The sequence below is a fragment of the Takifugu flavidus genome, chromosome 20 (genome assembly GCF_003711565.1).
Source record: "Takifugu flavidus isolate HTHZ2018 chromosome 20, ASM371156v2, whole genome shotgun sequence".
Taxonomy (NCBI): domain Eukaryota; kingdom Metazoa; phylum Chordata; class Actinopteri; order Tetraodontiformes; family Tetraodontidae; genus Takifugu; species Takifugu flavidus.
The window spans coordinates 8,006,970-8,291,029 of record NC_079539.1 but is presented as its reverse complement, the minus strand read 5'-3'; the positions used below and the strand labels follow the sequence as shown (position 1 = coordinate 8,291,029).

Below are 284,060 nucleotides of genomic sequence, written 5' to 3'. Positions count from 1 at the left end.
GTTTCCCCTTCCTGCCTGTGTCATCCCCCAGGGTGGTGGCCATGGTGGTGGGGGCAAGGCTGGAGGAGCGGAGATCAGTTTAGGATCTGAGGTCGACGCATAAACAGCTGTCCGCTCTTGGCTCTTGTCCATATCCTGTGATTGCGCACCACTAATTCTTTAATGGTGCATTTACACACTGGGGAAAAAAAGGACCGTCTGCTTGGTGTAAAAATAACCCAAGAAATGGAGGGATTGTGTGCAAAATGAGAATGGAATGGGAAGTAAATCAGAACAATCTGACCTGCTCCATGTAAACCTTGTATAGTGTAAATTCCGTCATTTTCCACTAAAGTAAAAATATCAATTCCTCAAATCTGGTTTTCATTTCCTCTTCGTGTCCTCCTTGAAACAAACACTTCTAACCAATCTGGAGGTAATCATGAAACACGGCACAACAAACACACCAGCGCACATTGACGTCCCATGTGGCACGTTGCTATTTGGCGATGCACGCTGCGGCGTCACCATTCAGCCATTAGCTAAATGGAATGAGCAAACAGACACTTTGCTGCTATTTCAGATCTCACCAAAACCAGAAAAGAAGCATTTGTTGATCTCGTCGCCACACCGGCTTTACTGTACTTGTGAGAGCTGGAAACGTTCCATGCTGATGGCTTACAAACCATATCCTGGGGATATGTATTTTTCCAAATGCTGAAATCATGCCATCAAAACCCATAAAAGCAGCAATCATCTAAAGAGTCGTTTTTGTTTTGGCTCCAAAAATATTTCTGGCTTTGCTGCAGGAAAAGAAGCAGGGAATTTTACACTGTAAATCAAAATAAAGTGGTAAACATGGGGCAAAGCTGCAGTCTCATTGGGTTTTTCTGTGATTTGAGGAATTAGTCAGCAGCCTTCCTGGAGTCGGGAATGGCAGCTGACATAAGGTTCGTCTTCCCAGAGTTGGACCTTTGTGACTCCTTCAGTCCTCTGTTCTCAACTTAGTTACGTCACCAGAAACAGGCACATGTGGAAGTATGAGCTTTTTTTTTACACAAAGGAGCTGTTTTGGTCCACAGGCAGCACTTTGAGGTCACTCAGACAACACTTCCCTGTTAAAACGGGACTTTTCAGACTTTATTTGGCTGGTGGTTGGACGGTGACAGAATGACCGCCGTTTAATCGACAATAGCAGCCATGAAAAATGAGTTTTTTCCACCATGCCGCTGCTTTCACTTCCTCCGGTTCTATTCCTGTCTCAGATGATGTGTCCCTGCGGTCTGGAAGATTGCAGGGATGTAAAGCCTGCTGGTTGTTTCAGGTCTCGCACAAACTTCTGTCTGTCTGAAAAAGCAGCAGCGGCGCTGGTAACCCTGCGAAGGGGGAAGTCTGGAGTGTGTAAATCACATCAGTCTAAAGCGCCTCTGTTGTGATGTACGGTGGAGTTTCATCAAAATCCAACGCCAAAATACCTCCTCCTTCAGCGCCATGACTCTGATTTTCCACTCTTGTCTGCGGCCTCTCTTATATATGGTCTGCAAAGTTCCTGCTAGGATGCTAAAATCCCCCCTCACGAGTCCCTGCATATATACATGCATTCATCAAAGTGCCAGGTTGGATATTGTTAACTAAACAGAGGCTTCAACTCCTTCTCCTATAAGTTTTATCTTGTTTGTGCACTATTGTAGGCTATTTTGGGGGAAAGAATGTTCCTGTCTGCCCATGGGGGTCACTGTGGCATATCTGCGATAAAGATTTTCAAAAAGCATGCTGACAAAAGAGACGGGCTCTGTTGATCTCTCCAACTGTCAAGGAAGGACCTGAATGTAGATTCGCTTCATCACGCGAAACTTAACAGGATCACATGTTTCCGCCCTCGCCCACGCACATGTTACCTAATACCGCAGCGGTTAATGTCAGTGTGTGCTGCCAAGTTTGCACCAACATTTACCTGCCCTGGATGCAAATAGAGGAAAGGTTCATCCAGGTGAAAAAAGCCTCCAAGTTCCGGTGACACATTTTTTTTTAGCCTTACAACACAGAGATGAGCAATAAAACCCAGAGAAAATGTCAATTTCGCATGCCTTTGCGTAAATCCACCATGTGTGGGATTTGGTGACACCTAGTGGTGAGAACATCTTGAGTTTTGCATTAGGGATCATGCTGAAATGCTGAAATCTGTAGGTTAAGCTGCTTAATTCCCCCCTCGCGCTGGCGTCACAGGTCAAAAATAGACAACAGGAGGACCAAGCGATGCGGAAAGAACGCTCTAGTCATTCTTCAATCGTTTCTGTGACACAGATTCAGACGACTACACCAGCGTGGTGTTTGCAGAAACAGGCGGAATAAACTCACGGATGCTGATGAGGCGTCGCTGTCATTAAAACCTCACTCGGAGTGACTGTAACGACCGCTGCTGAGTGTGGCGTTCCGCTCTGGGAGGCTGAGGATTGATCAACACCGTGTCTGGATGATGATTACGAAGAATGAGTCAACAGCCACTAAAGGGCGACGCGGGGTCCAGAATTAATGGATTAGTATTGCGAGTGTGCAGAGATTAATCGTTTTGTTGTCGTCCCAAAGTAATGTAAAGGCAGATCATGATGTAATCATTTCATATTTCATTTTTTTCCCTCTCTCGCTCCTCAGGCAGTGACTCTCTCCTGTCATTCCTTCAGCCCCTGACTTTCCATTAGTGTCTTAGCAACCAGGCCCTGATCTCTCAGGAAACACTCCGGAAACTCTTCATCTCCTTTTCCCCTCATGTGGAATTAGAAAACAGGAACCAGAGATGGACCGGCCTCTTCTCCCGAGCCGCCCTACATGCAAAAAGCCTCTTGATATGCTGCTGCTGCAAAAATAAATAAATAGGAGTTGTGTTTGAGTCTAATTGAATCCACTTGGATTACAGCCCAGGTTTATGAAAAACATTTTTTTCTTAAACTAGGAAAGATGAGGCCTTCACTGGCACGTAAAAAATCATCCGTCTGAAAGGGGTGTTAAAAAAGGATCTTCCTGTAATGTTCACTTTCCTTTCCAAACATTAAAAAAGACATATCACTTGAAACATGGAACGTTGGAAGGATGCTGACAGAGACGGGATGATTTGAATGTTTTTAATGTAATTGGCAGTTACGCAACCTCGCCTTGACTGCGGCTTCCCAGCTGAAACTCACAGGTATTATTACTTCTTCCCTTCAAAATGCCATCTGCCTGGAATAATATTGTGACAGGCGCGGCTTCCTCCTCCATCTCCTCGTCAGAGCGGCCGGGAGGTAACACGCAATCTGCTGAATGGAATAGTCTGGCCTAAAAATAACCACTGAAATAATTGAGGTTAGCAGGAAGTCCATCTCTCGCTCACATGGGCCCCAAAGTTCTGAATAACCTTTATTGTGTAACGGCCCCTTGCCTCAGAAATCAATCAAATCATTTAATACAGCTAATTTCCAAGAGCACATCATGTGATGATCTCTGACGGAGTTTTTTCTAAAGAAAAACCAATGAACTGGTTTATTCAAGGTGATGATTTCATTGGAAATAAGGGCACATCAACCCCTAAAAACAGGACAAAGACCTGGTGTGTGTTGAGTCAAGACACAGAACGTGATTAATCAGTGCAACTAGCAGGATGGCATACTTATCTGTGGTTTCTTGACAGCAGTGCATCTTTAGCATCAGCAGACAGACTCTATTCAGCTCGAGCCGATGTTGCGATGGGCAGACGGGAGCGTTTGTGTCCTCTCCCAAACACGGGATGAGTAAACAGCTGGCAAACAGATCAGCCTTGATCCGTTTTAGTTTGAAAAAAGGCCCAGCAGGCCTAATCGGTTGAAAGAATTCTCAAGCTGTGACTAACTGGCTTATGATTCTCTGTAAAAGTGGCTTTGATTATTGGAGATGAAGGTACGGCTGTGAGGAAGGTGAAAGCCTCCGCAGCGAGATTTCCCCCGCCGCTACTGGAAATGCTGCGAGCGTGCATAATCAATAGGCGGACACAATGACGTCAATGCAGACTCTTGTTTCTGAGGAGGAGTGTGAAATAGGGACGGATCATAGAGCCAGTTGTTTCTTGATGTGGTGCTGAGCTCGTCCAAGAAACAATCTTAAAGGACGCCGTCTTGAGCAGCGTGTCACATGAGATATCCACACGAGAGAAAGAAAAATTGCACAAATGCTCATTTAGAGCACAGTCGGTAGAAAAAGAGAGATGACAAACACTTTAATCTCCATCAATCATGAGTAGAACACTGACTGGAAGCCTGAAATAGACCATCTAGGTCACTGAGTGCTCACGTTTAATTTAGCATAATCCACCATGCTAGCATCATCTGCGAGGTGCGATGACAGGAGATGATGTAAAACTGCTAATTCTCATGAGTGCTCGAGCGTGTGTTCGTGACTGTGAGCACATCTGGATTTGGAGCGCTCCATCGTGGCAGAGGGACTCATCCATTACGGTTATTTGATGTCTATTTTTAGCTTTGGATAGGGAAATGAAAAGGATACACGATGCAATGCTAAACTCACAAATATGTGGGAGGAAAAGGGTGCGGCTTGCTCTTTTAGTAGAAATAGAACTCTTTTGATCGAGTTTAGTAAAGGTGACTCATTTGAACCAGAAATAACAGTTTGGGCAGAAGTGGGCAGTCCTCCGCTCTGCGAGTCCACTCACCTGCGTGACGCAATTCCAGATAATACGAGTGTTTGCTTGAGATATTGAGGTCTCAAAGAACAAAGAAGGAAAGAGAGAGCAGAGTAAGACCAAACTGGGCACTAAAAACCTTTTTTGGGTGGTTTGGAGTGTGTAACGTCCCTGAATTTAGCTCATAAAAATATAAATTGAGTCCGCCACCACCGACCAAGATGGTGTGTCGTTTTTTTTGTCCCATTCAAAAATGAAAAAAGAGAACGAGGAAGGGCTGAAGTCTTTACCCCCACTGCAACAGCAGCAAACATCAAGGCTGGCTCAGTTCCTCTCTGGAATCAGTGCAACCTCCCCGCCACGCAATCAGGACTGTCCTGCAGGAGGTCATAATCACGGCTGGGAAAGGACGCACGGAGCCGCTAATGTGGACGACGGACCTCTGCTTTCATTCAGCAAACCAGCTGGAGCAATTTGCAGCTAGGGAGTAGGGATTCTTTGGCTGATTGACTTTTTCTGAGACGATCCATTCGGCTGGTGGTATCCGGACAGGTGCTGATGGAAGCAGGGCTGTGAACACCGCGTGCTGCGGTGGTCATTACCGTCCTCCTTCAGAGAGGAGGACGGAAGCTGGATGAGATGAGATTTACCTAATGTGGGAGATAAGCGCCAGAAGGTGACCACGTAAAATAATAATCATCAGGCACTGTGCAGCCTGTCCGCCGCTCCGTATTGACCTGGTGACTTCCGGCTAGTTCACGACGGGTTGGGCTCCAGCCCTTCGCGAGGAAGTGAATAGATGGAGTGTTTTTCAGGCTGCAATCAGGACAGAGCGAACGTGACTAACACAAGCCGCACAAGAAGAGCCTGAGTGCAGATTGCAGAGAGGCTGATTAATATGGAAAACAACAAAATAGCCTCTTCAAGCAAATACACTGGCTCCTGAAAGCCAGGAGCAGGAGGGGGGGGCAGGAGGGGGGAGGTGTGGACAGAGATATTACATAACCGAGATAAAGTAGGCAGCGGAGAAGATGGTGCTGATTTAGAAAAAAAAAAAAAAAAGGTGGCGTGAATAGAAACGAGGATGGGCGCAGACGAGACGCGGTTCTGCAAACGTTGACTCAGACTGGAGGGTTTTATCCAGAACAAAAGAGCGGCGGCGCCGGTTTCAGCTTCGCAGTGCAAAATCTGTCTTCAGCCCTGAAAATCCCAAACTCTCGCACCCAAATCCAACCAATGATATTTCTTCAAATGTTCATAAAGGAAATGTATCATGTATATATACAGTATGTGTGATGGATTGATTTGCAAATGGGATGGAAAATTGCATCACTTCCACTATAATTTAGCCTAAATATCCGCTCCTTTCAGCCACCCAGGTCATGTGACAGTATGAGTTTATCGTACTGGTGCTAACGGCTGAATTTCCATAACAATTACTCTTTATAACCTTGTGATGCGCCTCAGCGACACTTGGTGTCACCAGGCAGGGACTCGTGATCTGAACTCTCCTGTGGCGCTAATAGAATTTGGACTCGCAACACAGACAGAATTTAAAGCCCCGTGGGTCCTTCAGATGTCCTGTCTCTATTATAACAGCCCACTAATGAGCTTCCATTTATAGAGCCCTCATTTATATGATGTCAGCGCTCAGGTCAAGCCAGCACGTGCGTTATCCACGAACACCTCCCTCGAGGGAGCACATTCCTGCTGGATCGTTTACAAACCCCTATTTATGTGATTGTCTTTTCATCTGCTAACTTCAGACGGGGCCTCCCCATCGTCCCTCCAGCTAATGCATCAATATACGTCCAAATTTCCAACTTTTCCCGCAAACGTTTGTCTTCCCGGTGTGATTAATGGCTCAGAGATCATGTGTGTTTCCTCAGCTGTCCCCTCGCTCTCTGTCAGGCTGCCCTTCTGGTGTCGTCGGCCACGGCCTCTGCACGGGGCGGGTCAAAGGTCGGCTCCGAGGCGACGGGGGCGGGGCTGCGGGTAACACATGACGCGTTCCTCACAGGCCTCCAGACGACCGGAGACAATCTCCAACTGAGTGGGTGGCGACAGGAAACAGGGGAGGGAACGCAGGTCTGATTTCATACGCTCACATGAGTCAGGTGAAACGGAGACGGTGGTTTTTGAGCCGCGATTGCCTCAGAATGACTCTGAAATAGGTGGATTTTCTTGCCGCACATGCAGTTCACCTCCTGCAGTCGGAGGAAAACTACTGGGGCCGCCCTGTAATCAGATGTGGCCTTATCTCGGCCGGCTTCCTGCCCTTGTCCCAGCGAGTTATGACGGATGGTTCATTTCGGTCAGTGTCAGAGTTTTTCAGTACGGTAAACTCAATTTAACCATTCTTAATTTAGTCTCTAATGAACTCGGTGACCCTCGAGGATACGGTCGGCCAAATGGCTGAAAGGTCTGAACTGGAGTGAGTTCATATTTGCGTGCTGGGACCAATTTCTGCAATTTAATATGGCGAAAAAGTCCCGTCTGCAGACCAAAAATAACCCTTCATCTGGATAAACATGAACAATGAGGAAGCGTGGGTCTCGTGCTTAAGGTTTTAATGTCCCTGTAGTTGCAGTAAGAAAGAATAGGTCAACTGTTCTCGTCCCAGACGCAGAAAACAAGAGCACAAATAATAATTTCCTGAAGCAAATCTATGAAAACAAGTCTAATGAACGCTTACGGTTGCTGCGTGGATGAGCAGCCATGCTGAGTTCACTGACCTCTGAAGAAGAACAGGTTTTAGGGGATTATCTAAAGGTTTACTGCGAGCTGGAGACATGAATGGAATGAACCGTTAACCCTAGCCTCAGTTTGAACCTCAGTGCCTTTCGTTCTTTTTTTTCCCTAAAAAAAATCTCATCGAGAAAATGATTTCCTTTTTGTCCTTTCGCTGGGACGCCGACGCACGGTCGAAAATACAAAGGAGTGGGAGTGTGACTAAGGTGAAAGCATAACGTGCATAAAACGTATAATGCTTATGTAAATTTGAGTCAGGCTTCTGCTTCATCCATCCGAACACGAATGAAAGACGCCAACATGCGACATCATCCAATTGGATGAACTTGGCGTAAACAGTTTGTTCTGAAATCGGCCTGACACGTTGCCCTCAGGACGACCTGGGTGTAGCCATCATCTGGCATCATCTAGGAATTTTAATTTGTTGAGAACAATGCATGTTATTGTATAAAACTAACAGTGTGGTTATAAAAGAGGAATTCTCTTAATGTTAATTCAAATTCGAACAGAAGTACCTGAGAGGTTTACAAGGGCTTTGCTTGGCTCTCAGCTGTCCTAAATGGCTTTAATGCCACTGAGTTTCGAGCCAAATGTAGATTATTGATGCAGGCTGATGCGACTGATGCTGGCTTTCGTCTGTGAAACTTTTCGATTATAAAAGCAGAATCGGCAAATGAGAGAAGTCAGAGGAGGGTGAAAGTGGGCGTACGGCTGCATTCGGCTTTAAAAACAGCTCTCTTTCTAACTTTTCTTCAAACTTTGTTGCCTTTTGCTGAAGCGCTGGAAGTTAAATAACAGAAAAGCAATTTTGAACAGGACTTGCTTTGTGTACATGTACTTCTATTGTAGATATTTAAAAAAAACTGCTTTATGATGAGTTCAGGTTCCATCTTTGAGTCCCCATCAGCCAAAGCTCCACGAGGACTCCAGTTTAGAACATGAATGGCTATTTTTAGCACTATAAAGGCCACCGCTGCACTCAGGGTTTGTCATCGTGGGCAGAAGTTTATTCTTTGATACCTCATGCATATTGCAGAGCGTTTTCTCCCCATCAGTCCTATATTCCCCTTCCTGTAATTACACGACTACGTTCCCAATAACAGGTAGGTACTTGAATCTCAATTACAGGCTTCTTTTATAAATGAGGTGCTTTTGCGCACATCAGGAACAAAACAGGCGAAAGCCTCTGATTACCTGACGGCTGAGGCTGAAAAGTGGAAATGACCACAGGGCTGAAAATAGGCTTTGCTAGCTCGAGACAGTTCAATGCCATGAGCCTCCGCGGACAGCAGCGCGATGTTTCAACAACGCGCTTGTTCGCAGAAATAAGCAGTTTGTTGACTTTAACCTATGAAAAACAGGAGTGTTTTCCAGATCTGACTGTTCTTTAAACATGCTAAGACAAAGTCCACCGTGGCTTGTTGTCAAATCAGGATGTTCTTGAAAAAAAAATCTATTTTTGGACCGGTGAGGGGGTCATCACTGAACAGGTTCTCTAATGACACACTGCACGCTGAGAGCTCTTTGATTGCCCTTTGACGAAAACCTGCAATTACCCAGCAGCAACGCAGCAAACAAAAGCCTGATTACCGTCATACTTGGGCCACCGACTACGACCGCTTTCTTCAGCCCAACAGTCTTAGGTGGAGGACGAGCTTGGACAAGAGATCATGCAGGCTAGAATTTTCTAAACCGTCACGGCTGTCATCATCATCGTCATCTTCGTCGCTGCTGGCTGTTTGCTTGTGAATGTCCACACAGGCCAGCCAATGAGGGAGAGTCGTGAGCCCACACGGGTGAATATTCTGTTCTCTCCGTGTGTGGTTTGTGTTCAGAAGGTCTACAATAAGCAGTACACATCTCTTTTTAACAGAGGACCTATTTTAGGTCCAGTTGTTTGTTGCCCACATAAACGAACTCATAAATAAAACAGCTTTATGCCAGATTCTTGGACAGCGATGATCCACTGAACTCTTAATCCTAAACAGGCAATAAAGCATCCTTCCTTTCACACCCGGGTTTTTTCCTGAGTCTTGAAGCAGCGTTTTCATAAGAAGTGTGTCGAGGGTAGGTCATTCCAACCTTGAGCTGTAAGCAATCAGGAGGAAAAAAAACCTTTCCAACCAATATAAGACCTACTGGTTCGCCATTAGATGCTCTCACCAACCAGTGTGCACTTTTACCTTGGAGGAATCAAAGGATTGGGTTTGTTTTTCTGTGAAGCAAGCATTCTCTACCCTCTGTTCTGATCCCCTTTCATACGGATTGTGAACGGCGCTGCCATCATGCAACCTCTTTTCACATTGTATTTTCATTTGAAAAGGACACCGAGGCCTCGTAACCCCCTCCCGCTGTGCGAGTCCTGACAGACACATTGATAAATGCTGCCTTTTAACTTTATTTCAAAAGTAGCTGCGATTTTAGCGAGTGTGTGATGTTGAACTAATCTGAACACTAAAGTCTCTCAGTGTTCAACTTTTGTTGCCCTGAGGTGACATCACAGTTGGTGCGTCCTATCCAGAGAAATACTGTACGTCAATGAGCTCATCTTATCATTTACTGTAAAGATGTTTAACACTGTTGGCTGCTTCTGTCTGTGGCTGGGTCCGAGATGCTCATTCTTTCAGCAGCAGGCCTCTCATGGGGCCAGGTGGTGCTATATTAGTGCAAATGAGCATAACTAATCAATGTGGGAATGCATTTAGGAGTCGCACTTCCAAATTTAGCCAGTAGAGGAAGACAAAGAAGGAAAGGAAGTTTGAATAAGGGAGGAAGTGAGTATTTGTTGGTGTGCTAGCGCCCTCTTTTGGACATAGACAATAAACACTAAGTGACGGCTTGCTGAGATTATTAAGACAAAAAATGTCAGTGAGTGCACAGTATTGCTGCAATATACGTGCAATCAATCACAAACTAAGCTCACCGATTAGTAATTTCCAAGAAGAATGATCACATAGCAAAAATACTATTATAAATATTGTCCAGATAGAGAGAAAAATGTGTCTGGAAAGCTATGCAGCTGTTTAGAATGTTCCTAATGGATCAGTTCACCATTTGAGTTGTTCCTCGTGTTTTAACTAAGACGAGATGGATGACCTAATTAGTATGTGCCTATTTTGCAAATAATAAAATGATTCATGAGGGGTGACCTCATCGCTCTCCACATGCAATACAATGGTAATTCCATTAATGAGAGGTGGTTGTCAAAAGGGGGGGAGCATCATGACAGAGAGATTCTTGAAAAGCAGCTCCTTGATTTATCGTTGCTTTCGTTGGCTCAAATGTCAAAAATGTCCCAATAAATTTGATATTAGGTAAATCTCACTTGGCTCATGAAAACATTAAACGGCGGTAAATTTTACTATACAGCAATTTGGCAAAGGCACCCTTTCTTCAAAGCTTTCAGTAAATCACGATGGTCTTAATCAGCTTTAATTCAGTGGAACTGTGATATATCTTTGTTCAACTGTAATTACACAAGCTTTGGCCTTGACTTGGTCTTGCATTCCCAGAACAACCACGAATTTATGGATGCTGTATTTCTATCACTTGATAAAACACCTCCATTTTTGATTACTCACTGTTTTTTTTCCTCCTCATATAGCCATTACAAATGTCTGGACTTCTGATACTGACCAACTAAATGTCCTTGTGCTGCCTTATTTATATTCCAGCTTCTGTTGATTAACAGTTTTGTCTGTGCTCATATCATTAATTACCAAGTTATGCTGATGAGAAAACTGATACTCGGTATTAGGAGGATTTTAAACTCTGAGATGGTCCAAATTTTGGGTCACACGTCCTGTCAGGGTTGGGTCAGGTTAAGTTTAGGGTGAAGGTTGTCACATAAATGGAAGCCTGCATTACGAAATGGAAAACCCTGCAGAGAAAACTGCACATATGTGCACGCGTGAGTGTACAAGTGACGATGCCCATTCTGCAGTCACACCTGCACGTCACATTTTCCACCCACTTGTCTCGACATCCCTCTCCGTCTCCCTGTCGTTCCCCCGGCAAATGAAAAAAACATTTCAATGAACTACGGATTTTTCCCACAACTGTTGAAAATTTGGTTTAGGAACGACCTAAATCTAATGTTTTACATATTTGAAGATTTATTACTCTCTTTTGCAGCCCACGTATCTTTGTGTCACTTATGGATTTTACATATTCTATAAATAGCTTTTGAACTTTAAGCACCATCCAAATAAGTACAAATGTAATAAATGATCTACAAACTAAATTATTATGTTTATTAATACGGTGACTTAACAACGTTTTTTTTCCCCCTCGGGGTGTCAAGAATGAGAATGGGATCATTTTAATCGTTCCATCACAAAATAATCAAAAAAACCAACTTAACTCGAAAGCTCAAATGAGAGTTTATCGCATTCTTTTTTCTGGAAATTGAAATTCAACTTAAATAGTATACTTGTTTTCTTGACGTTTGTATTTTATTTTTATTGTATGATTGAAAAGAAATACATATACATACATAAATAAATACATAAAAGATCAGCAAAACTAGCAAATCTTTGGAAGAGAATGTCACAGAAAGACATTGTAATAAACAAAACTGAACTATTTCGAGAGAAAAAGAAACATTTTTAATTCTCAGAATCGGGTTTTTAAAAGCAGAAAATGTTGGCCAATCAAAACCTTTCTCTTAAACTGTCACAATCGCGGAACAGAAGCCCCCGCGTTAAAGACAACCGTCGTCCCGTCATTTCATCACCCTGATTTATGAGTGATTTAATTTGGGTTTAATTATGCAGAATGCGCATATAGAAAAGTTGCATACCGACCATCATCGCGGTTTACTTTCACTTTAAACTAGTGAGATTACACTCAGAAAGAACAAGCAAGAAAACCGACAGGACTACAATATCGAGGATCATTCGAGTCGTTTTCAATATAAAACAACCCAGCAGATTACACTTGTCCGTTTTTGCATGACGCGAAATCACCACATTCTCCCCATCAACTATTCTGCGCAGTTCGCGGACTCTTTCGTCCCACGTAGCGTCATTTTCGGCCCACACATTTCTCCCCCTCCGCCTGTCTTCATCCCAGACTTTTTTCCATTTTCTTTCTTTTTTCCCCCCTCCATGTAGGCGAATATGCAGGCCGGCGCCGCAATTTGGGAATCTGTCCTTGTATATGGCGGACGAAATTTTCACAAGACCCACCGCGACACGAACCCCCCGTGCAGGGCAGAAAAGGGAGCGCTTGCACGGAGTGCGTGAACCTCGGTAAATCCACCGTTCATTACGCCATTACTCTCAAAATGTAACGCAGCCTTTTGGCGGATGGAGAAGAAAATAGGCTGGGGTGTCCCCCCCCTCCCTCAACATTTGGAATTTCTCATAACTAATTTACATTAATTTTTTTTTTAATTTTTTTTCGGAGGAGGAGGAAGCAGTTGTGCAGCCACCTCTGGTCCGGGAGGGAAGGTTTCTGGAGCGGGAGTCTGGTTCGCATGAGCCGCATCGTGTTTGGAGGTATGTCACCACGCTGTTTCGCTGGGCTTTTTTTTCTGATTTAGAAAAAAGAAAATCTTAATTTTTTTTTTTTCCCAAAGAAATTCCAAGTTTGACTCCGCGTAGCAAACAAACGAGCCCCCGGCCGCGGTCTCTTTCCTGCCCTGCGTCCCTGTCACCGAACCAGGTGCGGGCTCGGAAAGCCATCCGAAATGGACCTAATCTGTTGATGTGGGGCCAGAATTTCCCTAACCAACTTTCCGGGTTAACTGTTGACTAGTCGTGTGTGCAGCCGAGTTAGTCCGGGTTCAGCCCGCTTGGGTTTAGACAGTGTGCGCAGCTGGAGTGAGCGGACCGGGCGTTAGTGGCACCATGAAGGACGGCGAGGGGAGGAACAATCTGAAACACAAAAACCTCCTGCAGCCATGTTTTGTGAATTTTTCAGCAATTTTTGAGCAGACCTCCCTTAGTTGCTTCCCTCCGCGGTTCCGCCGCTGTTTACCCGAGTTTGTGGCGGCGTCCTTCGGCTCGTTGATGTCGGGCTGCACCGACGGAGCCCGTTAGTGTCGTCATGTGAAAATAGAGTCCGAATTTTTTATTTTTAGGAAGGTAGAGGATTTGAAATCTCGGCGTCGTTTGGCGCCACCTGTCGGTCGTGGTTTTTTTTGTTGGTGGGGAAATTAGGAGAAGAACGTCATGAGATTTGTTTTTTGGGATGGAATTGTTAATTTTTTTGTTAAATGGATCTGGATTTGCTTGTGGAAAGCCTTAATCCTAAATAAATGCTACCTGGAAACCATTGCTGAACGGAAACTACGAGATGTTTTTCATCAAATTAATGTTTTTTTTTAAAACAAATTTGCATTTTTGCACTTTAGGCTTTATTTAGTGAATGAAATTCACTCACACATCCCTAAAAGTGAAACTAAGGATTGCACAATTCTAGCCTTTAATGGCCATTCCTGTCTATTCATTAAATTATATTTAGAAATGAGGAAACACTGGATCATTTGGATTTTATTTTTATATTGTTGGAATTGTGGGAGCAGAGGAATAACCGTCCGCGCTGAAATGAAGAGCACGGGGAGAAGAAGGTCCATGTCAGCATAAATTGGGGAGCAGGAAAAACAATCACAGCCGCTGCCTGGTCTGTTTATATTAATCCTGCAGACGCCAAACACTTTCCCATGTTGTGCGGCTTTGCCTTTGCTTTAACGTAAGGGAAACTGCAGAGGCCATTTTCCTGCGAGGGAGTTTTATTGCCGACCTTCACATATCCTGAATTTAGAGGGTGGAAATTCTGCAGGTTTGAGCGCAGAATCTGGGTGTAAAATTTTGCAGTTCCAGTTTGGAAAAAGGGGCTTTAATGCGGCGGGATCAGTCTCAAAGCCACTGGAATGTTTATGTGCAGAATACCTGGAGGACCGAGGAGTGAGTTTGAAAGTTCTGGAGGGTAATGTTGCAGTGCTGAAAAGAAAAACAACCCCCCCCCCCGACTCAAAAAAAAAAGCTTTGATTCTTGGGATTTTTGCAGCGGAGGTTAGGGACAGGGAGGTGAAACTCCTTCCTGGGAGCATAATTAAGCACAGAATGGATCCCATCCCGGCCTGGAACGTCGATGTCGTTGGAGGAGCGCAGGTTGTGCAGGTTCTGAAAGCCTGGTTGCGTTTTTGCCAGTCCGGGTAAACGTACATCCCATAAAAATCCAAGGCTCCTCACAGTCTGCTGTTATTTGTGCCGTTGTTTATTGTGGCATATTGAAAATGGAGGGGGGGGGCTTCACTTAAATTAGTCCCCTGGGATTTTTCTTTCCTGAGGTCAGAGCTGCTGCATTTAAACCAAATCTGTGTGTTCTACACATTTTCCCTGCCTCCTCTTTTTTAAAAGTGAACCTTATTGGCTCCATGAATAATGCACGAGGCCGTTCAATTGCTGCAGCCCTGGAAATTAGGCCTGTTTATGTTCCGTAGTTATGCACAGCTTCTTTTTGTTGACCGTGTTGTAGAGGTAGAGCCGAGCCCGAGCAGCTTTTCTGGAAACACAAATTTTCTGCAAAGCAAATCTCATTTCTCGGAGTGAAAAGTGGAAGGCGGGGGGGCTGAAACTCCCGGGGGTTTAATGAATCCATAAATCACAATAGTTCCAGGTTTGCCCAGCCTGCGTCAGTGTGCAGTGCAATTTTGATTTTCATCAAAAATTTAATCTGCCAGCCTACAAGGGTTTAGCAGCGGACTGGATGCTGCCCTGAATTTCTAATTTTAGGGCCTGATCTTTCAGGATTTATTTTTGTATAATTCAGCTCTGCTTTTCAATATCGCTTGTTATTAAATTTTAATTCGTGGCATTAACATATAGATTGAAAAGGTTTTTATGGGGGTTTTGAGTGCATGCTGATGGAATTTTACTAGACGACACAGTTTGGGGTTTTTTTTTTCCTTTTTTTTTTTCCACCAGAGCATCGCATGTGTGTATGTTGGGGGTGGGGCTGGTGTGTGTGTGTGTGAGTGAGTGGGGGGGGAATTATCCATTTCTCTGCATTATTGCTTTTTGAAATCATTGGTCATACACCACGTTGAAAGACATTTATTACAGGGGACAGGCAAATGTGCGCTTGATTAAAGGAACGGGGAGGGCAAATTGTGGTGAAACAGGTTTTACTCCTATTCGGCGACTCTGCATGAATAACACAAACATGCAGTGAAAGCAGTGATTGAAGCCCCCCCACCACTGCCGCCGCCGCCGCCCTCCCACTTTTAGCTGCATCCTATTTTTAATCCCTCTAAAATACCATTTTTCACAGGCCTAAACATGTTTCTATTTGTTTAAGGGAATTTTCTTCGAACCTCCCCATGCTGGCTACAGACGATGGTTGTTTTTCCATCAACAAAGTTGTTGATTTTCTTCATTATTGTGCAGCAGCAGGATGTCCTACCCATATATAGGCCGATTATTTTAAGTATCTCGTCTCCGAATTCCGAACAGATGTCCCCAAAATGTTCAAATATATGGCTAACCTATTTATTCTGCAAGATTTGCAGCCATTTATTGTTACTATGTGCACGTGTTAATGCGAACATGGAAGAGATTGTGAGGAGTAACTCTTACAAAAGTTTAGTTTTCTTTAATGGTTTGGCACAAGCTAATGGCTCTAAAATAATACACATTCCATAAATGCAAACATTAACAGAGTTTCCCCGTGTCGCGGCTTGTGTAGCTCCTCCCTCCACCTTCATTTGCTTTTTATGTGTTCCTTATTTGTGAGAAACATCAATCCCACATCTGGTTTGGATTTCCAATTGTCTGGTGCAAAGGATGAGGAAAAAAATCAGATTGTTCATTTTGTGGGAGATCTAAAGGCCAGATGCGTAGATTTTAATTTGACGGAGGCAGACACAGGGACTTAATCTAAAGTAAACTCTGGGATTGTGTTTAATTAGAGGCCTTGTTGATGAAATCACAAGTGATAGACACTTCATTTAGAGCTGGGAGGAAAGGCTGTGTTCCATTAAATGCAAACCACAATCAAAGCAAAAGCACTAATGCACCAGGCCCTGCTTATAAACGAGCCTTTTATTTCCCCTGATAACGGAGAGAGCCCTGATGGAAGCTGCAGGTGTGCACACATGCCGCAAAAATTACAGCGTGATGACACGATCAGATGCTAAGTAGAGGCGAAAAAGCTGAACTTGGGTTTGGCAGAATAGCCCTACCAGTCCTGTTTAATGGTTAAACTGGGGGAAGTTTATAAATGCACTGAAATTAGCACGTCGATGTGGAGTTTTTTTAATGAAGGTTGACCCGACTCAGCTCGCCATTTGGGCATTTTCACATCTCCATCATTAATGGGGGTCAGAGATCGGCGTCAACAACGTCATCGTTACACCTTTAAGTCTGTCAGAAGCTCAGGGCAGGTTTTGTGAGGGCGGATGGAATTTTGGCTAATCTGGAAAGATTGTAAGGGTTGACATTTGACTCCAGAAGAATTTGAAAAGACTTGTCTTTGAAAATAAATCTATTTTCGGAAATAATGTGTTTGTGTGAGTCTTTAATTCCTGACAACAGGACCGGGGAGGCAGCTAGCTGGAGATGCTAAGCAGGTTTAGCCAGTGGCCGTTTATTAATTTGCAAAGTTCATATGAAATAAACAATCCCCCAACGGTGGGATTTCCAGAGCTTGACGTGCTTCATGTATGCGCTCCCATTAAAGATCATGTAGCTCCACATTTGTGTCTGAAAGGGGCTTCAGACACAAACGGAGATGGGGGCCTCGCCGAGCTGCTCCTGCTCATTAAATTCAGTTCAACTTTATTTATATAGAGTCTGTTACAATCAAGACCGTCTCCAGGCGCTAGTTGCAGTCTTGCACAAGGTTTGTCATCACTAATGTGAGGAGAAGTAAGTTAACTATGACAGGGTTTGATTGGGTTGTTTTGCATCTAGATGGGGGGGGGGGGGGGTCCACACACTGTGGCCAGATGTGCACCTGCCTTTTACTGATGTTATTCCTGGTTGAGTTTGAGAGAAAGAGACTGTGACACTTCAGGAAAACATTAAAATGCTGCCAAATCTTTAGGAATAGACTTGATGGAGATCAAAAGTTCACAAAGTTGCCTGTTTTGTCTGTGTGTTGCTGTTGAGGGACATTCCCAGGCCATACGTCCATGTAGCCACGGAATACTGCCCCTCCCAACACCAGCCTGTCCTATTGCCCGATAACAAACCAAACGGAAAATGGTTGCTTCCTCTCAATTGTATTCTTGGACCCCTTTGTTTTGCCCCCATAAATAAATAATAAGGCCCAGTTTTTTTTCCAAGAGTGTCAGTTTCAGACTTGTGTTTATTTTTTTTTTCATTTTAAAATGTGACACAGTGAGATAACAAAGAGTGAAAGGAAAAACCTGATGAAATATCAAGAAGAGGGAGAAATTGCTGGTATTCCCTCTGCTGTGTCGCGATCAACCAGGATCAATAGAGAGTTAGACAGTCATAAAGTAAGAGAAGCATGAAATTGTCTCCAGTATTGATGTCCATGCTCACACACCTTCACATCTGGCTGACTGCAGCTCAGTCCAACATCAGTCTGAGATGGTTCTGAGGGGCCTGGACCCCAAAATCTCTGGTCCATTTGACCTTTGCTCAGTCAGAACAGTGCTGTATCAGCCTGTTAACAATAGAACATAAAGAATTTGACTTTTCCTGATCTGGATTAATGTACTCCCACACAGTAGGTGTCTGGAATTTTACAAACTCCGCTTTTACACTGTGAAACGTTGCATTTTAAACAGAACTGATGACACTGGGATGTCAAATTTGACGCTGCTGTGTTGGCGATACGGAATTTTAATGATGCGTATTTCAAAATGAGCCTACATGAGGATTAATATGAAATTCCTGAGCTTATATTTCAGTATAACAGCTGTTCATCAGCAAACACACCTCATTATTCTAGTTTCTCTCCAGTTTTATTGACTCCAGGAGAAGTTTTATATTTTAAATGAGATTTTCAGAGCTACAGATGCAGTAATTGCCTTCAGGGCGTCAACAGCTGTTGTCATGGTTAGATGACCTTTTTTTCCCCAACAACAATGCATATTAAACTCAGATACACATGCTATTTATGCAAAAAGAGTCCATAAATAAATAGAAAATAAAGGTCAGGGACTAATATATTTGTACATTTCTATTGCAGGATTATTTGACATTACAAGTGTACTCTGTTGTCTCATGTGAGAAGGAAATCCTCTGAATTTTAGAACTATGCACGAGTTTATCATACGGACAACAGGTGCCCAGCCATTGTGGAAAGATGGTTGACGTCACAAGGCTCAGGTGCTGGGAAAGATGCAGTGGTCAGCAGGAGTTTGGAGCCTGCATCTGAAAATGGACTCTACATGCTTGCCAACTGGACAGGAATAGTTTCTCAATCAGCTGGGAACGTCACCGGTGCGGGAAGGCTCAATGTGGGATATATTCTGTCTAGATTTTCCCTTGGAGAGCCACTTTTCTGATGTACACCTGTGTGCTGGAGTCTTACTGTCTCCATATTGCGCAATATAAAATGTCTTCCCAATCCGTGATTTGTGGGGAGAGTGTTTTTGAACAAAATCTTCCACGACACATGCCAGTGATGAATATGAGGGTGCCTTCGTGATATTTGGGGCCACTCGCTGACCACGACGGCATTAGCTAAAGCTCACTCCCCAACTTTTTTTTTTTTTTTGTGAGATTTGTCTCTTGAAATGCCAAAACGCTCGTCTGCGAGTGAAACCCAGCAACTCCTAATTGAAACCTCATCGTGGGATTCATCAGACGGCAAAGTTTGACATTAAACGGGTCATCTGCTTTGATATTTAGCCCCGGAGGATGGAGTCTTGCTGGGCTAAGTCTGCTCTGCCTTTGGGGGGCCTTTACATTTGGGATTGTGCGCGAGCGCGTTGACATTAAGCCTATGGAAAGCGCTGCCTCCGAATGGAGAAACTAGCTAAATTCTTTGCCTCTTTTCCTTTTCCTAAGAAAGGTGTATCTGGGCTCTGCAAAGATTTGATGTTTCTGTATTTGTGCACTATTTTTAGAAGGCCAATTTCTCCTCTTTCCATAATATCAGTCATCCTGGCATAACTCTGTTTTGCTTGGTTGCATTTTGAGCACATTCTCTTGACACAGCCTTTTATAGTCCTGCGCAGAAGTGGCAAGTTGTGTAATTTGGATATTTCTGAAAGCAGAGCATTTGGGTGTCACAAAGCTGTGGAATTTTATGCCGTCAAAGGTCACTTATGAACAGCTAAGCCACTCTGCTCCTCATGGGTAACAAGCAAAGTCTCTTTTCACCCACTCTTTATTTACAGAGTTCTATTCTCAGTGCCGGAGACGTGTACTTTACCATGTTAATTCACAAACCGAAGGGAGAAAAAAAACCCCACATTCCCCCTTTCCTCTTAATCCTATTGAGCCATCTAGATTGCTTGGGTGTGGGATTCTAACTTCAGAGGAGATATCGGCCATGGAAATGTCTGCCTTCTCTCTACTATAATGACAACACGAGACAGCACTTAAATGTAAGTTCCTAAGCGGCGTCTCTCCCCAGAACTCATGACCCAGTTTGGATAAGCCACAGATCTTGTTGTGAGCAGTTCAACACAACTGGACTATTCAAAAGGAAACGCTGATCTGCATCAGGGAGACGTAAACGTTCTTGTCATCTTTTGCTGAAGAGGGCAGCTTGTTAGCTTAGCTAGCCTCCTATTCAAGGGGAAAGGGGAGGCAATTCCTGCATGAAAATCCTCACGTCATTTGTTGTTTATCTACAGAATCAGAGGCTCAGAGGAGGTGGAGTCATGAGTGCACAGGAAGCACCCCCAGCCAATCCCGGGAAGGAGCAGACGGACGGTGGGAGTGCGGCCACAGATGGACCCTCACCGACCTTAGCGCCCAAAACGAAGAATTCCGGTCCGCCGTCTGTCACGATAAAGAAGGAGCCCGGGATCTCAGAGACGAGTAATGGGAAAGTGGGTGACGGCAACCCCGCTGAAATCTGCGTGGTCATTGGCGGACACGATGGAGGAGGAAGCGCGGGCGTGAACCGCAGACCTCAGACCGAGGGGATGTTTGTCCTCGGTACTCCGCCTCCGACAAAGAGCACAGATTCATGCATAGGTGTGCACTCAGAGCTCTGAGAGGAAACAGAGCCCCTCATTTGTCATTAATTGATTATCATTTTTACGCAGGCTCCTACATATGTGCAGTTTGTGGGAAGAAGTACAAATACTACAACTGCTACCAGACACACGTCAGGGCTCACAGAGGTAACACACAGGAAGTGCAATTTTGAACTAAGTCACTTCCTTCATGTGAGTAATCAGAACTGGATGATTTATTTCCTGCAGAATCAGAAAGCATGGTGGGAGACGCTCTACCCCCCACTCCCAACAGTAAGTAAATACTCCGAAGGTTATGATGTCACAGCCCGTTGAAATCGTTTCCACTTTTGGCGCACTCGACCCGTTTCATAATCCGGAACGTGATCACCGTGACCTTAAAGCCGACCTGCGAGGTGTGGATACAGTTTGACGGCTTATGATCAGAGGAAGCGAAACAGAAACAGTTGTTGACAGCGCCAATGAAAAGATGCAAATATTTGCACGTTACTTCCTAAATTACATACAAACACAAGTCTTAGAATTATCGGGACTAAAAATAACCCTGACTGTAGTAGTTGAGTTATTTATACACGCGCTCTGTCGGCAGCACATGGATGTACGGCCGTGTAAAGACAACATAAACACGTCAACAAAAGGGAATCGTCTGAAGGCAGAGGAACTGCAGGTGTAGAGGGAAGCATCGAGGGGAAGGCTTTTAATGTGACACAATAGGACCAGTGTGCATTTGAAATGCATGTCTAATTAATTGGGTAATAGCACAGTTTGTCTTTAAATCAGCAAACAAATTCACAAACAACTCAATAAAGATGTGTTTGAGGTACGGACATTTAGCCTTAATTTACTGGTAATTCCTTAAAATGGAGCTGCAGCCGTTTGAGAGACATTATTACGATAACAAAAACCTTTTACAGGCAGCGACAGATGTCCAGAGCCCACGCATGTCAGCAAATTTAGAGCACTTAACAATTTTCTCTCAACGTCTTCGACTTCTGCTGTAACCTCATTTTAAAGAGATGTTACATTCTCGATGGACGAGGTCATCATGCCACTGATAAAAATTAGCTGTATTCTGAGGTGCTCAGCAGAGAATGCAGTTTTAATCCGAAGCTGGGGTCATGAGTCCCCGAGCAAGCTACTAACTTAGCTAAGGAAGTGTTTGGGAGCATTTAAGATGACCAATTATCTCTACAGAAAGACCTGCTGGGAAAAAGTCCCCCCCGTAGTGGTGTTAAGGTGTCCGAAAAACCGCCATGAATCGGAAGAATCGGTCTCAACGAACCGACCCCAGAGCTTAAGGGATGTCATGTCATCTGAAGAACTCCAATTTGTCATAGTAACAAAGGAACATCAACTCAGAGGTCCAAGTATTTCCTCAAGATTTGAAGGGAAGCGTCGTGTTAATGTACGACGACTCATTCGGTTGCATTTTAGGACGCGTCCTGTCCGAATTGAATTTTACTCCATTTATTGAAATACGTTTGGCATCGTCTTCCTCTCTCATCTCATCAGGAGTTTATAGATTTTTAATGCCATGAGATTGATAAAAAAAAATCCATTTCACTTTAAATAACCCCACATGAGAGACTTTTTAAACTCCCTTAAACTTCAGACAGACGAGAGGATCACACGCTTTTGGGGCCTGAACCAATTTTCAGTCTTTACTATATAGTCTGTGCACGTGAATAGAATTCTCCTCTCTGGTTGCTCGCCCGCAGGCAGCTTCCGTTACTCCTGCGACGTCTGCGGCAAGAAGTACAAATACTACAGCTGCTTTCAGGAGCACCGCGACCTGCACGCAGTCGACGGTAAACGGGGACATTTAACAGTTTGCACGACCAAATCCAAGACTTGGGACTAAAGGTTCTGGTTTATATGCAGGTCTAATGAGAGTCTCCCGTTGTTCCAGATCCATATGAACAGGTGGTGTTACCTGGGGACGGCCTTAAAGAGGAGGAGCCGATAGAACCCTACCAGAAGATTGGACCGAGTAAGAGCGATGCCCTACAGATGCATTCCAGCTGTAGCTTGAATGATTTGTGTCAGCTTATACAGTGGGAACAGACAGGAAATGTAGAGCGGAAGCTGTAGATTATAGACAAACGCTTGACAAGTTGAGTGTTTGGGGACAGTTTGCAGTCACATGACCTTAAGTTGTGGCGGTCCACTTTGTAAAACTTGAAAGCACATGAGCTAACCCCACAATGGAAAGGTTGCAGAACATGAGTCCAAAAGTCCTCCTTCGCAGGGGACAAAGCACTCGCCTTCCTCCGCAGAGGCTGCGGGTTCAACCGGCGGCAGCGGGCGTCCCTTCAAACACAATTGGCGGCGTTCGCAGGTGGGGAGCCTGCACTCTGTCGCTGCACTAATGACTGATTAGATTGGTTTTGGGGGACGGAGCGAGCGTCCCGGCCCTCGAGGCAGACAAATCTCACATTTCTGTGTGCCCCTTTCACACCTGCACTTTCAGAGAATCAGTTCGCACGCGCCGGAGAGGGTTCGCCCCACCCAGGTTTGAGGATGTTTGAGAGCCATAACGTGTTCTCTCCATCAGGGGAAATCTCAGGGTTGCATCCTAAGTCCACTCGTATGTAGACGCCGCTCTTTTCTGTAGATTCTCCCAGATAAAATACGCTCTCCACACTAAATGCAGACAAAGTGCACCAAATCCGCATGCAAACCAAATTACAGGGCAGGTGTGAAAGGAGCTCCATATTAAGATCTTGTTAAAAGTGTAATTCTACCTGGAACTGTTCAGTTGGGGAAACATTTGCTCAGATCAAAATCCCCCACTTCTTCCTTTGCATCACTCTTGCTTTCTTCTTTAGGAATAAGCCAAACTTGCATTATTTTGTCTCCTTTCTATACAAGAACGCAGCTTTTAGCAGTGTTTCTCCTTTTTAATCACTCATTTATGCTGATAAGGTTTTGATTGTGCCTTTTCTTGTCTGCAGAAACTGGGAGCTACGTCTGCGAGTTCTGCGGGAAGCAGTACAAGTATTTCAACCCGTACCAGGAACATGTTGCTCTTCACACTCCAATAAGTGAGCCAGTTACTACATATCTGTCTGTCTATACAGGCCTGTCCTTCAATTAACTCTGGAAAATCTGCCCTTTGTGTAGGCACCTTTGATATCAAGGCTTCACGGATACAAGAATGCGGCAGCGTAGACATGAGTAAATATGGACATAGCCAGACTGCTAAAATCAAAAGTAAGCATTGTTTTGGACTATTCTTTCTCTTGTTACTTTTTTGGATCGTGAACAGACTTCAAGGTATTGACAAAACTGCGGGGACGATTCAAATGTGTGCAAATATTTATCCGTCTTCACTGTTATTTCACTATTTTCTTGATTTTTCTCTCCGTCGGTGCTTCTCTAATGCTGCCCCCACCCCTTTCTGCTCAGAAGCTCTCTGCCATATAAAAAAACTATTTAAAGCATGACACTCGCATCATAGAAGTGGGTCAAAAAGATGGAATGAAGTCGAGAATTAAACCCGTATTTTAATGTAATTCCAACATTCGGATGTGTGTGTGCGCGTGTTTTATTTTTTTTTCCCAAGGCTTTCAGTGTGATGGACCTGCGGACTAAAATTAGGATTTATAAATGGCTTCATCTTGTCTGTTGTGTGTTTCTAGCTGGAATTAGAAAGCCTATCTGCTATTTAATGCGGGCATTTCTCTCATTAACACTCCTGTGTTTTCACTTGCAGACAGTCCATTTAGGCGGAAATTGGAAAGCGCAATTCAGTCTAGTCTGGTTGATACAAACAGTTCACAGAACTCAAGCGGTGAGCACTGAGTGACTTGTATTTATATGGATGAGTGCGTGTTGAGTGTGGTTTTTTCAATCGCCCGGGCTGAAAATTAGGTTTGAGTGTGGAGGACGCCACAAGGTCGAAATGAAAAAGTTGAAGCTGCGGACAAATCAGAACTCTTGTAAATACCAGGTTACATCACCTTTGGCTCTGATAGCAACAGTGACCCAAAAATAGCCTTCCAATTAGAGGCCTTGGACACATGTAATCCACCGCTGACTGAGCACTGATGGCCTCCGTGGCACAGAATTGTTTGGAGAAGCTGCAGATTTTCGAGCATCGCAGTTTACTTTTCCTCTGGGCTTTTTCGTATCAAACACTTCCGGGCAGCCGTGATGGACGCGTTTGTACTGTAGAGCGAGATCAGCTGGGGAGAGTTGGCGGCACCTAGTGGTAGCAGGTACTGCCCCGGTTCAGCATCTACCTCAACCTCCCCCCTCTCCATTTTCCAAATATGCTGCAGTGAATAGATTTAATTTTAGTCTTAAGGACAATTATGGTATGTATGTTTAGAAATTAGCAGTGAATGTCCACTTTTATGCTGTATCCATGATAAATGTAATAATAATAAGTTTTTAGCTGAGTCAGGTCTGACAGCTATTTTTAGTTTTATTTTAATTTTTGGGTGCGGAATCCAAAACTGATCTGTTTTTCTCTATCACATCAAGTTTTTGAGTATCCCTTGTAGGATATTGGTACACACCTCACCACACTGTCTCAGTTGTGACCTCACAAACGAGTTGCCGTGTAGCTGTGGATGAGTCCACTCGTAATCAGCGGGTAAGTCTCACTGCAGCTAATCAGTGGGATTTTGCTTATCCTGAGGTTGAGCTGTGGAGAAAAAAACTTCGACGTGCTCGGAAAACAACTGACTCCAATTTGGGAATCAGCATGCCAATTTTAGTTTTAATCAGCATAAAATCTAACTCAACAGAGTTTTGTTTTTTTAAAATTGTTTCCCACTGTTATTGGACTTTTAACTGATTGAGTGTGAGCTGACGAAGGTGCCGCGCGTCTGCTGTTTTGCATTTACATCCATCTCCTCTGCAGACTTTCCTGCACAGTCGAACGCGATCACAAGCTCTCGTCGCGGTTTATTGATTGTTGTCTTCTTTCCCTGTCTTCAAAACGGACAAATGTCAGATTTAGAGGACGAATGCACCGTTCCTGATACTCCGATCAGCGTGTGGGCGGAACACATAGGATAGGTTTAAAAGCAAAAGGTCTGATTCTGGTGGTGTTTTCTTCTTGGTGGTAGAATCAGGGTTATTTTAGGTTCTGCTGTCAGCATTCTTTAAAGGGTTTGTAATGTTCTACATTAGATGATAAAGTTACACAAAAAAAGATTTGTGATTCCCCATCGCCCTCACCTTTTATAAGAAATCATGAGTGCCGACGCACTGAGTGAATAAGTCATGGATGACGGCCCAGCGGGTCTGCGAATTTAACACACCCTCTCTCTGCTGCACACAGGAACTGCGAGCCCTCTGGTGGCCACATCGTTCTCTACGACCCAGAGTAAGTTCATCCCCTTCCCACATGTCAGCCTCTTCACTTCATTTTTGATTCATTTTTTTTTAAAACTCAACCATTGATTCATCCCCCTGGAGTTTAATTGGCATGATTTCGATCAGCATCCAATTAGACAAAGGCCCCAGACGAGGTTCAAGTCAGGAGATTTTCATATACTGATTTATCTACTAATGCTGCAGCTTGTTGAGTCTTTTTGTGCTGCATTTACTGAAGCGCCATCTCGCCGGAGATGAACTGTCAGAGCCGTTTGGCGAGCGTAGCTCAGGGAAAACGGAGGCTAGCTGACGGACAGTGTGTTAATTTTCTCCTCTGACGAAGAGTCATACGCTCTTGTGGGCCTTGTGATTTTTTAGAACACTACACTTGTGGTGCCTGTGGCATCCAGTTCCAGTTCTACAACAACCTGCTGGAGCACATGCAGTCCCACGCTGGTGAGTCCACAACCGCAAACGCATGTTTAGCTTGGCAGGGAAGCAGAGCAGGTGAACACACCCTCAGTGGCTGCAATGCATGTGAACGTGTGTTTGATCACCGCACACCGAGGCGATCTGGGAAATTGTCTCTTATTTCTGATTAGAGATGTTCAAGTCTCCTCAAAGCGCTTTACAACACTTGTCATACGTTGTTGGGTTGTTGCAGATCTGGTTCTGAGGCTACAAAAGGCAGATTTTCATGGTTGATCGCACTGATTAGGAGGCACTATTGACACAACCACGTGTGTGTATATACAGGGTAAATTTAGTCAAAGTGTGGTTTGATAAATGTCCAGGTTTAGTCTTTTTTTTTTTTAAATGCACTTTGCATCTTCTTTTTTTTTGTCCCCTCCCCGTGCTGTTGATGCCTTTGCCTCATCTCTGACCTCTGTCTCTTAGCTGACAGCGAGAATCACACCAAAGGGGACTCTCCCAAAACCCCCTCAGGCTCTGGCGCACAAGAGCAGATGTGGAGAGGTTCTCAGGCTCAGGGCCAGGCCCAGGTTCAGGTTCAATCCCAGGCTCAGGCCCCTCCCTCAGTTAAACTCCAAATCCAGCCTCAAACCATCGCCCAGAGGAATCATACCCTCAACCGTGAGTGTTACGCTGTGTTTGCAGTATGTCGGTGGGAAAAGAACCCAACCCTGATCCGTGTGCTCGTCCTCTGGTTCTGCTGGCAGAGACTAACGGACTACCTGAGAAGGAGCGGCTGCAGGTGGCCGAGCGCCTCTTACGGGTAATGTGCTCGGATCTGAGCATGCTGAACGTGCTCAACAGCAAAGACTTCCTGAAGCTGGCCCAGACGCTGGTGGACACGGGGGCCCGTCACGGTGCCTACTCCACCCGCGACGCTTTTGGCAATATGAGTGCCTTGGCCCTGCGCCAGTTGCCCCGCATGTACAACCAAGTCAAGGTCAAGGTCACATGCGCCCTGGGCTCCAACGCCTCGCTGGGGATCGCCGTCACCTGCCACTCGCAGTCGTCGGGCCCGGACGCTTGCTACGTGCTAACGGCCTACCAGGTGGAGGGCTCGAGGCTGAAGCGCTACGTGCTGGGGGTGAGGGAGGCCGAGCTGAGGGAGGGTCCCGAGCAGGTCCACCACTGGGTGCAGAACGTGCTGTCCGAGTTTGTGATGTCAGACATCCGCACCGTCTACGTTACGGAGCCCAAGATGTGGGCGGCGGGTTTTTCGGGATCGCCCCTCGGCGGCGGCGGCGGCCGCGGGAGGATCTGCCTGAGATGCGCCGGGTGCTCGCTGGGCGCTGTCGTTCAGGCCGTCCTCGGGAAGCGCAGCCTCCAGGCCCGGGGTCTTCACGAGCTGGCCGAACTCCTCTCAACGTGCCGAGACATCGCCTCCTCTTCCACGCTGGCCCTCCGCGAGGACCAGTGCGTTACCACGTCAACAAGCACAACGGAGGAAAGTCTACAGGGAAGCGCCGCCCAGTGTCCCACCCCTCCGTGCTGGGACCGAATGGCCGAAGCTCTCCTGCAGGTCCACGCCCACTTTGAGCAGATCTGCGAGGCGTACGGCCGCAGCAAGGCCACGGCTCCCGTCCTGCAGGGTCTGAACAAGCACCTGTTAGGGACGCTCGCCTGCCTGCTGGCGCCTCTGCGCATGGCGGCCCTGGAGCTGAGCAGCCAGAGGAGACCCACGTTACAGCAGGTGCTGCCCGTCTACCTCCGCTTGGAGAAGTTTTTCACATCCAAAGCCGGTGAGGCTGGAACTGGCACGGCTAGTAAGCTCTGCCACTACTTCCTGGAAGCTCTTAAGGAGAACTTTAAGGTACCCACACTTGAATGAACCCTTTTTTTTTGTAGTTTTCAGCATTTCATGTAAACGGACTTCTTGTTTCCAGGTTGAGCGAGCCCACCAGGTGGCCATGGTCCTGGACCCCCAGCTGAAGCTGCGGTCGGTGCCGGCCTACCAGCACGAAGACATAATCTCCCGCGCGTGTGAAATGGCAGCTGAGACCAGGGATGGCGGCGTATCCGCCAGCGGAGGCTCAGGTAGCGACGAGCGGGACAGCGACGGCCCGCCGACCCCCAAAATAAGCCGCACAGAGGCGGGAGGGAACAATGGCGGCACCTCAAGGGGGGCCGCCTCTTCTTGCGCCGGGGCGGGTAGCGACGAGAACCACAACCAGGTCAGGCAAGAGATATTTCAGTACCTGGCCGAGCCGCTCCTCCAGGGCACACCGGACCTCTTCCAGTACTGGGGCTCAGCGTTGGGTGACAAGTTCCCTCGGCTCGCTCGCCTGGCGCTGTGGCTGCTGGCCGTGCCGGCGGTGGGCATCCGCGGCGAGTGCGTGACTGTGTGTGAGCAAAGCCTGGCCATGAAGAGACGGCAGCAGGTGACCGCCGAAGAGATGAACAAACTGGTTTTCCTCCGGGCCAACATGGGCTAAGAACCCAGTCGGCCCCAACCGACCAAACCTTCACCTCCAACCAATGACTTCAGACTATTATTTATATACCGTAGGCTTAGATCAAGTGTAAACTTTAACGTGTATGACATGGAATATGTCAGTAGTTACAGGAAACTCACTTCACAGAGGTTTCAAACACCCATGAGACGAAACAGCCGATCACACATTTTATACAGAGAGAAGACTGTTTTGGTGGGGGGGTGAGGAGTGGGGGTGGAACGTCCAGTTTGAAAAGTCGTCCCGTTTGGTCCGCTGCCGTCGGTGCGGGATGCACACACAAGTTCTCAGTCGCGCCCAGCGTTCGGAATCGCTCCGGAATAACGACTCAACTGCTGTTAGTCTGATTGGCGTTTTCAGGTAAAGTCGGCTCTCGCTGCTCCCAAACTACTGTCGCGGCTAAACACAGGTGATCGGACCGTCGGAGGGTGACGGGTTTTATCGAAAATGGTTTGAAACGCATCGCATTTCGAGTTGCTGTGAAGTCACCGGGGCCGGCAGGTACCTGTAGCGTAGCACGGACGGTGTCCTCGGACGTTAATTTGATGCGCTTTATCGCAGCGCGGGTGAACGTGAAGCTGCGGATCGTTCGCCCGCGCGGCTCTGTATGCATTTCTTATTTAAGACGGGTTAAAAGCAGGCGATGAAACATTAATGGCGCGGTGCTTTCCTTCTTGTTTCCGTTACAGATTATGTAAAGTCACCCAGAGGACTGGTGTCCTTCCAAACTGAACAAAATGTTTTCAAACTGGAGGTCAAACGGCTCGGTTTGCACAAAAAAACAACCCAAAAAAAGGCCAGTATTTTAAAGTGAACTTGGCGTTTGACCTTTCAGAACAGATTCCTTTGATAGGCACAAAAAGTAAAGCACCGTTGTTGGTCGCAAATGGTTTCTAACGCCCGCTTCAGTGTGTCTTCACTGTGTTACTGTGTTATTTCACTCTAAACCATCAAAGAAAATCCATTTCAAAGGCTCATGCCAGGTCCAGAAACCACCGTTTTTATGTAGTTGCTAATGTTATTGGAGGTTTCTGGGTACCGTTGTGGAAATGTTTGACAAATTTTAACGGTATTCTCACGTTTTCATCCAGATCTCACTCAGATCTGCAGCTCAAAGCTGATGCTAAAACACACACAACCCTCAAAACAAATGACTTTTGAGCACTTTACTGTGCAGAGAGCAGGATGCTGTTTGTACACGGAAGACTCGAGGAGCCTGATATCTGCAGCTGGTGTCCAAAACTCAGACATGTGGTGTATTGGTAACCACAGCGCCACCTAAAGGCCACCACTGCCTGGCTTTGCGATAGATTGTAGCAATAATAATCTTTAACAAACGAATAAAAAGTGCTTGACTAAGGAGAAGACGTTACAGTTCAGGCCGTTTAAAAGGTGACACATGGTTAGCTGCAAGTATGATAAATAGTTAAATGCTAGCCTTAGCTGCTGTTTTTATGCACTTGTGTTTCCTTTTAAACGAGTTGGGAGGAAAAACCGTTTCCTCCTCTTCCTCACTGCTCATTCAAACATTAACATTGTCTTCCGTCTTCGAGGCAATAAGCGTTTCCCACGATGCATCGTCTCCCCGCGCCATCCGCTGAAAACGACTGTTTCTCTGATACTCTGACAACACTTTCGCGACTATTTCCACACGAACCAACGGGATTTTCTCAGGAACGAGTGCGCCCACGCCGGCACCGCCACTTTTTATTTATTTCTACTCGCTGCACCCACACACGCACCGAACTGTGACCTCAATGCCGAGGCGAGCGCCGAACCGCGACTCCGTGAAAACGTTCCACCCCGACTCCGTCCGGTTAGCGCCACCTGCAGCAAAACAACAAAGCAGATCTCGGGATGGCGGGGGGGGGTACTGTATTCACTAAAGTCGGTGCATGCATAGTCATGGAAGGATTATTTATTTTTTTAATCGATTCTACACATTTCCCGAACTGATACCTCCTGAAATGAGTTGGCTGAATGGAAGTTGTACTGTAACTTTGCTGCATTTGGCACTAATTAGTCGAGTATTAGTTTGTTATCTCTGTTTTTGGGCCTTAAAGTCATGTGACCATTCAAAAACAACCCACAGTCAGCTCCAACACTCATGCCTTTTTTTTTTTTTAAATTGCTGTTCAATGGCCTTCTTTCCAACTGTTTCCTGTTTTGACGTTCCCTGGTTTTATTGACGTCTTTAGATGGGCGTTATGTCATAAGTGCTTTATTTTAATGTTTTTTTTTAAGTTTCAGCCTTTTTCTTTTTCTAGGTTTTTGAAACAAGTCAGGAAGGATTTCAAAATAATGCATCTGATAACTTACCCTGCAGAACCTCAGCGACGCAGATGCAGCGCAGCAATGATGAGTGCAAAAAAACAAAAAACTGATCGTGTGTTGTGATACTTTTATCGCGATTGAACAGTCGATGCTGCTCCATGTTGTAGCCGTCATGTCTCACTACTCTTGTCGAAGCTCTCATCCCGGTTCCCAATCCACAGACGAGCACAAGCGACTCTTACGAACATGGCTGGGTTGGTTTGTTTTCTGTATTTCTGTAGCTACGCGTGGGAAGTTCACAATCTCAGATGTTCTGAGTGAAAATAGACTTTTTCAAGTCTACCTGATTGCACAAATGTTGACTAATGTCCAAATTTCACTTTAACACATGTACTTTAACCGACTTCTTACCTCCAGAAACAAATTTAATAACGTTTTTAGGTTGTTTTCTTGCCAATCACCAGGCTGAAAAGCGCTGCATTGCTGCTTTCAGGCCTGCTTCATCAAACCCAGCATCAGTGATGGGGCGCTCATCCAAGCATGTCCGCTAGAGGGCAGCAAACACTTTCTAGAAGACGTCATTTAAAATCATATTTGGGTTAAATGATTAAAGAGCTGCGAATCAAAAGAATGCCAGTTATTTTCACAGTTAGTGATTAATAATTAATGAGGGAAAAAAGTTTATTTATCTTGTGATTTATGATTGTAAGTGAAGAATTGCGGGTGCAGATGAAGATGTCAGTTTTAAAGTGCAGCATTTTCTTAGTTAATAAATGGTAAAATGAATTGGAGATAATCAACAGAGACAGCTCTCATTTAGTTATCCGTCATTAGCATCTGTACGGCTTGAGTTAAATGACTTTTAACTGGGTTTTCTCCTCAAAGTCGGCGTGCATTCTGCTGTGTTGGTGTCGCACATTTATACAGTTTTATTTAAATCACATAAGTTATATTTTAATTTGAGAAATCTCTTTGGACACCAATCTGCTGTTTTACCTCAGTACTCAGAAGGTAATGTTGTAATTTAAAAATCTAGGATCTAGGAACTCAGCTGATCACAACATTTAGCTCTGATCCAGAATTACTGTAAATTGCTTTGCGGATTTTATTTTTGAGTTTTTTGTTCTTTGCAGTGATCTCCTTTTAGCCTGATAAAGGGATTTTTCTTACCGTTTTTAAATGTGTTTTAAATAGAACATACTCTGGGACAAAACGCCATGGTCGGCGCACCGGCGTCAGCCTGATTTTTATTTGGAAACTAGCTCTTTTTTTGTGGATCGAACGAGAATTATATCTAAGATATGCATGCTTTTAACAAGATTACTGATATATACAGTTAGAACCGACACAATTCACTCGCATCAGAGGACAAACACTGGCTGGGGGAGGGGGGGGGGGTCACTTTCAGACGCTCTCCAGGCGTCAGAGGAGAAAAGCTGGGCTGAATTTGGACCGTTGGCGTGGCGACGTGGAGAGGATGGGTTGTGTAAATACAAGAACTGCTGTTTTTTTGGGGGGGGGGTCCATTTCAGAGTAACATAGGGAACACCAATAACATTATACCTCTATTTTCTACAGTAGCATTTCAAAAGGTTTTGATATAATAACTCAACTTAGATAACGTTATTAGGAAGTCAAAATCAGCTGTAAGTTTTATTTTGTTCAGGATTTTAACTTATTGAGATGATGTAAAATATGCTATAAGAATGCTAACGTTGAGATCCGTTCTGTTATAACTATGGATTATAATCTGTATTAGCTATTCAGGTTAAGATATTAGTGTTGCTTTCCTCCTATTTTACAGGCATTAATTCCATTTTTATACTGCTAAAATGCAAAAAGAAAAAAAGATTCTGTTCTTTTTTATGGCACTTTGGCAGCAGATTCCTGTGTAGCTTTAGATCTGAGTTGACTCATCAGTAGGTCTAATTTATACTTTTGTAGCAACACTATTTTTATATAATGGCAAAGAACGGTTCCGTGTTCCTTTTCTTCATTTTATTTGATTTTTCCTGTGTCCTCTGTGGCAGCGCTGTTTCAATGTTGAATACATTACCCACTGTAGTATGTGAAGTGTGAATAAACTCCAAATCTGGTGTACGTGCATCTGAGGGGAGTCGACCTGCTAACTTTGTTAACTCTGTGTGTCGTTTATGTCACATTTCTGCTTTCATCCAGACTAAAACTGCAGAAAATGATGCGTTTAGTGTCTGCCCGGTGAGTAAAACATTCTGCATTCACACTTTTAATCCTCCAGACTGATTTTAAGGTCAATGTTTATTTAGAATGCTGTGCTGGCAGTCCTCGTTACCATGGTGATGATAGAGAATGGAAGTATTATAGTAGTTATCAAGTGCTTGAATTTAAAAAGGGGGGGATTAGAGGGGGAGATACTTGATTAAAGCACATTTAATTAATGTGTTATTGCACGTTCTTTGGACAAAGTGCAGTTAGATCTGTTCAGAGGTGGAAATGATCACCCGAAGATTCAAGTTTATGGCCCTCATCTTCGTCCTGGAAACTCAATCTCACGTCGTCCTGGGGGGGGGGGGGGGGGGGGGCTGGGAAAATATTCAGCCATCTTCCCGTAAAGAATGAGGCGACTCGCTTATTTTCAGGGGGAATGAGGACTCCCACCCAGAGGGTTTCCACTTTTGGGCCTCACGGACGCATGAGGGGCCCGCTGAACAGGGCCGGCTCGGAGGTGCGTGCGAGGGTTCCCTGGGGTGGGGGTGGGGGGGCTGCGGACCGGGCGAAGGAGCGAGGCGGTGTTCCTCACAGCCCGCTGCCATCCTCCCTCCCCGTGCCCCCGGGTCAGTCAGCCCCCGGGGGTGTAGTGGTCTGCAGCCATGCAGAAATGCTCTCCCCCCGTTGCTCCCTGCACGGTTGCCGGCCGACGCCTTATTTGCAGCACATGCGTCAGAGTTTGCCTTGCGGACCCCCCCACCTCCACCTCCACCGCTGAAAGGTGTCGTTTTTCCAGCTATTACTAAAGTTTGTTTTTGCTTTGAGCCCCCTGTGTTTGCGTGCTAGTCCTAATTCTTTCCTCTCCCCCCACCATAACAGTCATTTAGGCTGAAAAGCAAAATGTTGGATGGAAACAGGCCTCCAATTGCTTCCGTTTCGTTGTGGGTTAAGGGAAAGTTTGCACGTCAGCTCATCATGGGGGGACCACATATTCTATTAGTTGTTATTTGCTGGCTATCGGTGCTCCAGCTATTAAATTATGAATTTGTCCTCAGTAAACTGATCAAGATTGAAAGTGTCGCAGCGCAATAACAGTGATGCGCGGCAGCCCCCGACCACAAGGGGGCAGTATCAGGCTTGTTATCAGCGTGTTGGCAGACTTGTTTGACCCCAACTCCTGATATTTAAGAGGAAAGTGTTGCTCTTTCTCCAGCCACGTTGCACGTAAATACAGTATTGCTATTTTTGCTTGAAGTCGGTTGCCAAGGGAAGAAAATGAACTTTGGACTCCAGACTGAAAGAAAGGTGAGTTTTGGGTCATTTGAAGGGTTTGGCCAGAGTCCGCAGGTGATGCGCCGCACGTGCAGCTACATTTCCTTCCTCTCACCCTCGACGCGTCCCCCTGCCCAGATCGGACCGGCGCCCACCTCTGTCGCTGTCAAGGTTGGCACCTTCGCCGCGGCCCAACAAATGGCCGTCACGGCTGTCCCCAGATGTCTGCTCAGTGAGCCTGGGAGGGACGTGGAAGGACAGGCGGAAGGAAGCGCTCTCACCTTCCTCCCCTCGTAGATGCGCGCAGGACCCGGCCGCTCCGGCGCTGCGGTTTTTCCTGCTCAGCAGGTGCGGACTTTGATCGGGAGTGACACGGATGTACAGAACTGCCAGGGCGCATCCGCCTCACCGCCATCAGGTGTCGTTCCTGCTAACACTCCACATAGCCCCCTGACCTCACAGGCGCCCGGTGTGCCTGTCTGCTCCCTACCCCACTTCCTGTGCACACCTGAGCACACACACTGAGTGAAATCCTGGCCCAAGGGTTGAGACGGTGTCTCTCGCACACTCGAGGGTTTTGCCTAAAGCTAGCTATGATCTACATTTCACAGCTAAACAGCCTTGCAATTAAATCCAATATGGCTGTAAATTTCCCCCGCCCTGCAGCTGAAGCTTAACCTCCTTTGTCAGACCCCAGCTTCAGCTTTTTAACCGCTTTAAGCTGAGATGTTTGTGTGCGTCCACTGCGCGAGAGGAGGCCAAGGTTACTAAAATAATAGCCCTCCAGCTGCTCTGTTATTACTTATTAATTACTGATAAGATCTTTTCCTGTCAGCTGACGAGGACAGATATCTAAGATACCACACACACACAAGGCTGAATATTTTGGGGTTTAATCAAACATGCCTATAGTTGTAATTGCCCTTTTGTTAAACCTCCTTGCAGTGGAGTGCTGACGTGGTTCTTTAGGCTCTGCATATCTGTGGTTCTCCTGCCACAACTCTGCCTTTTGTTAACTGTATTTTGACATTATTTCTGTATTTTACAAATATTTTGCAGCCAGACATGACAGCTAACATTGCACACACCTAAAAAAAGGGATGGTTTTGTCTATGGAATCATTGGAAACTCTCAGACTCTGAAGGTAATTGGCCGCCGTGTCCTGGCAATCAGTTCCTTCTGTTGCTGCTGGTTTGCTTTTTGAAACCTTCCACTTCACTTCTGCTGCTGTTTCAGCCGCTTTCCCTGCAAATAAATCAGCTTTACGACCTGTTTGTCTTTCCACATCCGCTCCCTCCGTCCTATCTGACCCCTGCTGAGCACAATTGCTGAACTCTGATGCAAAAGAAGGAGAACTTTAAATAATGAAGCCGCATTTTTCTTCTTGAATTTCTGTTTTTGTTGAATGAATTATAGGGCAGAAGTTCAGGACAAACCCTCCTAATTGCCCAGAGTTAAACGAGAACATCAATATTGCTCTTATACGTCGGCGCGTCATGGTATTTTAGCTTAGCTTAGCATATTAGCAGCTGGCCTGTCTCCAGAGTTAAAAGAGGTCACAGCTAGCAGCACCTCATTAACTCACATATTATATATTTCTTATTTATCAGAGGGATTAAGATGACAAATTGCAGACTTCCCAAGGTGTTACGCCCTGGACTTTTCCCTGGATTACAGCGGGAAATTTGAAGAGTTTCTGGCCAAGAAATACATCAGTGGCACATAACCTCTGCTGGAGCTAGCATTAAAAACTAGCTAATCACTGCAGGCATGGAATGTGCCCATCAATCCCCAATCAATTACCTAACAGAAGGTTTGATAAAACGGGGCTTGAACTTCCATCCCTGTTTCCTGCACGGGATCCTTTCATTTTCTTAAGTTTCGAGGCATCAGATGAATTTATCGCTTCTCTGACAGATTCCGAACTCCATGTGTCACTTCCTCCCCCGGCAGGCGAAACACCGGGGCATAAGTATATTACCCTTCCTGATTTCAGGGAATTTAAATTGTATTACAGACTTTTTAAATCTGCTTTATTGCCGCGTGTCACGGGCGCGTTGTTAGGATATTGCACATAGATTTAAAGAATTACATTGGGGGGGGGGGGATGGGCCTGGCCAGCTCACTCTTTACGCTTGGCCCCCTGCCAGCGGGTGTCATGCGAGGCGTCGCCGCGGGGCCGAGGTAAAGAAAGTCCGTTTTTAATGATTTAGCATCGGGTGTCGCTCTCTTCCCTATTCTATCATCTCATTTCCATGATTTGTAACCGCTTGGTGGCCGGAATGATTCCTCGGGGAAAATAACTCTCGGGCACCAGAGTGGACACTCATTTGAAAACACACGCTCGCGCTGGCAGTTTTCATTTGAGCGGATGCTGAAAAATGAGCCCTTTATGAAGCCTGTTTGATAATCAAAGCTAATGGATCGCTGCACTTCCCTTAACTCCGAAAGCGGCCGATGAGGAGCCGCCTGACGAACTTGTGAGGATTTGTGAATTTGCCCGCGGCAGCTGTTCCCCCGCTCACGTTCACCCTCGTTTTAGAGCCTGAATCGGACAAAGAGGGGCGACGTGCGTCATTAACATACAGAGATGATCAGTTGTGATCTAAATCCACCCCCCAACACGGTGCCTCAGACAAACAGACCCAAGGGCATTCCAGGTGCACCACGATGACGCACAACACTCATCAATGTCCAAGTCCTTGGCAATGTCAAGAAGAAGAAGAAGAAGAAGGCCTCTGGGATCTGCTCCGCGAGGTGGACTTGTTTACATTCGTCCTTTTCCTGCTGCTAATTCTTTCTGGCGTTTCCTTCACTCTCCTTTTGTTTTGATGGAAAGCTGCGGCGCGTTGGCGCTGAAGCGAAAAGACAAGTTGATTGATCGGGCTGGGGGGGGGGGGTATCGATCACGCTGATCCTCTGCCGTGACCCCCGACCTCCTGATTGACAGCAGCAGCCGTAATGAGGCCTCCAAACAGGGAGCGCAGCGTAGTGGTGGTGGTGGGGAGGGGGTTGGGGCCAGAGTGTGTGTGAGAGAGCGTGAGTGTGTGTGTGAGTCAGTAGCATTTGCAAACGCAAGCACAGCTCAATCAAGTTGGTGCCATTGTTACGCCGCCGCGCCCCCGATAACCCCAATTTGCATAATCGGCTTTTGCATTGTTTGGCCCAGACACATTAAGGTGCAGCGCTGCATTGTTGGCTGCAAATCAGCACGTGCCCATTGTTTGCTCATCTCGCTGCATTAGCCGTTGTCCGCCTGCGCCGCGAGCATGTGTTTTTCCTCCCGCTTGCTTAAATGCATTACGTTTTACCCTCCCGGGCGGACTGGGGTGTGCATCGCGTCTTACGCAATGCGGCGACAGAAACCACGGCGTTGTTGTCCTACTCCGCCAAACCGCTTCGGGTTATTTACGACGCACCCAGAATGACGTACGCGTGTTTACCCTCCACGTTCTAGACATTCCTGCCATTCTTCTTCAGGACAATGACAACTGAGGCATTCTCTGGGACCCGACTTTTGCCTCCCTCCTCTTATTCCCCCCCCGTTGCACCACAAATACAGTCACCAAAGTACACAGCTAGCGTCAAAGGTTGTTAGCCTTGGAAGGTGCAGGTCTTGTTTTGGTGCTGTCTATGAGACGTTTGGCAGCGTAAGGATCCCCCTGGCGTGGGCTTGGCGTGTTTTTTGTTCCAGTGGAGAAGCCTTAGATGTTATGAAAGTGACATATATAGCATGTTAGCGTAGCATGGAGCCTGGAATTTAACCTGTCACTAGGCACTCAAGGCCTCGTTCTGCTGAGGAGACGGTTGTAAATAACTGATCTCATACCAGTTGCTTGTTTTCTTGAATTTAATGTGGACATAACCCATCCACGTTGGGAAACGTAGCCAGGAATCCTGCAGGACGGCCTCTTCCAGGGTGGGAAGGTGCCCAAAAACACCATGTTTACACAGATTCCTCCGCGTACACGAGTGTGTGAGGCTGTGCTGTCATCAGTGTCTATTTTTTCTTGTTGAGGATGAGTTCACTGTGGAACTACAACAAAATAACAGGCCTTTCAGACTGAAGTCAGGGCTCGGAGCTGGTTCCTGGTCTCTAGGTTTGCTTCCATCAGTCAGATACGTTGAGCTGAGGTCACAAATAGATCCTATAGGCTATCCTATAATGATGACTTACTCGCTCAGGTCCCGTCTTACTTCTGACCTTCGACCCCTCCGGACAGGGCCGCGGCGGCCAGTTGAGTCGCGATAGTCGGGTTACATCCCTGACGTGGGCAGTTTTCCTGCCAGTGCTGATTGGTGGTCATTCCTGCCAGATTCCATTATTCATCCCTTAACGGCCTGCGTGCAGACGTACGCTGGCGCACGCCTTTAGTCCACATTTTATCGTTGAAAGTCTCGTACATGGATATTAAATTAAAGCCTCTTCTTTCCCTTTAATGTCCGTTCTTAAGACCATTAGTCAACTTGATGTGCTGTGCAGAGACCATTAGTCTTTATGCTAATAGGAAGTTGAGTTCATCCTGTTTGATTCTTTCTTGTTTGTTTGTTTTTTCCCTGTTTGTGCTCGAGGCAAAAAGGATCCAACACAACAGATTATGGCCTAAATTGGGACAAATGTGCTGCCATTTGGTTTGTGTTTCTTGTACACCCTAAAAAAGTGTAAAAAGCCTCGAAGAAGAAGAAAACAGTGACAGTTCTGTCGCCATTGGCAACGCTTGCCGTCCTTTGATAGAAATTCTGATTAGTGGTGCTTGACAGTTACAATAAGCGACTTGTATTTCTCTGAATCCTGACGAGGTTAAAGCGCCGGCTGTTTTCATCCAAACCTCATGGAAAAACACCCTTTTTAGCGCAATTATGCTCATTATTCCGTTTGCCTAATTAGCCCAAAACGAGCCCGTCGACACATATTTAACTTCACAGAAGGTGTCGAAGCGGCATGATGTGCTTTACTCTGCGGCTCTGTAAATGACCCGAGGGGTCGGAGAAATCATAAATACGGTTGTTAACGAGCGTATTTACAGCGTGAAAGCCTGCAGTTTGCTCTCGGTACAGTCAGAGCGAGCTTGTTCCGCCCTCCTCCGGCGGGCCATCCCTTCCACCTCACCAGACATTTTCCCACTCTTCCTCTTTCGGATGAATCCGACTACCTTGAACACACGAGAAAAACAAACAAAACGCAAATCCAGAACCCTTCCAAGAAATAATTTGTTTCCCTACTCCTTTCTTGGAAGGGTCTCGGTTTCATCCGTCGCTCGGCGAAGCGGAGCCCCGCGCCAAATTGACGTCGGTCCCGGGGCCTTGATGCATCAACCGGGTTAATACCGCAGCACAAACCACTCTACTTTGTGTTTTTATGGACAAGCGTCACTGCAACTGTATTTCAAGTAGGCCGGCTAATGAGCGTTTTAACCATCTCCATATGGACGGGCTCTAACGTCTAGACGGAAGGGCAGTGGCGGTGGCGAGCGGCGGTGTGCTGACTATGCCATAGTCCTCCCCGCGTGTATAACTCTTCCCCACAAAGCGGCAGTGTTAAACCGAGGACAAGCCCCGGTCGCCGCCGGGGAGCCATAATGGCTTATTGTTTACCGCACAGCCCAGAATAGCGGTGAGGATCCAGGATGTGGGGATGATGATGATGAGGAGGAGGAGGAACACACTCCTCGTGCAGACACTGACGTCCCTGCTGCAGGTGCGGAAGCGCTTTGAGCAGCATTTCAAACTGAGTTTGTATCCTATGTTTAGCATCACGCTGCTCCATGTTTGTGGGACAATCTGAGGTTCCAGTGCACCGCCCCGCTAAGACAACTGGGCACCCATATCAAACGCACCCGCGGTTTGCTTGATTTAGAGGTGAAGCTGGATTGGAAAAGAATCTAAATTGCCCAGAGTGGATTCTTGGTAGCGTTCCTGCATTTGCTTTTAAGATGATGATTTCTACCTTCGCTGAGGTGGCAGACGGGTAACTTGGACTGGAGAGAGAGGCAATTAAACTGGTTATAGTGGGACAGAAGGGCCCCTTTGGTTAAATACTACAGTGGAGTACTTATTCTGCAGCATTCCTACTTGTAGTACTTTTTACACCTCTGTCTGATGCTGTTGTGTTTCCTCGGTGTCTGGGAACCATGTGTGAAGGCCGAGGTCGAGGCGGCTGAGAAATGTGATGTTTTTTTGTTCTTTCGTTCTGTCTCTCTCGCTCTCTGTTTTTTTAAATTTGTGGATTTGTTCGACAGAAGCGTTGGATCTGTTGAGAGTTTCTCTGGCTCATCACGTTGGATCAATGTTAAAATGCCAGCCTCGCGATGCAGCGCGGACTGGAAAGTATGAATTTCGTGCCGCGGAGCTTTAGAAAAAAGAAAGAAAGACAGAAAAAAATCCCGACACGCTGGTTTTTCCCAGAAATAGAAAGCGACCAACTTTCTGCCACCTCCAATACTATTATACATTTGCTAATTTGACAGCAGCGAAATCAAGACAAACGAAGGTGACAGAGGAAATAACCTGTAACAGAAATGAGGTAAGCGAAATGCGTCACAGGCCAAGTTTGTCAAATAAATCGACCCATTTAACCACACAGCTTACCAGAAGCTGGCAATAAAGATTCATGGCGTTGTGTTTAATCGAATTGAACTCAAATACAACGAGGAACTGAAGACAAAAAAGGGATTGTTTTGATCTCGAGTACAGGCAGGATCATTTAAAGTAAATCGCATTATGAATTAGTCCGCATAGCTCTCTCATTACGGGTGTGGTTTGCTTTTTATTATCTATGAGTGGAATACACGTTGGCTTGTTTTTTATGGGCTGTTATAATTGGTGCTTTGTGGCATAAGCGCATAGAAAATCCAGCCTGATGCCAAATATTAACTATAGTGATGTGTATGTCATAAAAACTGACAACTTTATGATTATAATGGTGTATTTTTAATCTGCTTCTGGAGGGTTTTGATGCTTTGGGTGACCTGAATTCTGAATCCTAAATCCACATCCTGTAGTTATGGCCTGAAGGTCGAAAGAGTGGGATGTGGGTAAGCTTTTCGACCTTCGGTGGAGGACGGAGCGCTCCGTTTTCCCGTCTTTAATGGGTGCAGCTTATCAAAGCAAGGTGTTTATAAAATGCTCTTGACTCAAGTAAAGGTTACTTTTCTCCAGCGCCATTCATGCCTCTGCAGCTGTGATGATTGCCTGAAAACGACCTGCCATCGTGACACTGCCTAAAGCGATGACGTCTCACGTTTAAGTACTGATGAACTGGTATTTAGAGTAGCTCCCCTGGTGGCTAACTGGAGTAACTGCACCCTCTGCATGATCTGACGCCAACTCTGTTATTGAATTCTGTTCCCTGTACAGTTTCAGCACAACACCAGGCGTCCACTAACCTTCCAGGGGCTTGATCTTCACGCACCGGCGCTGTGTTAACGTCACTGAGGAGAGTCGTGACATCCAGTTAGCAACCGTGGTACATGCGTAACGTTACATGTGGTTTGTGGAATCAACAGCTCTGTTACCCTGGCTGCACGTGTTTTCTTTGCGCCGCAGGGTGCGGAGTTCTCTCGGCCGCCATGGTAACCCCACAGATAATCGGGCTGCGTCACAGATTAAAGGAAGGATCTTGAGAAAGTCGGGACCCACTGACCGCGTCTCGACTGAAGCCTCGCGGCTGTAATCTGGTTTCTCCCTGCTTTAAATACTACACGCGTGCTACCACGCTGCTTTGGTGACACAATAACAGCCTATTTTCCAGTTCAACGTATAGCACGGCGCGATCCAGCTGCGCGTATGAATGACAGCTGTGATAAGCATTAGGCCAGATTAAGCCTGATTTAGGAGAACATATAGATTTTCCTTAATCTTTGCACGTATTTGCTGGGGGGAAAAATACCAAAAACCTCCATTGCGGGCGAGCCCTGGTTCCGCCTGCGTGACAGCTCTCATGGAAACACTCCAAGTTTAACCTGGGATGAGGTTGTAGGTAGCCTGGGATTATTTTCTTAGGGGTGATTAATGGTGATTCTGTAACAGTATTATGTTTCAAAAGAGCCACTGCTTCTAGAGGTTCCGCCCACCGTGAAAATTCTCTTAAATCTCTTAGCAAAATCCCTCCTTTTGCAAAAACTTCCCCGTATATATTTCCTGTATATATACCCAACACGTAATCGGCATTATTCTCTAATGTCCTGATGTTATTTTTGTTTGTATATATCGTTCTCCTCCTCCAGAGAGGGGAAAAAAAGCATTTAGCTTTTTACTTTAGCAACAGCCACAATCACAGATTAAGCCGGGTGCATTAATGGATTATAGGACATTGTTTTTTTTCCCACTATCTGACTCAAGCTGCTCCAGAGTCGCAAAGATAACGCGGCGGGATTATTGCGCTCTGTTCCAAACAGAGATGATGGGGAACAACAATGGTGGCGGCGCCGCGGCCGCATAAAGGGGAGGTTCGAGGATGCGTCCTGTTGGACAAAGACAAACAACGGGGCAGCTCCCATTGCTCAACGGCGAGCTCGTGCGAGACGCGCTGGGGTTTTCAGCCATTCGCACCCAGGTGGTATTTTTAGACGCTGCAGATGTAATCTTTCTGGATCTAACGTGAGTGGTGGGAGATGAAAATAAAAGCCCCAAAACTAAAATGTTTGCATGCATTAAGATGATGAACGCAGATAATCCCGCGTCCTTTATTGGCGCACCCCTGCGTGTTCTCCTCGTGGCCCTGTTCTGCCAGTCCGGGCCTGTTGTTGTGCGTCTCCTGTGTGCGTGGCAAGGAGAAATGTCTGGCGTGACTCACGCCGTGGTTGGTCTCCTGCGTTTTCTAAGACAGATTAGAGATTTTGGCTGCGCGGACATTTTACGCCAACGTCAAAGCTTTTGTGCTTCCGCCACCGACCTCACGGTGCCCTTCTGAACCCGACGCGGAGGGTTCCGCTTACAGGCCCGACCCAGCTTTGGGGTGGGATTTGCAGAATGGCACAGGGGGGCTCTGCGACACGGACCGTCACAGGTCATCGGGTTAAGATGGGATGTTGTCTTCCTGGACCGTCAAATCCAGCAATGGCTGGAAATCTGTTTGGGCAGAAAATAAATGGTGGGGGGGTGGGGCGGGGGGGTTTGGGGGGTGGGGTTCTGATGCTCCAGGGTAAAGGAAGACGGCTGTGTTACCTTCATGTGAACATGTTTTTGACTGTTTCTTTTTTTCAGGCAGCACATAAAGTACCTGAATTCTTCCCATTGTGTGCCAACCTGATCCAGCTTCATCTGTGCGCGCATTAGCTTCGCTAGCAGAAAAGGACGGAGCGTTCTGATTGTGCTTTGATCTCCCTTTTTACGATATCTGCCCATTTTCTGGACAAAAAACATCCCCTCGGACGTTTTGTTAAAAAATCTCGGACTGAGTGAAAAACAAGCAATCTGGCCGTGAACGGGGTGGGGGTGGGGGGGTCTTTGAGACAAAGACCCAAACCCCCCAAAAAAAGTGTTGCCGCACAACCGGTCGTGAGAGGAGAATGTGACGTTAACAACCTGTCATGTGAAGGTTCGGACACATAAAGTTCCCCCTGAGGGCTAAACTCAGATGTGTGGTCCATGTGAGACTCCGTTCTCAGGAACTTTCAAGGTCAAACACCTCTCAATGTATTGCCCACCCCCCCCTCCCCCCAAACACACACACACTCACAAACACACACACACACACACACTGCTGACACAAAAGGAAATATGCGGCCCGAAGTGGCAACACACTATGAAGAAGGAGGCAAATATTGAATGTTTGTTCTCTCTTCCCTTTATTGTAGGTGGCAGACCCCTTTATTTTGGGGGCTGCCTAAACACACATTTACCACAAACAACCATGGGAGAGTGGGAACGCCGGCATTCCAGCCCGCTCTCTGCGGAGCACCATTAATTGCAAAAAAAAATAAAAATCAGTCTCCTGTCAAAATACAGAGGGAACAGCAGAAATGCCGAGAGGAGGACCGTTGCCGTTCCCCGCGGCGGCAGAGGGGATCTCGGGGGGCGTCCCAAACCTGCGAGGGCCACGCGGTTCTGAAACGCATCCATCTGTGGCGACAGGGTCGGCAAACAGCATAATACAGGTGAGTCATCATGAAACTGCCGCCTCCTTCAAAGTTTTCCCCTTTTAAGTCCCTCTTGATGGCAAATGGCTGTGTGGTGACAGCAGGGCCGCCCAGACGCACATCTGGGCCCCGGGAACAGGCCCCGGTGTGGAGGTCTTCCCTCACTGAGACTAGCTGGTGGTGTTGGGGCAGATCCGGCAGTGGGACCCCGTCGGTCATCGGATTGAGCGGGTCTGTGATGTGATCGGACCTGTTGTCAAAGATTTGAATGCTGTTTCCATCAAAAGTTGAAGGGATTCCAGTCATTTCCAGGAAGTCTCATTAACAGGAGCCCGGATCAGCTGCTGCACAGTTTATAACACATAATAGGCAGAACAGTGCCACAAAATACCCCCCCCTCCCCAAGAAAAAAGCATTTTTGCTGACTTTTGTTTACCTAAAGACTTTCCAGGAAGACAGGTTCCATTTGTCCCATTACCCTGTTTCAAAACAAAGTCAATACATCAATTTTCAAGACTGCAGGGCATCAAAGACCCTAAATCAAAGCTTCCTGATAACTTTACTGTCATTTGGGTTATTTGGGATATCATGTCTGAATTTCCTCCCACAGTTGAGAAAATTCAAATGACGAGACTCAGTTAGACCTCAGAGGACCCTCAGTATGAAGCTCTTCTTGGCAGTTCATGATAACGTCACGCTAAAGCTGCCCAAAGCGATCTAGCTAAACCTTAGGGCTGTGTTTTAAATAATAATGAAATATTATGACTACTACTACTACTAACAGTATTACTACCATCCAAGGCCCCCCGGGGAGTTGGCCCCCAGCACACGTTCTTTATTATGAGCAGCCCTGGGCAACGTCACATTTGAACTTTTGATTTTTTGATTATATTTTGTTGATCTTTTCAGGTTAAATCAAGATTCTCTCGCTTTCGTTACCTCACACGGTCGAGCTGAGTCTTTATTTGGCCTGAAAAGGTCCAATAATATCGATGTTTGATTGAGTAAAGGCAGGATGAGATCAGCTGCTGCTGTCCTGTTACTCTCTTATCTGTCGCTGCCTGAATGTGAATGAGGACTTTGACAGGCCCGTTTCCTGTATTCAATCACGTTAGTCTCACATTAGTCTCTCGCCATGTTAATCGCATTTAAAACGTTTTTATTTCCGCTGCTGACAAACACAAGCTTTGTCTTTACATCCCAGCTTCGGTTGCTTCTGGTAGTGACGGAAGGCAGAATGCAAAAAGCCTAAGTCTCTAAAAACGGGCTGAAGTTTGTTGCACAGCTCTCGGGGTGGATTCTGACGGAGAGCCGCCGGAGCTGGAATCGCTCCGTCCTGGTTTCGGGGCGCTTGCTCGCTCTCTGGAAGTGTGGAATTGTTTAAATTGTAGCCACTAGAGGGATACATATGCGCCTTTCCTACTCCGTAAACACCATCCTGCCGGTGTGTGTGTGTGTGTGCGCGCGCCGTGGAGGGAGCCGCCGTCAGTGAGAGTTGCCTACCTGTGCGACTTCCCACTTTGAGCAGCGCATACGCACGCACGCATACGCGCAAATGCACCCACGGCCCCCGAACATTTGAAACATGAGTTGCTCTTTAAAAAAAAAAGACTTGGAAAGAAACTGCCTCTAAAGCGGACGGCCAGCTCCGACTCCTCCAACTGTTATCTGCTCCAGGCAATCAATGAAGACCGCGATGCTGACTTCTGCAGCGCTCTGTCCCTCTTCCTCTCACTCGCCTCAGCAGATATTATAGTGCATTTCAACTTTTGTACAGACAAAACGCAAGTTTGGATTCCCTATTTTTTCCTCCTTTTTGCAATTTTTTTTTCTATTTTTATTTTTGTTTTTATTTTTGCACATAAATTCACCTCTGGGTTCCTGTAATAAACATGAGCGGCCGCTTTGTTGTCACTTTACTTTGGGATTGAATATGTGCCATTTTACGGGTAGGGTAAGGAAACAACAAAAAGGTGTGACAGGAGCTTTGCGGACAACTGTGGATTTCTGCGAGTAACTCCAATCGTCCAGAGGAGATGAGGGGGGCATCGGCCGGACCCCCCTCTTGATTGATCACTTATTAGTCATCCCTTTGGCTAAATGGGACCCACTGAAAAGGCACGGTGGAACATATACATGAATCAAATATTCCCGTGTCCCCTGAATGTCTCCAGAGTAGTTTTGCTTAAGAGAGGGGGTCGTGGCTTAGCATTATGAAGAGAGAAAACAGCATAGGTTTATTTTGCAGTTTCTGCGCTTTGACATTGTATCGCTGTTTTTATTTAATTTAATTTTTTTTTTCCCAGAGAGACTGAAGGAAAACTCGAAAGGATTCCACACAGGATTTGGACTTACATTTTCAGTTATTCAGTTGTTTCTTTTATATTTACCCCCCCATTTTTAAAAAAAATTTAAAAATATTTTTGCCGATTGTTCTTCTGAAAAAATGAAACTTTGGACATCTCCCTGGGTGTTTTGCCTGGTGATTCTGCTCTTGTGTTTTGGATCAGAGTGCGGGACTGTCCAGAGAAAGGGGAGATCCAAGAGGGAGTTGGTGCGCATCAGGGAGGCGAAAGCCACCATCCCTGGGGCTTGTGCCACACGCCTGCCCCGGGGCAAGCGATCTTTGCCCGGCTTGGAGCGACGCGTCCTTCCCCACCGTCGGCGTTCCGCGCAGGCGGTGGAAAACTCATCGGATCGGGGGAAATCTGTCTACTTCACCGGCAGGGGAGACCAGCTGCGTCTGAAACCCGGCGTGGAGATACCAAGAGGAAATTTCACTCTCGAGATGTGGATCAAACCGGAGGGAGGTCAACGATCACCCACCGTGATTGCAGGTAGGCACGGCTCAGTGCTACGCATCCCTGATCCAATTATCACCGAAACTCTCTCATTTGGCTATAAGGACAGTTGGAGTGGGGACATAACCAGTGGGTATGAGGATGTGTGGTGTTTTACCGAACCGCGGTGACTATCTAACAAAGCAACATGCAGTTTCTGCGAGTTGAAAATGAGTTCATCTACCAGACTAGACAATGATGTAATGCTCTTAAAAGTATAGCGGATATTTTTGGTAGTGCAAGATTTTGGGGAGGGGGCGGTGGGGGCTGTTGAAGGTTTGATCATATTGAAGTAAATCACGTTGTGGAGAGGAGGGTAAAACAACGCGATGGCGTTTGAATTGTAAATACTTTGATTTGGCTTAAAATTGTGACTTGCGCATGTTGTCTGTTTTGAAGATATACATTTATTTTATTTGGTAGCAAGTGTTGTTTAAAGGCACATCTAAGATGGGCTACTGCATCATTAGACCCGCAGCTGATGTCACCGCGCGTAAAATGAATTTTCGCTTATGCGCCCCGGCTATTTTAAAACTATGATGTAATGTCCAAAAGTTTGGGAGCGAGCACGTCACGTCAGGCACAGTGCGCGACAGATCTGGTGTGGAGGCGCTCCGAGTGCGCCGCTCCAGCCGCAAAGATGGTGCGTTCCCTGAGAAAAAAAAAGTCGACACGCTTGGATTAGGCTACCTGACTTACGAGGCGAGAGACGAAGGGTTTCCCCTTCAGAACGAAAAATCTGCTGCGTCGCTGTGCTTTTTTTTTTTTGGCGCGGTGTTTTTTTTTTCTTCTCCAAAACGCATCAAACTACGTCGTATTCGGTGATTGTTTCTTCAACTAAACGCGCAGTCAGATCGTGGCGAGGCGCGATTCCACCCCGTTAGACCTGTGACAGCTCGGCACTTGGCTGTCTGTGCGCAGCCTCCTGTTTTTCGCCTCTGCAGCCGCGCGTAAAGGAGCGGGAGGGCTGTTCCGCTTCGCCCGTTTCGACCAGTACCGATTTCACAGTGGGACTCGTTGCTTTCTCTTGTCGACAGGGAGCGGTGCGCACACTGCTCACCGTCTTCTCCAGCTCTTGCGCAGATGGCTGCGTTTGAACTGAACTGAACTCCTCCTGTGTGCCAGTCTGCACAGTTGGGGATTTTAGGAAACCATATGAGTAAATTTACACCCTCTTTTATTCTCTATCTGTTTATTGGCTCCCTCCAAACTCCCCTCTGTCTCCCCCCTTTACACACACATACAGACACACACTTATGAACCTGTGTTTACTGGGGGGTGCACTTTGTTGGAAGGGGACTTGCGCTACAATAAGTGTGTGTGTGTGTGTGTGTGTGTGTTGGGGGGGGGGGGGGGAGAGGGTTAAAGGGGACCCCGGAGACTGCGGGACTTTGATGGGATGACAGAAACAGGCGCACTGTATAACACAAATGGCCCCTGCTGGATTCCGACCACCACAGATTGTAGATTGACCCCCATCACCCTGCCAGCAAGGGCACAAATATAAAATGACCAAACAAATTCAATAAAGCCTAATCTTTTAAATCCAATTCAGACCTCAAAAATCCCAGAGCTTCAAAAAAAAGCTCCATCCCCCTGTTTTGATCCAGCAGTGTTGTTTGCTGCAGATGTTTTTTTCTGATGTTTTGACCACTGCTCTCTGTCTCTCCCTCTCTTTCTTACTCATTTGTTCCCTGTGTTCTTCTTTGTACGTTTTCTTTTTCTTTTTTTTTTTAAAACCCACCCCTTTATTTTATTTTCCAGTGTGAGTATTGGGGACTCATCAATTAGGAATCAATTAGGAAATAAATACCTGCCCCCAAACAGATTATGATACACCTGTACAAATGTTATAAACTTAAACTTAAAATATCTTAATTAATAAGATTTTGCAGCTCATAAAGCCTGTAATCTACTACAAATGGAGACGCCTCATGCGTAATTAACTTTAACCACAAGCGTTCGTGCTGTCACTTCCCAAATGCAACAGTTCCATGTGTTCGGAATTGATCCCAGGTTTTAGTGTTTTGGAACGCCTCAGCTCTTGTAGACACGCCCATCTGTGGCCGCAAACAGCCGCAGTGTCAGAACATCCAGTTCTGGCTCCAAACATGATGCAAACTTTGTTGTGCCTTATTCACTCTCGCATCCGGGTTGTGTTGTCCCACATCCCACGGACAAGGAAAACAAGCGGCAAGCAGAACGCAGGCTCTCTTCCATGACCGGGTGAGAAACGGCGGTTTGCAGACGCTGGCAGAAAAGCGGCGTTTTGTGACTGTTGTCACGATGGGATTCTGATATCAGCCCTGAGATTGAGACCAATTTCCCTGAGATATCCTGGAACTCGTGACCTTTCCTGGTACGGGACTGCTGTCTGGGTTCCTCGGGTCATCGGATTCTGATCCGGAGAAGAGTCTGTGAACAAATCTCTGCTTTAGATCATTTATAATCCGGCCTTCATTTGGATCGATTCACAGACGCTTGACGCCCAACTCAAAAGCTAAGTCTTTTGGCGTGGTGCGTTGACATTAACACAATGAATATCAGTGTTGGGCTCGTAAGGTTTGTTTTTAAAATACCTGTGGAAATTTCCATTGTCTCCTTGGGGACGTGGCCGCGGAGGTCACCTCACTATGACTATGTCAAGTGCTTCACTTTGACCTTTCTGAGCCAGAACAGCTCAAAAGTAAACTGAGCCCTCATTGTTCCCTTCCTCCCTGCTTTTTATCAAGGGCTTGTGACATTTTTCTTTGTGTGTTTATGTGCTTTTCCTAACCTTTTCTTTTCCCCATGTGTGTACGCGAGTGTGTTTTTTCCTTGGAAGATGACAAATGGCAAATGTGAGAACGGTTCACTTTGAACCTGAGGGTGCCACGCTCTTCACACATGTGTGCAGCGGTCTTTCAGAGAGTATGTGTATTTGTTCGTCAGCATGAATGCTCTTCTGCACGTCTGTGTAGGTGTATCGGTGTGAACCGGCAGAGGTACAGCTGGGGGTCTGGAAAAGCGTTGTGCGTTAGATTAATTGAGCATGGCAGAATTATGACAGCTGTTTACACGAGGAGTCCTATTAGCATTTTAGCACACCTTTTAGCCTTGAGTGCTCTAGCTGACAGATGGAAGCCTTTTTCCTTCCAGTGTAGTGGAAAGTCCGCAGACGTCATCCGCCAAAGTCCTGACCTTGACGCTGAACCCGGCCCTCGCTCTTTGAACATCAGTCTACTGAAATGCCAAGTTAATGACTGCATGCAGAAGTGTGCATCTAATTAGAAACGGGTCAAAGTTAGCAAGATGTCCGCGCAATCACCATTAGCCGGCCACTTAACTGCTGACTCAGGTACCTAATCGATGGGAATAAAAAGCGTCTGAGTGGATGCGATGTATGTTGATGCAACGATATGACGTTAGCAATGCTAAGCAGCTCATAAATCCAAGGCAATAACAAACATGAAGGTTGTTTAGGGCTACACGATCCCTGCAGCTCACTCTTTTTGGTGGATTTAACAATTCACAGAACAGCGCTATTAAGCTCTTTGCGTTGACTTATCCAATTATCTAAACACACAAGCTTTCATTGGCCAGGTGAACCTTGTGTGACACGTCAAGGTACTTTGGAATCTTTGCACATTTTGACTGGCCGACGTGGGTACACGCACGCACTAGCATACACAAACACACAAAGACGGGAACTTGTGCGGCTACACACATGTACCTCAACAAGCGCTAAACAAACAAACAGTTACCATTCAGAGATCTCCTTAGAAGCAAAAACACATTACCATGCTGACATACACGCTCCAAGTTAAACAGGAAAAAGGTCTACAAAAACAAGACTTTTGCTGAAAACTAACCTTTTCTGGCTACCCCTCCGGCAAGGGACATTTACACCAGCAGAGCTTAAATGTGCTCACTGTTCACGAAACAGTTTATGCAGAGAGATTTCCATGGGGTCTCCCTTTGCTAAATATGCACTTCAACCCAGTTCCAAGGATGACACTCGCTTTCATTTCAGCTGCCTTTTACTCTTGTATCGTTTTCAGTGATCAACATTTCCACCTGGAGTTAAAAGAAGCACGCAATAACTGACCTTTTTCTTCTCCTCCAGGATTATACGACAAATGTTTCTATGCCTCCAGCGACCGGGGCTGGCTGCTGGGCATCGAGGCCGTCAGCGAGCACGGGAATCGTGACCCTCGTTTCTTCTTCTCCCTTAAAACTGACCGCGCACACAAAGTGACCTCCATCCACTCCAACGCCCGTTACGTGCCCAACCAATGGGCACACGTGGCAGTCACTTACGACGGTGTGTACATGAAGCTTTTCGTCAATGGGGCCCAAGTAGGTGTCAGTCGGGAGCAGTCAGGCGATGTCTTCAGCCACCTAACCAAAAAGTGCAAAGTTCTCATGATTGGGGGCAACGCACTCAACCACAATTACAGGGGGGCGGTTGAAAGGGTGGGTCTGTGGAGGCAGGCCCGGGGGCAGAGGCAGATTATCAGGGATATGCAGGGCCACGAGGACCCCCAAGATCTACCTCAGCTGGTGATACGCGAAACATTTGAGCACCCAGGAAGGAAGTGGCTGACTGTAAAAGATGGTAGCTTTCCTCAGCCAGAGCAGGGAGGAGGATGGCGGGTAGGATTTCAGGGGCTTGGTGGCGGGATTGGGAATTCAGAGGGATTACTGGACACAATGCTAGAACCTCCACCATGTGGCCAAACCATTTGCGACAACATTGAGGTTATCAAAAACTACAACAACCTCTGGAACTTCCGTCGACCCAAGAAAGTGCGGTATCGCGTCATCAATATCTGGGACGACACCCGGACAAGGCCGACCGTGACAGACCACCAGATCAGCCTGCAGCACCAGCAGTTGAACGATGCCTTTAGCCCCTACAACATCACCTGGGAGCTTAGCATTTACAATGTCACCAATTCCTCCCTGCGAAACCGCTTGATTCTCGCAAACTGTGATATCAGCAAAGTGGGCGATGACGTGTGCGACCCAGAATGCAACCATCCACTGACGGGGTATGATGCAGGCGACTGCATGTCAGGCCATCGCAACCGCTGCCCCGAGAGCAAGCAGGGGAATGGTGTGTGTGACCCCGAATGTAACTGTGAAAACTTCTCCTACGATCTTGGCGACTGCTGTAACCCCAACATAACAGATGTGACCAAGACGTGCTTCAACCGCTCCTCGCCATACAAGTAAGCTTGTTTTCTTCACTTTGTGCCTTTTATCATGTTTTCAACATAAGTAATCCCTTAAGTAGCTGTTTATTAAACACGGGACGTTACCCAAAGCTTTAAATAACCACAACATTCCTTGTTAAACATGATACAGTTTTTAGTTGACATGATTGATTTATCCTTGGTAAACCCACTCTACGCTGTGCTTTGAGTAAATCCCACACTACATTTTCCACGCATGTGTCCCGGGGGAATGATTTTGATGCCTGGTCCTACTGTTTTCTGACCGTTTGGGGCCCAAAATGGTGAAATATAACCTCCAGGCAGTGTGGTTGGGAAATCCACCGGGAGCAACTATTCCAATCTAGTCTTGGCCTGGTTCAATCAGTCTTCCACACTTTAGTCAGAGCAAAACAGATGCAACCGGAGGGCTCTCTGGTAGCCATGGCAGAGGCCTGAATGCTCGTTTTTGTGGTAATTGTTTAACACCTATTCTTTCCCTCCGTGTCATCTATCCTCAGCGGTCCCAAGAAAGTTAGCTTAGACAACAGGATGAAGAAGTTGGTTTAGAAAAACTTATATTCTGCACAGAGTGTAAGGGTTAATAACTCTTTGGCTTTAGCTTAAGCAATGGAAAATAATCCAAAGACATAATGGTCCATCCAGGAAGCTGCTGAAAAGACATGTTTCCTGGAGAGGCAGGTATGGGTTCCAAACGTGGGTGCCTGAATGCATTTCCCAGGAAAAACCCTGAAGAAAGTTCACGTCACTTGCATATGAATAAGAGATTTACAGAATCCTCCAGGTTTACTTTACATCAAGTGTGACACTGTGTGCTTCATGCTCACAGGAGGATTGGGGGGGGGGTATTCTTCTTTTTTGTGGTGATCTCACTGTGAACAAGCCACAGTGAGTTAAAGCTGGTAGGAGAAATAAATCTTCTGAGGTCACCATAAAAATATAGAAAAGAAAAACTTGACCTCCACCCCCAGACCTCCAATAGCAGAAATGATTGTTTCTTGGCACATGGAAACTCAGCACAGTAGACTCAAATATTTCTGTCGACGATCCAAGAGGTTTTGATTCTTGCAGTTGGAAACAGAGCGAAATGTCTGAAATTCATCAGTTTTTCAGCATGTTTTTAGAAGTGTAAAGACAGTCAATAAGATTTCCCCTGATGTGCAGATCGCTTTAGCGTGTTTCATGACTGTCCTGTGCTCAAATTACTGTAATTGTGCAGAAGCATTATTAGAAATTGATAATCACACTGTTACTGGAGCGGTTTAAATGTTTTGCTACTTCCACTTTTCCAGTAAATCAGTAATTATGAGTGAGGTTTTGCTCCGTCATTGTAAAGCAATCTCTAATTTATCTCAACAATATAAATAACAGCTGGAGGTGGGGTTTAAAGCACAGGTTCTACCTGAGTATGTGATTTAGTCCACTACTTCATTTCATACTTGAGTAAAGTGGCATAAATCAGCGTGACAGTTAAGATGAACACCACATCACTTCCTGCAGAGTCATCATTAAAGCTAGCCAAGCGGGCTGCATTCCACTGAGACAGCAGCCAGTTTGAAACTCTTGCAATGTTCCGATCTCCCTGTAGGTGGTCCGAGAACTGGTTTATGAATGGCGGGTTCCCATTAAGAGAGAGGAAAAGAGATACAGACAAGCAATTTCACAGTCATTAGAGTTTTACATTTGATCACCTCAAGCGTTAGCTTATTTAGCTTTGATTATGGTTTGTGTGGACAGCTGCAGTTTGACATTCCTTCTTAATTATGGAATTTGAGTTGGACGAGGCGCTGAGGAACAATGGCTGTTCTGTAGCTTGTTTGAGTTTTGTTCTGTAGCAGCGCTATGTAGTCCTGAAACACGTTTTTCCTTCCATTGCTAGGTGTCTCTCCAATTTGGGAAGTTTTCACGGCTCTTTGTTGCAGATCTTTTTGTTTTAGGCCACTTGATGCAGCCTGTCAGTATTTGTGTAAAATCTGGTGTTAGAGACAGTTAAGTGAGAATTCTACACTAAAATGACAGCGGATGAGTTACGAGGTTGATGCCTGCGTATGTATTTTTAGCAGCCAGGGAGTGATGGATCCGTTGTCTTGAGCATGTGAAAAGAAGATGAAAATAGCCAAGCTCCTTTTTTAAATAAACACCTCGAGGAAAGCAAGATGGATGTGCATAAAAGATACTGAGGGCCATTTCAGCCTCACAATGTTGTGGGGAAAGTTTTGGCTTTAACCGAAGCTCACTCCCAGTGACGGGTTTATGGATGGGCCGCTCTTTTCTCTTTCCTAAGTTGTTGTGCTCTTTCCTAGACCAGAGCAGGGGGGGAATCCCCAAGGCCCTTGACTTGGGTGTTTTACAGTTGGTCGTCTAAACTTAAAGCCCCCATCCCATAAAACATAATGGAGTGTTTGGGTGTAAATACCAGGACTTTGCACTTCCTCTTTAAAGGCAAAGTACACAAATTAAAGCACCTGTTGTCAAGGTTTCACCTGCACTTTAGCGGGGGCTGATGATGTCCTGCTGAAGTGGGGACGGGGGTCCATTAGGTTGATCAACGCCTTACCTTACCTTATCTTACCTGACCTGCCTTTACCTTAGAAGTCAACCCTTCTCTCCAATGTATTCCCAGATTGTGTTTTCTTTTGTTTTCCCTTTCAATCTTTGCCTCCAGCAGGCAGCAGCCACCGCAGCATCTCTGGAATCTAAGGTTTTTGAAATGTTTCCAGTCCATGTGTCCTTTTTGGAAGAGGTAAAAAAAATATTCAGAGTCCAGTGGAAGGTTAAAGAGGAGAGCCCAGACACTGCAATAAAGGCAGGAATGAATGAGCGTTTTAGAGGCTGCGGCGTTGACCGGCTTGATGACAGAAGAGCTAAGGGCTCCCTCCAGTTTAAAAGGGTTCTTGGCCATGAGACCTTCATTACCATGCCAACTCACCCCAGCCTGTGCTTCCCCAGACATGGGGTACAAGGCAGATTTATAGGCTTATATGACTCGTATAATGTTGTAAATGGATCGAGTCATAATCCTGCTTTTAATGTATCAGATATAAAAGCATTAACATGGACCTTTGAGCAACGTTGTGCATGCACCTCTGGATCTCCCATCAAAGGAAAACCTCACAGTGGTGTTTTGATTTAGAGAGTCTTCCATTTCTGGCACTTGCGATGCCTTTATTTCTCTGTCACACACATTTTGCAAGTCCTAAAAAGTAATTTTTTTCCCCCAGAACAAGTCCAAAAAGCGGTGCTGTTAAACGCATGGAAAATCCATATCTTTCCCAAGTGGCTCATCTCTGCTGAAAAATCGAGGCAAGAGAGGGTTGACGGGGTGAATGGAAGGAAGTAGAAAGAGAGAGAGAGGTGAATGAAGAACTACTGTCTGAGAGAGTTTAGAATGGAAAGGACCGCTACAGCTGATGTCAGAGGGCAGAAAAGTGGCCTGCGTGCGTCCATTTATGCGACTGATCTCAGCCGGGTCTGTGACCTTGCAGGTTCAGCCACCACATCATCGAGCCCTTCTGATCGTGCACTTCCATGTCCAAACAGTGTGCAAATATTTTCTGAGGAAATAATGAAATTCCAGAAATGATGAGGAAGAGATACCTTATATCATCTCTCCTCCCTCCCTCCGTCTCTTCTTAGCCCTGGCCCCCGTGAGTGCCCCAGTTGTTCTTATGTTGGCTTGAGGAAAGCTCCTGCAACACCGAAGCCTTTATTCAAACCGTCTGTTTCAAGGGAGTGCCGCATCTTCACTGAGCGGCTCCTTATCCAACTTTGGATTTGAAGCCAGGACGTTCGCCTGGAAAAACCTCACACGGATGGTTTGAAACGTTTTCCTGCATTTGTGGTAGCTTTTGCGGGCTGGTCGGCGTTAGGGTATCGCCTCAGTAGTTCACGTAACTTTATTACCACCTGCAACCAAATTTCCAACTGTGATACTGTCCTTGCCTGCTCCTGATTCCATTTCTACGGCTTCAAACGTGTTTTTCAAACACAGGGTAGCCGTAAGGGCAGCGGTGTGAAGGTTATTCGCTCCGCTGAGAGATTACTGTATGTTATTTTATCAGTTATGCTCAACACACCCCCAGAAAGAGGGCCAGAGAAATCACTTAGCGAGTGTTTTTCCTGGGAGGTAACTCCCTGCTGCATGGAGCTAGGTGCTTTAAAGCCATGTTGTTTTATCCTGAGTGAAAAATATCAGGCTGGCAATTGGGTTACACAAACTAGGTCAAAACGGCCAAAGAGGATCTAAACAGCCGCAGTCGAGCCGATGTCGTGTTTTTAGTCTGAAAAAATATAGAAGTCAACGGCATTTAGAGATGACTGAACTTGTTGATGCTGTTTTAGGGCTGTGATTCATGGAAGAAAAAACCCTCCATCCATCCATCCATCCATCCATCCATCCATCCATCCATCCATCCATCCATCCATCCATCCATCCATCCATCCATCCATCCATCCATCCATCCATTTATATTAGACAATAGATTTAAAGTGTAAAGTTCAGGGATTAACCAAGTAAGACACAAATAGTTGGTCAAAAATCTGAATCTGCCTGGTGACAAAAATCCAAGTTTTTACTGGATTCAATGTAATTTTGACAAACGAATCATTCGGTGCCATGGATGTAATGGTTAATTTGCCATATTTAAGGCCAACAAGAAGAAATAGTATGATGAAAATTAGCTCAGCTTTTGTGATGACAGATGTGTGAAGCTGAGGTAAATCTCACCCTCCTTGTGTGGCAACTTTGTCTTCTTTTAATGGGAGTTAGTGTAGTTTAAACTGGCCATTTTGCAGGGAGTTTTAAACTGAAGCTAAACTTGCATTTAGGGATCTAAGCAATGCATGGAATCACTTAATTGATTGAACGGTGTTTTCCGGGGACAGACCTACAATAGTTAAATTCAAATCAAACCCATTTCGGAGCTTTCTGGAATTTATAAATCACCGAAAATGCTAAATTTACGACCAAGTAAATCAATATTGATTTATTGTTCCCTCTTTTTATCATAGAGCCTATTTAGATGTGAAAGAGCTGAAAGAGATCCTGCAGCTGGACGGCTCCACTCACCTTAACGTCTTCTTTGCCAACTCCTCTGATGAAGATCTGGCAGGGGTTGCCACTTGGCCTTGGGACAAAGAGGCCCTCACGCATTTGGGTAGAAGACAAAAACACGCGCACATGCATGCACATACCCGTGCACAGACACTTATGTGCACGCGCCTCTGATGTGGTAGCCAAGGCTGTGTGGAAGGTCGAATGGCCTCTTCAATGTGCCATTTTCTCTATATTAACACATCATGTGTATTTCTTTATGGTCTCCAGGTGGAATTGTGCTGAATCCCTCCTTTTATGGCACGTTTGGTCACACTGACACCATGGTCCACGAGATCGGTCACAGTCTCGGTCTTTACCATGTGTTTCGAGGCATATCGGAGGTCGAATCGTGCAACGACGCGTGTCTGGAGACTGAACCCTCGATGGAAACCGGAGATCTGTGTGCAGACACTAACCCTACTCCAAAGTACAAAGGCTGCCACGATCCTGATCCAGGCAATGAAACTTGTGGGTGCCGGGACTTTACGCACACACCTTTCAACAACTACATGAGTTACGCAGGTGAGCCATAAATGGAAAGTTCACGCCTTTTCTTGAATATCCAGAATCACATTTAACGAGATGTGTTACTTTCAGATGACTCCTGCACGGATTCCTTCACCCTGAACCAGGTGGCGAGGATGCACTGTTACCTGGACCTCATCTACCAGACCTGGCAACCTGCGTCCAAACCTCCTCCGGTACCGATGCCACCACAAGTGGTGGAGCAGCATCATAATTCCATCAGCCTGGAATGGTTTCATCCCATCTCGGGACACTTTTACAACAGGTGAAACGAGCTGCATCTGTTTGAGGGAACGGACCAAGAGAAACCGTCGGCAACTGGCGGCACCTTGAAATGTTGCGCAACCCACCTGACACACATTTGGCCTGTATCTAAGTTGTTTGCTCTGCCTGTCTGTTGGTTTCCTAGAGAAGTGGGATCAGTGTGTGATAAATGCACTGAGGGGAGGGTTCTGCTCCAGTATGCCACCAATTCCTCCTCCCCCCGGCCCTGCGCCCCTTCTGGACACTGGTCCCCTCGAGAGGCTGAAGGTATGATAGTAGACATACTTGCAAATGTTACTTTAATACTGAATTCCAGCCCCCCCCCCACTGTCTAAACGTATCCAATATTTCCACACTGTTGTAAAATTCAGAAATCAAAATTTATTGAAAAACAGAAGTAATCTTTTCCCAAACTTCACAACATGTTTTTATCAAACCCAATCTGCTGTTTCGCCTTTTAAAAACATCATTTTTCTCTATTCTCGCGCCAAACAAGCTGGGGTATTAAAAAGGCTGCCTCAAACCATTTTAGCAACGCCATAAATTAAGATTAAAACACCACAATAACAAAAAGAAAATCGAAAACCTTTGTCGCGTGGCAGGTCAGTATGAAAAAAAATGCTCCACAGCCTAGAGCCTAAAGGGCTTCTCTTTATTTATTTTTTTATCTTTGTTATGCCAAAGCAAAAAAAAAAAAAAAAGCAAACCAAATTTTTTCAGGCATGCAGTCAATATAGCTGTGAGTAAAATCTGGCTTTATTTGGTCTAAGGACTTCCAGATTTTCCTGTGAGAGCCAAAATAACAAAAAAAGTCTGCAGCCTTGATAAAGTCCACCGCCCGCTCTCTGATGGCTGCCTCATGAATGAACCAGACGGAGAGCAGCATGTGTGCTCACATGTTGCAACAACTTTACTTCTGTAAAGAAAATACCTGAAAAATCTGCAATACACTTGACAACGGTGACAGAAGCGACACGGAACGGCTCCAGGTAAGGATGCATACTGCCCCCGCTGGTCTGGAGGCCTGTCCTGCAGACATGCTCGGTTAGCCTTACTGCTCAGGTGCTGATGTCAGGTCAGTTTCTCAGAAACCAGCTTCGGTTTAAAGTGTTAACACTCAATCAACCATCACTTTCAAAACCACTTGTCAGTTTTCAGCAGCAACACCCCAAATTCCCTTCTGCTCAAAATGATCCTATTTTTTACGGTGCATCTTTATCATCCAACACCGATAATAAAGTGGTCCTAAAAAAGAAAACTTTCGATAAGGCCTTTTTTAAAATGTTTTTATGCCTCATACTTTTAGATAAGTTCAGATAACAGGTTTTAAAGTGCCAATAGTTGAATTTCTCAGTGAGTGCTCCAACATGTAAATATCTGTGGCTGACTCAACCTACAAACATGCACATGACTCATTAGATCAACACTCGGGCTGGGGGACAACCCCAAACCATCAAGATGTGCTCGTGAGTTTATGTTCCCTGCAGGCAGCATCGCATTTATGAATTTTAGGCTTTGTTTGGAAATCTGTCGATTTCCGGACTTTAAAACTGTCCTTTAAATTCTGCAGAGAGTCTAATTCCAGACATGATGAGGTCACTTTTTAGTTTTTCAGCACCAGACTGCAACCCACTAGCAAATAACAAAATTTACAGTTTAAAAATAAATATCCTCTTCAGTGGACTAAACAACTCAGCAAAGGATTTAAAGCTTTACCTTTTAGATTTTTGATTTTCGTAGCTTTCAGTATTTTTTGTTGACATGCAAGACTTTTGTTGAAACATTTTTTTCTAAATTTCTATTTTATTTTATAACTATTATTCTGTCACTTTAAGCCACAGTTTTATAGTTCTTACTAGCTTGCAAGCTATTCATACTGGAATGAGACTACTAGTAGATTATTAGTATTTAAGATCCAATTTCTTGCATGTATACTTTAAATGCGAGTAAGTAGTAACAGGATGGAAGAGAATGGGAAATCTACTCTCAGTGCTTTTGTGCTAAAATGCACTTGCCTGGTCCAAAGACGGAGAGTTATGAAGTTGAACAGGAAACGCTGACATCTGTATGGCTGTTTGGGATTCCATGTGTTTGAATAATTTGCACAGTAGTGAACAGTAATGGCAGCGTTGTGTAGACTTTTATATTAATTAGATATTTGATTTACATTTCATTTATGTTTATGTGTTTGGGATAGCTGCCTTTCACACATCTCTTGCTGTAAACCTCCCACAGTGTTTGCAGGTTGAAGTGTTGGACCTCCAGTTTTCACAACAGATTCCAGAAATCTGGAGAGCAGATGTTTTTGTGCTTGTACTAAAGTAAATGCTAACTGGTGCTAACTGAACTTGCTTAGCTGGCTGCCAGTAGGTTCAGCTGGACTGGCACTGGACTGTGGTGAAGACCAGTTTGATAGGAATTTATGCACAAAGGTTCTTTGAAGAACAACACGGAATGTTGCGTGTGATCTATTGTGGCCCTGTGTTACATTGGTGAGGTTTAATCACGCAGATACCAGATGATTGAGCTTGATTAGTTTAAGAAAATGGCTGTTTTCAACTGGATATGGGTAATTAACACCTTGTCAATATTGCACTGAAGGATTCTTTGTCATGGTCAGAGCGAAATGCGTTTAAAGAAATACCACAATCACACAAACAAGCTGCAATCTGTCGAAATCAATCATTAAAGTCAACCCCATCACCATTTTTATTATTATTATTATTATTATTATTATTATTATTATTATTATTATTATTATTATTATTATTATTATTATTATTATTATTACAGCTGGAGTTTGTTTTGCCCCTTGTCACATTTAGTGTTTGCTTGCTCAGGCACTTGTGTGTGTTTGTGTGGGTTTGGACCTTGCTTTCACATTGACTATAACGTACTGTACTTACTGCAGGCAAGTCTGGGCTTGTCTGGCTCCGTATGTGTGTGTGTGTGTGTGTGTGTGTGTGTGTGTGTGTGTGTGTGTGTGTGTGTGTGTGTGTGTATGTTTAAACTCTACCTTATTTTCCGTCTTGGAAAAGGTCGCTGTTCGTGGCAGCTCCCCCTCTTCCCTGTTAACTGTTGTTGGAGCAGCTTCTTCTTAGATATCCCAGCTGCCTTTTTCTTCTGTGACAGTTAATTTGTATTAAAGTAACGAAACACACTCTTGTTCGGTTACTGAATTCCAGTAGATGTCGCAAGTTGCTGACTGAGATTATGTAAAGCACTGGGAAACTCATATCCTTTATACCATCCTAATAATGGAAGAGAATGCGTTCGCACATGACTGCATGCTAACATTTATGAATCGTGGCAGCCTCATTGGCACATTGCAGCGTTTCAAAAAATTGCTGTTTATCAATCATTCATTGATGTAACACACAGACAAATAGTTTCTGTCATGACGGACTGTCACTCTGATGAACATGGCAGCGGCTACCTGGGTTAAATGTTGGAAACTGTGACATATAAATCATTGAAATGCCCAGAGTGCAATGTGATGTGACACCGGTTCCCATCCGGGAGGGTATCGTTTGCCTTAATGCAGTGTGCCTGCGAAGTGTCTCTCTGTTTGTGTGTCGCAGCAGAAGGTTTGGGGGGTTGAGGTCTGCTTTCAGAGTGGGAAAGTGTGTAACGCCGTGTGACAGCGAATCATTGATAGTCAGAGCCAGAGCCAGATGCTTCTTAGAAAGCATAAAGCGTGCATGCCTGGGCATATCCCGCTCTGTTTATCGGTCCAGCATGATGAGCCTTCTGTGGGTATGAAGTGGGAAGATTGCGATGGGACCTGAGCCAAGGACCAGGAACCATCCTATCATGCTGAGGACTTGTCATTCTTCAGCTGATTTTTTTGTGGGGGGATGTGAGCGTATGATGTGGGATCCGGTGGCCCTCTGCGGTCCGTTCAGACACAGAGAAGACCTCTTTTTTCCATCAGAGAGAGCTGCAGAGGGATTGTGTAGCTGTCATCAGTTTCAGATGACTCCAGCAGATGATATAGTGTCATATAGTCCAATAACAGAAGTGCAGGGACTGGTGGGTGTTGGGGTCGAGCCCAGGATCACATGTAAGTTTTTGCTAGAAAGTAGGAGCGTGTATCCCAAATCGTATCCTTTTTGAAGTGTCATCATAAATTTCTGAAATTTTCCAACTGTTTGCACCTTCGTTTAAGAAAATCAACCATACTATTAGCAATTAGTGTTTGTTGTGACCCTTTACGCCACTCGATGATGCCTTAAAAAAGTACAGTCATCATCGAAAGTGTGTTAAAAACAAGATAAAGCAATGATGGCAGCAGAAAAAGTCTGATTGGCCAGTAGTAATGGGATCTTGAGGTTGGATTGGAAGGTTTTAAGAGTGATGCGGGTTCTTGGGGTCAACCTCTAAGAAGGTGGGGGGTGGGGGGCGGACTGAAAAAGATCAGGAGAGTGTGCATGAATTTAGCCTCAGAAAAGCAGCCATATTACATACAATACATTTTTAAAATGATAAAGTCAAAGGGGCCTGAGAGGTAAACCATAGAGGATTATGGTAATCCATACAGGAAGTAATGGGCAAACGAGATTGGTGGTGCTCTGGTGTGTGAGTGGCAGGCACAGATCTGGTGCGTGAGGGAGGGATCCACGTGTCAACCTGTGTGTTGACCTCTGATCCTCAAGGGGAGGCTTAGTGTGTCAGCTACAGACACCAAAGGGCCTGTTGTGCTTCAGTGAAGGCTTTGTTCACTCACTCGTGACACCAAAGTCTGGGCTCAGTATCTAGATGTGTTGGGAGGGTGGGCTTGAAGTAGCAACAGCTGACAAGAAGAAAATTCTGAACTTGCCCTGATATCTCAACTGATAATCCGATCACGGTGCACTCTATCCCTCTTTTTGTTACCCACCAAAGATTATTCTGATAAACTGTATTAAAGGTCCTGATCACATATTTAATCCCATTGTTTCCCCTCATTTTGCTAATCCATACATTTATTCTCCAATGGGATCTGTTCAACACCAGATAATAAATGTTCAGGTCTTGTAAGGTCTAAACCCAGAAAGTGTCTCTTTACCTTAATTAAATAATACTACAGCATAATTAATGCCACATCTTCACATCTTTGAAATACAGTTTCCGCTGCCTTGGGTTACACAGTGGATGACACCGCTGTTCTCGCTCCGCTTAAATCTCCGACCGCATTAGCAGCGGTGCCAGACCAGAAGTGGAGCCCATCATAACAGCTGACATTACAAAATATTTTCAGTGGCTGCAGCTCCTTTTCCTTGCAAACTCAATGAAAATCTACCCAGAAAGTCAGGTCTACATGAGCCTAGTACATCCCCTACCACACACACACACACACGCTTACAGTACAATAATAAATGTGTTGAGATAATGTGGCTTGGAAACGGTATTCAGTCCTCACTTGATTAAACACTGGAATTTTGCACAGTGCCCAGAAATGAGGTTAGCAAATGGCTTCATTGGTTGCCAGCTTGGAAATGCACAAAAGGAAATCGGGGAGAACATAGTGTCTGCTGCTCGCTGGCTTCTAAATGTGCTTGATGAATGTTAGTGTACGTCACTCGGGATAATGTGAGTTAGCTGTGTGGACTCCAAATAAGGCTGAAGTGTGACTGTTTGAGGTTGTAATGACTGAGTGAATGAGAACCCTGCATGGGCCCCTGTCAGGATCCGCACACCTCGGCCCAATGGATGGACTCACAAATGAGTCTACCTCAATGGCACCATAAATGCTTGACTAGATGCCGAGTCCAGTTTGTTATCTAATTTTCTTAAACAGAAGTACCTTCGTTTTAACATTTACCATTCCCAAATTTCATTATTTAATCATCTCCAAATTAGTCCATGTGTGAAATCACATATACACTGTCATTACTCGATATCTGTCGCATTTTAGGTATAACTGTAAGTGATATCACCTAAATGGAGTGGCCAGTAAGATGGCTTTGTCACAAAAATGTTTGGGTCTTTCTCCATTTTTGTGAGTCTTCGGTAAAATTAGCCAATATATGTCAACGATGAACTGTTATTGCTCTAGCCCTGACTAAAAAAGACCCTACGCTAAAAATTAAAGCCTTTTGTTATACCACAGGACCTCCAGATGTGGAGCAGGCCTGCGAGCCAAGCGTGCGGACTTGGAGCCCCAACGCAGGGATCGAGCAAGGTGTTGTTGGCCTGTCCGAGTGCCCCCTCCAAGGCTGCATGCTTCAGCTTGAGTTCCCCTACCCGCTAGTGCCGGACTCACTGACCGTCTGGGTCACCTTCTTCAGTCCCGAGGAAACGGCCCTGCCGGCGATCCATAACATTCTGCTGCTGACCGTCAGTGGGAACAACATTTCTTTGGGCCCCAGCAACGTGTTCTGTGACACCCCGCTGACCCTGAAGCTGGACACGGAGGAGGAGGTGTTTGGGGTGCAGTTCTTCACCATGGAGCAACACCTTGAGATCGATGCCACCCTACTGGCATCCAAACCAGACTGCCAGCTTTGTAGACATTGCCAGCCACTTCATTACCGCCTGTTGCGTCACCCACCGTTCACCCATGCCCCCCATGGCCTGATGCTGAAGGAACCCACCCGCCGTTATACAGACAGGTGAGTGACCTGGCCCGTGAGTATTTTTGTAAGATAAAACACCACATACTGTAAATCTAACCTGGGATTCCCATGTTGGTAGAAAATCAAATAACATGTTGAACAAGAGGTTGTTTTTATCACTTATCAAGAAAGGCAGGTTTTTCCGACGAGCAGAGAGAAGGAGCGATGATACAGCGAGTGTTCACACTCAAAAACAATGTTTCTTCTGAAAATATTTTCTTTTACAAGATTAGAGCATTGATTGTGGGATTATTCTTGATACTTGACTGTGATGTAATTATTTTTGTGTGGTCAGTGAGAAGGTGTTTATCTGTCTGTGTGGAAACTGTTCACAAAAATACTGTCTGCTCTTGTAATAGCAGATATCCTTTTCAATACCCAGAGGAGCACTAACAAGCCGCCGCTGCTTCTGTAGTTTTAAATCTGCAGCCTGACATTTGTTTCCTGAGTCACAGGTCAACTGTTGCCCCCTTTTGTTTTTTTTCCCCTCATGTTCCATGAAGTCGAAGCAAACACATGGCTTGTTAAAGGTACTATCTGTGCACCTTGGCGTGGGTTACCGCTCTGCTTTTAACGGAATGTGCTGACTCGATAAAGATTGGGCCATACGTGGCGCTACCATGTGGGTTTTGCCATGTTGCTACCATCCTGTCAGCACGGTTCACATGAGAAGGAAACTGCTTGATAAGAGACAAAAGGGTGGCTGTGCATGTTATGCAAGATAGAGCGGTGATACCCACGCTCTGCGGAAGAGCCCAACTTCCTGGTTGAGCTGCAGTGTCTGTGGAAGACGGTCTGCAGTACAGATGTAGTTATTTGGGGGGTTTGGCACGCTCTGGTGATTATTGATGTACTGTGGGTAGTTTCGCTGCTGTGGTATATTTCACTAGCTGCGGTTACATTCCAGTGGTGGTGGTCAGTGGCACCGCCAGACTACTTTCTGTTATGCGAGCATATTGGATTATGCCTCCGTTAGACAGCCAGAGAAGTTTCGTTGCAAATAAGCATTTAGACAAAACAGGCTAAACTTCTCATTTCCAGTCACTCTGTTATTGATCACCGAGCAGACATTAGCCACGCCGAACGACACAAGGCCAGAGAAAACATGCTGATTCAGGAAGAAATACGTGTTTTACTTTGCTTTGGGGTTGGTTTGCATGCAATTTCACTCTGAATAAAAGTGGTTTACAAGGACTACACAGAATATTCCAGCGCATTGCACAAGCATTGCATTCTCTAGAAAGATGATGTGTCAAACCTGAAAACCGAACGTCAGATTTCTTTACGCATTCTCGATGTTGAAGGCAATTCCCCGTCTCTTCCAAACAAACAGTGTTTGACACTACGAAGAACAGAGCCGTCCTCTCAGATGTTTTGGCACATCTCAAATCCACAGTTAAATGCTCTGTTTGATCCCCACGGTCCAGCTGCTGAAATGCTTTTGTTGACCACACAGTAAGCTGATTCAGCTCACAACCTGTTTTCACGGAGCGGAGGGCTTGATGAGGGTGGAGAATGACCCCCCACTGTCAGGCCAGCGGCCTTCTCCTAAGCAGAAGCAAACTGAGTTAAAGGACAACTGACATCTTGGCTTCATCTGTGGGTCGTGGTTTGTTTGGAATGGCAAAGGCCTGGAAGGTCAGTGTGACAGAGTAAATTATGGCGGTAAATTAGAAGGGTGAAGTGAAGAGGAGAACCAGGGGTGGAAGGTGGGACTAGTCGGTGGTAAATCATTGCAAGTCTCCAGGGGGGGCAATAGGTGATGGAGGAGAACATTAGGGGGTCAAAAATGTATGAAGAGAGAGGTTAGGAGATTGGAATGGTTTGACCCCATTCCACTGAGCTGTGCCAGCCCATGGGCTAATCCTCTTCCTGATGTGGACTTCAGAGCTGTCATTCAGTCAAAACCTATCAGAGCCAGTGTGAGGAGACCTCCCAGCATAAAGAGAGAAACAGCAGTTACCCAAGTATCCCACCAACCCCCTCCAGCCACCACCACCACCCCCACCCCTGTAATCTGACCCTACTCTGGTCCTGCACAACTCTAACACATCATATCCATATTTTAGCAATTCTGCTGCCATTTGAGAACACAGGTTTTTTATTTTATTTTATTTTATTTTTTTACATTTCTCCCAAGATGTCTGTGTCTGTGTCTGTGTCCCCCCTGTTTTTCCACCACTCGTTCACCCTCTTTTCTATAGGATGCTTGGCTTCAGGTCCCCATTTTTGGTGTGGTAATTTGAACCCAGGCAGAGTGTTTGGACTGCGCAACAAAACCTCTCCAGCCTTTTTATTCCGGGAATGGGGGAAAACATGTTGTAAAGAAAAATGTAAACAGAGACTACTGTAAATCTGTGGTTTGGCACAACTTTAAGATGGATGCTGAGGAAGAATCTTTAGTTTTTTTTATACATATTCTATAGAGTTGAACATTTCTTTTTGTAATATGGCTTAGAAAGTGTTTCTAGAGCTTCTACAAATGTGTATACTGGCTATCGAAACAGCTCTTATGTTGGTCCAAAGCGCTAATGCAAACATATACAAGGTGTAAAATGGTAAGTACCTTTACGGTCCTGACAGCTGCTGCACTGACAGAAGTGTTTCCCTCAATTGTTGATCTTGCAGACTTGATCTAAGATATTGTCTTGCTTGAATTTGTCTGGAATTCTCATAAGGATCTCTCAGCCAAGAATAACAAGCAGTTACAGAATGGAAACACATCCGTGCGCATGCTCGTGCATAGCATCGCGGCAGGGATAACACGCATGAACACAGATGCATACATGCATTCATCCTGGTCTCGGTAGCGGGCGCACATAGGCCATGTTTCCTTGGCAATCACTTGGGACTATCAAACGACCTTTATATCACACATGCTACGCTATGTTGCGGCTACTGCTGACCATAAAGCAATGTGGGAACTTGATAAGAATGTCTGATTGTCTGGATTTTATGATGCGGTGTCTGGTATGTGTGCATCAGTTACTTATATAATTATTTGCAGATGAGACTGTGGTTTTATAGGGAGCCATTGGCAAAGCCCTAAGTCATCACTGGATATTAGCGGTCACATACACACGTGTCAAATAATGTACCACTCCAAGTGACATCTGGAGACAATACAGGCCATCAGACATTGTAAATGTTTTTAATACAGTCACCTCATCAAGATCTTAGCAGGAATAGAGAATCTCCCTAATTAGAACAGGGTGAAATGTTTAAAAGGTTGTTATCAGGCTATTAGGAGTAGCCTTACTTAACCCATGTAGCCAGAGTTCTACTTTGGCTCTGATTCAACATACTTCTACAAACAGCCTCCCAGTCTGCGTTGCTGCTGCACTACATTTGAGCCAGAAGCCTCTCAACTGCAGGAAATTCATCCACTTCCTCAAAGATAACGTCTGCTGGTGCTTGAATTTCTGCCTGGATATGCTAACTCAACCTGATGGGGCAGTTTAAAGTTTACCGCGCAGCTGTGCCATGCAACATAACACAAGAAAAGGTTACGCTGGATGATAAAGGAGGCTCTGCCAGCAGAAAAAATGCTCCATGCTCATTTTATGACTCCAACTTTAAGTCTGTTTTATTTTCGGGAAGGCACAGTCTCGGACCATAAATGGGAAATGGGGTCATAAGAGTACTTAACACCCGCTCATTGATGGGAGAAAGAATTATCTGAGGTGTCTCCAATTCATCAGGAGCGATGTGCAGTAACTGTTGTTATGCCCTTGGGAGTAATTTAGGTTCACCAACTCTCCAACTGGTTGAGCCCCAGTCCTCCATCAGCAGACACCTCTTCAGTCACACACACTGTCCTCTGTTGTAATCAGCGGTTTGAGTCTCTGTCAATATATTCATAGTTTAAATAAGTTTCTCTTTCCATGTTGAGGAGCAGCTGATCAAGCAGTATGGATTTTTCAACACGCTTGGCCACTTTAGCATTGGCATTGAGAGCAACAAATGCTGCTGAGCTCAAGGCAGTTACGATGTGGGTGGTAGGAATAATGGCTCTTGGCTGTGCAGTTCATGTTTAAGTTGAATCTATAGCTGGCTGGCAGCATGTTACTAATAAGAAAATGATTATGTGTGTGTGTGTGTGTGTGTGTGGTGTGTGTGTGTGTGTGTGTGTGTGTGTGTGTGTGTGTGTGTGTGTGTGTGCACGGGCGCCCTCCATGCCTATCACTTAAATCACTGCTGAAGGCATTTAAAAATTAAGTTTATGGTACTTGATGGTCGACATAAAATGATCTATGGCTCGAGTCCAATTTACACTAAAATTTTGTCTTGCACTTAACCAATAGGATTCCATACAGCACTTATTGTTCCAACACACTTAATATTTAAATAACACATTGAATCAATCACGCGCGCTCAAATTCACAATGGTGCCAACAGCCATATATTTTAACTTTACAAGTCATCAAGAGTTGCTCGAAATGAGTTTTTAAAAAAAATGAAATAACCACTAATGTTCAGATAATATTAAAGTGCTAATGCAGCACACAAATTCAAAAAGCAAACAGTTAAAACTGCAAATTTTAAAGTCATTTTAGGAATAAATTGGAAATTAACACCATTTAGTTTTAAAAGGAAGTTAAACTTTCATATTCCAAAACAACAATTCAGTTTATTTTCCTAAAAAAATTAACAACAACATGCACACACACACTCAAAATAACACAGAAAGACTACAGAGAATAATTAAAGAAGACTGAAGAGGACTTTGGATGACGAAGGACCACAGCGAAGAACGAGTCCAGGAAGCAAGTTCGGATCACACCGACGGAACCAAAAGAAAGTCAGAGAAGTCACCGAAAACACCCATAAGTGCCCAACATCTCCAAATAGATCCGAGACATCTCCATCAACTCTTGACCCTAAGGACATATTTGTTACTAAGGCAGTTTGTCAAAATTTTCAGATACAGGCAAAATTGAACCCCTCCCCCCAACACAAACGAGTAGTTATGGACCTGAATGCATCACGCAGAATTCTCAAATCCACAGAGCAACTCCAAAGCATGATTAAAGAGTGTGCGCCAGAATCATTAAACATCTGTATATAATGTAAAGAAATACATTAAAATCTGCAGTGGTAGAGAAAAGAAAAATCGGGAGAGGAAGGCCTCGAAACCTAACCTACAATCAGAAGACGGGGACGTCAACATGGAAAGAAACCAGTGGACAGTAGAACTGCATGAGAAATTTCTGATTAGTTAGAGTGCGTGAGCATTAAATCCAGTCTTCCCTCTGAAGTGCTGTTTTCAGTTACGTTTCAGGGCATTTTTTTTTTTGTTCTACATGAAACGGGACGTAATGAGGATTCATAAAACCGGCTACTTTCCGCCGCTCCACTTTTCTTCCTGGTCCGAGCAATTAAAACAGATTTGTTTGACGGTTCTGAAGAGAGCCATGATGTCATTTGCTTGAACGGTGGTTTACAGGAACCAGTAATCCTGCCCATTAAAGCAGGGCCGGCATCCAGCAGAAACTATTAAGTCTGCCGGTAATTAATGTAAAGGCAAACAGGCGAGCGCGAGAGAGAAGTAAGAAAAACAATAAAAACGGAATCGCTAATGTAATGACAGCGCCCTCACCCACACTTTTGATTTCCTATCCTTTTTTTCTCCCTTGCTTATGGCTTTGGTTTCTCATTTGTAGCTCTGAGTTTTTTTCTTTTCTTTATGGTTTTGGTTTTCTCATTCATCTTTTTTTTCCTTTCAGACTTTTATTTCAGACTTCCTTATCATGGTGACTCAAGAAACCATCATGGCGACTTAACACCGGCAAAGTGAGTAGTCCCAACAATATTTCTGCTGTCCACTGTGTATTCATCATGATGGTTCCTTGAATCGCAATGATAAGGAAACACAAGAAACCTGGACCCTAACCGGGTAAACGCGGCCGCGATAGACCCATGTTTTCCTTCTCCCATGACTGCAGCGTGCGTCATTGACATGTCTCCGCAGAAAAGGCCTTTTTAAGAGTCTTGATTGCAATAGCATCAAAAATTCATGCAGGTCCTTCCTTTGTCTGCTGATACAGGGATGTGGTGCCACATGTTGCGTACACCTACCAGGTCCAAACGGTCTCTGGCCGGAGCGATAGCGAACCTTCTCCGCCTCTGATTCACGAATTGGGGGCCCCCTACTGTGGCGACGGGCGCATACAGAGGTGAGATGAGACGACGATGCTAGCATGCGCAGTCATTTTGAGAAACAAAGGGTTAAATCTTCCCAACGACCCCCACCAACAGCTCCAAAGGTGAGGAGTGCGATGATATGAACACTGTGAACGGGGATGGCTGCTCCAGTCGGTGCAAGAAGGAGCCCTTCTTCAACTGCGTAGGTGAGTTTTGGGGCTGGTTTATTTACCTTACGAGCACCATTCAACTGTAAATGAATCCTTCGCGGGATTTAGGTTTTTCTGGCGCCGTTGCAGCAGTGGTTTTACATCTGCACATTGATGTGTTCGCACTCATTCCCATGAATGGATGAAATCGACATCAGACACATAAATCAGCAAACAATCTGGAAATCATTGCGCTTAAAGAAGTGACTGGCATCTTCTTTGTAGTTTATTATTTTGAAATTTGGGAATAGATGGTTTCCTGCCCCTGCTCCGACATCCATCTCTCCTGCTGCGATAATGCGTGTGTGCGCTCGCACAGGCTCGCTCACATGTGCGAGCCTCTGTGAAGTGGCCACTTAATCCCTGTCAGACTGCTGGATGACTGCATTGTCCGTGCTGTTTTTCCACCAACTGCAACCCTCAGGAGCGCGCATAAATCCCCCCCCCCACCCCCCCTGTCTAAGTTGCAAAGAAATCCAACACTGGAACTATTAGGTCTACGCTGCAATAATGGGAACTTCTTTCCATCTGTATGTGTGAGAGAGTTCCCGCCTGTCAGGGTGTTGGATGGAGACAGAGAGAATTGGATGGAGAATTGACACTAAGTATACAACAGGGTCTGGTCGGGACATTCTGGATTAGCTTTAATGGGCTGTTCACACGACTGAGCCGAATTATTGCGGGAATTTATGAAATCAACAAGTTCTTTTCACATGACCCGGCCTGGCATGGCCACCCCGGCAGATTTTTCTCAATAGTACGGGGGGGGGGGGGCGGAGAATCATGAATGAAATACAATATTGTTTTAAATGTTCTGTAGTAATCACATGTGGTCCTGCTTTCAGGAGTGTAAAACGAACTGGGAGTTCATATTTTTGCCATCAGTGGACTCTGACAAGCTCTGTTCACCCGTTTCTCTCTCTTTATTCACCACCAAACCACCTTAACCCTCCTGCTACCTGCCGGTTCTGTTCCTTTTTAGATTTTCTCTTCCTTCTTTTATTGTTTTAGCTTGCTACTGTTCTCTGTGGCCACCGCCTGAGCTTCCTCCCACCTCAGACCTGCTCTTTTCCCTTCTTCTTCGTATCTGTTGCCTGAGTGAGTGGTGGGAGTGTTTCCCTCGTGCCCCCTCAGTAGCCCCTCGTTTCTGCCTTGCCAGAGCACAGAACTGACTTGAGATCTTGGCTGCGCTGGTTGAGGGCTGGAATTTCAAGGAGGACGTCTCGGCCAACTTGGCACACAGTGCCGCCTACCCCTCCCCAACTGGAACCCCCCTGGCTGACACTGCTTTAACTGAGAGCAGTGAGGCCCAGACAACCTCCCAGCCTCTCCCTGCTCTTCCACTCCATAGGTTCCAGTTCCAGACCTTAGGTCCAGCTGGGACGTCTGTAAAAGTTCGGCTTCTTTCTTCTCTTGCCTCTTGACATTGTCTGGCTTCTCCCCAACCTGTTTTCATTCCTGTTGCTCTCCTCTTATCTCTCTCTCAATATTTATCCTATTCCCATGTGTTATTGATAATTTCACTGTCTGCAAATGGAAACTCCTCATTGAGTTTATCCACATCTTCACCCACCTACAGTGACATTTCCCTGTCTTATATTGCAAATTGAAGAGTTATTTTTGGTCCAGAGCTGTGTTTCTCCTCCATTTCCCAGCCGGCCATCATCAAGAGCACCCCCCCCCCCCCATCCCCATCCTAAACCTGGTTTTGCTCAAGATTTTTCCCTGTTAAAGCGAGTTTTGCGAGTTATTTGTTTAGGGAGCTTCTGTAAAGCAGAGACAATTCGTACTTTAACAACCTCTGTATAAATAAAGTTTTGTTTTCCTTCCTCTGGCTCTTCACCTGCAGAGGAGCCAAGCATGTGCTACTACTACGATGGGGATGGTGTGTGTGAAGACTTCGAGCGGGAGACGGGAGTGAGAGACTGTGGCCTTTACACCCCCAATGGCTTTCTTGATCAGTGGGCCGCCACCGTTGAGGTGTCCCACGAGCAGAAGCCCTACTGCTCTGGTGAAGTGGCTGCTGGGTACCCGGCTGTTACAAAGGTAAGCTTCAGCCATCATGAATGAAGCTCCCAAACGCCCCATTTAAAGAATTTTTTTTTGAAAAGTTACTTAATTGCAATTAATTGTTAATTACATCATTACTGATGATTCCTGTGACAATCCATGATGCTCCACCTCAATAGATGTTTCCTTACTGATTATTTGAGCCATTCTGGATGTGATTTGAATGATGCTTCCCTTTTTTGGGGAACCCTTGCAACACCTTTTCTTTGGCTTCTTTGTCACTCAAGTCATTCCATAAATTGGGATATGTAATTAGACGTCCTCCGTGCTGGCAGGGAAGTTCTCTCCTCTCATTAAAGTAATGCTGATTGTAGTCCGACGAGGAAGCCATTGATTCCAAATAAGCCGCTTGCCGGCATCGATCGCTGAGTCACAAAGGGAACAGTTGCCCAAAACATTAGCAGGAGACTTACGTCCATGTTCAAACACAAATCTTGAGATGCAGATTAGTGCATTATGCTTAATCTGCTCGCTCTTATGTTGGCAGTCAAACCTAAGGACAGTTGAACTTTTCCCGTAAAGCTATTGTGGCAGTGTCAATTTGTTGATGCCATTTGTGGAGCATTTTAAAACAAATATCAGTTCCTTACTAAACTCTGAAGTACTCTGACGCTGCATATCTTAAACATTTCTAATATTCTTCTTAGCGCTTACCTAATTGAATTGAACGAGTCAATTTTAGATGGAGAAAATGCAATTTGTTTTGTGGTTTTAGACACTTTAATTACCTATTGCAAGATCACGCAGTGGCAGAAAACAGTGTGGGTGGACGAACTTGAGCCACTTGACAATTAATTGTGGCCACTTCAGAACAAATCCCACAGTGGACGATCAGTAGCAAAACTACGTTATTAATCTTAAAAAGGCTAATGATGATGGTCGGAACTGCTATTTATTTATTTATTTTTGTCTGTGAGCTCTCTGCTTTGATGCGGACAACGAACCGAATGCTAAATGACCACTAAATGATCCATCTGGGTCGCATTTTATGAAACGAGTCTTGTTTTTCATGGTCTGTAGGTGTTTGCATGCATGAGTTGGCACCACCTAATGATCATTTTTGGTGATTATTGATACACTATCAGAGATGCTGACTTTGAGATCATCCATGTCATGTTGTTCTCTAACTTGGCTGCAATTTCTGTGGACTTTTTAATAAAGTCAGTGGTGCTTTGTGGGTCCAGACTAACAAAATGTCTTAGACACTAAAGTAGAATTCCTTTGGGCCAACAAATAGCATAAGATCTTTGTAATGACATTCAATCAAGGACTTCTTTCGTTTTGGACAGACAAAACTAAATACTGTCCTCAGAAACTGAGTTATAACATAATTCCTTTGGTGAATTTGTTGGTCTTTTTACAGTAGAAAGTTCAGATTTGTAGCAGCAAGACCTGGATGAGCAATAATTTCTACTAATCCAAATGTACAGAATGATTGACTGATCAAATCTGTGTGTTTTGGTCCCTAAAAATAACTTTGTGTATGTTAGAAACCCTGTGAACTGCATTAGACATGTGCCTGTCCTTTTGCTTCTTAAGTTGACTGTCCTGGTTTTGATTTACATTCAGTACGTTAGCAGCTTGTCTCGTTTCCCACCTCATGTTCTTTTATGTGTTGGTTAAATGAGTCCTAAATCTAAACGCATGTTAAAACCTGTTGCAACAAAGAAATCAGCTCAACAGAACTCATAAAAGAAAACACACCATTTGAAGTCTTTTATCAGTCCCTCTTTGCTAAGTTTGTAGCTCACATCCCATGTAATCCTGTTTGATCAAGTTGGGCCACAGATGACTTTCCTGATAGAGTTTGAAAGTGTTTGTGAGCGCTTTGTGTCGTGAATGCGTTGGCGGTGGGATGGTGGATCGTCATTTCCTCTAAACTAGCAAACAAGGCACGCACTGGATTTGTGTATCAGTTCTGTTTGATGTCTAAAGAGAGCCTTGATTTTCTGCTGGTGTGCCTTTGTGTCTGGGAGAAGTGGGCATCGGTGATATGGATCTCTGCGGATTCAAGGAGGCAACGACGGCACGAGAAAGAGGCTTTAGCCAAAGACGGCTAAACCCTGCGCTAGCTGCTCTTACATCTGTGGGGGGAGGGGAGGGGGAATCTCTGTCCCTGCTGAAAACAACAGCCATCAAAGCAAAAAATAACCCAAACAGTAAAAACATTTTGCGATCATGGAGGAAAGGTTGAATCACGCAGTGCACCGTCAAGACAATCTGATTTGCAGGCAAATACGGAGTATTGAATCCATGCAGGATTAGACGGCAGCTCCACAGGGGACAGAAGTGTTCTGCTGCCATCTTAGCAAAAGAGAACATAATGTTCCCCAACTCAACACTATGGAATATGGTGAACCTGCTCCACCTGCTCTGGGGACATTAAATTGGAGTACCGGCCCTAGCAACTAACCTATGTTAGGGTTTGTGTGTGTGTGTAAGCTGTTGAATACATGTGTAGGTGAGTGTAGTGAGTGCGTGTGGATTCAAACTTTAGGATCAAACAGTAAACCAGGTGATTTCTCCAGAGAACCCTGCTGCCCTGGCAATCTCTGATGCAACCCCTGGGCACCCCTGGAGAACACTCCTCTTAATTATACATAAGCAACAGAAGGGAAAACACTTTACTCCTCTCATGCTGCAAAGATTGCCTGTAGATGTGTGTGTGTGCGTGTGTGTGTGGGCATATGTTTTAACACACGTGACAACGAATATCGCAGAAAGGAGAGGGAAAAGAAATTATTGTGAAAGAAAAGGGCCAGTTGATGAGGCTAAGCCTTAAACCAAACCAATGGCTGAACCTGAACCGGTTTGACCTCAACATAAACCAGACCATCAGAGGCGGCGTACGTTAGGTTTACGGGACTCTTTTTCCACTTGCGTGGTGTATATGCCCGCATAACTACAGCAACACACACACACACACACTCGGAGTTCATACGGTAGCTGAGAAGAGCCAGAATTTTTGCCTCTCTGGTGACGTCCCTCTCACCATTTCTCCAAACCACACAGCCCCTCCCCTCAGCCCCAACAACACTTTTCCGTTTCCTGCGTCCTGTATTCTACTTTCTGGGATTATCCACCCCTCGTGTTTGTGGTCCCTGTCTTGTTCCACCCATTCTGGGATAGGTAAACTGCATAATTGCACCACTCACTTGACTTTTATTGCCCCATTATCACCAGGTCATTTTAGTGGTCTAACGTTACCAACCCGAGACCAATGGGATGCTGAGTTTGAGTGTTTTTCGGGGAGGAGCTGGGTGACAGGACATTACCTCACACACCCGGCTCTCACCAACATTCCAGTAAACCACAGGATGCTTGGAAATTCCAACTGCTTTTTCTCTCTTTCTTTCTATCCAAACATGCCTCGCAGATGCTCGTTCCTGCGTCCCGTGCTCAGGTTTCCCGTTTGCATGTTGGTTTTGCAGCCCCCAAGACAGGTACATAGTGGAACTCCATCAGAGCGATGAAAACTGGTCTGGTTGAAGGGTCGAAGAAAGCTAAAGAAGATCTACACTCAAGGACCCTTGTCCCGGAGCCTGGGTTAGGGAAAGTACTCAAGTAGTTTACGGTCACCCGTTGGATCATGGATCGATGGTGCCAAGTCTTTAACATCCAGGGCCATGAGGTGGTGGTTGGAGTACATTACGCTCATTAATGTCACTATGCCTCCCATCCCGTTCTTTCAGGTTTATGCCCACCTTTATGCCACCTTTCATAACAAACAGTGCACCACATCTTTTCAGGGCAGAGAGCAGGCAGTTGTGCCTTTATCTTCCACCCCTCCACCTTTGGTTTCCACTTGGCTCTGCTTTTATCTGAGGTGGTGAGTTACAAAACCGGTTTCTGTCTGCAGATCAGGGTTTGGCCGCCGTCTGGCCAGGGTCGCTTGCACCGGCGACGAGCGCCTCAGCTGCCGTTTCTGCTCTTTTAAGCCGAGTGAAAAATGATTTTCAACGCGCACTGGCTTCCCACTGATGATATTTACACATGCCCACTTGATCGGGCAAAGGCAAACTCATTGAAAAAGCATCAAAGCATTAGAACATCAAATATTATTGACTCATAGCAAATAATTTTTTTATTATTATGTGGAAAAAATCATTAAAAACCTGTTTTTACTGATCAGCACAGATGTCAGACTTAGCAAAAAAAAGGATTATACATAAAAAGGAAAAACACAGTCGGAAAAATTATTGGCTTACGTAATATTCTGTTCAAATATGTCTTTTTTTATGAGACAAAAAAGCTGGCAAAGAAATAGAGAAATCTGTGGAATGTGCCGTTGGAGCACACCTATCTTAAAATCTGAAATGACGGTGCGGTTTTATTAGCACTTGTGTTTCAGATTTAGCTAAAATGAGGAAGCTCTAAAACTGAAAATGATGTTCGGAGTTCAAAGTATCACAGAAAATAAAAATTTATCTGCAGAAGCGCTGCGGTTGGATGTCCGGCGGTCTTGGCTGACAGCAAAAGGTCTTGTTTCTGTTGGAACGTCCGGAGCTTTTCATCAGCTTCCACCAACTTTGCTGCTTTTCTGCTGAGGACTTTGTTTTTCTCCAACTGTCCAGGTTCTCCTCGCTGCAGGTGTAGACGCAGATACCTCATTCGACACACATTGCTTAGCATCTTTTGCATGTGGACTGGGGCTAATTTAAGCATTAAGAAGTGCACACTTGTTTTAAAGAGTATGGACAGTTTTACTTTTGTATCACCTATTAGAGTGGCGGGTGTTGTATTTCGTTATATTTACACATGCGTTTATCCCCTAAGGTATTTTTTAAACTGCATTCAATGTTTTTTGGCTAAATCCCCCCTCTTTCAGTGGCTTTAAAGAGAATAAACGAGCACTAAATGACAAAATTACGCGTTCTTGCGCGGGGCTTTGAATAGGCCCTCACATGCGCTACCTTCACCACCCTCACACTTTTAACGACTAAATCAAATCAATAACAAGTCTATTAGAGGGCTTTGACTCTTGCCTGGAACTGGGAGGAGGTTGGAGGAAGTGTAATGAGCCATGGGAGACTTGTGAATTGCATCCTACTTGTGTGATGGTTTATGAGGATAGAGGTGGGGGGGAGAGTTTTGTGTGTGTGTGTGTGTGGGGGGGGGGGGGGTAATTGCCCCAGCAGAAGGGCTTTGGCATGCCAAGCAGTGTTTGTCTGTCTTGAACTGTGGTTTAAGTCACCTCAATGCCGCAGCGGGAGATAGGGAGCACATGGGAAGAGGAGGGGGTGTTGATTATGGCGTCCGCTCGTGCCACCTGTGTTCCATGAATAAATCATCAGTTTGCACCTGGAAAGTGTTATGTCACCTGTGTAAAGGACAGAACCCCCCCACCCCCCCATTTAAGATGAGCTGTTATCTGACTTATTAAAACATGCATCAGCAGTGAGATTTGAGGGTTTTCTGGTCAAAGCGCTGACCCACGTAGGACAGAAAGAAAGAATATTGGTTGAAATTAAGCTTCTGCATTTATTTATTCCGCGTTTAACATTGACTGGCGACGGGGGTGAAGCGCGATCTCAAGTGCTTCTCACCTGCGTTCCTGATTTCTGCCGCTTCAGCTGGGAGCAGAAAGGTCACATCGACAGATCCAGGGGACAGATACGCAGACAAATAGCTGCTCTGGCCTCTTTTCCATGGTGGCAGGCTTTTACAGTAGCTTCTCCAGCAGATCTCTCAGGTTACTGGTGTCTGATTTCACCAGCTCAGGGCAGCGGGTGAAACTTGCTGCCCTTGTGCCTGTGCCCTCTCTCCCCTTTGTCCGGGTTCTAGCTGTTACTCAGTGGTATTTCACCATCACTTCTCCCTCTGTTAGATTATTTTAACCATTCGCACCATCTTATCCGGGTTGTTTCCGCAGCCTGTCGCGATGTGAGATGACACATCTAATGGGGGGACGGGGTCCTCACTTTGATCTTTTGTGTGTCAGTAAAGCTAACGTAATGAGGAGACTTTGTCACTGGGGAATTTATGGGGGCTGGACACCACCGACTGCATTCCTGGTTCTTTTAAAGATCTCTCTTTATTTATCCCTCTGACAGAATGATAGAGCCGTAAAACTGAAACCTTGAGCCGCTCATTCGTGCCGGTTTGGGCTCGGGCGTTCTCCAGGCTCTGGCGCAGGTGGCCTGCAAGAAATATCGTCTGTGGTTGAAGCGAGACTGTGGTTGGGCGTCTGCGCGTATGCTGAGAGTAACGCGCCTCCGATAAAGATCGTCTGTACTTTTACAACTGGGCGCAGAGGAATCGGAGTGGTCAAGGGCTGCAGCCGGTGGTCTGAAGGGATCGGTAGGCCCCTTCTCTGAGCAACTTCCACTCAGCAAAATGTGCCTCCCGAATGTGATATCCTCCCTTTTCAGCCTGTTGTATTTTAGCCGCACGGTTTGCAGTTACACGTAAAAATGCAACCGTCCCACAAGCCATCGCTTCAAAATTCGTTCCAGAGACACGGCGAGTAGCTGGGGCAGCTCCTGGTCCGTTCGTTTTGCTGCAAGAGGTGGAATTCATTGCAGTTTTGTGTACGTTACGCAACATGACAGCGCTGTCAGCTTTGAGGTGAATTAGATGGGTACTGTATCGCACATCCTGTTTCTCCAGCTAACTGAAGAATAATGTCAAGATGCGACGGCTGCAGTGAAGCGTGCAGACCGGCAAAAGCAAAGAGGACAGAACTTACACGAGCATCCGCCAGTTCTTTGTCTTTAACCGATGCCGTGCACACACCACACAAGCCTAAAGTCTTCTAAGGCTTTTAACGGAATAGCTCGGACCTGCGGTTAAGTGCACACGTCACGTAAAGCTTGGCCGCAACTTGGATTTTTTATCACGCGCTAAAAATAGGAGGTATCGGAGGCATGAAACAGAAGTCTAACAACAAAATGGGAGAAATGCATTAGAAAATCCACCATTTCTCCCCTTGTTTCCACAGACCTGTCAATCCAAGGTGTTTGATCTGTCCGATGGAGTGTCCCAGTATGCCTGGTTCCCGTGCCAGGAGGCTCGCGCGACCACCATGGGTTATGCAAACTACTGGCTGAAGGTAACACCTTTTGAATAAAGTAGAACCAGCCTGTCATTTCCACTCTATCAGCTTTGTTTACTCCTTTTACGGGCAGTTTCCGTGATTTATGAACCTTTTTGTTTTTCTGCTTGGGGTGATTAATTCTTTAAGCAGCCCGAATTTACTGGAAATTCACTTATGCATATCAACAGCATTTAATCAAGAAGAAGTGCACTCAAACACTGCAGTTTACAGCCGAGAATTACAGAAGACCAGCTGTCAACGCATCGTTTCTCACAGATTTCAGCGGATTGAGACTCGGTACCGGATGGCTTTCTTTCGTTTTCAGGCCCACTTTTCTCATCCCATGGTGGCAGCAGCGGTGATTATCCACCTCGCCACGGATGGGACGACGTACATAGACCAGACCCAGTGCAACATCACTGTCCGGCTTGTGGACACCAAAGAGGGTATCCACAGTTTGGGTGAGAACTAAATGATGCAGAAAGCGGTGCGGCACCCCGAGTACGCTGCTCTCTGTGCAAGCTGGCCGGTTGTCCTTTACCCCCCCCCTACAGGTGAGTGGCGCCTCAGCTGCCGCAACAACCCCCTGGTGATTCCCGTGACTCACGACCTGTCAGTGGCCTTCTACCACACCAAGGCCATCCTGGTCACGTTCGTGTCTCGCCTGGTGGCCATCTCCGGCGTCGGTCTGCGCTCCTTCCAGTCCTTTGACCCTATTACAATAAGCGGTTGCCAGAGCAACGAGATCTACAACCCCACCGGCCAGAGGTGAGGCAGATTGTCACCCAGGCACCTCATCACAGGCAAAAATCGGCACACAAATGCATATTTTGCAACATATGTTTGATTATCTAAGTCAAACTTGTTGATTTGGAAAACATTTTAGAAAAAAATGCTCATTATTTGCACATCTTTATCCCAATGGGATCAGTTTTATGTTACCAAAACCAAAGTGGACGTACGTTCGGGACATGGTTTTGTATTTTATTCAGCCATTTCCTGAGACATTGAACACATGGCCCAGAGCAGAGCTGCACTGCATATTTTGGCAATGTTCTCTGCATGGTGAAACATTTAGCTGCAAATACAGAGGAAAAACTCTGAAACATTAAAAACCGAACCCCCTTACTCAACAGAGTTCCCCGAGCCAAAAAGCAATTACATATTTAGCTGCAAATGTTCAAATTTCTACCATTTCTGAGCCTTTGGAACGTTTCATTTCAACTACCAAATGTGCAATTTCAAATCGCTGCCCACAAACGTGGCTGAAGCGGACCGCATAGGCCCGAAGGGTCCCAATCTCCCAATTACCACGCCACTGTCACACATGAGACGCCCCTCGCTCATGAGGCTCCCGCAACACTTTCAACACAAAAGGCACCAATAAACAACGGAACGCACACAGTCAAGGGGTCTGTGCACGGAGATAGAGCTTTCTGTGGCTTTTGTTGCGTGCCAGCGAGACGTCCATGAGAAACGGAGGAGATTAAGACTCCCGAGTATCTGCAGAAGCCGGGAATCTGTTACCTACCACACAGACTTCCTCTCCCTTCATTCCCTTCATACCTCACCTCTTTATTACACTTTTTTGGGCATTATCCAGTCTATCATTTGATGTTTTCTCATTGCCAGAATCGTGCACGTCTAAATAAGTCATCATTTATTCAGATTTTTGGGGGGAGTCATTGCGGAGGAAACGATTTTGCAAAATTGGTTTCAGCCTTTAACTTTTGTTGAAGAGGAGTTTCTGTTTCTAATCCTCACTAATAGAGCAACAGTTTCTTTTTTTAAAAACAAATCTGAGAACTCCTTTGTCGCTGTAATCTTTTTCCTTTCGAACTTGAGTTTGTCTTCTGCGTCATCAGTCGCTCACCCTCCAACTTTATTCCTGTGTTTTTTTAATTTTAACCCTTCCCAGCTCCTCGTTCCTCTTTCCCATCCCTCCTCTCTCCCCCTTCAGCAGGCCTTATCCCGAGCCGTCCAGTCATCCTCCTCTCCCTCCTCAGAGTTTGCCATCTTCCCCTTTCTGTGCCTCCTGGTTCTCCTTTCCTTCTCCTTCTCCTGGGCTGAGCAGCACATTTCCCGTAAGATACGTCTGCCTCCCCAAAACACCACGTCCCCTTTTTCCCTCTCACTTGTTAACAATGGGAGCTGCTAACATGGCTAACTTTCAATGTTGCGTGCAAGGCTGCAAATGCATGCGCCTCTTTCATTCTCCCTTGGTTCTGGTCCACTTAAACTGCTTTAAATTTCGATCCCAGTTTTGTTATGTTCATCCTTTCCTATTATTTCTGTTTTATTTAACTCTATTTTCTTCTCATTGTCACAGCAGGACGATAGTTTTCCAGGTAATTAAATAGACGAGTGGAAAACCACAAGGATTTTTTTCCCCCTTCCTAAATGTCCACAGAGGCTTCTAGATTTTCTAATTTGTCTCCAAAACAGACTGCAGATACTGAAGGACAACACTTGTGCTTTATAAACAGTCGTTACCCGTTTGGCTCAAAAGCTTTTTAGGATGAGCTGAGAGGAATTACAGTCAGATGAAGAAACAAGGAGAACGACGGTTCGGATTATGAACAATTTCAGGGAAAAGCTTATGGCTGATGTAGAAATGGGAAACCAAATGGATGAAACAGAGCAAAAGCCAGATCCAGCCGCAGAAGAGAGTGTAACAGGGGCTCATTTGACCTGTGTTTCCTTTCATTTTTCCCTCCCTCCCTGTGCTCCCAGACCTCCCCTCTCCTCCGCCGTCGGCTTCAGACGGGAAATGTCAGATGTAAAGGGGTGCCTCTGCTGCTTCAGGACAATCTTGCGCTTTCAATTCGTAAATTACACTGGTTCAGCCAGGAAGGGAGTGCGGAGACCCTTCCTTGATACGGTTTATTGATTGGTTATGTTAAGCAGCCATTGATGGATGGACGCGCCTGCGTGTACCTTCACCCTCCACTAATTAATGCTTTCAGATTCAGCATTTGTGTTGTGTTCCAACTTTAAAAGGGATTTTTGGTTTCTTTCTTCCTGTCTCTTTCCCTGTCCACCCCCCCATCCCACACACGCTCACTGGTAGTTGTGTACATTATTCGTGTGAAGCCATCGACTGCCCGGAACCCTTAATCCGCAATGCAGATCTGAGTTGCAGCAGCCCCGGACGCCACTTCTACAACGGAGACCGCTGCACCATCTCGTGCCACTCTGGCTACGTCCTGCAAATCCACCAGGACGATGACCTCATCAAGAGCCAGGTAAACACGCCGCTGCCATACGTGCGCGTGCACAAACACCTGAAGTGCGACACGCGCTCGGTGAGACGCAGGCGATGGGTGTCGGTGACAGGGAGGCGGGGGCTTCTCTCGGCTCGCTGTCCCTGCATTTATTTTGCCACCTGCAAACAGGAGGGGAGGAGAGGCGAAGCCTCTGGGGAGGATGACATCATCAGCATCCAGGTAGATGAGTGCAGCAGTCCCGGGCTGGTGCACGCCTGCTGCAAGCGTGCTCTACGTATGACGCACATTTATATTCACACAAGTCCGCAGGACTGCTCACACGCACACACACACACACACACACACCTGCACACACACGTGGACTCACCATTTTCTCTACATGCAGACATAATACCGATGGGTCTCAGGCTGCACCAGCACCTCAAACAGTCACTTTGTAGCGCTACTCCACAGGGACGATGACATCATCGCATAGTGTCTGCTCCCTCGCCCCTCTCCTCCCTCCCTCTCCTCCGTCTCTGCTCCTTTTCACACACATTGAAGTCTCTGTGAAAGGCCAGAGATTTGCTACCGCTCCCTCACACAGCCGAATATGTTAAACGCTTCCATACCGATGGACGGACAGCGAGGCAGGAACACGGGTGCAGACGCACACAGAATAGAAACAAACAAACACGGGGCTGGATTGTAAACCTTTTGGACCGGGGCCACATTGCTCCGAAAGGCCACATAAACACTTTATTCTTCTCCGTGGCTCTGTAAAGCAGTCCACAAGACAATCTATTAATGCTCTCGCAGAGCGACGGCGGATCAAAGATCAAGCTAAATTTGTTTTACGTGCGTGTCTTTCTGGAACCGGCTGTGTTTGAGAGTAACAGACAAACACATTTACGAAAGAGAGGCTGGGACGGCGCCTGTGTGTGTGTGCGTGTTCTCTGTTATCTCTCACATTGCTGTTGCTAGCTCTGTAATTGTCATGACTGAAGCCGTCCTAGTACACCTAATTCAGTTAGCTGTACTGTCTGCACGGGAAAATAAAGGCACAGACTGTGCTTTTGCATGCACAAAACATTACATATATATGTATCGCTGCACGCTGCCTGCACAGCTAGCGTCGGAGCAGGTCTAGCCTTGAGTCAGTACATACTTCTAATTGCATTAGGCTGTGATTGACAGAGCACTATAGGGCTGTTCGTCAATGTGACATCATTTAGTGATAAATCATGCTTTTGAGCGAGGATGTTAGCCGAGAGTATGTGAGGAAGCGCGGACAAAAGAAAGTGAACCGGCTGCTGCCAAAACATTTTGGAAAGTTTGCCAGTCTTTTTGGCCACCTTTTCGGGTTTTTTCTGCATCCAGCTGCTTCACTACAGGCTTGATGATGAAGATGCAGGTTTTTCAAGGTGCGCGGCTTGTTTTCCAGGCTGCGATCCTCCCCCCCAACCCCTCCCGGTGAGCGCTGAAAGTGGCGGCCTAATGCGGCCAACAGGACCGCATTATCTGTGAAATCCACAGATGTAATTTCACGGTTTCCAAGCTGAACTGTCTCCTGATTCAGATTCGTTCTATGAATATCACTAACAGGATTAGAACCAAAAGCCAAACCTGGGCAGAACCCAAACCCAAACGCTGAAAATGTGCGCTGAGTTTATGCAGGTCATTCTGGTTATACATGGACCAGATGGCTCACGCTGTAATGGACCTGGTACAATTATTTGGGAAATTGTTTCACCAGCGGATCCCTCCGGGGGCAGGAGACGTCTCCTCCCCGAGCCTTTGTACGATGTAATGCTGAAAACTCCCACAGGGGCAGCGTTCGCCATTAGCCTTTTTTTTTTAATGCGAGCGCTGCAATCCATCATTTTCAACATCAAGTTTTCTTGAGAGTTGAATACAAGATTAAGCTCCATCAGGAAACAGCCTCAGATTACATCATAGGCTGCAATAACAGGGCAGCCGTGACTGACTGCTGGTTTTAACGAGGGTTATGCTAATATTTTTTATAATAATAATCCTAATAATCCTGTGTGGCAGTTTTCTGGTTGGAGGTGCAGGAGGACGTGAGATCTTGTCTGCTTTAATTAGCTGACTGCAGTTGCTTTTCAGGGGTTGTCAAGGTGGTTCTGGAACGCCCGAGTCTGGGCTTCAGATAATGCTATCTTTGGGGGGGAAAAAAGAAAAAAGTTTTCCCCATCGGCTTGATTTATATACTGTATGTGTGTTCTATTACAGACTGTTTCCCTGAGAGAACACTGTCTTCTGGCACTGGAAAAGGGTCTGCTTTATTTCACACAGCTTTATTTTAGCCAACCTGCCACCATTACCTGGCCGTGCCATCAAAGCGGCAGCAGTAAACCCTCAGACGTTGATAAATTATGTCCAATTAAGACCATTAAGAGCCAATATTGCTTTGAATTTAGGACTTCTCTAAGGAAAAGCTTTTAACACCAGCTGATCTCCGCTCCGGGGTGGTTTTAGACGGACTGGATGGTGTAATCGTTTGGTGAGTCCCCCGATCGCCTTCATGCCCAGATCAGAAAGCATCGGCCATGTGCCGTGACTGCATTCCCTGCCAGTTTCCTTTTGATGCCAGGTGTAAAATGGCTTCAGAACCAAGACCTTTTGGCGTTAAGGTCTATATGCTGTAGCTCTGGTCCCAGGTCAGATGCTGCACCCAAAAGTCAGCCTTTCATATCTCTTCTCATCCAGATTACCTGGTGGTATTTACGTTTCTGTGGTTGCAAACTCTGGTGAGTCCTCAGCTGAGGAGGCAGCATGGTCCCCCGGTGGGTCCCGCCATGCTGGCTACTCTTCCTGCTAACGGGACGGCACGCAGCCAGATAAAAGGATCATCCTGTACTCCGCGCGTTTGTGAGCTCTATCTGGAAGTCGAATCTATCCGAGACAATGGGATCCGACCCTCCTGGAGTTCGTGCTCACAAACATGTCACGACGAGGACCGCTCAGAGTGAAGCTGATTATAAATTAAAACAGCAATAACTGTCATTATTTCTTGGCAAAATAAGCCGAGCCCTGAGGCCCTCAGCCTGTCGCTACCTTCGTCTCTTCTTCTGCCTGCTTCGAATTAGCTAAAGTGCCCCCACCCCCCCGCTCCTGAAAGTTGTTTTTAAATGAAGGGAAAATTTCCATACGTTTACTCACACTCACACAGCCGTATACACACTCACTCAGGCTGGGGAATACATGCATGATTAAATATAAAAACACAGATGTGCATGAAAGTAAATGAGCGCGAGCCTCCTCCGACCTCCTACTTTTTTGGACCGGGCAGAACTTGACACAGGCATCGAGTATTTCACAAACGTACTTAACAGTTTATTTGCGGACATACCTGCATTTACTGTCAGCCACTTTCCACCGGAGAGACCTTCCATATTTCTTCCAGGCAGATGTTGCTCCTAGCCCTGCACAACTGACGCATTTAACTCCATTTTTCAGCAGGCACACACATGTTACACATATGTTACTTTGTAGGATATCCAAAATATGAATAGAGCTTATTTATTTTGCAGGAACCCGATACTGTTTGCAGTTTGGTATAATGGGATCAAGATGAATAGCAATGCATGGGAGTCAGGGAGCAGCTTATAAAGCATATGTAGCGCTAACGGGGTCCCGTTTAGCCATGGGGTAATATGGTAAAACACAGGTTTGCCTTTTTCTTTTATTTTGAGAGGGAAGAATCAAAACGGTTCGGCTGTCACAGCTGCGCAACATGATTTCGTAGCGCTGCTATTAATTTGAACATTCTTGTTGAGTTACACGCTTTTATGGCAAAGCATGAAAACAGTTGGGGTTTGGAGAGTGGCGGCGGCTTGCGTGCGCGCCAAAATAATTTGCTAGAATCAGAGCTAATCGGAAATGCGATCGATTGTTTTTTTGGGTTTCTTTTTGAACCTTCTTATGGGAAGGAAACCCTTTTCTTTTCGGAACTTTCTGGAAGTTGGCACAGCAGCGCCAGCGCTTGAGTAACAGTCTTTGCGTGTTTGGGTGTATATGCAGGATGTGCGCGTGCTGAGGGAGCCTCGCTCGCAAGGTCGTAGCTCCTTCAGCAGGAACCTGGATGACTGCTGTTTCTAATCAAAGGGGTGTGTTGGGGGGGTGTGGGGGTTCCACTGGGTCCCCGACGGCACTGGGCGGATGTTAATCCGTTATACTGGGCCTTTTATCTACTGTAAGAGCCCTGCTTGTGTCATCATGAATGAATGGTGTTGCCACCGTAACGTCTGACTCCCGAATCTGTTTCTTGTGGACTTTTCGTGTTCTCTTCAAATGTGGATTTCCTCTGGGTTCTCCAGTTTCCTCTCACATTCCAACCACTTGTAATGAGCCAGTGGCGGAGGACGCAAGGCGGGCTTGAAATGATTTTCTTTCTTTCTTTCTTTCTTTATTTCACAAGCCCGCATTGCAGCCGTTGGAAAGGTCTCCCTGTCAGAAATCGGGAATCACATTTAGGGGCTTGGGGGACTCGTCACTTTTCCCCGAGCCTCTGCGGAAAGCCCACCTGCATATTGATCTGCTCACAGAAAGGCCCGGTTTGGAGGGATAAACGAACAAAATGCTCCAGCAAAAGATACCGATCCAGATGTTGGAGATGCTGTCGGTATTCCAGATGTCCTCTCCTCATGTGTGCAAGCGTGCGCGCTTCTCAGGCGTTGTCACATTTCCACCAGAGTCAATCTGTTTTGTGTTAGGGCTGATTGTGCAGTGGGTGGATATCAGTTGTCTGGCTGGTAAATGCCATCAGCCGTTACTTGAGCTGCCGGGTATCCTACAGTATAGATTTTACCGACCTGCATTAGACGAGGCCCGATGGAGCTCTGTTATCGTCCTCGCTGATTGGGGCTGATTTGCATGGAACATCTCATCTCGCGATCATACAGTAGTGATGTGCAGAATCCTACGTCACCCTTGTCTTGTTTTCCAGTCGGACTCTTCGGTGACAATAACATGTGCAAATGGGAAGTGGAACAAACAGATATCGTGTGAGCCCGTCGACTGCGGCCTGCCTGACAAATACCACGTTCACCCTGCCCATTTCACGTTCCCCGAGGGCACGACCTACGGCAAAAAGAGCACTTTTCAGTGTCGGGAACCTGCACAGCTCGTAGGTGAGTTCCGTATTCACATATGTGCGTCTGCAGTGGGTCGCAGGTTTCAGGAGAAGGAAATAAACGAATCTGCATCTGCCAAAGAATTTTTGCCCTACTTGGCTCCTGTGTTTGTCAACAGGATTATATGAAAAATTTACACAATCCCTAAATCAGATTTTCACGAAAGCTACTAGCATAGCACCGGCGAATAATAATAATAATACTGAAAAATCCATTAAATCGATGATTCTGCATGTGATTTATCCAAATTCCCAACCATATCTATAAATATTAATACATTAATTCTACGCTTCTGTTTAGATTCAGTATTAAAATAAGTGTCGAAATTATTAATTGTGTAGGGTTTTACCAAGAGTTCATGCTGAAGTTCACTAAAAGCAACTTTGTCTAATGTTGCAGCCAGACTGTGCACAAAGACTATCTTTTATTAATTGATTTTGTCCTTTCCATCGCCATCCCTTTTCCCACAGGTAAAAATAATACCCTGACCTGCATGGAAGACGGTCTCTGGTCTTTCCCAGAAGCCCTCTGCGAGCTCCGCTGTCTGGCCCCTCCCCCGGTACCGAATGCTGTGCTGCAAACGAAGCGCTGCAATGAGACGGACCTCAAGGTGGGAACGCTCTGCAAATACAAGTGCAGGCCGGGTTACCACGTCACCAACAAATCCAAGAGGTAAATGGAGAAGCGAACAGGTGCTCCGACTGAATGTGTGCAAGTTAAAAACCGTAGGTATAAACGCTGCTGCTCCCCTTTAGGCGGGCGTTCAAACGCCAGTGCACTGAGGATGGCAGCTGGCTGGAGGGGGCATGTGAGCCGGTGACCTGTGATCCCCCGCCTCCCATCTTCCACGGGTCCTACCACTGCACCGACGGCTTCCGCTTCGACAGCATCTGCAGACTCAACTGTTCTGATCCTGCCGGTAATACCGCTAACACCGCCGCAGGAGGCTCTGCCCATACGGTGAGGCTGCTGCACGCTCCATGCAAGCAGGTCTGTCCATCTCTTTCCTGTCTTTCTATTCTTGCTTTGCCTATGTGTTTATCTCTTTTTTGGTGTTGTGCGTTGAAAGTTTTTCCCTCTTTCTTCCTCTCACTTTTCAGCTTAACTTGTCAAAAAAACAGTGGATAGCTTAGTGTATTGTGATATATTCAGCATCCAGTTGATACTGATAATACAAAGCGAGCTAAAATATTGATGTCATATACCTGTGATAGCTGAGGAAGACTTCCCTCTCACTGCCTGTCTCTCTGTCTCTCTCTGTCCTACTCAATTAGCTGTCGTGCTAATAAGGTTGACATTGATTTCCAGAATAGTCCACCTCCTTCAGACTTTAAAATGTATACACCTTTTAATCCATTCTGCCTCTCAGGGATTGTAGGCGGGATACCTGAGTAAAATTAGATCATATCCTCTCCCTTTCGCAGCAGTATACCGCTCTCTTGTCCTTGGACTGCTGGTATCTGTGCACGTGTTAATGCTGTTGACGTGTGCCTTGTTTTCAGGCTGCGGTGTCCAACGTGATCCGTTGTAGGAAGGATGGAAACTGGACAGGGTCCTTCCATCTGTGCCCACACATCACTGGCCAGTGTTCTTTACCTCAGAACCTCCATTACAGCCTTCAGTACTTCTGCCACCGAGGACACGGCATAGGTACGTGTGCACAGACACGTTTATCTGAACTTTGTGCGTATTAACTTGTTCTTAACTGCGCTCCAATGCTGTTTTTTCATACTAATACACTCTGAATAGAGGGAATGATTACACCCAACATTTTTTTGAAAATATCACCCTGCTTTTGATTTTCTCCTCTGTGGTTCGACACACAACGGCCTCTAGGCGAGGAGTGTGAGCTGACGTGCAGAGAGAATAGCAACGAAGTTGTGATCCTGCCTAGCAACATGACAGTTGACGGTGTCCTCAAGGAGCACTGGAGGAACCCGCACAAAGTCAAGGTAGGTTTGCACGTGTGTTTGCGTCCACACCAAAGCTCTTCACTTCGCGACGCTCTGCCACCCACGATTTCCCTCGGTGGAATTTCACGCTTGGCGTCGACATCCAGGTTAGGCTGCCCACAATGCAAAAGTCCGGCTTGTGCCTGCCAAAGGTCATTCAAATGTTTGTCTTCGAAGCATGGCAACGCTTCCAACATCTTCTATTTTTGGTTTGTTAGCAAGAAAACAGGCCGGTGAACCTTTCTGTCGCAGTCACCAACAAAATGTTTGAAATTAGCAAGCGAACCTGCAGGAATGCTATTGCAGATTAATAATTTAGGATATTAAGGATGGGGAAAATAATGGGATTAAGGTTGCTTTGTGTACACCGTCTCCTTGTAACTTTACTCTCTCTGTTTATCTCGAGAAATGTCACCCAAGCGCAATTTGCTTGAAATGTTTTTATCATCTTAATGTGCTTTTATCTGTGACGGTTGGCAAGTGATCCTACTAAACAGCATCAAGTTTTGTAACCAGAGAAGGAGAAAAGCGAAGCAGGGGCCAAGTGAAGGAACAGAGTGTGTTTTTCCCCCCCTACAACTCTTTATTTTTGTTTCATCGTCACACTGAGTCAGCAGCTCTCTGTGGTGGAAGCCAGGACAAAAGGGTGGCTTGGGTCGTGTGGACGTGAAATGATCTGTTTTCCATGGATCTGAGTAATTGATATGATTTGCGCTTTGCAGTAATTTGAGAGGTGAAGATATGCACTTGGAGGCAGTGGGAGGGAGAGGCGACTGTGCTGGAATGTGTTTTTGGAGGTACCGTCGCATGTGCTCCTGCCTCCATTAGCAAATAATAAGAAATATTAAGTAATGAGAGACAATATAACAAGAATAAGGAATATAACAAGATGAAAGCAAATAAGAGATAACTTTAATATAATGGATCTAACAGTTAGCATGGCTGGAGGATGTAGTAACAGTGTGGAGTAGACCTGAGTAGGAGAACAGGGTGCAGTATTTGGAGTATTAAGGGTCCTGGATCTGTTTTCCACTTCTTTGCTGAGTTGCAGGTTAACGTTTCCCATCCTAATAAGCAATGTTGATTTATTACCTTTAAACTAGATGCATTTCAGGTCTTAGTCTGACCCACTTAGAATCCTCCCCTGACTAGCTACCTCTACCTCCTCTCCTCCCTCCCATCCCTCCATCTCTAATGATTCTGCACCCCCAGCGCCTTCCTCCCCCTTTATCAGCAAAATTACCCTGTCGGCCTCGCTGTGGAATTAGTCATTTTCTACATGACATAACCTTCGTCTGTGGTGGCGCTGAGATAGGGATCTATTTTTATGTGGCATCAGCGCCCCAGAGGGTGAGGATCCTATACGTAGTGAAGGGTGAGACCAGGCTACGATCATGGATTATCATGATTTACGGCCCTGCAGAGAGAAGGGAGAGGGAGTGAGGGTGACAGAAAGGGGTTTCTGGATGACATCATCATCACAGTGGAGCATGGGAAAACGAGCCTGCAAGTACAGAGGCTGCAAAAAGTTTCCCCCTCTAAGCAAAACACATCATTTTCGACCTGGAAGGAATAACCACGGTCACCCTCGGGGTGCCCATGTGCGTGCGCAGGAGCAGAGCAGAGCCTCCTGCACCGCCCTTGTTCCCTTATTTATTAAAGGCTTCATTCTGACCACCATCAGAACTCCGGCCTTCGTATTCAGTATTGATTTGCTGACAGTGGCGAAATGAAAAACCTCAGTTTGCAGCACCAAAAGAAAAGTTGCGTTCACATTGTGAGATGCTGGGAGGCAATGGAGGGGTTTGGAGAGAGTGTGTGTGTGTGTGTGTGTGTGTGGGGGGGGGGGTTCTGGGGTCAGCCCTGCTCACTGAAGAATGAAGTTTAGGCTCATTCCGAAGCTTCAAACAGTATATTTTTCTGCAGGTGCAACCAGGTCACCTTTGTGTGCCACACAGGCCCCCTGAATGAATGGTCTCCGTCCCCTGGATGGACCTGCCCGTCTTCAAATAGATTCCTTACACCTTAGTCCTGAATGTTGCTACTCTTGTGATGTTTCACTTCAGTTTCTAACCCTGCTCCACCTTTATCCAAACTCACGGACTTATTTGTAGCAACTGGAGGTTAGCAGGCTACAGTTGACCTCATAATTCTGTTATCTGATCGATCATAAAATTGGTTAAAGATGTGTAAAAGATGAGGGATTCTGCAGTAAAAAAGGCCTTAAGGTGTGTGTTATCTTGCCAGATCTGTGAAGACTGACACACATACGCAACCTGAACCAATAGCCTGAGCGGTTATGGATTTATTACATGTTCTCTTCCAGAGTATAGTATGTACCATGGGGCTGAAGTGGTATCCACATCCCGAATTGCTCCACTGCATCAAAGGTTGTGAGGTGAGTACATTTTTATTTTTGTTCCTCTTATTCTGAGTGAAATATGTTTGAACAACAACACACGCCCTCAGTGAATATGTAACATGAAGGTTGAAACGATTCCAAATACCTTGCTTGTACCTCAGAAGGGTACAGCGCGCAGCACATCCTGTCTGGTGGATGAATCTGTGTGGATCTTTCTAAATTTACATCCCCTGAGGGCCAAAATGTCGGGTTTTTGAGCAGTATTCTTGATGCCAGGTTAAAGAAACCATTAAAATTCCAACATGATGATAAAAAGTTTGATGGAGCGAGTTAACAACCGCACGCGTTGATAGCAGATCTTTCTGTCCAAAAAATGTTGGTTTTGAACCTTCTCGAGTCCCACCGGTAGACAAAGGAACTATAAAGCTGCTTCCTGTTTTCCTGCTCAGCTGTGGCTGCAGTGCCAGGAATCATTTTCCATGAATATTCTTTGTTGGTGGTAAAATGGCGAGAGGCAAGTATGAGACTTCATCTGGTCTGCTCGAGACTCTATGAATAAAAGTTGCTCAGGTTACGCTACAGGTTGCAGGACCTGAATACATGCGTAAATACTACAAAAATGGGTCCTAGCCGATGGAGATTCCTTAAAAAAAATGCGAAGGTTTATGAGATGAAGGCCTCAACAATATCAAGAAACACTATAAGAAAGTGCACATTTGCATTAAATAGTTCAGCCACTATAACCCAAATATTACGTATACGTATTCGCAAGTATGTAATTCAACTTCGTATCACGAAAGAAGCCTTCGATAAACCTGATTGGTGGTCCAATATATATGCGGTGGTTGGGGTCAGCCCAGTAAATCAGCACGCTGGGGTGTTTTGCGCAATGCATAGTTTATATAATCCTGGCTTTGATTTACAGTTTGGGGGTTTTAAAAGTCACTCTGAAAGATGAGGGAGAATGAATTCCCATGATTCACTGGCTCGTTTCGCCAGAAAACCCCAAAGCGCTCCAGTCGGGCTCATTTGGTGACCCTAATTTTATCCATTCCCGAGCTGAGGAACGGTCCCACTGAAGTGAATGTGTCTTCTGTGCAGCCGTTCATGGGGGACAACTACTGCGACGCGGTCAACAACAGAGCCTTCTGCAACTACGACGGAGGAGACTGCTGTCAATCCACCGTCAAGACCAAGAAGGTAAGTGGTGCTGCTCCAGGGATCACGCTGGCTTGGGTCTGATGTGGAGTCTGTGTTAGCTCCCCGAACGTGGAGCTGGGAAAGAATTCCGCGGGGTGTGTTTTCTTCACGCTTTCTCGCCGCTGCACGTCCATCCCGGGTTGAACCCCGACTCATAAATGATCGTCTCAATCTTCGCGAGGTTAGCGCAGTAAGCTGGAAACCACAACTGAATATACTGTTGAAGACAGCTGGATTTCACCTCTTGGAACATCTCTAAAGGGATTCTTCAAGTCTTTGCTTTTAGTCCAGGTTTAAATTACTTGTGGACAGATTACTGATTCTACATCCAAGACAGTGGGTGTTTTTATCCTTCATCAATAGGCTTTGTTTTTCTACAGTATTCAGTTTCCTAATGTGTCAGACGTCTACGCCTGGCTCGGTGTGCCTGAAATTGCCCACCAATCAGAAAGTCAAATATAATTTTTTGCTAAAGTTTCAGCTTTAAGGTAAGCGTGACCAAAAAAAGAGTGCAGCGATAGCTGACTCTACCGCGCTTGGTCTCGGGGGGTTCCTTCCAACTGCTGGCGCGGCCCTCCTGCAGGTCCTAAACTGCAGCATCTGGCCGGGTCCTGAAAATCCGCCGAGGGTGATTTTTGAAATTCACATCTGACTGCATTAAATGTGTGACTGCTGCCGTGCAGAAATGTCCCAGTGCGTCCCCTTCCATCAGGATCTGACAGGCCGGCTCCTCTGCACTAAGCTCCTTTGGCCTGCATGCTCTTACTTAGGCTGGCAGCACACTCAACGACTAAAAGCCCGATTTTGGGCCCCGATTTGGGGCAGATTCGAGGCTTGTCGCCGCCGATTATCTGTCCCCTTATATAAATACCAAATGTCTTTGATATTCATAATTCTGGAGTGAACAGACTGGTGGTGCTTACGTTATATGACTGTACCAACCACCTATATGATATCAATTCAACTTTTCCCAGTTGTCTTTCAAAACTCCTGGTTTGCCCCATATAAAGTAAAATCCTCTCATTACAGATGACCTAAACATATAGGAGAAAGGTTTTTCACACTGAAACACACTTATGAGTGTCGGACGTCTGTTGATCCCTGAATCCTTTGGGAAGAATAACACATCGTTACACATGGATTTTACGTCGGCTGGGTGTTGTTGCCCATAGAGAGTTTGCATCATTTAACTTGGAAGCTTCGTCCCATTTGAAGGATTGCAAATGTGACTGGATTCACAACAAATGAGGTCTTTTAGTTCTTCTTTCTGACTGGCTTTGTGAACATTTGAGTCTACACTAAAACACTATTCAGTCAGTGGGGGTAAATATGGATTCAGCTCTTGCATGAATCATAAATATTAACAATTTCTGCACCAGATCTGTGACCAAACTTCTCAAGTCAAACACACACACACACACACCTTTTCCTCACACCTTGAATCAAACTAATGTGCCTGTTTTTGTGACGTGTGAGGAAACCAAATAAAATCTGACTCGGGCGGGACAAGCAAACCCGACACAGAAACAGTCCCGAGCCGGAATCAAACCCAGAACCTCCTCGGTCTGACGCGACTGCTCCAACCACAGCCTGCCTGTCTTCGTTTAAACCGCTCTTATTTATTTGCTCTAATCCTCAAGAACTTCCTTTTTCATGACTCTCGATGAACACATCCCCCGCAAACGAGGCACAACAGCTTCTGTTTTCCTTAAAAAACAAAACCAGGCGTTGGGCATCTGCTTCTCTGAGACCACCTACATGTCTCCTCCTCTACCTTGCTGTTTATTCCGAGCTATTCTTCTTATAAAGGAACCAATAAAGGTTTGTTTGGAATCCTTTTCTCCTTTGCAGTTGTGTTGCGGGGTGGATGAAACAGCCCTGCAGGCTCCAGACGGCCGGACGTTCCCTACCTCTTCTGGAGAGGAATCTGACCTGGGTTTACATGCCCATGGTCAATAGTAGTGTCAGCAGAACAGGTGTCACCACTTCAGTGAAATCATCAGTGCACACAAATGGAGGCTCGCATTACCTCCCTTGTCAGCAGAGACGAACTGAGTGAGGAGCAGTCATGACAGACAAGAGCTGCTACTGTGCGATATCATACGGAGGTCCCAGGGGCCCAGGTCCGGGTCCGGGTCCGGGTCTGGGTCGCCAGTCCATATTCCCCCTGGCTTTTTTGAGGGGGAACCACCAGATGATTCTCTGGAAAGTATTTAAGAAGATATGAGAAGGCTGATTTGGAATAACGCACGCACACACAGAGGGATGAAAGTGATATGTGTAATTGCCAGATGTCTTTTTCGCTTTGTTTGTGAGTCAGATGCTGATTTCCTGCATACTCACGATCTTTAATTGTGTGGCCAGCAGAGTCTTTTGCGTTGCATGAAATCCAAATGATCTTGTCAGTGTTGAGTAAGTCGTCGACCTTCCTGCAGACTTCTCATCCTGGTATTGCTTTATACATGATTTATCTCCGTGTTTATTATTGTTTTAGCGCTCGTGTTTAGCTCAGCTTATGGGGTTTTCGTTGTTTACTCCTTGAGGGGAAAGCTCAGCCTTGCGGTCATCTCCATTTGATCAGCAGAGGGAGAAGCCCAGAATTTAGCACCTGATTCTGATTTTCGGCAAACGGAACACATGCGTGGCAGACGACCAAGGAAGGAGACGCACAAAACATTCGGCAAACAAAACACAGTGACACAAAAACAGAAGGAATCTGTAACTAATTTTTTCCCCTCGTTTCTTCGAGCTGCAGGATGACACGCTTGCTCTCAATCAGCTATGTTCTCCAGACAAAACCAAATGAAGACTTTGTCCCAGCTTGTTATACGCATCCAAACAAGCTGCTTTCTTGTTTGGTCCATTTGCAGAAAGTCCGTATCTGTTTGTGAAGCTTAAAAAATGAGCTCTTTAAACATCGTATCGCATCGTGTACAGTGTTATTGATAGGGTTAGCGATTTGCTATCCACCGCTATGTGGGATTGATGATTTCGAAAGATGTCTGCTGAACTGACTCTTGGGAAGTGCGTCGTGGGGCCTTTCCAGGTAGGTCCACGGAAGGTCAGAAAGGGTTCTCATATACGTGGAATGGCGGAACGTTTTCCAGTTGGCAGAAAGAAAAGCAGGCATCCAGAAAGTATGCAGAGTATTTAATAAGAAGAGGCAGAGGTTGATTTTAACAGTATGAAAGATCTTATCTTGTATTCATCATTATTCCCTCCAAAACCAATATATCAGCGCAGAAACACTCATCCACTCCACTCTATCGGTTGTGACTGCTTACGTCTCCCTTTTTTAAATTCCATGGGGGCAGCTTGATGTCCCTACTGGATGCTACTGTAAGAATGCAGCTATGGGGGAGGGATGGTGAATCACAGTGGAGCAGACCTGCATATTTACTTTTACCCCTCTCCCCAGCACACGCGCCTCTTGTCCTTTATTTTGGTAGACGTTTGCGTATTAGGGAGTTCTGGATGACTTGCTGTGTATTATTCCACCCCGGGAGCCTTGAAGGTGCAAGGACTGGCTGCACGTAAGGTCACCGCAGGATCTCCCCTTAATAGTTGCAAGCTGTCGGCTGGATTTCGGAGAGGCGGGGGGTTGGGGGGTGGGGGTTGGGAGTGCGGCTCATGGCTTTGGGAGGATCGCCTGCACGGGGCTCTTTTTGTAAATACCCCCCTCCACCCCCAGTTTGGAAGGAATTCTTTTCTTGGATGCGGGAAGCGGTAGAGGGCAACGATTATATAGTTATACGGCCTGGCCTCTGTAAAACAGCTCGCCTGTTGGTTTTTCTGCTCGCGTTAGTGGCGGGGTGGTAAAGAGCTCAAACCCCTTCCAGTCCTCGCAGTCTGGCACAAACACGCTTGATACGTGACCAGCTGCGTGTTGCAAAGCCTGTTTGTATGCAGGCTGGTTATTAGAACGTGTTGGACATTAAGGAGGAATGGGAAGGGGGCGGGGTTACATTCACATTAAAAAATATGACTTTGAAATTGGCTTTGAATCCCGTGAAGTCTGACTTTCGGATCATCACTAGTTACAACACAGTCTAACAGTTGGTACAGTGTGTTTTACATTCAGAGACCCCCCCCCCCCCCCCCTTTCTTCAGACTCGCAACCCCTCTTACGGTTCATGCACAGTCTGACGTGCGCACTCCGAAATGAGAGGACCTCTGTGTTATTTTGACCTGTTCTTGGGATGGAAGGATGGGGCTCCAACAAGGTCTGTGTTTTTCAGAGGGGCTTTCATGTTGGTGTTAGTGGGTGTCCTCCCTCCCCCCTGACCCTCCTCCTGCCCTGGGACATGGGGCGGCATGAGGGCCTCATAGGCCCACAAGACCAGCCAAGTCCCATTTCCAAGCCACCCTGAGAGAACCTCAACTCGGGGCCAGATGTGACAGCTGGGCCAGCCACCCTTGAGGTCAAGGTCAAAGGAAACCATGTCAGATTTGCCACCCACTATCATCTTTCCTGCTAGGCAGATGAACAGAAGTAGCCTTGGAGGGGGAATGAGGTACTGTAAGGGAGCGGGAGTATTCCAGATGAGACTCTGAAGAGATAAGAGAGGGTGACAGCGTAATTAAGCTACAAAGAGTCAAACAGGAGCGAGGAGTTTTCATGCTCTCCAAACACAGAGGAAACAGTGTCCATGCGGCCCACAGCTGTTCCAAAGTGTGTCCGGCCCAGCGCTTGTAAAGTCATTGCATGCAGGCCTCATTTTCTCAAAGGAGTCTGGGCACTACCTGGCCCTCGCCATATTAACACCCCCTGTGCACAAACAGCTCACTTTATACTCCTTTTCAAAGGGGAGTTTGCGTCACTGCTCCTCGGCGACTGCGCTCCCCTGTGTCATTTCAAAGACCCGCTGCCTACAAATGAGCGGCTCTCACACGCTGTTGGCAGCGTTTCCTGTGCTTTGCAAGTCCACCACCTATAACATTTTACGCAGTATCACAAGGGGCTCAAGCCATGAGCTTATTATTGATCTGGTCCATTTGAAATAAACACTTAAAATAAGAGATGCCGTCATGGCGACGGTGTTTTTTGCAGGTCAGATTTCGACTTCAGTTGGGCGGTTTGGTAGAAAACACCTTGTTGTTAATTGAAGTCCTCTTTTCTGCCTCTTTTTCATTTTTTTGCTAATGCATTTACCAACTATATAAAAAAGCACTCGGACAGTGCAGACCTCAGCCAAACAGCTCATTTCCCTGCACATTGTGACTTACATCATCGTATAGTTTATAGCTAGGCGGTAACAATACAAGGTTACATAACATGCTAGGTTGTATTATGATCAATGGACAAACTCCCTCCAGAATCTGGAACATTGCCAAAATCGAATGAGCTCTTCCTTGGTCCATTATCAACATCTACTGAAAATTTCATTAAAATCCATTCATAACTTTTTGAGTTACTTTGCTAACAACAAACAGACAAACAAACAAACATCGGCTGTCACATACCCTCCTTGGCAGAGGTAATTGCCTAGCTAACCCTCCCTTTAAGCACTAGCTAAATTCCCTTTGTTTGATGGCATTTCTCTAATTCAGCTGCAGACACTCCATTTTCAGATAACAGCGCCGCACCTCCCCCTTCCCCTTCCCAGGCTTCCAAACAGCTTTCATTAATAGCACTGAGCTACAAGCTGCTCGGTGACATCTGTATCTGTGGCTTTTGCAGTGGCGCTGTAGTGCAATTTACTGTGTACACACACATCCATTGTTTGGAGGAGGCATCGCCGCTGAACCTTGACAAGGAGAAGTAAAATTACACCCCTCAGATTAATCTGATAAGCTACCAGGACACAGATGCACACAGGCCCCTGGCTCGGACCTCATGTGTTCCTTGTTTGGCCTGGAGAATGGGGACACATCTTTGTGTACCCAGACAGCTGAAGCCGGCCCCTGAGAGGCGAGCAGGCTGGGCCGCGACAGCTGGTGCTGATGACGCAGTGCTAACGTTATTCAGTGGCGTCAAAAGCCAGGGGCAATGACTGCTAATCATCCTGTTCTGCTCGAGCTGCTAATATTTAACATCATACTCTCAGAATAACACTACCATCGATGTCTGCGGTCTCTGGGGGCACTCCATGCCAGATGCACCCGGACTTCTCCTTGGATGACAGGTGTCTTTTATTTATGCTAGCATCTGCACAGACTAAATCAATTTCTTGTATTATTGAGATAGCACCCTGTTGTACCCTTTAAGGTGTTTGTTGCTGAGTCCAGGTACATTTTGTACGCTGGGTTCTTCTACCTCTTACAGGACGGCCTAATGAAAACCAGCCTCCCATATTCACAAATCTGTTTGATATTTGAAAACGTCTGGTGCGTGTAGACCACGAGGAGAGGGAGGCGGGCGAGCGCGCCCGTGCATGTGTGTGTTTTGGGCACATCTGGCAGAGAGGCAGACAGGGAAGGCCAAGTCGTGCACGTGTCCGTTGAATTATCATCATATCAAACACAAACGCAGGAAAAGAGCAACATCAAATGGAACAGAAACGTCTCCTTTCTTGGCCATTCGCTCCCCATCTGCGTGATCTTGAAATATACGTCAACCCATGAGTGTGTTTCCATGCTGACGCTTCTCTTTTCTTCTCTCAGGTGATTCCTTTCCCCATGTCATGTGACATACGCGATGAGTGCTCGTGCCGGGACCCCAACGCGTTCGAGAACAGAAAGGACGACCACGTCCACTCCCTGGGGTGACCAGACAGACCTCTCTCCTCCCTACAGTGTCCCTGGACGCTTCGCTCCTGCATGACACAGCCAGTGTGACAGGAGCGGACTCCTCCCATCCTCCCTCTTGGCCTCCGATTTCCTGCACATGCTGCTTAACAGGCATACCTCTCCATCTGTACCGCGACCCCGACAAGCTGAAAAGCCTGCTCCTCTTCCTCCTCCGCATCACATAAAGATCTAGAGAGGCCGGGACTCATGAGACACCACAGAAACCCTCATTTCTCAGCTACAAGGAAAGTAATCCTGCAATATCGTAAAATATATACGCATAGCAATGGGGAGGGGGCACAAATCAGACTATTTCGAAGGATACATGTAAAAAAAAATCTGAGAAGAAAAAAAACCCAAGCAAAAACCTAACCAAGCTTCGGTAGCATGCCTTTAGTTCGGTTTTGTGACTTCAGTGTCTATTTTAGTGACCTTGCTCTACAATCACATTATTGAACCAAAGGTAAACCAAAAGAGATTGTGTTGACGTGTGCAAATACGAAGGAAAATCAGACAAATGTACAAAAAAAAAAGAAGATTCCTCAGACATTTGGAAGGCATGTTCAACTTTTTTCTTTGCATTTTCTGAAGAGGTTTCCGCTCCGATCATTCTCGGTTTTCCGACCGGTCCGACGTTCCGTGTCTGTCCTTTCCTTTTCAGTAAAGTGTGTTTCTTTATCGGCACATCAGAGGCTGGAGAGGTAATTCTCGGCTGGTAGGGAACGAGACAGCCATATTAGCCAGATTCAGAAAGCCAAAATAGAACGCACAAACACACAAGATAAACGTCAACTAACTGTTGGCCAATTACAGACACAATTTCCTAAGATGATTTTATACTTAGCGCAAAATCCTCACTGCATAATTGAACCATTTTTAGCACGGCTTCTGCTACTGTGTTTGCTGCTATTCACATCACCCTCTCTGCCGGGCCGGGGCAGCTTTGCCTGCCTGGCTGCTTACAGTACCTCTTCACAGCAGCCGTACAGAACATCTCCAGAGAATAACAGGACACAACGTAACCCAGAACCTCGTTCGACGTTCCCGTTCGAACCAGCTGCCCGAGAAAAGTACTCCATTGACCACGACTTAAAGAATGTCAGCGATATCACCTCACTACGGGTTTGGGGAGATGTGGTTTCAGTTTCAGTTTGAACTCGGTCCCTCACGGCGCTGGATTAGAACTCAGCTGATGGCGCTGATTTTGAAAAGGTTTCAACTGGAAGTAAAACAACCCTGGCCCTGTTCAGAATGTAGGCAATGCCCCCCCCCCCCCCCCCCACCTTCTTCTTCATCCTTATTATTATTTGATTGCTCGAGTTCCGTCAAAGCACGCTCACACAAAAGTACAGAAATAAAGGGCTTGGATGTACGTTCGTGAGAACGAGCGTAGGCGCGAGGGGACCACATCTGACACACACGTATGAACAAATGCATCCACTTTACTCTGGGCTGTTAACTCCGCGGGCTACAAGAAAATGACATTTGGATGTATACGCCGGCGCATTTGCAGTCGATCTTAACAAAAACGGTCCCCGAGACTCTCAGCCAGCTCCAGTGTTGAAGGAATGAGTTCAAATGTTTGTGTCTGCAGTAAAAATCGAAAAAGAAAAAAAAAAGTGCACTTGGTCGTTGTAATCCGCACTTTTCAGTATCGTCAGTATTGGGAGTCTGTCTGTGCGTACGAACTTTACCCATTCGTACGGCTGCTACAGTAGTTTTGTCTTGTGTTAGTCGTCATTCCGGACACTCAGATTGTCCTTTGGCTTCTTTTCGGACTGCAACCATACAGCGCTCATGATTATGCCTTTAGATTTCATTGGAGCGGATGGCGCAGTCCCTCTGGCTCGGTCTCAGCTGCTATAGCATCCTACATCCTCTCACCACAGTTTTAGTAGTCGTTTCACCAGTTTCACGTCTTAAAAACACAGCATAAAGGTATTATTTTCCACCAAATACAACAGAAGTAAAATGTAAATATTGCTTGATGTCCCCGATGGTTTTGGAAATGTTTTGTTCTTTGTGTTTATCTTTTTTTTTAACCAGACGTCATATTTAATCAGTGTTTGTAATATTGACCTCAGTTACTGCACTTTTGACTTTCTGTGTAAGAAGGAGGATCTTTCAAAGATGTGTAGAAGCTGCTATTATCACAAGCAAAATTTGATGCTCAGTCGATACCCTGTGTTGCCGTCAGCTTTTCCTCTAGATCTAAGGAATATATCTCCACACATATTTAATTATTCATCAGCCTACATACATCACCGGTGAAAGCTGTAAGTTATGGCAGATAAACCCAGGAAGAAAGGTATTGATTCTGTCTTTTTTTTTTATCCTGGACCCTATATTCTAATGGAAATGACACATTAGCATCCGAATTATTGACAAAATGTAACTGCAATTAAACATTTCATTCTAATTTTCCTTAATTTGAATGTTTTGCTCACGGGTGGGGGGAGGGGTCATTCTCACGAGAAAGGGTCAAAACTGTTTTCATTTGCAAAAGCTTCAGCCAAGTAGTAGTTTTAAGGGTTCAACCTTTGACCTTTCCCAGCCTGGAAAAAAGGGGCCTGGAATCTGTCAGCGTGCAGGACGTGTCCGTAGCGCATGTGTAACACATGCACACTACTAAAATGCTAGCACATGTACACGTGTAAATATACTGACTAGCTATCAGTTGGGCTTCCTGTTACCTCTGTAGGGTTAAGTTGTATCTGCAGCAGCAACAACAAACACAAGCTACTCTTCTTCCGTACTTAAAATCAAAACTGATTGGGGCTCCAACAACAAACACTGACAAAAACATTAGAAAATAATGTCCAGGTATAAAAAAAAAAGGTTCAAAATGTTAATCAAAATGATTCCATTCGACACATTATATCTATAAAATGTCACAACCTCAAAAAAATGCTTTATATTTGCTCCCCGTGGAAAAACCCGAGCCGTTGAGACCATTTCAGCCGCAGATCACGCTGCGGTTCGCTCATCTGCCACTTTCACTTGAAATCCCTTTTTCCTCCCCATCTTTCCTCTGCAAACTCCACCTGCTGTTGCTTCCTCGACATTTAGCCACAACAGAAATCTTCCGCACGCGTGCTATCAGCCAACGTCTGGACGCTAGAAGACTCTCAGAAAGGCTGCAGAATCGCGTTAGATGATGTGACATAGCAGATGGTACCTACATGCTATAGCGAGCATATATATTCACAGACAGAAGTATGGAATTATGCATTAGATGACGACACCGTTCTACTGTAGTCATCACAGGATCCCTCGCTGTACCTCATGCCTGTAATGTTTGCTGCTTCTATATTTTTGGTATTTTAGTGAAATTTCTGCGTCTCATAACAATGGTGTAAATAGTAGAACTATTTATTGAGAGTGTTATACTTTTTTAAGTTATATTTAATGTCCATGTAAGTTATTTTTTACATTGTTCTTATATATATATATATACATATATATATGTGTGTGTGTGTGTGTGTGTGTGTCAGTTGTGAGGAGAAGCTGGCGTTTTGTTGTCATCACCTTCTGCTCTGGTCTGTGGCGGCGAGCAGAAGTACAGTAACACACGCTGATGGGTGCGGGGGTGGGGGGGGGGGGGGTGGATCTGGGTTAGCGTTGATGGACCCTGCTCGCATCCAAAGAGAGTATCTTCTCTTTTCCGTACCAGAATGTAAACTCCTTTCTTCTTCTTCCTTTTTTATTCCATTTATAATGCACACTTTTAAAGAGTTGTGAAGATCGAACCGAGCGCACGAAGGCGTCCGTGCGTGGCAGAGAGCAGCGCGAGGCTCTCGGAGGGCTGAGCGGAAAAGGTCAGGAGGCAGCCGATGGCGCCCCAGATAGCGTGTTTTTTTGGACTGGGGGAGGAGGAGGGGTGAAGAAGGTGGGTAGAGATGGGTGGGCTGCTTTCCCTGGCGTGTCTCGCTATTTGTCCAGGTGTGAAAGTGTGTACTCACAGAGGCCCCCCCTCCTTGTGCCCTGGCCAGGGGGTGCCTCCCCCTGACTGGCAGAGAGCCGAGTCCCCAGTGAGTCAGAGTTTCTCTTTGGGTTGATGGCCACCCCTCGCTCAGGACTCCCCTCCCTCCCCCCGGCCTCCCCACTCCTCGACACACTGCCTCATCTGTCACTGTCAGGTACGCCTGTGCGGGGGCTGCCAGGGTCATGTTGGTTTGGTGCAAATGAGCGGCGGTTTGCCCAGCCTTGAGAGTCAGGCTGAGGGAACAGAGTTCACCGGGAGCCCACGCTCATCACGTCCCATCATTTCTGCAGCTTCTGAGGAGCCTCCCTCGGTTGCTCGGGAGACTTTGTAGCGTCCAGCTCATTGTGCAGCGACGAGGTGTGTCAGGAAAGAGTCTGAGGCCCTGATATCTTCTGCTCAGATGTTTGTGGAGGAAAAAAAAAACAAACCAACTGATGTGCCATCTTATTGTAAACCTTTTCTTTGTGTATTGTAACACATGAAGTACTTCTCACAGACCTCCTGGATATAGAACGGTCCACCTCTGTCTCAGTCCCTCAAAAAATTATAAAAAAAAAACAATAAAAAAAAGATGTGTCGTCCTTTTTCTTTTTTTTCCAAGTGGGAAGTACATTAAAAAGTGTATTTACATATTACATGGATATCTAGTGGTATTACTGCGATGTTTCGTACCCAACTGCTCAACAAATATATTTTAAGATGTAAATAATATATGATGATTGTATTTGCAAAACCATGTACTAACTGTTTGAGAGTAGCTCTTGGATTGATTTTTCTCATAACTATTATACAAAGATGAACCGTGAAAAATGTTGTGCATTGTGTCAAAGTATCACCTGCAAGGCATAAAAAAACAAAAAAAAAAGAACAAAAACATCCCTGCGACGCTTCACCACGCCACTTTGCCGACGGCGTTTCACGTGTCCGTCACGGCTCGGTCCAGGCGCTGTCTTCAGAAGTCTCGGACCGCCCCGCGATGAGTTCTTTAGTGGTCATCAAAGGCGAAATGAGGTCGTGACCTCCGGGTCCAGAAGTTCAGACTTGAGTGGCACCACAACTGCTTTCCCTCCATACCGTTCAATGTTGACACGATCCCGATGCCTTTGTTTTTGGTTTTGGTTCTTTTTGTTTTGCTGGAATCTTCACCGACACTGTAAAGGTCGCCATTGGACCCCCTCTCTCCCTCCGGTGGCCGCCTCTCTTTTTGGTTTTTTACACAGTACGCACTTTTTCAGGCACATATACAACTTCTGTTACAGTTGATGTCTCTCTGTTCTTCACAGTTGCAATTATATATATTTTTGGTGCTCTAGTACATGGCAAACATGTCTGATGTGTACTATATTTTCATAAGGAAGAATCATAAATATGAGTATCATGTTCATTTTGCTGTCATTTATTGTGTAGAAATAAAACACTGGTTAAAGTGAACAGAAGCCTGGGACGTGTGGTCAGTTCTTTGCGCTCCAAAAACCGTCCCTGGAAGTGGCCGAGGCTCAGACACTCCATGGTGATCCTCCTGCAAACAAAGAACAAGAGTGGTTTCAGGAGAGGAACTCATTCCTTATGCCCTCATTGATACATTGGCATCAAAATGCAAGGGCTGTTCCTGGCACAGCGGCGACACTAATGGCCTAATTTGTGAGAATAAGCATCAAACTACTGATTTTTAAAGTACAGTTAATGTTGCATGACTGGAAAGAAACTGGATCTGAGCTTAAAGGAATAGTTTGTTGAGGGAGATGGAAAAAGAAAATGCTTCCCAGCCGCTCACATGCAGAGAGGCATAGCCACCTTCAGCTAATGATATAAATTAGAGTAATTCATAGGGAATAGATCTGTTATTTTGGTATTACTGAATTTCCCCACATTCGTGCTCGGTGTTTTCAGCTGAGTCATGTGGTTAATTGGGCAAAAAAAATATTGCCAATCTGAGGATTGCCCTTACCTTACGCTTTAGGCATTGCGTTAGCGCTATAATATTTTGTCATATTCTAGTATTTTACAAAATATATACTAGCTTTCGTTCATACTGCATCATGAGTTTTACCTGTGATGACCCGAGCAGCGTTTAGATGAAGTACTGTCCTTAAAAACCACCAATAAGCTAGGAAAAAATGGGATAGCAAGCTAGCACATTGGTGCTTTGAGCTGTTTCTGTTGGGAAGGACGGCACATCTCCGGCTCCCCCTGTTGGCTGACTTCGGCAGGAAAACAAGCTCCGCCCCCAGCATTATTTTAGCTGACGCTAGAAGTAATGTTTTTTTGACTTATGAAACCTGACCTGAAATTTCACAACTAAAATATTTTACAAGCAACATTGATGTAATGTATAAAACTGTTGTCAGACTTCATGGAAATGTGTTTTTGTGAGGTGTTTTATTGTTTAGAAAACTCTGAAGTAAAGTTGTTTGACTTTCAAGCACTTAACTAGAACCTTTCATCTAAAACAGTTGCTATTACGATGTTCTTTATGGTCAATTTACTATTTTTTTTTTATATATTTAAAAAAATATATTGGTATCAAAAAATGTTTTCAGCTTTACCACAGTGGTTGTGGAAATTATCATTAATAAAAGGTAATTCAATGTTTATGAAATAAAATATATGCAAAAAATAGAGAAAACAAACTTGTAGTTATGAATGTCTGACTTCTGACGGTTAGGAACATATTTAATTTTGACGTTCTTCAGGAAAAGAAAATCAGTGCTACATCAAAGTACATCTCTTTTTACAGTTCAATATTTACAGTACAATTTACAACTACAATACCTGTATACTAGGATTAAAAACATCCTTAAATCCATGATTTAATGACACATAAAGGGTTTACAATGTGAAATAAAATCATAAATTCTTTATAATGTAGTAAGGTTTCCTCAGGTTTACAGCTGACTGAGTGGATGAAACGATCATTCATATGATAGTTAGATGTGCATTAATAGACTGTACGTAGATTATGTTTGTCCAAACAGCTTCTCCCTACCCAAAGCTGGCTAAGGTTCATACATGAACATAAACAAACATTTGTTTTTCTAGCTTTGGGAGGACTTTCCTAGCCCTAACCCAACCCCAAACCTAACTAACTACAAAGCTCAACCCTAACAGATAAGCACAGGACAAGCCTCGCCTTGCCCTAACCCCAACAGCTATAACCCTAAACCCTGACATAAACCCTAGCCTATTAACCATAAACTGAAACCCCAGTCATAACCCTTCAATAAGCCTACCGCTGTGCACTTTAAACGTTGGCCCAACCCTAGCTGTAAGCCTAAAAATGATTTGGTTGAACCCCTAACCCTAACTAACCCTAATATTCACTAAAAATGTCCAACCCTAGACAGAACCCTAACCCCAAGCCCAGCCCTAACTCAACCCTTCCTAGGCTAACCCTAGCCTACCCCTAACCCTGGCCACTCAATAGCTAACCCTACTGTTAAGGGACAGCCAAAATATCCTCACTTTGCAACTAACATCCTGATTATGAGCTATGTATGCACACACACTTTTAAATAGTCAAGGTAATTCTTAAAACAATGGAGCCCAATAATATCAAAAACAGTTGCCTTTCCTCCATATTCTTCTTGGTCCTTCTGTTCTCCTGCTCTAGTTCTCTTCCAATTTTTTATCAAGTATGCATCAAATGTGACTTGTGTGGACTTGGGAGAGCTAGGTATCCCACAATGCATTTCACAATGCACAAAAATTCAAGATTCTGGATCAAATCGCTAAGGTGTGGTGTGTGAACGTTAGCTTTTATTTTCCTGTAACTTTAAAAAAGAAATAAGACAAAATGACTGCACCTCCAGTAATAAGCACTGTTTGCATAAGGGCGTCGCATTTGTCGTTTCTCTTCCCCATAAAGCTCCACGGCGCCCAGCTGGTTCGGCTTCAGGGAGGGCAGTCGGTCCGGCCAGGAGGCAGAGGTGATCGGGAACCGACGTCACCAAATCCAAGTGCAACAGGGAGGCAAAAAGTTGACGCTTCCACCAAAACAGGCACACGAAGTCAGGGTTCATTTCAGCGGAGCCAAATGGAAATAAAGAATGTTTACTGAGATTACATTGTCACTTTAATGGTATTTAGAGAGCAAACATGATTTTCAAATGGCTTGAACACATTTCAAAATGTCCTTAAACAACGGTAGTAAAGGCAAATGATTGATACTGTTTTTATTCTTTTAGTTAAGCACCAAAGCACCAAAAAGGAACTAAAATATTACATTCAAAAGTACTTAAGCCAACCGTTTCTCCTCTCGTGGCAGAATAATATCTTACATATGTTTACTGTTGATATGTGCAGTCACTGGTATGTTGCATTTGGGAAACAACTTCCATTTGTTCCCATCTTTTGTGTTCTAATAAAAGTCAGTCGCACAAAAATACGCTTTCTCGACGTCCAGCAAGTTCTGAGGTCCACAGGCTCTCTGGTGCGGTACATCAATCACCGGCGCCAGGGGAAATAAGAGAGCATCGCCAGTCTCCGAACTCCTGTCTCACCGGAGTTTGGTGTTGCTGTACGTGTTGCGCTGGACGGAAATGAGCTTTTCCATGCAGGTGGTGCGACTCTGGTGTAGCGAGCCCTGCCTGTTGCTAGGGGGCCGGCCCTCGTCGCTGCGGCAGTAGACGTAGGCCATGGTGTCGGTGCGGCTCTGGATGTGGGTGCTGTGCAGGAGGGACCGGCAGTAGTGGCTGATCTTCTCCGCTCTGTGCAGTATCAGGTTGGCTTTTCTACAGTGGGACAAGAAGAGAGAGGGAAGAAAAAAAAAATCCTCAACGCCAACCTCACATTTACACAACGCTGCAAACCACATCATTTCCGGGCCGCATGGCCTGTACTGCTGTAGCGGTGCCCCACTTTTCTGTTTCCACACGCTGCATTTCTAACTGCAAGTGCAGGTGTGTCGCTAATGGCTTTTTCCGCCATGCTTGTGCCAGGTTGCTACTGGCAACCGTGGCACAACAAACTGCGCACTGGCAAAGATTTGCTGATGCGGGGCAATTTTGGCCACATTCTTCCACCTCCATCAAGACAAATATACCCTAAGCCCAGCGCGCCGTTTCGGGTATGACCACAAAAAGTCCAAATTAATCCATCTGTTTGATGAAAGATGAAACATTTATGCCATTCCAGAAGGTACTTAGATCTATTTGATTGACACTTATTGGGATACGCCTTCTTATTTGCTGCCACACTTACTTCCACTAGGGGAAAGAATCAACAGCCAAAACAGTTTAGCAATGTGTTAGAGGCAAAATAAGTGCAATGTTTAGTCATTACTTTGCACGATTGATGGCGTAAATTAGCCAAGAGGATAAAGCACGCAACGATAGGAGTCCAAAGAGGAGACCGCTCAGCTTCCCCAAACAGCAACAACTTTATTTTCTCCTCATGAGCGGATTCTTTTTTTTTTTTAAGCAGAATTTGGATTAAAGATAATAACACGCTGGGCATAAACAGGGGCAGGGGGGTTTATTTGGCCCAAAAAACCACCAGAAAACTGCGGTTTCTCTTTTGTTCATCCCTAAATCAACAGAAACGTGAGCAGAATCAAAAGAAGCCTAATTGCGTCCCCCCCCCCAGTCACTCTGACGGGAATGTCGGGCCCGGGTGAAAAACCTCAACACAGGACTAAAGGGCAGCTGTCTGGGGCAGGAGTTTGGTTCCCAGGTCTGCCGTCGGCGCTGCCGTCCCTGACAAAAGGACGCCTGGCGAAAAACGCGTGTAAAGCGGCGTGTTCTGGAATCACACCAGCAGAAACGCTCCCGAGGTACGAGCGCTAAAGGTCGATAAGGTCATACGGATACTAAAATGAGGAAAACACACACGGAGAAGGGCAAAATTCCATTTGTTTTGAGAAGCAGTGTCTGCAGAGCATCAACATCTGTCTTTAGTTAAGCGCGGAGTACAGACATCCTTTTCACTTATTTGCCGAAAAAAAAAAAAAAGACTGTGTGAGACAGTGTGTGTGGTGGTGGTGGGGGGGGGGGGGTTGCATTTTCTCATTTCCCTTAAATTCTTACATCTGAAACAACAGAACACCAAACACGGTCAGGGAGGCCAGTTAGATGGGGCAAATGAAATGTGCTAAATATCACCGAGGATGACAAAGGCAGAAACACCTTCCAGCCCTTTAAAGTCGAAAAACAGCCACATTTCTGCCCCTAATGTGATTTAATGACGCAGATTCTTGAACAGAAAAGCAGCCCTGAATTAAAAACAACATCGGCGAAATAGAATTAGGATCATTTATCAGAACCTGTCCAAGATATCAATAAGAAATGGGAGCGTTTGCAGTCGCGATGCCAAAGGATATTTGGGGGCTCCTGGGATCCTCGGCTCTTGGGAGAGTGCTGATTGTGCTTACGTTTAACTTGGCCATTCTGCTACCTTTTAAAAAGGCAACACCAATAGAGCCTGCTTGTAAATTACCCCAAAGACGCTGGACCCTGCCAACTTTAGGCAGTAAATAATCAGCGCTCAGCCCTCCCACAGTACACACACACGCACACACACAGCTGCCCACACACAATGGCCAACCCATGTCTCCCACACCCGCTCGCCAATCAGAAACAGGCACAATCATCCTACAAACCAAAGTTATTCCGCAGTTATTACGTTATTAATGGCTCGAAAGCGCTGCTTCCAGACAAACCAAAACATGTTGGCGGTAACAGCGGGACGCGTGTTGCTCTCCTCGCCGCTACTGCCTTGTCACAATTTACGCTTCTGTCTGCGCCGCGCTTCCTGTCACAAGTGACCTGCTCGCTCAGGTCGCCCGTCCGCGCTGGGCCGTCGCAGGTGAGGGGACGCAGGGGCGGCGGACTGCGGACGCAGCACAAACTTATTTTACGACGGAGAAAAAGGAAGCGGAGCTGAAAGTCGAGCTAGTGTTAGCATACAATTAAAACTAGTGTTTGGCTTGGCTCGCCATCGCCATGGTTATGTGAGGAGCAGCTTTAACCCCGCAGGGTTCACAGCGACGTTGCACACTTGGTCGCTAGCAGAAGCAGTTTTGGGGGGGGGAATTGCGCAACGGAGGTCTTTCTTAGAGGGGGTGCAGACAACATTAGAGCTGGCTTAACAGTCTGAATCTGGCAGCTGCAGCTCAGACTTTGGTTATGTAAGAAACCTCAGGAAGACCCTAATTGATCCTAAACAAGACAACAACGTCATCAAACAGCATGACACGCATACTTGAATAAATCGTGGCCGGCCGGGGAAAGAAAAGACTCCTTTTCCTCCAAATTTATAACATTAGTTATGTAAAATCTGGAAATATTTCAAAGCTGAAAAGCTGCGTTACGGGTCTCACCTCGGGCCCAGCTCGTCCTCGCTGCGCCAGACAAAGTCTCCAAACTTGTCGTAGAGGGAATTGTAGTGGTGCTGGACTCTGTATAGCAGCGGAGGAGGTATTTCCATCAGGATGTTGTAGGCCATCTGCTGCTCCTTGCCACTGGTATAACCATTGTACAGGCTGTAGAGTTTGTCTGCTATTTCTGTGAGGTGGGGAGAGATGGAGATGAGACAGAAACCTCGCAGCTCCTTTGGTAGAAAGACCCCCCGAACATGAGCATGACGGGGGCACAACCGCACCCGCTTTTCATTCATTTCTGAATTAATATATCCTGTTTTGCCTTCACGATCCATGTTTTTGGGACTTTTGCACACTAAAAAAAATGGTTTTGGTTTGAGGCCAAATGACAGTAGCTCGATGATCCCAGATGAAGCACAGATGAGACGCTTTTGTGTTCATATTTACAGTAAAACCCGAGAAAGTACCTTCGGCTCGGCTGTCATCCACCATCGGACAGGACGTCCGCACGGAGACCTGGCTGGACTCAGAGTGGCTGCCTCGGCTGTCCACTGCATGCAGAGTAAACCTGAATGCGAACAAAGAAAAACAACGGAGGCATTTCATTAATTTACTGCCATCCCATCACCAAGTAAGAGTCGCAGCATTTATTAATAAATATGCTGACGCGGCTTTTCAAAAGGTCGTAATTTAATAGCACCTCTTTCAGCTACGGTATATATTTTATTTGGCTGCGAATACATGAAATATTGTAAATGTCGTAAGTTTATAGAGCAGCGCGCTTGATGGGCCGGTGGTCTTTCTTAGGGAGATTATGTTTCATAATATATAACCACATGCTGACATCACTGTTTCAGGAAATGTGAGCAAGGAGCCAAGGTTTGTGGTTTTTAATTATATCTGAAAATAATTTGCCAGGACCACAACAGCAGAGAAGCAAGGGCCCATTTGACCTGACTCCAAGGACAAACATTCCTCTCTCAGAAAATGTCAAACATCTTTTCTCCCCCCTTTAACTTTCCACAACAGGGTGTGTGATACTATGGCCAAGAGCAGACGCTGCGGTGGACGAGACCCTCTCTGGAAACGGAACGCACGGCGGCTAGCGGAGGGCCGCGCGGCGTTGACAAGACGACAAACGCCCTTTGCGTGTCCTTTTCAAATGCCACTCTGCGTAGCGTTGAGGACGAAGGCGAAACGGTCAATCTGAAAGAGGATCAAGGGCAGCGCAGATGAGGGCACCGGTGTCCTCGCCGAGGAAGTCGGGGGAAGGGCAGCGATAGCTCCCGTGAACGTGCACCTCTGTCATCTCCGTGATGGCTGAACTTTTAACTGGGGGCTGCGGCTCTCGCGTGACCATGGCAACCGCCAAATCCTCACCGTGTGGCACATATGCGCAACTTTGGCTGGCGCCTGAATGGCAGAGATCATTCCCAAGCGGTTAGGCTGGATAAAAACGGGAAAGCTGAATTAGGGCCAAAAAAAATGTAGCATTTTATCGAAAGTGAAATCAGAATATCTGCAATTTCATTCATGTAAAACGGTGCCGCTGTTGGTGTCACCTAATATTCCAAACGTCAATATTAGTCCTGGTCCGCCGTTGTTTTTAAAATACGTCCGATAAACGAAGAATGCTAAGAAAAATGCACACGTCTCCCTCCCTGGCCCGCATGCACTGTTTTCTCTTCCTGCGGGGAAAGTTTTGAAGACAGCAAATTTAGTATTGAGAAATGTTTGCAGCGAGTTATGAATAGCTGCGCGCTTGTATTTCGACAGCATCACCACTGTAAAAACAACAGACTGACAACAGGGAGACCACAAGACACAGCGAGACGAAAGCATCGGCCGCTATGGCATTCCAGCGCTAAGCACGTTAAGGGATACGGCAAAATAAAGAAATTAGGATGTTATTGTTTTTGCAAAAATTGGTTTAGACCCATTTGCCCTTTTCATAGATTGCCCCCTGGGAGGTGTCCCGATGTTGTCGAGTGATTCTTTTGTTTGTAACGTGACCTGTTTGAACATTGCTCGCATACTTTGTCTGGTCTTGTTATTCAGCGGGTGGATGCGGTACTCCACGGACCCCACCGGCTCCCCTGACAACCAAAACAATGTCAGCATGGAGTGGGTAGGGTTGGATTTATATCATTTGTTAATGGTCCCGTTTGGACCTGGCGGCGCGATGACGTCGGGCTTTTCCTGCTGCTGTCGGTTGTTTCATCGATTAGCATCGATGACAGGTACCGTTTTCCATCACACGACTCGGTTACAAGGCTCAGATGCTGCAGTGGGACTGTTGCTGCCAAGGCGACAGAGCCCGTCGGAGTTGAGGTCTGGAGATCTGCGTTGCATTTGGGCCGGCGAGGGATAGCGTGCCTGTTGACGTGAGGGAACCCGACGCAGTTTGCAGAAAACGTTAGTGATTTTCATCCTCTACTGGGCGATGATAACGATCGCCTGGAAGAACAAAGGAACCACCCATGGTCTGGCATGCCTTGGGAATGTCAAAACACCAAGGAAGAGAACTGGCAAGGCACACAACCGCCGCGGCCACCCGCCCACCCACGCACACAGGATACACTTTCCATTGTCTCCCTATTTTCCTATTTACATTGCTTGCATATAGACCGGCTCGGCGCGTCTCTCTCTCCCCAACTCCTCGTGTCTCACGTCCATCCCAAAGCTGCACGCTGCTGCCTTGGATGCGGCTCGGTTTTGTCCGCCCACCACAGTCCTGAAAGCTCAGCAAACAATGGAGCGGACAAATGGCAGATTAATGTTTGGGGAAATTAACAATGTTGCCATTAAAGTAACCATTGTTGTCTAATGTAATGAGACAGCGGAGAGACGGCCGAACAAGAGATGACAAGACGGACGTGGCGAGGGGGGGTTACAGAAAGTGAGAGTGATGGAGGATCAATTAGGGTAGTATTTCTGGCATGCTAAGATGAGCCAGGGCTGTACGGGGATGCCTTTTCCATGATGTCAGCATTTGGACGCACATCAGTTGAGCCAGTCCACAAATCAATCAAGGCCACATGCGATCATTCCTGAGCGCCCAAAAGAATCTCTGGCAGCTTCCAGCATCTCATGACTGAAAATCCTCAGATGTAAGCGGCATTACGCCGGAACGACGGCGCTAAATAAAATCCAAGCCGGTGCGATGACCAGTCATTCAGCAGATGGAGGTGTTTTCTGGGAAGAAAATTAGCGTCGATCCCACAAAAAATGTGTTCTATTTCAAGGAAAGGAAAGGAAAAATGGCAGCCGTTGTGCTAAGCTAACCACATATTATTGTTACAAAAGCATTTGCCTCAAATGAAGACTGCAAGAAAAAGCAATATTTAGCAAATAAGCATGTCAAGTTCTTTCTTCCTTTTACATTAAGGAGCCCTGAATCCCTCGAAGGAAATAAAACCAGGAATTCCATGTTTATAAGCTCCTTCCACATGACCTCCAAGCTGGTAACAATTTGCTTTAGCTCACTTTATCATATAAAGCACGGGATCCGAGTGCCTTCTGTCAGCTATGGATGGAATAAACTAATTCATATTGTTGTCCAGGACCTCCTGGAAACACACTCAAGGCTTTGGAAGCATCCTGTTTTTTGTAAATGTTTAAGAACTTGTGCAGCATTAGATTATAGAAGATCCTGAGAACTTTAGCACCCCTGCTAATGATCCCCTGGTAGGGCAGAGGCCTTATCGGTCTCCCCATTGAGAGCTGCAAACAGGTGTCCCCTCGGACGTAAGTCTGACGTAGATTCGGCCTTATCAGGAAAATATAACAGAGCGGAGAATGCTTAAACAAAGATAACGCCGATACAAAGTAGGAAATCAGGCTTGTGTTTCAGGTCTTTGTTGGTGGAAGTTAATCTTCTTACTCTCCCACTGAGTTCCAGTGACGAAATGTCCAAGTTCTGCCTCATTTGTTGGCTTTTGACGGCGGCTTTAATCACTTATTGTCCATTTAGATCCAGAGAAGCTTCAACATTCACTTCCTCTGGTATCCATCATCTCGCGAATGTGTTTTATTCGATTTACTTACAAAAACACGATTCCTCGCAACATTCTTTTTTTTTTGCGACCTTGGCTGGATTCCCGTAAATCTTCCCTTTGTTCTTTACGATGGTCAGCTTTCAAGTTCCCAAAACAAACCAAGGCCACAAAATCACAAGCACTACAAACACGAGACACGTGCGCCAAACTTGAGAAGAAGGAAAAAACAAAACAAAACAGTGTGGTGCTGATTCAGTCTGTGACACACACGGTTTTGCAGATGTCGCACCTTCTGTACGACACAGACAAATATTATGCAATTACTGAGCAGAGTACAATAAAGAAAAACCCACCAGTGAATACAATATAAAATTATGACAAACATTCCTTCAAATGGACAAACATAAACAGATAAAAGGAGAATGTGGGCCTTTGATGCACACAAAGAGACATTCCTGATTAGGACTGCAAGACAGTGACGCTTCCTCATAAATACCTTAAATCCGAGACGACCACAAAAGCCATACTGATATCTGTTATAACCCAGAAGATTTTCTACAGACCATTACAGTAGCTTTTCCAGTGTTAGCAACCTCTGTAGCCTGCTTCCTTTCCACAGCAGTGCATTGTGGGTTAGATTACATTGCATTACATACATTACATTGCGTCAAATGGGCCCAAGCATCATGGGACCCGGGACCGCCAATATGCATACAGCCACTAGAAGGCACTCTACTGAAAAATCCAAATTGACCAATTAAATGGAAGAATGGAAGCTCCCCCCCAGGTTACCTTGACCCTACTGTTGTCCAGCGAAAGCACTGGAAGAGCAGCTGGACCAGCGGACACTCGGGGGAGGCTGCGGTTCTGAAACCTCGGTCACAAACTCAGGAAATATGCAAACATGGCCGCAACATATTGTTTAATGAAAGGTCTCGATACGCAGTACAAAGGGGAAATACTGAACTCATAAAAATGTGGTCAGAGAAAGGAGTCAGCCGGGTTGCAGGAAACTGTGAGCTGGGACCGGCAGCATACTGGGCCTAAACTGGGACTGGAGCGTGCGCTGCACTTGCAATAGCAGAAACTGGTCAGAAACAGAGGACGTTGATACGGGGACATATTAAGCTTGTTATAATCTAAAGGACTGGACTAAGATTCCCACCACCTCAGGTCTACAACAGCTCTGGGAACCTCCGAGGGTCCCGTGGTACCGCATCATTGGCCCCCGCTCTATTCACGGTTCTGTCACATCTGCACAAATGGATTGGGATCATGTTCAGTGACCCATTCCTGAATGTTACTCGTGGTGCAGACGGGCAAATTATCCTGCTGAGCGGGTGGAGGCGGCGTTGTGAGGGGGGTGTATTTGTTCTACACTAAGGTTTAGGTGGGTGGTATGTGTCAGACTGAAGTCCATGTGAGTGCCGGGACCCGGAGTTTCACAGCAGACAATTGTGTTATGAGAGTTAGCAGCCCACAAGACCGCAGGGCACAACAATGAAAATCAACGGCGGACACTCGGGTAGGGAGGGGGGGTCTTGGAGCCACAAGTATGTAAAGGGCCGAGCAACGGCGAGTTCCAACCTGCACACGCAACCCAAAAGAAGGACGCTCAAGGGTCAGCTCGGACGGTCTGATATCTGGTCATGATCCCTATGGAGGTCTTCTGATGACGCCCACCACGAAAGATGTAAAGATGCATGTATGGATGTTTCGAGACGCCACAACTTCCAAGCACAAGAGTCCCAGAAGAGGGACGAGATGGAAAGTACACACAACCCACCGCAAACCATGTACATGGAAGCTGCAGCGACTATATACAGCCCATGTTCATAGTTTCCCCGTACGTGTAACATTTGTATTTTACGTGCATTAACTTCTGTAACTAATCAGGAACTTTCCAGACTCTCCCGTCCTGCACAGGAACTTTAAATTTATACCCAAACCTCAACAAAACACAATTTAAAAATCCTGTTTATGCTTAAAGTGAAGGGGGGGAAATAAGCAGCCCGCAGCAGCAGACTTACTTATAGAGACTGTCGGGTTCCAAGCACTTGAAGACCACCGAGTACATCACGGAGTGAGGACGGTCCCCTGTCCTCTTCCCGGCAACGATGCAAGACGAGCCCAGACCGGAGAACAGGTCGTCCATCAGGCTGAGGACCTCACCTGGTGGACACGCAGAGGAAGAGAAGGGGAAGAAAAAAAATTAGCTTTGCACATTTTATCTGTTGTTTTTCCTGTTCAACAAATCGAAGCCACGTGCGTTCGCTCCACGACACCGTAAACACGTTGACAACCAGAAGTAAACTTGGACTTTCTAACCTTCTAACTTGGGAGCATCAATGCAAAGTATTGATTTACTCAAAATCCCGCGTTTCCAAGGTGATGAGGGCTGTTTTAAAACCGTTGGGTGTTTTGACTTCGCCTTATATTGTTTACCCAACCAAACGCCAACAGGAGTGGACGTTCCGTCTGACAATCGGCGCCGTCCACCCAGAAAAGCTGAAATCTGTTCGCATTTTGGATTCAGATGCAAAAGCGGGCCAGAGGAATTTGATCAAACTCACGCCGTGTGGAGGCTTTACGAGCAATGTTAAAATATCTTTCGTCTCCACTTTAGTCAAGCTGTGTGCTTGTCCAGAAGATAAAAGAGTCTGTGGCTGTCTTCACCTGGGAGGAATCAGGCATGGAACCCGGCGCCGCAAAAGGTGAAAACACGTGATGTTTGCGAGCTATTTTCGGCGAGGTCGATAGGTTCTAAACCCAAACAGGTATTGCCGAACGTCACAAATCCAACATTTACTATTGAAGCAGCGCTTAATAACATTCAGTCATTACAGAAGCGAGTATCTCATTTGGACATATGAGGACAGTCCCGCTCAAGGTTTCTCCCTGTTAAAAGGGAGCACTTTCCTGGCCCAGTTTTTCAGGCTCCGGGATTCTCTAAAGGTTCTAGAGACAATCTTGACTGTAGCAGAAGGAATCAAGTCGATTTGATTGGAGTCTTTCTGAGCATCCTGGGATCTGCTGCTCCACCAGTCGCGAAGTGAACTTCGTGTCAACTTTACTGGAAAGACAAGCAACGCACACTTGTTCATTTAGACACGTTCATACACAACACAGGTTTCCAGTGCTCGAGGGGGTGACGGAAAAAAAAAGAGGGAGCTGTCAAAACAGTTTGAAAGCTCTCAAACGATTGGATTTCCAACTATTTCTACCCGAGGTTAAGGGCAGATTAGTTTAAGCTTATGATACACGGGCCAACTTATAAACAGAGGGAGTAAGTCTGGCTGGTGGGGCATGAGGGGATGGTAAGAAAAGGTTGCTGAAGAGAGGAAAAAGAGCTGCTCGAATGAATGATCTGACCTTTTCACAGAAAGAGCTCTGTGTGGACAAGGTTTCCCCTTAAAACACATTCCTGCCGTAGCGCGGGATGGCTCTTTTGGCGGTTTTGGTTCATAAACACGGCGCTGAACCTGGATTCATTTATTCTGTTGCTCTGACCTGCTGAGGGCTGTAAAAAGACGAAGTCAGACAGGGATATTATCTTAGGCGGTCAACAAGAAGGCGGCACCTTTTCCCATTTTCTTTCAGCAAAGATATCGCTTCAAAATTTAAGACTATCAATGAGCACCAATAAATAGAGGAGGGACTTTGTACACCTTTTGAACGATAAAAGAGATTTCTCACAACCCTCAGGGCTGATATTTGTCTCCAGGGTCTATATATAAAGCTGTGGTGGGACGGCAGGGGTGGTTTGCAGGCGTGTTGCTAATATTTTGCCACCCAAACCGTTGAGCTGATTGTGGTCAGAGGAAAGGATGCAGGAAGGATGGAGAATATTATCCTGCGGGATCAGTAACACCGCTGATTACTGTAAGGAATTCATTGCCCAGATGAAAAAAAACAGTTGGGAATGGCAACTTCAATTAAAAAAAACCCAAAATCCGTCTGACAAGCATGGGAAATGCAGAGGTGTCTAATGGCGTCCGTGGGCTAAGTGTGTTAACACAACAAAATTAGGTGCAATAGTAAATTGTCCCTGGCAGACCACTTAATCTTCTGCAGGAATAATTCATAATGATCTATTGGCATGATCTGGCCTGGGTTCACTCTGCATTTAAGTCCATTCCCTACCTTTTTATAGTGAGGAACCATGAGAGGAATGCCGACGGAACGCCAGATTTCTGCTGCTTCGTGAGGGCTTAAAGATGAAAGGGAACGGCCCCTGAACGCAACGTGGACCAAAGGGTGGAGAAAAGGAGTGGAAGAATTGGGACAATGGTGAGAGAAGGAGACAAACAAGCAGCGAGTGAAAGAAGCGCTCTGGCATTTCGTGATTTGGGACGTGGTCGGAGATGAATGATGATGTCAGTGACGTTTTCGCAGAACATATCTAAAGTTACACGTACTTACTCATGCTTGCAGCATTGGGCGTGTGCTCGCCAGTGACTGTCCGTGAATTCTTCCTGACATTCTGAGCTGGCCACTGACAATTGGTAGGTCGTAATTTTTGTTTCCCCTCACAGACGCCATTAGAAATGTATTTCCGACACACCTAAAGAAGAGTGCGCTAGCTCCATAACACCGAGCATTAGCAACAACAAATAAAAGGGCAAAACTAGCCAAAAGGAAGGGCAGGAGCCATAAAGGCTCTCATACTTGGGGAAAGTATGAGTTTGTATAAGATAAGACTGGGTTGAGGAACCCATTTCAACAGCTGCAAAGACAGAAGTAGCAGAGGAAAATAAAGTGACACTGTGAAGTGTTTTTACAAACTATGGCCACTTATACGGTTAGCTCTCAACTCAGGACTCTCAATCATCTGCTTCCTCCAAGATGGAAGCTTTTAAGCACTTGCATACCAATCTAGAATTAGTTAATCATACTAAAAATTGAATCCATTAACTGCTGAAAAAAAGAAGAGAAAGTTAAACCCACCCAGAAGCAGCATTTATAGCTTGGCCCTTCTGAGGGTTTCCTCTGTGGTCCGTCAACATTTTTGCCAATACCAAAGTCAACGCAGCACACAGCTGGCAAAAATTAAGGCCCCTGAAATTCTATTACGGTAAAAGCCATTTTGCATGTTCTCCAGCTTACATGGCGATTAAAACCTCATGTTAGGTGCCAGGTGACCTTTTTCGTAAGCTGAGAAAGGAACAAATAATACAGATATGTCAATAGGGACAGTGGCTTATTCACAAAATAAGGTTAGCTCGAGCAAGTACAAGGTTCTTTGCGTGGTGGGACAAACTATTTGATCTTATTTGGCCTTTGCGGTGTTGATGATTGCAACTTTGGACTCACGCTCGGTGGACAAAGTGTCTGCTGTGCAAGATAAGAGCACAGAGTGACATTCAACTGGTAACACACTGCGCGACAAAAACACGTGGACCGTCTGCGTCTGGGTACGGAGAAAGGTGTGTGTACGGCATGTTGTCCAGTGTTAAGCTGCACACCTCCTCTACTCTCTTTTTCCACATAGGGATCCAAACAGCTACTGTATTCAGTCGGCGTAATTACCTCAGCCATCAGCACTGTGTGTGTGTGTGTGTGTGTGTGTGTGTGTGTGTGTGTGTGTGTGTGTGGGAATTGCATAGGTCAACAGGTTTACGCAGCTGTGCTCTTTTCTTCTTAAAAAAGAAAAAAACAAATAACAGAGAAAAATACTCAAGGTTCCATCACTTCATACTCCAAATTTAATTATGAAAAGTTATCGTAGTGATTCCAGGTCAGCGCCAGGACAAATTCTCGGACGTAGCCACATATGCGGCGGCTTCTTTCCTGAGTGAAGTATTCCGAGCTCCTCTATCTTTCTTGTTCTCCAGTTACATTCGTGCGTGTCCTCAGATGACCTTCTTTCCTCCTTTTGTTTCAGTGTTTCTCTCTCGGTATGTCAACCATCAGGATGGGCAATTGCACTTTTTTTTTTTCAAACCAAACAAAACACAAACTTTATATTAACAAACAAATCTCAAGCTTTATATTTCCTGTGGGCTGCCAAACCTGCCAGGGGCCCCTTCTGTTAAACTGTCAGCACTCAACCCTCCACTCTCCAAACTGAGCTTACATGTCACCTTCCTTCCTCTCTCTCTCTCCCTCACACACACACACACACGCAAGCACGCACACAGCACTACACAGGTATACACAAACTATCACAGACTGTTTATGTGACAGAGGTGACTGTGGTTGTGTGAATTAACTAATGCCTTCCAATGCAGCGAGTTAGCATCGGGAACAAAGCAGCGAGGAAAATAATATTCTCTAGGAAGGTTGAGACGCGCACTGTTGTCCAAGTTTTTCTAATCAGGTGGAGGGACAACCCTGCTGGGGCATTGTGCTGGCAGAAAGATATATCATTTATTCATGGAAACAGAGCGGAGGCTAAAATAGCCCGGGAATTGAATTATGTGCATGTTCTTTGATGTACTTTGATGCTGGGCCGTGTTGTCGCCCATATGCAGACTCTTTTTTTAGCCTCATCTGCAGGGTGCTTTATTTATTTTCCCTTTTTTTGGCAATTATCAAGCTAAATGTCAGACAAAATGTTAGCGTAAAAGTGAAGCAATCGTGCACTAATGAGAGCCGGACACGATACGCTGATCTCTCAAGTTAAAATGCAACTTTTTATTTGGATTTTTTGACAGGTATAACGACACATCATCTGCATAACAGCAGATAGGAGCAGACAGGCCAATCACCTTTAACATGGGTGCTTGAACATCTGTAATAACCTTTGTAATAACGCACCCAACAAAATGCGACGTGCATAAATCATCCACTCCCAAATAGCTCCACGTTCTTCTGCACGTGCTCCATGGTTCCGTCACCCAGAGCAGGACTGCAACAAACAGGGAAGGTGAGGTGGTTCACAATGGTCTAATGACCCCCTGAGTGCACGTTTACCATGTGTGACCCATGTTTTGGTCCGTCTTTACGGCCTCTGGCTGCTTTTACTGCAGCTCCATCTCCACATGGGTCTATACTGAACCTGCAGCTGCGGATAAGCCGCTGACCTGCGGCTGATTGATATGAAGTATCTCCTACCAAGTTTAGAGGGTGGGCTGTGGTGGGTCTAGCCGGGTTTGTAGGGCAAGTAAACGTTGCTTTGAGTCCAAACAACGACCCTCAGGTGTCCCCTAAATCTTCAAAGGACGTTACATAAGGCACAACTAAAAGGTGGTTTACGTTGATAATCTACCTTTACTTGACCAAAAATCCTAAAACAACAGCCGCATGTTTCTTTGTTCATGATGGGGAAGGTGAATGGAAACATAAAAAAGCCAAAAAGAGGAAAATGTTTGTGCATCCACGCGTCAAACGAGCACGATTCCACCACATTGCGCTCAAAGCCCTGAATTAGGACATGAGACCGATCGATCTCAATTTAACGCCTAAATGCATTTTAGATTGATTCCTCCTCCTTTGTTTTTGCACGTAGCAAATTCACAAAGTTGAGGTTCGCCTCACGCAAATGTCTTATTAACACGTCGACCGATGGATACCAAAAACACGGCAAACAATGATAAATGCGGAGCGGCAGCGTGCTTGTCTTGTCTTCATCAGGATTCAGAATGTGCGTTCCGCTTCCATAAGGGTGCGTTGGTGGGATTGAGGGAGATGGATTGCTGAAAATGAAAGCAGGAAAGTCTAGACTGGCAACGACGTGTGTGTGACGAGGCAAAATGGGAAATGAAGCAAAAAAAAAAGGGAATGCAGAAAGCCCTTGGCCACCTGCCTGCAATCTGCAATCTGCTGATGGCGAGGCTCGTGACGAGGAGGTGCACAGCATCCATTTTTAGCGATGAGGTCATCTTTAATTAACAAAACAAAGAGAGTCAGCTGTGTCACTCCAATCTGTTATCTGCACCCAAGCTCAAGGACACCGTTTATCTCCGTATAATTCAATCTCTTTGAATGAGGGCTTATTGACGCATCGGGGGGGCATTCTTGGTCACAGCCAATAACCAAACAGTTCCAAAACTGGGGAGGGGGATGCCGCTGACCCTGACAGCTGGAGAAAAGGGGACGGAGAGGTGAGTGAAGGGGGTATGTGACAAAAGACGACAGTCGGCGTGTGATGAATCCCGCCATGGTGCCCGCGTGAGTTCTGTGAAGCAAACAGTAATCAAAAAGGGGGGGTGAAGATCAAACGGCTAAGCAGTGTCTCGGTCTAATAGGACCGGCGTGAGGTGACATCACCCTTGGTGATACTACCGCCCGCACCTCACTCCCATCGATCTCTCCTTTCTGTGTGCCTTCTTTTCTCTGCCGTTTGTCGCTCTTCCGGGCTTTCCACGGACCCATTTTTGGCAATTCTGCCACCCTGCCCCCCCCACCCCCCACCCTGTCAGGTGTTACACAGCAATGACGCAACCGTGGGGGCGCACGGGTGTTTAATTAGCATCAGGCGTTTGCGGAAGCGTTGTGGGAAATCGCATCGTGACACTGATGATTGCATTCACGAGGAAAGTGTCACCTCAGCACAACTGCGATTTAAGGACAAGCCCCAATTAGCAGCTCGTGGGACAATGGATGGATTGTGATAAATGTGACAATGGGACCCAGAAAGCATCCTAAGCCTTTTATTAGATCTAGTTTTGGGGTCGTTTGGTGCATAAACCTTCCAGCTTCTGGAGTTTTATATCTGAATCATACAAAATCCCTGACATCATTTAAGCATGTTTATTGCACAAAGTTGTCAAAATTATACTTTTAATCATACTATATTTATATGATATACAATGACAGTCACTTAAATGCCTTATTTTACTTTGTGATACCTGAGTGATGAATAAAATTTATTACAAGCAAATGCTGTGTCCGGGATTTCAATCAGGTTTTTTGTTTTTTTTTCTTAATTTGTTGTTTCAGATCTCTCAGCATCACCTGGGATCATCTGTATTTCCTCACATACACCTGGTTTGACCTATTGCTGCAGGAATGCCGAGCCCTGCACACAGCCCTGCCTTTGTGGCTGGCAGTTGTGCGTAGGCTGTCTCTGCCTTGGTGTGCCATCTAGAGGCCTGAGCGGGGCCCCGGTGAATGCAAATCCCTCCCTGATGGAGCTGTCATGTTAAATAAAACACAGCCCTTTCCAAAACCTGGGGGAAAAATGCCTCTGTAGCTCAAAATATTCCTTCTAATTGACAAAACCAGTCTAGTTGTAAAATTAGTAGTTATATATGCAGCTATATATGTGACACTTAATGTAGACAATCCATCCACTTAACTAAAAATGGATGAAATATTACCATGGAATGCACTGCAGTCATCAAATCAACCGTAAACCCTTTCTAATATTTTTAAGAGCCCTCCAAATTTGCCGACCAAAACTTTTCTACAAATCAATCCGGAACAAATAGAATCATGTGTCCCCAAGTTTCTGAACATGAGGTCCAAAAGGACCCCGAGGGAAATGAATGTTTTTAGAGAGACTGAATGCTGCCGAGGAGCAGGGTTTCCTATAATTATAATTGTTTTACACACTCGGTTCCCCCCCCTTGACATGTTAATCAATGCTCTCAGCAATGCAGGGCACCGACATTTGCATTAAACATCTCTTAGCCAACTGGAAGGACTTATATTATATACGTGGCTCTGGATATTCTTCTTCAGCTGTCGAGTGCACCATATTGAGATGATTAAGTGTAACCTGTGATAATTGGAATGAACTCATTTTCACCTCTGTGCGTCATCTGGGTGAGTCAGCCCCCCCCCCCCCCCCCTTCCCCCGCGCCTCGCTGCCCTTGCAGGAACAGGTGATCCCTCTCTGTCTGCTCCATCTGCACATCACTTTTTCCCTCTGGTGCCGAGCCGAAGGAGCCGCAGAGGCGTCTCGACTGCCCTTGTTCTCGCCGTCAGTCGTGCGAAATAGCTGTAAACAAGACATCCTACACATACGTGGCGTCTAATCTGGGTTGCTGACCCGTCCCTGGGAGTTAATGGCGAGTATTTATGGCGAGTGGATTACTTGGTAAAAGGGAGGTGGATTGTGATTGCAGCTCTGGGCAACCGAAGCAGACCAACCTCTTCATCCTGGCTCAAACCTGAGCAGGATCGATTTTTCCACATAATCCTAAAACAAAAGATAATTTGCTCTAATACTAATTAAAAAAGGAGATCTGAGGAGGGCTCTGTTTGTTCCTCTCTCATCCAAATGATTGAAGAGCGCGACCATCGTGTCACCAGGCCTAACGCACATTATTCATTAGGTGAGGGGAGGTCCGGGCAGAACATATACACACGTATAAGAAATGGTGTAAACATAGACACAGCAGCGGATGTTACAATATTTGAAGTTTAGATGAGTTAAAGGACCCCCTCAGAGGTTTTGTAAACCTGTTTTAGGGTCACCAATGGACTCGGTTCTCTCCGAGTCATTAAAACGTCTCCATTATCACATCTCTGTGTGAATACCAGCGAAAAAAAGAAAAAGTCGATCACCAATGGCCCCTGAATAACACTCAAAAATCCACCATCTTTATAAAGAATTGTCTACTTCACCTTTACGTGCACTGTTGGAAATGTCCTGTCCTCGCCGGACCACTGTGACTTCCACAAAATCAAATGATGGCTTCATTGCGCTTTAACGGCTTTGTTTTATCTATTCAGTAGAGTGTTTAATGTCACAGTGCCCCCACCTTCAACTCTTCCCCAAGGATGAGTCAATTGTTCTGAACTGACGCGATTACTGCCTCTCACATCTTGGATGTGTGTGGTCTACCGCCGTCCCGAGGTCTCACGCGATAGAGGTGCTGCCATGTTGCGGCGTTGCCGCGGTACGGTTTGGGTCGCGGATAACCTGATGGCGAGTGCGGAACGGCGCTCTGGTTTCTACGGCGATCAGTGGAACTGGTTAGAACATACCTACAGAGTGTTCAATAGTGTAAAGCTTGTGTGTTCAAATTTACACCTCTCTATTGCGTAACTTTACATCTATTGTCAAAGGTATACTCTGGTTACTATGGTGACTTTGGTGGATTCCTCTGAAATAGCTTTAGCCGCACTACCACTTGTTCAAGGTGGGGATGACCCATCGGATTCCCTCTCCCACGCCACATGGCCTTGAACAGAGCCCTGTGGTCTGCCAGCAGAGGATCGCAGCCATATAAACATCAAGATATATGAAGGAAGACCTCAGCTGCTCCCCAGCAAATCAAAGCAACAAAGCCATCTTCCTGTCGCTGCTGACCTTACAGGGATGATTTGTGGATGTCCAGGGAGAGACCCCGAGGATTTTTTTTTCTTTCCTGCACAGCACTGATGAGAAGAGTTCTGTAAACTGGAGCCTTATTGCTGATGGTTTGGGCAGATGTGAACGTGTGATACCCCCCCAAAAAACAAAAAAAATCCCCTGCCTGATCCCTCTAGAGTTGTTTGCAGTCGCAGCACTGGACCAACTACGGGATGTAAATGGAGTCCGCGCTAGCAAGACTCGGTAAGCTCAGAAACGGCGATGCCATCCACTGTTTTCCCAAGCGCCCTGATTGCTTCCATTCATACGAAAAGCCGACGCTGCAGAAGAAAAACCCGGAGCCAAAGGAGCCGATGTGGCCTATTAGCTCGCTTCAAACAGCCAATTAACAGGGATAAAAGTGTCACCCAGCTTTTTGGAAACACTCCCCAAATGACACCCTGACTGCAGTAATAACCCAAGTGAGAAAAGCCTTGTAGAAGAATGTGGGTCAATTAACTCAACCAAGGCACGTATCAAGGGGCAACTATCGATGATTGTCTCATTACGATGGTATTTTCACACTGGGAGATTTCCACTGGCTATTGCAGGCACGCTATAAAACAAAAAGACGTGTCTTTGGTTACCTAACCTGGCTGTTTCCTCCAGGTTTGTCGTGAACTCATTCCTCGTGTCGAGTGAAGGAACGCACATTTGTTTCTATTTTAGAATGACTGACAGCACGAGGGGTACAGTGCCATCTCCTCTCTAAGTCTAGACAGCCTTGACATAGAATGATGGCACTGGGAACCCAGCGAGTGTGTGCATCACTGTCTGTCTGCCATCTGTATGAGCACGCACAAGGCTGTGTGTGTGTGTGTGTGTGACTCATGCTCAGCGGGGCTTGTGTGTGCCTGTTTATTTATCTTTCCTGCCTCTCAGACACAAGCCCGGAGCAGCGATCCAATTGGGCTGAGGTGACGACGCGGACGGATCAGCCCCTCAGACGCAGGTGCTGCTTTGTACTCGGCGATATCGGCAATCAAAGTGTCATCTGTGCTCCCGGCCTTCCTGCTTTTAGACTTCCGGACAATTGATGTGGATGTCCTTCAAATGTTTAAATCACTGCATTTTAGCTTATTTGTGGAATTGAAGTGACAATAAACTGGGTGAAACTGAGGTCCACCGTGGGAAGGAAGGGAAGCTCCTTGCCTTTCCACGTGCAGAAGAAAGAATGCGTCTGCAATCCCATAATGGGGGTTTGACTCGAGCTCGCAGGAGTTAGCCACTAAACCAAGAACGGACCAAAAGCAAGCGCAAATGCCAATGAAATCAGACGGTAAATCCTCGCAATTGTTCAGAACGCTCGCTAAAACCCACACAACGGGGCGACGATACGAAATTAACGTGAAATTAACAGACAGGTCGTCACTGGAGTGCTATCGCTAACAGCATTAAAGAGCAGCAAATATGTCAGAATGTGTGCTTTGGATCGGAGTTTCCCTATAATCATCTAGCTTTTAACCATTTTTTGTGTGTTTTTTAAGGTTTGCACCTACTGTCAGATGGCAGAGGAGACGACATGACGCTGAGCTTACTGGTTCAAACTGTCAAACAGTTGTGGAAAATATGAACAGGGAAAGTGAAGGAGAAATAATTGCTTTCCAGAAAACCACCAAGATGCCCTTGAGCAAAGTATTTATCCAAGTATTTATCCACAAACTGCGCCATTAGTGCGGCTCGGTGGCCAACTGTGGAAGCCTGGTTCCACTGGAGGCTTTAACGGGGGAAAACATGCGTCTGTGTGTTTATCTGTGCGTAATGAAGGTCAGCCGGAGCGCTGCTGACAGAGGTGCACAGAAGGCTGAAGGGATGCTGGACGCAAGGTGAACTCACAACGCGCTGGCTCTTCTAATGCCACTTGGATTTTTCTTTCATTTTCCTGGAAAGTACCTCAAATTTGATCTATAAATAAGAAGCCAGCGGCGGGCAGAGGGGAGTAACAAATCCAATAATTTCAAAACAAGCCAGTGTACGTGTAAGAAAGTGACACTCCTTAAACACTATGGCTCTTATGTATTTGCTGACTCTGGGGAAGAGGATCTCATCATTTTAAGGGGCCCCTGTTATTTCAGAAATCGACCCCTGCAACGCTTTCCAAGTTTGTATCAGCAGTCTTGATTCCCAGTATTTTGGAGAACAGTAAAAGTTTTTTGCAACTACAGCTTTCAGTAAGGGTGGGGGTGGGGGGGGGGGGGGGGGGGGGACAACCGTCCAGATGCTTAGTAATATATTGCCCGACACTGCCCCCGTGATGTGCGTTGGCACCGTGATGTTTGGGCCGCTTTATTAAGCCGCTAGAGATAAAGCGACAAGAAAAAGACAAAAGATGAAGACAATTACTTCTAATGTTCCATGGTGATGTGATTTATAACGCTGACTGGAGCGGAGCAGAGTGAGTCAGCCGTACCATCTGCCCCTTCCCACCTCACCTCTGCCAGCGCGCCTGCGTCTGTCTGTCTGTCTGTCTGTCTGCCTGTCTGTGCCTTCTCTTCCCTCACCGGTGCCCACGCTTCATCAGCACTCCTCCCAGGGGGTGATCAATGGCCTGTCCCTACTTCCCGATGAGTAAAGCCAGCTTGTTTCAGACCATCTCATTTCTCCCGTGTTATTAAATTCCCTCCCATCACCCTTCCTCTGACTCACGCCGGCCCCTTCGTCACAACCGCGACCGCTTCCCTCGGCCCCCGGAGGCGCGACGCTCGCGGCCATTATGCCGACTGATGAATGACTCCGTCTCATCCTCTCTTATTCTCAGTCCGAAACTTTCGCCTCGTCCTCTCATCAGATGCTGAACACTCCTTTGAGGCAAACGGATGAACTCGAGAAGGAACAGGAGAATGGAGTTGCTATTAGTCGTTGGAGATACCTGTGTAGACTTCGGCCTCGGAGGGATCCTCCACTCTTTTGTGCTGGATGATGTAGTCAGAAACCTTGCAGCCGATCAGAGGCTCCACGTCCGTCCACTCCAGGGCCACCATGGTGCTCGAAGGTTCCAGGAAAGGGGACAGGCGCAAACTAAACGGACCAACACGGAGGGGGAAAGTATGAGAGATTTCAAAGAAAAAGAAGACGGCAATGTTGCCACATTTGCTTCAGCTTGCAGATGACCTTGACGGTCATCGTTGAGCATTTTACCGCGCTACGATTCTGACCTATAGATCCCATATGTGCACGCCCCTGCCATTGTTCCCATTCAAAAGAAACAGATTTCCTGAGGGGTGATTTCATACAGTATTGACGGGTTTAGCCAAGCTTTGGCCTGGCATCAAAAAATAATAATTAATTAATGATTTATAATACCTTCACTCTGATCAGAGCAATGAGCTCGCAACGTCTTCCTGGATCCTTCCAGGCTCATGAGCTATAGAGAATCTTCAGAAGAGCTTTGAAAATCTCTCTAAATGCTGACGCGGTTATGAACCCAATCCGAATTAGGAATCCCATGAGGTCATTGTTGTCTCTGTCGCACCTCTGTCTTTTTGGACAACAAGATGGGAAACAGCTGCAACCAGCAAAACAGAATTCCGATGTCACCTGTTCTCCAGCAGTGTTTCCCGGGCAGCTTTTCCTTCTTTCATCCCTCAGCAGAGATAAAAAGAACAATATTTCCATTTACTCTCCCTCCAGCTGCCTGTGTGAGAAGGACTGGCGGAGATAGGTTATCCCTCTTCCATAAGGCGCGACCAACTCGGTTTCATCTTCAAAGGCAACAATAACAGGTAGTGCTGGCTTTTACTGCCAGGTCTTCCGCATTTGGCCGCCGCAGTCGCTGCTTACTGGAAGTTTCGTGCCATTCAGCACTGGTCCCAAGAAGCCAGAGCAAAACAATAATTGTAGAGTGATGTCTTCCACAATCTTGAAACGCACGCACACACACACACACACACACACACACACACACACTGCAACTTTCTGTAGACCTGCAGATGTTAGGTTATATCAGAGCTCTTTCCAAATGTTTTGACCCAACTGCTGATTAAATGTGCATTCTAGACCTGCAAGAGTCCAGAACTGGAGCTTACCTTTGCACTTGTGTTAATTGTATAATGGTTTAAAGCAGCTGGGATTGATTGTGCGCTTTGTTTCTGCATTAGAACATGTCTGCTACGATAAACCTCCAATAATTGAAGCAAAAAGCTTCTTCGGGGAGGATCAAAATTGACTGGCTGCGTTCGGCAGGCGTCACCATGCCCCTCTTGGAGGATTTCGCCCATAAACTGGAGTTGATCCGTCTGTGGCGTGGCCCCCTGAGAGGATCGGTCTGGTTAAACTGGTCATGGAAATGCAAATCGTCACAGTGCGGCTCTGCCAGTAGAAACGCTCCGTTTGTATTCAAGCTCCCAGTGCCAGCGTTGGGCACGTCAGCAATGCACTGCGTGACCGCGAATCACACGTTGTACATAATCCCAAGTTATAGTAAAGTTAATGAGTCCCGATCAAGAATCTGGAGCCAGATCTGCATCAGTCCGTGGGTGGATTCACACCCCAAAACAGGGTTAGTTCACCCAAAACATAATCTCCTTCAACTTTGTTGTTCAAGTTTAAAATAAAACTGCTTGCATATCAACAAAATGCGATAGAACTGAAATGCAGAAAACAAGAATGATAAATTGCTCCCAAATCTCATTAGGTCTTGGCTTCTCTTGCAGTTACATCATATTTACCCCTATTTTTCTTTCATTTTTAATGTAGAGGGATGCCAATAAATATATCAAGTGCTCATTCTTGAATATAATAAGCCTGATTTATTTCCATTTTGTGATTAAATGGGTTCATTAGAGCTCTGTCCTCTCGAATTGTCGCCCTTTCAACTCTCTAAAGTTCTCACAATAGCTCAGGAGGATGACTCACAAAGGGCACCATGTTCTCTTTGGTGGGGTGTAAGGGCTGACTGACAGCTATTAAAAGTTCGGGAACTGTGCTTGTGTTAACTTTTTAGAGTAGCCCAGACGTCAGTGGACAGTGTGTGTGTGTGTGTATGCATGGTCATGTGCATATGTGAGTGTGCACCAGTGCATGCATCCATGAAATCTGACTTGTACCTGAATTTCTAGGTGTCGTGGTGTCACCTCACACTTACATTGGCTGCCTGAGGGGGCTGCAGTTAGGCAGGCCGTCTTTGTCGAAGGCACTCAGGTCACAGCGACACCAGTTGTCAATGACATCGCCCTTTCCGCCGCACCAGTATGAGCTCATTGTGGCGCTCTTTAAGGCCTGTAAAGGGTAACAGGTGAGGTGAGAGAAAAGCAATTATCTCTCAGAACATGTTCTTCCTGTCCATCTCTGCTTACCCCACCCCCATCCTAGCCCACATTCTCCACCGACCATATGAGAGAACACACAGAGACACATATCTTTGTACTCCTGCCATATGAGGTCACTTCTTTAATGTGCTTTTCCTCATTTCCCCACCTCCAAAGAATAGACAGTCCTCACTTTACAAAAAAAAAAGCCTGACAAGAGAGCTCACAAAGATAGGAATACAAGTACACATACACACACCCACACACAGAGTGACCTTTTCATACCAACCATTCCCAATTACCGGAAGGCAAGAACATCTCACTAACATCTGCGAGCTTACGACGCGATATCATGGATGCACTGTGACTTTTATGATGGAGGCGTGAAAGCTGCGACGCTCCCCGCCTCCTGTGTTCGTCGTGTGTGTGTGTGTGTGTGTGTGTGTGTGTGTGCAAGCATCAGCAGCGCTGTCTGTCTGTCTACAGAGCGGATGGAGGAGGGGATGTTAGGGGATGACATCACCTCGTAACATCTATTGTGCGGCTTCATTAAAGGCTGAAAGAAAAATCAAAGACAGCCGCTCAGTCATCATCTAAGAGGCAGCAAAACGCCAATATAACCCTCGACGCAGTAAAATATAATGTCAGGGCTTTCCCTAACGCCGCAGGCATGATAGAGAGTTCAGGAGAGTTCGCTAGCACTTTGGCTCCCCCACCTCCCGTCATACGATGGATCAATGGAGCGCTCAGCTATTTATGTGCTCTGACTGGTTGACGGCGCTGCCTCGCGCAGACAACTTTGGAGATGTAATTGATCATGGTCAAAAAAGTAGGACACTGGAACCGTGCAGAAACATTATCGCCGGGAAGCAGGCATCCAACAAAAAGAGGAGCGAAGCCGTCCGCTTTTGTTCCGATCCACCATGACATTGCTTTCATCGGAAGGAAAACCGACGGGACCACACACGTCTTTAAGGCGACCGCTTGTGCCGCGGCGCGCTCGTGCAACGACAGGCCCGCGCAAGCACGCGCAATTAAAAATTGATTTCCAAAGTTGGCCGTTTCATTTCGTTGGGCTAACGCCAGGGACGATTTCAGCAGCGCGCTGATTAGTGAAAGTGATATTTGAGATGACTGTGGGCATAGTCCTGACCAGAAAGGCAGGGGGCCTGGCCAAAAAACAGAGTCAGGGTATGCGTTCAGGAGCTGATGTTAGCATTTCCACAACACTGCATTGTTAGCTGCGGAGGAGGCTCGACCGTCTTTTCATGGGAACTGACTTTGTCCAATACCGCCCGCGTTCGCTTAAGGCAAATAATCTCGGGAGTGAAAAGTGGCCTTAACGAGCGGCGAGGGTGGGAAAGAAACCAGGGCGAGCCTGGAGAAAATAAACCCCTCACTAAAGAAAGATCGACGACATGAGCGAGGAAGCAAAGGTGCAAACCAGGGAAACTCCCAAATCCCAAAGCATTCCTCGCTGCGAGATGGGATCAAGATTCCGCAGCAGTCGAGGCTTTCCCATTATTTAGCCTTCAATACAAGCCCCGCTAAATGAGCGTGGTGAACGAGCAGTTATTATAGGGGGTCGCCAACCACTGTAATCCATGGCCATATAATAACCCTTTGGAAAACCAAAAAGGGGAAAAAGGTAATTACATTTCTCCCCCCACTTGGCTGAGCCCATGTGGCTAACTGCTGCCAGAAAACAGCAGCAGGGGTCTCGCCACCTCGTGTCAATTGGAAGCAGGCCACAGAGAAAGGCAACAAGAAAAACATAGAACCAACATCTAAGCACGCACGCAGGCTGCACAAATAACAGAGAAGAGAAATGACCTCCGCCGCGGCGCGGGATGGGGGGGGGAACCACAGGGCTGCCACGCATTTACTACCAGCACCAGATTTCACCATGTTTATGTTTGAACAGTAATGCAAGCCAGTCTCCACCGGGTAAACAGAGAATCTAATTGTGGTTTAGAGATGGAGGTGGAGAGGGGGGGGGGGTCATGGGAGATAAAGCAGAGATTTAAGGAAACGCAAGACATCGCCTGGCAGCCTAAACAGAGGAGGCCATCCTTTAGCGGCGGGTGCGTCCTGCTGGTGCGAGGCTGGGGTCAGGAAGGTATCGGAGGGATGAATAGACACTTTCCAAAAGGCCCCGGAGAGGCAGATGGTGCGTCTGTGTTCAATAGAGTTGCGAGATAAGGAGAAGGATACCCTACACGTTATTGATCGGCCACACATCAGGCATTTCCCAGAACACTATAGATCCATACATATTTTGTGCTGCCCACACAGGGATGAAAGAGGACCTTAAGCGCTCCGCTTTTTCAGATATGCAAATGTTTGGACAAAGTTACCCCCCCACCCCCTCCTCTGTAGACAAAGGCACCCTGCCTGATTTGCTTTCAGGTAACCGCGGTGTTTAAATAACCCACAGCCCCGCCCCCCCACTTTTTTTTTTTTTTTTTTACGTACACGCCGGCATTTATCTCCATTGACCTTATCGATACTGAACAAATGGAGCTGAAATGTAATCACCCCTGGCTTGGAACAGAGGACAAGATCATCGAACATCGAGGCCGCTGGACGTCAGCAACAAGTCCCTCCGCAAATTCCAAGCCTTGACATCATCGAGACTCTGCAGACTCGCTGGCACCGAAACACTATTTGGACCCTTCACTTTCGTAGAAGCCTGTCATGACTTACAAGAAGGCAGGGGAGGCCATCCTGACCTCTTTAATGTATTAATCTGTTTGTCTAGTCTAAGCTGACCGTATTACTGTCCGTCTCCAAAGGCTAATACATGAAAACACTGACCAGCTGGCCCGCAGTATTGATTTATAAGATGATCGCCAGTGGTGGTAAAGAGTCTAAGTCACACACAGGACATCATCAATAGTGACCTAAGTGCGCCTGTGTGTGTATGTGCGCACACAAAATGTGTTTACGTATCCTTTCCAATCCTTCAGGGCTAATGGTGTTAACAAAGGAAGCCAATAGGATGGTTCTAGGAACCTTGTTAGAAGTCCTTCCAAGAAACTGGACACCAGGGAAAGCTGGAGGGTTAGTTTGATAGGGGACCCACATGTCATCGCTGCTATTTAAGCCTGACAACTTTGGGAACGTGGAGGCACGTGGATCCCTGATTATGGAGGATTGAAACTGGATTGAAATTGGAAATATCTTCTGGCGCTCTCTCCGGGTATTCGCCATGATCCCTAACCCAAACCAGGCCTCTTCCCTGTATAAATTGCCGTGATTGCACAAGAAACAGATTTTAAAATTGCTAAAAATGAGTTCAACTCGACTTCTCCTGACTGAATTATTCGCTCCACATAAATCTGTTTAACGACCTATCAGTTGCACTCAGCGCTGAAGTGAGGTTTTAAGGACTCGCATCTTGCTTTTTTTCATTAATTTATGGCCTGTGTGACGGGCAGTTGCTTCAAAGTTCATGGCAACATCCCGGATGTCTACCTTCTGCAGGCATGTTGAGATGTGATAATTATTATGCTCGCTCCACCAGGAGCCGGCGTTTTCATGTTTAAGGCGCTTGTTCAAAGCCTGTTTTTTCGGACTCATTCCAAATACACTGTTAATTTGGGTGAAATATGGTGTTGCTGCTCCCCCGCCTCACTGGAAACGGTCTACGAACGCCCCTGCAAACGGCTGCAGCAGGAGTGCGTTATGGTAGGAGCGTGACGGCACACTTGGAAAGATATAGAGCGTTTTAGACTCTCTCAGCCAATTTGTTCAAAAGGTTTGCCGTAATTCAGTCCCAGTAACACAGATATTGGACCGTTGCGCGTCCACCTTTTTCTTTCTGCTGAGGACTGAACTTTCTGCAGGAAGCTTTTGCTAATTTAGCCGCACGTGCGACGGATGAATGTGCGGTCCAGTTTCAAACTCTTCATTCTCGTGCGTAAATCAGCTTTTATTTTGATTGTATAAGACGCTATATAAATAAAGATTGATTTGATTGATTGCAGGAAATCACAACTAACTAATGTCCGGTATCCGCGTTTGTCGCCTTGGTAACGGTCATGCTGCAGCCTAGAGGCCTAGAGGGCAGCAAAGCATGGTTAAGGTTGAGGGAAACATTGAGAATTTAGCATAAAAGCTAAAGATGTGTGCATAACTGTGGCACTCTGTTACTTCCAGGTCGATCTAAAATCATTGAAGGAAACCAGATTCTGAATTCTTAAAAGATGCTGCAGAGTGTTCCACTCATTAACAATCATGCCACGGTAAGGCAATAAATGTCCTCGCTGATGCAAAAATGATGGATTTTCCCTTTTTTTTCCGAATCCTATTTATCGGGGTAAATATTAAACGAGTGGTTGCGGACGAAACTGGAGCGCTCTGAAAGAACCCACAGAGGACTGGGAAGAACACACAAACCCCACACATTAAGGCCACAAGCTGGGCTTTTGAACCCAGAACCCCGTAGCTCTGAGGCAGCAGTGCTAACCACCAATCCGCTCAACACCAAAAGCACGTCGTTGACGGCAAGAATGAGACAGAGAGCAGGCCGGTGTCCACATGGTGCACGCTTCTGAGTAATTAAAGGGGAGTCTGAAGGCTTTCTGCTGAACCTGTCATTTATTACAGGCTATTGTCAAAAGCCCCCAAAATGGGACCAAGAACTGACCTCTGGGGTACTCCACATTGTATCTCAGAAGCTGATATGAGATGTGGGTAATTTTGTGACCCAAAATGGCCACCTTCTGGACAGCTGTCACATTTGAACAACCTATTTTAATGCTAAGAGCTCCAGAAACTCATTTCTGTTGAGGAGAAAAGAAAGGATCCTTTAATATCTTTTAAGGCACACTTGGACAACTATCCAAGATAAAAATCTGTCTTTCGGATATGATTCCCTCCCCCCCACCAATCCTCAATAATTTGTAATGTCACTGGTCACAAGAACAAAGAAAGACTTTATTCTTCTTTCTCCTCTTTGACAGAACTGCTCAGCGAGAGCTCAGAAGGAGGAAGATAAGGCTGTCCATTACTTCAAACATGTAATTCCACTTCCTTTCAGTGCTGCCGGTGGTCTTCTTAAGTCCGAGATAATTTCACATTGTAAAAAAAAAAAGAAGATGGCCCCCCGGCTTAATAATAAACGATAAGACATGTCCTGCGGGGGCAGCGGGGAGAAAGTCAGGTAGCCAAGAAAGTGCCAAGGAAAGAAAAGGAAAAGTGACACTTTGTGTCCGAACCCTGATCTGACGTATGGTTTCAAGTCAACGTATCAGAGGACAAGCGAGCTTCAAGGTAAGTAAATAAATAAATGAATAAATGGATGAGAGACTCCTCATCTGTAGGAAAGCTTTTGCAACATGGCATCTGTCTTCCCCGATAGAGGCGCCTCGGTGGGAGGACAGCAAAATGAGCGGCAGGCTGGCTCTCGTGTCACTCCTCTAATGCAATATGTGACTGTGAGGCCGGCGGCGGTTACAGCCATGAGAGGACGGGGGTGGGGAGGGCGGGAGCAGAGTGATGGCCTACCCCTCCCTCTCCGGCACCCCCCCTCCCCCTCCCAAAGAAGTCGATGACATCAATAAGAAGCTAATAATCCTGCCTCCAGCTTCCTCGCGAGGGCTCGCCAGAGCGATCCACTGCAGTGCCCATTCTCCTCCTCCCTCCTCATACATCTCACTCTCCACATCCCCACAAGATCATGGGCTGGGCGGTGGGAGAGAGGACGGCGGACGGAGAGGTGTGTGAAAGAGAGAGGGGGGGGGGGTAGACATTTTGCTCTCCCTCACGTTTAGATATCGATGAGTACCGCCAGGGATCGTCTACTATCGATCGCAGCCTCCTTTTCTTTGGGCCTTTGGCGCTTGTTATGGGCGGCACGTACAGGGTGTTTTGTTTCCTCTGTGTGTGCATATACTGTACAATATATTTACGTCCCGGTGTGTGTCTTTGTGCCTGTCCTTATTGTTCCCCGCAGTCGTTTCAGACGCTGAGATAATTAGACTCCTGATTGGTGGGAGTGTGAATCAGCCATGTGTCATGACAAGATGAAAAGCCAGCAGTGGAAGCTAAAAGCAGAGGCCCTCTCTTAAATCACCTTAAGCCAAGGAAACCTGATAGGATGAACTATGATGCCGCGGATTCCTGAGAATATTCATAAATGATGAGTCGTGACCTCGACGTGCATCCATTAGGCCGATATTACATTCAGCTGTGTTTGCTTGTTTGGCGGCAGGCACGCACGTACACCACACACACGCACACACACACTCGCTTCCCCACATGAGCAGAAAACTATGATGTCATCTTTTCTGTGCCCTCTGTATTACGGCGCACGTTCGCGGTGGTCAAAGTTAACCGACTAGTGACACCCAAAGGCGACTGGTGCAAACTGCATCGGTTGGGGACAATGGGCACGACCGCCACCCCTGCCACCATCACTGGGAGAGCGAAGAGAAACGTTCCAACATCTGGAACACAGTGGTTCTTGTCCCCGGCGAATAATACATAGAGCACAGGTGGTAAATTGGCTATGACCTTTGACCTTTGCATATGGAAAACGGACCCCCCCGGCTTTCTCACCTCCTTGGTGACATTGTCTTGTACCAGACTGTAGAGGGGCACAACCCGGCTGACTTCCAGCAGCACAGGAATGGGGGACGGCTGCTCGCCTCTCTTACCGCCACCGCTGGCGTGGCCCCTGCCTGACGCTCCGCCCATCGGCGTCAGGTGATGGCACAGGTGGCACCCGACCGGACAGCTGCCTTTCTCCTCGCAGCGGATCTCCACGCCGCTCACCATGTCGTCCGTCAGCAGCTGGGTCTTCTGCAGAGCTGACAGGTAGCTGATGAAGGGAACCGACTTGAGCTCGCGCCTGGCTGGGCCGGCCCCCTGATCCGTGGCCTCTGCAGGAAATTACAGGAGGAAATGAAGAAAGCACCGAACACCGCCCTGTATTCCATCACCCAAACGCTCGCTCTCGTTGTTTATTCGCTGATGACAGTGGGAATAAAATAGAGGCGAGGACGAAGGCGAATGGTCTTCTTAGAGACTTTTGATTGATGCGCTTTTATACTTTCAGGATTGAAAACAAAAAAAAGGGGCACTGAAACAGTTGAGGCAGGAATGTGACATGTTGATGATGTCGAGTGTTTCACTTGGAGGGAAAGCGAGGTGCGAAAGCTCGGTTTGAGTGATTTAAAACTTGGATCCCAGTTGGATTTATGCTGGCTCGTACCGGCAGAATCATCAGTCATCACCCTCGGAAATCTGTGTTAGCCTGATAAAAGTCTCAGTGCCAACATACGGCGAATGTGGGCGCCGTCCGAGCAGGTACCACCCAAGCAAATAGAGCTTTCAAAGGTCAACCTTCCTTTTTTCTCTGACTATCTGTCTCCACATAGCACCGTGGCCTCATCCACGCAGTACTGGATGGGGTAATTGGGTTCACACTAGATTGAATTGTTTAATATTTTGTGCTGAATATTTCTTCTGTGTTTTGTGGTTCCGTTAATAATGGAGCTGAGCACGTCTCTCACTGGGTCCGACTCCCTGCAGAATCTTCGGTATTAGTCATCTTTCACAACGCTGTTCCTCATCTTTGCTGCGGGTCTTGTTTTCAGGCTGGAACTAAGTTGTTGTGACATATAATTCCCATTTGAGATTTTCTCCGTTAAGCTGTCTTTGAGCAATGCAGAGTTTGACTGTCATCTGATCAATGACAGCATCCGTCTCAAGGACAGATTAAGTCAGACCACATGTTTTTTATCAATATTCATGTTTCTCTGTTGTGTTGGAAGGAATGTCGCAGTCCTTCGGAGGTTACCGCAGCACTAAAGTTTCAAGAGTATTTGCTACCCATTGATCTCATGATGCCGCTGTTCATTAAAATATCTTTACAGCTTGATTAAAAATTACTCAATCGCGGCTCTTCTGGCAGAAATGACAGTATTTTAGCCAGGGCAACGCAAGCTGAATTACGTCAGATATCCATAACTGAAATTGATCCAGGTATGGCTACAATTCCTGCACACACTACATCTGGTTTTAATAGAATTATGCTTCCCGCAGCATTGCTATACAATATAGAAAAACATTTCCCTCGTTTACAGAGATCAATTTTAATTAAAGTGTGTATTTTGGCTCGCTTTAATTAATTGATTTACCAGGCATTTTTTAAAAGCCAGTCATAGAAAGGTCAGTGATGCATTTAAAGACGCTGATAAACGACTGAAGAAAGTAATTCCCTCGATATTTCTAATAAACTCACTTGGTGCAGAAGCGGTGACACATCTTAAAGAGGGCGTTTGCTGACATCTAGTGGCCACAGCCTATAACTACACATATTAAGCAAAGCTGCAATAAACTGGGGTATTATTGATAATTCAGATTTTCTTCATTCCGCCTGTTCATCAAGTGAAATCACCTCTACGTATATACATTAGCGGTATTTAAAACACGATAAGTTTAGGTTGTGCTGCCTTTGAGTTTATTTAAAGTCTCTTTCCACGTCACTACCGACTCTTCCCTGCAACTATGCGTGTGCGGAGCTAAGAAAAAACAACTACACATTACTGTGATACTTTTTTCCTGAAATAAAAAGTAAATACTCCTCTCAAACCAGTTCAGAGTCGAGGCGACGCCGAGAGAACCCGGAAGTGCTTTTCCAAGCGCGCAGCCAATCAAAACCAGCGTTACAGACGCACCTCCCGCGTGATGCCGAACGTGCTCGGCGTGCATGACGTCACCCAGACTGCAGTCTGACTAGCAGCAGGCTGCAGCGGAAGCACAGCACGCCCATCACAGCCGCTGTGCCCCCAACGGCAAAAACTGAAGGAGAAAGGTAACGATTTCACGCACTAATGTCAACCAAGCATCATTGCTGCGCGATGCATCCGCGTCCGCGCGCGTGTTCGTTGAAGCAAACGTGTTCTGCAGTAATCTTATCGCGCAGTTTCTGTTAGCAGTTGGTGGCCGGGCCTTCAAATTACTTGAGAGAAACGAAAAGATCCCGGAATTTAATTTGCAAACAAGTCGGGCTCGTCGGTGGGCTCAGTGGCGTCTGCTAGAGCTGAACATTTACATCTCCATCTGCCACGGTGCTTTACAAATGAGAAGAAAAGCCCGGTTAGCAAGCTAACCTGCCAGAATCAGCACCGCCTTGGCTTTATTTTGTCCCAGCTGGCACCAAAGTCAAAGTAGTGACTGCTAACTATTATTAGTTTTGTCTTCTCTTATGTAGTTACTGCCCGCAAATGCTTCTCTGTCAGCTAAATACCTGGTAGTATTATTAAAAAGCTGGACATTAACATGTTTTTAATTTATAGATGTCTGTGTGGCCAATAATAAGGCTTGACATCGGCTACTATTTAGCACGCTAACACAAAGTTATTGTGGCAAAATCTCTTTTTTTCCCCCCTTTCCCTTCTTACTCAAGGAAAGAATCACAATGGCAGCAGCCACGTTGGACCCAGATCTAATGAGAGAGGTCCTCGAGTGCCCCATCTGCTTTGAGACCTACAACCAAAGCCAGCTGAGACCCAAACTACTGCAGTGTGGCCACACGGTCTGCCAAACCTGTCTGGAGAAGCTCCTGGCCAACACCATCAATGGCGTCCGCTGCCCCTTCTGCAGCAAGGTCTCCCGGATGAGTAGCATCTCGCAGCTGGCTGATAATCTCACCGTGCTCAAGATCTTAGACTGCACCACATCCTGCAGCGCCACTGCTGCCTTCCTAATGTGCACGTCCTGCTGCAACCGCCTGCCGCGGCAGTACTGCCACAACTGCGCCACGGTGCTCTGCGAGCTCTGCAAAGGGGAAGGCCACTTGCTTCAAGGCCATTCGGTCCAGCCGATCAGGGCGGCCGCCGAACAGCGGCGCAAAGAGCTGGGCGCGAAGTTGGCCGCGCTGCGCGAGGTCATGGGTCACATCCAGAAGAAAAAGGCGGCCATCGACAACATGAGCAAATCCTTGAGATTGAAATATCAGGCGGTGCAGCAGGAGTACGCCGCAGCTGAGCAGCACCTCCAAGAGGAGCTCAGAAGGTCCCGGAGAGCGTTCACGGCCTCCATGTCCGAGGTGGAAAAGCTGAACGGGCAAGTCCTGGAGGAGCAGACTTACCACCTCAACATAGCGGAGGTGCGGGTGCTGTCCCGCTGCGACTACCTGACGATGCTGGCGAGGCAGAGCGACATCGCTCTGCTGAAGGACGACGGCACGGTCGTCGAGGACGAGGAGCTGGACCTGCGGAGCGGCTTGCCCGCTGCCTTTAAGCTGCATGAGCCCGAACTGGTCAAGACGGAGCGTTCCCAACCTGTGGAAGTGGGTCAGGTGGCCACCAGCGGTTTCACCGTCAGTACGGACGACGGTGAGCTGGACGTGGCGCCGGAGGGCGACGCGGCGGGCGCGGCGGGGGCTCCTGGAGACCTGTACCGGGACGTCGACATGGACGCGGCCGCGGAGGTGGTCTGCACGGGCTCGCCAGGCAGCTTTAAGTCCAAGTCCATGGATGCCGGCGGGGGGCCGGCCGGAGATGCCGGGGCCAGCGCGGGGCCCCCGGTCTGCCAGTTTGTAAAGAAGATGGGCTGCAAAGGAACCCTGCCCGGCATGTTCAACATCCCCGTGGGCCTCTGCGTGACGGCCCAAGGCGAGGTGTTGGTGGCCGACCGCGGCAACAACCGCATCCAGATCTTCAATCGCAAAGGTTTCCAGCGGGAGATCCGGCGCAACGCCAGCAGCATCGACAACTTCGTCCTGAGCTTCCTCGGGGCCGACCTGCCCACCCTCGTCCCCCTATCCATCGCCGTCAGCCCTCAAGGACTCATCGGGGTCACCGACAACTACGACAACTCGGTCAAAATCTACACCATGGACGGACACTGCGTGGCCTGTCACAAGAACCAGCTGATCAAGCCCTGGGGCATCACCGCCATGCCCTCGGGGCAGTTCGTGGTGTCGGATGTGGAGGGCGGCAAGCTGTGGTGTCTGACGGTCGACCGCAGCGTGGGCGTGGTCAGCTACAACCGGCTGTGCTCCGCGGTCAGGCCAAAGTTCGTGACGTGCGACGCCGCCGGGACGGTCTACTTCACGCAGGGCCTGGCGCTGAACTTTGAGAAGCACCAGAGCGAGCCCCAGCTGGAGGGGGGCTTCTCCATCGGCTCGGTGGACGTCCACGGACAACTGGGCAAGCAGTTCAGCCACTTCTTCTCCGAGAAGGAGGACTTCCTCTGCATCACCGGCATGTGCGTGGACGCCGGCGGCGACCTGCTGGTGACGGACAGCGGGAGGAAGGAGATCCTCCAGTTTCCCAAAGAGGGGGGGTTCAAAGTCCTCATCCAGGACGGACTGTCCTGCCCTGTAGGAGTGACCACCACCCAGAAGGGACAGCTGCTGGTGTTGGACTGCTCGGACAACTGCATCAAGGTCTACACGTACATTCAGAGGAGGCACTCGTCCACGTCCTAGAGGAGCGGGTGGGCGTGTTTAGGGAGAGGTGAACCAAGGGGGTTTTTTTGGAGGGGGGGGCAAATCCTTTTTTTGTTACTGTCATTAGTTTCTTTAATTAATATCCCGTCAGTCGGGTTCAGTTTAGGCCCGACGGACTTTTATTAAAGACGAAACCTCAGCGACTTGAGCTGCATGTTTCCTGATTGTTGTAATGGATCCGCAGATATTCCAGCAGCTATACCTCAGAGAATACCGGCACAAATAGTCCCGCTAAAGTCAAAAGAAGCCATTAATCTCGACGCTAATGCAGCCACCGCCGCGCGCCTCTTTTGGTTTTGTTTTTTTATTTTCTGTTTTCTGCATTCGCAACTGCACAATCCCAAAATTCTGCCTGGCGCCGGCTTCGCTGAGCCAAAAGTGAATATTTGCATATAAAATGAGGCTCTCGGGGCCTGTGTAGCACTTTATTATTATCCACACTAAAAAAAGACAGTGTTCGGGAGCACAGTGACGTCGCTGTTGCTGAACGCACCAGATGCACCGGCCAGTCGGCGTCTCCCCCGGATCAGCACGCATTGAATTCTCTGCACTGTTCAGGGAAAATGCAGGGAAGAGAGCGGCTGCTAACGACCCTGGCTGGCTTTGTGTTCTCAGACTTAGCTAAAGTATTTTTGTACAGCTAGAAGGACGATCCCGATGATCCGTTACTGCTTTTCTTTTTCTTTTTTTTAAACTAAAGCAGGGTTGATGTGATTGGAGACATCCATTTTCATTTGTAGACAATGGTAGATGTTTGGCATTTCCCCTCAAGCCTGTAATCATATTTTATATTGGCAGTTTATTTTTGGAGCAGTTTGGGGTCAATCCAAATGCTGTCTGATTTATTTTTAGTTAGTTGCGCGCTTCCGCCACTAGGGGGCACGTTCACTTAAGGCGAGGCGCATTTCCTGGCGCGGGTCCTGTTCCTGCTTCCTCCCTTAATACTCTGTGATTTCACTCCTCTTCATCTCCTCCTTCTGGTCCAACGTGCAGCTTTATTTTCAGCTGAGCTCTCTCCAGGCGCGAGCGTGACGCCTCAGATCAGTTCATCTAAACCAGATCGCACGTCTGAATAATGTTTACAAATGTTCCCCGAACATTTTTTTTTTTTCACACCTTTTCATTCTGCGTCCTCGTTTCTTCGGATCCCTGCAGGAGTAGCGACGCCCCACCTGGGTTTGTTTACACTGTGAACCCGAACCCTCGTATTCTTAGATAGATGGTGAAGACAACAGCCATACACGTCTGTGTGAGTGTGAGTCGACCTTCAATCTCTATGTGCATGTGTATGTTTTAACGTGTAGAGTCTTTTCTTTTCCGCGTTCTGAAGAGGATTTCGGTTGAATAAGAGAAGCTTTTGCATATGAGGAATCAAGTGAATCACTGGAACTTTGCAATCAGCGTCATATATAAGCATTCGACATTAAGGAAACCTTTAAAAATGCTCCAGGATGACTCACACTAACATGGTTTTAGCCTTAAAATGAGTTTTTCCAAAGCCAAATCAAACTATCCTTACTTGCTAAATACAAAGAGGCAATGATGAACATAAACTAGCTGTGTTAGCTTAGCACTGCAGTAATTTAAGACACGTCCGAAGCATCCCGTTAAAGAGGCGTTTCTGACAGCTGGATTAGCCGCCATGACGCATGACAAATATGTTTGCACGCCGCGCTAATACTGGAGGCGCACAGTTATCGCAGCGGAGCAGCACTGTTTTCCTCTCTGCGGCCCGTTTAGCGAGCTAGCACCAGAACACTAAATCATTTTGGACGGAAGTCTGACCTAAAGCAATAAGTGATATCCAATCAGAGGGCGGCCTGTCCTGTGTCCTCGCGACTCTTTCCAGGTGGAAAAATGGCTGATTTCTAGTCTCAATATGGGGATTTGGATGTAAGCGGGGTGTCAGACACACGTCCAACGTCTCTTAAGAGTCCCTTTCCTTCACTCTAACTCTGAAATAGACAATGTTCATTTCAAAAAAATCACATGCTAATAAATCAAAGTGTCCTTGTGTTAGTTTCCCGAACATCAGTATCACTTTCTTTTGTTACCTTTGAGGGTCACGATAATAATGTGTTGAACACATTTCTGATGTCCGTGCGTGAATAAATCCATGTTTGTACTGTTGACTCTCCGAGTGCAATAAAGACTTAGGAAACTTTCCCTCGCGTGTCCATTTAATGAAAGGTAGCATTGAAGCTAGCACACAATAGCTCAAAGGTATGAGAGTGCTAAACTATTGTGTGTGTGTGTGTGTGTGTAAGATGTGTGTAGAATGAGATTTCCAGGTGTCGGTTGCTTTTTTTTTTTGAGGATTGCAAATGTGGGTGATATTAAAACCTGGAATTGGAACAGCACTAAGGGGATGCTTTTGGGATCCCAGAAAGTTTAATTCAATTCATGCGGCTTATGCAGTTTTTAATCCAGGAGGTAAATTAAGTAAGGCTGAGGTCTTTAAACATAACCCAGTTTAGTCTTGCTCTACTTTCCCCCCACTGGGTGTTTAACTGGGTGTTCATTGGGTTCGCTCACCTTTCTGGTACTGCAGCCAGAGTTGCTGCTGGACCTTCTTGCTGGGGAAGTAGATGCTGCAGCTCAGCTCGGAGCCGTACAGAGCCTCCGACACGTAGTGGCTCCCGTACTGCTGGAGGAAGGCCAGCAGCTCCTCGCGCGTGCTCCCCGCCGACAGGGTCTTCAGCACCTTGGAGAAGCCTGGCGGGTCAGGGAGGAGGCGTGTTGTCAATGCGGGACCCGTTTGGTTAGGGTTAGCATAAATGTGAGATTAATGCAGATTAAAGATAATGTAAAGTTTAAACGGTGCCCAGCGAGGTAAAAGCAGCGTAATGACGGTTCTGGGGATTGATGAGAGCTCCATTACGCTTCTGCAGTTTGGGGGGGCGGTTCTGGCACTGACCCGTCGATAAGGTGATGGAGCTGAGTTTGACTCTGTACAGGTTGCTCCGCACTCTCCAGCGTTGCACCATGGGATACCCGACGGCCTCGCTGAACTGGGCGTCGCCTTGGAAGGAAAAAACCACAGAATTCAAGCAACACGGAGGGAAAATATACATCCATAAAACTCATTTCAGCAGCACCCCCCCAGCCTGCCGCCTTAACGTGGTTTATTATCCGAGCTAGCATCCCAGCTGCTGCGGGATCGATGACGGATATGCGGCGAGCTTGAACTCAAATCGGATTGCTGACATTAGAAGGGGGAGCAATCTCGCCTTTGGCTGTGATTCAATTACCCAAACCTCCGAATGTTTTAGACCCCCCCTGCAAAACAAAAAGACAAGCGGAGGTGAAAAAAGCTTACGGGAACCTTGAGCCCTCGCCTCCGTGACGCAGCCTCCACCTTGGGCCCCCGCGCGTGGTCGGCGTGAAGCGGACTGCGCGCCAATTTAGCTAATGGAGAGGATTATGGGATAGAGGCAGAAGTTTCAAGCCAAGTCTGGGTGACTCTGGACCCCACGGGATGGGGTGGAACAGTCAGGAAAAGGATAAAAGGATGAAGCGGGAGGTTAAGCGTGGGGGTCGGTGGCGCGTGTGCGTGTGCATAATACTCGGCGCTTATGGTCCGTCATCAACAGAGGAGCGGCTGCGGCCTTGACCGCGTCCCGACCCTCCCTAGTTTAGAAGATTCTGGGTGAAATGGGCGAAAGGTCGAGACCGACGAAAGCAGCTCGCGTCTTCAATCGAGAACCTGACCCTCGCGGAGGACGCGGGATCAGAGCTTCTGAATGGAAACCAGCAGGTCTCGGCGTGTCACGGCGAAGCGGCGAGCACTTTCTTTCTCTCAAACTCGGAGAATTCGCTCAATTTTAGCTGTCAACCTGGATGGAACAGGAGAATAACAACGCGACCGGAGCCTGCCGACGTACCTGTGAGGAGCTGCAGGTTGGGGAGGGGCTCCGACAACACCCCTCGACACTGTTCCTCCACCGGCAGGGGGATCACCATGAGACCGTCTGCCAGCTGTGGAAAGTCCTTAATGTAGTTGTTGTCCCTGAGGAGGGAGAGAAGCATGGAGAGATGACCGGGCTGTTTTCTACTGACGCTTCTACCTTTTTTTTCCCTTCTTTTTGGAGCTGGAGCGCTTTCAAGCTGCTTTCCAGCGCTCAGTCACCCACGCCTCAAATAGCTGTTTTAAATTACACGGCGAGGTCACGGCCGATCGGGCTGCTGACACCAGCTGGCCCGAGTGAAAAAGCCTCAAAAACATCCACCACCATTGGAAACGTTTTTATTCGGTATATAAAAGTCATATCAAACGGGCCTCGCAGGGCTTTCTTTTTAGTTTTTCTGCATTTATTGTCTTTTAAATCTCTGAGAACATAAACCCGGCCGTGATGTAATACACGTGTTTTCAGGGCAACCTGGGCAACCAGACTGTTTGAGGAGCTGTTATGAGCTTTGGGTCCTCTGTGAGATACAAAAGCACCTTCAAGCCAACAAAGAAGGTTTTCAAACACTACAAAAAGAATCCAGATCCGGCCGTACATCAAAGCCGGTAATGAAAAATGATGGCTGAATGGTGAAGCAGAGGCACCACCAATGGAAGCGGCGTGCACCGGCTTGATTTACTCTTGAAAGGACATTTGAGTTCAAAACCTTAGTTTCATCAAAGAGGGAAAAGACGGGAAAAAAAGGACAGAACGCCGCCTATCACCTGTAATCCAGGAGCTGTTCTGTCCTACGGTAATAAGGACCATAAATGTGTCGTTTCGTGCCCGAGTAAACGCGCCGAACTCCAAACGTTACCATTTCACATACTGGCCTTTGATGTCAGGTAAGATGGATGACGAGCCGCCACTGGCGAAGCCAAGATGATTTCATTCAGGACCAAAGTCTGTTCAGCTGTGACGGGAGACGGGCCGCTTTGGAGAGCTCGCTCATACGGCGGGAACTCTTTAACCACGAGCCTCCAACTGATCCGAGCCGTCAATCATAATGTTCAGTTTCTCCGGGGAAGAAAAACCCCGTACGATGAGGGAAAGTTTGGCGGGCTACAATAATGTGGGAGGGGCCACGGTCGCAGGAGGCCGAGACCCAAAACCTGGTTTTGCTTTTTGTTGGCTCGACGGAAACGACACAATAGTTTATCGCTAGCAATTCAGCTGCTGGAGAAGGAATCGCACTGCGGCAGGTTCAAGTTCAACTTGTGCTTTTAAAGTGTGACGCTGGAGCGTGGGGATGGGGGGGGGGGGGGGGGGGGGGGCATATGGTGCTCCAGGAGGACACCTATAAATGTACACTGAGCCGAGAGGGGAATTAGCTGTAAATATCTTCTGCAGTCAGTTTCACATTACTATCTGCTCGCTCCCGACTGGGTGGGGGTGGGGGTGGGGGGGGATGGGGGGTCAAATCGGCTCCCAAAGAAACGGCCGCCCTCCTCTGAGCGCCGAGATAAGAGCGCGCGGCCCCATTTTGCCCAGCAGATAGACCGTTTGGGTTGAACCAAAGCAGCAGCGGTTCATTTCCTGTCAAAAAGATGAGTTGTCTCGGTGCATTCTGGGAGCATGGCAAGCAGCGGCAATTCCCATAATCCACTTTTATGGGAGCGAGTCTCGGAGCGCCGACCTTGTGCCATAGAGACCGGAGAGAAGCGGGGGCGGTGGGGGGGGGGGGGGCTTCAATCTTCTTGATATCAATTTTTCATCCTGTTTTCCCTCTTTCCGTCCCTCCCTTGGTTCCTCTAACCACAAAAGCCTGTTAGGCGCAATCACAGCGGCGGCGTTACAATGGGCGGGTGGAAGGATTGACTCAAGGGTGGAGGATGAGAGGAGAGAGGGAGAGAGCGAGGAGAGAAGAGGTGCTGTAAAAAGATTACCAAGGCTTATGCTCACAGAAAACATATTGATTGCTAAATGAAATCAGCCAGCTTCGCGCTGAGGCCCACAGAACCTTCAGAGGCGTGTGGACCCAGGCGATATGTAGCTTTATGGATTTCCAAGCCCAAACGTGGGCTGTCCTTGACATTCTGCTTTGCTGCTTACATCCGTTCATGTTCTGGAGTTAAACGACATCCAGCCGTTGAGCACAGACTCGTGCGAGGACGAGACTGAGGGAAGCCAGCAAGAAAAAAAAACACCTTACCTCATAAACACTCTTCTGGATGCAACGTCTGGAAATCAACAACATCCTTTTCTTATTTATTTTCCCCTTTTCTCTGTTCAGCTCTGTTCTGGATAGCAAAGCGAGTGACTCGCTCATGCTAACCTGCTAACCCGCGTTAAGAAAATAAGCTGAAATGGAGCTCAGCTTTCAAGATAGTTTCTTTCTTTCTCTCTGTTACCTTCATTTCTTATGGTGTGAATCCAATCTGCTGTTTTTAGGTTTGGATTTCTTTTTCTTTTTCTATGGGATTTTCTAGATTTTTTTTCCTTTTTTTGCTCGGGTGGGATTTGGTTCCATCTAGCGGTGGAACTGGGGACTGCAAGGATGGAATTCCTAAATTTTGAAGCCTATTGGAGAACTTACGGTAGCTGCCACAGAAGTGAGAACAAACGTTTCCACCCTTGCACCTTTCCAGCTGATTCTACAGGAGGATGTTTTCTAATTAAATTTTAAATATATAATGCCATAAAAAGGTTATTTTAGCTGCTCATGATTAATAGAATTTGCACCCAAGATGTTACAGCAGCATCACACCTCAAAGTGTGTAAAGATGTCAGTGAAATGTTCCACTAGGTGAAGGCGTGGGTTAAACTGTTTACTTTCAGCTGACACAAAGGTGAAGAAAGCTGAATATTAAGGCTATTTTAATTTGAATGTGACTAAACTCTTATTAACGCTAGGTCTTATTAACGCTGCAGGACTACTTAGTAACTGAGGGAAATTGAGCATGTGTAGGAGTCACATAGACATTAAATCAATTGTCTTTCTGCATAGTTATTCAGCATTTAAAGGTATTTTTACTCCTGCTATGTTCGTGAATATATAGTCTTGTATACAGGTACACTATAGAGGTGCCTGGAGGCAGATTTTTAATGCAGCAGATGAACTCCCCTGTTTGAGCTCTTTCCGCAGCCTTTGAATCTATATTTACTCTTTAAAGTGGCATCAATCATGGCACAGACGGCACAGAAATGCATTTGTCAAATAGCAAAACATTCCTTTAATGGTGGCTACGCTCTCTGTTCCTATAAGCCATACTAATATAAGCCAGCACGATAGGGGGCAAAGTAGACCTAATTACAAAGAAATAACATATTCATGAGCTTTTGCGAGCCGTTCCAGCTCGAAGCTCGTGTCAGAGTTATGTGTGCATAATGCTGCTAATGAAGGCAACACAGGTGGTTACGATTCATTAACTTTAATGCACCCGGCCTCCTGAATCTGACATGTTTCCAGCTCTTTTGTAATAAACATATTTCACTGGAATGATCAGCTCTAGAGTCTACTCACCATAAATAATTCAATGTTCACCCTCTTTATGTACAGCGTAGCTCTTATGTACACAGCTTTACACTACAATAAGCCCCCAGAGCGCAGCCTCGCTCTCTCCGTGGTCCAGTGGTTTCACAGCTTAGAATTTCACTAAGAAATAAAGGGAGTGTGGTAAAGTGCCGCTCTGACACGTCCTAAAAGTTCACGCCAGCAACCACCATCACCAGCAACAATGGCTGGAGGAAGCATCCTTCTCTAGGGGAGCACAGGTAGATACAGCAGATAGTCAATAATGTGGACACCGCAGACACGTGTTCACATGAGCTTCCTGAGTTCCTGCAGGAACTGTTTCAGCAAAGTAGATCATGCAGGATAGTCGGTTCCCCTCTATCCTTAACGATGTCTTTTTTAGACTGATGAAAGCACTAACAAAAAGACCCCAACTCCCCTGATCTAAGGCGTATTGAACGTACATACAAACCGCTGTTAGCGAGCTTACGAGGGCAATATTGGAACCACTGACCTCAGATGCTAATTGACCTTTAGTCTGATGCGATTCAACTCTGTCCAGCTGCAGCGGGAAAGTAAAGGCTCTGTGGCTCCTCCGAGTGCAGAGGAAATGATAAGTGTGTCTGTTTGCAAATCTTTCACTTTATAATAAAGTGAGTGGAGGTGGGAAAGGGGCGCAGTTGTAAAGTTGGCCGCTAGAGGCTGCTCTTTCTCTGCAATACGGACGAGTCAACCAGCGTCGTTATCAACATCAGTCAGGGAACATTTGTGTGTCCGCGGTGCTGCATGTGACGAAGCACAATCTGCTGAATGTAAATAAAATATGTTAAACCGCAGACGAGGGCTCGGATCACGTACCAATTACATTTATTTAATACACAGACGTGCATATGACACCCGTGCTGGAAAGCAAAGCGCAAAGATGTTCAGCTGATCTGGGTGTGTGTGTCTGTGTGACAGGATATAAACTCCTGGAGGTCAGAGGGGAGCTGGACACACGTGGAGGGAGGAGTTCTGAGAACGTGTCAAGCAGAGAGTGACTCAGACGGAGAGATTACCTCTCCACCGAGGTGCTGGAGTCAGGACAGGGCATTTTACCACAGAGAAAGGTGTGACCGCAGGGCCGACTGCAGGGTTTAATCACCATCCAGTGAGGCTGTTCATTCTGAAGACTGGAAATTGTCTTGACAACTGACTTTCAAGAGCCTTGTTTAAGAGATTTATAAATACTGTATAGAGCACACCAGAATGGTCAGCTTCCAGCTGATGGGAACCTTCTCCGATGGCACATCTGAACCTAAAGCGCTGTTTCAAGATCATGAAACGCCTTAACAGTGAGACACATACGTCATAATCAGATTAGAATTACTGCGGAGGTTGTTTGTTGTTCAGGATTTTAAATGGGTGTGTGAAAAGAAAACCATGACCTTATTAAAGGACTATGTAGTGGTTGAAAAATAACAAAAGTTCTGCTGAAAACAACATTACACTTTGTGTTTTTGCTGCATTTTTTTTTTTTAGCAATTCTCCATGCTTTTGTTAGATGAGAATTAATTCCTGCTTATTGTTGGAATTTGCAAGTCTTTACGCCGCCCTTATTTGCACGGAACAATATCATCTGCGTAGAGACAGATTTTTTTGATGAACATTTATCAAAAGCAAATTGATCAGTTCAGGGTCAACATGCTCATTCTGTTCACCCCAAGATACTCTCCCAGCCTTTTTACTAAACAGTTGTTTCAAGCTGTCGTCAACGGCAAATAGCGCTTTGGTGGAGAGGAGGGGCACATTAGTGACACCAGGACTCACATTAAGTCAGGCGCAGCATATTAAGGAGATGGGTTACAAAGTGGCAGGAGCAACGGGCACGTCAAAGCAGCTTATCCACACAGCAATGACGTTTACCAATTAGACACGAAGAAGAAGAACGTTTGAGCCTTCGGATAATTAAGCCTAAAGTCCCGAACTCGGTTGGCATCCTGTGGTCTGTCGGTGCCGAGCTGAGGCTCGCTTCGTGTCTTCATAAAAACACGTCCTGAGCAACAATTAGGGGAAATCAAACCTCCGGTAACCAAAGCAAGAAGGAGAAAGAAGGAAACAGATCAGTTATGTCACATTATCAATAAACCGCAGCAGCTCTGGAAGTGTCGTCTTCCATTTGAGGGACGCGCACTAGTTTGTTGGACCGTACAATCACAGATTGGACAGCCGGGGTGGGGGCACCTTCCCCGTGCTATGTGATATTCTTAGTTGCCATGATACGTGTCATTTGAATAAGCATTTGGTGCAACCAGGGCCCGTCGGATGGCTCATAACAAAGATAAAGTACCCAGTGTCACCCTGGGCAGTGTGCACAGATGATGGATTAAGTAGTTATTAAAGAACAGCATCTGCAAACAGGCTAATTCGTGGCGTAATAAAACAATCAGAGATGTTTACCCCGAGACTCCTGTTGCCATATTTTATCTTAACTGCAGCCACATTTCACTTGATGAATGACCCCACTGGGACCAACTTTCCAAGGCCGATATTAAACAGGATCTGAGGTGATGCGTCAACGAAGCGGTCTCCAGTGGAACGTGTATGCTAAGGGCGTAGCGGGGTTCTAGCGTGGTGGTTATTGCTAAATGTTTTTGGACAAGCAGCTGAGGTTGCGCAGTCGTCATAGCAGGATGGCGGTGGAGTTAAATCTTCGATCGGAGGTTTCATTTATGAGGTTGGCGTGTTTTCAGGTGCACTGGATTCGGATTTTCTCTCTCCGTCCACAAACGCGCACGTTAGGTCAACTGCTAACTGGAAACTGCCTCAAGGTGTGAGAATGTGACCCTGCTGGGTGGGTGGGTGGATGGGTGGGTGGGTGGGTGGATGGATGGATGGGTGGATGGGTGGATGGATGGGTGGATGGATGGGTGGATGGGTGGATGGGTGGATGGATGGGTGGATGGGTGGATGGATGGGTGGATGGATGGGTGGATGGGTGGATGGATGGGTAGACAGAGCCCATCCTGAGGGTCACTGATGTCATTAACGTGATACACCCAATCTTCTCTGCTCTGAGGAGCAGCTGTACTCCAGTCCTGGTAACAGGATCATCGCCATGGAGATGTAGCTTGGTGACGCAGTAAAAGGGCACGCTGATTGTGGAACTAATTATCTCAATTGCATTTCCATTTTTTCCATTATTGCTGTCCCGTCTTTTTAATTCTGCAGTCTCTCCAAGCCCCCCCTGCCGCCCAGTCTCTCCGCCGCCTCGTCACCTGTCTCTCAGACTGACAGCGGCGTGTTACGAAGCACCGTAACCGGCTGTTAAAAACTCCTTTCCTGACAGCCTCTTTTGCCTTCGCCCTGAATGTGAAACAGCACTTGTGAGGACAGATGAGGGGTTATCTTGCCTCGGCACAACAAGCAGGAGACAGAAATGTGTTGGTATCTTCAGTTTTCAGGCCTGAGGTGCGCTGTGGTAGACAGGCCTACCTTTAGAAATTCTGTATTTATGCTGCAAAAGTGACAATTATGGGGGTGAATATGCTTCAGGTGGACACAGCAGGTACAAACTGCTTTTCATGCAAAAGTTAATTATGGGATTGAGTTTTCTGACTTGAAAATAACAACTCAAACACGCACGCTTCCGTGGTTCAAATTCCGATGACATCATTGGTTGTGCTGTATCACATGACTCTGGGGGCTCCCTTCCACAGGAAGACAGCTGAGAAAAGTGCGTCTAAAATCCTTTTTAAAGCTGGATTTTTCTCCACTTTAGATGTTGTGAATTTGCAATTGTGAAATAGAGGTTATCAATAAAAATACGTGTGACAAACGTTGCAGTTTTATACCAAACTTAAGGCTTGTTCCTAAAGCTTTTTTCACCTGTCATTCACAGCCTGATCAACCCATTTGAAGGATAAAAACAGGTTTAGTGATGAAATGATGAAAGACATTGAAAATTCCCAAGATATAAACATTATATAGCAACAAGTAGGCTTAAGCAATATACACATGACAGGCTGTGGTATACACTCAAACTAGGGGGTCTAAGAACGCCCCTTAGCTGTGGTGTAATGAGCGTATCACGGAATGAAGTGAAGCATTCCTTTTTAAAAAATGATTAGCAGCAGTTTAAATATTAATTAAGCTATTCAGAACCTTCTGTATTCTTCACATTGGCTTCCAGGGATTGTGCGCCAAATAAAACGGTCAGTTTCTGGGGAGGCACCAGGAGTAGCCAGGTCGGAGACTGATGAGGAAGCTAGGTCCATATAGCCGAGCTGACCGGAGCATTCCCGACAGTACCGTCTCTTGGAAAATTGCTGTCTTAACGTCCATCGGCACGCTAATTTACCACGACTAAGGAACAATCAGATTGGGTGAATTCACCTTTCCTTTTTAAAATAACCTATTATACACTATGAAAACTCGCACCCGTATATTATATTACATTACTTAGAAAATCACACGTAGATTTGTTTGGCATACAAAAAATAAGCAGTGGAGTAATAAATAAGAGTGGAGCGCGTGCTGAACATCATCTGATAAGACTTTCAATGAACAGCTAATCAAAGCTGAGCCTTTTTTTCCTCTTAAAAGGCCATTCACAGGAATCGTCAATGAATAAGACAGAAAATGGCTGTCAGAGGTCTTAATACACAAATAGATGTTTATGAATATTTATGGATGCAAAGAGATAGTGACGGGCCGAGGAGGAGAAGGGTAAAGAAGAGTAAAGAAACTTACTCCAGAGGGGGATAAAACAAGAGCTGCACTTCATTAGTCAATGGAAATCCCCCCCCCCCCAATTTAGGATTGAACCCGCCTCCATTCCTCCATGAGCGGAATTATGACTCTTTGTGAAAGTCTGCCATTGTTAACCTCCCCCCGCGAGGCACCTCCGTCTGCTGTCGGAGGGTTCGATGCGCGACTCTGTCGAGTCTCAATTTTCGCCCCCCGGCCTTCTATTGATTCACTGCCTGCTGCACATGCGAGTGGTTTTATCAGCCCAGCCTGAGTGCGCCGCCGCATCACAAGCTCAGCTAATTAAATACACAAAATCATTGTCCTTGTCTCAGGCTGCTCCCCGAGTGTAATTTATGTGAAGGAAAAAAAAAGGTAAGGGTTTCAGAGAACAGCTTGAGTGATTTGTGCGAAAGGAGGGGGGAAAAAAAGAACACGGACGGGGATAAAAATGACTCTGCTGCGAAAATTTCCAAGGTAATTGCAAAGTCTCGGAGTGAAGAAGCAATCTATAAAAATCCACTTTAATTTTAATGACGAATTAGCCTTTTTGGTTGAGCGAGGCGCTGCCAAAAACGCGCAGGCGGCTCACGTCGACACCGCGAAAAGATTTACGTGTTGATGCAGCGGAATGGGAACCGTGCGCTCTAGAATCGGACGGGCCGGAGCATCTTCCCGACGAGACCCAAACTCAGCGAGAGACGGTGAGAAGCGCTTAAATTATCATAAAATCCAAACAGGAATGGAAAAAGAGGATTGTCGGCAGACCCAGTGATCCATGCAGCTGTGGAGACACTTTTAAAATATGGAGATGTAGCTAGGGGCAATGTAGAGGCTCCAATCAACCCCCGGTTCAAGGAGTACCTGGAGTAAACCAACACTCGGAACCTTCTCGCCATAGCTACCACTTCTGTGTCTGTAAGGTGAGAGAAACCCGCATCAGAAATCCTTCACGTAAAAAAAAAGAGCGAGCCTCGGTCCAAATGCCAGGTAGGCGAGCCTGCCTTTGGTTGGTATTTACACATGTTTCAATCGCTACATGAGTTTTTCTGTTGCAGAAACAGCCAATTCCCTCTGGAAAGCCAGCGTGGCCCTCACGTGTTCCTGCTCTCCGTGGCAACCGGAGAGTCGTTTGTTATTTGAAACTCAGGATTGCTGATTTGTTGCTTGAGGAGCGACAGTGGCCAGCAGGGGGTCCGCATCTCACGGGCTGGTGTGCCGTCATCACAGACAAGGTGGTAATTATGGGCTGTAGCAGACTGCTCTGCTGCACCAGCGTTTGATGGAGGCCTGCTCTGATGTCCTGTTGAGACATGTGTGCTGCCATGACTGCTACCTCGCACTCCCTGCTCTAGTTTTCTCGCTAGAATCCCGCGTCCGCCACTGATCCTCCTCTGAATTTCATTTATTTCTCCCGTGGCTGCCCCTGCCGCTCCGTCTGTCCCCGTCTCACACGTGCGCTCCGGTGAAACAGCAGGTAGCCATCCAAAAGCCTCTCTGAAATAAGCCAATATTAGGCCGGCGTGTATCAGGCCCCTAAAGTGCGGCGAGACCGAGTGGAGAGCTTCCTTTACATAAATATGGCTGACAAACGCAGAACCACAGGTACACGCGACCCTGTCGCTTCCCTACACGTGCACGGGCAAAGCCTCGGCAATCTCCCCGACATGATCACGCTAAGTCGCTCATGCGGAGCGATCACGCGGCTTTAGGGACGTCCCACTCATCTTGTTTGCCGGACTCAGCTACAGTCAAATATTGGTGGACACATACCGATTTTAGCATCAGACTGCGCTGTCGTCTTGTGTTAGCAGCGTGGATGCAACAAGAAAAAGCACTGGGGTAAAGTAGAGCCCGGCAGGGGCGGAGCTAGGGGTGGTTACTGGTAAATTTTAAACTAATAACGTCTTCAGTGCGAGCAGGCCAGCCTCTAACGTTAAAAAGGGCTAACATAACATTTGCTCCAAGCTACGCAGCAAGATATGAATCTTGTGCATCATCATTAAGTGTGTTTGGGATTTGGATTCAAATTAGCTCACAAGAATGTTGTAGTTGAGCTAAAAATAAAGTGAGATGAATGTAGGGTAGTTCCTCTTAGACCCTCCCAGCGCCCTTCGTCTCAGCTAATGGAGTTGATCATATAAAGGAAATCACGAGTCAGCAGTTTAGCCCGTGTCCCGACACTGAGAACTGAGAACTCGTATTTAGGCGTTTTCGCGCATGTGCGACACTGACGAGTGATCCCAAGGCGGTGCTGTTACATCCGCGAAGGCTCTACTTTTTTACTTTGACAATGGGGGGATTAGCTTTAACTGGGGCTGGCTACAGATAATAGGATGATGCTATCTGGAAAGATCTATCCACCAAAATGGGGTTCCTACTGCTGCACAGTGTGTGTGTACATCGAAAGCTGCCTTAAAAGGCTTTCTTTTTTTAAAAGATTATGTCCACATGCTGCTGTGTCAGTATGCATCTATAAATACCAAAATCTCTGAAAGCTGCAGATTGTGATTAAGGAAAATTGGAGGAAGTTTAAGAACATGCAGATGGCGTCGCTGGAGATTAGACAATTAATGCACTGCTTATACCTGTACTGTAGTAGCTCTGCTAATAAATACATATGTAGACTATGCACATTGCCCTAATGATAATTAGTGAAACTGTGGCTCCGATTGAATAATTTATTACTTTTACCTTCACTCTAAAAGCGCACAGCTCGGCCACACAAGCACACATGAAATGTGGCATAAATAATACACTCATATTAAAGGCTAAAAGGGAGCAAACAAACTGCTTTTCTAAAGTTCCTCATTAACCTGGAGCAGCTTAGTCTTTAAGCACGATGGTTCTTGTGATTAATAACGTTGGGAAAAATACATTTTTAATGCTTTTAGACTCCCACTTTGCACCAGCGAGCTCCTCAGCGTGAGAGATAATTACTGAGAAATCCCAGTTGGGAGAGCAAATGTGTGTGTTTGTGTTTGCGGGCCTCCGGGGCTGCGGCGTTTGCCAGCTATTCACGCTCTGACGTCGCCTCAGCTCGAGGGCCGCGGCTCTGGAGTGCTTCTCTCACTGTATCCGTGTGTTTTTGTGAGGGAGAAACACCTTTTGAGAGGCTGTGGGCAGATAAGGTTCATTTTTACTATCCCGCAGGTACAGATCGGGGGTAGGAGGGTGTGTGTGTGTCTGTGTGTGTGGGGTGGCAGGCACACGTGGCCCTATTCGTGTGTTTCACCTGCTATTTTCCCTGCATCTCGTGGATTCGGACTGATTTCCTCATGGATTCCGCTCGAGTGTTCTGACCGATTTACCTGGATCAGATCTGAGCCTGCTTCCACACCTCCTAAGCCCCCTGCATTTAATATTAAACTGCCGAGCTCATTACTGCCTCTCAAGTGTCGCGCCTGTACGTGGGTTCTGTCCCACGTGTTGTCACCGGCACCACCATGATGAGATAATACCGAAGGTAATGAAATTTTCAATGTTTTCATGCACTTTAAAGATCGAGTAGGAACGAGTCGGCTGAATTGGCGTGCACTCCTTCCTAATCTGTGCTGCAGGTTTGGATGTAGGACGGGTGTAATATCAAGGCCGCGTTATGATTCCGTGATGCACCAGCTCCGGAAGGGGGTGGGGGGGTACACAGACACCTCCACCAAAAAATAGAAACTTACTGATGCTTCGATTGTTCTGCTCGTTCAGGATTGTGGTTCCTCCAAAGCTCTGCTCTACACACCGCCACGAGTGAACCAATTTGAGATCAATCTATCAAATTAGACGGCAACTACAAACATTTAATTCATTGAAAACTGCAAAATGCTGAAAACCAGATGCATCTTAGTGGAAAGAAATGCCCAAAACGCACATTAACGCTTCGCTGGGTCTGTCTCCTTGCAGGTCTGGCATTTTCCCTGGATCTAATTTAGCTGATCATGCTCATATAGCATATTCTGCTGTATATGATGGTACGAATCATGTAATGGGGCTTATCACATACTTTTAAAATGCGTGTGTGTGTGTCTACATTCACCTTGATGGTTGCACTTCTTTTCCATGAATAGTTGGGACCGGTTCTTTAATCATGCGGGTAAGTTGAAGAGATTTCTATACTATTGTCATTTTCTGGGCCCCTTTGAGAGCAAGAAAATATGATTATGGTTCCGTCGCTGTCAATATGTCGCGTAAATAAAGCCTTTGTGTTGCAATTCAGATCCTGCAACTCAGCTTAAACACGCGCCTGTTCGCTGTGCTGCCGGAGAGACGCAGAAAATTGGTACTAGACCGGAGTAAAAACAACAAAGGTGCGTGGAATCAGATCTGAATTTCAAAGCAAACACGGAGGAACACGGAGAAAATGAGAACGGCAGATCCTCACAGTGCCCCCCCCCCCACACACACACACATACACACACACACACACACACTTCCAATCCAGTTTGCAGCATGTAGGGGGGGGAACTTATTCAGAAGACATTCTTCTGATAAAAACAGGGTTTAATGAGCGGCGTGAGCTCACTGGTGATGTGGTGTGACTAATACATGTAATTAAAGGCGCTGGGCGACGAGCCTTGTATTTGTCAGATTTTTACTAGTTTGCCTTTACAGTAATGCTGTTTTACCCTCGTAGCAGAGTCACCTATAGGGGAACGAACGTCTGTCTGGAAGTGCATTATTCTTGTCTAATCAGTAAAGCGTGCCGGGAGCTTAAGTGCCCCTGACAATTTCTCGCATACTCGCAATTAGCATGGAAATTTTTCTTGCTTGCAGGAGCAGGTGCAAATTGAGCAGGTGTAATGAAATGAAGATAGAGGCAGGGCGAAGTCACTCCACTGCAGGAGCAGATGTGCTGAACCCGATGTGCCGAGCTTTTCTCCTGCAGAAGATCCGACTGATGCACAGGGGTGAAGAGCTGCAGTTAGCTGATTAAATATCTTCTCAGTCAGAGGATGCAGAGCAGTTTGTCACTGAATACATTTGACTGCGATGACTTTGAGACTGGAGGCAGTGTCAGAGTTTCAAACCTCAGCACCTCGAAAGAAAAAGGCTGAGCTCCGGCTGGAGCGCCGTGCTAATTGCTAGGGGTGGGATGAGATATCGAGCCACGGGATGTTACGATAATTAAACATCATGAGATGTCTCGCCGAGCCTCCAAGCTGCATCGTTTAAGTGTGGGGTTAAAAAACATCCGTGATGACACCCACTGGTTTGGCTTACAGGCTGTCAAAATCATTTCAGGAGCCAGAAGTAACCATATATGGACAAGAGGGCGGAGCTAGAATATTGTTTGTTAACTGTACGAACAATCTGAGTATTGTATTGTTCGTCAGGCCTCCAGTTTAAAGCATTAAATAGTTATCGATAGACCATCTGATTATTTTTCGAGCTGTTTATAGATTGTAAAAAAATATATTTTGAATGGGTATTTCATGTGTGGATTGCAGCCTCACTTCAAAAAGCTCTGGCTGCCCAAAGAAAACGTCCATCTTTTATACACACCCTTCCTCTGTAGTCCTGTGGGGGCAGCAACGCACCATTATTGTATCCAGTCTATCAAAAGCAGAAGAAGAGCAACACGACATATGGGGCACGAGACAGACAGCATGTTGGTATCTGAAGGGAAAACATTGTCAAGGTGCCCCTGCCATGTATAAGTTTGACTTATTGTCGTATTTCGGGGTAAAATAGATATTTTTAATGGGACAGACATGCAAGAATGAAGAGAATTCTGCCATACACGGTGGTAGAGTCTGTTTTTGCACACTAATTCATGGGTGGATTTTTGTATTTTTAAAATCAAAATTTGGTCCCATTTATTTTATTGTTCATTGGAAAGCCTGTCGAGTTCAAATATGTACAGCTAATGTTAAATGTGAAAACAAAACACTCATAATGTACAGGCATCGTTGATAACTATTTTTCCAGTAGTCATTTTTTTCTAATTGTTGTAACTATGATGACTATTGATGGAGCCGCGCCTCCATTCAGCCCACAGCTGAGACCTCGTTGCAGCTACTGTTTGTTTTAAAAAATCCGTTATCCGCACTTCTGTCTGAACTGTTTGGGCCAAAATAAAGACGGATGCGAGAGTGCGTCCCAAAGCACAGTGCAGATTAGATGGGAAGGATCTGTAATTTATGACTTTTTAATGCAGTGGTATCTTCTTTTTTTTTAAATTGTGTGATGTGTTTGGTTTGAAGCTGTCATGCAGCAGCAGAAACGTGTATCCCATCATGTTTAAGGCCCAGCAGAACTGTGGCAAACGTCTTTAGCTGCTGCGGATTGGTGTAAACCTGCGAGTTCAGTGGAACACTGAAGGTGGACTAGTTCCTGTGCAGCTTTAGACCAAAGCGATTCAGAGCGTTTGATTCCTCCTGGCGTCAAAGAAGCGCTCCTGCTTTTTGATCCGTCAGCCTGCTGGTTACGTTTGATGTTTCAGGGGCGTCCCCAAATGATTTCAGTTCGGGGAAACGGAACTTTGTGTCAGTCTTTTCGACAAAACGGCCTGAGATGGACTCTAAGCCTCCTTCAGCTCACGGCTCTTTAGGAGATCGAAGGTAGTAATCCTCATCTAAATACCGCAGCCTTTTATTTCAGCCTTTAAACCCTCGACCATTTCATTCCTCACTGACGACCACAGCTACATCTGCAAGGAGCAGACGTTTCCTTGACTGTTTTCCATTTCTAATAAAGTTTCACCTCAGGGATGAAACTTTAGAACCTTTCTGATGAGAAATGATGTGAAAGGAACTTCCCTGAATCATCTGAGAGTCTTCCAGGAAGCATCTTTTTAATGGACAAATGCGTCATTTCAGCGTTTAAATCCAATAAAGGACAATTTCTTTTCTCTTTCCTCGTTCAAAACACCCATCTGATATCCTGACGCATAGTTCACTCCACATACGTGCGTCTAAGTAGAACTGAAATAGAGGCAAAACAGCTGAAAATATGATATCATCTGTATATTTGTTTTCTCATCTGTGGTGGCAGAACACAACAGAAAAAATAGTGTTTACAGCTGAAACCTGTCAAACTACAATCTGTGCGAGTAAACGCGCATCACAGATGATTATATTTAGAGTATTTTACCCCCTTTGTGCATTTGTTTCCGTGCAAAAAATAGACTGCCGTCATCGCTTTGAGATTACAGAAGCGTTTCACCACAAACAGCTTGCGACTTATCAGAGTGAGCCAGGTTTTTCAGAAGGTTGACGGTTTTCGGCAGAAACGCCGCTGGCGGAGTCTCAATCCTCGCTCAAACAGCCATCCTTCACCGCACGCCGCCTGCCGCGCACGCGCGCATCTGTTTGAGACGCACGTGCACGTGCGCGTGCGCCGATCCCCGACCGAGATCTCAGACGCCTCTAATCTCTCCCGACACTCGGCGCAGATTAATGCCGCAAAGTTTCTGTGTGTCGCTGCGCGGTAGTTACCGGAAGGTCATCTGGAAGATCTGTCCCAGGTTGACCTGCTGGGTTTTGTTGTCGTAGCCGTGCAGCATCTCGCCAAACAGGGTGTCGTTGAAGTGGACGCCCTGCCTCGGGCACTTGGGTCCCTCACAGTTGTCTGACTGCAGGAGGCAGGAGCGTCCGTCCTGCGCTAGCTTGTACTCCTGCACGCACCTGAGGAGGAGGAGGAGGAGGAGGAGGAGGAGGAGGAGAGGAGAGGAGAGCTGTCAGCAGGACGTTTAGGATTTGTTCTTTCTGATCCCGAAGCCAAGCTACAAGCTGACTGTAGGACAACATCTATACTTGATGCAAACCCCCATATACACAAACATAAATTAACAATGCATAAAGAGAGGCCTCTTAAGCATCGGGTGGAACTCCCGCACGCCAAAGTAATGAGGTCTTAAGAGACTGAAGGCGCCTTAGAGCAGGAGTGTTTATTGGAGCTTCAAGGAGAATCTAGAGGAATGATCCCTCTGCAACTGGCGCAGGTCGTTTAGGATGCGGCTCCCGTCACAGAGGGAGGAAAAATATCACCCCGACGCGATAAGGTGGGCGTAGACCGGATGGACCAAAGGCAGGCTAATGGAAGGAGACGCGAAGATGAGATGTTTCTCACATTAGAGAGGCCGAGCAAGTGTAATTGAAAGTACCGCACGTGTTCTCTCCGCCGGGAGAAACAGATTCCAAGCGAAAGCGCGTGTGAACCGGCGGTCACAGCTATCCCGTCTCCGTTATTCATCTCCGCAGTTTTCCCTGACAGACGCGGCCGAGCATCTGCTGCTTTTGGCTGGAGACAACGTTTCGGGCCCGGGCAGCCAATGAGGGCTCGGTGCGAAGGGAGGGCTTCCTGGCAAATCTGTGCGGCAACGGCGGCCGTCTCGCTGCCATTTTACTCTGCCTCAAAGCTGTTAGCTCAAGCAGGCAACGTGGCCAACGCTAAAAGTCAACAGCCGACTGTGTCGAGAGGCGATTCCACACGTTTGGGTTGACACTTCGTATTTATGCCAAACCTTTGAATCATTTAAACAATCAGCTCCCTATTCTCATTAAACCAATGAGCCTGTTTACACGACTACAACAATCTGATCCGCGCTGTTTATCTGGAATTTTCTGGTCATGTGATCTGCTTTGTCAGATAACCGTCGCTTGGATTTTGTCCGGTTTCTTCATTGTAGGCATGAATTGGATTTATTCTCTCGTGGCTCTGAGATCTGACGCGACAGAAGGGGACAGGAGTGGAAGGTGGGGTTATAACGCTCAGACCGGAGGTGACATCACCAGATGTTATGAATGGAAGAGGAAGTGACATCACTCCTTATGTACATATTCTGAAAGGAATCTGATAATTGGACTGAAAGATGGAAATGGTTCAATTCTTCACTGAACAGCCCCAACTGTGTCTTTAGGTTTCATTTCCTTCTTTTCAATTTGGAATAAAGTTGGACCGGAAAGATCAACCTTTCTGCTGGGTGTTTCGATGTGAAACCAACACCCCTGAATCATCTCTCAGCCTTCCAGGAAACATCTTTTTAATGGACTCAGAACAATTATCTCTCCTCAGCTTTTAACTCTTCCTATAAAGTTCATTTCTTTTCCCCCTTTACCATGCCAACTGGATATCCACATATACATTTAACTGTTATTCAAATTGAAAACTGCAGAAAAGGTAATAGCTTCTGTACATTTTCCCACTGAATGCATCAGATATGATTATTACAATTGAGCAATTATGTCAGACATTTATGGAAATGTAAACGGGCTCAGAAATGTATCGGCCTTGAGTTTATCTGGACAGTTTTATAAGGTTTGTGTCCAGAACTAAGTGCATATCTGGAACATCTACACTGCTGTGTGCTTGTCTATACTTGTGCTTGTCCAAGTACGCTACAAAGAATCTGCCCTATTTTTTTAATCAAGAATGCATCATGCTGTGGACAGCTAGGTATCCCACAACGGCCCAAAGTGTTCAAGTGGCAGATTGTACTTAGAACTGGAGCAGAACTCACGAGGTCTCGCAAGTACGCGAGAACGCAAGCAGGCATATTGAGAAACGGCTTGGATGCGGCTCATTTTATTAGCTTCGAGTGTTAATTATGATTCTCACCCGCAAAACATGAGCATGTTGCTGGAACCGGGGTCGTCTTCCAGGGGTACGAGCTGCTGGAGACACAGCTGCTCGCACCCTCCGTTGAAGCCATCTGTACAGTCGATGCCCCTGGAGTAGTCATAGCAACCTGAGCCATCCTTCATTGGCCTCAGCCCTGCAGGACACTGCAGAGAGAGAGGAAGAGGAAGGTTTAAATCAGGGAGTCAAATCGTGGGGTCAGCACCAGCGATCCAATCAGTATCATACAGATCTGAAGGGGCAATTATCTCCTGAGGAGAAAACCCGGAGGACTCGTCCTCGTAAAGAGGAGCAGAAATCTCATCTTTGCGACCGGTCAGTTTGTGAGAACTGCACTTCAAAACAGCTGAACAGGCTCCTTATCAATATACTGTACAGGATTTAATTTATGAAGTGTTTTGTTTTAATGAATTATATTTCCTCCAGCATTAGAAGTACTAATTGGGCATGAATGCAACAACAGCAGATGGATTTTACAGCAGGACCGGACTCATTAAAAATTAATTTCACTTACTGTTAATAACTTGTCGACTTAACAGCATACTAATCATGATTTAGGCTGTATCTCTCTCTCTCACACACACACACCCCTCAAAACAAGGGTGTACTTGATTAACTTTTCTGCTTATCAAGCGAGAGAAGCGCTAATGCTAACGCTTTTGTGCTCAGCGCAGAGTTCAAGGTTAAATACGCTGCCATCACTAACAGAAATATCAGCATATACATTAGGAACCATTATTATGATACAGCGGACGATGTATGACTGATGTGAACGGCCTGAAGGGAACTTCAGCAAAAAAAAGTGCAATCGATTGAATTAGCGAGCTTCGTGCTCGCTACGACGTGGCGACGCCGCACACATCAGATCCTTTCCTGACAGACAAGAGCGTCGGAATAATTAAACTCATCACTGCTGATGTTCTGTCCCAACCAGACAGACTTCAGAGGCGGCGGCAGCATTTATTTCCCCTTTAATTGAACGGTTAAGATGCAGCATAGAGTAATTGATACACTGAATAATTTATTGTAATCATGGAGGAAAATGGTAATTTTTAATGAAATGAAACATGTCTCGCCTGCTGGGCTTGGAAAGCAACAATTAATTAACAGACATGCTGGGAATGTGGCAGATTTCGCACTTCTCTCGGAGCTGCTATTTCTTCTTAGCGAGTGTCGACGTGTTCCGTTCACACTGGTGAAGGTTCAGGAGAACGATGACGTGTCAAAGTTTCCAAAGTCAGTCAGACAGTTTCAAAAGTCTTTTGTTTTTGTGGAACTCGAGTTAAGGAAGTTTTTTTAAGTGAAGCTAACGGACGGATGGATGGCTGCAGCATGAAGCGAACCGGACCATCGGGCAGCATCCAGCGGCGAGAGGTTCATTTTCACGAACAGTCTCTATTTCTGATAAATAATGAGGAACATCATGGCAGGAGACGCAGGTTTGACTGGGAATCAGGGCAGATAAATATGACATTTCAGCAAAATCAGCTACTGTGGCTAAAGAATGGGGCAAAGTTCAACGACGGTCCACGTTTGTGAGACAATCTCATCCATGTCAGACTTTACTTCCTGGTCAGAATCAGAACCCTCATCCCGCCGGGGCGGGAGCGAACCGTCTCGCCGTCTCAATGAAAGGTTTTCACATTGTCATTTCTTTTGCAACAACTGCGCAGCGCCGGAGCGGCGAACTGAGCCGCCGATTGTGAGTTTGTTACTGTAATTACCAGCCCTGGCAACTGATCAATAATTGAAAATGCATTAAAAAAGAATTAGCTTTTGACAACTGACTAATTACTTATCACTGAAGAACATTAAAGATTGAGAAGCAACAACAGAAGAGCCGTCAGGATGTGAGTCTGTGCTTACAAATCCACTGGTTCAATTAAATATGAGGAGAAAGGGGGGGGGGTATCATCTGGAATATTATAGATTAGATGCCACAATGTATTTATAACACTGTGAAAAGGGGAGGATGGAGTTGGCAGCGGGGCAGCAGAAGCACAGCCTGTTCCTGACATGCACAGATATATAGAGGCATCAGTCAAAAGTTCCAAATCACATCTCCAACTGGAGTTTCTGACATTGTTGTTCCCATTTTTACAGGCAGCCACCATTTATTTCTCCACCTGTAGCCATTTAACATGAAGAATGAGCCGGAGATTGGTGCAGGGTGTGTGTGTGTGTGTGTGTGTGTGAGTGTGTGTGTGTGTGTAGGGGATCCTCCTGTTGGTCCTCGAGCATCTGGACGGTGGGGAGCGGCGGCGTGTTTCTCCCGCTCAAACCGAGCCGCAGCTACTCCTGAAAGGACTGAACTAAAGGACTGCGCAGCGATGCCATGGCCGGGGGCTCTCAGGAGCTCGGAAGGCTTTCAAGTGCTTCGGGAGAAAGAAAAAAAACAGGTGAAAGTAGAAGAAAGTCTGAGCGTTAATTGGAAGGAAAGCTACAGAAGAGCCGCTCGCGCTGCACATCCAGCCGGCTCCATACCGAGGCGGAGGCTGGTAAAGGCATATTTGTGGATCAAAGAAAAGGAGGAAGCGGCGGTTACGCGAGGTCGGTTGCCACGGTGACCTTTAATGGAAAATAATGAGCGTGCGTGCGTGCGAGATATCTGGGAGCTAACGCACGTCTGAGTCACGGCTAACAGGTGCAAAGGAGACAACAAAAAAGAAAACAGGTTTTAATGCGAATGTAGCTGACGGCTCCATCAGGTCGAGACACACACACACACACACACACACACACACACACACACACACACACACACACACACACACACACACAGTGTGAAATACATTCATCAGGGCCCCTGGTGAGAGTTCCACACCACAGACCTCCACACACACCTGTTTTTCCTCCTATTCATGCTAATTTCTGCTTCATATTTAAACTTCCTACTTCCGCTGCAGGGAATAATGTTGCCCAAAGGTGCTTTTTTCTTTTTTTCTTTTTTGGGCTGCTGCAATCGTTGTTTTTCCTGTGAATAAAAAGCGAGAGATGGTTTGTTTGAGTTGGTTTGTTTTTGTAGATAACAGAAATCCTTCACGGCATCACGGATAAAAGGCTGCCGGTGTTCAGCCGCATTAACAGCCGAAGCTTTGGCCTCTCTGCCGTCGCAAATCAGACGTCTGGTGAACAGGAAGTCGCTTAACAGCGGCGTGAGAAGGCGAAACCTTAATGCTGCCGGCGTGACAGTGATGGTCAGGTGGTCTGTTCCTCTTTCCTGTCAGGTTTGTAGTTGTTGCTGCGACAACGACCCCCCCAGAACCGAGCCGGTCTAATGTGAAATTCCTGGAATTCCCTGAATAACCTGGAATTCTCAGCCTCTGGAGTACAATGATACATAAATGAAGATCAAATCCTTAGAAGCAGGATCCGAATGCGGGCCTATTTTTTTGGACAGAAAACCCGAGTCATGGTTTATTGATGATGCTTATTTTGCATTTTCACTGTCTTGCACGATCAGAGAGACATAGATTATTAAACGGACACGCCGCTCGAGCCTTTTCTCACCCCCGATTAATAATGTAGCTCGCCGAGGTGCTGACTTTTCCGGATTTCCATCTTTCATGTCCGTAAAACGGTTTGTTTCTTAGCATCTGGGAGTGCTGGGAAAACTAGCTAGCTAGTTTTGATGCAGCGTCCTGCCCTTTGAGATATAATATTCAGGCTGGTTTGTTCATAAATTTGCCCTTTAAGGATTTTATTGCATATCGGAAGAGTGAAATCCCCCCACGTCAGGATGTGTAGGCCGTGAGGTTAGCGAACGTGCGCTGCAGCTTCGGCGATGCCGCCGCCATCATTTCCCTCTTAAGGGCCGCAGAAGCGGGTAAATGAACGCTCGTCCCCGCCTTCGCCGACAGCGAGAGCTTCCGGCGGCGATGGGGATTATAGTCATTTTCCTCTGGACAAGGACGAGTGTTGGAAGTCAGCGGTAATGAATGCGCGGGAGGGGCGGCGATGAGGAGGGAGACGGGCAGAGGGAGGAAGTCTGCGCTGAACGTTTGTCCGAGAAAACTGCTTTTTTCCTTCCCAGCTGACGCGTTTTTGCAAGCGAAAGGCAGCCGAGTGGAAATCTGCCTCCACGCTGACGCCTCATTATTTAATTCCTTTTGGAGCGTGCAACATATTTAATAAACTCCTGAGTGCTGGGGGATTATAGATGACATTTACAATGGAATTGGAGCCCGAGGTCTGTTTCCTTAAAGCAGTCTCCTGAACTCCAGAAGGTCTGACAAGTTAAGCTCTTATATAAAATACAAGTTTTGGAGTTTCTGCCAGAGCTGCATCCCAACTGCTTCACCAGATACACATCCCAAAAGGGGCATCAACGGATGAAGGATACGCCATTAATATCCTCCCATCTGCTTCTGAGGACCTCCATTATTGAGATGGATGCCCACTCTGGATACAGCCATACGCAAAAGAGCCGCAATTTCCTAAAAGCACGGCGACCTCAGCGGCGGCGATCAAAACCGAGAGTCAGAGAAACGGCAGACGATTCCTGTTTACAGACGTCTGGACTCACCCGAGCAGTCCCGCTGGGGGGGTGGGGGGGGGGTGGACAGAGCACATCAGTGACAGTGGAACATTGAAGACAGGTCCCACCGGAATGGGGTCGTTCCCTCCACCGCTGGATTGATGCTCCCATATCGCTGCTGTGTTTCCCCCCCAAAGAGCTGTCAAAGTTTGAATTTTCGGAGTTTCGGTGATAATCCAAACATCTCTGGCAGGTTCCCGTTTCTCCGTCTGGTGTCCACAGATGGAGCTAAAGCTACAGTCAACAATAATTAACTTAATTGTTAATTGTTTATATTTAGTTAAGCGTTGCTTTAGCTTCAGATGAAAGACGGCTGAAACTGCCAACTCCCCGAAAACTGGGAGTTTTCCTATTACCTTGATGAACCTGGATTCCAAAGACACACAAGCTAAGTTGACTCTTGGGACGGCCCTCGGGTGGGTTAACGTGTGAGTAAATGTGCACGTGAATATTAAGATGGACGGAGGACCATCAGCTGCCATCCTTTACCGATTCACGTGCTGTCGCTACGCTAACCGAACGAAAGGATGGATGATAAATAGCTCTCATTTGTGCGGATGTTTCAGGGGCAAGAGCTGCCTGGGTTAGCGAGATTTCACCCCTTATTAACACCCATCAACAATCTGTCGATGTGAAGTGAGCACAGAAGCGACGCGAGGCAGCGAAGATCATGTTGCTTCAGCCACAACAGCTGCAAGAGCTAACACTAGCAACCGGAAGAGCTCAGAAGTGCCAGAGACAGGACGAAAAAAAGAAATCAATACGACGAGGTTACCAAAAACCTAAATCTTCCCGGAATTTGCTTTTCAGAATGTCATTTTACCTGTCCCGAGAGTAGCAGGCGGCCTTGAGGGACGCGTCTGCTAATGGAGCGGCGACGCTCAGACGGCTGAAATAACAGCAGCCCGAAAAGACCAACTTTGAAGACGCGACGGCTTCAACGTTGTGTATAGTTGATGCTCCAGCTTTCAGGAATCTTCTCCTGAATTCCAGAGGGAGGTTGACAGCATATGGATTCAGCGGGAACATCAGCTAAATGTGCCACATGTCCAGGGACGCGCGTGGAGTTTGAAGTCTTATACCGAGGAATTCCCTCCGTTGCCGATTACCTTGCTGAGTTCAGCTAAAGTTCCTTGGTTCTGCACGATACAAACTGCGCTGTTATTTAACACACAAACAGGGTAACTCGTACTAGCCAAACATACCCGTCCAATAAGGAGACAAACAGGTTATTTAGCTTAGCAATGCTAAAACTGTATACAACAACACCGCAGCACTGATGGTCTCCAAAAGAAAACACTTACATCATGGAAGAAAAAGGTACCAAACCCAACAATCTGTCTTCATTCTGAATAAATGATTGGAAGATATGACAGAAATGTGTTAATGTGGCACAGTCGCCATGGCAACACAGACAGAAACTCAAAGAAAAAGTTGCAGATGGCTGGATTAATGCATCTATTTAAAAAGCTGTAGAAGCAGCACGTAGATCATTAGTACCAGAGGCCTGCGCGCACCGCTCCAGCCCCTGCAACAGGGGGGTGCACGGCATGATAACGATAGCACGTCCCATTTTAAGGCCACGAGGAGACGCAAACGCAGCCACGTCCTCGCAAAACCGTCGGAAAGCAGAGGTCGATTTACGTCTTCTCTCGGAACCGTTAATGACTCGCAGAGCTGCCCTACAGCCGCTGAGACGGCTCATCAATTTAATTACTTTACGGCCCGGCCCCGCCCACTTCTGTCAGGACCTCTGGCACAGGAAGCTGGGCCTGAATATATGCCAGGGAAAAACTTTTACAACGCTGTCTCATTTTAAAGTGGCAGCACCATTAAAAAAAACACACCTTTTAATAGGTCGTGTTGTTGATGCGTCTAAATGAGTGAGCAGTTTAGCACCGACTGGCTTTCCCAGTTAAATAATGCGGTATCGCAGCGTCGCTACGCTAATAGCGGAGGATACCGAGACAGACTCATTTGGTTATTAAGGACAGATTTCAATGGTCCTGCGAGTGTACAGTACAGTTGTGCAGAGCAGGACATTAGCAGGTGCTTGGCGACGATGAAAAGTGCATCAAATGGTGCCAAAGTTCATGAGTGCACCATCGATCTGCTGCTTCCTGCTGTCGCTAAAAGAAACACTTCACCCTGAACCTCACACAGCTCACTTAATGAGACGCTGTTGAACAGTCAAAGGTAACCGGGGGCAAAAGCCCATCACCGGTGGCTATAAAATGTGACTTATTAGAGGCTTCAAACTGCACGTGTGTCTTTAAACAAGCAATATCAGATTGTTCGGAAACCTTGGGAAAGTGCCGCTAAACAACAGATGGCGTGTGGTTTTAATGAGTGGCATCATCTTGGGAAGGAGCCATTAAAAAGCATGCGCAATTATGTAAATAGGGGGGGTTTATGCCATTTATCACACGATACCCTTTCAGTTGTGAAAGTTCTCCAACTGTCACTTCAAGAGTTGCTCCCCGTCTGCCCCGCAGGGCTCACCTCTCAGCCCCAGCCTCTCAGCGCAATCGCTAGTTAGCTGTGTCTCAACCTCGGTGCAGCTTGACAACCCAGCTCCTAAGTTCAGATACCCGGCATCCTATCAGAGAGGGTGTTATTGGCACACACACATCTGCGGCGCAGAGGTGCAACACGAACTCTCCAACCCCTAATAATTACGCAGACTGAATTTAAGGAATTAGCGCCTCTGCGCCGGGCGCTTCTGGGTAACTTTACCCACCAGGCAGCCAGAGGACTCCAGCTGTCGGTCAGAAACACACTTGAAGTTCTTCTTGCAGCCGCCGTTGTCTTTGGAGCAGTCGCGCACGGGTCCGAAGGACGCCAGGAGGTCCTCCACCGTTTCAAAGTAAGTGGACATCATGGCTTCTTCTCTAGTGGAGACAAAGATAAAAACACACACAGTTAGGACATCATCATCATCTTCTTGGTTTGAGCTTTATTCATGGAATGATTTGGCGCCCCCTGGAGGCCACTGGATGGAAACCTCCCTTTATTTGCGCCGGTATAGCCTACTCTACTATTTCTGTGCTTGTTTTCCTGTCACGTCAGGTTCTTTACATGGTTTCTCCACAGCGCCGACTGCTACGTCTGCACGCTAACACGCGAGCAGCTATCTCTCGTGCCAAACTGGAGAGCAGGCAATGTTCCCTTTTTAAAAGACAGACAGGGGAAGAGGAAATAAAAGGGGAGTTTTCTGTGCGCCGTCTCGAGAAATGACAGCTCCATCAACTCCTGCGGCCCAAACAGGCAGCGCAGAACGCCGCGGCGCCACAGTGAAGGATGGGCTTTTTCTTTGCAGACTCACAAAACTGCAGCCTCTCACCATAAAACGCCAGTGCTGAAAGGGATTTTACCCTCCGCAAGACTGGAAAAGACCATATTAGATGATGGATGAGCTGGTTAGCATTGTGGCCGGTCAGTGTCTCTTTGCGGACCACCAACTTTAAATCATCGTAATGTGATTACAAGTCTCCGCCCGACCGCTCCAACGGGCAACTGCGACCAAAAAGTAAACGTGCTGTTCATGGAGAAGGTGGTGAAGTCAACTTGCTCTCGGTTCGAGCTGCTGGATGAAAATGTGAAAAAAATTAAACGCATTTCGAGCTGGCCGTTTGCGTCAGAAAAAGACGGAGAGCACCGCGGTCACTTTATATTTTAAAATCCAGGCGTTATCAAAGTACGCCTTTTATTCCTCAACAAGGTCTGACCCATTGCTGCCCTACTGGGCCTGTTGTCCTTTGTGCTATTTCAAGTGCTAAAATTGCTCAGTTAGCTTTGTGGGCCAAAGGCAAAGGCATCGCCATGGCAACTGTTTTAAGTTGGAAAAGCTCCATTGTTTGGTAATTCGGAGCTGAACAAAGCACTAGCCTAGCTGCTATAGTCAGACGAAGGACAGTTCAAACGTGTTTCAGCACATTATCAGGAGAGGAACCTTTGGACATAAAGGGTTTGAGGACAGTTCATTTGGACACTCCGATGTTGTTATTCTCCACAGCCGCCGTCGGCTGATGGATGAAAACGGGGACAGATTAGCTGAGATTATGCTGCAGCTACGGCTCCATCAACACCCCTCAGCGGCGCCTCCGAGACGCTTTGTGCACCTCTTTTATTTCACCGGAAAGCAACAGCTTGCTCGGCGTCTGTCGCCTGGCTTCCTGTTTTTTGCTGTTTTTAGGAGGGGGGGGGGGTTCTTTATTTGGTAACTCCATTTTTTTCTGAATTAGACAGACAACAAATGGCATTCTGTGCATCAGTTCCTTTTGGCAGCCACTCAAAACATTGACAAATGACTCCTTAATTCAGAGGAAAACACAGGGTGGGGAAGGTGAGACAGACAAAAATAATGGGTTGCCTGAGCCGCGAGGCGCATACTAACCAGCTGAGCTCCTGGACGTGGGGAAGAGTGACTCAAAGATGGAGGGAAACAATCAATTCAGAAATGCAGCGCAAGACAGTCCAAAAAGAGGAAAAATGGGGACACGGAGGCTGGAGGAAATGCAGAGAGACCTTTGGAATGCCTCTTAAATTGGTGTGCAACACATGGAATCAGGGCAGAGTCAGCCTCCCGGTTTAATTAATCCAGCTGGTCCGAACAGGGCAGAGGAGTAAAAAGGTGCTGTGTTACAAACCGACTCCTCCAGCTTTCATTCAGCTCCAATAAATGAGACAAAGCTAATCAGGATCATCTCCTCTAGCTCTCTTATTCGGTTGCCTGACCCAGAAGCTCACTGGCTGCATCTAAACGCCAGCTAATGCAGTTGTTATTAATCTCCTTTCTTGCCTTTTGCTTTTCTACATGATGAATGACCAGCCTGGCCGGGCCTAGAGTCAGACTTCTGCTCCAGCGTGATTACCCGGCCCCTTCTCCAGCCCCCGATCCTGCCCTTGATTAATGCTCTTGTTCCAGCTCCTACAAATATGCTGACTTTCATCAAGCAATTTGGTCATTAAACAGAGTGCATGTGCTGCGAACAGGCCGTAATCAGAGAGGAAAATCTGCCCGCTGCAGGAGGAAAGTGGCGCCGATGCTAGCAGGATTGTTCGGACTATGCCGATGTTGTAAATAAAAGATATTTAGCGCCAGCTAGCATAGCGAAATGGATCCAGGCGCAGATTAAATATCAAAAAAAGGTGGCAGATGACGAGCGTTGGTGCAGTTCTCTGTTCTGCTGCAGAACTTTGCCACATTTACCACCCACCTACATGTCGTTGAAACCGACTACATCCCCTGAAGGCAACACCGCTAAAGCCGGGACCACCCTGCGACACGTAATATTCCCCGCCAGGCTGTGACTACCTGTCAGCGACACCCAAGTAACATGACAAAGAGGCCGAGCTTTCTTAGATTACCAACCACAGAGGACCGTATAACACAGGGTGCCGGTCTGGGTCGAGCCGGAAAAAAATAAAGTAGCATAGCTGATCAACTAGCCTCTCAAGGGAGAGCTATCGCTCCCTGGACCGACTTGTTGGTCTATTTTTAGGGAAAGAGAGACACTTGTCCATCACGGGGTGCGCAGACGTTAGAAACGGGCGCTTAAATAGCAGCGCCACAACGCCTCAACGTGTCTAGAATCAGCATCTGCTTCAAGGCTGTGGGAAAGTGCATCAGCCAGAAGCTCCGTCAGGTCCCGGAGGGCTTTGTTCCACAAAAATGCTTCAGATAATGAGCTGTTTGCATTATTTATGACAATCTGACAGATTGCAGAACTAATCATTAACCAAATACAGAACATTACGTTACAATTTCAGCAAAAGTGGGCTTTTGATTAGCCATACAATGGGCTCCCGCGCATATCAAAGGTCTTGTTTACTTGGTGCGTTGTCAACGGTGACTAGTGTTCCAGCTGCTGAAGGGATGGAAATAAAGCAGGAGAAAAGGGAAAGTCTATCCCAGGCGGTGTGTGATATCTCACTTGCTGTTATTAACAATAGCAAATTAAATATTCTAATATGAGGCTCACACACTGAGGATGAAAACCTGCTTTTAATTGGGCCGTGGAAGGTCTGCTCATGTGCTGATTAGCAGCTAAACCCGGCTGAATCCTCCAGCCGCTGCCTGGCTGCAGACGTGGTGCATTCGCGGCGCGTTTTGGACGATTTATCCCGGCAGAAGTAACCCGGCGAGCTCCATTAGTCACACGGGGAGCGCAGGGCGAGGGGAGAATAAGAATGACTCCGGCTGTGAAGACGCAGCTCAGTTGCTGTAAGTTTTCCTAAATTGGACACATTGATTAACGCAATTGTGACACAAACCCGTCGTTCCCTATAAAAGACGCACAACTCCTTCCACCTTTTAAGGCTTCGTTAGCGCAGCTGAGGGAAAACTTGCCAAAATGGCGCTCCAGAATAAGAATCGTGGGAAAAAAAGGCTTTACTCTCATTCATTTTGCCACTGATGTACATCCACCTCCATCACGACCTTCACGGAGCCTTTAAACAGGTGCAGGGATCCGAGTTTCCAGCTACGGTTCTGATCTGGAAATGTGATTTTATGTCGATTTGACAACAGTCGGCGCCTCGCGGCTCTAATCTCATGTGGTTCTGTTCTGGTTCTTTGACCCGTCACACCGGGCGGAGGGGGACCCGGCCGCCGACGGGGCACGCCGCTCCCTTTGCCGATGCGTTCTGCTGCGGAAGCGTCGGGCGGAGGATGAGAGGACACCCTGCGGGGGGTCTGACTGACCTGACCTCCCCTGGATCTTCGGTAACCAGCACGTCCGTCTTGCAGCTGGCGATGGGGTTGATGGACAGCTCCACCGGCGGCACCACGAAGCTCTTGCTGACGGGCAGCCACAACCCCTGGCCCAGAGTGTAGAAGGACCTGTGTTGGCGCCACCACAAGGAGAAGAATGTCAATGAAAGTGTGTGTGTGTGTGTGGTGGGGGGGGGGGGGGTCAGCTGTTGGTGGATGGAGGAAGATTCAAACTGTGAAATAAATGACCTGTTTTCAGTTGTGTTTATCAACCTGTGGCTCCGCCCCTCCTGGAAACTCTTTTAATTGCTATTCACAGGTGGCGCATCTCTTGCACGGCGTGAGAGGGAATGAGGACGCCGGTCCCGCCTGCTCTTTGCGTTGCGGGTTTCTCGGGTTTGTCTGTGAGGCGTGACGCCGGTTAATATCGTCGCGAGCACAAACGGAACCTCCTGCAACAGCGGCGTCGCTCCGACAACAACAAGGCGGCCGCTCCTCTGATCGAAGATCCGGATCGCCGGCGCTCCTCCCTCCGACACGCTAAAGGAACCGGCTTTTCCATCCGGCTGCTGCGGCTTCACTCAATTTGGCTGCTGTCTCCCGGAGTGTGCGCGTGACAGAGAGGACACGCCGACGTGTCCGCGTGCATGTGGTCGACAGCTGAAAGATGACACATGAGCACGGCCGGAGCTGAAAGGATTCGGGAACAGTCGGCATCAGCCTGCCGTGACAACGTCGGTCTGGTTGTCGCCAAAGCTCGATATTAAACTGCAATTTTGTCCACCGTCAGCGACTTGAATGAACCGGATCGACACGTCGCGTCTGCTGGCGCCATCGGAAGCAGACGGCGCGGAATGTGGAGGGCTGCGTCCAGCGCCCACAGGAGAAACAAACTCCAACTACGGGATATGGCGTTCGTCGGTGGTCCCGGGGACTTGGCACAGTGTCCCGGCCGTTTATGGGAACACGCCTTTTCCAATGATTCTGCCAAACCATTGGAAAAGGACAGCGAAGCGATACTTGAGGGGCCGTCGGAACGTCGTGGACTCCACAAAAAAAAGGTCAGGTCCATTGACCTCGTCTCAAAGGAGAGGCGGAACCACGCGCCAGTAAAGGCCTGACCACCGGGGGTCAATGAGGTCGGTCTTGCCTGTCCTAGCGGACCTGTGGGTGTGTTCTGTCACACACACACGCACCACAAAACAACCGATAGCCTCCAACTGGGCGCCGACTGAATCCACATACTTTGGAGGAAGAGCAGAAACGTGAGGCTCACCTGAAGATCCTCTCTGGGGCCTGCTCCCCTGTGACCAGGTCGTAGCCCTTCTCCAGGTTGGTGTATGGCCAGGGGCTACAGGACGAAGAAGCAGGACACATCTCAAACCAGTAAGCAAGTTTGCCAAAAATGCTAATTGACCGCGAACGTCGAACATTGGATAAATGAGAAAATGCGGGGGTCAGAGGTCAGGGGAGCCAGTTCTGGGTGGCTCTCATAACCATTTGCTGCAGGAGAGGAGGAACATGTGAAGGCATCTGCAGCAGAGGCCGCCGCAGCAGCGCAGTGAGGAGCAATTTCTGTTAGCTAAGAGCAGGAAAGTCAGGCCGCGGCTAATTCCTGCGGGAAGGAGTGGGGGGGGGGGGCAATATGAAAGAATGGCTCCAGCATGGTTGCAACAGTTTGACGTCTCCCTGAGTTATCGGTGGTCATAAAAGGACCAATGCGGTGGCTGTCAGGCGGTTACGCTAGCTGCGAGGTCCGGTAGACGCCACGGACGGGACTCACCCTTCGTTCCGACCCCAGTCGCTGCGGACACAGAGGTGTTTGTGGACCGGATCCGGGGAATAGCCCTCGTGACAGCTGCATTGTCCTGCGGCAGAGGGGACAAGGAAAAGCACGTTTATTCACCCGCAGAAGCAAGGAGGTGACCGCCCCCCCCCCCACACCCCCCTCCCCCGGCCTGCTCGTGCCACAATCATCCCAATGTGCATCTGTGACGAAAGCCTCGCGACGAGCTAAAGCAGAGGCCTCAACGACGCTTCAAAGACAGCGCACGTCCTCTCCTTGGCAAGGGAGATGTGACTTCACCGTCTGACGGTAATAACAACAGAAACAAGGCTGTAATAGCTGTTTATTTGCTGTCAGGCGGAGGGTGAGAGCAGAAAGCAGGTCCGATTCAGCCATTTTATAGAGACACAATAGCTCGATGGCGCCATTATTAGCTCAATAAACTCCCCGTCCTGTGAAACCTGATATCACTGAGCTCAACAGCGTCCCTAAAATAAAGATTCCCGACCTCTGACCGGCTGATACCGGCTTCTGAATCGAGCCGCGAGGAGGCACAACCCCGCAAAACACGAACACAGGCAACATCATTCACATTTTATCAGCGCGGTTAATAATGCAGCACCTGGAAACGGGGCGCCGCCTGTAGTCGAGTCCCCAGGTGAAGGATTCAAAAACGTACAAATAAAGAATGAAGGAAAGATGTTTATGCAGTGGGGGAGGGGCAGTCAGGTGTAAGATCATTAAAGAGGTTTCGCGGGACCCACCTCCTCAGAGCCCACCCAGTACCCATAATTCCAACCGCTGCTGCGGGGCTTTGTGACTTGAAAACACATGAACCTCCATTTTGGAGGAAACACCAGATGCTGTCATTTTTCTTTCATTACTTTCCACCCGGGAACATCCAGACTCTGGCGTCTCTGTCTTTGGCCCCGGCCGCTCCCAAGATATTGTGTTTAATTCACACAAATCTGTCATGCTCATGAACAGTCGGGTCACATGTTCCAGGCGGAGAGGAAATTACAATAACCTATCTCGTCTCCCGCACTCCTCCACCCGCGCGGCGGAATTACCATTTTCATTAGCGGCCTGCCGGCTGAGCCGCCCGGGCTGACAAAAGTGCCGTCGCTGTACATTTATTCTCCTTAAACGTCCAAAGCAGAAGGATTTCCACAGCAAACTGTGATTTGCAAGCAGCCCTGGCTGGCTGCACCTGTGAGTGACAGACGGGGGGAGACGAGAGGAGGCTGCACACAGGAGCCGCTCTGACAGCTACATTTCTGCCATGTTCAGACAGAAACAACCAACACAACACAGACAGTAGTTCCAGGAATCCTGTCTGTACGGGAGGATTCTCCTCAAATTACCAACAAACGCTAAATGTGCTGCTAGCGCTGAGGCTTTGCTAGCAGCTGGTACGGTGTTTTTCTTCATTTCTTTCTTACGTTTGTCTGACATTCTCCTGATTGAAGAAGTTTTGCATGAAAGGAAAGGGGGGGGGGGGGTAAAGGTGGAGATTGGAAGCTCAGTCACCTGGAAGCTTTAATCCCAGTGTCTGCTTTGATCTCATCTTCGCTTTGACCTCTAGTGGCTCTGTTGTTCTCATTTCTGCCCCCCAGGTGAAATTCCGTCTCACCTGATTTTCAATTCCTGATTTTCAACCTGAAATCTGGTTCATGTGGATCATGGAGACGGTTTGCAAATGTATTCAGATGTAAACATAAAAGTAAACAGTCCACAGCAGTCACGGATAACCGATTCCAGCACATGCTAACATGCAGTACACATACAAAACAGCCTGAGGAAGGTTGTGCTGTGTTTAGATGCACCTTCACCAGAACGATCACACGTAGCTCTATGCAAAGTCCTTTAAGGTAGATTCAAGCAATTAACTGGGAGCTATACGGCCGGTTGATTAGCGATTTGGCCAGATTAGCTAACAGTTACACAGCTTGACAGACTCAGCTTTCCCTTCCGCCTACAAAGAGTCGGTTCAGACGCAGCCCAGGCAGCCGCGCTGGGTTCGGAGAGGAAACTTGAAACTTGCTTAAAGATCAATGGCGGGGGAGGGGGAGACGGCCCGCGGTGGGAAAATCAAAGCAAAATCGCAATGGCGTCGATGGCAGCGCGCGGGAGGGGATGTTTTTGACTTTCTGGTCATTAAACTTCAGCCTGGATCATTCCCCATGTGTGGAAGCCGTATGGCATCGATCTGAAATGGCTGCACTTCTGATGCATCCATTTACGACCTCAACGATCCATGTTTGGTTTTGAAGGAAACGTTTTGTTTTGGTTCTGGAAACCATTTCTCACAGTCTTTGATTTAAAACCTCATGACTGGATGCCAGCGGGTTCGTCTAGGGTGGAGGGTTCAGCCAGGATGTCGCAAATCAAAAGAGATGCGCCGAACAGAAGGTGCTCTCATGTCTAGCTGCTTGCTAACACAAGACCTTCTGACAGAAAGAGCCAACTCAGCAGCTTTTGAGGGACGTTTAGCCTAACCGTGCAGGACTGGGGAAGGTTTCCAGCAAGGACTCGCTCAGCATCAGTGTTGAATGTCTGACTGGATGCATTCAAACAGAGCAGAGGCCAGACTGCCAGACAGGACAAACTCTCATCTCATACACTCATCATTTAGCTTGTGGCTCAGCGTAAGAAGACTGGTAGCACAGTTAGCACAGTTAGCATAACTGAGAGCTCATCTAAAAGGACAGCTGGAGACTCATAATGGCTATTATTGAGGTTATGGCCAACTGAGCAGTGCCTGTTGGCTTAATTATGAACTAATCACTTGTGATTAGAATTAGCCGTTTGCTAACAATTATCCCACTGTGCAAATGTTTCTTTTGCCAAAGACTTCCTTTTTTTAAAATCATAGATTAACTTCCTGTTTATACACCTTTGCAGATATATTAAGCTTCAATATCAATATCACAGCAACATGATAATTGGCTAGCATTAGGATGACATGGACATGTAGCATGAGGGCCCATTCCGTGAGCCCCAGCACCTGAATTTAAAATTTCCCACCTTTTTTTTTGTCGTTAAACATAACAGTCCAAAGATTCACCAGGAAGCTGCTGCTGATGTTTTCTGGATGTTTTGACGAACCGTTCAGTCTCAATCGTATGCAGGGTCAAAACGGCGTTCCCTGATGCTGCCAAATCCTTCCTCTGCTATCCCAACCCTAAGTTAGAATCAACCTCTCTCATTTGAGCTTTAGCAAGCTGGAGCAATTTAGCATTCATGTCACGACCGCTATAACTGTTCTCGGTGCAGAATAACGCAAGGCCGTTTGCTAACGTTTGAATAATTCCGTCTCACAGAGGTCAAGACGGAGGGATCGTCCCTCTAAATTGGGTGAGCAAAAGCGGGCGATGGGGTTCAGAGATCTTTGGGGGTTACCATGACAACACGTATGGATAAATTCTGGATGTAATGTGCTGTGAAACCGCTCCTGGCAACAACCACCGTTGCAACCTTCATGTGAGCAGCAGCTGCAGGGAGTGAAGGTGAAGAGGGATTATAATCCAGGCACAATAAGCAGCGTGGCAGCCGACCAATGATGATTAGCCGTGTCGCCGCGTCCTGAGCCTCCTTTTATCTGAATGGAGGACCCCCCCGAGGGCAGATGTTCAGAGTCTGAAGATCCTTATCTCTGTCTTCCGATCACGCAACCTTTTTTCTGCAGCTTTACTGCCATTTTCACGTCCAATTCTAAAGGAGCCGACCCTGAAGTTGACTCACGTTAGCAAAAGTTAGCGTTGAGCGCAACTGTGACGGAAATGAAAAGAAAGAAAACACCTTTAATTTGACTTCTGGATCGATGTGACTTCCTCCAGAAGACAGAACGCTCTTCAGGGTTTGAGTAATCTCGTGGCTGGAGGATGGATGAACGAGCTGGGGGGTGGAAGTAGGAGAGGATGAAAGGCCTGAAGTGGGAGTGCAGGATGAACCGGAGACTGGGTGAAGACAACAACTCGCTTTGAATTGCAGCTAGTACTAATTTTGCATGCGTGGTGACTGATGTGAACAAATGTAATCGGCCCCAGCGCGAGAATCCACAAACAAAAAGGTGTCTCCGCCACCTAAGTGTCCAGGCTCCTGATACATTATGCATCAGCCCTTAACGTGCCCTTGACCTCGGGTGACATAAAGCTCACATACATTACAGATGTAATCCAGGATAATGAGCTTAGACTTCATCATGCTGGCAGGAAACACACGGAGGAGTGGCAGCACTCGCGGGGAAGATAAACATCACCTTCCCTCGTGCTTTGGCACCTTTAGCGTCAGCGCTAACGAGCAGAAATGCATCCTAAAGAGCCGAATCCTGCCACAGCGGCAGAAACGTCATCTGTGCACACAGTAGTGTTGTTGACAACCTTGCTGGGATTCAAGTCTGATGTTTGTATGTTTACACATACGGATTTCAGAGGCGACAGCCATCATTCTGTTTTTGTCTCCTCTCTTCTCTTTCTGCCCCCCCTCTTCTGCCCCTCTAGACCAACAGTGTGCAAACTTCTTGACTCTCCTGCCACGCTAAATTCTAAGATTTTATTTTATTTTTTGGGTGGGGGGTGAGGAACAGATGGACAATCAATTTTTGTACAAATTATTCAACAAATGCATTTATTTCATCACAGGAGAGAAACATTTAATTGCTTGCCTGCTAGCATAATTAGCATCCTTTGTTACAACGTGGCAGCTGATGCTCTAAAAAAAGCTGATGCTTTTGTGGTCCGCTCCTTGTGAGACACTCAGTCGCTGTCTAGCTTTTCTTTTCATTTCTTTTCATTTCCTTCATCTACTCATCTACTTTTTTACAGATGGGAAGAACTACTCAGTGTGCAACGATAGCAATGCTGCATTCGTCTACATTTGGAAAACTTGGAGAGGTTTGGAGATGACCCAAGCTGGATCAATATCCAAATGAATGCCATTTAGGAGGAATTAAATAGTTTGGACTAGCTAGGCCGGCCGGATTAAAAATCCCGGTGGGCTGCAAATGGCCCCCGTGCCGTAGATTGCTCATCTACATGGTTCTACGAGGTTTTTCCTTGCCTTGGTTGCTGGGGGGATCTAGCTTCTGGGATCTATATTGCACTTAAGCTCCATGGTTCCACCCTCAAAAGTGATGTGATCTTTATTATTAGCATTAACAATGTATCCCATGATGCTCAATTCCACAACTACACGCAGACATTGACACACAATTGTGCCAATAAAACACGTTACCCGGCTAATCTGCTTTAGCACTCAGTCTAAAATTTAAAAGAAGACTGAGCAACATGAGTGCTCTGAACCGTCGACATCGTGTTTCATCCCACATGAAACAGAGCAGCTGGTGCACAGACATGACGGTGAACTCACCTGTGTCCTGCTCACAGATCTGCTCGCAAGGTTCCGTCGTCCTCTGGCCGCAGAAGTCCTGGATCCACTGCGTGGAGGAGTTGGTCTGGTAGTAGAGGGTGAGCTTGGCCGGATTCAGCCAGTTGGAGACGTCCAGGAAGCTGCCCATGCTCACCACAAAACTGCTTCCTGAAAAATCAAGACCAATTAGCATTGCAAGTAGAATCAAGGAGGACAGGACTTTAATCGCTTTTGTGCTGGTTCTACTCAAAAATCAATGGGATTGTGGCGGACTCTCCTCGATGATACAGTAACCTTTATTCCCGGTCCGCGTTTAAACGAGAAAATTAAGACCTGTAATCTGTGGACTGGTGGGATTTTGGCGCTAATTGCAGTCGTGGGGCTAAAAGAGTTCCAGGAGTCAATCAGCCAACGCTAGGCTCACTGACGCTGCCTTACCTTCCTTTCTTTAGCGCTCCCAGACGGATCGTTAAACTCTGATCAGAGAGCCAGATTATTGCTAATTGATGCCAACGACTTCCAGGGGGAAATGTGGGAAAGCTTTAGCGTTACGACGAGCGCAAAGATTCCTGTCCGGCCGCGCTGCTGCTGCTCCTGGGAGGGAAGGTGGTGATGAATGGAGATAAACTCAGGCCATCGATGGCTTCCTCTCACCCACATCGCTAGTGGTTCTAATCGAACACGTTGCCATTTGTCGCCACTGACATCAAAACCTGGATTTACATGAAATGAAGTCGACCTGCTTGTGTGGCTGGGGCTGCTCCAAACACCACTTCAATGTTTTGACGCTAATAACGTGGACATTTTAGGCAAAAAAATGCACTTTCGTTTAGCTAGCTGCTGCCCATTTAGTTACAGACCCCTTTGCTTCAAAATGCCACACAAAAACCAACAGAAACTGACGGTTTTAAACTGGCTATTTAAAAACTGGCTATTTTCTTGACTCCAAATCCACTCCGGTTCCCCTACAGCATATTTCTGGATAACCTGAGCGTTCGGAGCCCTCCTTTTCCCAGCGGCGGTGCATTCAAGTGCCACCAGCTCTCATTTACAGTTAGAGCAGGAAAAACTTAATGTCTCCAGCTCAGCATGGAGCCCATTGCTCCATTATGGGCTGTTGTTTTTACAGACCTATGAAGAAAACTCCTCCTGAGCAGCGGGAACGTCGCTGATTGCTGGTAATGTTTCCTTGTGTAGACGAGGGAGAATAAGTATCTCCTTAAATTCATCTGCTTTCAGCCATTTTTTTTGCATCAGTGTTGTATTTTAAGGTTGTGTGCTGGCGTCATGGCGACAGCACAAAGCAAAGCCTTGTTTTCCTGCCGAAGCTCACAGCCGCTCTACAAACGTATTTATTATTCATTATTTTATTTAATACAAGGTGCAATGAACTGCCTGTCATACTTTAAACTCTTCGACCTGTTATTCCCACACGTTTGCAAAATTGTACAGAATAACAGTTTTTAGCTGCCAGCGTCTCTAAAGCAAAACAACACGTATAAATCTAATTACACGCCCCAAACTTCCGAGTGCTCGGACAGAAACGTCTTCAGCGTTAAAGCCGCACAAAGGCACCGCGCAGTTTAATCTCATTAAACTCAAAAGGAGAAACCTTCCCCTGCTCCCGTTTTTAGATTTAAAAGGCATTTATCGCCAGCAGACATCAGCCGGCCACCGCTTCGGATTCCTGATGAGCGCTAACGGGACGGTGGGAAGTTTTTCCATTGTCTCAACCATCCCTGCGTCCACATTTGCTGATGGTCTTCCTCTCGATTCAGAAGAGACACGTCTGCTTTGGGAAGGAACCAAAACACCCAAACGCAGGTTCAAATCTCCCAGATTTTCAATCATCCTGAGAGCTCCTGCTTTAACTCTGGTTTTAACTTTATTACAACTAAACGAATAAAATAACATGCAATTATTTCCAAAAGTTCCCCAGCCGAAGAGTTTGTTAGCCGCCACTTCCTGAGAGTCGGGGTGATCTAGTGTGGAGCGTGCTTGGAAAAAGACTCCTGATTTTATCTGATTTTATTGGGCGAGAATAAAATGCAACCTGGTTATCATATTTCTGCCATGGCAACAGAAAAAGTCAGGAGTTACAGCCTCCACAGGCACAGAAATGTACTATTTCTCAGCGACGGAGCCCCGAGTTTGCTGCTTTAATGGCCCTGATTTATGCGCATCGTGCGTTTTTTCCCCGTTTTTTTGTATTTGTTGTGTTTTTCCAAACAGGATGATTTGTGTCGAGGGGTCAGCGGTGAGACTGAAAATCGTAGTCATTACAAAAAGAAAGACAGGGAAAATAGAGGGGGGGGGGGGGTGCTGGCGGAGCTGCTCTATTGTGACATCGCGCTTGGAGTGACAGAAAAATACGACTTTTCATTACTCAATGACAACATGTATCGGTAGTCGCACTCTTTGAAGGACAATTATATCCAGTGGGAAGGAAAAAAAGAGGACTGGCTGTGATAAAATATTCCATAAATATTTACCCTTTATTTAATCAAACACGAAGCTCGACGCCGCTTGAAGGAGCGGTGCGCTAGCTGACGGATATTTGTGGAATTTCTGTCAGCGATCAGCCTTTTAATGTCAACCGTGCAGCTATTTTCAGAGGCCATGAGAGGAAAAATAAACTTTTCATGTCCTTAGATTAAATGAATTTTGGGGGGGGGGGATTAAATAGCGGTACAATACTGCCATTGGTTGAAGCGGATGCTAAACGTTAGCTCTGTTGGACAGTGTCTGCGATGCTCTCACCATCTGCCACGAAGTGTTCCGGCACGTGGAGGGTGACCTTGACGGTGAGAGGGCAGGAGTCCTGCGCGGCGTAGACGATGGCCATGACGCACGTGCTGATGGTGATCAGCGTCAGGGTGACCTTGCTCAGAGGACTGTTCCGGTGGCCTGAGGGTGGAGGGAGAGAGGGAGGTCAAAGGTCACACAGAGCATCCGCAACAGGAGGGGATCTTTTCCTACTTCCTAGGAATCTAATCCTGAACAAACCAGCGTCTCGCTCAATCCGGAGAAATCCATTTAATTTATCTTCTGATTTATGACCCAGGTTCAATTTGGCTGGAGCGTTTCACGAGATTACTCCGCCCATCCAAACCTCCGCAGCCTTCCAGACACACTTCCCTCTCTAAATACATGATCTTATGGCCACCGACGGCGTTATGGATTGGTTGTTTTGGTTGCCCTTTAGATCCGGCTGGACTCCAATTTCCAAGCCAGGATATGCAGAATAAAATTACCCACTTAACCTCCGTCTCCGGGTATTTATCAGGAAATAGAAGTCGGCACGCTGTAAGAATTCTCTGGAAGCGAGCACTGGGCTGGTCTGGAAACACTGCTGTTCAGGTCCTGCTGACCTTGTGTAGGCATCGGAACGCTGGTGCCTTCAGGGACAGCAGCAATTCTGTGAGTTAACAATGAAGGTCGTACTATATTTATACGCCAGAATGCTACTTAAAGAACAATAATAATAACTAGAATTAAGACGTCTGTGGCATAGCCACCGCAACAGGAAATCCGGACGTTGGTGGACATACTTTACTGTCTTTTACGTGGTTTTTGTCAGTAGGTAAACAGAGAAACACAATCGCGTTGCACCTCCCAGAGAGTTCAAATCAATGCTAACCTAATGCTAATGCGGAGGGAACAGATGCCGCGCGCCAAATGGGAGCAGAAAGCCTTCAGAGTGGCGGTGATTTGACAGATTAACCAATCCAGCCAGCAGATAGATGCTGCTCAAGGTCAGAACCAAAACGAGTGAAGAAGAACATGGATTGATTTATGGATTTATGGCGTGTGCTAACGGGCAGGTTTACACGTGCTCATTGTGTCCGATGTTTTCACTAGTTAATTGTATAAATCCTACATTCATAACACAATGTGTGCCGCTGCGTTTGTTCCGAATGAGATCTGAACTCGATTGTAATTCCAGCCTCACAGTTACCATTACGAGCTCCAGCTCACGTACACACAAACTCTACATCTCCTCACAGTTGACACTATCAAATTCCATTTTATGGTAAGGAAATTCAGAATCATGCTTCCCATCACGGTAATTCGACGCAGCTCTCCCCGTCCCCGGGACTCCATTTACAGCAGCTCATATTCTGTATCTTGGTGTCATTGAGCGGCACTTTAAACCTCACGGTAAATGTGGACGACTCCCTTCTGCTTCCAGCTACATTAACGCTCGCAAAAATGCCTGGCCTCATTTCACCCAGACGTTCTGCAGGTTTCCCCTCCATTATTTCCGTTCATCAGCCCACATTCCGCTAAAGGTGGGCAGAAATTCCTTTGCTTCATGCCCCCTCCCGCCAAACTCTACATCAACAACACAGGTGCCTTTTCTCTCACCCTTGTTCCGTCTTCGTCCTCTGTGTTGCTCGGTGTAAAACTTCATCTGGCCGTCGTCTTCGGGCTCGGAACCCGACTCCACTTGGGGGCCGAACACACCTCCGGTCGCTGAAATTGAAAGCAACTAATCTTAGGAATATTTTAGGACAATCATCAAGCTCATGGCCCGTTAGAGGCAAACGTAGGGTGCTTCTATACAACATGGAAGAGGTCAGGTTAAGGTTTTATGTACGTGTAAATGAGTGTGTGTGTCTCTTGACTCCCCAATCGTGTGAAAGGTACCCTCAAGATGCCAGCGGCTTCATTTCCGGGTCTTTAGTAGGCTCAGGCTAATCACAAAATAAAGGCTCGGGATAACCTGGAGGCCCATGTGATGCAGTCTGAGCTCAGCAGCCATTTAATTCACTTTTACACTTCACATTCAAAGCACATCGGTTGGATTCACTTAACAGGATAAATGATGCAGGATGGAAACGTTAATATTGAATCGCAATAAAACGACAGGATTTTCTCCCATCTGAGCAGGAAGGCGTTAGAAATTCAAGGTTGCATTCCAGGATGATTTAAAGTTGGAGATTGTTTTAACTGCTAGCAAGAATTGAAAGTAGCCTGACTTCACTAATCCCCCCCCCCCCGAGTCTGTTTCCAAAGTCACATCCCTCAGTTGCGAGTGTGAATCTCGAGCACCGCTAGCTGCCTTCCAGATATACCAAGGTCATCTATTGTAGCAGCAACAACTTTGCCAATTTCATCATGTTTCATCCACCAGAAGGTATAAATCAGATAATAATATAACAAGTATAGTACGATGTACCTAGCTAGCTAACTCGCGGCATTATAGCTAGAAAGATATCTGCTCTAGGGGGCTGAGAAGCAGGGGGTTCCTGGTTCAAGCCCCGGTGCGGTCAAAACATGGGTTCTGCTATAATAGCAGGTGGAGGTGCCAGGACACCTTCAGAGCACCGCCGTGGTACCCATGAGCAAGGTAGCGAACCCCCAAACGCCTACATAGGGCCCTGCAATGAGCTGGTAGATCATTCAGGGGTGTCACCTGCCTTCACCCATATGCAGCTGAGAAAGGTCCCAGCAGCCTCCCCATGAACCCGAAAAGGATTTAGCAGAAAAAGCAAAAAATAAATAAAACTAGCCTCAGTAAAAGCTTTAAATCGTGACAGTTTTAACACCACAACCCAAAGGTGATCCAACACGTGATCTCTGATTAATAAGGTGAATAATTCCACACCTTTATTTCTTCCATTTGAGTGACATATTTCCATTAGGAGTGCTTCCTGCCTGCTGCTGGGACGACTCCAGAGCAGCGTACTCACCGGGACATGGGGGAGGCAGCCTTAAGCCCCTCTGCGTCCCTGTTGTTTAAAATGAGTCATTGGATCAATAAGGGCATTGAACTTTTGAATAAAAAGCCACCTTATTAGTCGAAGTGGTGCATCAGACGGCGTTGTGTTCTCGGGTCCGGGGCTGATTAGGAACTCTACTTCACTGACTCCCTTCTGACATCTCACAGAAAAACCCAACTCCAGCACCGCCGCCCCTCCCGTCCTCACGAGCCGCTTTGCTTTTCTTGCCAGCGTCACACAGTCTCTGGAGCTCAATTTGCTCATCAAACTGGGTCACATCCCCGGGGTGTGTGCATGTCTGGCGTGGGGCTGTGAGAGTTGAGAGGCTTTGTTTGTACTGAAATACGGGCACGTCACCTAAAGATCCGGTCGCAGGAGCGGCCCCCCCGGCAATACAGGAAACGGCACATTTGGCACAATTGACCTGACGTAATCAATATTTTACCGCGATTACGTTTGTCTCTGTCTCTGAATTGAGCTAAAACCTACCTGGACTGTCACGAAGACGCCGAATCTGAAGTCCTTACATCTTCACCTGCTGGTGGGATTCGGTAATTGCAGCCCACATACGGAGAAAGCTGCTAAATCTGATGGTGTGAAGAGCTTGGAACGGATTCCAAATGTCTTACCGGTATTTATTTTATCCGAGCTGGATTCATTTATCGGGAGTTTAGGTGGGTCAAAAAGTTCATTTTTACAGCAAAAATGAAATTATGACTGCGCGCGTGAACCGATAGCCTTCGCCCCAAATTTTGCAATTCAGTCGAGGGCTTGACCTGAGGTCCCGCTGCACGTCTGCGTCCATCAAGGTCGAGAACGTCATGAATAAAACGTGCCCTGATTTCTGCATTTTGCTTTTATCCATTTCGCTTTCATCTATTCGACCTTTTCCCTATATCCGCTTTTAATAGACAATATTGGATGAAAGAGGGAGAGGCGGAAAAAAAGGCTGCATATGAAAGAAAGATCATTTTCATAATAAATCGAGAGAAGGCTGTTTTAGTTTCTAAAGATCAAGCTGTTTGGCTCTGGTGCAAAGTATCAGGGAGGAATAAAGAAGGTTTTTGCAAAGGGCAGACCTTTGTCGGAGCTGCAGACGCAAGGAGCCACGGATGTGGGTGAGACTGAAGGTCAGCTGTGAATAAAAAGCCAAAAAAACCCTGGAAACTTTTCGAATTCTTTCTGCGAGATGCACTTCTAATGGTGAGTACATAAAACTGAAAAAAAGTGCCCAATTGTTGGATGGGAGAGGTAAGTGCCGTTCGAGATTACGCAACACGTATTACAGGCCAATAAAATGTATTAAACTGACATTTTATTAAAGGTTCGGCTAAATGAAAAAGGGAGTTGCTGAAAGTTTGATTTAATTTGGGGACGGGAGGCTGTGGTGGAAGTGGAAGTCGGGGTAATGTGGTGTAAAATTGGTTCAGAATTCATTCCTCGTGAACACGCTCGGAAAAGTGTCCGATGGAGGCGGAGACATCGGGAAGAGCGACGGGCGGAGGCAGAACCAGCCGACAGCGATCGCGGCCGGGGCCCCGAACTAAACACCAGATTTATTTTTCCATTTACGCGGCAACAGAGCAGCAGGCTGCCCTCAAACTGAGCAAATCAGAGTCAAGTGAAAGATTCTCCGGCATCGTCCATCGGCCCTCCACCACTTCAAAGGCATTCGCTTCTTTCACCTAAAACATATGACCTTCGTTAGCATTTAACGTCAGTATAAACGTTCCAGTTCTCTCCGAGCAGGTTTGTGCTAATTAATTTTCTCATCCTCATCGCATCCGGAAGCCCTCGAACCGTTTCACACAGCCTTCCCGTTTGATTGAAGCCTTCAAACTGGAGCAGGTGCCTTGAATTAAAACACCGCGACTTCGACATATTCCCTCCGCGGCTAGCGAAGGCACGAGGTTCATCCAGGCGCTCATCTGGACTGACTCACATGAAAGAGCCCCAAACAGGCCGCCATTAAATTTATAACCTGAATCCGATTAGCTCCCCTCGTCACGAGCTAATTGCGCCGTCAAAGATGCCCCGAGCGAAAGTCAGACTTTCCAAATTCAAGCCAGCACGTTCGACGTAAATATGGAGATGTCAACAGGAATGGGATGGAAGTAATAAACAAACAAATCATCCCCAAAAATATATAAATGAATGATCAAAGGGGGGAGAGTGTCATGGTGCGTTAGCAGCTCAGCGAACAGCAAAATCAATTTCAAGTTTTAGAACGACGCAGTCGTAACTCGGCCGCCTCGCGATGGCGGCGCCTCTGCTGTGGATTCTGCTGGGGGACTCAATTTTCTTACAGCGCCGAGACTGTTGCAAACCACTGTTCATATTCAACATTCCTACATGAGTAATATTTGCATTAGTGCCAAAATGGAGGTTAAAGAAATGACTTTGACGGACAACAAACCTGCTGTGTAAGACAGAGGAAGACATCTGTCCTGGTGGGATCAGGGATCCTGGAAGGCCTTTAAAAATGACCTTGCAGCCGGTGCTCATCTTTTTATAGGCTGGCATCGTCGTGGCAACGGCGACATGGAAACACTACCAGCTAATTGAAAGAGAGATGCAAAATAGCATAAAAAATGGACTTTATGGGAGCTGAACTTCCCATTTGAAGCTATAAAGTGACAGTGATGCCTTCGTGTGTCCAGGACAGCCTCTCTTTGATGAGACAGATGACATCAAAGACTTGTTTTGGAAAGAACAAAGACAATACAGTAGCATCATTGTCTGATTTGAAGAAGGTCTTAGGTGTGGGTGTCGCCTATCAGATGAACGTCTCTTCGTACACGTGGGCCCGAACTTGCGTTGACGTGACCTTGGTGACTTTGGCGACTGCCAGCGAGACGAAACGCCCTGACTAATGACCGCTAAACCCCAAAGCTAAATGTCAGCTCACGTCTGTGTACGTCACAGTGCGCGTCCGCGCTTTTGTGATACACTTTCGACTGCGTTGGGGACTAAATTATGTTGACAGCAACACGGGTCCGCACACGGCTCGCTAGCTCGTAATCACATTAAGACGCAGCTGCACTCAGCAGTCGGGTGTCTCAGACACCGGCAGGCTAAATATCCCCGACGCGGCCTCGATGCAAACTGACATCCACGCTCGCACAAAATGGAGAATATGTAAATTTGACATTTATAATGCACGAGCCCGCGTCTGAGAGTCTGCGGAGCAAATTAGAGGAGTCACAACCGCTGAGCTGTGCTTGTTCAGAAAGGCATCCAACAGGTGCCAGGGTTCAAAGGAGTCGGAGAACACTCTCTCGCTTCCTGTGATTGTGATTTAGCGTGTTAAAGTGACCCGGAAACGGGAGCGCAGTTCAGACGGGCTTCAAGATCAGACGGCAAGGCCCGAGGGCGTCTCTGGAACCTTGCGCAGGCAGACAAACGGATTCAACTGTGAACACACGCACAGAAAAAGGAAAAACAAAGACCCGATCCACAATCTGTTATTCGCTCGCCGCTTTGTACAGGCTCTGACAGCATGTTGTTACCAGTTGCCCGCAGGAATGTTACGCGTGTCTGCCTCCTCTTGTCTCCTGCAGCTCTGTTTGCTTATCCCAAACAGCCCTAATCAATACGGCTTTACTCGGCTGCAGCGCCGTGTACTATTAAAACACCTTTCACTCGCGCGTGCAGCCTTGCTAAACACAAACATCCCGCTCAGGAGAATTATTAGAGCCGCACAAAGGTGCAATATGAAGTACTTGGAGGAGAAATGACATGGGAAGGAAGAGGGGGCGATTATGAAGGTGACACTCACCGCAGTAGCGGTAGTGTCACTGCTGCCCTGAGGATATGCATGCTAATTTAGATGAGTCACATAAATACTGCTTGGAAAGGTGTGACAGGTCCGTGCGCGGCTCTGTCAAAGATCACATATGCAGCCTTCCGTTCCTCTGTGGCTGTGTTTGACATGTTTTAAGGATGGAGAAACAGACCCCCCCCCCCCGTGAAGAAGGGATCGCACTCTTTGAAACACAGGAAAATGAAAGCGCGACTGGATCGGTTGCTTTTATGCATTTTTTAGCCACCGGTCAAACGATAAAGCGGTAAAAGACCTGAGCTCCGGCAAAAAGAGTTAACAAACCACGGGAATAAAAATAGGAGCATGTGCGCACAAAAGTGTTTTTATGAGTCCCCGATGAAGGCTGCATATATTTGCATTTTGATGAAAGTAACAATTGTGGAGCAGCAGGCTCTGCCTTCAGTCACATTAGCTTTGGTGTGAAGCTAAGGTCATTCTGCAGGAGGCGTCCTCCTTCCATTCCAGAACTGGATAAGCAGTTTCAATTTAAGGCATCATCTGCAGCTCCGCATTGATGGAGCTCAATAAGAAATAATAAAACAATGATGAAACCTTTTTCACTTTGTGCTTTGGATTTAAAAATAAAACCCTATTGAATCATTAAAACATTTGGATATGATATACACATTTACATTTACAATCCCTTTCTCTTGCTTTGATCTGCGTAAAAGTGGAACTTCCTGAAATGAAAGAAAGCTTGTTTTTGTTTACTTCTGTGAAGCCGGGTAAATAAACAGAGGATTGATTAAGAGTTATTTTTATGATGAAATGAGTCCCAGGCTGTGCTGACTCTGCAGAAACCCGCCCGTGGCTGCGGACACACATCTGTAATCACACTGTTTCGGCGGCGGCGGAGATTGAACACTGCTGAAAGTGAACCCACGGATTGAATCGGAGCGCCACGGAGTGTGCGCGCACGGCCGACAGGCTCTTTCAAGTCTTACTTCAAAGCGCCAATTAAACAGAAGAAAGGCTGGATAATCACCATAAGGTTATCCTCGTCGTAATGAGCCAAACTATTCGTTGTGACACATCAAAAACGCCAGTGCGGCTCCTAGCCAACACGTGCAGCTGCATTAATGTGCACAGCAGGGGGGCGGGAGGCGGGGATCTGTGGACAGCAGCAGCGCCGTGTCCCATATCAGGATTTAGATTCAAGACGATGGTTGTGCAGAGCTGTGCTTTTAGATGGGTTAGCACGTTTAGCCAGCTCAAGTGTGGAGTGGAGTTTGGCTCAGTTTGGTTCGGTACAGCTCGGTCTGTTTCCACAGGGGGGAGTGTACCGTATAGTCAATGGGAAGGTGTATTTTTGTAAGATTCTTTTCCCGATAATCACTTCTCCGATGTTTCGGCCAGTGATGGATGATGGGAACCAATTAATGTCGCATCTTTCCCAACTGTTGACAGTGAACATGCAGATTAGAATGTAGAGTAGTGAGCTGAACCCCAGTGTGGAACTCAGGCGACGCCCATCTTAAGTTTACTTTAAACCAAATCTCTAACATTTGTTTGATATTTTTCCTCCTCTGTGGGATGGAAGGTCATCCCTTGCATGTAGCATCCGAATATGGGTTCCCTGCGTGTCCTACACAACTCAAGTTGTAGCTCCCGTGAACACAATGGGGATCTGAACTAGAATACTGGACTTTGTAATTCAGCTGAAGGGGTATCGGCACGGTCCCTGGTACATAAAAATGAAAAATCAAAGAGATGATTGAGGAATCAGAGATTAAAGAAGGAGAAGTTTAGAATGAGGAGTCACCCTGATCAAACAGCAACTCAGAGCATGTCAAGCGCTCAACTTCAGGGCTCATGGAGACAGGAAGAAGCGCATCCACGGGGTGTTCCAGGACTACAAACGAACCGGAGTGCGCCGCATTGTAATGATTGCTTCGCTATGAAAAGCAACGACTCTCCGACACGAGGCCACGACTTTCACAGACAAAGATGCCGTCAAATGCTCGCCAGGATCCGCTTCCACATCAGAGGCAGTTGCTTTAGGCATGACATTCTAACCAGTAGGAAGGTACCTCCAGGGTAGCACCGCCCCCAGTGCGCTGTCTGCCGGAATCACCGTGGCCCCTGAGCCACATGTTCCTGCATCACAACCTCATCCACAGCGGAAGCGTCCCGTGAGATCCTGTGAAAGCAGGCTAACAATATGTGCTACAGCTATGGAGGCGAGAAACTGCCATTCTGGAAGCAAGTGAGTGTGAAGGACTGACACTGACGAAAATACACCTAAAGTGGTGGGGAGGCGGCCGCGAAAAAAAACAAAACACCTGCTGGATGGTTCACAACATTCTCATGCCAGTTGGATCTTTGAAGAGCTTTTATATGGTTTTATATGCCTGATGTCACCTGAGCTGAGCTGGAAGCAGGAACGTCAACGTCAACAACGTCAGCGACTAGCGAATATGAGCTGACTGTGAGACGGCCAATTAGCATGAATGGCTCACGGACAGAGGATGCCAAGAGGTGCAAATGTTGGCATTTCACGTTGGATGTGAGGTCACATGACCAGCAGCAGTAGTCAGCTGTAGTTCAGCGTATGTTACGGGGAGAAACCAGTCAGTCACCCCGGGTGGCTGTTTGATAGCCGTGGGTGAGTCCAGTCCTGCTAAACAAGGCTAAACGAACAGCATTTAAAGGTTCTTTATTGCTCGGAAGATGATTGGACGTTGAAGAAGTGAAACAGCCTGTTGGTTTCAGACTGAACTGGAGAGTCGGTGCGCTGAGACCAAATGAGCCCAATTCAAACAGCATTAAAAGTCCACCAACCAGAACAAATGACAAAGAAAAACCTGCTCCTAGCTGTCATCCATTTTCCTTTTAGATGTCGCCTTGTGCACTTTTTAAAGAGCACCTGTCAGGCTTTCAATTCATGTAAGTGCTTCTCTTTTAACCCCCTTCTTTCAATAGATGTTGAAGCGTTTCTCATTTTTATTAACGGGCTGTGTTTTCTTCCTTCTTTTGCCTCTTTTTTTCTTCAAAAAGCCTTCATGATATTGAACTTCACAAATGGTAAATTCGGAAGGGTAATTTGCTTCTAGAGCGGCCAGAGGAACATCTCGGATCGCAAAGTTATAACTCAGAGGTAGAATATGTGGCGCAAGGTGAAGGCTGTTAGAAAGGAAGGAGGGTGGGGGCACAGGGAATTAGGGAAGGTGGAGAAGGAGCAGGAACAAATAAATACAGATGGGGTGGTGGAGGAAAAGAGGAGGAAGAGGAGACATGTCAGGAAAGAGGTAGAACTAAAGAAAATAAAAAAGGTGGAAGACAATAGTAATGATAGATAGATAGATAGATAGATAGATAGATAGATAGATAGATAGATAGATAGATAGATAGATAGATAGATAGATAGATAGATAGATAGATAGAGAGAGAGAGATAGAGAGATAGAGAGAGAACACGTGCTCAGCGCCGGGCGGCCGGTTCTCGGGCCTCTGATCCAAAATGCTCCGTTACGCTCTCCATCATACGGAACTCGGGATATTAGGTCTCAAATCCTTGAAGGAAATTGGGAAATGAAGTGTGAAATATTGTCTTTAAAGGCCGCTCGGCAATTCCCCGACATCATATCTCTCAATCTGAGCGGCGTTTTACACTCCCGGTGACACGTTCCCGCTCTTGTGATACAAAGATGACAGAACATTTGAGTTGCTTTAATAAAGCATACTCGTCCCTGCCGCTCCTCCGATGGGACTGGGGCTCACCTCTGGTGTGAGCCGGGACCCTCCGGCGGCCCGTCAGCGAGCTGTGCATGACGTGCTCGTAGTGAGAGATCTCCGTTGGCGTGTTGGGGGCGCGGAAACTGTCCTGGAAACGCTGCATCAAATCCTCCACTGACTCCTCGTGTGGGTCGATAGCTGTGAAAGAGAGATGCAAAGTAAAAATGTCAGATGGGGCACGACAACATTACAAACGCTCGACAGAAAAGCTCTCTCTCTCTCTCTCTTTCTTTGTCTCTCTCTCTGAAAGATAAAGAGATTGGATGATCCCCCAGGCTGTCCCATTGAGACAGTGGAACGCAGGCAGACAATGCAAAAGAGAAGCTCTGAATTGTTTGTTCTTTTCCCCTTTTCTGCCCTTTAAACGATCAATTCAGTATTCCTCCATCTCTGCGGGGATGCTACCAATCATTCCCCTGATGGCTGCGCTTCCATCTTCGTGATAAATCGCCCCAAAACAACCGAGGGAACGGAGGAGATCGTCTCCACCTCACAATCCAAACTGATGCGTTCGGGTGGAGTAAAAAATGGATCCGAACGCATCAGTCTGGATCTGTGGAAATGACTCTTGCTGCAGTTGTGTTAAAATAACAAACTATAAAGAGTTAATGTAGTTCACCATTGTTCTCGTTGGCATGCTGGGAAATTGGAAATCATGTTCCATTTTCTTAGCTTCTCAATTGCCCCTGCTGTTTAAATGTTATTAGTATGCTAACGTGGGACGTTTTACTCCTCAACGGCGTGGACTTTCGCCACTAGGGGGTGGTGTTGTCACCAGGAAATGCCTGCGTGTGAGCAATCTTCCCAGCAGAGGCTCCTCAGTTGTCTGATTTATGTACTGATTTATTTTTAAGTATATGTTTTAGAAAATAGTCTTGGGTGGACAAAACAAAATCAGAGCCTGCTGGGGGAAAAACTCTGCTGAGTCGCCAAACTTCCAGCGGGAGGCTAAAGCGATACCCAGGCGACAGGGAGCATTTATCACCCCAACCACCACGGCCCCACCTATCAACAACATCTTTTGATCTGTCAGCCCGGCTTTGAGGTGTCCTCTTCCCATAAATAATGGTGACGTGTCGCTCCCTTCGAGGCTCATCGCGCATGCCAATGAGCGCTCGGGAGCCGAGGGGAGGAGGGAGATAGAGGTTGGAAACGAGGAGGCATAAAAGTACACATCGTTTCTGATGTCAGGAATAGAAGTCTAATAATACCAAAGCAGTTATCGCCTCAGGCCAAATATTATCCTCGCAAAGATACATATTTGTTCTGATTCGCTTGTGGTTAAACCCCCGCTGCTGCCGGCCCCGACAGCCAAAACCACAATGATATTTGGGAGAGAGATGTTGGCTTATACCTGCAGCTGTCCGTGTCGGTGTTCTCCTCTATCTACACAGATCCACTGACACTACAAAGACCGATTTATGCTTCGGCTTTATCCGGGCTCGGATCCACAGAGCTTAACCGCTGGTTATCACAGTGATAACCAGACAGCAACAGCCGGAACTGATGGACATTGCTGTTTGTTTTCTCTTAATCTCCTCCTGCATCCAGGACCTGTATATCTCCAGGACCCGGAGGTGTGCAGGTCGGATCACGGCCGACCCTTCCCACCCTGGTCACGAACTGTTTTCCCCCCTCCCCTCAGGCAGGAGACTACGGTCCATTCGGACCAGAACCTCCCGCTACACTAACAGCTTCTTCCCCTCTGCCATCAGGCTGCTGAACACCAAGTGACTCATCACTTAAGCACCATGAACAGCAGCCAGTCGGACTCATAAACAATACATTACTCCTCATGGACCTGCACTATTTCTTACCACTCACTATTTATGTATATACTGTATATAAGTCTTATTTTATTTTATTTATCTTATTCTAGTGTGGTGTTGATGTCTAGTGTTATGTTGAATGTCGCAGCGGCACACCATGACAAATTCCTAGTTTGTGTAATACTGTGTATTACATGAACAATGGCAATAAACCTTCTTCTGATTCTGATTCTGATTCTGCACACCGTGGAGTACACACGGACCTTCTACGGCCACAAACGGGAGAACTGATGTGACATTCAATGACGTCAAGAAATTTCCTGAACCACCATCTGTCACACCTGTGGGTTAAGTTGGCTTTTTTGTCCTGTCTCCATGTTGGTTCTGTGACTTCCTTAACTCTCCTCTTGTTTCAGGCCACTTACTTTTCCTTATGTGTCACCAGTCCAATTGTCTTCCCTGATTCCTGATTGTTTCCAGCCGTCCCCCATTACCCCCCATGTGCTTATAGTCTGCGTCTCCCTTGGTCCTGTGCCAGTGTATCGGGTCCCTCGTCATGATCACCAGCTTGTCCTTCATTGTCATGAGAATCTTTGAGACTATCAGAACCTTTGTTTGTCTGATCCTCGTAAGAGAGTGTATTTTGTTTGGCTTTGCCCCTTTTTTGGATTTCTTTAGTTTAGTTGGTTTTTTTGTTTCATCCCTCCTTGGAGGCGTTTTGAGTCTGAATAAAGACTGTTACTTCCTGAAAGCTCTGCGCTCGAGTCCTCTGAGTGAGTATTGTCACCATCAGCATTAAAGGGACAATGCAGGAACACACACCAACGTATGCGCTGCCTTCCTTTTGAATTCAAAAGTCAGCGTTTGGAATTCCCAACTTTCAGAAGTGTCAACTGAAGCGCCCTCTTGAGGTTGGATTTCCTACTCGGAATGTCGGAGGATCCCCACAACCCCCGAGGTGCTGTTTGAAGATGGCTGCCCCAATGCTTGTTTTAGAACTTCCGACTAGTTGTGCCCCTCAAAATCAGTCGTATACACAGAATTGTGCAATGTTCAGTACTGAAATGCTGCTGAAGTGTAATACACATTTGTACTCTACAGTTTACACAACATGTGTATGACACGGGCTGCTTCTCACTTTGTAACTGTCTCTTCGTATTTGCTGGTACGGCTGAAATGGCAGCAGTCGCCGCCCAAGCACTGCTTTCATTTCAAGTCCGGGGGATGGCTCAACATCCCATAATGCATTTTCCCTGACCCATTGACATCAGCAGCCGTGGTGGAGCTGCGGTTGCGTTAACCTGCGTGCGTTGGAGGGAAGTCAAACCTTTTAAAGTTGCGTTAACGCGCACATAATGCTGTTGCATTGGGATGTCCACAATCTATATCCTTCAGTACGACTGAAAGGATATGTACATTTTATTATTAATGAAAAGCAAATATATTTTTGACCCCAGAAATGTGGCTTATTAAGGAAGCGAGAATCGGCGTGATTAAAGGCACTGCGGGGTAAATATGCTGCATACCATCCATCCAAAATGGCAGCAGATTGATTTCCCTGGAATGTGCGAGAGGAGAGGAAGCACAATTACACATAATCAGGCCCAAAAAATAAAAAATCTAGTTGTACGCATGTAAATAAATGAATGAAGATATCATGGCTTGCATACCGGTGTGAAAGGGAACAAATGTAAGAGGATATAACGCTGTGGGAGCTGTGTCAACGCTCTCAGTTTAAAGGATAAAGTCCCGCCGCCATTTTTGCCTTCTCGCAGCACTTGCTGCTGTTGTGGGAACGCTGCAAGTGTCATTAGAGGGAGAGGTTAGCGGTGGGTGGGAGGGTGCAGTGTGGGCTACAGCCCGACCACGAATGAACTCTGTCGAGAAGTCCTCACGTCCCATCGAAGCTGCTGGCGAAACGCAGGAGTCGGCGAGGGCAGCGCGCCATTGTGGGGTGCAGATACAGCTCTGATCTTTTATTTCGCCTTCAACTTTACTTTTAAAATATGAAGATAGTTGGAAAAACTATCTCCAAGGTTAGCGCTGAACCACTAATCCTTTGGAAAACATAAGCAGATGTTGGATATATAAAATATGAAGTTTGGGGGAGTATTTACCAAAACGTAGAAAACGACACGACAGCTGGAGGATATTTGCATGACTCATGAATCCGACAGACGAGCCGTTTCACGTTTTTTAGCTTTATTACCAGTTTATCGTTTCAGTCAGGAGATGTATTATTCCTTTCCCGTGCTTCCTGTGCCGAGTTAAACGTCGACTGATGCTCCGGTGCCTTTATTTTCCTCTTTTCATCTTATCTGCAGTGGCTCTCTTATCAGCGTTGAGCGTGTTAACAACGTCTCATAAGCTCTGGATGTCAACACAGCTCTGCTCCAGTCGTCTCCCTGCCGGTGGTCTCACAGAGACCTGAATGGGATGATAACCCTTCTCAGTTTTCACCCTTCGACCTGGCGCGTGTTTATGGCAGGCTTATGCGCGAGTGTGTGTGTGTGTGTGTGTGTGTGTGTGATTGCTAATGACAGTTTTTCTAAATCTCCTCTTTTCTTTCTGCCAAACGTGTAAGTTCCTCATCGCTGCGCGGCGGCACGGTGGTCCAAACCCATTTCCAGGTTTTCGCGCTCCCACAGAAGACCAAAATGGCCACCAAAGCGTGCAGTCCTCCGCGCGAACACGGTCGAATAAACAGGATGTTGGCGAAGTGTCCACTCCAATTACTCGACAGCCTATCTGCTCTTCCTTCTACCTCCCCCAAGACCTCATTTGAGGACACCCTTACGGAGCCAGAGAGGTGGATCGTTGTGCCCTTTGCTGTATGCTGAGGGGTCCTATTAGGGGTTTGATAAGGTGTCAGGGAAGGGTTAGGATAGGGAAAACACCAAAAATCCATTGCATTACAAATCTCCCCACTGTCAGGGAAACCGCAGCACCAATCCAGCTAGCTGCCCCCTCCCCGTGGTAGGGGCTGTGCCCCCGTCAGATTCAGGGGCATGAGAGAGGCCGAGCACGTGCCGTTGGGCCATAAACACACCTCTGCCGACACTCGGCTGTGCATTAAAATATACATGGCTGAAACGGAGTAAAATGCTATAATTGAAAGGAGGTTTGGGTTGAATTCAGCAGAGAAAATATCAGTTTGAAAGTGGGATTTGAGCAGATAATCGGGGCGGAGGGAGGCCCAATCAACAGCTTAGAGGCAAAAACCCGACGGCTGAAGATCACCTCACTTGAGAGAAGCAGGGGAGCTAACCTCGATGACCTCTGGGAACGCAGCAGCATTTGATGAAATCAGTAAAGAGGCATCAGCATCATGTTCTGGAGCCTCCTCCAGCTAAATAATTACTAAAAAGCATTCAAGGAAGGCCTCTCACAGAAATAAAGAGTGCATGGCTGGAGGTTTTATGTGACACATCACCCATAAAACGTCATAGCAACCGCTGGGTTAAGGAATGCTTCATTCTGTGATGCCTTTCCTTGGCACTTCCTTCCTGCACAATGCTCTAAATTACTTTAAAACAGGAACCTGTCCATCAAAACTAACAATATTAAGGCTATGATCGACCTCTTATGAAGAGGGCTTTGTTTTTCCCAAATTGAAGCCAAATAAAACTGATCTCCAGTCAAGTTGCACCATTAACGGGCACAAAGGGACGGACTTAGATACATATTTGGCAGCTTATATGCATGTGTCACAGGTTTAGGAGAATATCTGCAGACATTTCTAAAAGGATGTTTCTGGATGGTAAAACAAAGCCTGAGTCAGTGACCCCCGTGTGTGGATGCCTTTAGAGAAAATGATGCTGCTCGCCAGAAGGGCAGCGGCTGTTCTGTCAGCAAAAATCCACTGATATAGAAAAAGCTGCTCCCAAAAGCAAACAGAACCAGGCTGGGCCCATTGCTAGCAAATTGCTGATGTTGCCTCAGGGAGTCACTGTCTCTCAGAAAGGCAGACCTTTGACCTTGACTCTTTCCACGGTGCTCGACCCTCGTCTCTCTTAGGCTTCAGACGGCCGACTCCGTCAAATGAAAGTTAGCGGAATGAGCAGGCAAACATTTCCAGGGCTCCTCGACAAAGGTTATGCAGCAGTTTGCAGTCGGTCAATACGATCGCCGGCTATTTGGTGATGGAGACGAGAATGTAGGGTCAAAAAAGCGAGGACAGGAGGAGGAACGAGAGCTGAAGCTCCATTTCCGATGCTAGCTTTGCGCTACACTATTACAGCGGCAGAAGGTGGGCCAGCTCATTCTGTGTGAAATATTAAAAGTCCCTCCTTGAGGTAGTCTTTCAGGAGGACAGGCCAGCAAAGCCGACTCCTTCTAAAAGCTGCTGTCACCATCTGTCAACCCCTCTTGTCAGCATTTTCTTTTTCCGTTCACTTATTTCCGCGGGCTAAATTGGCACCCATGCACAATTATGGAGAAACATCATTTAGGTATCTGCCACAGACTATGATAGGCTGGGGGGGGGTTAGCTTCTTAACATTCTCTGCTGATAACCTGAAGCTACACGTTTCTTCCCCTTCTGTCCTACAGTCTGAAGAAGCTCACGTGTAACCGCACACTTGCCTAACCTCTTTTTCCTTTCAGAAATTATTTTAATGGATTCATAAATTCCGATCTTACCTTCACATCTTAGTGGAGATTATGAATATGGATTACTGACGCGGACGTTCAACGCTGGAGGTTACCGATGAAACCACGTAAAAGAGAAACATCGGCTAATTAGCGTCACAACTCACATGTGGCCGCCGTCAAAGGTACAAATTGAGGAGTGGTGGTTTTTGTCCACTCTTTGGAAGCTTTCACCTTCATCTCAAAGCTGGGGCTACTGGCGGAACCGTCTTCTAGTCCGAGCCCAGATGGGGTTTTTCGGTGTCACGGTTTGGTGGTTCACAAATGAAACCGGCCAGATGTGATTGGAAAATAGCATCTTATGTGTTTAACCAGTGTAGAAAACTGCCTGGAGCAAAGAGTTATGTTAATATTAATGACCTGAAGGGATCCGCCCTGCCTCCAAGGCTTGTAAACACTAAAAACAAGGACTTTCTTCTGTTTATTTTGTTCTAAAGTTTCAAAACAAATGCAGCCTAACAAATGATTCTGAATTATTACATGCACTATTTAACACAATGATAAATATGAATCGATTATTTTGGTAAGGGATCTAGAACTAATGAGCTCTGTTAAAAGCTGTGACATCACTTTAGGGTTTTAAACATCCCACATGTGTGTTCAGAGCTGAGATTCTCTTCCCGGCAGCCCGGCAACATTCACATTCATGGGAGGAAGACGGAGCCACGAGGGAAATAAATGAATATTTCTGCAGATCCTTCGGACCCTTAAAACCCCGACTGTTTTAATTTCAGGTATATTGGAAAGGAGAGCCCAAGAAATCCGATTTGGATGCATTTATTTCCAGGCGCTGTGTTTGTCACACCTCTCCAGCTGTTGTGCCGACCCACGCACGGCACAGATGCTCAAACTGAGGCTTTCTGAAGGAATTAATGAATAAAATCATGAACGCATTCCAGTAAATTATCGCTGCCGCCATTAATTCAAGCCAGAACTGATGGATTGGGATGCTTGTGCCATGCTGCCGTTTTGGAAATTTACAGCTTTTTTGGCAGCAGCTCGGTTAGATGAGCTCGGCTAATTAGTTTAGTTGATGCTGAGCACTTCATCAGAATGTGACAAAAGTCTGTCAACAACACCAATAATATATCTATTATACAGCTATTATTAACACATATGAGGTGATGTTACGAAGGCCTTTGACTTCATTCCTGGCTAAATTTAACACAAACAAAGGCAGGTTAATGCACAACATCCATTGTTTGCAGCCTGTTTACAGACGGATGCTTTCTTCTTCTTTCTTTTTATCATATCACATTCTCTGCTCTGGCTTTTTATCCTTTATTCTTGGACTGTTTCTTTAGAAATGTTGTGTTGTGCACTGGTGCTCTAACAATCCCACACACAGCAACTGTTTACCTAAAAAATGCAGCAGCAGGAATTCTGTTTTTCCCTGGACATAAAATAACCAAATCTTTATTTTGGCTCCCGTTTTCAGCTTCTTTTGGTCTGTACTTGTGTGCTTGGAAAGTTGGGGGTTGAAATGTGAGTCCGGTTTCCCTGCTGTGGGTCCTTGTTTCTTCTACATCTTCGCCGATCCCTGCAGTGGCCTCTGGAGGTTCACCGCAGGGGGCGGGTCATGGGGGGGTCCTGGTGAGGAACGTCACTATTCCAGGGTAATTTTACAGGGCCTGTCGAGTCACAACGCTATAGGAACCTCCTCCAAACGGCCATTGGGGATCTTTTATGGAGCCTACCTGATTCCCTGTCCAGGGTACCTAGATCGGCCAAGAATGGGGAGCTGGGTGGAGCCTGAGGTTTATTCGGCACCGATTGGCTAAACTCAGAGCAGAAGGGGAGCATTAGCCTAGCCTTCTCCTCATTCATGACCTCTACCAACATTTACACGAACACACAACCCAGAAACTAAGTCTCACAACCCAACACGTGCTGTTTAGTTCATATTTAGAACCACAAAGGCACCGCCTCAGCTCCTCTCATATCCACCTCCGTCTCCGATGCTTTCTTTGCTCTGATTTTTAGCTTGGGCGGCGTCACAGTCAAGACTGTCGTACAACAATTCCACGGCGATCGAATCCCTTCCCCTTGCTGGAGACACAGCCATTGAGAGGGCCGGGTTAGATTCCTACCCCCGTAGTTACCAGTAGAAACGCCTCTATTAAAAATGACTGTCAAACCTCCAAGAAGAATGCAAGTAAAAACACCAGCTATCGTAATGTCTCCTGTCTCAAAATAATAAAAATAACTACTTAAAGATCAGCTGGTTTTCCTCGATTTGCTTTGTTGATTTATGGCTGAAAGCAGAAGGCGAGTTTCTGGCAACCCTCCGACAACGCGGCTCCGGAATTTGAAGAGGTTTGACGGAACAAGACAAGTGTCAGGTGAAGAAGAGCTCTTCGACGAGCGGGGGAAGAGTCGAAAGCGCGGCGGAGCGAGACAGCCGGAGAAATGAGAGATGGGTAAACAATGGATGGCGCGGAAAGAGAAAGGTGATTATGTCGGGAATGAGATCCATAAATTCGAGGCAAAAGAAATGGGGACAACAGTACGATTGCACGCTGAAAAGAACAATAACCTAGAACCAGGAGTAAATATACGGCAGAGAAAAATGACAATAAAGGAGAGTCGCGGAGAAGGAAAGCGAAACTCTGAAGCCATCTGTCTTGCAGAGGTAGAAGGAAATAGACAGCACTCCATTTTTCTCTCTGCCAAGAGAGGCCGGCATTTAAATGCCTTATGAGAAAGCAAAGAGGGCGTTTTCTGCAGGTTTTTCCTCTCTTAAACATCTCTCTTGCCGGGGGCCAGGATAAAATATGCATGGGTCCCCCTGTGCTGCGGCCAGCCCAACACTGGAGGCCACACTTTGACCCCGAGCTGGTCCCACCAGGCTGGAAATCAGGTCGGAAAATTTAGGAACACGCTCCAAATTATGAGAATATCTGAAATAAAATGTATTCGGTGGGACAGCGCAGAAGATGGAGGGTAGGAATTCACGGCCACGACCGTTCCGAGCCTACATTTTTCATGAGTGTCAATGCCACAGTGGCATGCAAACTATTTCCAGCACAGGAACCACGTGAACGACTGTCTGTCGTTCCACTACTGAAGCCTTCCCAGGATAAACTCTCAATCAGTTATAAACTCTTTTATTTACGTAAAACTTTGAGGTTATTTCAAATCGACCAAAGCTGCATCAGACGGTACGACATCTCACTCCCAGAAGTCTTTCTTGAACCGCTGCACCTGGCGTTCAGATTTAGTTTGCTCAAAAATATGGGCGGGAATATAATCAGGTGTTCTCACTTCCAGTTTCAATCAAACAAGATCTCTGCCTGTGAGTGTGCAGGAACAAACTAACTCTGTGATGTGGAAATCAGTATTTTTGTTGGGAATTATTCCCATGTTCCACTCGCAGTTACTGTGCAGTCATGGTTTTGCTGTGTGTTTTTGACTCATCTGTGCTGTTTCTCTGCCTGAATTGGAAGTTCCTTTAATCTCTTAGATCTTGTTCATGCTCCAGCTGTGCCTCATCACCTCGTCCTTCTTTTCACCCCCCCGCTGGCACCCTCGATATGACCTGCATATGATCCCGGTCTGTCTTTTCCACTCTTGTTTTGTCTCATTTCATGAAAAAACCCAACATAGCGGATGTGCTGTGGCTCCAAAAAAGAACCGTTTTGTTCACAAAAGTCGACAACAAGTCATTGGAGGTCATGGCGGAGCCTCCACCAGACGGCCCAGCTGGACAGCAGCTGGAAAACCCTTTGACAGGTTCAGGTCCTGATCCAGGTTTACTTTAGTGGCCACCACATCTCATCTGCTCCATGATGTTCTACAGGCTCAGCCCTCAGACCATCAGGAGGTCCTGTGCTGCAGCAGCTCAGAATCATGGAAATCATGGAAACAGAGCCCTGCAGCAAGAGGGCTTCTGTCCTTGCATACAGAGAGTCTTGTGTTGTTTTTTTAAATCTTTGCTAACTTGAAGCTAGCTTGGAAGTTCCTTGGATGTTCATGTACACTTTCCAGCTGGTCCTTGAAGATTTGAACGGTCCACAATATAAAGTAATCAAGGACGTAGGACGCTTTTGAAATGCTTCTCGTGTTTCTCGTCCCTTGACATCAACCCGGTGAAAGCGTGTAACTTCTGTTAAAACGTTATTATTTCTGCATCCCAGCAGCCTTGAGGGCAACATTTGCAACGCACGTGTGAGATGAAGCGGAAAAGACATTCAGCAAATATGATGAGGTTAGGGGACCAATTTATCACACACTGAGAAACTTCATCACACTCGGAAACTTTCCCATTAATTTACACCAGTAATGCTTTTTTTTCCTTCTTTTTTCTTACAATTACCTACTGACCAAAGGCACCGTGAGGGAACGATGCATTCATTTGCTGGTGAGCGGGCCCCAAAACGAATGTAAATGTATTCACTGGTGTGGTAAATTAGACAGAGATCTAGATTTCCTGTAATTCAAGGCGCCCATATGCTGGATTCTAGCCTTTATCTGGGACGCTTTTGCATTTATAACCAGCAAACATGCATCCGTGGGCGATATGAGTCCACAGATGACGCCGTCAGGTCAGAAGTAAAGGTCACGGTGGCGCGTCCATTTCTTTTTCATACTCACATCAAATTTAAGCGTGGACTGGCAATTGCGCTTCTATTTTTATGATTTGATTCCCATTTTCTCTCCTTTATTGAATTACAGAGACGTAATTATTCACCAGCTTCTGTGCCTGATAACTTATTTAAAAGTTGTTCCGTCTCTCTCCGATTTAGACACATTAGCTCTCTCCGAAGTCGGCCTGGGAGAAGTTTATTTAAGTTATATTACAAGCTCAATTAAGACTCTGGCTGCACATTGATGCCACGCGTTCACAAGCAGCCAAAGTCTTCAAGCGGCGGCTTGTGAGCCGCGCCGATCCACGATGAGCTGGAATTAATGCGCCACGATGACTGAGTGAATCACATATCAGGGGATTTTTATTCGCTGGCGTCTCTTGCTTGCCAGCAATCATCAATTATTAGAATAAATCATGTTTCTTTCTCTGATTTGACCAGTTTTGACATTTGCACATTTCTCCCTCGCATTCGTCCAAGTGAAGCGACCTCGGCGCGACACGGATGCACCTATGAACGATAGCCCCGGCGACAGAATTGCCCCCACTGACGTGCAGCCTTAATGCCTTCTGCTGATTTCACGGTCTTTGTAATTAACCCCCGTGTATTTATCATTGAGAAGGATAATGGGCCTGATTGGGTATTAATCAAAACATTACTGCGAGCTGGTCTGATTGTGCCAAGCTGGCGGCCTTGCCTCATCAATGATGTCACATTAGCCATCTGAAGCTTGACACAGGATTATTTCTCTCCAGTCTTCAGTTCAATTAGAGCCGAGTAAACAGTAGATAAGCGCGGTAATGACAGCGGCGTTGGGGGTGACGGAATAATGTCTTTTTCCCCTCTCTCTTCCGAGGCCATTACCATTATCAAGCCTCAGATTATTTTCTGGGATCCAGGATTGTATCTATTGAGCGGATGATGACCTACAGTCGTTTCAGTCGTACTCGGGAGTGGGAATTCAGGAATTCCCCACTTCCAAGTCGGGCGTTTCAACTGGAACGCCCCCAGAGGTCACGTTTCCCACTCCTAAACTGGTAGGATCCTCCTAACCTCTGGTTTGACTCTAAAAGCTCCTGTAAAAGTCTCTTAAATCACAAATTGAACTAGTCAGATCATTCATATACATAATATTGTTTCATACTTTTCTACTTTTCGTGTGGTATGTGTGAATTCTAGTGCAGGCTGTAATAACAAGGGCAAATAACAACTACATGCACGGAAATATCTTTTCTGAAATGCTTAAAATTCAGGGGGCACAGGTCATGTGGAGTGGTAGAGATTTAACAGCCAGACAAATGCAAGGCTGCATCTAGGTTTTCTGTGTTTAAACATTTCCTTTAGTCCTGTATCATTATTCTACACTGGATAATAAAAATGATGAGGCAGGATGGGGGTCCATATTCCAACGCTAAAAGCATCATTATTTCTCTTTTTTACCTCATATAAAAAGACTAAAATAAGCAGGAAAGGGAAATAAGCAAAAGCGTCACTGATCACAGACGGACAGCTACAGGATTTGTGTTGATATTCACCCTGCGTGAGGTGCTGCGACCCCCACCGAGGAGGCCCTCGGCACCGCGGCGACAGCCTGTCCAACGCTACGCTGCCCAATTAAACAACGTTCTGCCTGCCGTCAGCGGCGCCTCGGCACTGTTGACGGATCCACAAACTTGTTTGGTCTCGAGGGAGAAAACACAAGACCACCGTGAAATCTATTATTCATCGTGAAATGAACCGTTAGCGTCCAGTTCGTAAAACCTTCCCGGTCCTGGTTCCCATCTCCCCTGGAGGGGGCAGCAGCAGTCACATGAGCGGAATGTTCTGGGCTTCACGTTGCAGGAACTTGATTTTTCCGTTGTAATTAAGTGGAAAATTAGGGTCCTTTACATTAGAAGTAAACTAATCAAATTTATAGTATAATCAAATAACCTGAGTTCTATATTCTGCTGCATAAAAGTGCTTTAATGAGCCTTTTAACCACCTACCTCTGTCAACTTAATTGCTGCCTTCAAGAAAAATGCTCCTTCCCGTCTGTCGTTTGATCTTTAATAAAGCACATAAGGCAGTGTGTGCATTTTTTCATTAACATATAAATGCGAAGGTTCTGTTGTCAAGGATTACGGGGAATTCATTCTGCTGGCAGAGCCACTTTTTTCCGTCCGTCTTCAGTTGGTTTAAGCGGCAGGCGTGACGTGCCGCGCTGCTCCACAGGCCGGTGGATCTCTGGCTGCGTCACATGTCACAGAACAGCTTTTTCCACCATGTAAATTGCACATTTTTAAATGTTGTTGCCAGAGTTTGTGTGCGGAAATGTAAGAACCGGCCTGCGGAGTGTTTGTTCCGGCAGCGGTAAGTCACCTAGATCAGTGCAAGGACCTCCGAAGGAGGAAATATTGCCTGGATTATTTTTTCCATGAGCGGTCGTGATTCAATCTTTTCGGGGCACCGTGCAGAATGTGCAGCTCACGTTCCATTGTGTGTGTGTGTGTGTGTGTGTGTGTGTGTGTGTGTGTGTGTGTGTGACATGGAAAGGGCTTTTTAATAGTTACATCTGTTTTAAATGGGTTTAATTTCACCAGGCTGTGGCTGAAACATTAGGGGTTTTTTTGCCACAAAAGCTAAAAGCACCATGTGGAAGGCAGAAGCGTGGTGAATTAAAGTGATTTCAGTTTTATTAAAATAAAATAAAATTCTTAAAGTTCTTCTACTGAAGGAAGTGGCCACATTTAAATGTTTTATAGCTGCGGGAAAAGGGATGAAGTCTCTTTCTGTTCACGCCTTCACAGCAATGGCATCTTCTTCCATATTTTATTCCATATCTGATATTTTTATGCTTCCTGCATGCTCATTTTGTCAGCAGTGATGTGCGAGTATGTGAAAACGTGGCCAAAATGTTCTGGAATTGCCTAAAATTAACCTGACTGGGGAAATAAAGCAGGAGAACCAGGAGCTGCGACTGTCCACCATCCGGAGCTTCGCCTGCTTTCTTTCTGATTTTCATCACTCCGCTTTACGTTGTCTCGTTGCCGATTCACCGGCCGCACCACTGAGCCGCTGTAATCGGGCTGAATATGGAAATTGACGGGCATCCTTTGTTTGGTTATCTGAGGAGGAAAAGCTGAGTGTGTAAGAGCCATAATCCAGGGGGAGAAGATTATTAAATCCGGTTCAATTGGGTTAAAGGACAGACGGATAAATTGTGACTGTTTGGAGACTATTTTCCCTCAGAGATGGACCCTGTGTTAATTCCAGCCCGCTGCTGCTTTATTCAAAGATCGCAGGGCAGAAATGAAGGCTAGCCTGGAAAAAGAACATTGTGCCAGCTCACCTGACATTAATAAAGTTGTATTCAGGGCTGATTTCCAATTACACTGTTGGTACAGGTCTATTGTGTGTGGATTCTGCTTGTCATTGCCCACGATCGGTGTGCTCTGCTCTTTCCTCGGGGCCATTTGGAGACTGCAGTCACCTCTCTGCTCTCCTGCAATGATGGCATTATGTGGTGATTAGTCAAACAGAGAAGCTACACGGGTTCTGACCTCTCTGCCCTCTCTCGTCGCGGTTCTTGTCGTCTAATCCCAACAATCTGCCTCCACCTCCAGGGAGTAGAGCAGAAATGAACTTCCATCCATCCTTTGAACTGGCCGCTCAATGCTTCCTTTTTTAAACGAGGCCGCCTTAATTGAAACATCGACAGACACGAGGGGACTTTGGATTTTGACGCGAGGCATCGTGGCCCTCTGCTTGCAGCTGTGTTGATCTTCTGTTTATCCTGCAGTAAAGCAGCATGTTTGACTTGGAAAGTCTCAGGGATTTACAGCTTTAGAGTGCAGAAAATGAAAGTGGTGCATGAAACAGCTCCTTGGCGTCTGAGGTGCATCCCCTACTGTAACCTAGCCCCAGTTTAAGAGCAAAATAAGATGTCAAGCTATTCAATCTGGAGCTTTATTCATTTTTCCTAATATTTCAAAAGACTCTGGGCCACAGCTGATCGTGTGACTGTCTGAGATGTGGCCTGTGATTGGCTGGGAGAAATCAGGTTTCTGCCACCTTACGGCTCGGAGGGGGAGCTTTACACATGTGGAAGATACCAGATATGATGGCTTGCTCTGATACACAGCAGTTGTGATTTCAGACACGAACTGAGTCGGAGTACTATGAAACCAAATACTCTGGTTTGATGTGGGTCAGCAGGGCTTGGTGTTCCTGAGACCTCTTCAGCACACAGCTTGTGCAAATACAGCCGTGTTGCATTGCAAATATTCCCGAGACAAGAGGGCATTTCCTCAAACGTCATCCCTGCATTATTTAGAATGACTTGAATAACCCGGGCACCGTCCAGACTCGGTCAACTCCCTTCAATTATTTAAGTCTGACTTTGTGGTGGGGCTCAGTGGGTTGGCATATCAACAAATCCTCCACCGTTAAGTGGATTTGTTACAGAGTTACAGCTCTTATAATTCCATAAAATCTCCGGAGCAGACAATTTTCAAGCGCCAATTATGGCAAGACTTTTTTTTTTTTGCCCTCTTAGTGTCCGGACCCCCTACTTTGCTTAGCAGTGGTTATCCGGCTTCCCGCTGACACGTGTCAGCATCTAATCAACCACGCTGTTGCCCTCTGTCACTTGACCTTTACGCATGAAGCTACATAACGCCTCACGGCAGTAGCGCCCGCCACGGAGCCAGCGAGTGGGTTTACCGAGAAACACCAGTGGGCATGAAAGATCGCTGTTCGCTGCTAATAGGAATAAAAACCACTCCACAATGCCCCCACAAAAGGTCACGCATCTCTTGCCTTCACAATGCTGCAAATATATGAATCACACACAAAAATGCTTCTTTTGGACAACATCTAAGCTATCTAAGCCGCTCACGCTGCGTTATGGAGAACGTGGGCCGATTCGAGGCAAAGAGGACTGTCCGTGGTCCATCTGCTGAGCTGGCACCAGGAGCAGCCATGGATGTACAAATCACGCTCGAAAAAGCAGCAGTAGCACCGCTGAGCACGAAGGCTGCTCCGCGAGCAAAAACGCTGCCGCCCGCGGCTGAAGTCGGTGTGTTGCTACGCGTCGAGCGAACAAAGGAGAAGAGCTCACCTCCTTTCTCAAAACTGTGCTTCAGCTCGTTGTCCTTGCACATGTCCATATGTCCAACATTAACCCCGTAGTCCTCGTGGAGCTTCCCGTCGTTCAGCTTGTTATGCAGCTGGTTGGGGGTGGAGTTGAGCGAGTGCCCGCCGTGCTCATCCTCGTCGCAGTCGTAATCGTCCAGAATGGGGGTCTCGCGGATGGGCATCCCGATGACGGAGCTGCCGTGCTGGTGCGTGCCGCGGGGGCCGCGGTAGCTGTCGCGGCCCTGCGGCCCCAGCAGGACGGAGGGGATGTAGTGGATCTCGTGGGTGGCCTCCGTGCTGGCGCTCTTCTGGGGGATGCGGCGGCGCTTACACCATCGGTGGCGGGTGTACAAGACGAGGGTGAAGAGAAGGATCAGGAGGAGGAGCGCGATGAGGCCTCCCTGGAGGAAGCAGCGAGAGAAACAGCAACATTAGAAACCGAGGAGGTACTCAAGGCCATCGATTGTGCTCTGACCGGAGCGTTAATACTTTGCAAGAGTACAAAGCAGATAAAAGAAAAAGCAGCTGAGCTGCAGAACCATTCATGCCACGGTAAAAGCTATTTTGCCCAGTTATTATAAGTTGAACACCAATTATTAGAATTTGCGATTTCAACAGAAGTGGGTTGGTAATAAGCACTTGAGCAGAAAATACCACGGAAAAATATTCTCTATAGCTTGGCTGCATGTATAAGAAGGAAAAGTGTGTTTTACCAAACCAATAAAATGATAGCAGCTCACAGCTCGGGTGATTTTGTACAAGCACAGCCATTAAAGGAGCTTCCTAACCCATCTAGAAGGCGCGTGTCTCTGGAGAGCCATTTAAACATTAAAACCCACTACAATACATCGAATCTTAGGTGGCTTTTTCATCCATTTTTAGTGTTTACGGTCCCACTTTTATGGTCAAATGACAACATTGCAGCACAAATACCCAACTAGACCATTATGTCAAAGCCAGAATTCATAGCTTGACAAGCCAGACAATAAATGGTCCAAACTTGAACTTTTCTAGAGAAAAGGAGAGCAGGTGAGGTTCCCAATAACAGGCCGAGACGAGCTAAAACTGCAGCAAAGCACAGTGGAGACTTCAAGGCTCGTGGTCAGCACTTTGTTGGCATCACAGCGGACGTTTTTTTTATGGACAGACAGCATCCGACACAAAATGTAAAAAAGAAAAAAGAAAAGAGAGACAGTTCTCAAGTCCCGATAAAATTCTTTCATCTACCTAACCGAGCATTTGTCAACAACGATGCCAAGATACATGATTGTTGTGCTTCTCTCATCTCCTCTGGGAGCCCACAGAAAAAACACATTCGCAGTGGCGTGTTTGGTCTGCTATCTGTAGCGTCTCTCTCTCTCTCTCTCTCACACACACACACACACACCCACAACACACGCACACACACACACACACACACACACTGGCAGCCCTCAGGTTATTAGTCTACATTCCGCCTCCTGGAAATTCACCTACAAGCGTGATATTTCTCCTGATCCGAGCTGATCCGATATCTCAGCATCTCAGGAACCCAACGACAAACGGCAGCGTGCACTGCGGCCGGATGATAAAGGGAATGTATGCGTGGACAGAATGTACTTTGATTTCCTCACTCTGACACCGAGTCGGTCGCGTGTTTGATCTGGTGAGAATGCAATAAAAATAAACCTCGGCGGCGTCTTCCGCCTCACGCCGCCGCAGCACTTCTGAGAGCACGATATTGACAGGACGGCACGTTTATACGAACTTCAGCGCCGCGGCGTCGCGGAGATCGGGCCCGCGTGCAGACGGACGTGGACGCCCGCGCACAGGCCCAAACTCAATCACCGCCGAATAATAAATGGAATCCACGCGGGGGTCATTCATCACAACATTTAAAATTCCATCTTCACCAGGAAAAACAAACCCTTTTGAAATTACAGCTCGTGCGCTGCTGGGTGTCCATAAATCAAAGCACGCTGAGAAGAGAGGCGGCACAGAGAGGACTGCCGTGGACACACTCCTTCATTAATCTCCAATAGGATGTCAGGTTTGCAGAGGCGCAGTCCGCCAAACTCCCCTTCGCTTGCACTTCCACATTAATTCCTGCTGAGGAATAACAACAACACACGAAGGCCGATGCTTCATCGCAGCAGCCGCGATAATGGAGCGACGCGCTGGCGCTCAGTAGCCCCTCGCTGAAAAATGCCAATGCGAACCTGCCATGAAAAGTCCCGCTTTAAAATAATCTTCCTCTTGGCAGCCCAAAGCAGAACGCTTTCCATCGCTCCGTGACGCCTTTATCTCGACGCGGGCGCAACACATCATTCGATTGTCACGGGCGACCGCTCGGGCCGAGCCTTTGGCGTCGGGCGCGGTCGTCTCGGAGCCGGATCGTGCCACGAATTTAAAGGTGTCTGCGCTGTCTTGCAGCTTTTTTGGGATAAACAGCCTGCATCAAAAGGACGGACGCTTCGAAACGTTCCTTCTTTACTCTCAGTGACTTGAACCAGGAGCCTGCGTTTGCAGATGATGCTCCTTTATTCACTTAAAGAACAGTGTGTGTTTACAATCCTGCCTGGAACAGTGTGCAAGTCTTCCAGAGGCCAAACGCTGGAGCTATTGTCCTCCACGCGGTGCTTTGTCTTCTCTGAACTATTTGCCACATCAGTGCTCTTCACATCATCTCCAATTCCTCTCCCAGCATAATCACAAACTCTTTTCCACTGCTGTCCCTGCTGTTACTGATAGCTTTGTCTCTCCGTCTCCTCAGCGTGTGAGCGCGTCTGCCTTCCACTCTTCAGGACAACAGCCGTATAAATTCACAGTGGCAGACAGAGCCGAGAGGGAAAATGGGGTCTTGTGTTCATCTTTGGACCCTACAAATCCCGCCTGCCTCAGCCCTAAGTGATTTCACACAGACAGAATTGACTTGAAGCCTATTTTAGTATAGAATTGCCTTTTGTGCGTGATTGTTTTCCCCCTTTTTCCCGTCTGTATCACGCCGCATGAGCTTATTTCTTCCGGCACTTTGTACAATTTGCCTGGCTTGGGTTTCTCCTTAGGGCATGTAGGCATCGGGGCGGCCGCACAATGAGCTACAGCCATATTTACAAGCTACCCACGGTTGAAAGTGTGCCTAAATCAAATTTCAGTTTGCCCCGTCAGAAGCGTTTCGGCTTTGGGCCAAATGAAAGTGAAAGCAGAAGCAGCTAATGCAGCATAAATGAGTCAATACGTCACATCTGTGCCAAAAACATCGCTGTGAAACACGTGCAAACATCAAAGCGGAGGTCACGCTAAAAGAGCCTGGTCCGCAAGAGTGCAGCCCCAGCTGCTTTCTGCTCAGTTAGATTGGATACCAGTTAGTTATGCTGGCAAATATTGGATAAACAACAGACTCTTGAGATATTGAGTTTTGTTCAGCGTTGTTTCAGGAGATTGTGGGAAACCTTACCGATGTACTTGGGCTGGATTGTGCTAGCTGCTATGGCTACGTTTCCTGGATGATAAAGCTGAACGTGCCAGACTGGAGAGCATTTTCAAATTAAACTTCAGTTTCCTTTGGCAAAACTAGATATGTTAAAGATAGAATATGTTCTGACGGTCCGTCTTGGTTTAAGCAACGGAAAGAAAATAGACCCCGAGAGGCTGAGGCAAAACCTCATTAGAGTCGATCATTAGGCCTGATTAAAGCGAATAAAAACAAAAGATCTTTACTGGCTGATTAATCGTAGCCTATCGCAAATGTGTTAATGAAGGAAGTGGTACCATCCAAGGTTGAAGCTTTAGTACACATTAAATAAGCTATCTGATGCTGAAGGAACTCAGTTGTCATAGGAAAAATCAGTCGAGGGTACGATGCATTTTGTCATTTTCAAATGCAATTTCCTGCTTAGTATTAAAACATTATATTGGTTGCCGGGTTCTCGGAAAGTTGATTTTTCCTCTTTTATCGTAAAGTTTGTGGGAGGGGAGCGTTATCTGTGGTTATATGCAGTTTATCTGAAGTCAGCAGGATAAATGATCGATGTTAGCTTTGCAAATATGTAGGAGCACTGCGACAGAATGAAGGCGACATATACCATAGCATAGATTTTCATTTAGCCTTTAATAATGACTTTTTCCTTTCTACCTTTCAACAGGAATGACAGGAAGTGGAGAGGTTTGAAAGAAGTTGAATGATGAGCGGCGATAAGTCACAATTATACTTGTCCGCTCTTTGTGTTGGTGCTAACGAGTCCCCTCGGATCGTAAAGATGAAGGGAAGCTGCACAATATTGTTTACTTCCAAACCTGCTCGCCTCCCTTATTGTCCCAATCAGCTTCTTGTGCTCAGAATCAACAGGACGCTGGGCCAACATAACCAACACATGCTCCGCGGTTTAGCCACCATCTGTGCACAGGAGAGGCCGCAGCTCGCTCAGTCCAAATAACCATCCTGCTCCAAGGAAGGACGGCACTGCCGGGCGTTAGGCACGCTCCTAATGTCACTGGTGGGGGGGGGCATGTTCAGCACAGCAGCTTCCAGCACTGAAGATGGGGCTTCAGCCTGGTTCGGACTAAATGACAGCATTCCTGGATGTATCGAATCCGCATATGTTCCTGTAATTCAGCTCTAGCACTGCAATGTTGACACGTAGAAGATGGTTAAGTTAGTAGTTTAGGTTCACAACTAACCAAGTCCTATCCGGTGTGTTGTATATCATCCAAAATGGGGCCCAGTGAGTGTCAGACAAAGCGCTCATCTCTCTCCTCTGTTACCATCTTTTACTCGTCAGCCTCCCCCTCCTCCGGCTTACTCTCATATCCGTTTCTCCTCTCACTCTCTCCCAGCGGGAAGTTTAAGTGGCATGTGCTTTAGCATCTGCTCTATCCTCTCCGTCCAGCACGGAACTTGGCTCCCTGGTCGGTCTTTTCACTTGGCTAACTCACCTCAGTTGAAACCAGCCTCCTGAAATTCCGCAGGGAGGCAGAAAAGGAAGAAAAAGATCAAAATATGCCTTTCAAAATGGTAGAAGGGAACGCTCTGCTTCAGCAGCCTAGGCTTACATTTTGGTTCTTTTAAGAAGAAAAGTGTGTTGAAGGCGCACTTGTCCCTTTTTGGGGGCAGCGTTTGGTTGACGCTTCTAATCCAATTTCACCCGCACTTCACGGCAGGTGACATCACTCCACCGATGATGGAAATCAGCAGAGAGAGCCCAAACCTAATCACAATATCTGATTACACTGTGATTGAAGACTGGGAGGAATCTCCGGCGGCCTAATGAGAATGCGTCCTGACCTTTCCGGTCCCGCCCCTCTTCACTGTGAGAGCTAATACACGTTTCCATCTCCCACTCCTCCATCGGCTTGAGTCCCATCCCTTCATTACCCCCCGTTCCTTCAGCCTTTGGCAGGCCGCAATTCTTCATTACAGGGAAATGAGGGTGGACAGCGCTGTCTTGAGCTTTGCTCTTTCGAAATGGAACAGAGAATTAGGCTTGATTGGCGACCTAATGCCCCCCCCCGCATAGATTCAACCTGAGATAAACACCCACCACTTTCTTCTCTGAGAAGAAATATCAGGATCTCCACATTAAGACTTCTTCTCCTTAAAGGAACCTGCAAAGTTCTGATCAAAGAACCGTTGTGTGTTGATGGGAATCATCATTTGGACAAGATTTGGATTCCACCCTACAAAAAATTAAAAGGCATAAAATTTTGCCAACTTTTCATCATGACCATTTTACTTCCAAATAAATCAGCAATCAACAGCAACAAAATAAAATCCCCATCAACGGATATCCCTTTCAAAAAGTTGCATGAAAAATAACAAATAAATACTTCAAGCATGCAACAATTAAACACTTTTGAGCAAAATTGAAAATGGAACCAATTTATTTTGTGTGATGCAGCGACGGCGACAAAAGTGGAAATCGATCATCGCTAAAATGGGACTTTGGGTTAAATGTAACACGCTGAAGCATTCCGAGCGTGTTTTCAAGAATAACAAACAAACATTCATCTTTTCTGTCCCTTCGGTAAAGGACAGACGCGTCCTGAAAAGAAGGGCCTTCTAACAATCTCCTGGCTTTGTTTTGTATTTTTCCCACCATTGTAACAGACCTTAATTGCCAGCATAATGACATCCCATGATGCTTGCGGTTTGCATGGAAACCAGCTGTAATTGCCCGATGACCATGCATCAGTGCATGCTCATTACTGTGGTAAATTAGCACTGCGGGAAGAGAAGAAAAGAGGACGCCACCCGCTCGTCCTTGCGGCAGGACGTCACGCCAAAGTCGCTTGATTAAGAAATAACAGTTTTTTTCACGGCGAGGCGGCGTGGGCTAGCTGCTAGCGCACGCGCGCCCTGCTGACGGTTCAGGAGACGGGGTGCGATTGGAAAGGCAACGCCAATAATTGTTAGCGTATCACAGGGGGGCAATACATCCCTGCAACAGCTGCTGATAACAGGGCAATAAGAGGAGCTGGACAGTAAGGCCCTGGGGTGGGTCTGATGCAGAGGCGGGGGAGGCGAGGGGGGGGGGGGGGGCAGTGATGGATTGTTTGCCTTTGTAAAGATACAGGTATTGTGCTGAGGAAAATGGCGCCGAACGAGCATTTGGTTTTCTGCGGCAGCCACATTTGAGACCTACATTACAAAAGAGACGAAGAAACATATAAAATAGGAAGTGAACGGAAGTGCGGACGTATTCCTGAAAGCTTCTGGGTGGAGCTCTTCCCTACAAGTACGCGTGAGCTGCTGTGCCCCCCCCCACCCACCTGTTTGGGCTTGAAGTGACATTTTTATTTGTATCTGCAGCTACAACAGCAGCTCCTGAGAGCCGGGCGGAGGCAGCTTAAGGCAAAGGTAGCCTTTGTCCATTTCTGCCAGATGCAATCAAAACCTCACTCCTCTACCCCCCCCCACAGCAACATCTCGTCACTTCGCCTTTTGGCATTTTCTGTTACTGAGTCTTGGTGGCTTATGGGTAATATTTCTGCTGGCTTCGGAAATCAGCTGAAGGGAGGAGCTACCAAATTGCGGCGCCCTGATAATAATAGATAACTGCCCAAAATAGCGGAGATGTTCCCAGATGATGCGAGAGTCGTTAGCTGCTGCTAGCAACACAGCTTTCTGCAACCATTAGCACAGAGGGGAGACAAGATGAGCAGTTCAAGTGTACGTTAATGCCAATTTTCCCTGAGAATTTAATCATTATACTTCCAAAGGTCATTAAAAGTACTGGGCCAGTGGAATCGATCAATACTGAGATGTGGAAGGAGATGAGAAGAAGAGATTGGGGTTAGCAGAGTTTGTTACTTTTATCTGAGTTCAGAGGGGTCAATAAGATATCCAGCAGGGTAGTACTAATGTGTAACGGCGGTAAAGTTGTGAGATTACACATGAAAAGCAGCTCATCTATATTCATCCACGTGCGAGCGTCTGTGTCTGCCTCTTTCAACAGTTAAAGATTTGCACGGCTTCCATTGCAGTTCTGCACCCGACAGGGAACAGATTGGTATAAAAGCTGTGAAACGCGTTCAAACGCTTCAATAATAGCAGTTAAGCTGAGACCACACACATACACGACTTTCCTGGAACATAATCAACAATAGGAATAAACGCCATGCAAACCGACACTGCGACAATTTAATCCCTCCTGGAAATGCTAACGCTTTCGGCGCAGCTAATTCCATGAATATGACACTTTTTAAAAATTTTCATTTAGATTTACCTTCATTTCCACCTGCTTTTGCTGACCAAGAGCTTGATGTGCTCGACGTGTGATGGGTTTAGGGGACCTGGGATTTCTTTTGATGCCAAATTCGACAGCTACAGCAGGTAAAAATGTAATTAATTCACTTTTTTGTATCATTCAGACCCAGAAGAATCCCGGTGAAAAGGAGGGAGTGATTCTAAAAATGTTTTAGTGAAATATAAAATGGTTCCTGGTTCAGATGCCACCTCTGGTAAGGTGGCATTTATATGCAGACCTCTTCATTTTCTTAATTACCTAATTTATTTATTTATTCAACCATTGGAATTGGCATTTTTCAGGACAATAGCCAGTGCGTTTTCCAGGGAGACTTTTATATTGTTTCATTTCCCTGAATAATGCATCGTTCAGCCCACGCAGGACTAAAGTTATTTCAGGGACAGGAAGTGGGGTTTTTAGTGAATATACACATAACTCTCAGTTCGCCAAAAACAACCAGAATCACTGATGGGGGGCTGAGATCTTTCCTGGAATTGCGCTGCCATCGCATATGCAGTCAGAAACACAGTTCAGGTTGATAATTTGCTCTTGTTTAGCCTTTATTTACCCTAAACTGTGGCTATCCATCAGTAAGAGTTGCTGAGGCAACAGAGGAGCAGCGCTCCTCCACCAGGGGAGATGAAGGGTCCAGCTCTGTCACCTGGCAGACAATTACATAACCTGCACATACAGCAATAACCTTTAACACAGGCGTGTATTTACACATGCCATCAGAACCTTCCACATGCCCTTACACACATTGCTAATTAGCTCATTTGCCTTTTGAACCACAGTAAGAAAATTTTAAAGTTTGAACTGAAAATAGAAAAAAAACACATTTCTGGCCTTAACACATCACCATGGCGACATGAGTTGTCACAAGAATATCTCTCACATTTTTGCACTGCAGCTGTTACAGTCTCATAAAACTCCACACAAACCGACAGGAAGTTCCAATTCTTGACTGATGTTTCTTTAGATTCTCTTCTCCTCTGTCAGGTTACGTGACTGAGGATATAACCCCCCCCCCCCCTTACACACACACACACACACACAAAAACCCCAAACTGGAGAATTCTGATGCCGTCCCAGAAATTTGCAAACATTCCCAGCCGCCGCTGATCTCCGAGAGCATCTCGGCAGCTCGCTCTGTTTGTTCGAGGGCCGCTGCTAGCTCCCCCACCATCTCAGAGGTGGATCGACTTTAACCCCCATTATGCTTCTGTGACATTTATACAGAGATGCAAACGCTCTGCTCATGTCGGGCCTCCCGACATGTCACTTGACGCCAGAGCCGTTTTTGAAAGCAGACCTCGATCCAGCATCACAGCGAGGTGGCGTTAAATCACCATTGTTTTAGTCCAGAGAAGAAGCAAAGGCAGTGGGAAGGACAGTGTCTCTCCGTTTCTGTCTTTCTTTCTCCAACCCACGCTCTCCTTCAGGCTCCGTGGTTTTATCTGAAACACTGACATTTATTTCTTACAAAACGCAGAGATGGTACCTTCGGCTAACGGTACCGGAACGATATTAAGGGTTTGTGAACTGAAACATGTCGAAAATAAAATTGTGTGTAAAAGCTGACCGTGCCCAGACTTCCTATATTAATCGGGACCGCGCTGCGTGAATCATCATCAGGAGAGATGGAGGAAAGATGGGATTATGTTATGGTGACGTTGCCGTCGTTTGTTAGCGATGGCGCGTTTCTAGCGAACCCACGAGGCTTCAGCGCCGTCCGTGCATCGCAGCGAAGCCCACAGAGACGGACTGGGCGAGGAACAAAGCAGCCATGTTTGACGTATTTGGAAGAGGATGAATCTCTGGATATCAGGCAAGATGATGACACATCTGGATTTGAAAAAAGAAATATTACGCCGTTCGTTTGTATAAAAATGATGAGCGCGTACACTATTCCCAAGTGTTCCTGAGATACTGCGTTCAGAAGAATGGGACAGATGGATGGACACACGGAAAGAATAATGCAAATGAGCCGAGAAACGCTTTGTGCATGTAAACCGCAGCTGGTGACAAATCAGTGTGCAGAGAGTTATCGCCAAAGGACGTGCAAATACCCGACGCAGGACCACCTCGCAAAGAACACAAAGAACGATTCAATGACGGGATGTGCAAATCGTTCCGTGTGGTTTTCCGCCGCTCCGCTCATGTAGCAAACCAGCGAGTCCTTGAAGAGGCGGTGCAGTACTTCACCGCGTGTCTATGGCGCCGCTAAAACCTGGGAGCGGAGCAGACAACGAAGGAGAACGTGTGGGAAGCGCGCCAGAGTGCCTCCATGAAGAAGTGCTTGTGTGGTTCTCGAGTTTGAGGCCGAGCCAGGCACAATGAGAACACCTCGTCCTTCTGCGCGGCGCCACTCACTGCAGAAGATTATATTGAACAGTTGTCTGCAAGACGGCTCATGTCCTCCTTATGGACTAATTAAATCAAATTACCCTTTTAACACTTGCCCCAAGTGTCCCGTTGGCCTCAAATCTGCGCCTGGAGGAAGAGGAAAATGTCTGTGTCGTGCATTAGAAGCATTAAAGCATACAGACTTACGATAATCTCTCATTTATTACAGAAGAAAAGTCCATTACAATCAGAATTTCCCATGGAAACAGTGTTTATTTGCAGCACGAGAGTCTAATTATTGCCTGATTTAATGGCCACGAAGGAGCAACTAGGCCTCCAACTTCCACCAGCAGCACCAGAGCCGGTAGCCAACCGGTCCACGTGACGCTTGGGCCTCCTCTGGGAGCGCAGTGCCGCCTTTCTGGGCATCCTGGGAGGGAGAGGACGCCTCCCTCCGTGGAGAGTCGACAGTGGGTCTATTTCTGACTGAAGATACATCAAACTACACTGAACAGATTGAACAGGAAGCAGAAATCTTCTACCAAAGCTGGTAATAAGGAGACCCAGTGGCTACTGTGTCCCCTATTTGTCTTTTTTTCCATCTGCTATATCCCCTTGGGGGTCAAAGGGAGGGTACCTTGCTCAAGGGTACATTAGCTGTGTTCTAACGGTGTCCTGGCAGCTCAGCCTACTACCAGGACACCTTCCAGGTTTTGTCCGTACTTGAACCAAGACCCCTCTTCTTCTCAGTCCAGTCCCCTACAGACCGCGCCACCACACTCCTCTCATTCCTTTATCTAAAATGATAGGAGCCCCCTCTTCTCCTGACTCTTTGTTCCAGCCGCCAAGTACATTCTGATGGCCCATCCACGCACGCAAGCTCAGATAATTTCATACAGAAGGACACTCAGTTGTTCAAAGTGACCCCTGAAGTCCCCTAACAACTGTCAAGAGCTCTGCCCAAAATAGAGACACGAGAGTCTCCCTCTGTCCCAGAAGAAGGGTGGGTCAGCCCAGTGTAACTGCGCGCCTCAGAGAGGGGTGGATGACGAGCGCCTCCCTGAAACGGGCCCTTCAGAACAAGCTGAAGTACGTCTCCTTCAGTGTCCCGAATCACATCAGTAGTTTGGTGGTGAAGCTGCACAAATTCTGCAAAGAAAAGTCTGTAGAATCCCAATCTGCTCCGCCTGCTGCCTCCTATCTGAAGTCCACCCAGACGGGCTGGGCCGGACGAAGGGGGTTATCTGGGGAATTACCATGAGTCGACTTTCAAAGGACCTCGGTTGCCAGAACAGCCGGAATACAGCAGAGAACCCGTTAAAGCTAATAAATAAGCAGCTCAGATGTTACGGAAGGAAAGAGATTCAACAAGAGAGGTGGCGGAGGAGGGCTGGGCACAGCAGGGGTCTGCGAGGAGGGCCCCCCCACAGCATCCATGGGTCAGCCTACAGCTGGAGCACCTTGATATTGTTGTCAAGGATTTATGCCTCAACAACAGAGTCAACTCGAGACCGGCGCCTTGGCGAACAACAGCTGTCAGACAGGCTAAGCTAACTGTGACAGCTACGCCACAGAGAGCATCCTGACTAAATGCCAGAACGGCCACATGTCCCGGTCCCAGACAAGCAAACCCCCCCCCCCCTCAAAAAACAGCTTCAGCGATGACGAAGGTGAGCGCCGCTACACCACTTAGTCTGTTGGAAGCTAAGAAGAAAACGAACAAATTCAGAAATTCAGTGATCAATTCAAAGTGGCTCCTTGCAAATTAAATCTCGCTTTCATTTCACAAATTCGTGCTCAGCAGACGCTGGCGCCGCCTTTTATGGTCAACCTGCCGAAACGTGTCGGAACGTCTCTTCTTTGGCGTCGCAGACGGCTCGTTGAGAGCGTTCCCGACATCAGAGACTTAAACAGATGCCCGATGCAGGAAGACAGCACGTTCCTCTGGTCTGGAACATCCTGGAACGCGATCATTTGGGTCCCATAATGGGAATCCCTGCAAAAGTTTCCGTCGGGCGACCTCCGTAAGTGAGCGACTTCCTGGAGAAAGAAACGTGGGTGGGGAGTTGGTGTTTGACTTAAAATATGCTGAAGCATGAACAATGTGTGCTTGGGGGCGACGGTGGAGGAGTGCTGCTTGACTCGCTGCGAGGATGAACGGTGATACTGTTTTAATTCTCACTTTGAGTCTGGGTCGGGGGTTAATCAAAGGTTTCTGACTGTGAAGCCTTTCACGTTTCCGCTCAAACGACTAAAGAGGCTGACAGACAGAGGGGTCATTCCCATTATTACGCCGGCGTCGCTCGGCTGGTGCGACGAACGACGAGCGACCAAGGGAGAAACAAAAACGAAACAGCCGATTTAGTTTTTGAGAGCCACCGCCACTCAACATCGCATTTCCCATCGACACTCTTGCTAATCGCTTGCTAATTGTTGAAGATAATAGCAATTTATGTGTCTTCAAATTCAAATGACTCAATCAAAAGCAAAGGCGCATTAATTGCGCAGTTAATCACAGTTTATTGATCGCATCGACGCTCGCTGTTATTACGAAAGAAGGGCCGTCAAATCCCTTAAGGAGAACCTTCAGCTGACCGTTAGAGCTCAAAGCCTCAGTTATCCGTAGCCATTTTGATAGTGCATCACCCTCGACCCTCGCGAGGAGCTAACTTAGCGCTGTTGTAGCAATTAAAAAGCAATTAGCTGCTTGTGTAAAATGACACAAACTTAAAGATGCAGAAACAATTAAAGCCCAAAGCGGAGGCGTTGCCACCTTCCCTGCCAGGGTTTAGGCCCGATCCAAATTAATTTCCAAGACCTGCAATTCCAAAGAAGCTGTGGCGATCCACCGCACCGATGATCGTACATCACCGGTGACTGTTTTATTAGAAAAGCACAGCTCGCCCGTGTCAGGCTAGCTGAATCTGGGAGGACGGTCCATGGCTCTGTCACACTGGGCGAGATTGGGAATTCCAAATGAAAACAGCAGACAAAGGTGCTACCAGCCCGTCGGAGGGAAAACATTTCTCTTGTGTTTGCTGGATAGCTAACCGATGTCCAGAAAATTCAATGGAATGTTTCTGATCCCGCTTCGGTGTCGTCAACATCTCCATCTCCGGGAGCGGGTGATTATGTCCTGTAACGTGACACATGAAAGGCTCGGAATCGCCGGCCTTCATTGCATCTCATTTTTGTAAAATAGTACCTGTCCTCCCGCTGAACTCCAAGGTACCATTTGTTTGAAATATCCTTCACAGAGTGACACACATTGTGACTGATTACCGTTTCCTGTGAACTCCATGTTCCCTGCACATTATTTCATTTCACAGTAACTCACGAGGAAGGAGAACAATCCCGGCTCAACCATAATTCCGTCCTCTTTCTACACTGCATTATTCTCCGTATAATGAACAATTTCTACCACTGAGGTCTGTAATGAGCAGAGGAAAAGATGGCTTTTCTCTGTGATCTTTGGTCAGGGCAGTTTTGTTGTTGTCGTTGTTGTTTTAAGGGCTGAGAGCTCAAAGATTTGATCAAACTAATAAATAATTCCATTAATCAATTTCCCTATTTAATACCCCCCCCCCCCCCAACCTGTAAAAACCCCTATAAATCATGTTGTGTTCTCTGATTTATGACTGTGTCTGCTAAGGGCTTTCACCTCTGATGCGTAACGCTAATGATACCGCCGTGTATTTTAAATGAATGTTTAAAAAAAGAATCTTGTAGCACAAGAATCTTCCTACAGGCAGAGCACAGCGGTGCTGAGGTAGTGAATTCCTTCCAGAGAGCGAAAAAAGTGCAAACCAAAGCCAGACGTAGCTGCGAAGTCTCTGCTAAAGTACAGACGATTGTTTCGCGTGTGCCAAGGATGCTAACGTGGTTAGCTAAATTACGGATGTTATCTTATTCTGGATATGATTTGCAAATATATGTTCTCTTCCCACGACCCCGTAAGGCGACAGACGATGGATGACCCTGAACGCATCACATATGACAATAATCTTGTAGCGCCGCATCTGACTGGCAGTGAATGCAACACACACATATAACTAATAGGTAACATTTATGCTGCATTCAAGGTGCCTCCGCATTTGAAATGTAGCATAAGAGAAACAAAACTTTTAAAATGGAAAGGAAACGCGTAAAATAAGGTGCTTATACAAATCTGTGGGATGGCTCTATTATTCCCAACAGCTCTCTGCTGTCATGTGAGGCCGAGCCGAGAAAGGACGCAGAAAGAGGGAAAAAAAGAGTCTGGATGAACGTTGTTTGAGCGGGTGAGGAGCTGACAGGCCCGTACCAGAAGAATGGAGAGCTCACACGTCAGTCTGGAGCAGATCTGATGGCATCAGATATGATGTGCACCAGAGAGCCAGGAGACACCTCGGGGGTCGCGAGGGCCAGCCTCTGCACCTCCGTTTCCAAGTGTTCTAACTCTGTGATGTTGTAAATAAATAAAAAAAAGGTATAAAGCTGCATTCAAGGAATGGCAGACTTCCAGAAATCCGGGTGAGCAAAACTGGAGGAAGAATCGGAAAAACATTCCGATTAACTGATGTAATACCGGCCCCAACTCCAGGCACAGCGACGCAGTGAAAGCATTTATTCTCCTTCCTCCTCCACCACAGGATTCTCCAAGGTTAAAATACAGCCGGCACATTTTTACACACCGATTGTCGGGACTTTAAGCTGAGCCGTGGAAAAAGAAAAAAAAATCATTTTCTTATAGGGTGGAATTGGGAGGCAGGAGGAAACTGCAGCCTTTTTTTTTTTTTTTTATATTAACAGTAATAAAATGGCGGCAGACACACAAACTGGTTTATCTGTAGTTTGTAAACTGTGCTTTAATTGAAAATTCCAACTGTACTTGAATGCATCATTCAGACATGCCAAAATGCTTGGTCACATGATGCTCGGCTGTGGACCTACAGTGGACCCAAGGAATTCCTCTGATGGCGTCGCTGCGTTTGGATCGCTCTGAGGTACCGGAGTTGCCAAACTCACAAAGCAGCAGAGCGCGGGCGGGAGCCCGTTACCCATAATCCAATTCTCCAAATCCTGGCCGCTTTTTGTTCTCCTGACCACACCAGAGCGGCTCCACGTGATGAAACCCACCACCAGAGAGCCAGGAAGAGTGGAAGGAGGGAAAGAACAGTTGTTTCCAAGGCCGAAAAAAGAGCGCTAGATGACGGAAGTGACGGCGAAACGGAGGCGGCGTCTACGATGAGTGAAGATCGAGACGACCGGCGCCTCCTCCGGCACCCGGGCGCACGTGAGCGCACATGAGGCAATAAAGCAGGTAAAAAAAAGACACGCCGCCTGTTTGAACGACGTCAGGAGAAATCGGGGAAGTCTCCCATCTGCTCGCCGTCTGAACGGATCGCTCATCCCAATCTTCAAAGGAGGTGCAGCAGGAACGCCGGAGCGGCTTCAAGGGTCGGATTTCCCCACATTTCAATCATTTCTCCCAAAACACAAACAAACGCCGACGCAAGGAGCTGAACTACGGATGGTTAGTCCCTAAATTACGGAGCGTGTGTGCAGGCTGGAAGCGTCTGGATAGAGTCCAGCAGGGGGTGGAGATGCTCCGCCCCCGCGCCCGCCCATTTTAAGTGCTGCTGATCCTCCTCCGGGCTTCCAAGAGCTCAGACCTCACGATCAGAACGCAGCTAATGCAAATGTCACTCGCCCTCATTGGCGACGCCTAATTCAAGGTCGTGGCGTCCCTGAAAAAATAAGGGAGGGGCGCGGGCAGCAGAAGGAGCCCGGTGGGGGGGGTGAGATGGTGGTGAGGTGAGAAGAGACAGAAACAAGGACGCGAGGAGGCGCTGGAGGAGGAGGAGGCTCGACGGCGGTCTGGAGTCTGACAGTCCAGATGAAAACAAGACGGGAGCCGGTTTAGGAGCAGCGGCGGCGCCGTCAGTGGCGGCGGCGGAGCAGCACGGACTCGCAGCGGTAATAAAGTGACGGCAGAGCAAAACGGCCTCGATCATCATAAAACAGGACAGCGGCTTAACCCTGGAAGTAGCAGAGGCTCTTTAATTCCAGGCAGCTCGAAGAGCAACAATAAAGAAGGTGACACTGGGTCAAAGGTCAAGCGTGTGTCAAAGGCACGTTAAAATCAACCAAGGTTGACCAGGTCGCTGCCTGGATTAAAACAGGACCCGAGGAAACTCACCATGACTGAAATGTGGAGCAGGTGCATGTGTTCGTGCAGGACGTGGGCGGGCTCGCGGGGCGCCGCCGGCGTCGTCTGGGCCAGAAGCTCCGACTCCGTCATGGACACGTGGAAGTAAAGGGTCCCGTTTTCCAGCCACTGCTGCTTCCAGTGGACCTGCGAGATGTCCTCACCGGTTCCCGACATCTCTGCAAAATAGCAGGGAAAGAGGAGAGGATGACATCAGCGTTTACCCCAGGTCACCTGACACCAGACCAGGAAGCAAACCTCAAAACCAGGAAGCAAGCCTCAAAAATCAGGAAGCAAACCTCAAAACCAGGAAGCAAGCCTCAAAAATCAGGAAGCAAACCTCAAAACCAGGAAGCAAACCTCAAATAAAGCAACGCCGCGCTACCGGCGAACCCGCTGAGCATCGATTCGCGGCTCGATAAGATTTACTGCTAAGCTACTGCCCTCCCGAGCTGAACTCCATATGATGACAACTGATTCTGCCATCCGGGGATTAATCAGGGGCCTGAATAATAAACACGATGGATTAGCGCCAAGTGGCGCCGTTTCACCACCAGATTTAATCAAAGCAACAATTAAAGTCAAAATAAATCACAGGTATTGGAGATGAATCGTGCTATTGCGCAACAGCACAATAAAATAACCGCAATTCCGACCCACCGGTTAAGGTTCACTTATTGAACATCAAAGGCACGGAATTTACGATCAAAGCACATCAATGGAACGCTATCAAGAGGAGCTCTGGAAAGCCCTCAGAGGCGCCTGGATTTGCCCCCTACAGCGGGGGGTGACAGCGGCGGGACCGTCCACTGACACCACCTGACAGCAGAGGGTAGCGAATGACAAATAGGTTTCAGGGCCGCTGGTTATTAACCCGCAGGCCTGCAGTCAGAGGGCAAGAAGGGGTAACTAGGGTGAGACCAGGTCCGCCCGGTGGCGCCGCGCCGCTGCGGCTGCTGACGGCACGCACGTCTGTGAAACAGGACGAATTAGCTAACGTAGCTCTGAGACGGGTTATATCCACGAGAAGGGAAATGAACCACGAGGAAACTTCCTGCTTTACCAAAGGTCAATGACCTTTGCTCGAGCACCTTAAAGTGTTTGATTTTGTACCAAGAAGGCAGGTTTCCCATTCTGCCTAATATCGACGTACGCTAGTACGAATTAAGCTCCTCCGGTCGCGCTGCTGCCCAAACCTCAACACAGGAGACGTTGGCTTTAAGTTAAACCCAGCAGCCCGTGGAGGTGCACGTTAAATCCCTGCCTCTCGTTCAGCGGGGCAGATCTATCCTTTTGCTGACTCCAGCTTATGATAAAATTTTGTGGGCTGTGAAATTCCTAAATGCTACAACTGCTGGCGTTACGGCTCTTTATGTTTAATCCGCGGGCAGAAGGAGCGCCGCTTGACCTTCCACCTCGATCAGAGATAACATTTTGTCTGCTCGGCCGGCAGCAAGGTGCCTCCTGCCATCTGTTACTGTCTTTAAACACGGGCTCCTGTCAAAGCCGCTCTCTTTCGTAGGGCACGATAATATTTCCAATAGATCGAAATTGCCACGATCGCGCAGCGACACTTCATAGGGTCCAAATTAGGAGCAAATATGAGCCGTAAAAACGTGTCAGAGGGAGCCACGCGTGAGATGGAAACAGGGTAATAGAGTTACTGTGGATGTTACCTGCCTCCAGGCTGTTGTTATGTAGATGAGGAAGGTTAGCAAACATGCTATTGAAGACAAAGGGACGGTGTGAATGAGTGTCCTTGTCTTTTGTGCTGGGAGCCACTTGTCACCGGGCTGCAAGCCAGACGCACCCGGGACAAAGGTGGACGGCCTCAAGGTCTGCTTGTAATTCATTCGCAGCAGCATCATTGTTGCGTTACCGCGCGACTCCAATGGCGACAATGATGGCGATACCTGGAGGTGTCCAAGGGCGACACAACGGAAGGACCCGAACGGAAAAACTAGAACCTTTCAACAATGCTGTTTACACGCAGGTCACATTTCATGCTAATATCTCTTCCTGCGCATATTTGCTGTGTCTGTTCTCCAGCTTGCAAATAAAAATTTTAAAAATGCTAAATAAGCGCGCAGCCGTGCTGCCCAGTACGCCCACACTGGAACTCTACCCAGCACCAGATCTAGTTTTTGAGGGAGGGACTGAAGGAGGACAATGTTTCATCAAAGAATGTTGGCTAACAGCAGCTAGCAACAGCCAGAATCTGCTAAAAGGCCACTGAGGGACTCTGAACACAGACGTGATTTCAGAAGGACTTGTGTGTCTTTATTTCCTAAAACTGTCCCGTCCTCCTCGGGGTGCTTCTCCGCATCGGATTTTGGTGTTTTGCGAGCGAGGACGGATCAAAGGGTGGATTTTGTGGCCTCCATCTCCAGATTTTCCACTTCAAAACCTCTTTTTTCCTAGCTAACTGAAGCTCTCCCGCTTGTTCCTCCACCTCTTACTGCTCGGTCGCCTCAGAACTGGCGCTCTCTCTCTTGGAGCTGCCTTCTGTCTCCTTCCTGGAAGCCTCCTCTCCGTCTACGAGCTCCCGCTGACTGATCTCAGACAGCTTCCCCTTCATCCGCTCTTCTTTTTCCTCCAGCTCTCTCGGCTGGATCTGATCTTTTTCCAGGAGCTGCTTCTGTAGACGTTCCTCCGGAGTGTCTCTCTCGCCCTCCTCCAGAGTTGCCGGAGCTAAAGTCGGATACGGGCCAGGATCCACATTCAAGCTGCCTCGACCTCAGGCCTGAACTTCTTCTTCTCTTGCTCCACCTCTTAGCTTTCAATTACTGAGTTTGCTAAGCCGGAGAACAACATTTGTGTCTCAACGTGGACTTAAACCACATCTGGGCTTGAAGTTTCTTCGTTATTCTTATGTGAGGTAAAACTTCACCGCTTTCATTCTTTACCTTCAGTTCTCGGGCAAAGACCCTGAGAGGAAATCACAACCTCCACGTGCTCACAAACAGTTGCTCCTGTTCCTGAGGTCGTGAGAAAGAACAACGTTCGCTCAATCATTTCACTCCTCTTAGGCTCCTCCCACTCCCATCGTTAGGAAACTTTCTCTTAATTTTCAGACCGATCACGGAGAGCACAGGAGAACACACCCAAGAGCTCTAAATTCTGGTTTTAGCCGTAGCACCAACTATTACTGGACTTTATTTGAGGCTGTTCTGCTTCCAGTAACCATAGAAACCATTATACATCAGCATGGCTGTATAGTTTTTATTATTTTCAACCACTCCTCGCATCAAAACGTACAATTTGTCATCTCACATAGGGAACAAAACAATGCTAGCTGACATTTTGACCTGCCGTACTGTCCTCCAAGATTTCGTGTGACTGAACACAACACACACAGGAAATAAACACGCAAACGAGGCTGACAGCAAAATAATCCATCACAATTTAATTCCCTCTGGTGATTTTACCGGCACGTTTGCAGAGTCGATATCTAATTCTGCGTCAATGGACCATCTCTCAAAGCGATTATCTCACTAATGTCTTCAGCCGAGCTGCTCTGCTCGGCGTTCCAGATACGGGGGCACGGTTTGGAAATGGGGGCGGAGCCTAGGCAGATACATAAACACCGCAGGTGCTGACGTAGACGTTGGCGGAGGGTAGCTTGTAAGTGCAACAAGCCAGGTTTAACTTTATTTGATGGAAGCTGGATGACACGTAGCGCTCCCGCACGCCACGCGTCATCGCCGAGGCCGCACAAAGCTCGGATCTCCGGTGTCAACACAGGAGGCAGATGAATATTTAATTATTCATCTGACAGAGTGAGGACGGATCCAAATGTCTCAGCCCAAAATGAAGGAAGCGAGAAGGAGAAGTTAGCTTGCGCAGGCGGAGAGGAAAAGACAGGGAAGGGATTTATCTGGCCGACAGTCGTCAGAAGTGTCGGGAGAATATTAGCATAGCACCTAGACGGAAAAAAAAACCTGTCAGCTGTGAGAAACATTTTCACTTTTTGGATTTCACACCGGCGTCAGGTGACGATGGCGACTTTGTGTCGTCAGGCAAATTGGAGAAATTTAGCAGCGACTAAATGGCCTCCATGTCACGTCTGCGGAGCAGCATTGTTGTTGCAGCGTTATCATAGCGCTAAATTCCGAATTAGCCTGATTTGGGAGGAAGCTGCTCTTGCTATGCTAAACTCACAAATGCGGGGAAGACGGAAAAACAACTCTTGACATTTGTGTTCCTCCTGGGGGTCCTGTGAAGGCTCACCCGCTAACCAGGGGCCCCGCCAGTACCGACTCAGGTCTTATCACTCCTGCCCACAGCCGCCGCGGCTCCTGCCGGGCTCAATCACAGCGGCGTTCCGCTGGACCGTGCACCGGCCGCCTCCTGCAGAAAAACCAATCATACTTTCAGAGACACTCGCCGGCGAGCCTGGCAGCATGAGGAAGGGGGGGGGGGATGATTGTCTGGTGACTTCACAGTGCACAGCCGGGGCGAGACGCTAACAGGATCTCAGCAGGTAAAGAAAGCAGTTTATATCCCTCCTCCTTCCACCGATGTAAAATATTGCAGGAGTTAAGTGGAAATTAGCCGCCGAGCTCAGCAGCACAAACGTGCCGTGCTTGTGTGTTTCTGTGTTTGCGTGCTTGTGTGTTTCTGTGTTTGCGTGCTTGTGTGTTTGCGTGTTTGCTCAAGGTCATCTCTGTTTATTTAGCCGGGAATTTTTGCAATTCAGTGGAAGTCCAATTCTAATTTGGGGCCATTAACCCACTAACGGGAGAATCAGTTAGCGAAAGCGAGGGCGTTGGGAGGCATTGTCCCTCGTGCTCGGCCAGATTAGCGAGGCAGCGCGCCAAATAAAGAAAGAAAGAACGCCAAGGGGCCCCTCCCACTGCTAATGTATTTAAAATGACACATTAACAGGATAAACAGGATCCTTGTCTGCTGAGCATGCTGGTGTCTTCTAAAACAATCCCATTAGACCGATCTGGTTTGATTTCACATCTCTCAATCTTGTTTGCTTCAATTTAACGCTGGTCCAGCGGCGGCGGGCTCACCTGCCCGAGCCAAAGCCACGTGGAGCATCCATTAAGTCATGACACTGGTTCCGATGTTCGCTGGAAAAGGCCCCTGGATAACATGTGAAAGAATGTTCTTCTAATGGGTTTTGCTAATGGGATAGAGTTAAAACCTTGGAGCGGCAGGCTAGAGGTCAGCAATGGAAATTAAGCTTCACGCTAATTGGGCGCCGTATCGATTCTTCCGTGATAAAGTTTGGACTGTTGTTGGTTTTCATCTTCATTCATCTGTTCCCAGTTGATTTAAACAGCTTCTGTTGTTTGTATTAAGAGCGCCGCTCAGCTGCAGACGCCAATAACGTGATTAAGCCACAACAATGCGGCGGCCTGCTGGGACTGCTCGGCTAATCTTAGATAGCCCTTCCACGGCATGTCCATAAACATCCCAGAAAGCCGAAAAATACCTTTTATTTTCAAAACCTAATAACCTTATTGCTTTTAATCTGCCCCTCCAGGAAATTGCTATCACAACTGTTAGTGCAAATCCACTAAATTAGATGTCGGCATGCCAAAAAATAGATACCAGTGGCTAATATAGCATGTTGGGCTAATTCCATTTAATCTAATTAATGGTTTATTAGCATCAACCATCTCTTTTTATTCAGCGTTAAGCTGGAATGCAGCCAGACATGTGCGAGCTAACAACCCATTTGCTGCTACAAACAATGCAGATTTTCAGGAGTTCATTAATTTCCTGTGGCCGTGGCAGCGGCAGGCTTGATTAATGGCACTGATGTCTTTGGCATGCTGAGTTAGCTCCTCTGTCACTGGAATGAATCACGCTCGCGCTGCGAGGCGTCACGCCCCAGCTGTGTCCGCCGTGTTCGCTTTAACCAGCTCGCTGACCTACGACACGGCTAGTGACCATGAATGTGCCCGATTTTCAACTCGAGTACATCGTTTCACTGCAGACAGCAACAGAGGGAGACTTTAATCACAGTAAATATCAGCTAAAGTCCCTTAAGCTACGCTTTTGTGTGATCGGCTTGTTTCCAGCAACAGAACTGATCGAACAGGTCGGTAGCCAGTGCTAACATGATATTATTGTGATTTTTCAATGATTTAACTGCTTTTTCCTTGTACAAAAAATACAAAAAAATGTTTCATTCCACAAGTCCAAACAACCTCATGACATTAAGCTAGCATGTTTTTGCTAATGGTAGGAAAAGCTCTGTAGCTCCACTATATGTTTGTACTCATGCTAGCCCCCTCAGCACTCAACAAAAGTCACGAAAAAAGCAGATTCTAATTACAAATCTTGAAAGAAAAAAAAACATTTTTCAAACATTAGCTTCAAATCATCTACCTGGTGAGAAAATCTGAAATTCTAATCACCTTGATCCTGCCTAATCCCTCTTTTTTGTTTTAAATTCCTGTCTAGGTGAATAAATCAGTTGGGAATCAGACTCAACTTGACAAGCTAGAGTTTATTAGGGTTAAGAGGCTTATCATCAGCATATGAACGCAGTTCCAGCAAGACACACTCCTTTATAATCTTCCAGCCCAGGATCCCGATGACACCAAACAATGAAATAAGAAAGAAGATTAAGAGATGAGCGGGAGGACTGGTGTCACGTGGCTGGGAGGAGGAAGCGCTTGTGACTGGCGCAACAAGTGCGTGAAAAATGAGGAAAAATGATCCAAAAGACGTCAATGCTCAGGAAATGAAGGGCCTGGAAACGAAATAGAGGAGAAAGGACTGGCTCTTGTTTCCCGCCTCCAACGGTGGAGCTAATTCACCTTCCGATACCTGTATCGTTAGCCGCGGCTCGGCTAACTACAGACATGGTTCCCCCTTAGTTTAAAGGTGGAATGGAAACATGGAGCAACAACTCACAGCAGCTCCACTCATCCTCCCCAGGACCACCTGCTACTCTCCGTCGGTCCGCGTTAGCTCCTGGCTACAACCCCGCGCACTCTTTCTGGAGCAGAGCTGGCGCCCCCGTGGAGTCTGAGATGTAATCGCCTCTGCTCTCCCGTTCAGCGCCTGTCCCCCATTGTGCCGCCGCCCCCGCATCCCACGGACCAGCGCTAAACCCGCGTCGGCGCCACCTGTTTGGGATCACAGCTCCGTAAGTGGATTTCTATCCCACCTGGATTTACTCGACCAGTACGTTGATCCACTTCAGATCCGAGATGGTCTTAGAGGAGAACGTGGGGGCCACAGTTGGCTTTATAAAACAGGGTGGGGGGGCATCAAAGATGGTGCTCGAGCAGACTCATTAAAAATGTAAGATAGAGCCGTAAAAAAAAATCGATAAATGATGTGATTTTACTTCTATTATGGGATTCCAATAATGAAAATCCCTTCACTAAACTGCTAAAGCGTTAGCACACATACCCAGAGGAGAAGATTGCCCCCCCCCCCCTTCCCACCAAGAGGTGTCAATAAGTTTGTTCTGCATCTTTGTTACAGATAAATTTACTTGAGATCCAAGCTAGCAAACAAGCTACCAGCTTGATGCTAGCCTCGCCCGTCACTTATCTGTGACGTAGCACCATCAGGTCCAGGCTGACACCTTCATCACGCAGAATCACTCATCATTCGGATTCTTCTTCACTTCCGTTAAACAGCCGAGTGGAGCGGGAACTGCGAGGCCGGAGACGGACAGGCGCTAAATTGGAACAGCACCCTCCGGATTAAACGCATTTATGACGCCGAGATGAACGATGAGCTGCAGTGAGAATTCCCGATGTCTTGTCGCGCACGTTTCAACGATTTGGGAATGCGAGTCATGATGAGTGGCTCCCCGGAAACGACATCCCAGCTGTTAGTAGTACAGCTTTAAAGCCATATCCAAGTTTACACGCTGGGTTTTTCCTGAAGAAGAAGTGGATTATTCTATCACAATAAGCCAAAATTGTCCCATCTTTCACTGCTGGTGGGAAATATACTCCCAAATGTCCCCCCGCCAATTAAAACATCATTCAATTAGACTGAATTAGGGTCTCTATAATCACGTAATAACCTTTCTGCTCCTTTTCATGCTAAAAATCGTTACCTGAGCAGAACAGGGAGCTAATTTCCAGGCTGCACAGCGCGCTAACAGCCATTAAATATGCATGATCCCTAATGCCGCTCAATGTTTTCGGATGGCAGAGGTGGAGAAGCACAAAAACCTCTCCGCATCCGAACCGTAGGCGCTCACTGAAGCCCCGCCCATCGGCGCCCCGCCCACCGGCGCCCCGCCCACCAGAGCCAGCTCTCTGGCTATTTAAGAGCGAGTGTTTTTCCTTTGAGCTGCATGTTTTTTAATTAAAAGGCTAAAATGACAGCGGGGGGGCTCCGCAGCGCTTAAACAGCGTCCAGAATAAATAGAAGTTGGACCGGAGGCGCTGGAATTGTGCTGGCAGGGTTACAAAAACTGAAGCTGATATTCTGGACAACATATAGCTGCTGGCTTTTCCATCACTTCCTTTTTTCTCCCCCCATCAAACTTTGGCAGCCGGCGTTGCCTATATGGCAGCAACGTCCCTGAAGTATCCTTTCATAAAAGTGGACTCAAGTAACTACATTATCCACCGGAAAACTCTCCTCCGGGAGGTCTTCAGATCTCAGGGGGATGAACGGAAAATAACCCCTGGAATCTTTTTCTTTTTGGCTGCTGAAGTCCGAGCTGCTGAAAATCTGGCTTGGCTTGAAACGACGACGCACCACCACATAATCGCTGTCTGCCCATTCAACGTGTAATTGAACTCCCAGAATTCCCAAAAGGAACTTTGTTCCTCTATGTTTCACAAGTTTTGCGGAGGTTAGGTTGGTCATACCGGAACGTCTCGGATCTTCAGAGTCGGCTGCAGGGTTTCCAGTTCAGTGTGAAAGACAGTGAAGGCATCGCGCTGGGAGAGACAGCACTCCCACAAAGCTTTTGGCTCGTAGGCAAACGCGTCTGATGCAAGCGGGAGGAGAAAAGTGAGCAGGGACAGGCAGCACCCCCCCCCCCCACCGGACCGATTGGGAAACGGGAACGCACAAGTATGACGAGTGGATTCCTAAACCTCTATGAAGCTTTTAGCACCTGATTTCTGATTTATCCATCACACACCTCAGCCAACAATCTTGTAGGTTCCAGGTGGGGATGGGGTCGATCCAATCCCGGATCAGTATCGGTTTGATGCTAACTTAACTCATGGATGGGATTCCCATTCCCTGTCCAACCTGCAGAAGTTTCCCATCGGTGAGTTGCCTCTATAACGTTATCCGCTGAAATGACTCCACAGGTGATCCCCGCTGTCCAGCTTGCTAGCTGGCCGCTGGGGGTAGCGAGCTAATCCGTGCAACACGCCCGCTGTGTGCGCAGTCGAAACACCGGAAAGCCGTTATTCCGAGAGGAGGAAACTCTGTGGTGACACATGGCGGCATTATCATAATCAAACATTTGAAAAGCACAACGGGAGAGAAGGAGGAATATTTAGCCGGGGGGCAAAAAGAGGCAAAGAGTTCGAGTCCTACCGACTGATGCCGGCGGTCGAAAACGGCAAAGTTGCAGCCCAAAATTCAGGGGTACCGTTTGAGTGCGTACTAAACATGGAGACTTCCTGCAGGGAGCGCTGCTCCGTCTTTAGGATCCAGTCCGATGAAGCCTGGCAGATCTTTAATTTTCCGTCAGCAGGCCCCCGCTAAAGGCGAAAGAAACCCACAAAACTGCATTGCCTAATGAGATAAATGGCACGGTTGCCATTAGAAACACATTTACTTTAGACTGAAGCACGTATTTGATTTGCAGTGAGTCCACCCGGCCAATAACAGGATCAAATAACAGCGTTTGGCTGCACTTCGGAACATTTCAGACGTGTTTCATATCCATTTCTCCTTTATTTGCCAAGTAATAACTGCACTCCGCAGTAAAAACCCAAGTATGTCACATGTGGTTCCTGTAAGTAGAGCCGGAATGATCTGGTTGTCTGTTCGGTTAGCCTCACACAGTAAGCGTAACCTGGCATTTATTCGCTAATGTAGCTAAAGGTTTGCTGCGATCTACACGCTGTTCCTGCTTTGATGCTATCACAGGAATCCAGGGAAATTCCCTGTCCCCCCAAAAGGAACTGGAAAGTCCACCTGCTTCAGGCTTGTACGGTCGTCATGACAGCACAGCCTCGCTTAGATGGGTGGGAGATGCATCGGTGCGCGGTGACTGAGACAACCACTAAAGATCTTTTCTTCCCTAAGATGAAAGCGCCATGAGGTGGCTAAAGAGCAATCACACGCAAAAACCTGCGAGTGTTGGTGCAAATTCTCAACTCTAACAATTAAACCATCCAAACTCTTCACACGTCGCGCCGAGAGCTTTATTTCAATGCTAAAATCTTCATTTAAATGCGCTGTAGCTTTAAAACTCAGGCCGAACTGACAAAAGAGCTAACTGCTCGCTGAAGACTGCGACGCGACAAGAGCACACGCTCAAAAACACGCAGACATTTACCAGAGGCTTCTAATCGGTGACTGAGGCTTATTACGGCGGCCCGTCTAACACTCATGGGAAGAGTCTATAAAAGCTCACAACGCATCATTAGAAACCCTTCTCAGCGAGAATACGGCCCTGTCGCTAATCCAACGACTTCTGCTCGCCATTCCAACGGAGCATTAGCGATGTGACGGCCATTTTGAACGGCAGAGCGAGCGAAGTGCGTTTGGACAAATCAAGTGGATTTTAAGCGAATAAATGAAATAAAATGTCCATATAAACTACAGCGAAGACGACGCTAATGCCGTCCTGTAACCATTTAGAATCATTTACTGCCACGATCGTCACCGAGACCTAGCGGATACTTTCAGCTAGCACGTTTAGCCGCTGAGGACTGGCTGCAGTGAAAAGGAAATCAATACCCTAAAAATATGTTTGTTTTGATCCCTGTATATTAGATGTTGACTTTCTTAAGCCGCGTAACCTTTAGCAGCCCCGATCAATAGGTTGGAAACTAAGAAGGCCGCTGAAATCTACTGACAAACAGCATTAAGTAATCGAAGGGAGGACTTTTTTTAAAAAAACAACTTCTTTTTATAGAGACACAAGGAAAGGCAGTTGCAGGAAGCATTAAAAGGGGAGGAACACTGACCCAAACTCAATTAGGTAAAGGGAAAGAGAGCAGCGAGCAGCTATCATCCATTAGGAGGCTGTAATAATGACACAGAAATGCAATTAATATGACTGATGAGTGGCAACATCCTGACAATCCCCGGCCTCTTCCATCATAACAGGGAGGCCAGAAAATCCCATTAGACGGCTGCATGGAATAGTGGGAACGCTGAGGCAAAAATCCATCACAGGATTATGAGCTAGTTTATTGAGATTGGATGGTCTGGCACTGACAAGCTAACAAGGCTAAGGTGTGGACATAAAGGCCGCATATAGCGGGATTTAAAGCCATCTCCATCCAGAAACAACTCCTAACGATTCCGTTCCGTTCAGATGCCGTATATGGTCGTTGTCCACCATTGTTGACCCCTGTGGAGTAAAAATGCTTCAAAGCTTATCAGCCCAAATCACGACCCAAAGCCACCCGACACGTTGCATAAAAAAGGTGAGCTAAGCTTTGTTTCTCGCGCATCGTCAATTCAACCCCAGCAAAATCCAGGGGAACCGACTCGACGAGACACCGAAGAACGCGAATATAAAAGGAGCGAAGCTGATAGCAGAAGTGTATGATGGGAAGGGAGTTAGCTCACAAAACTAGCAGTGAGCAGCGATTTGATTGCTTGTGTTTGATTTTGATTTTTTCCTGGTTCATTATGTTCGATGTCATTTTAGGAGAGCGGCGTCCTTCTACGCTGGCTGCCTCAAGGTAACAGAGCAGCGGTTAGAAGGCAAAGTGCCTCCTTTCCTTGTGGTAAAAGGAGTTCTTTCAGTTTCAGCTTCTCTCCATCTGCTCCAAAGGCTTCAGGAGCCATCTCGTCAGTGCACGTTAGCGTTTGTGGCGCGCCGAAGGTGTCAGAGCGGCCTTTGTCTTTACGCTTCGCCTCTCAGACTTCACACCTCCACCAGCGATCGAATGATTCGTTCTGACGATTGAGCTTTGCGGGAGTAGAACATATCATCTTCTATCCATAATAGAAAAAAATAAGCTTCAGTCTCTTGTCCCCCCGACTATGACAAACATCCACGTTCCTCAGGATCAAAAACAATCCCGCCGTTGTTCAGGTGAGACGTGCGTGCGTGTCGGGTTTTAGATTAGGTGTCGGGGGGGGCGGGGTGATGGAGCACCCTCGCAGTGGAAACAGTCAGCAAACAGTCAGCGAGTGGGGAGCAGCCTTGCTGCATTAGCATCGCCTGCGCTTATTCCCACATTCAATCTCACCACCGAAACAGGTTTGTTTACTTTTTGGATTGTTTTTTTAACGCAGTGAAGGTGAGATCTCTGTAAAGCTCCAATGTGAAAGCTCGCAGGAGGCAGACATGTGATTTAAGACCAAAAAGAACAAATAAATATCTAAAAATCGGCCAAGACGTTCTTATGTATTTCACATTAATGAATAACACATTCTCCGTGGCAACGGTTGCAGGGCTTTGGTAAATATTTCAAATTATTCCAGGCCTCGGGGTACACGCTTCAAAGGTACCTGAAAGCACCACGTACCTAAGTCTTTCCAAATCCATCTGAGGCCTCATCTCTTGGGAACCCGAGTCCAACGGTGGCGGCAGTTTCAAGCCGGACTAAGTGTTGAGTGGCGTTTACAAAGTGGCGTTTACAAAGTGGCGTTTACAGAGTGGCGTTTACAACGGGGCCATCAATTATGTTTGTTGAGCTCCCTCATTAGCGAGTTAATAGCGCATTTGTTCTGATTGCAGGCATGTTATGGAACAGTGATCACATTGTTAAGCTTATAGGCAGAGGACGCACCGCACACATGCCACCGGCTACTAGCCTCAACCCCCCGCATATTTCTGTAGCTGAAAAGGATAGAACAAGCTCTAAATTGGGAATTTCATAAATGATCTGCTTGGATTAATTCAATGTTTATCCAATTTTTTTTGTATAATTACAGAATATTTATTTGAATTTCATCACAGAAGTGGAACTTCCCTGTAGCTTTATTATGCTAATCATATGTAAATGTGCATTCAGACCTTTCTGATTTCAATTATGTTTCCAAGTCCTTCAAAAACCTCTTAGCTTATTCCCCAAGATTCCCGCTTGTAATTACGCCACATCTTCCTCCCCAAGAGTTTTTGTTTATTACCTTTCCCGTCTGAATATCCGCAGCAAATATACCGCAGGGAGAGCGAACTTCAAAACCAATCTAAATTTGGTCAGGAGATTTTATAAAGTTTAAATTTGTGAGCTCAGAGGGAAAATCCGAGGACAGCAACGAGGACAGTGCGGACACGACGTCTTTAGGCTTTGGCTGCGGGTATCAGAGGCTATCAAGGACCTGACCATCACACAGAAGCACGCCGCCGCCTTTACGGATCTTGTACACACGGAAAGGTGAAAACATTCCCCAAAAAGATGAGGCAGCATCCATCCGTTCTCCCTGTTGAATTCACAAGCGTCACATCTGGCTAGCTTTGCCACACGTACGGTGGCGGTAATAAACCACCTGCCCCTCACCTTCAGCCGGCACACTGGCCTGGTAGCAAAAAGGTTCAGTTCCGAATGGCGTTCCCCTTTACCTTCACTGCTTCCCCCTCCTGATGGACCGCTGATATATAAATAAAAGGTTCTCTCACACGGAGGGTTTTTCAGCTGACAACGCAGCAGATCTACCCAATCTCCACGGTCACAACCAACTCAGGATTAGTGTCCCTGGCTCAATTTGTTCAAATATGAAATACGATCAGGCCGCCATCTGCTCCAAAGCCGTGCCAATAAATAACGTGTTCTTGCGGAACATTATGATATCGCCGCCGAGCTGACCTTTGACATTCCTGAAATTAAATGTCATCACTTCATCATTTCAACCTTTAAAACTTTACACGTATTCTTTTTTTTTTTTTGCCCTCAACTGGAGCATTAAGTAAAGATTAAATAAAGAAAATCTCCCGGAGAGAAACCTCAAAGGCTTCCTCTGGACTGCCACGTTGGCCTTATTTTCTTCCCGTGTTTGCGCGAAGTCCCTTAGAACATGACGTGCGCTAGCTTTAAAAACTGACACGCTACACATGTTTGGGATCCTCCCTGTGAATGTTGAATCCTGAGAAACAGACGGGGGGAGAATGCTTCTGCCTTTGTGGGAGCGACTGACACTTGTTATATCACCACTGGCTGAATGCACGACTGAGCCGCTTAATAGGAGCGCTGCGGAATATCAGTCGGAGCGGGTTTCTTCCTATACGATTGCGCACTAGGTGCAGATCATTGAAACATCATTACTCGGCATTTTTAAGGGGATTTGCCCGACTCAAACCTCAGATGTTTGCTTGGGTTTCACTGAGTTGCTGTAGCAGTGTGCGTCTGGTAATGGATTCAAGAAGATCTCAAAAGAATTTCAAATCAGCCATTTCAAATCCTACTGTCTGGAAAATAGGCTACACGTGGCGGATGTTCCAACACGTCCAGGTCTGGCCGCCCAGGCAGGTTTACCCCCGAGAGCAGGACGCAAGATTCTTAAAGCCGCGTTTATGCGCGACAACGCGACGCTCCGTTTGAAACTCGTGGCAAGCTGCGCCTGTGTCGCTGGGTTCCAGATGGAGGAATTCGAGTAAAGACTGTCCGTGTTGACACGAAGCGAGATAGAAAAGCCTCTTTTGCAGCGCCGCCAGTAACACAACAATTCTGACTCCTCCATCTGTACGTTTCCTGCCGCTGTCAGTTTAGCAATATGTCGCTAGAGGTCTTGGTTGGCCCTACGCAGCACCGTTTTTATAAAAGTCAGACAATGAAAGTATTAAATAAGACAACACGATCGAAAGTTGCATTTATTTGAGTGATCTGAACAGCGTAGTTGCGCCCTGATAAAGATTAATGTTTCTGCCCGTTTCTTAAACACAAAGCTTAAACACATTTGTGTTCTGATGAGCTGTGTGCAAAATCCGGAGCCAGGCCAAAGTATAACCAGAAACATCAAGGCTACTGGGTCTAAGACTGAGCTACCGGACCAGAGGACCTGTTTGACCCCTAAGGCAGCAGAACCTCACCCCAACCGTGACCATTGTAAACGTTTCAGGGTTTGGGCTCCCGGAGGAGCCCGTCTGCCCTCCATCATGGAAATCCCAACGAGTTCTACTGGATCAGAGGGTGCTTGAGGAACAGAACTGATGATGTCACGTGACTGAACATGCCAGGGCTACAGCAAACATCTTACCAAACCCCACTCGGGTTACCAGAGTACCCACTTTTGTTCATGAGCAAAAACAAGGTCAGCTTTTGTGCTTTACCGGCATTTAATCCCATTCTCCTTTCCCGGAGATGAATAAAAACACAATCAGACGTTAATAAAGAATTGAGGTTGTTCTACATTCTTGACATGACTGTGGATCCCCTCCCCAGGGCCAGGCACCCTGTCAGAAGCATCTATGATTTATCCAAATTCAACGGTTTGATTTCACCCTACAAGAGGCTTCAAGAACGTGTACCAGCACGCAGATGAAGGAGCCTCCACTGGGATGGCGGATGGGCGAACTATGCGAAGGAACATGAAAAATAGCTGTGGGAGGGGAAGCATCACTGGAGAGGAGATTAGTGGTGCACTTTCTTCAACCGGGGGAAGTCTGGGAGATTGTAAATCTTGGAGGGAAGCAAATAGGTACAAACACACAAGCAGAGATAAGAGGGTTAGACTTCAGAACCTCCTCTGTGTGGGAATCGGGGGGGGAGTGAGGGTCGCCGGCTGCGGGGGCCGGTCTGTTTCCAAGGTGCAGAGAAAATTTCTGAAGGAAATCCCATTTTACGCGTCTTAAGCATCGCCGTGAGCAGCTTATATGAACAATGGCTAAAATCACACACAACGCACGCTGGTCATGTCTGCAACATGTGACGATGTCCTGCTAATGGAAGGCTCCACCAATGCACCCGACACGGGGAACGGGTCATGATTGGTCTCAATAATGAAAGACAGAAAGGGTTTTCAAAAAGAAGAATTCATTTTATTGTGCAAAAAAACGGCCTTGACAGAAAGGAGAGAGAGATGGAGAGAGAGAGAGGGAGAGGGATGGAGAGAGAGAGGGTGAGAGAGAGGGAGAGGGATGGAGAGAGAGAGGGTGAGAGAGCAGCTGGAGACCGGCGAAAAGGAAAAGAAGGCTTTTCATCCTGCCCGATGATCTGAAAGTCTCACCTGTCAACAAGGTGGAAGACATTTACAGGCCGTTTGCTTTGTTTGAAGACTGGAGTGAGCTGCAAGTGAATTCCAGAAGGTTCAGGCTCTGGAGATGAGGGGGTACTTTATTAATACTTTGATGCCTCTCTGACTTGCCGCCTGTTCCTCCGCGGCCTTGCGGAACGCCGCCGAGCCGCTCTGAAGAGCGCAGGTCTGGGAGATGTCTCCAACAATACAAATCATTTTCACTTATTCATCTCACACCATCTTGCAACAAATAAAGCCTCGGCACCACAGCTAAACACCGGTGAGTGAATTATAAATCAGACTATAAATACAGCGATGACACAGAACACGTCAGACAAAGGCCAACGACGCTAACGAGTAAATATAGCTTCAGCACTGCCCTTTAAATCCAGTCACTGCTATTTCTTGGTGAAGAGGTGAGAGCGCTTCTCCTTTGTGATAATTTTTTTTTTTTAAAAAAAGAAGATTATGCATCCAAGTTTGCTTAAATCGTATTTTTCAGCACAGCAGCTTCACCAATGGCTTCAAGACATAAACGGTGGAGGAGCTCGTCCAGAGAGCGGCCCGAAACCAGCCAAAACAGGATTTCAATTACAACTCTGGCGAGATAAGTCGCAAACACTCACACACGCACTGACACACACACTCCCCAAGCACAGGAAATTCCACTTGCTCTTGCATGCCCTGAGAATTCTCACATGATTCTTGTGCTAACTTCAGAAATGCTGCAAAACCGCCAGCGCTCGCCGCCTCTGGGAGGAAAACAACCTCTACTCTGTGTTCAAAACCTACAGCCGGCATCTGTGTTCTCTCCTCCGCTCGGCTTTAAACCCTCAACACAAGCATTTGGATTTCTATAGGTGCCAACACGGCAAGAACAAACCAATCAATTTCAATGATAGAAGAGAATCAGAACCAACAGGCAAACCGGAAAACCAAACAGGCGATTCCCTTTCATTCCCAACAGGAGCCATTTTCTCCATCGTCGGCGTAAAGGGACCCGGACCCGGCTCAAACACGCGCTGACTTCGGCGAGTACCCACACCGCAAAGTTTTTACAGCGGGATTGATCCCCGGAATGAAATGCCAGGCTCCTCTGCATCGGTATTGATCCGCCAGCAACAGCAGATCCCAAAAGAAAAAAGAATATGTATCACATTCTGACAGGGAGGGAGGAAAAAAAGAGATATTCAAATTTGCGGCTCGACTGCAAACCTCAGAAAATCAATCAAGCCATATAACAGAGTAGCGGCAAGCGAGTTCATCCATTCGAAGCTTGTTTGGGCTCCTCGTATCCAACGCGGCTCCAACAGAGCGACAGACGCGTTCAAACATGAATCCACTGATGTGTCTTTATCCAATTAACCTTTCATGGAGACCTGACCTTCTGCCTCTTGTCTGTTATCCCATCAACTTGCTGCTTCGTTTGAAAGGTTATGCATGCTCCTCCTCCAGGCGCTGAATGCATTACGGCCCCCAGAGGGCCTCGGCGATCCGTACGCAAACTTGAACTTTGTGAAATATCCAACGCGTCTACATATCATGCTTGCGTTCAAGAGATTTGTCCTTTTTTTTAAGGTTTGTTGATGGATTTTGGCCAGGCTCCCAGAGCCCCAGATGTCTGCCCAGCCTTATAAAGAGTATTTTATGGAGAGGCCAAATGCATTACACAGTTTTTGTCACATGGGATCTTCTATTATGTGGTGGGGGGACACGCTAGGAGAGCCTGAGAAGTGAAGAGAGCAGCTAAATTGAATTGCTTTTATAAATCAGTGTCACATTATGCATTCAGGGTACAGATTAGAATGGCACTCTCTGGTAGGACAAGGAGTACATTTATAAATCTTTTGAAATGCTCCATCCAGGCGCTAGCGTTTCCCTCCATCGCTGCAGAGACGCTTAGCGGCATCATAGATAAGATTATAATGCTACAATAAAGAAATTACAGGCCCAAAGGTCCACAATGGCGGAGGAAGACACGCCTGTTTAGTTTGGACAGACGGAGCACCGAGAGAACCCACTTGTCACTTAACCCACAAAAGCTTTCAAAGAGGCCACCGAGGTCCCGCTTCCACGTGCTAATGGCTAAGGCGCCTGTCAGGTTGGTAACCCGAGGTGTTTTTGCAAGTGCGCAAACAGCATCGGCAGATTTCAGGAGCTCGCATTTGGAGTTCGGCTCCCAACCAAACGGGAGGATCGCGTCAGACATCTTATCCCATCCAGCACATACCAACTTTGATCCGCTCCGCCAATTAAGGGAAAACGGGAGAAGAAGATACGGCAACACTGCAGGTTGTTAAATCAAAGGAAATACACAAGGAGGAAGTGGGCCCCTGCATTCATTAGAGGCATTACCATAAAACTCTTTATTCGGTCCGTCAGAGATTACAAGAGCGTGCCTCTCAGCAATGGTAATAATGAAATGATTATCTCAGGATCAGAGCTTCGCACCAGTGCAACCACACAGGACTTCCCTCAAAGCAGAGGAGACCGCCTGACCACGTCGCACATGCATTGGTTTTTGTAAAGGAGAAAATGGGAAATCTGGTTGCGCTCTTCTAACATTTACTGTGAATTATGGTTATTGGTTAAAAAAGTTAGGAACATGTTAATCAAATGGACAAAGTGATTGCTCTCAAACATTAAATTCTCTTTGGAAGCTCTTTTCATGCTACTATTTCTTTTTTTTTTCTTGGCTGCCATATTCCTTTGGGGGTCAAAAGGAGCCTATCCCAGCTACATATGGGCAGGGTCCACCCCTGAACGAGTCCCCGAGCTCATCCTGGGCTCTCGTTGAGCATTTGGGGGTGCATTGGTAGCTCAGTCATTTGGGAACTGGGTTAAGAAGCGGAGGGTTCTCGGTTTGAGCCCCATTGTAGCCAAAACACGGAAGGTGTTCTGGTAGTAGGGGAAGGTGCCAAAACACCTTCAGTGCTCATATAGGGCCCTGTGATGAACTAGTGACTCACCCAGGGGTGGACCTGCCTTCACCCACTGCCTTCACCTTTGACCCCGAAAGGAGGACCTTTCTCAAGGGTACTTTGGCACGGTGTCCTGCCACCTGCTACCTGAACACCTTCCAAGTTTTCCAAGGGACTTGAACTGAGAACCCTTCACTTCTCAGCACTACCACCCACCTCTTCATGCTGCGTTCAAGTGTAAACATGATGCGTTTGGTTTTAATTAATAAAGTGGGCAAATGATTGACAGTTCCACCCTTCTCGCAGCTGTAAGGACAACATAGCAGCTCACATCCTGGTCGTTGACATGCCCCCTTCCCAAAAAACAACCCAACTTTTATTTATCTAAAATGGCAAAAAATCAGCTTTCCTGTGAAAACTCCTCACACCCCCATGTTGGTTTAACACTTGTAATAACTCCCGGTCTCTCCTCTTGACCTGCCCCCCCTCCTTCATCGCCTGCCCCTCAGTTCAATCAACCTCTCACAAACGATGGAGCTGTAGTGCAGCACGCACATGTTCTGAGCCAGGGAACACGGCGCTGCCATGCTGCATCCATCATGGAGCCAGCGATGGTCTCCTCTGACTCCTGCTAGGAATGATGGAGAAAAGAGAGGGAGGGACAGAGAGAGATGAAAGGGCTGCTGACACGCATTTGTTTGATCGGGAGTGGGTGAAAATAGGCTGCAAGGAAGGAAAAGTGTAAAAATATAGCCCAAAACGACGGGCCGAGGTGATGCAAGGTAGCGGAATCTGAATCTCTTTGAGGGTTTCAGAACATTTGAACTATTAGTTGGGCTTGCTTGAGTCGGCCATCTTGGCTAACACCCTGATTTTTTATAAAAAGGCTGAAGAGATCAGGCTAGAAAATATGATAGTCTCAAAACGCCAGTGTCTTGTGGGAGATGTAGCACCACCTAGTGGTGGAAGCACAGGATGAATGAACTGAACACTTGCAGCCCACAGGGTCATAGGATTGCTGTGGGGCACTAGGCTCAAACATGGAGGGGCAGCCCATAGACGCTGGGGAAGAGTTATCACAACTGGAGACGCAAACACATGAACAGACAGTCTGTATAATATATTCAAATTGTGAAAGACTGAACCTTTAAATGACTCATTAGATTTTATTTAACAGAACTGGAGCTATATTCAGAGGTTGTGGTTCTAATTCTTGAAAAGGGTCAAAGCTACATGAAAATAACTGCACAATTAGAGTGAATCTTCACCTCGTCATTGATATTCAAGGGTATCTCATTGATCTAATGAATAACTTTTTTTTAAAACAGTCTTTCAGGGAATGTGACGGTCTTTCAGGGAATGTGCCAGCTGATCCGATGCACAAAGAACAACAATAAAGAAGGAACCACTGCATATTGCATACTGACACTCCGTGGACGAACCTTTCCAGGGGAGGGGATTTAAATATGACTTTGGTCTGAAAGCAAAAGCGTTGTTGCAGGGTTTTTTATCATGATTGTTTGTGCTGGGCTTCTTAATTATTCAACACCAAAAAAAGGCTCAAAATTAGAAAGAGGGGAGAGCCGCGTGTGTTTCCTCTGCTGTGCCCTTTCCTGCTCATCCATTCTCCGTGACACATGAGGTAATAAATCAAAGGTGAGAAGGCAGACCACAGCAGGAGGAGGACTCTTTGTCCTTCCCCACCGCTGCCCCCCCAACCGCCGAGGCTGCCTCCACGGCGCGGTCGGACATTTCATCGTATCACAGAGGCCGACACGAGGCTGACATTTGGAAAATAATTGGAAATCTGTGCAAGACCTAGCAAAAACGCTGCTGGGATGAAACGGCTCCTTCGCGATGAAGTTACAGAATTACAATGCTAACTCGTCGCCCTGTTTACCCGCCGCCCCCTCGGTGAAAATTCACCAGTTTGAAAGTGGCGGGCAGGTAGATTCCGATGCAGTTGCAGCGCCTTCCTGAGCTCAGGTCAACATAAGGAGGCGACATTTGCTGCTTTGCCTCTGAAAATGTATAAATCCATCTGTAAGAGAGGACGTTGCTGGCTTTGGACTGGATCCACACGGTCCTTCATAAACTCATGTGCACATTAAACATATCAAAAGACAAGAAATCAAACAAATACATGGAGAAAAGTGGGGGAAGATTGATAATATTGATGCATGGTGAAAGCAGGTGCTATAAAAAAGACTCTCCAACTCAACTAGCTTATTTTATATGACTAAAATGGACCAAAGGTTTTCTTCCTCGGCTTTTTAAGGGTTTGAGCCTTTCATATGCAGACCACTAATGCATCCATCAGGGAAAAAGCTGTGAGGAAAGCCGAATGCGTTATTGTGGTAAACACTGAAGATGCATGCAAAACCTCCCGCTTGGCTCAGCTCCAGACTCCAATTAGAACATTATAAGGTTTCCACGTCTTCGTCTCTCCCCCAGCCGCTTGGTCTTCTTGACAGTGGTTTGTTTTAATCTCGCTAAAATCGGCAGCAGCAGCAGATCGGGCTGTTCAGATTTGCTGCAAATTCATCAGGGGCGCAGTTACACAGCGCGGTCAAAGGGCAAGCGGGAACGCGCTTAAGGTCATTTTTCCTCCTCTTCGTCTTCCTCCTCTCTGCAAACATGCACCGGAAGGGGTGAAGCAGCACATTTGCTGGCTGGCTGGTGGACTGGGAGGACAGAGGGGCCTTTCTCGCCAGTCAACAGCTGTCCTTAATGAGAATAGAAAGTGATTTACTAGCTTCACGCTCCGGCTCTCCGCCCGCTTGCCTTTGCCTGGCACAGGCAGCAATAACAAAGACCAGAGGAAGGAGAGTCGGAGGAAATATGTAGCAACGAGTAACAGATTCTCCCTCGGCGTCCACGCCGCCGACCTCCGCAGGGGCCGTGCCGCTTTGTGTTTGCAGTAGAACAGGCTCCCTTTCACAGGGAGCCAGCTCTGACTCCCTGACGAGATTGCAAAGTGCAAAAGAGAAGGAAGAACATGAAGGGCTGTGTGCAATTATGGCCCGCCGTGTGTGGCTGATTACTTTAACAAACATTACTGTGAGCTTTGCACTTGGTGCACAGCTACAGCGTTCCAGGATGGCACGTGTAAAGAATGGGACTGAGTTTACTTCCTGCTTAGACCGCCAACCTCAACGCCACCCCGAACCCCTCAAAGCCAGCGGTATTGAAAGTGAGACCAAAACAATAAACCCCCCAAAAAACAGCACACATCAACAGCAGTCCAGGATTTAGCCCATCATTCAGTCCCTCCGAGTGCTGGACGCCTGCTGCGAGACTAAAATACCAATTTCATGCACATTTGCAGGAGTGAATTGTGCGCCTTGATTGCAGGGTGGGCATGAAATCCCCCCTCATAATCACATTTAAGCGCAGATCGGGGAAGTTTGTGGGAGTTTCTGGTCCCCAGAGCTGCTGCAGCCGTCATTTAAACATCGCATTCGAGTTGCTGTTGCAACACTGAGCTGTGCCACTTCCTCTCCAGCCCAGTTTTAGTTTGAAATGGAAGGAAAACAGGACGAGTGTGACAGCATGTGCAGCCCCCCCTTCCCACTCCTCCTCCTCCTCCTCCTCCCCCCGTGAAGGAGCAGCTCTTACCGAGAGTGAAGTAGGGGAGCGCGGTGTTGTCAAGATCATCCATGACGGAAATTCTCCCAGGTAGGTCGGTCCGAACGAACAGCAGGAGCCGGGATTCCCCTCCTCCTCCTCCTCCTGCTACTCCTCCTCCGGCAACGCCACCTGCCTCGGCAGTACCCCCTCCTCCTCCTCCTCCTCCTCCACCGCCGCCGCCGCCACCGACCACGCTCCCGGAGGCAGCGCCGGTGAAGCTGAACTCGTTCTCCCGGAGCACGGGCAGGGTGGACACGGTGACGGTTTTCACCTCACACGGCGCGTCCGCGTCGCGCTCTCCCTCCCTCTCGTCGTCGGCCGCCGTCGCCCCCCTGCTCGCTCGGACGGTCCAGGTTTGCGCCAGCAGCAGGAGCAGCAGCGGAAGGAGGTGCAGCGGCAGTCGGATGCTCCTCGCCATCCCGCTCCCTGTGTGTGCTTCTCTCGCTTTGAGTGGGGCTCATAAGCTGTCCGTTCACTTATAGTACAGTCGCTGCGAAGGAGTCACGTCCGTCCAGGAGGCGGCAGCACAGGTGGAGTGAAGATGACATCCCATCTGCTCCGCGCACAGCCAACCGCGCTGCCACATGACGCGCGCAAATGTGCCCTTTACGCAAACGCTGAGAGTCAAAAAAACACAACATTATTGATCACAGTTCTGAAAGCCCCCAAAGAGCAACGGAAATAACTTGTTTTCACATTCTTTCTTGTCCCGTGACATCATTGTTGCGCGCACACGCGCATGACAACGCCAAGGAATCGCGGAAAAGTACCATTTTAATGAGGACTGTTTAGTTTGGGAAGCCAAGAGGGGGCGGGGTCAGAATCCTCAGAGTTCCTGCGGGGGGGGGGGGGGGGGGGGGGGGGGGGGCAGACAAAAGGTGAAGGGGGGAAAACCTGCTTCCAGGACTGAGTCTGGGAGGGATGCATGGTTAAAATAATATGATCACATAATACGATCAACCATAAATGTGCACATGCTTAACTCCAGTTGTACATAAATTAGAATTTTACATCCCGAAATCGGATTAAAAGTAGGGATATTTAAACAGACAAAACCAAATAATTGATTTTTCTTTCTCATGAGCTCCCCACAAGCTGCCAACTCTCCATCTGTCCGGCGTGGACCATATTCCAGGATTTGCTCCTAATGCTGCTATAGTTTCTCTTTTGTCATATGAATTTAGGGGGAGAGAGAGAGCCGGAGATCTAACAACTACTAAAATAAATAAATAAATAAATAAATAAGACAGAAACTCTGCAGCAGAATAAATAATAGGATGGGAGCTTCTTTCACTGTCCTTGGTGGAAGCTTTGTTTTTTGCCTTTGTCTGTTTTGCTTTAAATATGAGTTGAAAAGGATAGCAACAACAATAATAATAAGACCTCCCACAGGTACATTTGCAAAATACAAACTCTCTGCTGCCGGAAACAAAACAAAGGAAACAAAAGTGAAACCACAATCTGGTCTCATGTGGAGCTTCTGTGATTGACAGCATGAACTTCAGCGCCTCAACAGAAATGACTGCAGAAGAACCACCTTAGGAATCCTCTCACACATAAGCAGCATGCTAAAGCAGCGGAAAAGAAACAGTAAAACGCTGTAATGCGGCAGAATCGTGCGGATCAATCATCCGATTCCCTGTGCCTTTAACCCTTTTGTTGCTGGAGTAAAGGCCGAGCCGCCGCCAGAGAACGCCGGTGACCTTGAGCCCAGCTGTAAACACAAGCGCCCGTCCATTCATCTTCTGCTGCTAATCAGACCTGCTGGCGGATACGCAGGACGGCTCTCTGCTCCGCCACAGCGCACGCTCACACATTTAGAGTTTACAAATCAACCTATTGAATCGAACGCACGGCCTTGTTGCTATGAAACGACCGTGCCAGCCAGCGGACAGTGCTGCCCATGTAAACACAGATAAGACTTCAAACTCCGGCTTTGATGCACGGCTTTGATCATAAATGGATGGAATCAGAACCAACTCGAATGCGGGTATGCACCCAAAAGCAGTTGAAACAGTGTCTGATGTTATTTCTTTATTTTCATGCTAAACAGAGTGAAAGGCTTAAGGAAGAGTCAGATATTAATGGTTGCTGGACCTGGAGCAGTGGGCAGCGGGTGCTGTTGGAGATGCTGAAGCTGCTTAAAGAATATAAAGAATAATTCCGATAGCCAGCAGTCACCGAAGCGTTGGGAGTCCGTGCACGAACATCAGTTATCATTAGCAAATGTCACGGCTCGAATGCCATTTTATTTTCTTTTTGTTCAAGTTGTCAAACGGTGCACTGGTCCTCCTTCAGCCACCCTGAGGTGCCCTCCTGCTCCATTTCCACCCGACCGTGACCTCGGAAGGTATTATTAAACTTGCAGAAGGCTTCCCCGAACACTCCCTCCCCTGATAATCCGGGCACTTCACTGTCGCTCTCCGCCTGCATCGCCTTGTGGGACACCAGTGTTTAATAACAGCACCAAATACAATACGAGCATGCGACAGCGGCGTCTTTGAGGGCGGCGGTTATCTGTCACGCCGGCCCAGATTGAATGAAAAAGGGCCACGAGCGGGCCGCCTCTATGTCGCCCTCCGCGGTGCTGAAATATTCAAACACACACTCGCTCTTTTTCCCTCCACAGTGCTGATGAAACATTCAGTCGGAGTCTGTCCCAGGCACCACCTACAGCTGCATCCCCGAGCACCGGGGCTATGATTCACATTCCAGCTGCTTCCTCGGAAAAGAAAAAAAAAACTGATTCGGCATGCTGTTTCCTTCCCTGTAACTCACCGTGGCTCCTCCTGACCGAGTGTGTGGGCATGTCGGTAGTCCGGAAGGTCGATAGGTCACGTTCATTCTCATAGGGAAAAGAATACTTTTTTTTCTTAAATCCCGATACTGTGAAGCATTTTCCCATAATTCCCTTAATTCCTTCCTGGTCATATGGTAGTAGTTCGTAGTAGTTGTCTTCTCCCGCTCTTAGAAGTCACTCGTGTCAAATCTAGCAGTAAAGCCGCTCTTTTGGGGAAGAACCTCAAGCTTTCTTCGTGAAAGTAAAAGCAGAACAAATCTGCGACGATTCGATGTTACACAACTGAACCAAACATTGGCTGAATTATAAAGGTTGTGTTTTGATCCAAGACACAAAAGCCCTGAAAGGTTTTCCCACAGACCAGCACTTAACGGCGGGGTGTTGAGACTCTGACGCTTTCAACATTTTATGTATATATATAATTATTCCTCCCTCAAATGAAACCAATTAATTTGTTTGCCTTTTAAATAAGCTCCATCAACAGGGTGAAAGCCTCCAATCAGGCCCTCACATCTTTCAGGAGGAGCTGAGACAGGAATGAAAAAGGAAGCTGCAAAGAAAGTGAATAGCGATGAAGCAGGCGAGGCCCTCGTGGAGCTGCTTGCAAACTCCATTCCCAATCTGCCGGGAACAAACTCTGTCACGCAGAGAAACATCAAAGCCCACAACTTCTCTTCCTGTTCTTGTTGCAGGTTGAATCTTGTTCATTTATCTGATCCACACCTACAGATAGAGGGGCCATTCAATTGGGTTTGAATATTAACGCACTGTTTAATTCTAAAGGCTTTGTTCTGTAACAGCCTTTGAAAAAGATCAAAGACATCAAAGGGATTCACCCCAAATCCATTTTTCTTTCTCCTTTCAGAGTTAATCAATGTGTCGTAACGCCCACCTGATAGAACTGTTGGCAGGGCAGATCTGCCAAGCAGGTGCTGACTCGGTGGAGACATCTAGTGTCAGTCTGCAGAAAATGCAAACGCTGCCTCTTTTCCTGACAGGTTTCATCGAACGCCCGCCGTCTGTAATGGGCAGACACTAACGAGGCATCAGGTGGGATTGATTGATGTTGGCTTGTTTAGAGAGAAGCTAAAGGTGGAGGCTAAAATAAGGCAGGAAAAACTAGATCGGGGTCGGTTTGATGGAGAGCTGTGACTGATTTCGTGAGATTTATTGCTCAGGAAATTGCTTCTGCCTCGAACCGAAGAGTCGCTGACTCTTTCAAAAATTGAATTTGATAAACAGGGAGCTAACGTCCGCCACCGCCGCCGGAGATGGAGATGGTTAAAGAGATTTCTCCGGCGTAATGAGCGGAGGAGCCGAGCAGCGAAGTTCAGGTTTTCCTCAGTGGGACTGACAACGTTATTTCATGTCAACACACGTCCAGAAAGTCAGTCAGACAGAACATAAGCGTGTTTGTGAGCTTTGTGGCGCTGCTGGTTCCATATTTTATTGGACCAGAATATACGACAGATCTTTCTCAGATAGTTGAGTAGGAAAAGTGGATGTTCCTTATGGCAGATCGACTCGTACTCTGCTCCTACTGTAGAAGCAGCCCAGCCAAGCAGTTTTTGCTTTAAGGCTGTAGCTGTTGGACTTGTCTTGTTTAGATCACCCAAGTCTGTGCTGAGGCCTTTTTTGTCCTGGCTAATCAGATTTTCTACCTACACAAAGTCGATACCAACTTATAAAGGCTCATTACTTATGGTGTTGATGGAAATCCATTTGGGTTTGATGGTATTGACAACAGGGCCAGTTTTCGGGCATTCTGGGGGAGTTGATCAGTCTTTTCCTGTAGAGGTGTTATAGCTGATGACACAGCTAGGTCCTCAGCAGCTAGGTCCTCAGCAGCTAGGTCCTCAGCAGCTAGGTCCTCAGCAGATGTTTTTGGAAGTAGTTTTTTGTGAACCCAATTGATGAGCGTGAGGAATGGATGTGGGGGAATGGGGGGGGGGGGGGGGGGGGGACGGGGGGGGGGGGGGGGGGGGGCACAGCTCTGAGGCGGTATTAATGCGTATGATGCTGCTGTGAAAGTGTTTCTAGAACTTTCCCTTTACTGTGGTTGTATGAAGATCGTATGAAGCATTCTGTGCAACGCTCTTTGATGTTGCAAGTGTAAATGTCTGGTGTGGGCCCCCCGTGCCCCCTCTGGTTCATTAGGCTCAGGTCGGTTATGCACAACTCAAAAAGTCAGCAGGCTCCCTGGTGTTGGTCATTATTTTCCTGCCAGATTTAGACCAAACAGGGACACTGGAGATTTGTGATCTTTATAAAGGGTGCTCAGATTTCCCGTTGATGATGTATTTTCTGCCTCTCTTGCTGGTCCATCCATGAGAGACACCGTATCTCTCCTTACCTCTTTCCTTTTGGATCTGAGCAGAGCTCTGCTTGATGGCTCCCACGTGGTTCAGACCTTCCTTGTGCTGAGTTTGGTGTTGCCCTTAGCCCAAGCAGACCCTTCCACACCCGTGGCTTCCAGTCAGCTTTCACCAGGACTGATCATTCTACTTCCATGGAAGCTTGGGTCTGTTCCAGGTTTTCAGTCTTTTTACAGGGTGGAGGTTGTTATCCCCACGTGCTGCTTTTTTTCCTGGTTGAACCTGATTGGTCCAGGAAGCGTCCCTGCCACAACAAAGGAGCGTCCATTTATCTATTCCTCTCATAAAGACGGCACCAACGTGGTGCCCTTGGATCTTTGTGGCTGAGCAAATGTTATATTACAATGCTGATGATGCTGAGAAGGTCACATCCTGAATTTACCGCTCGTGTGTTGAGCAAACCTGACATTCTAGCTAAATATTCACATCCCTGCGCCCCCGAAAGAGGTTTCCGTCGATACAACTCCAAGTTGTAGAATTTGAGGCTCCCAGTCATGTTCGTTATATTTCATGAGTTGGTTTGTGCAGCGGTCCCACGGTGCTGCTGAACAGTGCTGGTAGCGCCTTCCTCGGTGCTCGCTGTTCATTTATAGTCTTGAGACTGGCCCAGTTCTCCAGGTGTAAACAACAGGATCCGCCATTAGGAAGTGGGTTACACCTGGAGGGTGGAGGAGTTGACCGCAGACTCCCACAGAAGACCCTGTGTAGGAGAGCTGGTGCTGAGCGTGCACTCCGAGCTCTGGGATTTTCAACCTTCATTCCTCGGTTGTGCGGCTCTTCGGGGCAGGTTATCGGTTTTTCCGCCGACGTCTGCAACACAACTGCGTTTTATTTTGACATTCGTCCACCATTTTGACCTTCTCTAACGCGTTACCCTTCCGTCGTCTTGGCCTGGATGAGCCCGTCCCGAGTAACGGCTCCGGTAGTCCAAACCGGCTTGGTCGCTACTTACCGATGTTTTGGGTGGACTTTCCCTTTAAAGTGAGCCGTTTGATGAGCCAGGGATTCACGCCCGGGCCATACTGGAGCCGTTCAGTCATTCAGGGCCGAGTTCCACCGCGCTGACAAGTCCGAGGCTTCCTGACGGACTCTAAGTGCAGGGAAATCTACCTCTGGATGACCCCCCACTCCCGCTTACATCGTCTTCCATCACGGCTGTTGGGAGCTGCCAGGTCAGCTGTCACCTAAGCTCACCGTCGGCCGCGGTCCTGGCCATTGTCTCACCCATCCGTTAGTCCCGCCGGCGACAGATGAGGGGGGTGAGACAGTCAGGCAAGGTTAGAAGCACAGTCTTCCTCTCATTACTCTGGCCTTGTGCCCTGTCATTACTTTCAGCTCCCCCCTGCCTCCACGTCCCACACCCCCTCATCCATCTGTCAGCAGCGCTCAGATCAGTTCAGTACAACCTCACACCCACAGCCACAGGCATGTTTGATTTCAGCATTTAAGCTGTTGCACTTGGCCTGCGCTTCAAAAAGTTTAAAGGGAGTTTAAAGTTTTACTCCTTTTAAAACGCAGCCTGTGTTGCCCAGCAAATCATGAAAAAAGTCACCACATACTTGCATATTTGCCACCGCGCCGCCTCATAAATGTGTCCGGGGGGGTGTATTAGCATCACTCTGAAGCATTTCACTGGATTCGTTCTTCTATTTTTAGCTCTAACCTTTGGATCTGATGCCATTTGTTGCGCCTGTGAAAGTGTGCAGATAAAACAAGCAGATGAAAATGATCAGGCTGCTGGTTTTGCCTCAGTGACCTTATTTAATGCCCTGGTGCAAGAAACTTTTCACATCAAATAGAGCTTGGACTGCCTAAAACACTGGGGCCTGGGCTTGTTTTACACACCTATTGCTTGGAGAAACACCAGGAAACAGTAGTTGGATGTAAAAGTTGCAGTTTATAGTCTAGAAATCATCACTTTGTGCCTGTGTGGAGGTTTTGACAGTGTTATTATTGCTTTTGTTATCATTGTTGCCCCCTCTCCATGATAGCATCTGCTGGCTAAATTAGCTATTCAATTCAGCAATTCCTTTATCCAACATGTAGGACAGAGAACATCTTAAACCATAAAGGTAGAAGATGGACCTATGTGAGTGCGGGGAATAAAAACCAGACACATGGTTTTACACATGCTATTGCTAACAATGGAGTGACTGAAGCCTGGATCAATTTGTTTAAAACACAAAATGTTCAAGCTGGGATTCTCTGTTGCTGGGCAGGAAAACAGAGAAAATCTCATACACCCTTTGAAGAACGTGGCCATTGTGAAAAGGTAATGTCCTTAAACCTTATCAAACTCAGACGTTGCATGGCTAAACGCTCCAACATATGACAGAATTAAATGACAAATACCCTCAAATGTGAAGAGCGTCCCCTGAAAGCTGCATCTCACCGCAGTGCTAGTCAGATCCGGTACTTCCTCCCTATGCCGCAGCATTTGCGTAACCGCTCTTGACCCTGGCGAAGGAACAAAAGTACAGGATTGGAAACAGGAAGAGTGGAAAGACCTGAGTCACTTACTCCTGCAAAAAGAGATAATTAGAGCGGGTGTATCTCTTTCATCTGGTCACGGTGCACTCTGGTAATGACTGCGGTGCCCCCGGCTCATCAGCAAGACCCCAGACCTAATTTGCAGTTCCTGATATGACCCTCCTATGCACTCATGTCTGTGAAATCTGTGCTCCCAAACTAATTAAACAGAAACACAACACTGAAGCAGCAAATTCTAATTATTACCACTCCAAAATATGAGCTTTTTTTTTATCAGTTTATGGACACTTAGAAGCCCACCAGTGGTGCTTTTTAGGATTTTAAGACTGATGATTAAGGCATGACCATGAATTAGCAACTTTGTCTACTGTCCTTTTTAAGACTGGATGTGGTGCTGATGAGGGGTCGTACCACTTTTTCTGCAGAATGTTTTTTTTTATTGGACATTGCACATGACAAAATGAAAAATAAAGCAATAACAATAATGGATTCTGACAGCGGGGCTGCATCCAGGCTGTGTGTGACACCACAACCAAATAGCCTGTGTTGGGTTAAAAGGTACCCCCGATGTTTTTAATATATTTAATGACTCATAAAATATAGAGAGGATGTTGGAAGGGACCTGGCACGGATGCTCGTTATTTATTCCGAGCACTCTGCATTTGCAAATTTAATTTTGCCTTCCATTTTATATAGTGGGCCAATGCAAATGTGTAGTATGCAGAGCCATGGCAGCACGTCAGCAGGGGCTCAAGGTTGTGCTTATACAACTAACAGGGTAAGGGGAAACTGTCTCGTTAGTTTTACTAGGAGTGTGTAACATTGTGGCTCTTCTGCATGGTTATCTTGGAAAAGAGAGAGGGGATAAACAGTCTGAGAAACAAAGTGGCACCCACTGTAATGTCTTCTCTGCGGGACGCTCCTCGGCATCAGCTCCACGCCGCGGCATTAGCATCTCAAACCCATTGATCAAGAGGCTGAGAAGCAGGGTGAGACGCTGGAAATGCTTATATCCCTGTAGGTGAAATGGCATCTGTTGAATTCATGCATGAGCATATAAGCCCTCGACATTATAGATGGACTTTTCTACAGACTGCAGAAGTAAATTCATCCAACAAAGTGATGTTTATGGGTGCAACAGAGGGGATGCTTCTTCTCTTGACCTTTCTCCACCTCCTGAAAAGCTACAGGCCTCGAGCCGTCACAAAATCTTGTAAAACTTTGCACATAATTCATTGTAACATTTGTTAACAGGCTGTTATCGAACTGCCTCCCTCCGAGTTCTGTGTGCAGCTCTGCCGGGTTTTCTCATTTACGGCCGAAAGGGGGCAGTGTTGCTCCGCGGTTGGCCGCCTGGTTTTGGTGAGTTTTTAAAAAAATATATTCTTATTTTTTTTTAGTGTAGAAGAATCTTCTGTTTATGGATCACATACAGCGGGAAGCTTGACAAAAAAGGGAGGAAAAAATATTGCAAAACAAATGAATGAAACCACCGGGGGAGATACCTCTTGGTCGGAGCCAAATGACTTCAGGCGGCTTCATTTAAAGAGCTAAATCAGATTTTATGCTAAAATTGTTTCATAATTAGAGAATACAGTAGCGCCACAAGGGGTGTTGCACAACAATATATCAGGACAAGCTGCGGGGGCAGCAGGTATACAGACCATCCAAGGAGTTTACTGTAGCATGAAAGGTTCCCACTTGGTCTCCTCAGATGCACCACAGCCCTCAACTTGAGTGTGCGTTAACTCCAAAGCTGAAGGTGAAACATTCAATCACAAGCTGTTACCTTTGTGCAACAACCCCCCCATCACCACCTTTATCTTTTAAAAGTGAAAACGGCATTAATAAAAGATGAGGTCACGCTTCCTTTTATAGGCACCACAATATCTGTGACATGGCTTGCATCACTAACAGAGAGCCAAAGGAGAGATTCAGCCGGGATCCACTTTCTTTGGATCCAGCGTCTTTGAAAAGGAGCTGATGCGGCGGCGGGGCGCCGAGTCAAGCGTTCCCGTTTCAATGTGCTCTGCTAAATGGAAAGTGGACTTAAGTTGTCATCTGGGGGGGCGAGAGCGCTGAGGTTGTTTTGCACGTCAACGCTCCCAAAGTGGCCGCACAATAACGAGCCCGGCTGTGTTAAAAGCTCCCCGATGGGCGATGCCAGCAATGACTTTCTCAGTGTTGGGTTTTGTCGCCGATTCAGCTCCGGCCAGAACTCACCCCCAGGTAGGTTCTGAAGGGATTTGTGCAAAACCAAAAGAAATCAATACAGCCGCCTGGTGTCATTTTGTGGTTTTCATACAGAAGTGGCGACCCGAGAGCGGCCGAGCGGCGGGGTCGCATCCCGAGATCAACAGGTGACAGAAATCTAATATGGAACCCAGAGTTGAATTAGCACACGTCAGCGGACAGCGAGGAACCCCCCCGCCAAGGGAGACAAACATGCACGTTCCCCTATTTGTCTGGGAAGAGTGTTGAAGCTGGAATATGAAGGCCAAATCTGATTTTCAGGTTTTGTTGATGGTGTTGTTGACGCGGAGAGGCAACAACAACAACAACAAGGCACAAGAGCGCGGGGAGGCGTCGCGAGCGGCGGGCGAGAAGATTGACTCGGGCCCGCCTGAAATGAGGCCGTGCACTCACTGTTTCACCACGGCTGTGGACGGACCCTGAATTAGGGAGGAAAAATGACATGAGGAATAAAAATCCCCCGCGCGCTCCTGTTGACAGACCTGGCTCCTCCAAAGTTTAGTGAGGAATTCTGAAGTCATTTTTAAAGCTACGGTGCAAAAACCGGAGGTCAAAGTGGATGCGGCCACGCTTTTTCTCACAGTAAATCCGTTTTCTGGAGGGTCTCGTTTGAAAACCACCCAAAAGGACGGTTCACCACCGCCTCCCACGCCTACGGACACCAGGGGAACGAGCAAGATGATGGCAGGTCCCGGATCAGCAGAGACGCGGCCAAATGTCTGGTTTAAACCCAAGTTAATCTGCCCCCCACCCCGGAGGCCGCCGGCATACAGGCTGGACAAAGGAGACGTTTTCCAGCAGATTTTGCTCAGGAAAACTGGCAGCTGTGGCGTCAGCTGTTGTTGTCTAGCAACAGTCGGCCATCTTGCTGTCCTTGCTTTTTTCCCTTCCCCTCCTTCCATGAAGAAATGCTGATGTTTTTTTTCCCTTGCTGTTCCTCCGAAACTCCGGGTTTAGTGCAAATCTGCAATTCAAATGCAATTACGGCCCCTCCTGTCTGTCACTGGGAGCTCCGCTGGTCACTCCAGGTATTTTTATTAGATTTCTCCCCCTGTATTTTCCAAACTTGGCACTAAACGACAGCATAAAACCTTCTTACACACGTAGTTGAACGTTTGGCCTCATCTCAATGGGGTCAGACGGTCTGAAATAAAAAGGAAAAATCTCTTCTGCCAGACCACAAACTCACTTATACTGGGTATTGATCCCAACACCTTTGTCACCAGCAGCAAGAGGCCATACCTGCATCCCATAATAACCCTTTCTGTCTCTGTCAAAAGACATGATGTGTTTACCTTGTTGCACCAGCAACTCTTTAGCCCGGAAGAGAGGGCGACGGATAGCGAGATAAGGCTAACTCTGTGTGTGTGTGTGTGTGTGTGTGTGTGTGTGTGTGTGTGTGTGTGTGTGTGTGTGTGTGTGTGTGTGTGATGCGTGGGTGGCCAGAAAAGCGACTGTAGTTCATCAGCGAGTGCCTGGCAGTGAGAAACACCAAATCAGAGGACAAGTACTCCTTCAGCTGGAGACTATCGATCCGGTTTCAACAGGCCGTCCAGAGAGCATTGATCCGTCTCATATCCCCCCTCCATGGTCGTCCTCACGGCACGTTTGGCTTTCAATAAGACCCACTGATTATTTTGGTTTGAGAAAAAAAAGAGAAAATTGCGTCATCTTCTGAGGCAGAAGGCGACACGGGGGGGCGTGAAGGGTGGCCCCCCGGATTGGGCGCCGAGCACTTGGAAGTGGTTCAGACGGCAGCGTCGCCACTCACCAGCAGCACATTCCGCTTTAGTCTCACCAGTGCTCCACATTGTTGTCTGAAATTGGATTTTCTGGCCTCAGTAACTTAAAATGATAGCAGCGGGTTGTAAATCCGCAGCAGTCAGTCCGGAGCTGCTCGGTGGCCCCCCGGGCCAGAAATGTGAGGGGGGGGGGCGACGTGGGCGGAGGAGGTGGTTCTCCAGCCAACATTCATCACCGTGTTATAGCTAACCTGACATTTTTTAATGGGTGGGGGGGTGTTGTTCCTGGCCCAGACATGACATCTAGTGTAAAGTAGATGATTGTTGCTAGATTTACACTCCAAACGTCACATCTCATATATGTAAATGTGTGTTGCTATGACAATGACATCACCTAGAAGAGGGGTCACAGGGTTCACTGGAGCCCTTCCGCTTCAACCAGTGTCAGCCCGGGTTCTGTTGAGTCTGTTTTTACCCATAATTCCTTTGGTCTTCCTGTATTGGAGACATGAAACAGTGAGATCCCGTTCGTGGCCGGGGGGGCGGCATGTGGCATCGGTCCGGTCATGGAGGAGGAGGCAAAAAGGCCGACTTGTTTGTACAGCTGATGTGTGGACGATCTCGTAAAAGCTGCAGGGATGATAATGGGGGGCCGCCGTTCGCCCTGATCCCTGCTCGGCGCCATTTTACTGCACTACACCCCATTTTTATAATGCCATTTGTTATAACATTAACAGCTGTAAATACTGGAGAGTCTCTTTACGTCCCAGATCAATGCGAGCGCCTCGGCCCCCCGTCATTAATCATGGAAGAAACCTTTTATGAAGCAATCTCACTTTATTCATAAAGGATAACAGCAGAGCTCCATTAAAATGTCACACTATTTATCTTTTGTGTAACCTGCCTGCGGTCTTACAAACTGCCCCCTCCCCCTCTGTCTCTCCCCATCTCCTCTCTCCCCTCTCTCACACCCCTCCTTCTCCCTTCTCCTTCTCTCTCTCCCTCTCTCCCCCCTCTTCCCGCCACCTCCTCTCTCCTTCTCTCCACCCCTCCTTCTCCCTTCTCTCTCTCCCTCTCTCCCCCTCCACTCCATCTCTCCCTCCTTCTCTTCCCCCTCTCTCTCCTCCCCTCTGTCTCTCCATCTCCCTCTCTCCCCCTCTTTTCCTCCCACCTCCTCTCTCCCCCTCTCCACCCTTCCCTCTCCCTCTCTCCCCCCCTCCTCTCCATCTCTCCCTCCTTCTCTTCCCCCTCTCTCGCCTCTCTCCTCCCGTGTCTCCATCTCCCTCTCTCCCTCTCTCCCCCCTCTTGTCCCTCCCTCCCCTCCTCTCTCCCTCTCTCCACCCCTCCTTCTCCCTCTCTCTCCTCCCTCCTCTCCATCTCTCCCCCTCTTTTTCCTCCACCCTCCTCTCTCCTTCTCCTCCACCCATCCTCCTTTCTCTCTCTCCCTCTCTCCCCCCTCCACTCCATCTCTCCCTCCTTCTCTTCCCCCTCTCTCTCTCCCCTCTGTCTCTCCATCTCCCTCTCTCCCCCTCTTTTCCCCCACCTCCTCTCTCCCTTTCTCCACCCTTCCCTCTCCCTCTCTCCCTCCTTCTCCCCCCCCCCCCTCCTTCCACTCCACTTCCCTTTTGCCCACCTTCGCATAAAATAACATGGCGGCAGTAACAAGGGGGTAGTTTACAGTGATAACAAGGAGGCCATAAAAGGAGTAGGGGCCATTAAATTAAGAACTTAAAGACAACTTATAACAATTAAAACACCAGAAAACAAAGTAATCAAGTCAGATCAACCAGAGCCTTTGAATCCACTGTCCTCTGTATCCAAGGCAACTTAACGGCAGAGTGGTTCGGTCATAAAATATACAGCATGTGATTTATTACATCTGAGTCAATGCCAGCAGCCAGATGGGGAAAGCATGTTTTATGAATGTCCGGCTCGGACTTCTTGATGAACTGCTGGGTGGCTGATCCTTGGCAAAGGCCGGGCCCGACACATCAGAGCGTGTCAGAGGAGCCCTGGAGGAGCCGACCCGCTTTGGGCTCCTATAGAAGGCAGCTATTTTAGCTTTCCTTTATGCCTTCAGAGAGGATGCTCATTAGAATTTCCACGTGTCCTAGCCAGCGTCATTTACCTCAAAATGGCTTTACTCTTAATTATCTTTCAGATCTAATACCAAACCAACTTTTGGATGAAAAATTGCAATCTTTAACAGAATGAACGTGATATCCTAGAAGGTGACTGCATTAGCCTAATAGTAACTACTAGCATGGAAAAAGATGTAGGTTCCTCAAAAAGTCCACCAGGTCCTGGTGAAAAGGTTCAAGAAGAGGACTCCTGCTTCCTGGAGGATCTGCTCCCTGTGGAACCTCGCCTCGTCTCGTCTCGTCTCGTCTCGTCTCGTCTCCTCTCCTCTCGTCTCCTCTCCTCTCGTCTCCTCTCCTCTCGTCTCGTCTCGTCTCGTCTCGTCTCGTCTCCTCTCCTCTCCTCTCCTCTCCTCTCCTCTCTCTCCTCTCCTCTCCTCTCCTCTCCTCTCCTCTCCTCTCCTCTCCCCTCCCCTCCCAGGAGGAAAGTTGAGGTTCTCATTTTCTTTTAATAACACTATGATAAAGTAATAGGCTGCTCTACCGTTGTGAAGCACCTTCCTATATGTTTCGAGGGCATCTCGCCAGACTAAATGAGATCCTTCCACATTTCTATATAATAAGGATAATTCCCTTTGTTCTGAAGACTTTTGTTTTGAAGAGACAAAACAGTCTGAGGCATCATAACTATCCATTTGTGAAATTGAACCAGCAAGAGGGAGCTCTATTATGGTTCAAACATGCATTTACGGATTGCCCTCTACTGGCTGAAGCCAGGCTGTAATTGTAATTTTATCCTGGCAGGCAATGAAGTGAACATGGAGGCAGTCCTTCATCACCAACCACCCGCTTTCATCGGGCTGCCTCCAACATTCGCCCGGCTACAACGGAGTCTCTCAGGGCTGCAAGCTCAGCCACAAGACAGCTACATAAACATTCACATCTGACCGCCAAAGCAGCGCTGCATTTACAGACAGGGCAGCGGAATCTGGGGCAATTTCCTCATGAAAATGTCCATCACCTGTTCCTGCTGTACTAATGGTCCCCTCCTGCTCTCAGACTAGGCCATGCAGGCTAATGAGCTGGTCCATCGGCGGATTTGAGGGTGTTCATCCTGACCTCAGTCCGGGTCTGGATGTCCTTAGCTACTAGCTTACTGTTGTTAGCGTGTCGCTAATGCAAGTGCTTGGTGGCATGTGTGTGGTGTATGTTGCCCAACTGTGGAACACGTTTCCCTCAACACTGGTTTCATGATTGAAAACGGACCAAACTCCATTCCCTTTTTGACAGTGTCTCAACATTTGACGACTTGGGACAAGAATGGGCTCAAGTTGACATCAGTTGGTCATGCCAGCACCACCTTTACCCCCTCACCTTTATTACATCTCCTATCTGACCCACTTACCTGGTCTCATCTGTACACTCCAACACCTGCATCTGTGCACCCCTGGCAGCCCGGTGGATCTTTAAACGCAGCCATTCCCACTCATTTCCCTCCAGTCCATCTTTTCCTTTGATAATTGCCAGCAGAACACTTATTTATACCCACTCTGCCTTCCTCTACAGGCGAGTCTCGCCCGCTGTGAATCTAGCTACTGCAGGATCCTGCTGCAGAAATGTATTAGCAGCGAGGTGTTGACTCAATTATTTTTGGATATGGTGCAAAGTAAAGCTACGAAACTGGCACGCACAGGGCCGCCCGACACTTTTAGAACTTAATTAATTTGACATTTAATTCATACATCATTACTGTTGCAATGTTAGGCACACCTTAGAATGCAGAAAGACAGAAATAGGACGCGGTAAAACTAGCACAACGACTCCTCCCGCAGAGAGAGGAGTCATACAGCAGAGGGTGAAAGCGCTCAGCTGATGATGTTTGGATTACTACGTCCAAAATATCACGTTTGACCCTATAACATTCAGATTTCTTCAAAGAACTCTTCAAAACAGCTGCTCACATGGAAACAACTCCACCTCCTAGACACATTTTCCCTTCAGGGATGTGATCCTTCACACCGGACAGTATTTTGCAAACATGGACGCCTCCTCCTCTGCAGAGGTCTCCGTGGTTTCCACGCTGGATCGGCGTATAAATAGTCCAATTTGCCGTATTTTCCTAATGTAAACATTCGAGCTATCTTTGAGTAACCTCAGAGTGAAAGCGGTTTCCGAACCCCAGTCAAATCTTTGACTGAAGGCAGGTTCCTTTCAGATAGTTGGAGCACAAAGAGCGCACCTTCAAGGCTGTCACCCTCGCATTTTTGATGTCAGAATTCAGAAGTATTTATCTTAATTGGGCCTCTCCACGCTGCCTGGCTCTCTCCCTGCAACATCTGAGAGTGCTTAGCAACAAGGAGTTATTCATTCACCACAGTCATATCTGCTTGGCTGCGATTGCGCTGTGATAGTGACTCGGGGTTAAGTAAAACCAACCCCCGACACTCAAAGGCACCCGCCCCCCTCTGCGTCGAGATTATCGTGGTGATCGTTGTCTCCCTGCACATCTTGGGTGATTCTCTAATCTTAAAGTTCTTATATCAGATGAAGCGGTTTCTCCAGGTTGTGGATTATTCCAGAACGCTTCATGTACCCACAGGTTCCCAGCTGTCAAAACAAAGAACGGCTAAATAAATAAAGGGATTTAAACCTATGACCTGAGGACAGACTTTGTGAATTGAGGGTCCCCAAACCCCCCTGATTCTTAAGCCTCCGAAGCTCTTAAGAATTGTTCAAATAGTTTATCAGGCAAGAACTGTGTTGAGATCATTAATTATAAATTAAGTCCCTGTGCGAGAGACATTGTCAAGATTTCCCTAAACAGCATTGTTTTAAGCTATGAGCCGCAGGAATGTTGCCCTTGTTGGACCAAAACAATAGCTGCATCCAGCTCATGCTGCAGAAGGAAAATGGCTCTGGCAGACATAATTGAAACACGCAGCAGAGATAGTGGACAAAAAGAGACTCTCCTGGACACCAGTGTTAGATGAATACCGGTTTTTCTGTTTGTTCTCCCTGTTGAAAAGGTGCAAATAAATACAGATCGGAGAGGCGTGATGAAGATCTACATTTAGATGAAGAGCTGCCTGCATCTGGTAAGACCTTAGGGTGACTTTGATGCATACGATGAGAAATGAAAGTGCTCAACTGTATGTCTGGTACTGGTGCATCCATAGAGGAGGAGGAGGAGGAAGAGGAGGAGGAGATCCTCTCAGTCGTTGCTGTTGCTGCTGTGAATCATGGATCTCTGCGCAGGAAGTCAGCCTAAGACTCCATTTTGCACCATACAAAGGGCTCCGTCTCATCTTAGATGGTAAGAAATACACCGTATCCAAGGAAGGATTGAGATTAATCCCCGCTGTTAGCCTCTGCCTCCAGGGCATCTCCGCTCTGCCCCCTCAGTGATCTACAGAGGTGGTCCACTGCTGTTCTTTGGCCTCGTCCAGCCGCGTCTTGTCTGATATCAAACCGTAAACTTTGATGATGTCTGTGACTCTGAAACCACGAAACCCCACACACACACACACACACACACACAACACACACACACAAACAGACGCACACACACACACACACACTGTTGCGCGTGGATGTGAACTTCTCCCCAGGCGGGGAGATGCTTGAACTTTTAAAAGCACAGGCACAATCAAAGAACGGCCATGGATTTCTCCTCTTTTCATTTCACCGAAGCTAGCGGGGATTTGACGGCGGAGGGGTGGCGTCTGCGGCTGTGAAACCTTATCTGTCAGAAGGTTCCTCACTTAGACGACTTTGACGAGGAAGATAAAAATAATGAGTTAAACGCGGCGGCTGCATGTTGTGACGATCGGTGGTGAAATATTGGATTAAACAACGTCTCATCCCTCACAGCTTTCAATCTAGACCCCCCCCCCCCATTAAACGTGACTCTCCACAGCTGCAGCCAGGACCTCTAGGTGGTAGCAGAGATCCACCTGGATCCCAGCTCTGCTGGGAGGCGCTCCGGATGGACTCGGCGTCCACAGACGGTAGACAAAAGGATGAAAAAGGTTGACGAAAGACGCAGAGGCCTTTGATTTGGCCTTCTTTTCTTTTACGCCCGCTCTTTTGGTCTTTGTCTCATCTATCCTCTCCGCCTCTCCTCTTGTGCCCTCATTGTGCGGATCAGAGAAAGTCGGACCCTGACTTTTGAAGAGGGACCAAATTTACCTTTATTGTGAGGCTTTTTTAAAAGGGAACATTAGATACTGGGGTTAAGGAGGTGTAGCTTCCTGTCCCTGCCAAAAAAGCAGCCTCCTGCTGGGGAAAAAACATTAAACAAATGACATTTTAGCCTCCAGCTGAAACATTTTGGGCTACCATCGGTGAACTATTAACCCGGAGAACAGAGTGACTTTGTTCTTCAGTCCCTTCGCTCCTCTGGGCACTTTCTATTCCTGCATTTCAATGTGGATTTTCGTGTCAAAGCTACAGATATCTGACTTTATATAGAGTATAGATAAGGACACCATTCCTCAAATTATGAAGCGCACATCGGCTCTGGAGGAGGAGTAACGCTAATGCGAAGGCATTTTTCTCTTCAAGCACGACGCCTCCTTGCTTGTCATTACAAATTCGCGCCTTGTTTCATCTCGGAAATATCCTGCGCATCCCAACTAATCGGGAGAATGACAGAATAAACACAACCGAATGTATTTATACAGGCCCCGCGTTTATCAAAGTTTCCTCACGGGGTGAGACGTTTTCCCGCGAAGAAGTTTTGTAGCGGCGGAAGGCGGCGTCAGCAGAAACAGACCCACGCATACGGGTAATAAATCACAGCAGATGTAATTGGTCGGCGGTAATCACCCTATCGCTTTCATCTCAGCTCAAAATGTGTTCGCTCCGAGCGGGAAAACAAACACATTAATTTCTAATCACTCCAACAGAGGAACATTTTATATTCTCTTAGTTTTAACAGAAAAAAAAGACAATTTTTACATCAAGGCCAAGTGCTTGAAGCTGAAGTCGTGCACGGCTAATACATGATCATAATGTTGCTTCTGAGCAGCAAATGAACTTTGAATATTCCAGGAATCCATTTTCAAAGGGGAAAATTTTCTTTTTTTTTCCAAATCAAATTGGAGATCCACCATTAGCGGCAGCCAAACGTATCTAATGACTTTCCCGTTGGAGCGTCAAGAACTCCGAAAGTCGAGCCACAATCGCTCTTTTCCGCAGCCTCGTTAGAAATGTAATTTCAGGCGGGCCGAATGTCTTTTATCCCACAGCCATGTTTTCAGAGGCAAAAGGTGATAATTCCGCTTCATAGGTTGCTGCTGCTCTTCCATTATATCAGGAGTTCACAAAGTTCAGGGCGACACGTTGCGGTGCAAATTCCGGGCAAAGGTGTGACCGAAGTCAGGGGAATCGATTATAACACGTGTGGCACGGATCAAAAGCAGGACGGCAGCGAGCCGCCTGGCCGTTGCTGCGGTTTACCCATTCTTGCTTCTGACAAGGAAGAAATTCCTGGTGTAAATAATTTCATTTGTTTGTCTTCCTGTTTGTCTTCACACACCATTTACTGACATATGGAGTTTTAATTTGTCATTGGAGGAAACAGAGCCCTCGGAGGAACCTCTGCAGACCACAAGATCATGCAAACCTCAGACTGAAAAGCCTCAAAACGGGATTAGAACCTAGAACTGTGTTTCTATGAACTAGCCACGGCTATTAGCGCTGAAATTAGATAACAACAAAGTGGCAATTCCCCAGTCCCCCAAGAATTAGCCCTCTGCAGGTCTTTGAAGCTTTTCTTAGCTAATTCCTGACAATGCTAATAAATGTCTTGAAACTAAGACACATTCAAAGTAATTGACAAGCTACAGAAATAAGAGGCAGGAGGGTTGAGACGTGACAGGTTTCTGTTTGTTTTGGCATTTAAACAGCCTAATTCACAGTGTTGGCACTATCACTTATGGTTTCAGACTCACTGGTCGCCACATTAACCGTACAACGTGAGACATTCCCCCCGGGAGACCCAGTTCGGATGTACCAGACCGGTTCCTCTGTGGCTCGGGGCCTGAAGGGACTGATGAGGAAACCACACAGCTCATTTGCTGCTTGTTCACCTCCAGACAGGAAAAGGATGAGACAAAACAACGCGCAAGCGAGGACCGACCACCGCGCCCACGGAGTCGGGGACACGGTACACGTGGCTCCCTCCTGGACCGCACCAGCTGGGACCTCCTCGCCGTACCCCCGCCGACTTCACTCATGCGGAGCAGATCCAGAGCTCTGCACAACAATATATTCTGCAGGGAATGAGCGACTGTTTTGTTCGCCATCCTGTTCATATAAGGTGTTCGCATTTAGAATTTGAAAACACATTCACAGTTACACAAATAAAAATTAAAGCTTTTTTTAAAAATGTATAATAGATCTGATGGCTACACAGACTGCCAAAGGGACCAGCTTGATTGGAAAAGGACTGAAGAAAGCAGAATATGTTTTGAATTACAGTCCCTTCCGTTGCTGGTAAAATATTTTGGCTTTGCAGTTGTGTCCTCTACAATTGTGTCCTTAACCGATTCCAAGAAGGCGCTTTACTGATGTGATTAATAGTTCTGGTGTGGGAAGAGTGTGCCTCTGAGTTCATTCTCACCAAATTGTTTCTGAGAAATACTGTTTTCCCTGAAACCGGAATAACTGAACACAGGGAATAAAACCTGAAGGAAGAAGACAAAGGTTACCCGAGCTAAAGTTCCGTCTTCGCTGCAGTAGAACGGCGACAATAGCAGCCAGTGTAAATGTTAAGCGTAAATATGGGAGACTGGAATAGTCAGGAGGTAAACTCTAGTAGACTTTTTCCTGATAAATCTCCAGTTAATACTAAGCCAAACAATCTCTGGCTCATTATAAAATGAACGGATGAAATATATGAACAAAAATATTAAAAATACAAACAAAAGCTTTGAAAATGCTTTGGCTAATTGACATAAACCCACCCTGGAACCCTCGCTGACCAGGTGAAGGTGCTCCTGTCTAACATCTCCTGCGTAATATTACATTTTTCCCACCAAAAGGTCACGTTCGTGTCTCATCAAGTCAAATTTATGGGGGCTGGGAACTTTATACCTTTGACCTGAGGGTAGAGGAGCGAACTCTATGGAGAGGGCGGTCATCACAGTCCAAAATGGGCAGAGCCCTCCTGAGGACATGAGGGTCAAATAAATCAGAAAGGAGACTGATCCCCACCCCATGACCTCGTCAGCAACACTGACCCAGCTCGTTTCGACTGGCAAAGATTAAGAATAAAGCTCCATAACAATAAGTGACGCGGCAAACAGTCATGACAGGCAAACACCTGCTGGTCTCCCAAAGAGGTCCCCTCTGCTGCTTCTGAAGGTCGGAGGTTAATAGAAAGGGTTGAACATCCGCCATGAAAGCTGATATTTGAGGACAAAATGGGGCAATCGCCCAAGCTGTGAAGATTACGGCAGCTGCTAGGCTCTTTCTGTCCGATGGAAGTTCATTTAGGCTCCATGGTGACCTTTAACATGTGGTAAAATAGTTCATGCCTGTTCATGTGCATATGGGCCTGGTCCTGCTCAAGGTTTCTTCCTGTTAAAAGGGAGTTTTTTCCTACTCCTATTTAAAAATGATGAATTTTTATCTTCATTCATAACAATCAAAAGTTATCTTGAGGTGCTTAATAGAATCCCAGGGCCTGACCCCCAACAAGCAACAGTGGCAAGGAACAACTCTCCTTTAACAGGAAGAAACCTTGAGCAGGACCAGGCACATGTAGGGGGACCCTCCTGCTGATGGCCGTCTGGGAAGAGAGAGGAAAAGGGGGGAGGAGAGGAGAGGAGAGGAGAGGAGAGGAGAGGAGAGGAGAGGAGAGGAGAGGAGAGAATGGACACATATCATAAATACAAGTTCATTAATTACATAGGATTCAAATCAAAGCTAAATCTGAGCAGGTCAGTGGGGTCAGAGGTCAGCAGGTCAGTGCGCAGCTATGGTACCTGCAGATGGATACGGAAAGGGGGGAAGACGCCCGTGTTTGCCTGCAGCTATTGTGCAGATCTTTGACTATCAGTCTCGATCTCAAAGGGAAGACACTGACAAACAGATGGTGACATTACGTTTCTGCCAAACGATGCGGCTGAATAACGAGCTTGTGGGGAAGATGAATAACTGTGTCGGATATGACATTGAAACATCAAACCGAGCGCTTTAATCTAACCTGATGTGTGCCCTTTGAATTGATTTGTCTGACCAAAAAAAAAAAAAAGGAAAAAAAGCCATCTCAGGGAAATTCAATGCTTTGTCAGGGCGTACGTCCAGACCGCAGCATCAGGACTGATCAGTCACGCTGCTCCAAGAAAATATCTGGTCCGAGTGACAGGCCGGTTTGTCGCGGCGTCTCCCTGATGGAATGAGACACATCAGTTAAGGAAAGTAAAGTGTCAGCGTCCGCCTCTGTGAGCGGGGAGGGATGAGAGCCATTCCTGTGACGCTCTGCAACTTGTTTGTTGAGTTGCATTTGCGGTCGAAGAAAAGAATCCGAAAACACTTATCTCGTGCACCAGCTTCTAAACACCGCTTTTACGGCCCTGGCCCGACGCTCCGCCGCGTTCTGCTGACTCCAACACTTCATTCGCCAAGAGGTGGACCGAGCGGATCGGAGTCAGAGCTGAGCGGCTTCAAGTTAATTCCGAGGCTTCAAACTGTAGGACTGTAGCGTGATAAAATTAAGTAAAAAGGCGACGATTCGACAGAAAATCCACCCACACATGAGGTGGCTGCTGGAACTGTGGGGGTGAGGGGGGGGCATTGCTTATTTGGCAGAAAACTCACAATATTTGGATGGTTATGGCCGTTGTTTCCTGTTGAAGTTCGACATTTCAGTACTTAGCTCCACTCTTCAGTGGTGCTAAGATGCACAAATGTTCCACCGACTCGACATGGTTCCACGTTCCAAACATTTTGTTGTGCAAGTGTCCTGCGTGATTTAGAAAACAGTGGGCCCAGTTCCAAATTACCCACTGGGAACGGAGCGACAAAACAAGCTGTGCTCTGGAGAGAGCTTGTAATAGATTGCAGCGATTCCCTTTGGACATGCTGTTGAGCAGGTGGCGTCTTAGCTGGTGCAACACACAGCAATGAATTCGCCATTTCCTACCCCGCCATCTGACAATAAATCATGCAGTTGGGAGAGGCCTTTTTGATAACTGGAGATGCAATTAAATTTAAAGATATGAGTGGCAGACCCAGGACTCTTAGAATCTCACTACCGCCACATAAGCCCGTGTGAAGAGAAACGAGAGGTTTGGATTTGTGGTTTTTACAAATTCAATTGCGCAACCGGCTGATTTAATGATACTGTCTTTTATTACATCATGTAATTTAGAGTTATACATCAGCATATTGTGGATGACAGCATGCCCACATCTGTGGAAGCACATGAATGTGGCACTTCACAAAATAAAAGTTCTGTTGCTTTAAAAATATTCTAAACAGCCCCCAGCAGGGGCAACATGTTCAGGTCATCTTTCTGCAACGCCAAACTATTGCTTCTGGTTGTTTCCCAGCAGAAACCGGACGATCACACGCTGCTGTTATTGATATTTTGCATTTTACTGGCCTCATGTCGCTTCATTATGGCAAGAGTTCAGTCAAATGTGACCATTTAAAACAGTAAATTGTGCGTCAAACTGATCATGTTGCATTCCAATTGTTAGCATGAACTCGGCCTTGAAAACAATAAACGTTCACGTGGTTTTATCGCAAAATGTAATTTCTTACTCCATGATTGTGCTGCTGCTTTCAGGGGATATCGCTGCGCAAACACCGATTCGATTCCAGGGATGCAACTGGGCTCGTCTTGGACGGAATCCACTGTAATTAGTTTTTTAACAGAGCCGCTGCATCCCGAGGCTTACTGGGCACCAGTCAATGCCAACACAAACAGCGTGTCCTGCCGAGTGTGTTGCTCCAACTGTGTGTTCCAAAGTATTGAACAGTCTCAAAGTTTGAGTTTACCATGAAGCTTCTTGGAAATTTGTAAATATATCTCACTTCTGGTTTCAGGCGCGCACGCACGCACACACACACACACACACACACACACACACACACACACTCTCTCACTTATATTTTTATCTTTCGTTGACATACTTCCTTACCTCGCTCCGCAGCCTAACCACTCTAACCATTATTACTAACCCCTAACCTGAACCTAAATCAAGTTCTAAACTCAACCTTAAAACCAAGACTAACACAGTCCTTTGATGCTGGGACCAGCCAAAATGGCCCCACTTTGCTAGTAAAATAAGTGCACCATAGTGCACTATATGTAATAAATGTGAGGACGCACACACACACACACACACACACACGCACGCACGCACACAAACACGCACGCACGCATGCATGCACGCACACACACAGTGTGGAACGCACGCACACAAAGTGGAAAATGATATATGCAAACATTATTGCCATCTCTGTCCCTCAACCTGCTGTCAGGGGTTAGGGGCATAATTGTGTTTATTGCGCCGCACATCGACGCAAAAATATTCCACCTACTCACACTTTGAAAAATCTCATTTATTTTCCGCGGCCATCTGCACGCACTCCACACTCAACCAGATGAACTGGAGCGAATGAATCACTCCGTTTTCAGGCGGCAGCACATCACTTCCCGCTGAACTTCCTGTCTTTAAAACTGAGAAACGTTCTTACTTACGAGCGCCTTCATGCTCTCCATAACACACGAGCATTTCTAAAAAATTTAATTAAAGAGCAAAGAATGAAAACAGGTCCGGAACTATATAGAGTTTTTATAGATTCATTTCTAAAAAGCGTAAAAAACACAACTTCACCCTCTGCAGATTCGCGGGGTGCGTTGTCAAGGTGATGAATGAACCTTTTTGACGTGCTCTCGGGCCACTTCGAGGAGGTCACGGACGCATTATCTCGGAATTTACCAGAATCTCCCGCTCATAAATGCTAACTCTCCTGCTTTTGTCCGATTTTCCAGCTTGAGTACTTTAATCAAGGCTGTTTTCTGACTCGTGCAGCGTCCTCCCTGCTGACTGTATTAAAGAATTCACTCGTCCTTCTCAGGGAAAAAAGCAGCCGTAGCCTCAGGCACTGTGACCCTCGAGAAAGGAGCCTGACAGGAAGGTTTATTGTGTTTCCTGCCACCCGTGATCACGCCGCTGCTTTCACTTTGACACACTGATTTCAGCATGCAAGTATTGAAGAGTCATTTCTGCATGAGTCCAGTGAAATAACAGCCTGTTGTTTTGTGGAGGCTTTGAATGGAATTCAGGATTCCGGAAGTGGAAACCCGTAATCATCAGTTAAATGCTCTTTGCAATCCATTCTGCAGCAGACAGCGTCTCATTCATTTTTCTTGATGTTTGACGCCCAGGAACGACCATGGAAACATTTATCTTCTGAGTCAACTGTGATCTGTTCCCTGCAAATACAAACGCAGATCGCTGGCGAAAATCCTCAAATAAGGGCTCCAAACCTACGATGACGCTCATGTAGAACTCTGACTGATTTTAACAAACACAACTGGAACGTGTGTCTTTCATGGCTAATTGGGCCCTTATTATTAAATGGAGTTGCAATAGGGCGCTCATTAATTCCTGTGAGACCGGCTCCCTAATTTGTGTCCTTTTCATGCAGCCAAGTCAGGCTGCAGTGCCAAAGATGCTCAGACCAACAATTTCCACACTCCAACACCCAACACCGAGCGTAAGCCTCATTAAAATGCGTGGCCCCTCGCACATTTGCACCTTGTGTGTGCACAAATTAACATGAATGATTTGGCCGTGTTATCCCGGCGCGAGGCTCTGCATGAATCTAATGTCAACAGACGGAACGCGAGGGCTTGTTTTCATTGCGTTCTGAGCAACAGTGTCCCTGCTTCTTAAATATTTGCCCATAAATCCAAAGGGAACGAAGGGGAATCTGCATCCTTAACTTCGCTTTAAATAACGCGGCCATCCCTTAAGCCAAGCGCAATTTACTCCTCATCTTTAAAGGTGAAAAATGTTGTGACAGACGCAGCGAACGCCACTCTTTCATTGCTGAAATGCAAATGTTCTCCATGCAGATCTTGGGGATATTTTGCCCGTTCCACATTAATCAACCGGGAACTTTTTCAGATACATCACTAGATTTGCCGTCAGACAGACAAGAGGACACGGCCACTGTCTGGCTCTGGCTAATTTGTCTCTGGAGGACCTCATTTGCATTGCAATTACCTGAGAAGAACTTGTAAGTGGATCCTGCTGCCTTTGACAATTGAGATAGAGTGTGGGCATTTCAAACCACAAAAAAATCAATCGATGGTGGGTGGACACCAAGATTTAGAGCCCTTTTTTCATATCGCATAATTAACTGGCACGAGATCCTTCGAGGAAACAGTCTGTTAAACACTCTTTTTAATCAAACAGTTTGTGCTGGTACGTCTCAATACATCAAAGCATATAAGGGCTGGCTCCTCTGTAAAGAGGTCTGTTTTACAAATGCTGGCTGTAAAGGAGAAACTGCTGCTGTGACCTGCAAAAGTAGGATTTAAAGATTGTCAAAACTTTCAACCCAACCATGTATTAATGGTCCATTCATGCTTGTTGTTCCTTAGACGTCATGATCAAACCCACCATGATACTCTTAGTGGCCCTGTATCGATGAGTGTTCCTCTCCAACAGCTCCACGGGACTATTTTACTCGTTAATTACAGTAGAAACAGTCAGACTTGAGTCGAAATGGCAGAAAAGCACCGCCAGGTTTGCACTTAAAGACCACTTGATATCATGGGAGGCTTTCTTCTCTCCTCTGTTCAGAAGGTACCACGGAATAAAAACAAGTAGAGCTCAATTGTAAAATCTTTTGATGACCTCAGAGCGGTCGGAGGTTGGAGCAACGTGAACGTTCCCTCCGCCTTTTGGTCAGTGAGTTGCACAGCAACCAGGCGAGCGTTAGCTGGAGCATCAGTGACGAAGCCCATCAGCATCTGAAACGCGCTGCCGGTGGGCTCGCCTGTATTTATATTGTTTACATTAAAGAGACAGGGAACAGATTTAGATCACCTTTGCCAAGACAATAAAAGTCACAATACAATAAAGTAAAGTGAAGATCGAGAAGCGACAACCCGATCAGGCAATCTCTACACAACCTCCCGGTGAGCAGGGCAGCTGAAGAAGATGAAGTCTTCAGAGTGTTTTGTTTTATTACTGAGACATTTGTATTCTGCAGTGTCCAATTGTGTTGTCTTTCATGGCAGTCGTTTTATTTTATTCATGTCATACTGGTAATGGAGCTTTGCTGGTGAACAGTATCCAGACAATCATCAGTAACACATTTATTTAGATGTTTCAAATTCACACACCCCCGCCCCCAACTTATTCTTGTTATCACTTTAGCTTCTGTGGCAAAGTCATTTTATCTTTTCACACTTTCTTGGGGAGCTAATTACACTGCTTTTATGTGATAGGTTGGTGAGGTGGTGGACACTTGGGTTGTTAAAACTCAGCAGCTGTCTGCCAGTTCCACCTTATTTCACAGCATGTGTGCAAATCACAGCTGGATCATGTGACCACGCAAAGTTCCTTATTTCTGCTCATCAGGTATCTTCTATCTTCATGATGATGAGTGCTAATGTGGACCATCTTTCATTTTCCCTGCAGTTCCTGCAGTTCGTTGCCTCAGGATAATACCGATACCCTGAAAACCAGTGAACCCAACCACTCTCACGCCCATAATCCTCTTCGTGGGCTTCATTTCTGCCATCAATCCCATCCAAAAGTGCCCAAAGAGCCAGGAATTACATCAAGTTCCATCTGATTCTTCATAACTTACATCCCCGGAGAGACGCAAGGCCATGTCCTGAGCCCCTTTCTATACCCTAATGTCCTTACTAGTCCGTCAGCACGGACCTGAAATACTCCTGTCCTCGTATTGGAAGGTTCATTGTCAAGGAAACCTTCAACATTTCAGTTTTCCTCACACATTTTCTCAGTTTTTGAGCTGCCTCCAGATTTCACTGCAAAGACGAAGTCATACAAACGTGGGAAGTGTGGGAATAAAAGGTGGGCGGAATTGCTGTGAAGAAAATGAAGTTCGAGCACAACTGCACTAGCACAAGAAGCAAAAATCCTTGAATGTGCAAGTGATAAGGCCAGGGTGGTGTTAGTCTAGAAGTTAAAAAAAGGAGTTAATAAGAATAATCATGGGTACTAACGAACCTGCTGCTATCCCTCCGGAATTCTCCGCAGCTGTTTCCGCCTGCGGAGTAAACCTGCTTCGCTTTGTCTGCTTCTGTTTGATTTCAAGAACATTCGGACGCTATAATTAGATCTGTCATTCTGCACTTTGCTGTAAGTAAAATTGTAATTAATTCCTCTGTACTTCAGGTAGCACCGCTCAGCGCTAGCTCCGGGAGCTGTTTTAAATCCTCACCGTCTAACTTCTATCACAGCCCTCTTTTATTTGACTTCTCATCGCATCTTCCCATTAACTGTCATTTGCCTGTGTCGCTCCGTCAGTGCCCCCCCCCCACCCCACCCTCCCCGTGATGATAAAAAGAAGTCAGATTGGTGTTTGAACAGGTAATGACAGTAATCACAGGAGCGCCGGCCTCTTCCATACTGGAAGCCTCGCTTGGATTCCGAGCAGCCAGATGGGCTCCTGCCCAACGAAACATTATTCATGTAGGAAAAGTTCACAATGGATGGAATGTGCATGGAAATGGGGAGGAGAGCTTTTATTATTATTTTTTATCGTACCGCGTTTGATTACTGTGACACTGAATGTCAAATTAAGCGCCCACACGCGCGCGGATCCATGTCAGATTTGTTCCCATAGCAGCACTGTGCTAGTTTCTTTTTATTCATTTGTGCTGTTCTGTCTTCTGCTGCAGCTGCAAGTCTGCTGCATACGGACGGCTTCTAGTTTTCCTGTCGAACTTTCCGAAATTCTTCAGCTTTTTCAGACACGGCTCTCGTATTTGTGTCATCGCTCACAGGCTGGCGAGCGCACGAGCCTTGGTGACGACTCTGGCTAAAGCTAATTTTAGCTAAAGAAAGACAATGTTTCTTTCGAAAAAAAAAAAAAAGGTTCCCTGTAATGTGAGGCGTTGCGTGTGTATCACAGCCACTGTCTGCCTGATGCAATATTTTCCGTTTCTCCTCTCTTATCCATATTTTAGCGGACTCCTCGGTTCCATGCACGCAGCAGCTGGATTCAAACGGACCTCTGCGGTGCTGATGTAAAACCAAACTCTGATATCTTATTTATCACCGCTGCACTCGGCCATCGTGGCGCCTCCACGCTCGTCACATCAAACCTGGCCCGTCCTCACGGCCCTCTCTTTGGAGTTCGGTTCTCCATCTGCCTTTTGTGTTCCTTCCAAAGACAGTTTCCCTGGGAACGTCCCTTTGCAAGGTTCCGCACTGAAACAGAGCTCTGACATTTAAAACGGGGACTCGCGTCGACTGGGAAGCAAACAGATTTGAGGATTTACACGGTTATGAGCTGGAATCTTCCGCTAAGCTCAACACACTAACCCCATGATTACAAGGGATGCTGAAAATGCTTGTTTAGATGATAAACTAATGAGGCTTTGTTTACATAAGACCTTTAATTACGAGGACTGGTCAAAAAAGCAAAATAAACCCAAACGGCTAAATAGGTAAACCCATAAAAGCCTCGTTCACTCTGCTGTACATCGTCTGTAAAAATCGGACTTTTTCCCTCCAAAGAGGGGGAATGATCATTACTCATCTGCTTGTATATGCCAATTGATGTCTTTGTGTGAAGCAGCCCATAAAAACACTCTAGACATAACAATCTATGGAACTGCGATTTCCGCTCCCATAGCTCCTCGCCATAAAGTGAAAGCAATTTACTTAGGTAAATCAGATTAAATTGTGGCTGCATCACTGCACAGGCGGCCTGTGATTGCATTATTTAAGTACCCTCATGTACCATTTATTTTATTTCTCCTTCCAAAATTGAGACTTGCAGAGGTATTCCTTGGCGCCCAAATCAAGTTGGGCTTTTCGCAAAACAGAACAGAGGAGCCGTTCTTTTTGGGCAGCTGTTTAGAGCGACTCTTATCGTCGTGGCGAAGAGCGGCCGGTTGGCGTCCCACCGGAGCAGAATACTCAAGCCTGATTGCCAACAGCTGTGCGATGAAAATTGGGACCCAACTGACACAGATCTCACGCTCTCAAACCACCCGTGCCTCTCCTCGTTTTGCCTTTGTCACCAGCTAGCCCTTAAGCTAATGTTTGCATAACAGCTAATTCAGCTCAGTGATACGATATAAAGGGCCCCTGCACAAGTGTCAGTGCGCACAATGAGTTGTGTTTAGTGAGCCCACAGCTGGTGTTAGCCATGATACTACAGGAACACGCTACCCAGATATTTTATATCATTCTACATTTACAGTATAGTATTTTCTGTTGTCTATATTAATGACATTTAACATTTAAGGCAGGAGAGAAACATAAAAAGATATAATTCAGACACAGGAACATCACTTCATTTTTCAGTATTCCCGTGTCTGTTACATCAAATCAAATCATCTTTATTTATATATCATCTGTGACAGCCAAAATTGTCTCAAGGCACTTTTCTGAACCCCAGGGCCGGATCTTCAACCAGCAACAGTGGCAAGGAAAAACTTCCCTTTAACAGGAAGAAACCTGGAGCAGGACCTGGCTCATATTGTTGTACATCACACAGTTTCTGCCAAATACGTAAGGTCAAAAATTTCATTTCAAACACACCAAATTACCAACTTGGTCATTAATTAATATCTTGCTTTGTAGCAACGCTAGTATGCTAGCAAGGGAGTAGTTTGGCTCAAAAACAACTATCAGAATTATTGGAAAAAATGATAATTATTCCAAATGTGGTGGGTGTTTCTGTGTCTGAATGCAGTTTAGTCTACATTCAATAGAAGACGGTATTAAAGAAAACTTGGCGGTTGGTGTGAAGTCAAGCAGAAATTGTATTTCCAGATACCAGCAGTGGATCAGTGAGAGGAAACAGAAATGGTACGTAAGGAGATGTGACAAAGACATGGAGGAGCCCAGAGGCTTTCATCTATGGGGAGGGAGGAGATCACTAGACATGCAGGTGAAACACACGAGGAAACACAATCCTGAGAAACAGGAAGTGCTGGAAAACAGAAGGTTGCAAACACAATCATGACAATGTCACCATTTTATTGTGTGTTGACTTTTGTTGCTACATTGTGCCCATCTGATCTAACCACACAATGCTGGGCTGCTCCTCCACTGCCACA

The 284,060-nt window shown here is 46.8% G+C and overlaps 4 protein-coding genes and 1 long non-coding RNA gene across 13 annotated transcripts; 3 read left to right on the top strand and 2 right to left on the bottom strand.

Moving 5' to 3' along the window:
* The first annotated feature begins 12,088 nt into the window (after positions 1-12,088).
* Positions 12,089-33,142, top strand: znf618 (zinc finger protein 618). 7 transcript variants are annotated; one of them, XM_057018727.1, is made up of 16 exons: positions 12,089-12,630; positions 12,788-12,879; positions 20,166-20,472; positions 20,583-20,660; positions 20,742-20,786; positions 22,232-22,321; positions 22,423-22,503; positions 22,762-22,851; positions 23,468-23,557; positions 23,637-23,726; positions 24,229-24,306; positions 25,807-25,851; positions 26,220-26,297; positions 26,739-26,933; positions 27,020-28,122; positions 28,196-33,142. In XM_057018727.1, the coding sequence occupies exons 3-16, from the start codon at positions 20,193-20,195 to the stop codon at positions 28,742-28,744; spliced, it is 2,892 nt and encodes a 963-aa protein (XP_056874707.1). In that variant the 5' UTR covers positions 12,089-12,630; positions 12,788-12,879; positions 20,166-20,192; the 3' UTR covers positions 28,745-33,142. The 7 variants fall into 7 exon arrangements, with proteins under 7 accessions (XP_056874707.1, XP_056874709.1, XP_056874711.1 ...); XM_057018726.1 differs by having other exon boundaries at positions 12,091-12,630; positions 12,791-12,879; positions 20,166-20,511; XM_057018725.1 differs by having other exon boundaries at positions 12,091-12,630; positions 20,166-20,511.
* Positions 33,143-44,272: 11,130 nt separating this feature from the next.
* LOC130517757 (uncharacterized) lies at positions 44,273-46,230 on the bottom strand. The gene is made up of 3 exons (XR_008947794.1): positions 46,078-46,230; positions 45,011-45,053; positions 44,273-44,918 (listed from the first exon to the last, which is right to left on the bottom strand). It is a non-coding gene; the product is annotated as an uncharacterized LOC130517757 (long non-coding RNA).
* pappaa (pregnancy-associated plasma protein A, pappalysin 1a) lies at positions 46,192-106,595 on the top strand. 2 transcript variants are annotated; one of them, XM_057019843.1, is made up of 22 exons: positions 46,192-47,411; positions 51,520-52,627; positions 57,641-57,786; positions 57,954-58,247; positions 58,323-58,515; positions 58,660-58,781; positions 64,606-65,107; positions 71,158-71,286; positions 71,369-71,460; positions 73,313-73,509; positions 80,474-80,584; positions 80,895-81,030; positions 81,124-81,337; positions 83,640-83,814; positions 88,745-88,928; positions 89,402-89,603; positions 89,687-89,891; positions 90,434-90,581; positions 90,768-90,883; positions 93,210-93,281; positions 94,347-94,445; positions 101,049-106,595. In XM_057019843.1, exons 1-22 carry the CDS (start codon positions 47,021-47,023, stop codon positions 101,151-101,153), a joined length of 4,941 nt encoding a protein of 1,646 aa, XP_056875823.1. In that variant the 5' UTR covers positions 46,192-47,020; the 3' UTR covers positions 101,154-106,595. The 2 variants fall into 2 exon arrangements, with proteins under 2 accessions (XP_056875823.1, XP_056875822.1); XM_057019842.1 differs by having other exon boundaries at positions 89,687-89,921.
* A 1,216-nt stretch (positions 106,596-107,811) lies between these two features.
* LOC130517755 (astrotactin-2-like) lies at positions 107,812-253,684 on the bottom strand. 2 transcript variants are annotated; one of them, XM_057019844.1, is made up of 23 exons: positions 253,009-253,670; positions 230,198-230,385; positions 213,930-214,347; positions 197,809-197,961; positions 188,909-189,016; positions 187,301-187,447; positions 184,541-184,708; positions 179,168-179,252; positions 178,661-178,735; positions 177,376-177,513; positions 173,410-173,560; positions 166,112-166,278; positions 163,990-164,178; positions 148,315-148,439; positions 147,348-147,452; positions 146,966-147,145; positions 139,528-139,850; positions 132,801-132,934; positions 130,587-130,735; positions 118,503-118,644; positions 112,942-113,042; positions 112,475-112,658; positions 107,812-109,889 (listed from the first exon to the last, which is right to left on the bottom strand). In XM_057019844.1, exons 1-23 carry the CDS (start codon positions 253,436-253,438, stop codon positions 109,655-109,657), a joined length of 4,095 nt encoding a protein of 1,364 aa, XP_056875824.1. In that variant the 5' UTR covers positions 253,439-253,670; the 3' UTR covers positions 107,812-109,654. The 2 variants fall into 2 exon arrangements, with proteins under 2 accessions (XP_056875824.1, XP_056875825.1); XM_057019845.1 differs by lacking the exons at positions 107,812-109,889; positions 112,475-112,658; positions 112,942-113,042; positions 118,503-118,644 and adding an exon at positions 122,946-123,322 and having other exon boundaries at positions 253,009-253,684.
* trim32 (tripartite motif containing 32) lies at positions 141,674-146,596 on the top strand. The gene is made up of 2 exons (XM_057019846.1): positions 141,674-141,787; positions 142,382-146,596. The coding sequence occupies exon 2, from the start codon at positions 142,394-142,396 to the stop codon at positions 144,407-144,409; it is 2,016 nt and encodes a 671-aa protein (XP_056875826.1). The 5' UTR covers positions 141,674-141,787; positions 142,382-142,393; the 3' UTR covers positions 144,410-146,596.
* Positions 253,685-284,060: the final 30,376 nt, after the last annotated feature.

Bases quoted from the DNA above. Each gene is read 5' to 3' on its own strand.
- znf618 (XM_057018726.1), top strand. From the start codon at position 20,193: ATGAGTGCACAGGAAGCACCCCCAGCCAATCCCGGGAAGGAGCAGACG. The intron at 23,558-23,636 runs GTGAGCCAGTTA...CCCTTTGTGTAG, and splicing joins TGCTCTTCACACTCCAATAA to GCACCTTTGATATCAAGGCT. The intron at 24,307-25,806 runs GTGAGCACTGAG...TGCTGCACACAG, and splicing joins CAGTTCACAGAACTCAAGCG to GAACTGCGAGCCCTCTGGTG.
- pappaa (XM_057019842.1), top strand. From the start codon at position 47,021: ATGAAACTTTGGACATCTCCCTGGGTGTTTTGCCTGGTGATTCTGCTC. The intron at 58,516-58,659 runs GTGAAACGAGCT...TTGGTTTCCTAG, and splicing joins TCGGGACACTTTTACAACAG to AGAAGTGGGATCAGTGTGTG. The intron at 65,108-71,157 runs GTGAGTGACCTG...CTGCTGATACAG, and splicing joins ACCCGCCGTTATACAGACAG to GGATGTGGTGCCACATGTTG.
- trim32 (XM_057019846.1), top strand. From the start codon at position 142,394: ATGGCAGCAGCCACGTTGGACCCAGATCTAATGAGAGAGGTCCTCGAG.
- LOC130517755 (XM_057019844.1), bottom strand. From the start codon at position 253,438: ATGGCGAGGAGCATCCGACTGCCGCTGCACCTCCTTCCGCTGCTGCTC. The intron at 214,348-230,197 runs GTGAGTTTCCTC...TGCTTCCTCCAG, and splicing joins TGCTCCACATTTCAGTCATG to GGAGGCCTCATCGCGCTCCT. The intron at 166,279-173,409 runs GTGGGTAAAGTT...CTCTCTCTGCAG, and splicing joins TGGAGTCCTCTGGCTGCCTG to TGTCCTGCAGGGCTGAGGCC.